The sequence below is a fragment of the Euleptes europaea genome, chromosome 2 (assembly GCF_029931775.1).
Source record: "Euleptes europaea isolate rEulEur1 chromosome 2, rEulEur1.hap1, whole genome shotgun sequence".
Taxonomy (NCBI): domain Eukaryota; kingdom Metazoa; phylum Chordata; class Lepidosauria; order Squamata; family Sphaerodactylidae; genus Euleptes; species Euleptes europaea.
In genome coordinates, this window is record NC_079313.1 from 24,182,378 (window position 1) to 24,470,735 (window position 288,358).

The 288,358-nt window shown below is 44.7% G+C and overlaps 1 protein-coding gene and 1 non-coding gene across 2 annotated transcripts; both read left to right on the forward strand.

Moving 5' to 3' along the window:
- Positions 1 to 27,891: 27,891 nt before the first annotated feature.
- Positions 27,892 to 226,500, forward strand: COP1 (COP1 E3 ubiquitin ligase). The gene is made up of 19 exons (XM_056844706.1): positions 27,892 to 28,265; positions 41,585 to 41,644; positions 43,713 to 43,810; positions 48,689 to 48,753; positions 52,291 to 52,410; positions 54,109 to 54,177; positions 72,470 to 72,529; positions 76,100 to 76,176; positions 84,023 to 84,080; positions 85,822 to 85,936; positions 86,332 to 86,467; positions 113,438 to 113,581; positions 136,847 to 136,955; positions 138,770 to 138,851; positions 156,222 to 156,338; positions 178,428 to 178,545; positions 185,647 to 185,771; positions 187,839 to 187,999; positions 226,375 to 226,500. Exons 1-19 carry the CDS (start codon positions 27,892 to 27,894, stop codon positions 226,498 to 226,500), a joined length of 2,214 nt encoding a protein of 737 aa, XP_056700684.1.
- On the forward strand, positions 202,446 to 202,582 carry LOC130474066 (small Cajal body-specific RNA 3). Its single transcript, XR_008933214.1, has one exon. It is a non-coding gene; the product is annotated as a small Cajal body-specific RNA 3 (non-coding RNA).
- Positions 226,501 to 288,358: the final 61,858 nt, after the last annotated feature.

Sequence of the window (288,358 nt, forward strand, 5' to 3'; positions counted from 1 at the left end):
TGTTCCTGACCCAGATGTCTGCTCCCCTGCCTCAACCAATAAAGATGGGTCCGGTTGGATTCAATTAAAATCTCATTCTTGCAAGTGCATTACAATCATGCACATTAACACAGCTCATGATGTCATGTTTAAAGCTTTAAAAAGAAAACTGAAATGGGATCTGCTTTCCCCATTCTGCTAATACATTTGCAGGGCATATCTTATACACTTTGCCAATGTAATTCAGTTAGTAAGTCAATTCACAAAACAACAGAGGCATCACAAGGAGTTCTGCTTTGAAAAAGCTGCGCAGAGACTCGTTGCATAATAAAACTTTCCCTAGATGGTGTCATTTCAGTCTACAGCTTGGAGATTCATGGTTCAATCATAACCTCCCTTCTAAGTCCAGGCTAGCCTGATCTCATCAGATCTCAGAAGCTAAGCTGGGTCAGCCCTGGTTAGTATTTGGATGGGAGACCACCAAGGAAGTCCAGGGTTGCTGTGCAGAGGAAGGCACTGGCAAACCACCTCTGTTGTCTCTTGCCATGAAACCCCCCCCCCCAAAAAAAGGGGTCACCATAAGTCGGCTGTGACTTGACGGCACCTTACACACACACGTCCATTGAAGTCAATGGGTTTAGAAGGGTGTGGCTCTTCTTAGGATTGCGCTGTGACTCATCACTCCTCTATATTAAAGGGCAAAAACTGCACGTTGAAGATGCCAGGGAGGTGGGTTCTAATGCTACCTTTCCCCCTTGTGCAGAGCAGCATTCATTATGTAGTCCATTGATTCTGCATCTACAGATTCTTTCCAGGAGCAGCTCTACCCTGGCTAGTGGTAATCTCTATGTTAAAGACTATAAGGACACAAGGAAATTCCTAGAGCATCACTTTGGATGTCATTTTTGTCCTCCTGCTTCTCATTTTTTGAGGGCAGAGGATTGGGGCCAAGGATGGGACTTTACCTGCCATAGGTGGGCAAGCCTACTTCCAGCTTTTGCAGCCATCAATTAATTTTTTTAAGATGTCTTTTACCAAATAACATCTCTTATTTGCTTACATTTGCAGTTCTAGGCTGAGAGAACATGCCACATTTTGGCCCAATAGGAATGCACATAAAAAGTCACAAAATGTATCAAATGCCAAAGAGCTTCGGGGCTTCTTTTTGATTTTGCATACCTTTCCTGGCTGCCAGAGGTCGCCTCGCTCTGCCTGCGCGTTTTGCCCGTGTTTTCCAGATTCTGGCTAAAACTGAATCCGGAAAACACGGGCAAAACGTGTGTGTGTGCGGGGGGGAAGCGAGGTGACCTCTGACGGAAAAGGCATACATAATCAAAAGGCAGCCCGAAGCAGTTGGCGGGAGTGACCATAGGGAAACGTCCCTGCATGAAAGGCCTCTGTTATCAGTGAATTGAGCGAAAAGCCTGTCCTTTTGCCCTGTTAACTTGTAGAGAACAGAGAAAGTGGGCTGTAATCGAAACATAAAATCCTCTTCCCTGACAGCATACAGGATTTGTTGTGTGCATGAGTTTTAGTATGGGTAGAGAGTAGCAAAACTGCTTGAGACACTTAAGGGTTGCCAACCTCCAGGTGAGGATTACAAGTGGTCTCCAGATGACAGAGATCAGTTCCCCTGGAAAGAATGGCTGCTTTCGAGGGTAGATTCTATGGGGTCACGTCTCTACTGAGCTCCCTCCCCTCCCAGAACTGAATCCCCCCCAGACTCTGCCCCCAAATATCCAGGAATTTCAAAGCCGGAGTAGGCAACATCAGAGGAAATGGCAGCTTCGGAGGATGGACTCCACGGGCACCACATCTCTGCCAAGCTCCCTCCCCTCCACAAACTCTGCCCTCAAATCCCCAGGAATTTCCCAAGCTGGAACTGGTAAACTGGAGTGGCCAGCCTAGTAAAAACAACATAGATGCAACCCCTGATTGTAAGCCAGTTGCATATGTCAAATGCCAAGTTAGGATTTCTGGACGAGGCTCAGTTGACAGATTAAAAGCAAAGCCTCCTGGTGCAGCTTTAGTGCTCAGTTGTGCTCCCAGCCCATTCCATGGCTTCAAGTTAGGGTTACCAATAGGGTTGCCAGGTCCCTCTTCGCCACCGGCGGGAGGTTTTTTGGGGGGCGGAGTCTGAGGAGGGAGGGTTTTGGGGAGGGGAGGGGAGGGACTTCAATGCCACAGAGTCCAATTGCCAAATCCGCCATTTTCTCCAGGTGGGCTGATCTCTATCGGCTGGAGATCTCCAGCTACCACCTGGAGGCTGGCAATCCTAATCCAAGTGGTCCAAGTCGTTGCCTGCTCTGAGACTTAAATCCAGTCCTTTCAGATGATGAAGCCAATCTATGGCCTGCTGTGCTAAGAAGACGGCTGTGAAAATATGTTTGATGCAAAGAGGTGTGTAATTGTGGGGTGGGGGGGAAGAGAGACTCAACACAATGTGGTAAGTTCTAATTCCCAAGTCCGATAAGGGATCATTACGCCAATAAAACAGGGAGAGTTGGCTGATAGACTTGAAGATTAAATGCACATTGAATGGACATGAGCCTGGTGAGAAAAGAGGCCTGTAAATAGACAGAGTGGAAGGATGAGCCCCAATGAGGGATCTGGCAGTGCTTTATAGGTAGGCTAGAACAACACAGAGCTACTGCAGCCAAAATGGAATGAGGCCGCTGGAACCGGCTGCTCTGTTTTCTGTCAGGGCCAGTCAACTCCCATCACTGTAGGACCCAAACAAGATGGATGAGCCGATAATAGGGAGCCTGTGGGGCATATCTGGAGGCTCTCTGATTGGCCTGCTGTGTCCTCATCTTTCCCCTCTTAAGAACATTAGAACATAAGAAAGGCCCTGCTGGATCAGACCAAGGCCCATCAAGTCCAGCAGTCTGTTCACACAGCGGCCAACCAGGTGCCTCTAGGAAGCCCACAAACAAGACAACCACAACAACATTATCCTGCCTGTGTCCCACAGCACCTAATATAATAGGCATGCAACTCTGATCCTGGAGAGAATAGGTATGCATCATGACTAGTAAACATTTTCACTAGTCGCCATGGATAGCCTCTCCTCCATGAACATGTCTACTCCACTCTTAAAGCCTTCCAAGTTGGCAGCCATCACCACATCCTGGGGCAGGGAGTTCCATTGCCCCTTTCCTTTCTTGGCTGGCTGTTTGCATAAGGATGACCAGGCGATTCTGTATCAGAGGGCAGAGAAAAAAATAATGAAAGATTTAACATGATTTTGTTTCTTTTTCTGGATTTTGCATGGGCTACTGGCCGTTTACAAGCAGCATGGTGTAGCAGTTGAGAGCGGCGGACTCTAACCTGTAGAACCAGGTTTGATTCTTGACTCCTTCACATCTGAAGAACCGGGTTCGATTCCCCACTCCTACACATGAAGCCTGCTGGGTGACCTTGGGCTAGTCACAGTTCTCTCCAAACTTTCTCAACCCCACCTACCTCACAAGGTGCCTGTTGTGTGTGTGTGTGTGGGGGGGGGAAGGCGATTGTAAGTCACTGTGAGACTCCTTACAGTAGAGAAAAAGCAGGGTATTAAAACCAACTTTTTTCTTCTTCATGAATACTTAATTTCAACCAAGAAATAGAGGGATTAGGATGAGAATAACCTGGGAATTGCTTACATAAAGTAATAATGACCCAGTTTTACTTCAGTTTGATACATCTTGGGAACCATAGTAAATTTATCTCCACCATTTTTAAAGTAAAAACTACTGAGTGATTCCATCTGGTGTCAGCCTGCAAAAACAACCGTTAGCCAGATTTAATGTATTACCGTCAGCTCTATTAACTGGTTGTTATCTTGGGGTCCCCTTTCTGATAGATTGTGCCCTTGCTCCAACGAAGAGGTTGAAACTATCCAACATGTTTTCTTCTGGTGCCCCTTCTATCAAATGTTACGTTTTAAATTTTTAAATCCAATCTTGACTCAGATTGAGGGATTTCCTAATTATTTAATGGTTCTCACTCTTCTTAACAATCAGGACCCTAACATTATTGAAAACGTGGCTAACTTTCTTGTTGGTATGATTGCAATCCGTTCTGCCTTATAACAGCTTTTCTATGTGTTTTACAGTATTTAGCGAAATGTTTGTTATGCCAATAAAGGTACCGGAACGGAACAACAAAAAGGCAAATGTGGTTCCCATCTTTAAAAAGGGGGAAAAAGAAATCCCAAACAATTATCGCCCTGTCAGCCTGACATCCATACCAGGTAAAATACTAGAGCAGATAATTAAACAGACGGTCTGTAAGCACTTAGAAAGAAATGCTGTGCTCACTGACAGTCAACATGGGTTTCTCAAAAACAGGTCATGCCAAACTAATCTCATATCTTTTTTTGAAAGAGTGACAAGTATGGTAGATGAAGGGAATGCTGTAGATGTAGTGTACCTTGATTTCAGTAAAGCCTTTGATAAAGTCCCCCATGATCTTCTTGAAACAAAGCTAGTAAAATGTGGGCTGGACACTGCTACTGTTAGGTGGATTGGGAATTGGTTGACCAACCGAACCCAAAGGGTGCTCATTAATGGCACAACTTCATCCTGGAGAGGAGTGACCAGTGGGGTACCACAGGGGTCTGTCCTGGGACCGGTACTATTTAATATTTTTATAAATGACTTGGATGATGGAATAGAGAGCATGCTAATCAAATTTGCAGATGACACCAAGTTAGGAGGGGTAGTTAATACCCCGGAGGGTAGGGTCAGAGTTCAGAATGACCTCGATAGACTGGAGAGCTGGGCCATAAGCAATAAAATGGATTACAATAGCATCTTCTATTGATAATGGGAGACGGGACCATCCTGTGATAACGGATGGCCCAGAAGAGAAGATCCAGGTGATCCAAACCAGCATGTAGTCACAGGTTTGCTCGCTGCCTCCAAAATACCAATGGCCTACTCTGAAATGTTGTTATTGGCTTCAACTCCTTGATGCGGGTGTGTGTGTGTGTGTGTGTGTGTGTCCTCTATCAGCGCTTCGATTGGTCATGCCCCTTTCCCCATCCCTTATGAAACTCCTCACAGTGTGTCTGGAAATTTCTAGAAAGCTGTCAAGGACCAACCAGTTCTTGTGTCATAAGCAGGCATTAAGATGCTTGCCAAATATGGTTTAGCTAGACATTGTTTTCTTTTGAGCTGTTTTCTTTTATCTTCCCATTTATCTTTTCAGTGCTTAATAAATTCTAAAATTGGACTGAACGCTCTGCGCCAAGTCATTGTCGACCCCCTCACAATCGTTAGTGCCTGGGGCTTTTGCTACTGAAATGCAAGCTGGGAAGCAGCTTGTCTTGGGGTGTGAGGAAGTCGGATAAGACTTCTAGCAGCAGTTAGAGTTGCCAACCCCTAGATACTAGCACGGGTAAATGGTACACAAATGCACAGAGCCAAGTTATAGCAAACAAGTATATAATACGTGATAAAGCCAAAGGACAAACAATGTGTAGCAATTAAACCTAATTAATGTGTGACTAATATATACATTAAAGCACAAAGATCACAGGGTATTTCACAGGCAAAAATGTCCTCTTCTTAATGTTTCAAAGATGATCAGTTCCATAGGATATCCCTTAGGTATAAATCCAAAAGATTGGGGACGGCCGTTTCCCCTTGGTTTCTTCAGCCCCACATTATATCCTACATATAAATATTACATTAAAATGGATTCATGTCTATTTAAACATTAATATTAATAGTATAAAAATACATACTTACATCTATTCCATAGTATTCCAAAATATTACAAAGTCCACTAAGGTTCAATATTAAGCCACAGCAATGTCAACAGGTTCCCTTGGGATACTAGTGTGGTAGAGTCCTTTACTCATTACTTACACTTAAATACAAAACAGGTGTTAATCTACAGCTCCTATATACTCTATCAGAGCAGCACCTACTGTTTGGCAGCTACCGTATAACACTTAAATTATATGAAGCACGAAAGATCGTTTTCAAGGTTCAAGCCTCTTGGTTTAACATAATCAAAAAGGTGGATAAAAATGCCTCTTTCTGTCTTAAAATTCTTTCTGTATTTCTCCTATCATAATGTTTACCCTTAAGATGCCAGATAACGAAAAAACAGAGATTGTTTTCTGAATGGCGGGCGGAAACAAAATGGTCTACAACCGGGGCAGTGAGGACTTTTGCACGTATGCGCGTACGGTGTTCCAATATTCTATTTTTAATCGGTCTAATACTGGAACCAATGTATAAAAAGCCACACGGGCAGAGAAGGCAATAAACAGAGTTTTTAGTATTGCAATTGGTGAAATTAAGTAACTTGAAGGTAAATTGTTTGTCAGTGCGCTGGAATTCTTTTACCTCCAAGCACAGACTACACGCCAAACAGTTATGGCATTTAAAGTGACCCCTACTCATATTTCCAGGTTCAGATACTCGCATTATGTCTGTATGTACCAACCTATCCTTTATAGAGGTGGTCTTTCTATACCCGAATCAAGGCATATTTTCATATCCGGGAATGCCCGAAAGCATATGCCAATGCCTTTTAATAATACTACTGATTCGCCCTGAAAGGTGTGTATGTTGGAGTGCAAAAGTAAGTCTTGGTTCAGCAGCAGTTGGTTTTCGATGATGATAAAGTAATTCCTGTCTGGTTATTCCTGTTCAATCCACACATTACAAAGTCCACAGGGCCACAATAAGGACTGTAAACAGAAATGGGGGTTCCCTGTTGGGAATTTAATTTCCCAGGCACGGACAGATCTCATTTCGATTGGGATCGTGTGAGACTTCATTCTCCCCACTAGGGTTGCCAACCTCCAGGTACTAGACTCCAATTGCCAAAGTGGCCATTTTCTCCAGGGGAGCTTGGCTGGAGAGCAACTGTAATACTGGGAGATCTCCAGCTAGTACCTGGAGGTTGGCAACCCTAGCGATACATGCTGTACACTTGGTAGGGCAAAGGCACTGCTGTGTATTTTTGACTCCCCTTTGTGAGGGGTGATTTGACACATCAAACAGGTAATCTCACCAGTATCAGGAGGTGTAGAAGCAGCATGCCCAAGTACCTGCAAGAATCTTGAAAAAGGATTTTAAGGAAAGGAAAGGAAAGGAAGCACCTGCTTCCTATGTTCCCTGTAGAAGGCAGCTCAGGCAACACTTGCCACACGATGCTGAGGCACCTGTCCAACACTGGCCCAGAAAGGGAACTATCACCTCTTAAATCACACACAGTTCTCTCCAGTGCTGGATCTTTTCCTAGAGGCTCCTCCATCTGTAGTTGGACCATAAGACCCAAAAACAGACTGGGAGGCAATTCTTCAACAATATTTGTTGCTGCTTCTCTTTTGCAGCTTCTCTGTAGGATGCCTCTCTTTTATGCCCAGGCACAAAACTTGCTCCAGAAACCACAAAACCCATGAGTAGTATTTTGTTATTCCCTGGCTGGATGTTCAACGCTGTCATTCCTTGGCAAGGGGTCCCATGCTAGGATTGCCACCTGAGCAGAAAGAATTAAGTCTGGTTTTGTAATTTCTTGCATGTGCACCGTTACAAGATACCTTGCCCACCACATTTTGCTGTAATATAAAAATCAGCCGTGAATCTGCATCATACTTGTCAGAACTCTCTAAGGGCCAGTTCACATGTTGTAGCAGCTTGAGGACTTCTGGTAGACATGATCTGGGAGTTCCTCTCCAGGATCTGAATTTTTGCTGGTGTGTATTCAGATAAGGACCATGGAGAAAGGGTGCTTAAGACTTCCACTTGCATCATTTTCCTGTCCTGAAACGGCCCTGAGGAGCCCCCTTTTCCCCACTGGGGATTCCCTTCTCTTCCCTGAGAGCCAGCATGGTGTAGCGGTTAAGAGTGGTGGTTTGGAGAAGTGGACTCTGATCTGGAGAACCGGGTTTGATTCCCCACTCCACCACATGAGCTGCGGACACTAATCTGGAGAACCGGATTGGTTTCCCCACTCCTCCACATGAAGCCAGCTGGGTGACCGTGGGCTAGTCACAGTTCTCTCCAAACTCTCTCAGCCCCACCTACCTCACAGGGTATCTGTTGTGGGGAGAGGAAGGGAAGGTGATTGTAAGCCAGTTTGATTCTCCCTTAAGTGGTAGAGAAAGTTGGCATATAAAAACCTCCTCCTCCTCCTTCTTCTCCCCCCCCCCACAGCAAATTGAGGCTGCCTGAGCTTGTAGTTTGCAATTTATGGGTGATCTTCATCTTGTCCAACCCACATTTAAACCCCTCCTTTTCCATAAAGCTCTGTGTGTGGCCTTCGTCAGTCATATCCTACCTTATAGGGTGTTGTGTAAAACTGGGGGTGCCTTGGGTACGCTGCCCTGAGCTCCTTACTGGAAGGATGAGGTGCTGATGCGATAAATAAACCCATCCAATGGATTTAATATGTGCAGAAGACTGCACTGCTACTCCGAGTGCCTGTGGTGTTTCTGTGTTTGCTGACAAGCTTGGACAAGGAAACTTGGCCCTGTCTGTTTTGGAGAGTCCTGAAGGAGGCTTCCCAAGGTGAATTCCAGCAAAACTGAGTACACTGCAGGAGCTGCCAAGCTCACCTCACACTGAGGTCCAGTTTATTTTGGACCACTTTCATTTGTCCTTCACCAAGCCTCATTTGCATTGCATTGGACCTCCAGAGAAATCGCATGCCTTCCGCCACAGGCTCTCCTCAGCCTGTGAGGAAAAGAAACCAGAACCTGCCTCGGAAAGCCAGGGTCGCTCTGGCAGAAAGCAAGGCTGGGACACTGAATTCTGCAGCACACAGCGGTGCTTCCCCTTAACTTCCAACCAGAGAAACCCAAGGTGGGTAGGGGCAGCCAGAACAGCAGGTCGGAGCTCAAAGCTTCCAGCCAAGCCTGGGGGAGACTTAGGGTTGCCAACCTCCCGGTGCTAGCTGGAGATCTCCTGCTATTACAACTGATCTCCAGCCGAAAGAGATCAGTTCACCAGGAGAAAATGGCCGCTTTGGCAATTGGACTCTATGGTACTGAAGTTCCTCCCCTCTCCAAACCCCACCCTCCTCAGGCTCCGCCCCAAAACCACCTGCCGGTGGTGAAATGGGACCTGGCTACCCGATCTCTAGGGCAGAGGACATTTCTCCATAGTTTTTTCTACTGCTACTGACAGACTAACACAGCTACCCATTGTGGAACCTTCGTGTTCAGAGGAAGTATACCTCTAAGTATCAGATTCTGGGACAGACAACAGGGAAAGCCTTGCTTGTAAGTTCTTAAAGGCATCTCATTGACTGCTGTGGAAAACATAACACTGAAGTATCTGGGCCTTTTAAGTAGCTATACCGTTTCTGGGTCTGTGACTGTCCATGTTATTGTGGAACTTATTTTTTAATCATAATAGTTAGGATCAGAAGACGGCTAGCAGTATTTATGGAGTGCTCCAAGTTCCCTTGGACGGAGGAACTTTCATTTCAGAAGTACGGAGAGATGATAGGAGTCACTGTGTCTGTTCAGTAGGGTTTTATGGTGCCAGAAATGCCTAAGCATTTTATGGAACAGGAACGTTCTGAAACAGTGAGGTATATATGGCCTCACAACCTCCTTAATAGAACAAAAGAGCCTGAATGAAATCCCAAGTACAAACTCCAGAGGCCTGGGGAAGGGGAGCGATGAGAACTCCCTCACCCTGGAGAAAAATGGCACAGAGGGAAAGATCCAAATGGTCTTCTGCGGCTTTGTTGCTGGACAAGCAACAGGACTCTGTCCACAGCTGAGGACTCGTGGACCAGTGATGGTCTCAAGATTGGAACCCTAGGTTCCCCAAAGAACCAGCCCTCTCAGAAGACATCCAACTTGGGTGCCTTGACCGAAGATAGAAAGCATCCCTGGGATTCATTGCCATAACTAAAGAAACCGTTGGTTTTAGATCCTGGCTACCTGTTCTGCTCATCAGATTTTTAAAAAAGAGCCACAGTTAAGGCAGACTGAGAATCCTGAGACAGTCAACGAAAGCAGAAATGAATCAAGGCACCTCTGGGCATCATTTCCTTGGATTTCTGTTTTTCTTATTTTTCCTCAGCCACTAATTTTGCCAACGAGGAGAAACAAGGCAGTAAGCAGCTAAAAAGAGATGGAGAAAAGCAGAGATAAAGAATAGGAAACAGTGAAAGGGAGACCACAGCTCTGTGATCCACAAAGTGTTGCCAACCTCCAGGTGGGGCCAGAGATCTCCTGGAATTACAACCAATCTCCAGACTACAGAGATCAGTTCCACTGGAGAAAATGGCAGCATTGAAGGTCGGACTCCATGGCTTTATACCCCATTGAAGTCTCTCCCATCTAGGGTTGCCAACCTCCAGGTACTAGCTGGAAATCTCCTGAGATTACAACTGATCTCCAGCCGATAGAGATCAGTTCACCTGGAAAAGATGGCTGCTTTGGCAATTGGACTCTATGGCATTGAAGTCCCTCCCCGCCCTCCTCAGGCTCCACCCAAAAACCTACTGCTGGTGGAGAAGAGAGACCTGGCAACCCTACTCCCATCTCCAAATCCTGCCACCCCCAGGCTCCAACCCCAAAATCTCCATTAATTTCCCAACCTGAAGTTGGCAGCCCTAGATCCACATCAGTTTTTCTGCCAATTTCTAGCAGAGCCATTGGGTTGATCTGCACATGGCCAGGATCATAGGGCTGAAATAGACCAAAGGGGGGGGGGATCTGTGATGGGATCTCCCATGTCAAATCTATTTTGGCCTTTAGATCATGACCAAATATAGGCAAAGGTTCAACCCAACCCTTCAGATAATTTTCTATCTATCCTCACCCCAAGCTGGTATTATTTTCAATGGGGGAAATCCAAATGGGCCAATGGTTGCTTCAGGGGACATTTAACTGAGGAAACAGCACAGGGGGAAAAGGTTTAAGGAATCTCTCCTCTAGCACCAGTAGCTTTTAAGCATAGGGTTGCTAACCTCCAGGTAGTAGCTGGAGAGCTCCTGCTATTACAACTGACATCCAGCTGATAGAGATCAGTTCCCCTGGATAAATAGCTGCTTTGGCATTTGGACTCTACAGCATTAAAGTCCCTCCCCTCTCCAAACACTGCCCTCCTCAGGCTCTGCCCCCAACACCTCCCGCCAGTGGTGAAGAGGGACCTGGCAACCCTATTTAAGTATGAATCAAAATGAACAGACATGAAGCTACCTTACACTGAGTCAGACCCTTTGTCTATTGAAGGGATTACCATTTGCTCTGATTGGCAGCAGCTCCCCAGGGTCTCAGTGAGAGGCCTTTCACATCGTCTACCATCTGAGTCTTTTTTTTTAAATAGAGGTGACAGGGGTTTGGTTTATTTATTTATTTAAAATATTTCTACCCCTCCTTATCTCCTCAGACTCCAGGCAACTAGCAAAAGGAGCAAAGACATGAACGTTATAAGCGCCCAGTAACAAGTTAAAAACCAATACAAAATTAAAACACCCCATTGAAAACTGATAAACAAAGCACAGCCCAAACCGGTCACTCTCCACCAAAACACTGCCTGGAACAAAACTGTCTTACTTGCTTTTCTGAAAGCAGCAGGTGAAGGTGTCGGTTGCACCCGCTCTGATGGGCCATTCCAGAGGAATGGACATACCGCAAAGAAAGCCCGGACAATTGCAGGCAAGGGTAGCCCCAAAAGAAGTCAGTCTGAGGAGCATAACTGGTGCACAGGAGTCTAGCAGGAGATGCAGTTCGAGAGGTATGAGGGCCCCAGACCACGAAGAGCTGAAAAGGTAAAAACTAGTGCGAAGAAGGAGGAGGAGTTGGTTTTTATATGCCAACTTTCTCTACCCCTTAAGGAAGAATCAAACTGGTTTATAATCACCTTCCCCTCATCACAACAGATACCTTGTGAGGTAGGTGGGACTGAGAGACCTCGAAGAGAACTGTGACTAGCCCAAGGTCACCCAGCTGGCTTCATGTGTAGGAGTGGGAAAACCAACCTGGTTCACCAGATTAGCATCCGCCACACATGTGGCGGAGTGGGGAATCAAGCCGGTTCTCCAGATCAGGGTCCACCGCCCCAAACCACCACTCTTAACCATTACACCACGCTGGTTTTGAGTTGGGTCTGGAATGAAATAGGCAGTTGATGCTGCACTGGCATCCTATGTTCCAAATGGCTGACCCCGGACAGGAATTTTGCCAGTGTGGTGTGTTGGTTAAGAGCTCCCACACACATGCCGGCACAGGCTCCCACTTCCGGGATTTCACTCCCACTGTGGCTGTGCCAGTGGCGAAGCCCCGCACAGCGGCATGGCTTACCAGTGCCAGCATAAATGGCCCCTGTGCCAGCATAAGTGCTCCTTATCATGAGATAAATGGGCACTTACGTCGGCGCGGGGTCGCACCGGCTGCTATGCCGATTCCTCCCCTCCCCAGAATTGCGCTATATCTGGTGAACCGGGTTGGTTTCCCCACTCCTCCACATGAAGCCAGCTGGGTGACCTTGGGCTAGTCACAGCTCTCTTTGAGCTCTCTCAGCCCCACATACCTCACAGGGTATCTGTTGTGGGGAGAGGAAGGGAAGAAGATTGTAAGCCGTTTGATTCTCCTGAAAAGGTAGAGAAAGTTGGCATATAAAAATGGCTTCTTCTTTTTCTTCGATTTCTGCCATTTCCTCCAGAGGAACTGATCTCTGTAGCCTGGAGAAGAACTCCAGGCCCCACCTGGAGGTTGGTAACCCTACTTTTGGATGAAATGGCATTTACTGGTCCAGAGCTCTATTCTTCTTTCCTCTTGGAGAAAAATGGGAGGTGGTAGTGGCTTAAAGTGTTTTTTGTCAGTTGCCCCTATTTTGGAGGATCTGCTGTTTCCAGAGCAGACAAATATTACGTCAACATCAGAAGGCTGCTTCAGTCTCCTAAGCTGTGTTGAAAAAATTGGGGCATTTAAAAAACAGTTGGGGGACCCAGTGACAGGAGCTGCTTTGAAAGTGTCACCTTCAGCAATTCCAGTTCGGCATCTGGATGGGAACGCATGCCTCGGATCCCATATCTGGAGGTTAGAACCCTATAGTTGTTTATTGTGCAACAGCTGCGGGTGCTTTTTTTAAAACAGGAATTTAAGCAGTTTTGAGCAATAACAACTACAAAGTGTTGAAATCAATGTGAATTCAGTCCCAGAAACTCCTCCCCTTGCTTGCATGCAGCCAAGTTTAGGGGGGAAAGCCCCAAATGAAATAAAATGATAGGGTCTCAAACTGTTAGATGTCTTCTTTTCTCCTCCAGGTAGAAGGCAGGAAATGATCCAATGGAAGCAGCAGGCTGTAATCCACCAGGTCAGCTCAGGATGAGGCAGCAGAAGCAAAAGCCAAGTTTTTTGCACCAGAACAAACTCTCTCTCAGTGAGCAACAGCCAGTAGAGAGAGACCAGGTAGTATAGCCTTTGGCCAAAACACAGAAAAGTTTGAACGGAGAATCCAGCTTCTGTGATTGGCCAAAGAACACTCTTCTCTCAGGTCTAGCCACTGTCAGGGACTTAAATTCCCCTTTCCCTCCCCCTTGTTAGGCTGTCCAGGCAAGGTAGGTTGCACCACGGAGAGCTATCTCCTTGCGAAAACGCGGGAAATAGCCGAACCCGGATAATCTGAATTATTTCGGCTTATCCAAGAGTCGCCCAATTCGGCTCGGCTATTTACCGCTGGGTTTTTTTAATCCGGTAATACCCGAACCCGGGAAAGCCGAAATGGCATTTATTCGGCTTTTATCCAGTTCGGGTTTTACCGAATGCACAGCCCTACCCATCACCCCCTTAAGAATTATGTTAGACTCCATCATTCTATTCTTTTCATTGACAGGTTGAAATATTTCTGTTCAGGGAGGCTTTGGGGAATGTATTGCTAAAGGGTTGGATGTATTTTCCACTATTGTTGGTTTTTTAATGCTCTTGATTTTAAATCGCTGCTGGTTTAAAATGCGGTTTTGTTTATCACAGGTTATTGCCTTAAACTGGGTGACTTCGGGCTAGTCACAGTTCTCCCTGAACTCTCTCAGCCTTACCCACTTCACAAGGTGTCTGTTGTGGGAAGGGGAAGGGAACGAGATTGTAAGCCTGTCTGATTCTTCCTTAAGTGGCAGAGAAAGTCGGCATATAAAATCTAACTCTTCTTCTTCTCTGCATAGCAACCCTGGTATTCCTTGGGGGTCTCCCATTCAAGTACTAACCAGGGCAGACCCTGCTTAGCTTCTGAGATCCGATGACATCAGATTAGCCTCCACCATCTGGAACAGGACCCTATGCAATTTACCCCTCTATAATTAAAAAACAAGCAATAAACAAATGACAAGACTAATCCCTCCCCCAGTAGACAGAGAACTTTCCATGGTTTAAAAAAACTGGGCAAGATTCAGTCAAAAGTCAAACACTTGAAGGTGATTAACAGCACAACCCTAAGCAGAGTTACACCATTCCATTGAAGTCAATGAACTTAGAAGGGTATAACTGTTTAGGATTGCTTTGTTAAAGTGTATGCTTATTTGTCCCAGTGAGGACAATGGGAGCAAAAAGTGCTTACTTTTTGATGGAATGTTCCACTTCTACTTAGTTTTTCATGGCTGTGTTATCCCACTGTACAATATGGGAATGCACCGCTCCTTGATTTGTTTTGGTCATAAAGCATTGAGAAGTCCAAGCTTTTTAAATGAAAGGCGCTTTGATCTGAGGATGATAAATGCATTTTGCTCACTCCTAGGCTACGTTTGCCCTCTAGTGGCCAAAGACAATACTGTTAATGGCTTACCCTCAGTGCAAACCTTTGCACTAAAGAGAACTCCGGTTATGTCTAGCGTATATTCCCTCCAGCTGCAAGAATGCTGGTTGTATTCACATCTAATAGATTTGGATCTTAGTATTCATAGTGAGGTTTTGTTGCTACCACACCATCGCATTCTTTCTGCATGTATGTTTAACTCATCCTGTGACTCTGCAAATCATTTCACGCATTTCATTGCATGTGTGTGCATTATGTGTATGCAAAGGTACTAGGGACCTTTCCCACTATACCCTAATGTTTGAACTGGTTATGTGTGTTTGTTATGCATGCATTAGTAATTCAACTACAAATTCCTAATGCATGCATACATTGAGGAGCAAGCATATGTAAACAGTTCTGATATTATGGTATGCTGTGAAGTGTCCCTAGTGCCTTATCAAAATATTACCCGTGGGCTCAATGACTTTTAAAGTACTGCAGTGGTCAGAACTGAAAATAACACAGGATAAAGAGTACCTTCAACTTCCAGTGACTGTACTATTGCCTCACTCCTCTGCCATAAGGACTGCTGAACAATCCCTTCCCAAAATGATGAGAAACCAAAATGCTGAAAATACCATATTTACTTGAAAGGAAGATGACCCCCCCCCCCACAAAAAAAATGTTTTATAAGATTACTCCCCCAAAATTATTACTGGACATAACTGTAATTTTTTTGCAAATGTAAGTTTTTTCTTTTCTTGCATACCTGGGGGGAAAAACCATAGTCTTGCATTAGATTAGTATGAGGTCTGATGTCTTGGTCTTTTAACTACACTTAGGCTGGAATCCTATTTTCCTAGCAGTACGTCCCATTGATTAAGTAATAGGGAAAATCAGCATTTTCCCCTCAGACTTGAGTAGACCTGCGAGGATCTCTCCTTTAGAGCCAGACTAAAGGAGAGATCCTAGCAGGTCTACTCAGATGTTGACCTGACCTGGATAGCCCTAGGCTAGCCTGATCTCTTCAGATCTCAGAAACTAAGCAGGGTTGGCCCTAGTTAGTATTTGGATGGGGGAACTCCAGGGTTGTGACGCAGTTGCAGGCAATGGGCGAAAACGCATGGTTGCTTTACCCTCCTTTATTCCCTCTTTCAGCCAGGATCGAACACATGCGTTTGATCCTGGCTGAATCCTGGCTGAAAGAGGGAATAAAGGAGGCTAAAGTGACCATGCGTTTTCGCCCAATGGCAAACCATCTCTGAATGTCTTGCCTTTAAAACCCCACCGGGGCGCCATAAGGCCAATGTGACTTGGTGGCCAAAAAAAAATCCCATTGATTAAAATAGGACTTACTTCTGAGTAGACCTGCCTTTAGATTCTGGATATCCATAAATCTTATTACTAGGGTCTGCCTACTGAGAATTCTGAAGGCTTCCACACACAAAAAAAGCTGGGGGGGGGGGGCAGGCAACATAACCAAGGGCCAATTTGTTTGTTTGTTTTATCTCTGCTTATCTTGTCTCTCCTTTAGTAGCTAATTTCCCCTAATGGTTTAGGAAAAAAGGAGCAAGCTAATTAAGAGAACTAAGATAAGAATAGTTAACCCATCGATGATAAATGAGGAGGCCTGTTGCTCTAGGGGCCAAACACCACATTGGAGCAGCACAAATGGGGAAATAACTCCCCCCAGCGTGGTGTGGTGGTTTAGAGTGGTGGACTTTAATCTGGAGACCCAGGCTCGATTCCCCACTCCTCCACATGAAGCCTGCTGGGTGACCCTGGGTGAGTCACCGTTCTCTCAGAACTCTCTCAGCCCATGGGGAAGCAGGCAATGGCAAACCACCTCTGAACATATCTTGCCTTGAAAACCCCTACAGGGTCACCATAAGTCAGCTGTGTCTTGACAGCACACACACACACACAACTCTCTCCAACACTGTTTTGGCATGGGAAAATGGTTTTGGGGGGGGGGAGGCAGGAGCCTTTTCTCCCCACCCCCCAGCAGCATTCCAAGCCTGTTTCAGCTCTCTTTTATTTTTAAAAGCCATTCACCAGAGCAGCTGTGTGACTGCAGGGAACCTGGACCCAACTTGTTAAAAACCCGAACATGTAATTTGGCTGTATGATCTTCTCTATCATCCCTTGACTATACAGTGGGGTTGCCAACCTCCACGTAATAGCAGATGATCTCCTGCTATTACAACTGATCTCCAGCCAATAGAGATCAGTTCACCTGGAGAAAATGGCCGCTTTGGCAATTGGACTCTATGGAATTGAAGTCCCTCCCCAAACCTCACCCTCCTCAGGCTCCACCCCAAAAACCTCCTGCCGGTGGTGAAGAGGGACCTGGCTACCCTACAGACAAGGTATTCATAATCAAAGTTCACATTATCATTTTTTTACGCGGATCACTTTCCCCCCCTTCAGCAGGCCTGCTTCTACCTGCCAACCAGTTGAGGGGCACAGGCAGCCTGGTTAATTGGCAGGCAATTGCCCGCCATAACCGGGCAAATGGGAAGCCTACTTATAGGGAAGGTGCCCCAACCCCCTAATAATTTCAGTTGCCCTCTTCCGTACTTTTTCCAAGTCCTTTCTGAGATAGGGTGACAGTATTCCAAATGAAGCTGCACCATAGAGCTATACAGGGGTATTATAATATCAGCCATTTTATTTTCAATCCCCTTGCTAATAACCCCAACATAGTTTGCCTTTTTCACTGCTGCAGCGCACTGGGTTGACCCTCTCATTGAGCTATCTACTGCGATCCCAAAATCTTTTCCCCTCTCATTCTCAGCAAGTTGAGACCCCATTAGCCTATATTTGAAGTTGGCATTTTTGTCCCCATGGCCATCACCTTACACTTACCATCATTGAACTTCATCTTCCACATTGTTGCCCACTCTCCCAATTTGTGGAGATCCTCCTGGAGCTCTTCACAATCATCCTTAGTTTTCATCATTATGAATAATTTTGTGTAATCTGCAAATTTGTCCACTATACTACTCACTCCTGGTTCCAAATAATTTATGAACAGATTAAATAGTACCAGCCCCAATATCAATCCTTGTGGGATCCCACTGCATACTTACCTCCATTGTGAAAACTGTCCTCTTTCTAGAGCCTTCTGTTTAGCTAGACTGAATGCTAACCATGGTTATGCAAGGCAGCATTTTGAACATACCATACCAAGAAAGGACCTGTCCTTGCTCTTCTGGCTCTATTGATTCATTAGCTCATGCCCTTTTGGAATGTCGCTTTTATGAGGAATTTAGGGGTTACCGCACTTGTATCCCCAGCAATGTATTAAGAGTTTGAAAACGTTATAAAAAATACTGTTCGCACTTTGTTTGGCCCCTTTAGCTGTGAAGACATCTTCCAACCATTTATTAGCCGTTGCATCCAAAAACCCTTTTAAAGCGATGTTTTTTATAACATTTTCAAACTCTTAATACATCGCTGGGAATACAAAGTGCGGTAACCCCCTATGATCATGTTATATCTCTCCCCTTTTAATATATCTATCTATCTAATGCCTCTGTGTCTGACATAATGCCTTTTTTATTAAGTGACAGGGATCCCAAGGCTACATTGTCAGTGGCAAGATTTATTTCAGTCCTTATATCCCTCAAACATTAGATTTAAAATTACGCTGCTCGAGATCAATAGATCAAGGAGCTTCTAATGGATAAAGGAAAGGAAGGAAAACTGTCCATTTATACCTACTCGTTGCTTCCTGTCGTTTAACCAATTCTCTTATCCCAAGACAGTCTTTGGTAAGGTACCTTGTCAAAAGCCTTTTGAAAGTCCACGTATATAATGTCTACCGGGCCACCGTTGTCTATGTCCTTGTTCACTTTCTCAAAGAACTCCAAAATATTGGTGAGGCAGGACTTCCCTTTGAACATAAGAACATAAGAAAGGCCCTGCTGGATCAGACCAAGGCCCATCAAGTCCAGCAGTCTGTTCACACAGTGGCCAACCAGGTGCCTCTAGGAAGCCCCCAAACAAGACGAGTGCAGCAGCACCATCCTGTCTGTGTTCCACCGCACCCAAAATAATAGGCATGCTCCTCTGATACTAGAGAGAATAGGTATGCAGCATGACTAGTATCCATTCTAACTAACAGCCATAAATACCCCTTTCCTCCATGAATATGTCCACTCCCCTCTTAAAGCCCTCCAAGCTGGCAGCCATCACCACATCCTGGGGCAGGGAGTTCCACAATTTAACTATGTGTTGTGTGAAAAAATATTTCCTTTTATCTGTTTTGAATCTCTCACCCTCCAGCTTTAGCAGATGACCCCGTGTTCTAATATTATGGGAGAGGGAGAAAAACGTCTCCCTGTCCACTCTCTCCAAACCATGCATAATTTTATAGACCTCTATCATGTCTCCCCTCAGCCGCCTTCTTTCCAAGCTAAACAGCCCTAAGCGTCTTAACCGCTCCCCATATGACAGTTGCTCTAGTCCCTTAATCATTTTGGTTGCTCTTTTCTGCACCTTCTCAAGCTCTGTAATATCCTTTTTTAGGTGTGGTGACCAGACCTGTACACAGTATTCCAAGTGTGGTCTCACCATAGATTTGTACAAGGGCAGTATGATATCAGCAGTTTTATTCTCTATTCCTCGTCTAATTATGGCCAGCATAGAATTCGCTTTTTTTACAGCAGCCGCACACTGGGTTGACATCTTCATTGAGCTATCCACTACCACCCCAAGATCCCTTTCTTGGTCTGTTGCTGCCAGCACAGATCCCATCAGTGTATATGTGAAGTTGGGATTTTTTGTCCCAATATGCATCACTTTACACTTACATTGAATCTCATTTGCCGTTTTAATGCCCATTCTTCCAGTATGCAGAGATCCTTCTGGAGCTCTTCACAGTCCGATTTTGTTTTAACCACCCTAAATAATTTGGTGTCATCTGCAAACTTGGCTACTTCACTGTTTAACCCCAACTCCAGGTCACTGACAAACAGGTTGAAAAGCTCCGGTCCCAACACAGATCCCTGAGGCACCCCACTGCTCACATCCCGCCATTGTGAGAACTGACCATTAATTCCTACTCTCTGCTTCCTATTTTTCAGCCAGCTCTCAATCCATAAGAGGACTTGTCCTCTTATCCCGTGACTATGAAGTTTGCTTAGCAGTCTTTGGTGGGGGACTTTGTCAAAAGCTTTTTGGAAATCCAATAACACAATATCCACAGGCTCATTCCTGTCCACATGCTTATTGACACTTTAAAAAAACTCTAATAGGTTAGTGAGACAGGACCTACCCTTACAGAAGCCATGTTGGGTTTTGCCCAGCAGACCTTGCCCTTTTATATGCTTGACAATTCTATCTTTAATAATACTTTCCACTAATTTACCTGGAACAGACGTTAAGCTAACTGGCCTGTAATTTCCTGGGTCCCCCCTGGAACCTTTTTTTTTATAAATGGGTGTTACATTGGCCATTCTCCAGTCCTCTGGTACAGAGGCTGATCGAAGGGACATATTACATATCTTTGTTAGAAGTTCAGCAATTTCCCATTTGAGTTTTTGAAGAACTCTAGGATGAATACCGTCTGGTCCCTGTGACTTGTTAGTTTGCAGTTTGTCTAGACGCTCTAGGACTTCCTGCCTTGTTACCACTATTTGCCTCAGTTCCTCATTTTCCCCTCTCCAAAATCTCTGTTCAGGAGAAGGAATCTGCCCTGTATCTTCAACAGTGAAGACAGATGAGACGAATTCATTTAGTTTTTCAGCAATCACTTTATCCTCCCTTACAGTTCCTTTACTCCCATTGTCATCCAATGGTCCAACAGCTTCCCTAGCTGGTTTCCTACTCCTAATATACTTAAAGAATTTCTTATTGTTTGTTTTGATGTGTTTAGCAATAAACTCCTCAAAATCTTTTTTTGCATCTCTAATTATCTGCTTGCATTTCCTTTGTGCAAGTTTGTTTCTGTTCGCCTCATTTGGGCAAACCTTCCAGACTCTGAAGGAAGACTTTTTTTCTCTAATTGCTTCCTTCACCTTACCCGTTAGCCATGGTAGTGACCTCTTGGACTTATTACTACCTTTCCTGTCTGCGGTATACAAGCTAGCTGAGCCTCCAGTAATGTGGACTTGAGTAATCCCCAAGCCTTTTCAAGAGATTTAACCCCCTTAACCATTCCTTTCAACTTCCTCTTTACCAGTTTTCTCATTTTAGAGAAGTTCCCTCTTTTAAAGTCAAAGGTAATTGTGTGAGATTTCCCTGTCACTTTCCCACTTACATCTAAATTAAATTTGATGCCATTATGATCACTATTGCCAACTAGCTCAACTACATCCACATCCCGCACTAAATCACTGGCAGCACCACAGAGTATTAAATCCAGGATCACCTCCCCTCTGGTTGGGTCTATGACCAACTGTTCGAGGGCACAGTCATTTAGGATGTCTAAAATTTTTATCTCTTTGGCTTGACTGGAGCATACATTTATCCAATCAATATGAGGGAAGTTAAAGTCTCCCATTATTACTACATCATTACCTTTACATGCTTCCCTAATTTCATTCTCCATCTCAAGATCATCCTGAGCCATTTGGTCAGGGGGCCGATAGAACGTCCCCAGTACTAAATCTCCTTTGGGGCCCGGAATCGTCACCCATAAGGATTCTGTGGATGAGTCTGCCCTTTTTATGGTCTCTAGCTTATTAGACACTATGCCTTCCTTGATATACATAGCAACACCCCCTCCAATACGCCCTTCCCTGTCATTTCTATACAGTTTGTAACCAGGGATGACTGTATCCCACTGGTTCTCTCCCCTCCACCAGGTTTCTGTAATGCTCACTATATCTATGTTTTCTCTTAAAGCCATGCACTCTAATTTCCCCATTTTTGCTTGGAGGCTTCTAGCATTAGCATAGAAACACCTCTACACTGTTTCTCTCTTTCGACTTGCCTGGCATGTGCCTTTGGGCATCTTTAAGTGGCTATTCATCATTTTTTCCCATTCCCTTTCATGTCCAAATAATTCCCATGTGGGCAATCTGAAGCAATTTTCCCTTTGTCCGTGTGCACTGAGTTTGCCCAAACTGGATGCTTCTCAGCTCCTGTTGGCTTCCCCCCCAGGTTCAGTTTAAAAGCTGCTCTGCCACCTTTTTTTATATTACGCGCCAGCAGTCTGGTTCCATCCTGGTTCAAGTGGAGCCCATCCCTTTTGTATAGGCCCGGCTTGTCCCAAAATGTTGCCCAGTTCCTTACAAATCTAAAGCCCTCTTCCCTGCACCACCGTCTCATCCACGCATCGAGACTCACCAACTGTGCCTGCCTAGCTGGTCCTGCACGTGGAACAGGTAGCATTTCTGAGAAAGCTACCTTGGAGGTCCTGGCTTTTAGTCTCCTGCCTAGCAACCTAATTTTGTATTCCAAGACCTCCGGACTACATTTCCCCACGTCGTTGGTGCCAACATGCACCACAACCACTGGCTCCTCCCCAGCACTACCTACCAGACTACCTATATGACGGGTAATGTCCACAACCTTCGCACCAGGCAGGCAAGTCACCATGCGGTCCATGCACCCACCAGAAACCCAGCTATCTACATTCTTAAGGATTGAATCCCCCACTACAAGAAGCCCCCCTCCCCTCTGAGGCATATCCTCGGTACGAGAGGATATCTGTTCATCCACCAAGGAAGAGGTTCCTTCTAAGGTACCACATCCCCCTACCTCAGTGAGATGGCCTCCTTCCCCAAGGGTTCCATCATCCGTGACTGGCAGGTTGCTGTCACCTTGGGACTGGGATGTGACTATTTCATCCCCGGAGTCCTTAGTCACCTCTCTCTCTGCCTGCCTCAGCTCCTCTAGTTGAGCTACCTTGGCCTCGAGGAAGTGAACTCGCTTCCTGAGAGCCAGGAGCTCCCTGCACCGAGCACACACCCACGACTTCTGTCCAGCAGGCAGATAATCATATATGTGACACTCCATGCAGCACACTGGATAGCCCCCCGACCCCTGCTGGCTTTCTACCTTCATAACTGGTATTTTATTAATTAATTAATTATTATATTATTCTTTGATGTTGTAACCCTGCCCTTTACTCTCTTGCACTCTTCCTGTACTAAATAAGAATTGAGTGCTGAGGTTCCTTGCCCTGCAGCTATCTGCTGCTAATTCACATAGATATTCAAGTTGCTCGGTACTCCAACCGGATGGAGAGAGTTCCTCTGCCAAGATAAAAAGATTTTATACTCACATCACGAGCCACAGGCCTTGTGCTCTAGCACCTCTGGCAAGCAGGAGCCTTGGAATTTAAATGCTCACAGCCCCCACCTCTCAGACACAAGCTCCAATCACAACAATCCCACTTAACAAGGGAACAATCAAACTTTCAGGAAGCAATCAACCTTAATCACCCACTGGCACAACAATCACAACCCTCTCCCAGCAAACCTCAATTAAATCCTCAGTTTAGTTAGGCTGAAGCCATGCAGAAGCAGAAGCCATGCTGATTTTCCCTCAGCAGACTTTGTTTCACTATCTGCATAATAATCTATCTTTGCTTACAGTATCTACTAATTTGCCTGGGACAGATGTTAAGCTTACTGGCCTGTAATTTCCTGGTTCTTCTCTGGACCCCTTTTAAAAATTGGTGTAACATTTGGTACTCTCCAGTAAGCCTGTCGATTTGGTTGATCCCGAACTAGCAATCAGCTGAATCCAGTTTGATTCATGTCTTCCAAGTTTGGGATGAACCAAAGGCAAAAACCGCTGGAGATTCCCGGAGCCGAACTAAGCAGCTTCGGGGAAACACTGATTTAATTCTGCGAGTTTGGGGGAATCCCCCACGCCTTCCTCCTTTCTTTGACACAAGGGACTTAAGTTCTTTCTGCTGGCCAGGTCAGAAGTTCAAATCGTAAATTGCCCTGGAAGGGAGCTTTCTTTGTTTCAATTTGAAACAAAGAAAGCTCCCCTCCAGGGCAATTTACGATTTGAGCTTCTGTGGACTGGGCTGGGCAGTGGGCACTGGTCTCTGAAGAAGACTTCTGGCTTTCTAATCCCTGCTGTGGCCTGGAGTTGGGACCTCTAGCTCAAAAGATGCCCCCCCAGAGCGTGGAAAGCAGCAAATGGGTTTAAATGGCTATAAATGGCCAAAATTTTCGGGAATCCCGAATTCCTACCTACACCGATATAGAGGAATTCAGGGTTCGGGGTTCCCCGGGGGAAAAAAAGGCCATTTAACCCCGAATCCGAATTAAAACAATTTTTTTATATTCAACAGCCCTACTCTCCAGTCTTCTGGTACAACAAATGAATTTAGTGATAAGTTACATAGTTAGTAGATCAACAATCTCACATTTGAGTTCTCTAAGAACTCTCGGGTGCATGCCGCCAGGAACTGGAGATTTATTGGTTTTTAATTTCCCCAATAGGTCTAGAACTTCATCTCTCGTCCCCTTAATTTGACTCTGGTCTTCAGACTCCTTCCTGAAATAGTGGCTGTATCATGGGTACATGCCCCACACTTTCCACAGTAAACACAGAAATATAAAATTAATTGAGATTCTCTGCCATCTTCCCATCATCCTTTAGCAATCATCCACGGGCTCAACTCCTTCTCTGGCTGGTTTCAGCTCTCGCTATATTTAAAGAAATGTTTATTATTTGTCTTGATTCTTTTAGCAACCTGCTCCTCAAATTCTCATTTTGCATGCCTTCATTTCTTTTGCCAGAGCCTGAGGTCCCTTCTGTTCATTGGGGCAGATCTTCCATTTTTTAAAAGAACCCCCTTAACTTTTTATAGCTTCCTCGACTTGCGTTGTTGACCATACAGGAAATCTTTTAGACTTGGCAGCGCCTTTCCTAACCTGTGGAATGCATTCCATATGGGTTTCAATTAGTGTGGTTTTAAATAGCTTCAAGACTCTCTTGTGTTTTCCTTTGAGCTTCCTTTTAACTATTCTCCTCATCTTTGTAAAGTTTCCTCTTTTGAAATCCAATGTTACCATTTTGGAGTTTCGGGGTAACTTTCCATTGACATGAATGTTGAACTTAATAGCATCATGGTCACTATTCCCAACTGGTGTAACAACCTCTACATCTCTCACCAGGTCTTGAGCCCCACTCAGAACCCTACTTGTTGGCTTTGTGATCAGCTGTTCCAGGCACAGTCATTTATGTCTAGGAATTTCATTTCTGCAGCAAGACTCAAGCATGTGAAGGTAGTTGAAGCTTCCTAGTATCATAATATTTCCTGCTTTAGTCACCTCCCTTATTTCCTTCTCCATCTCAAGATCAGCTTCAAGGGTTTGACCAGGTGGATGATAATATACCCCCAATTTTAAGTAACCCTTATGGCCCAGCATTTCCACCCATATTGCTTCTGTTGGGGAGTTCAGTCCTCTAATGTTATCTAACATTGATTCTATGTCCTTTGATGTACAACACAACACCTCCCCCAACCCATCCCTCCCTTTCCTGTCTATAGATGACTGAATCTCATAGATTTTCCCCAATCTATCGTATTTCTGAAATATCCACATCTAAATTGTTATTTAGCATCATGCACTCCAGCTCCCCCATCTTGGCTTGGAGACTTTCAGCATTGGTATATAGACACTTATACTTCGTTTTTCTTTCCAGCAACCCTCGCCTCCCTTGGCCCCTTTATTGCCGCACGTGGCCCTCCAGTTTAAAGGATTAGATAGTAGGTGATGAAGAAGAAGAGTTGGTTTTTATATGCCGACTTTCTCTACCACTTAAGGGAGACTCAAACCGGCTTACAATCACCTTCCCTTCCCCTCCCCACAACAGACACCCTGTGAGGTAGGTGGGGCTGACAGAGCTCTTAATAGAACTGTATCTTGCCCAAGGTCACTCCGCTGGCTTCGTGTGTAGGAGTGGGGAAACCAATCCAGTTCACCAGATTAGCGTCCGCCGCTCATGTGGAGGAATAGCGTCCACCGCTCCAAACCACCACTCTTAACCACTACACCATGCTGGCGCTCAGCATGTGAAAGTGATGTGAAAGACCTCTGTCTGAGAGCTGTTGCCAGTCAGAGTAGACCATACTGACCTTGATGGACCAATGGTCTGATTCAGTATAAGACATCTTCATGTATTGTCTTCTAGTTTGTTTCAAGGTCCAAGTCCAGGTCAGGGTGTTATAACCTATAAAGCCCTAGGACCAGCATATGAAATGGACTGTCTCCTCCTTCCATATATCCCCATGTGCCAACTACAGTCTTTAGGCTGCCACCTACTAGCTATTCCCTCACTTAAGGTAGCCCGCTTGGCATCAGCCCATGCCCTCTCTATTGTACCTCTCACTTTGGTGAACTGGCTTCCTGAGTAGGTGAGAGGGCAGAGTTTTTAGAAATTTTCAGGAGATGCTGCGAGCTCGTTTTGCCAGGGCTTTTAGCAGGGTATAAAATGCAGGATTTTTTTGCAGGGAGGATAGGTTCTGGGGTTTATTTTGTTATGTTTTAAATTGTAATGTTTTAATTATGATTTGTAAGCCACTTTCAGCCATGATAAAAGGTGGGATATATTTTCATATATAAATAGGTTAGCAGGGTTTTCATTGGCTAGATCTGTAACCACCTGAGGTTGCACTCCCATCTATCTTCAGTGACCATCAAGATGTCTGATTTTGTGCTATGTATTGATCATCATGTCTTTCTTCCAAAACATTTTTATTTTAACATTTGAGGTTGTTTTTTTTTTTAATCCATACAAGATACTGAAGTTGTCAAGTATGACAGTCGAAAACAATTTGGCCAGCCCAAAAGGTACACTTGGTAGGGACAGCCTTACCATGAATCAAGGAGCAGCAATTGGCTCAGAAGACATATTGTTGTCATCATAGGACACGATCCACTTGGAACATCTCTTGTGATGTCTCCATGGACATAAACAGGAGTCAAGAAACAACACTGTGGCATTGAGTGTTGCTTCAGAGAAAAGTGGCTTAAACATGCTCTGTATAAATAAATGTCAGCGATATGTGTGCAAGATAATTTCCAGGCGGGTCTTATTAAATGTTTTTGCTGAATTTTCTGCATGCACGTGGGTGCTGTCATTTGACTTTTCTTCCAAAATCACACAAAACGCCTCCTCAAATCAATGGATTTAGGCTGAAGTAACTCTACATAGGATTACACTGTGAGAATCTAATCCTATGCACGCTTGCCTATGAGTAAGCAACACTGAACAATCACTTCTGAGTAGACATACATAGGATTGCATTAGTAGAAAAGGGCAAGAGTCCAGCAGCACCTTAAAGACTAACAAAAATATTTTCTGGTAGGGTATGAGCTTTCGTGAGCCACAGCTCACTTCTTCAGATACAGCTCACTGAAGAAGTGAGCTGTGGCTCACGAAAGCTCATACCCTGCCAGAAAATATTCTTGTTAGTCTTTAAGGTGCTACTGGACTCTTGCCCTTTTCTACTACTCCATGAATTCAGTTACACATTATTATTTGCTGCTTTTCTCCAGGAAATCTGCTCTCAAGATGATCTGTTTCAGGTATCTGAAGAAGTGAGCTGTGGCTCACGAAAGCTCCTACCCTACCAGAAAATATTCTTGTTAGTCTTTAAGGTGCTCCTGGACTCTTGCCCTTTTCTACTACTGCAGACAGACTAACACGGCGACCCACTGTGAATTATCTTCAATAGGATTGCATTGTTAATCACTAACAGGAATGCAGCCCTACACGAACTCTTGCATGAGCCTGCGGCTCACGAAAGCTCATACCCAACTGAAAATTGGTCTTTAAGAGGCTACTGGACTCTTGCCCTTTTCTACTAGAGTACAGCTAGGCCCCCTTGGTTGCCAAGCGACCTAGCGCATGCGCCTCTTGCGCCGGCGCGTCCCTTTCCACCTGAAGGCACCCAGAAACCCAGGGGCGCACGCGTCGTCCATAGCGCATTTTCCCCCGCCCCCCAGCAGAGCGCGCGTCAATCAAGCTTCCAGAAGAGGGCGGGGTTTCCTTTCTCCCCGCCTCCTTTGTTCCCGAGGGGAAGAGGGAGCCAATCAGATCCCTCGCGTAAGGTTCTTCCACGGCGGTGGAGGCGGGCGGATAGGGGCGGTTTTTTTTTTTTAACTGTCGTTGTTGAAACTTTATTGTTCCCCTTGACGGACAGCGTCCGTGCTGAGGGGAAGCGATGCGCTGACCGAAGGAGCTGAGGCGCCGCCGCCGCCGGGGACGGTTCAACCAGGCCGGCCTCGGCATGTCAGGCAGCCGGCAGCCGCCGCAGCACCCAGCGTCCGGGCCGGGCGCCGCGGGCCCTCCCGGGTCCTCGTCCTCCGCCGCCGCCGCTTCCTCAGTCACCACTTCGGCCTCTTCGGCCGCCGCGACGCCTCCGGGCTCCTCCTCCGCCTCCGCCTCGGCCGGGCTGGGGGTCCCCGCGCGGCCTGTGCTGGTGGCGCCCGCCGTCTCCGGTTCTTCCAGCGGCGGCCTTTCGCGGCTGGCTGGGCCCGGCCGGGCCGGGCCGGGGAACGGCGGCGGCGGGAGCGCCGGCGGCAGCAGGAAGAGGCCGCTGCTCACGCCGCTTTGCAATGGGCTCCTGAACTCCTATGAGGATAAGAGCAACGATTTCGTGTGGTGGGTGTTGGCGGCCGGGCCGAGGTGGGGTGGGGGTGGGGGTCGCCGGCCCCAGGGACTCCAAGGTCCGGGCTGGGGGTGGGTATGGGACGGAGCTTGTAAGCCAGTGATGGCGAGCCTTTTAGAGACCGGGGGCCCAACCTGCAACCCCAAACCCACTTATTGATCGCCAAGGGCCAATACGGCAATTTAACCTGAATACTGAGGTTTTCGTTGAGAAAAAACAACTCATACATTCACATATTTTGCGTTAAAAGAAAAACACAAGAACAGAGCTTTCAGTGATAACCAACAACTTTTTATTGGGAGGTAAAAGTTTGCATTTGGCCTGCTTTTGAACAAGTAGTGTCTAGTAAGGATCAGACAGGATCTGCCCTTGCTCTTCTGGCTCTATTGACTCATGAGCCCATGCCCTTTTGGAATGCCGCTTTTACGAGGAACTTCGATCGCGCTATATTTCCCCCCTTTTAATATACAAATCCAATGCCTCTGTGACTGACATAATGCCTTTTTTACTAAGCGACAGGGACCCCAAGGCTACATTGTCAGTGGCAAGATTTGTTTCAGTCCTTATATCCCTCCAACACTAGACATATGCTGCTCAAGATCAATTGATCAAGGAGCTTCTAAGGGATAAAAGGAAAGGAAAGTAAGGAGGTAGCACATACCCATCAGGGCTAGTAACCCGTGATGGACTTTTCCTCCAGAAATTGGTCCAATCCCCTCTTAAAGGCAACTAGGCTAGATGCCATCGCCACATCCTGTGGCGAGGAGTTCCACAGGTTAATTACATGCTGGGTAAGTGGGTGTTCCTCTTTTAGTAGGGGATTTCGCTGTAATGCGAGAGGCGCCGCAAAGCCCACGCTGTGGCCCGAGCGCTCTGCTCCCCTCCAGCTATGCCACGCTGTGAGCTGTGCTCCCCTCCAACCTAGCTCCTCTCTAACCCCACCACAGGAATCACCTTCGCCACAGACTCAACAGGCTGCCATCCGCGCCGCACCCTCACGCCGCATGTGAGCTGCCCTGCTGCATGTGACGGGAGGGAGGAAGCGCTCCCATTGGGCTGCTGGGCAGAGGGGCGGGCGATATGAAAAATGCCCTCAGGTGCGCGTGGAGAGCGGGAGGGGAGCAGCCTGGCCCCGCATCCCTCTGGCTTTCTAGTAACGAACTCAGGTGAACTCTGTGCTGGGGCAACAGCACGCTTGCCCACAGAAAGGGCTCTGAGTGCCCCCTCTGGCACTCGTGCCATAGGTTTGCCACCACGGTTGTAAACGAATGCGAGTGCGTTCAAGTGCTGATTTGTAGTCAGACATGTGTAGTTTTAGCTGGTACCCATTGGGACTATCCTGTGTATATTAATGAATTTTGTGTGTTACTTTTATCCCTTTTGTAATTAATGTTTATTGATATACTGGTCGTGGACTGTAATAATAAAGAACTAGTAAACGAATAAGAAGCCTTTGTGGGGCCTGTAGAGGAGCCTCAGCTTCTGGGAGCACTTCACGGCGCTTCCGAGGAATCTTTGCAACGGTCCTGTAAGGAAGACCACACCACGATGTGTTCCTGAGCGCTTGTGATTTACAAGGGACAGTATCAGGAAAGAGCAAGAGCCCAGTGGCACCTTAAAGACTAACAAAGTTTCTGGCAGGGTAGGTTTCGTGAGCCACAGCGCACTTCTTCAGCTAGAATGTGAGCCCATCTGTCCTTAAGTAGGGAAGAGTGAATTAGACACACAATGGCAACGTAAATGTCAAAAGCAAGTAAATGAACTTAGCAGGTGCGTTTGGATTAGGTGTGGTATGCAGAGGGGTAGTAAAAAGTAAAGTAAAGGTCCCCTGTGCAAGCACCAGGTCATTCCTGATCCATGGGGAGACGTCACATCCCGACGTTTTCTAGGCAGACTTTGTTTGCGGGGTGGTTTTCCAGTGCCTTCCCCAGTCATCTTCCCTTTTACCCCCCGTGGGTCAGGAATGACCTGGTGCTTGCATCTGCCCTGAATAGAGGCTATTCCTGTCTGCGGGAGGGGGTGGATCACCAGTCTTAGATCCTTCTGAGCTAGAGATCTGCCAGGACCCATGAAGGGCCAGACCAAATGATTTCGGGGGCCTTAAACAGACCCCAGGCCTGACGTTCCCCACCCCTGATGTAGTACTTTGCAGCATTGAAAAACTGCAAGAAAAGAACTGCTGATTTTTTTTATTTACTACTTTTTAGAGTTGTTCCTCTAACAAGGAGTGTGGCCTATGTGAGGTAGTTCGGTTTAGACTGTGTGGCTGGCCTAAGGCCACTCAGACAGCTTCCTGGTAGAGTGGGGGGTTCACTTGTTTCACATTCTGTCCTCACAACTATCTTACGAAATAGTTAGGCTGACTGGCCCAAGATCACCCGGTGGGATTTCTGGAGAGTAATGGCTTGAATTAGGATCTCTCAGATCCGAGTTCAACATTTGAGCTGCTACGTTGCATCGGCTTTACATGTTTGCTGTAAATACTGAGTGCTGCTATTATTCCAGTCCCCATATTTTCGTAGCCTCAGTGCCTTTGACTTAACTTGCTGTGTGAACTAATGCTGACTTACTGTATGTTGTTGATTGGGAGTACTTGAAAGACTTTAGTAAAAAACAACAACCCATCTTGTAAGGAGTTCTGTTACTTAGGTCAGTTGAGCATAAACTGAGTAAAACGAGCGAAAGCTGAGAGCAGGGGTAATCATACTAATGTGGAAATAAATTTTGTTAAGGTGCCAAATTTTGCTGTGATGTCTCTTGTATAGGACTAAAGCTGTTTTATTTCCCTAGCATGTAATATGGGCCTAATAGCATTGTGCTGCCTTGCAGGATTGTTGTAGCATTTATTGGGATAATGTATGTGAAAGTGAACATTCAGGAAAAGCAATAGCCTTGGCCTAGAAGGTAGGTCAGTGTTGTTCCTATATTGTAGACTAATTATGTGTGTAGATCTCAGTGAATTGATTGCCTAAGGCCACACGTTGAGTTCACAGCTGAGATGAGACTGATCTGGGGACTATACAGCTCCTGTCTCAGAAAAGCATTCATACATGTGCTACTCCTTCAACAAGTTAATAAATACAGGCTTTTATGCATTTTAGATGTTTAGTGCTTCATGTAAATTATCTCAGCAATCATTACATTAGGGATGTACCGGTAAATGTAATTTAACGTTTATATGTTTAAATGGTTGCTTTATTAACAAGCTCATAATCGGTCTAGGCCACATACGCATTCTGACATATTGGTAGCTCTGCTACTGGTGTTTGTTAAGAAAAACAACAACATTTTAACGTGTTCCTGGAGTCAGTCTCATGTGCAAACTATTAACAGTAAGGTCAACATTGGAGAAGACATATTCTGTAGGCATAGGTAGTAGAAAAGAGTAGGAGTCCAGTAGCACATTAAAGACTAACAAAATTTCTGGCAGGGTATGAGCTTTCGTGAGCCACAGCTCACTTCTTCAGATTCAGCTACAGTGTCATAGCCATAGGTGATCCTGGAATGTACAGGTAACTCCTTGTTTTCCAAGCACTGGAGAGTGTTTACAGCAACATATAAAAAATGAAAAACCTTTATTGCTTAATTATTTACACTCTTACCTTACACTCTAACCCTGTTAGGTACTTAATTATATTAAAATTGTGAATGTGGCGAGGAGGAGCGGGAACTGAGGCTTACCCACTGTGGGTTGATTTAGGCCCCCTTAACCTGATAAATGTACTCTCAAAAATAAATCCTATTGTGTTCAGTGGGGCTTCCTATGAAGAAGTGTGCAGATGATTGCAGCCCTGGCAAATACACTGAGACAAGATCTGAACTGGGGACTGTGTAGTTTATTCTGCTAGAGCTAGTTCACATGTACTTGCCTTGATGACTGGTAGCTGTATGTATCAACTGAAGTTTATTAAAGTTTGTGTTTGGCTTTGATGCGCAAGTTAATACATCTGTGGTGTTAGCTTTGTGATGGCCCGTTCACACTTGCTAGTTAATAGATTCTGTAGAGATGGATGGTAAACATAAGTGTGTGAACCAGAGTTTGGCTACTAGTTTTAGAAATGTTTTTTTAAAGCTATTAGGGAGAAAGAACAATAGAAGGAGCATAACTATGTGCATTGGTGAATTTGAGGTCTTTGCACCCTTCTTGTATATATTTCCAAATTGGAAAGTGTCACCACTTTTTATTGGGCTCCGTTTTATATTTTGAAGAAATGTATGCAAACTTTCTCATCCAAATTTGAAAGAATATGCTGTGTTGCACTTGTTTTTAAAATATTTGCATGGCATTTCTATGGACTTCACCTCTTTCTAATGATCTGAGCGTACAAGCAATTTGAACTATAAAACATGCTTCATTAGATGAGTATTCATGATAAAAAAAAGCCTCAATGAGTTGTGTAATTCAAAAAGCTTACATATTTCTTGTCCTTGGAAGAAAAACAAAATAACCAACAGCTCTAAATAGCAAACTTGTATGGCTGATAAAACTAAGCACAGTACATATAGTATGAGAGTCATCTTTTTCAATGTGCAGTCAATATATCTGATTTCTCAACATGGCAAGAACTGTGAATACTTATCCAGAGACTGGAGCCATGAAAAGGCAAGACAGGTGTTCTGCCCCAGGTGTGCAGAAAAATCTGACAACAACAAATTTGGGGTGGGGGTTTAAATCCCCCCAAATAATAGAAGCTGTAGCTGATGCGGCTTTTAAAGCTGATGCTGCTTTAAAAAACAAATAACCTCAGTGGCTGTTGATAGGTAGCCACAACATTATTGCCAGTCTTCAAGCCTTGGTTTCTGTCAGTAAAAGGCAGGGGGAGGGAGCAGAGCACTTTCCATGGCTCTTTTGGTGTTGGAGGGAGAACTCATTGGGGTCAAGGCCAGCAGCAACCATTGAGTGACTTGATACCATAGTGTAGCTCACCCAGGCCCTACTACTTGCTAGTGTTCAACAGCGGCCACCCCACGAAAGTCAGTGTGTGTGGTTAGAGTATCAGACTAGGATCTGGGAGACCTAGGTTTGAATCCTCGCTCTGCCGTGGAAGCTCACTTAGTGACTTTGGGCCAGTTACCCTTTATCCTCCTAACTTACCTCACAGGGTTGTGAAGACAGAGTCCTCATTGTGGAGAAAGGTAGGGTATAAATGAAGTAAACAAATAATATAGCTGAAGATGAGGGGCAGGTAAACATTAGGTTGGTGGGTGGGAAAGAGAGAAGGAAGCAAGGAAAGGTGAGGGTATGGGGTTGCCAGGAAGTGGCAGAGGGAATAGTGTGGGGAAGGAGATACAGGGGAAAGTGATGGGCCCCTGCAAGTCCTTGCAGGTTTCTCGTTGTGCTACTGGGCCCATTGTGGAAGCTTGCACTGTGCAAATCAGCCAGAGATTTCCTTGATAGAGGCTGCCACGGGGAGGGAAGGTGGGAAAGCTGGAGATGGGGGGACAGATAAAGGTAGGCTGGCTTGTGGGTGGGAAGGAGAGAGAAGGAAGCAGGGAGGAGGCTGTGGGGGCTTTCAAGAAAGGGAAAGAAGAAATAGTGAGGAAGGGAAAATGAGATGCCCCCTTCAAGTCCTTGCAGGTTCCCCACTTGTACATCACTAATTCTGTAGTGCTACACCAACTAATGCAGAACTTTATTCCACAGCATTAGCACAACCTTTTTCTTGGAATTCTACTCTTGTCCCTGTTTTTTGTTAGTATTTTATATGTATGATAGAGACTCTAACCACCATTAGTGATTGTGTCTTACAGAACTTGGGGAAGTGACAGTACATTTCAGATTCTTAAGTATAGAATCTTGTGAATGTCTTCTACATCTTATGTGGCAAGAATATTCTGAATATCTTCTTACCGTAATCTAATATGGCAATTTCTTTACTTAGTTGGAAGCTTTCAGTGATGTGCTGGAGTAGATGGACTTGCTGCCTCTGGCCCTGCCTGTCAGAACAGATCTTCCCCAAAAGCTCAGGTCTTCTCCTGGGGGCTAGCTTGATACTGGGGTTTTCCTATATTCTGGGTCTGGTTGACTGCCCCCTATTGGAACCAGTGTAGATTTCTCCCTCTAAATCAGTGGTTCTCAACCTTTTTCGAGTCGCGACCCTCTTTTACAATTGCCAAGTAACCTGTGACCCTTGTTACATTTGCATAAATGACATTTTCAATAGGATAAAGAAAACACATTTGTTTTTTTGGCAGTCCAGGGTATCCATATATATAATTACTTTAAATTTTAAAGTTTAAAACAAACAAGCAAACGGTACTACCACCTGTTGCACAGCGGCTGTGACTGTGTGGCGCGGCAACCTTTCCAGGCACGGAGGAAAGAGTGCCTCTGAGCATGCACTGTGTTCCTTGTCCTCCCCTCTCTCCCCAAAAACTCTTCCAAGCAGGCCGGGGCTCTCGCGAGGAAACCCCCTCTCTTATGACTGGGACACTGCTTGTGCACAGAACTGCAGTTATCCCTCAAAGCGGAGCTCCGTTTAATCACCTCACGAGAGCGAAGGGCCAGGAAAGTGCCGAGGGCCGCTTATCCCGCTCAGACCTTTCGTGCCTTTTTCTCCCCTCCGCCAGTCACCGCTCCTTCTGTGCCTCACCGAACCCACGTGCTCGAGGGGAAAATCCCGAACTGCGCATGCACCTCGACTCTCTCCCCCTTGGCCTTGTCAGAGCGGAACTGATGACTCAGGGCAGAAAAGCGAAGCCACACTACAGACATGCACACTTGGATTCCAGGCTGAAGCTCCCGCCCCACCCGAGTGCGGCTAAAAGTAAAAACAATGTGGCTGTAGCGGCCTCAAGGGGGACCGCCCTCTTCTCCTCCGAGACCTGAACTGGCCGAGCCAAGGGAGCTTCCTCTGCCTCCCACACATCCTGCCGCATCATCCGCCCGGCGCAGGTGCGACCGCGCCCAGGGCTGGCCCGCCCGCCTCTCAGCTGGGCAGCGGGGCTACAACTGGTGTGCGGCAGCACGCCGCCGCGTCTCTGCAGCCCAGCTCCTTCTGGCTGTCGGTCAGCCAGTTCCTCACTTCTCTGCTTGGGGTCTTCCCTGCCCTCACGGACGGATCAGGGTTACAGGGCGTCTGGGTTAGTCCTGGACAGCCCGGGATGGGGGCTGTCCCAGGACAGTGGTGGCGACCCCCCAGAAAACACTTCTCGACCCCCTTGGGGGTCCCGACCCCCAGGTTGAGAACCACTGCTCTAAATCCATGTCTGTTCCAACAAAGCAAAATGTGGGACAGTATATGAAGAACCACAAGGGCAGGTGGCTTCTGATCCCTTTCTGTTCCTGTTCTTCTTGTAGTCTCTTCCTCTTCAAACATTTTTCTCCTGCTGGGCTCCCTTCTAATATTGGAACTCAGATGAAGAAAAAGTGTCATTGGGGGGAAAGACTGCAGGCACATGTGTCACAGACGATGGAGTGTTCAGCCCCCCTCTACCTGTGTGGCCCTTCTACTCCAAAACTCTCCTTCCCTAAATTTATACAAGACAAACCTGCCATTGTCAGGTCTAATCTGGTCCTTTGGGATCCTGGTGATTGAGCAGGATGAAGCATTTGTGACTGAAGCAATCATTTCAGAATAGCTTTTACGATAAGGGGTGACGATGTTAATACTTCTGTATTGTTAATACAATCAGTACGGTAAAATTGGCAAAAAAAGATTTTCAACTAACTTCCAAGATACATCTGTATGCTTTGGTTTGGGCTGACATCATCAGAACAAGGCAGTTCTGATTTGTTGGAAACAAGAGTATGTTTCAGACACAATCTGAGCCATATTTATTTCTGATGAATTGCTTTCCAATATCCAGGTGCTACTGTTATACATAAAGCAACACACCTCTTGACACAGCCTTTTAATTTGCTGATACCCCACCAAACAAAAGCTCCTGGTTTTGTTTGCTTTAATTTCAGTGTTCCTTGCACATGTTGGTTTTCCCAGCATTTGCCCATTACTTTTGCAAACATCTAACTGCTGTTCCTTAAGAATTTCAGGCTGGCTGGATAGTTGTAGAGCTGTACATCAGACATTCACTGACCTCATTCAGAGATGGTTCTGTCTGTTGTTTTTTCCTGCTACCTTATGAATTTTTCAATATTCACACTATGTGTGAGTTGAGTGGCTGAGTGAGAAATCTGTTTCTTTTGTTTAGGTATGTACTGGATTCATAGAAAGGTATGTTGTTCGACTGGGTTCTAAAAAGCTGTCTAGCAAGTAGCCAGGTTCTTATCCTTTCTTCATTAATACTCCCAGCGTAGCACGTGGCCAGAGATTCCATGAAGTATTTCCCGAGCATTTGCTTTGAGGATGCTGGAAGCATATTTGCTAGTATAAGCCTCTCTAATATGAGAATTGATGTGGCTTCTCTGTTATTTAAGATTAGTCTAGATCAATTGTTTCTTTTATCTATCATACTTGGGGGTTACCACACTTTGTATTCCCAGCGATGTATTAAGAGTTTAAAAATGTTGTAAAAAACATTGCTTTAAAAGGGTTTTTGGATACCACGGCTTATAAATGGTTGGAAGATGTCTTCACAGCTAAAGGGGCCAAACAAAGTGCAAACAGTATTTTTTTTATAACGTTTTCAAACTGTTAATACATCGCTGGGAATACAAGTGCGGTATCCCCCATACTTGAAGAGCTTCCAAGACCACTAGTCTTTGTTCTACTCTAATATTGCAGGTCTGTTTTTGGCAGTGAGGTAACAAAAAAAAGTCAGATTTCGCTCATGCCTTGTTGTTACTTGTGTTATCTGATGCATGTAGATACATTCAGTCTGTTTGAATACAAGTTTTTTGCCAACTTGAGGCTAATGATCAATGTAGGAACTAGCCCTCAGAGCCAGATACTTTCCAAGCTAAGCAACTGCATACAGTATTTTCCCGTGTATAAGATGCCCCCATGTATAAGTTGACCCCTATTTTTTTGAACCCAAATTAAGAAATCATAAATTTTGGTCCAAAATTGGGGCTCGTCTTATACACGGACAGCAAGCGGCGAAAGAGGCATGTCGTCTTGGCCAGCTGGTGTTCAAACAGGCCACCCCGCCCGACAGCTGTCGGGTGGGGTGGGTGGCGACCAGTTTGAATGTCGGCCGGCCAGGGCGGCAGGCCTCTTTCGCCACTGGCTCTCTTCCTGCCCGTCAGCTGTTGGGAGAGGGTGTGCGCCATGCTGCCAGAGTAGCCCCCAAGCCCGAAGGTAGGCCTCGGTCTGCCCAGAGCCTGCGCCTCCCTTACAACTGGCAGTTGGCGGGACTCCCCTCTCCCACAACACCCTCCGGGACTTGTCTCACTGCACGGGGAAAATGTCGCCCTTCTTGCAGCTGGTAAAGAGGTTGCTGGTGTCCATGGCCCGGCCTGCGGCGCTGCATTGACCCTTCCTGGGGGGGGGGAAGCGTCGAAGGAGCAGGCAGCAGCCGAGGCCGGGACGGATGCAGCGCAAGAGAGGTGATGGCGGATGTAAACACGGCCGAGGAGGCGATACCAAGCAGAGCAGCCCGGGCCTGCTCTCCTTCCTTCTTTCCTTCTCTCTCTCTCTGTCCACCCTTCCTAGGTGCCCACCCCTCCCGACAGCTGCCGTTGCGAGCCTGGCCGCCCTAGAGCAGGCAAGGGTGCAGGCTCGTCTGTGCACCACTGGCTCACTAGGAAGGGCCTACCTTCGGGCTTGGAGGCTATTCTGGCAGTGTGGCCCGCACCCTCTCCCAACAGCTGACGGGCGGGAAGAGAGCCAGCGGCGGAAGAGGCTTGTCGCCCTGGCTGGCCGGCGTTCCAACCGGTTGCCCACCCCGCCCGTCAGCCGTCCATGTATAAGTCGACCCCCCATTTTGGACTAAGTTTTTTTGGAAAAAAAGGTCGTCTTATACACGGAAAAATACGGTATGTTCTGTGCAAATCAATTCAAGATTTGTGTAACTTATGACTCTTAAATCATAAGACTCCTGTTCTATATGATCCTAAGTGTATTTAACCAGTTAGTCCCATTGCCTCCAATAAAAATCTGTAGAATTATGTTAGTATATTAAAAAGTGCCGGATGTTAGAACATTGTATAGTACAGAAAACGGGGTGACTTTCAGCAACCGTTTTTGACTTTATGTTACCTTATATGTGCCTGATGTCTGCTGGCAATGACACTTCTGACATACACTAGAACAGTAATTCTCAAATTTTTAGAAATGGAACCCACTTCTAAACTTTATCTGTTAGGAGTCCTACAATAGCTTTATGTTCTTTACCCTTCCCTTTGTATAAATATAATAAACGTGAAACTGCAAGATGCAGCAGCCATACCTTACTAGCCTTAGCCTGCCTGCCTTTTCGCCCCCATTCCTGCGTGTGTCTCCCTGCAGCCCTTCCACACTCATAAAGGAGAATTCTACCAGTCTTTCTCTTCTCTGTTTCAACCTACATGTTGCAGGAGCAACAGCTCTGAATGGCAACTGCAGCTGGTGATTGGTCATCTTTGCACAAGGATCTGCCTTGTCCTCCAGACCCATACCTGCTTTCTTCCTGCTTCTTGACTGGGTTTTTCAAGCTGAGGAGAGGGGGGCAGCCTTTCTAGGTCAGGCAAAGGCCCTGTGGTTGCCATGGCCAGCATCTGTGCCAGCTTCACTGAAAGGGTGTCTGGGCCTCAGTAAAGCCAGCCAGGCTGCTGCAGTTGCCATAGCACCTCAGTATGATCTAGGAAAGCTGCCCCTCCGCTTGGGAGACAAGCGTTCTGGCTGGCTTTGTTGGGTGGCAGGTTGATTGACTTCAGTGTTGGGACCAAGGGCTGTACAACATATGTTGTTGCAACCCATCTGTAATTAAGGGCTTATAGTTTGGGAACCGCTACTCTAACAATTTACAATTTTCATGCCTAGCAGCGTGAACAAGGGTCTTATTAGTGTATTACTGAAGAACACTGTTATTATTTCTGTGTTAGAGATGGGAACATATTCCTGCCACCTTAAAGAAAGGGTGCATTGACCCTGCCGGGGGGGGGGGGAAGCTTTATTGAGAGCTACTGAGATGAAAAATATCTAGAACTACTAACACATATATAATATATGGAATATGCTCCTCCAAGGCATGTTACCAAATTTTGTTCTGTTGTAGAAACAGTATGGGCTAGGAAAGAGCACAAGAAGTGGAGCTATCAGCTAAACAACAAAGAGCAATATCCTATGAAATAAAAAGGCGTTAAAACAAAGCTTACTGAAAGTTGCAGCACTTTGCTAAGTAAAAAAAGGGAAAAATAGATAGCCTGCACCATTGTAAAACCTGTTAAAGCTCAAATAAAGACCATTGCAAAGCTGATTTTAAAGCAGATGGATACATTTTTGAAAGCTGGGATCTTGTGCAAAAGATAAAAACAGTTATTCCCATCACAAACAAGGTGAACCACTGTCTCCCAAGAAGATAATCTGACAGGCTCCCATTCCTAACTGTCCTTTCTTCATCACAAGCCACTGACAGCTCCCTGTCCCCAGGATTTCCATATTCAAGTAAGGTAGCTCTGCGACCCCTGGCAGAGCAGGCTGAACGCCTTCCTCATGCCTACTTGATGAAATGCTCCCTATTAGTCTCTTTCACTCTTACCTTGACCACAGTCAACATGGGAAAATGAAAGAGCTAGCAGAAGTACTCATTTCAGTTCCCTTTGCACAAACATAGATGTTAGTCCAGTTGATTGAGCCTGTCTGGGTCTTTGAATCTCATGTGAGTTTTTTCTTTGGTGACCTTTTCTTCTAGAGGCTGCATGAGCTAGCTACTCTTCAGCAGCTACCTGTTGGAGACCACTGACTTAAAGACTAAAAATTTTATTCTGGTGTAAGCTTTTTTGAGGGGGATTGGGGCCCACTTCTTCAAATCTTCTAGTACACAAAAGTTTATACTAGAATAACATTTTTTGTCTTTATGGCAGTAAGACTTATGGCAATAAGACTTGATTTAAATCATGGTTTTCTACGTTAAAAAAACTCATTCTTGCTGGTATAATCTTAATATTTACAACCAGACGAAGGATTCTTTTTTAGAATAATAACTTAATTAAAATAATCCAGACAGGGTCTCTTTCACAGCCTGATGTCATTATAGATTTTCTCCTACAGGGAGAGAATAACATGATAAACCTCAGGCTATACACACAAAGATCCCAAGATTTTACTGCTTGCCCCTCCGTTTTCACACATAGCTTCTTGTGCAGATCTATTCCACTCCAATCTTCTATTCATTGAAACGTAGCGCTTAAGAGGTAAGGCGTTGTTTTTGTGTATATAGATTTGCAAACAATGGGATTAAGGTCTTTTTCTCAACTCTGTATGTTTATTTTATAACATTTTTACTGTGAAGAGGAGGCATGTTAGAGGAGGCATGTTGGGTCTGCAGACACAAATTCACTGTTTTGAGACCTGCAAAACCAAGCATCTGTGATAATAACTTCTACATGGAAAAATTTCCCAAAATAATCTTACAGAAACCTCTAGAAGAGTATGACTTTGTGAATGGATTAATAGAATTCATTTACCAAAAAAATTAAACATTGCATGAATGTACAGTCTCATGCTGCATAATTAACAACTAATCCTTATTTCATGATGAATAACCTTCGGACTATAATGTATCTTAAATAGAAAACTATTTAGACTATTTTTAGATTTTTCCCCTCAAAAAGGATTTTATTTAAAAAAATCCAATTTAAATTTTAAAAAATTGATAAAAAAACAAACACATTGATCTTTATCCACCCTGCTTTACAGTGCCACAAGACTTTTGCTTATTTTTTCTGTCACAGATTAACATGGCTATTTGTCTAGAACTAAGGTAATTGAGTTTGTAGTCTTTATAGCATCACCATGAAGATGGAGTGCATGCCACTTAATCTTTCCCTGCAAGGAGGTGAAATCAAAAGTATGTCAAGAAACTGAGCCCCCTAAGTTTCTTGTTCTGATTTTTTTCAAACTTTAGTTCTCTGAATTAGGCTCTTCTGGGCCTACATGGTAAAAATATTTTCAACTACACAGAATATTTTGGATTGAACTGTTGTGTTTGTGATTTTTACCCTAACTATAAGGAGAACTTGTATCTTTTAATTTGTTTAACTTATTCTAAACTGTTGCTTGTGTTGTTATTTTGATTCTGTAGGTTATTCTCTGGGTGCAGTTTCATGGTTTCTAATTGTAACAGATTAATAGACTTTTGCTGTGCCAGTTAGGCATTTAACGCAGTTCTCAATTGTTGCTGATTTCATTCCCTCTTCTCACAATTCCCTGATAAATAAAGCTGACTGTTTGGAACTTATTATATTTAAAGGAATTCTTCTTTTTTGCAGCCCCATCTGCTTTGAAATGATTGAAGAAGCATATATGACAAAATGCGGCCACAGCTTCTGGTAAGATTTGTTGAACAAGCTGTCTTAATTTTGTCGAAGGCTTTCATGGTCAGAGTTCATCGGTTCTTGTAGGTTATCCGGGCTGTGTGACCGTAGTCTTGGTCTTGGTAGAAAATACCAAGACCACGGTCACACAGCCCGGATAACCTACAAGAACCGATGTCTTAATTTTATTTATAAATTTTCTCATGTTGAGAGGCACTTGCTGAAGTTGGGTTCTTGGCTAGACCCAGTAGATGGAGTTGATGCTGAAGATGGAGTTGATGGAGTGACACACACATTTTCGTTTAACTCTTATCCAAGGATGTGCATACCTATCTGGATCCAGAACGCTTAGGCTGGAATCTGTTGCTGAGACTACTTTGTAGCTAGAATTCTGATACTGAAACCTGTATTAAAGAAATGTGTGTGTGTGTGTGTGTGTGTTAAGTGCCGTCAAGTCGCTTCCGACTCATGGCGACCCTATTAAAGAAATAGCATGGTTCTTATATCACTTGAAATGTGGTGCAAGCATTTTAGTTTTTCTTCCTGCCATGAGAATACTAATTTTAGCACATGATATGAGCAGCTGCTGTCCAGTCCATGTTCTTGCTTGTGCCGCTCTAGCATTAATGCTATGCATGCTTGTTTTTACATTCATGTTCATTTTTTCTGCACAGGCAGTTGTACCTTGTAAGGGTGCTTACATCTTTGCATGTTTCATGATGCAAGGGGAAATGTGACTCATGCTTCTCGTTCTGTGTATGTGCAAGAATGAAAAAGTTGAATTTGTACATCACCACCACTGATCAGCTGTGCACTGTGTTCCTGCATCAGGTGTTTCCTCAGCTAATTGCAGAGGAAGATGCAACAATTGAGCCTCAGATGTTTATAATCATAGGTATAGAACAGGATTCGCTTTTGTTCTTTGTGTCTCTTCCACCATCATTCCCTGCAACTTCCGTAGCCATACATGAATGCTGCCTCTTGATCCCTCTTTACAGTCATTTGAGTTCTGTCCATCTCTGCTTGTCTGACCTTATCACCTTGCTAATACAGTTGAAGAGTGAAAGCTGCTGCATAAATTAGCAGGGAAGTAAGCTACATTTAATCTTCCGCTATACTGAAACAACCACTAAAGGGAGCAAAGCACGTGCAGAACTTTAAAAAAGACACACTGAAGAAACAGGAAGGTTGAGACAAGAAAAAAGAGAATGCGGAAAAACCCAGCTTTACAGATCCTGATTATTCAGGGCCTTTTTCCCCCCAACTCCAGATGTAATGTTAGTGTTTTAGTTACTAAATTGGTGATTAAAGCAAGGCAAAGAAAGGAAGAGTGGGTGATAATACAGTCCTTCTAAAAATGAAGGTTTGCGCCTTTATCCCAACACAGTTTTGCAAGAATGCCCAAAGCTCTCATTTATCTTCCTTGAGTGAGCCCCTAACTAAAAGACTGGAGAGGTGGCCTTCTGGTCTCTTTTGTGTTTGATGAGCCAAGTGTGCATTTGTGGTATTTGCATTAGTTGCAGCCACTTTGTGACTTTGATGTAATGGTTCATTGCAAAAATATATTTCATTACCACCAGCAATATTTTCAGGGTGGTAAATGACGATCAAGGGTACAGACAGTGAATATACCAGAACCTACTTTATCTTTTGCCGCAGTATATTGTTATAGTCCTCTACAAGACACTTCAGTTTGAAAATCTTATGATTGTTTCCTGTGTGTCTTTCTCGACAAGTCCCCAAAGCTCAGGAAGTAAGAATCTTTATTGGCCTTGCATTACACGTACATACTGTTGCTGCAAAAACTACATTTTTTATGGAGCTCCTATATATGTTCAGTATTGGCTACTGCTCTTTAATCTTTTATTCTGTGATAAGTAGCATTGCCTTAACTTCTTGGACCAGAACAGACTTTTCTATTTTGTTGACAGAACAGTTTTGTTCTCTCCTTTATGTAAAATAATAAAATTAATAGAATATGAAAAGTGCCTTAACTAATGGCTCTTTTTGCTTCTAAATAGTTACAATAGCTGTGTTCTGTATTGTGTTTCTCATGGCTGTTGCTTGGTTTTTCTTTTAACAGTTATAAGTGTATTCATCAAAGCTTGGAGGACAACAACAGATGTCCAAAATGTAATTATGTTGTGGATAACATTGACCATCTTTACCCCAACTTCCTAGGTAAGTTTTTAGGTTTATTTGTAATATAATCTTGAAAAACTTAGATTTCTGCTTGATCTTCAACACACAGATCTGATACTGCCTGAATGTTTGGCTCCTTATTTTGTAGGTAGGTTGCACTTGAAGATTTTTGCCAGTTTAACTGTTCAAGGGAGAGTTGACAAGTTGGGTAACTGAGGAAGGGTTGTATGACAACTATGAGTTGCTTTAGGTATCATGGAGGGCAAATGAAATGTTGCTAAAGTAAGAAAGCTGCCCTTAGTTTAGCGATATAGGGGGACAATTGTGTTGATAAGGAAAAGCCCCAGCGTTAAAATTAGCATCTTTGCAAATCTGAAAGTATTTCAGATGAAACTACAGTGGCTCAAAGGTTGTGATAAGGATAAATTTGGGCAGTAAGTGACTTCATAATGTTAGGCTTTTATGTTTTCTAGCTGTGATTTGTTTAGTTGGTGAGTCTTATGGGATGTTGCCATAAATGTGCGTCTGCTGCTGGATGCCTTGTGTGCTGCTTCTTGCATCTGAAGTGCTTTATGTACCCTCTCTTTTTGTCAGCCTGCCACTTTCGTTCTTTAGATCACTTATTTTTTACTAGGCTGTGATAACCTTGCCTATATACACCTGCTGCCACTTGACTTGAGCCCTCTTGTATTTTCCCACATTGTCCTCCATTCTAGACTTGGCCATCTAATGTAGCTTGTAAAGTTAAAAGGTTAACTGCTGAAAGTTAAAAGAGAAAGTGCGAAAGCAGGACTACAGCTGAACATCGAGAAGACAAAAGTAATGACTACAGGAGAACTATACAACTTTAAGGTTGACAACGAGGAAATTGAAATAGTTGAAGATTTTCTATTCCTTGGCTCCATCATCAACCAAAAGGGAGAGTGCAGCCAAGAAATCAGAAGGAGATTGAGACTGGGAAGAGCAGCAATGGAAGAGCTTGAAAAGATTCTGAAGTGTAAGGATGTGTCACTGGCCACCAAGATTAAGTTAATTAATGCCATTGTATTCCCTGTTACTATGTATGGGTGTAAAAGCTGGACATTGAAGAAAGCGGATAGGAAGAAAGTAGATTCCTTTGAAATATGTTGGAGGGGAGTGTTACGGATACCATGGACTGTCAAAAAACAAATCAGTGGGTTATAGATCAAATCAAGCCTGAACTGATCCTAGAAGCTAAAATGACTAAACTGAGGCTGTTGTATTTTGGTCACATTATGAGAAGACAAGTCACTAGAAAAGACAGTCATGCTAGGAAAAGTTGAGGGCAGCAGGAAAAGAAGACCCAACAAGAGATGGATTGACTCAATAAAGGAAGCCACAGCCCTCAATTTGCAAGATCTGAGCAAGGCTGTCAAAGACAGGACATTTTGGCGGACACTGATTCTTAGGGTCGCCATGAGTTGGAAGCGACTTGACTGCACTTAACACACACACAAGGTTTGTATTCTATACCTTGATGCCATTTGTGCAAAGCTGTTCTCTGTTCCTGAGGTGGTACTTTGCTGTGGAATGTATGTCTGCAGCTCTAGACCAGTTTCTTTCAATGAGCCAAAAGTCTCCTTCATGGCAGATGAAGAGCTGTGGAAGCAAGGCTTGAGATCCAAGCCTATGCATGCTTGGATAGACTCATGTCATTGTTATGCTCTGTGCAGCCTGTGTTAGAAGGCCCCACCAAAGGCATTACATCTCTGAGACTCTTAGTAGTTCTTTCTGACATTGATTGCAAAAGTCACTTCTCATATTATATGAAACAAGAAAAAATAGCAGATGCGATGAACACTGTGAAGTTTGGACAAAAGACATCTCTAAGCCATGCTATGGGTACACATGAGATTTAGCCATCTGGAATTCCTGGGTGCACATTTGCACCTTTTCAGTATTTTAGTTTTTAGCCTTAATTGTTTCTCTGTTCTTTGATTTTGTTTATTTTGAGCATGTGTGTATTAAGTTGATTCAAGCATTTTTGAAAGCAGGTTATAAACATTTTAAATAAAAACAAAGGCATATGGTAAAGGTGCTGCAGTTCACCCATGTTTGCTCATTCTATTAAGCTACTTACAGCCTCTTGTATTATGGCTTCTCAACACTGATTGTTGTTGATCTTAAGACGTGTTCAGATGGCTGCCATGGCATCATTTTGGGACATGACTTGTCATTCTGTTACCCAAATTGGATAGTCTCTGCTTTAGTTGGTGGAATTAGCGCAGAGACAGATTTTTACGAGAGGTTGGGTAACCAGGATCTTGGCAGCCTGGCAATACAGGGATTAAGTTCCTATGGAAAACTCCCAATAAAGAAGTGGTTTGTTCCAAATAAAGTGGAGTTTTATTATGACATAATTTCAAGCACACAGTGCAAATGCTCATAAACAATGCACACAATAAGGAAAGTAAAGGGTGGAGGGGTGGGATTCTAGAGTTAGGATTCAGGTGATAATTACTGATCTTGAAGAATGACATCCAAGTGAAAGCAAAGTGAGAGATCTTACACGCAAGTAAGGGGTGAGTGTTCGGATTCAAAGACACACACACTATGAATGCCATGAGGGCTAATATTTATATCCAGAAGTGGATCCTGGGGCAATATGAGGTAACTGGCAAAGGAAGCTTTACCAAGGACAAATAACTTGATTGCTCCTCTGGGTCTGGACAGAAAAGGGGAGAGGCTTAATGTCTCTCAGGAAAGAGAGTGTTGGTGTGATTGGTTGATAAATTGCTGACGATTGCTTGGTATAGATATTAGAATGTGAGCTGATATCTGAGGAGTCTCAGAATGGGTGTGAGTCAGACAGGAGATTTTCGATTCAGTCTCCTCTGAATGCCTGATAAATGGCTTGAGAGACATTAGATATGCAGGAGAATAGCTATGATTTTCTTTAATAGCCTTGATTGCCTGTTGATGAGATCTAAAGTTCTCAGTGTTGCCCAGGTGGCTGCCAGGAGCGCTTAATCTAATATGTGAGGGCAAGCTTAGTCATCCCCATTGTCTGTCAGCCTTTCACACCCTGGGCCAGGAGAAAATGCAAAGTGACCAACTCCCTGCTTCCAACTCCCAAGGTGTAGCACAAACACAAAGATGGCTTTTGTCTCAGTGGAGCAGCATCCTGCTCTTATGCCAGCCTTGGTCCTATATGCACATATGGCACCCCAGGTAGCTGGAGCGGTCCAGCCACTAACAGTTTGATAAATACGTTTTTAAAAAGGCAACTGAAACCAATCTGATTAATTAAAAAAAAAAACACCCATGGAATTATTATAAGCTTAAAAGCAGTAGTATCTCATAATTGTCTTCAGCCCTTACAGAAGGAGCCCCGTGGCGCAGTACTGCAGTCAAAAGCTCTGCTCACGACCTGAGTTCGATCCCGACAGAAGTTCGTTTCAGGTAGCCGGCTCAAGGTTGACTCAGCCTTCCATCCTTCCGAGGTCGGTCAAATGAGTACCCAGCTTGCTGGGGGTAAAGGGAAGATGACTGGGAAGGCACTGGCAAACCATTCCGCAAACAAAGTCTGCCTTGGAAACGTCAGGATGTGACGTCACCCCATGGGTTAGGAATGACCCGGCTTGCACAGGGGACCTTTACCTTTTACCTTACAGAATGAGTGCTGTGTAGAACCTAGAGAGTATCTTAGTTTCCTCTTATGTGCAGTAGTAGGACGGTCTAGTTCAGCTGCATTTTTCCTGTTGTGGACAATGGAATGGCAACTGAAACAGATTGATCTGAAAAGTTTACTGTATAGCTGGCCTCTTATACTTGCCCCGGCTGCATGTGGACTTCAGGCAGTTGTGCAGGCAGCTGGAATGTCTTTAGGCAAGCCCGTGGAACTCTTCAGCTTTTGCATGTCCTGTGATCTTACCTGCTTCCTGTATTTTGCAAGTCCTGCATTTGAGCTGTGTGGAGTTACTTTAAGATAGTTTGATTCAAAATACATAGCCTGAAGCTTGCCTGCAGGTCTTCCTGCACCCTGAAAAAAGAAGGGAGGAGAATGTGCAAATTTTTCCTTTGCCCATGAAACCATGGTAACTTTGTCAGATATGCTTTTAGCCCTGACCACTCTTGTTTCCCCATGGACAAAAAATGACTTCTCTGTTCCCTGCTACGTGGCAGTGGCAATACTTAAGCAGAAGCATCTTCAGCTACTGTTTTGTTGGCATATTTTTTTCTCCAAATCAGCTTCCTTCTTCCTAGAAGTTGTGATGTCATCATTTAATTGAATTCGCTATGTGTCAGCATCCTTGTTAATAAAGCTCTCTCTAAATTAGCTTTGTTTGCCCTTGGTGACATTACTGGATAAATCTGATTAGTTTCAGAACGGTGGTGCTGTCACTAAGTAGTCTGTTTATAAACCACAAATGGGCAGAAACTGCAGCAGATTGGGGCAGTGAATTAGCATGGAAAGGTAAGTTGTGTAGGTTTTTCAGAAAATAATTTGAGCCCTTGGATATAATTCTTTGCTCTTTACCACAATGGCTTATACTGCACACAAATTGCATTGGTGATTCATGCTTTGTTGCTTAGTTTTGTTAAAGCATCTTATTCTTATATATAGATGTAAAGAGCATGCTGATGCAGTTCAAATTCTGCATTCTCTTTGTCCAGTTTAAAGTCTTGATTTTTCAGGTCATCAACTCTGTGATTTTCATAACATGTGGCTTTATTACCATTTTTATTCAGTATTGCTGTCAATAAAAGGTCCATAAATGTATAGTGAAATCCCTTTTTATTCTTTCCTAGCAAAGCATGGGAAGGCTGGAAACATTCAATTTCTTGAGTTTCTATTAAGATTGTCTGGAGCTATGCTTACTAGAAACTTGCTATGCCTTTTTAAAATAAAGAAATCTTTGCTGATTATATATTTCTCTCTCTCTCTCTTTTTAGTAAATGAACTCATTCTTAAACAGAAGCAAAGATTTGAGGAAAAGAGATTCAAACTGGACCATTCAGTGAGTAGCACCGTATGTCCAAATCTTTTTACTCTCATTTTAATTGTAGTAAAAGGGGGGCAGTGAATGGGGGGGTTGGGGGTGTGTGGGGTGGGGGAGGGGAGAGAAGGCAACCAGATGCATCTTTATTTTTTATTTTTTTTACAAAGTGTTGGTGAAACCAATCCCTTTCAGGGGATAGTAGATGGCATTTTCAGCCAGTAGAAGAGCTAGATTTGAGTCGAGTAGTGCCTTAGAGACCAACAATATTTTCAGGATATAAGCTTTGGGGAGTCAAAGCTCCCTTTGTAAGACAAAGAGATCTGATGAAGGGTGATTTATCTCTCAAAGGTTTATACCCTGAAAATATTGTTGGTTTCTAAGGTGCTACTGGACTCAAAGCTCTATCTCTTTCAGTAATTGCTGTATCAGTCATTTGAAGTCATTTGAAAGTAATCACTTTGAAAAAGCAACATTTTTGGTTGATAATGTAGCAAAAGTTGCCCATGTGCCTAATAACATCCAGTCAAAGGTGTCCTCAGTGGCTCAATGCATACAGCTGTGTGGTCCATGGGTTTCTGAGACATCACAGGCTGGGTGTAATATTGGAGCAGGAAAACCAGTAGTAGCCAGGAGTGTGACATATGGGCAGTTGATTTGCTTGTAAAATGATTACTCTTTTAATATCAGATGGCCTGAAATAGTTAATTAAGTCTTACAGGCATTAGTAGGGATCCCTTGGCAAGAATACAGTTTATGCACTTGGTACATTTTATCCCAACTTTGTTCCAAGGAGCTCAAGATAGTGTACATTCTCCCCTCCTGTTTTATCCTCACAACAACCCTGCTAGGTAGGTTAGTCTAAGAGTGAGTACCCAAAGTTCACCCAGCCGGCTTCATGGGGATTTGAATCTGTGTTTCCCAGATGGCAAGTACTGAAGTTCTTTGGAGTGGCCATTTATATATCATTACTCTGCCCATCCAGAAAGATTTCAGATTAGTTTCTCATCTCTGGCCTTTTGGCAAAAATGGTACAGAAGTACCTGTGTTTTTCTGTTACACTAAACTTTATTTCTGTGGATTTAAATTGTTATGAGATGTGCAGGAAATAGGAAGGCCAAGCAGAAGGCTGAAGAAAGTAGGGCTTTGACTCCCCTCCCTGAAATTATTCTGTCAGACCTCTGTGTATCCCTTTTAGAGATATTGATGTCTGTGTGTGATTTTGCTGACAAGTCACAACTGACTTATGGCGACCCTGCAGGGTTTTCAAGTCAAGAGACATTCAGAGGTGGTTTACCATTGCCTGCCTCTGCATCACACCCTGGGTAGTCCTTGGAGGTTTCCCATCCAAATACTTGCCAGGGTAGAGGTTGAGTGTGTGTGACTGGCCCAAGGTTACCCAGTGAGTTGCTGTGGCACAAGTGGGGATTTCAGCCTGGGTTTCCCAGATCCTATTCTGACACCTTAGCCACTACACCACTTTATTAACATTATGCTGCTAAAATAAGCTCTTGCTCACTTTGGCAAATTTATTAACAAGCACAGTGATCTGATGAAAACTTGTGGGAGAGGGGCGTTCCCTTGCCACCTCCCCTCTTGTTCTCTCTGAAGAAGAGCTGATGGGGTCAGCCAGCTGATGGGAGGGGTCTTAGTGTGAACATGCATTGCACTTTCATATCTAAGCCCTGCCTCCTGTGGAGGGGCTTGGGGACAAAAGTGCTGTGCACCCTTACCGCTAAAGCCTTGTTCTTTTCTAGTTTTAGGAGCCTTATGCTGATTTTTTGCTTTCCTTGGGTTGAAGTGGTCTAATCAAGCTGATTACAATGTGGATTGTACCTTTGCAACCTTTACAACACCCCTCCCACCTTCAGACTGAGTTAGAGCATTCTTTACAACACCCCTTTACAATGTTGTAAAGCATTCTTTACAAAACCCCTACCACCTTCAGACTGAGTTAGAGACTCAGAGATCTCCATTGCTGTTCGTGTCTGACAAAGGGAGCTTTGACTCTCCAAAGCTTACACCCTGAAATTCTTGTTGGTCTCAAAGGTGCTGCTGGATTCGAATCTAACTATTCTACTGCAGACCAACATGGCTACCCTCTGAAACTATATGTTGCCTCGGTTTGGTGTAGTTGTGTTCAGCCTAATCTACCTCACAGGGTTCTTGTGAGGATGGTGGAGGAGAGATGTGTGCCAAGCTGAGCAGCCTGAAGGAAGAGCTTGATAAAAATAGATAACAGACTGCTCTTTCCTCTTCCTAAGACTTAGTGGTGTGGTAAAATTTACTTGGATGATGCAAAATGATATATTGTTACCTTAGCATGGGAAAAGGTCTGTATTTCCTTGTCACAGGTGGGGACTTGAGAGCTAGTGACTTGCCCAAATGTTTCATTCCCTGTACGAACTGGACTAGTTCTTGCCTGTACAAGTCTAAGGCTTAGTTTCAGAAGACGGGCAGACAAAGTTTTGCTTGTACTATAGAGTTTTCCCAGTTCCTACTTCTTGCTTTAGCTCTGTATGCCCTTTGAACATCTGCTCCTGAAGGTTGTAGGATTGTTTGGAATTGTTGGAAATTCAGTTTTCAATGCTGCAGCAATGGGGGGACAAGGCAGAATGGACTGGCAGGGGAAATAACTGAAATAATTGACCTCCCCCCTTGTGCTAGAAGAGTGCCTTCTGCTTTTACAAGAGACTCTTCAGATCTATTTAGAAAACAAAATGGCAGAAGTGCAAGCTGTATACTTTGGTCCTTGTTGGCCTAATGAGTGTCAAACTAAACAGTCTTGGCAGAAGCAATCAGTTTGAAAACTGGCACACTTGGTGTGTATGGTAAATGTTAAGGCTCAGATTCTTGGCAACAGTTTGTTAACCTGATGTGATGCCGTGGAATGATCGCAAACATTTGAGGGAATGAAGATGTTAGCAGTAGAAAGTTCACATCTAGATTTGTTGTTCCAAGGGAAATGAGAGAGCGTTTTGGCTAGGGCAGTCCCCTTGCAGGAGGAGCCATGTCAGAATGGAATGAAAAGTATGTGTTCCAGGAGATGGGTAGAGGAAGGGAGCAGAAGAGATGGCTGAATGAGACGTAGGGATTGCATAAAAGGTGTTCTGCACCTGATGAGACGCCTTTCTGTGCAACACTTAATGGTACAGGGTTTTCCTCAGGTCTCAACCAGGCAATTGAAACCCTAGGAGATGGATCTTGAAGGCACTGGGGGAGTGAATTTCATATGTTAGGTAGAAGGCCAGTGAGTTGAACCCTGGAGGTGAATGACTCTGGGTTGGCTTTTACAGCAAGAAGTAATAACACTGTGAGTGGCCACAGTGGCCTCAAGATGTAGCTGCTACTTCTTCCACCTTTGAGGATACTGTTGAGTACAGGGAGAAAACAGTGGCCTAGTCCACCCTTGTCTTTCCTCTTTTCTCCTCTCAGGGCCATAACCTACTATTAGATTGCAGTGGTGACTTCAGGTTCTTATGTAATCTACGAATACCTCGATGTTGTCTTCGCTGTCTTCTGTGAACTAATGCTTGATTTCGTTCCCCTTCTTTTTAGAATGGCCACAGGTGGCAGATATTTCAAGATCTGCTGGGAGCAGATCAAGACAACCTTGATTTGGCTAATGTTAACTTAATGTTGGAGCTCTTGGTCCAGAAGAAAAAGCAGCTGGAGGCCGTAAGTCCCCTCCCCCTTTTATCTTGGTAAAAAATATTTCTCTTTAACTTTTTCTTTTGTGTCCTGAGATCTTAACACAAGCTTGTTCTCATTTTTCTTGCCTAGCACTATGGTGTCAAATACTTTAACACATTTATTTCAATGAGCCACAATGTTACATGCTTGTAAATAGCTACTTAATAGCCCTGTGGCACAGAGTGGTAAGCTGTAGTACTGCAGTCAAAGCTCTGCTTACAACCAGAGTTTGATTCTGACGGAAGTTGTTTTCAAGTAGCCGGCTCAGGGTTGACTCAGCCTTCCATCCTTCCAAGGTTGGTAAAATGAGTACCCAGCTTCCTGGGGGTAAAGTGTAGACGACTGGGGAAGGCAGTGGCAAACCACCCTGTAAGCATAGTTTGCCTAGTAAAAATCGTGATCTGACATCACCCCATGGGTCAGTAATGCCTTTGTTTTTTTTAAATATCTACTTGCCTGGTTACCTATGGTCTAATGCTCTTTAGGCACATGTAGGAATGCTCTTTAGGCACATGTAGGAATGGTTTTTGTACATTCAAAGAGCATTCTGGGTTTCTTATTCTCCCAGTCTATGTAATGCAAATGGCTGATATGGGCATTTGTGGACAGGAAAGCTAATACATATTTTCGGAGTCTACAGTGATGTTGTAAAACTGCGCAATCTATGAGCCAGCAAGGCCCAATCCAGCTTATTAGCTGTATATAGTGACCCACCAAGGCCTGTATAAACCCGTGTTTGCTGTTTACCTAGGACTGCAGAAACGGGTAGGTGGATTGTCACGTGCTTAATAGACCAAGGTGCATAGAAATTGGCAAAATCAGACTGCCAGAGGAAGCAGTCAATAGCTGGGCAAGAAAATTATGTTATCCTGATGCATTTTTTGAGGTTGAGAGCTCAAGGTTTACTTGGTCTCCTGTTTCAGACCTAGTAGTAAATAGAAACCTGATTTATTGAATGGGGTAAGTCTGAGGTGGTCTGATGTGGTGCTTGTGAACTGTGCGGTGTGTTTTTTTTAGCCTTTACATTGTTGGTCAGGAAACATAGAAAAAAGAGGGAGCCAGTTGTTCTATGCCTGCATTTCTGGATTGCATCACTTCTGTATGTAGTCTTCATTTTCACATTCCTCCCTAGGCTCTGCTGATTGCACCATTGTCAGCAGTATAAATTGAGTTCTTAGACAGGGAGAAAAGAGTTGATAGAATGGGCATTGCACTGGTGCTGAGGTAGGGCTGGTTTCCTGTTAATCAAAGTTAGCAAATCAGGAGCTGATCTCTCCTGAAGGGAATTTTACACCCCCATCCTGCAAGGTTTACTTAATGCAGAATCTGAAAATGTGACTTTCAGTAGGTTCGAGGTCCAGGGTTTAAGGAGAAAGGAGCTCTAGTATACATTCCTGATTTGGCTCCTGATTTGTTATAGTTAACAAAGAACTAGTGATCTGCACTGCCTTGGTAAGGCATTGTTCAGCAGTTAGTTATGATTTTATAATGTTGTATATACCAAACATTTACCTGTTAAATGGACTATTGACTGGCTGTGGTAGGCGTGAATTTTTACACTAACTGGCCACTGTGCTGGTGTTTTAATAAGAATGTTCTCAAAAAAAATATTTCCCACACTGGTTAGGCATCCGTGTGCATGCATATAATCCAGCTTTTGTATCTTTGCACTTCTTATTGCAGGAGTCCCATGCTGCTCAGCTACAGATTTTGATGGAATTCCTGAAGGTTGCCAGGAGAAATAAAAGAGAGGTATGGTAATCTACTTTGATTTACAACCATTGAAGCTTTTTCCCCCATTACATTTTTTTTAATAATTCAAGCTGGCACATCACTTTTGTGTTCTTGAAACGGTATGTGGGTGGGAATGTTGCACAATAGAATGTTTGAATCACATGGATTTGAAGGAATCAAGAGCATGCTAATTGTGACATGGGATTTAAAAAAACTGATTTGGGGTTTTCTTTTGCTTAACTTCATACCTGTGGGATGAGGACAACGCAAATTTGTTGGCTTTTGTGCCAAATTCTTGAAATTAGTTGCAGCAGGAGCTAGAGTTGGACATCTTTAGAAACCATTTTATGCCTCCAGTACTTTTTAAAAAAGGCCTTCATGGCATGACAAGCTTATTGTCATTCTGAAATGTGTATAAAGTATTGCAGAATCTGGGGTGTGTGTTTGCGTTTTGATGTGTGTTGAATTAGTGTTAGGGTAGATTTTATGCCTATTTTTACAATATAGCAGAGAAAAAAAGAGTCTTGGTTTGATAGTGCACTGCCGGGCCAGTGAAGTTCTGCTAGAATCAGAATGAGAGGGCCCTTCTTCCAAGACCATACGGATTACTAAAGAGTTGGGAGGGATTCTCTTCGGCTCCTTATCTGACCTCTATCGCTTTTACCAAATTTCAATGGGCTTTTTCAAGATCTTGTTTTAATGCCTTTCTGTCGGCCTTGCTCATCGGGAGATTCCAGCATTTACCTTTGGAGTCTAGGTTGTGCCCCTGTAACTCTGATGTTGAGACAATTACCCATATTTTATTGTATTGTGAATTTTATCAGGATGTCAGAAATAGGCTGATTTTGCCCTTGTTGACCAGAGTTTTTAGACATTCGGATGATTTTATTAAATATTTACTTGAGGATAAAGATGCCAACATTTCCTACACAGTGGCAAAGTTTTGTTACACTGCCACTAGAGTGCGAACAGCTCGGGTTAGCGCATCAAAATTGTAATGGCTCTGTATTGATCAATTTTAACAACGTTTATCTGCTGGTGAAATGACTCTAAATAAATAAACTGAACTCTGCTAGAATTAATTTAGGGTCCAGGAGATGGGGGAAGGCACACAGGGAGGAATTAGCTGCATCAGGCTTACTGAAATCTTCCGTGGGGCAGGGGGAGCCTACCATGGATGGTCAAGTGTGTGTGTGTGTGTGTGTGTTGGCTTTGTTCAAACTTAGTAACTCCATATTGGTTTAGGAAGCAGGCCACAGGACTGTATACGGCCTCTCCCAACTTCCCTACTTTCCCCCAATGTTTGATATTATGCCTTACCAGCTACACTGTTAAACTCATGCTGAGAGCCTTGATTTTAATCAGGGTCTTGCAGCAAGTTTAGGAGCACACTTGATTTGATTAGGCTCATATGTGATGCCAAAATCGGGTAGAGGGATGTGGGTATAATTAATGCGCATGAAGGGAGCTATTCTGTGTATGCAAGCAACATGCAGTCCCATGGCCTGTTCCTCATTCATTGGGGTTTGAACTGGACCTTAATGTACAGTAAAGGGTTGTGATAAAAAAAAAAACACAGATGTTGAGGGTTGAAATTGAGTCCACTTGCTGATTTATACATTTTGTTGGGCGGGCCTGCCTGTCATCAGTAATAGAGGAATGCTCTCAAAGGCATTTTGCACCTGTCTGATCAGACTTAACACAGCTGTACCTTTCCCCATATGCTTCATTATAGTTCTGAAACAGTAAAAGTATGATTGAATACTTGATACCCGTTCTGTGCAGCAGTGGTGCAGGCAGCTGCAGAGGGGCTCTGTGGAAGTCCTCCCCCTTACCTGCATTGTCTTAAGTACCTTTCGGCTCATGTAGCTCAGGTTTGGATATAACTCACTGCAATCTGTTGAATTAATTTACTTTATAATAACAGGGCCCTAACCTGGATAGCTCCAGGCTAGCCTGACCTCGTCAGATCTCCGAAGCTAAACAGGGTTGGCTAATATTTGGATGGGAGACCTCCAGGGAATACCAGGGTCATGATGCAGAGGAAGGCAAACCACCTCTGAACGTCTCTTGCCTTGAAAATCCTACGGGGTCACAATAAGTCAGCTGTGACTGCAATAATAATAATAGGACTTGGAGTAGTGATTGAAATTCACATCTTTGTCTTGATTAGAGTTCCCACCTGTCTGGCAAGTCTCTCACTGTACTGATGCTCAGAAGTCCAAAATGCAGAGTTTCCCCAATGTGTGTGTGTAAAATGCTGTGAAGTCACAGCCAACTCATGGCGAACCTGTAGGGTTTTCGAGGCAAGAGATGTTCCGAGGTGGTTTGCCATTGCCTACCTCAGCGTGGGCTGAGGGAATTCTGAGAGAACTGTGACCAGCCCAGGGTCACCCAGCAGGCTTCATGTGGCGGAGTGGGGAATTGAACCTGATTCTCTAGATTAGTCTCGCCGCTCTTAATCGCTACACCACGCTGGCTCTCTAATTTTCCCAATAATTAAATCAAATAGCAAGGTAGAATTGTAGAACAGTTGAGCTGGGCAGAATTTATCAAATTCAGAACAGATTCATTAAAGCCAGAAATGTATTCACTGGTTACAGTATATAGACTTGCAAACCAATAAAGAATTAAAACACTGATTTCTAGTTTTTTTGCCTAAAGGGGAAGTAAAGGCCGGAATTTGCCTTAAGTGTAGAATATCCATGCTTGGCTTCTGAAATAAATTCCTGTGTCTTGCACTCTGCTTCTACTGCCTTCATCAGATGACAGCATTGGTGTTTGGCCTGCTGCGTGTAAAAAGAAAGCAACTCTACTTTTACAGAAAGCTGTTTTTGAAAACACGATCTCTGAATAAAACAGGACAGGGATGCGGAACAAAAAGAACTTGGGGCTCTGAACAGTTTCTTGGTTGAAAGGTTGCCTGTACAGTTTAATGGGTCCAAGAAGAGAAAGTTAACCACTATCCTGAGAAGTCTTAAACTACCTTCCGAGCTAGGCATTTCCCATTGCCATGACAAAAAATAGTGTGTGCACTGGGAATGATGAAACTTTAAATTACAGTTCTAGTGTTAACTGATGTTGCAGCTAAACTGTGGGAGGAAAAAGAAAGAGACAAAGAAGCCTGGAGCATCTAGTTGCTTAAAGTCAAGGGAATCAGACTGCAGGCCAAACCATGTCTGATGTTAAGTGGAGGCGGCAGGTTGTGGTGAAAGGACTTTAAGATATACACAGTGAGGCAGTAGAACAATTCTGTAGGACCAAAGGTGATTTGGTGACCATTTCAAGTTCAGGTTTTTGAGGAGGGGGCAAGAAGACAAAATGCTACCCTCTTATATTATATACACATTTTTTCTTTATATACGTACATAATCAACTTTATCATATACATATGTAATGAACAACTGTTTTAAACAATAGCCCAGGCAGGGGTAGCTTACGCAGCAGCGAGTCAGCAATGAATGAGCGGGTGGTGAGCGAGGCAGGTGGCAAGGCGGTGCATGCTGGAGCTGGGTGGGCAGGTACACCCCCCTCTGTGAGTGAGAGCACCACCTCCCCTTCTCTTTCTGTGCCGGGGGCAAGGGCCCCTGCCAGACCCCTCCACCAAGATCCAGTCCTGCGATGATGCCTAGGCTGAAGGAGATAACGGAGAACAGCAGTTCACCCAGAAAGGGCTTCAAGTAAGCATTGCTCAGCTGCTATCTACAGGACAGCTACTTGAATTCTAGAGCAGGACAAGCATAGAAGACAAGGTCCTCTCAATTGATGGCAGGTAAAGGCCTAGTTTCCTTCTCCCAGGGCACCTGCTTAGGGTCAGAAGCATACCTTTCTGAGAGCCAGCGTGGTGTAGTGGTTAAGAGAGGTGGTTTGGAGTAGTGGACTCTGATCTGGAGAACCGGGTTTGATTCCCACTCCTACACATGAAGCCAGCTGGGTTACCTTGGGCTAGTCATACTCATCCTCACCTACCTCACACGGTGTCTGTTGTGGGGAGGGGGAGGGAAGGTGACTGTAAGCTGGTTTGATTCTTCCTTAAGTAGTAGAGAAAGTTAGCATATAAAAACCAACTCTTCTTCATTCTAACTGCTGTGCAGTCAGAGTTACTGCGGTTGAAGCCAGTGATTTCCGTTGCACACTTTGGTGTGTCTGTTAATCTACCTATGTATGTGAGACATTTCAACTGAGAATATTCCAGAGCTGACAACTAACTGGGAAGTTCTGTGCTATTTTCCCTACTTTGTTCAGTGATATGTCAGGTTCAACATCCTGGATTCATCATCTTCCAAAATGTATCTATCCAATTCTTGGTCCTCCATCAACATGATAAAGATGTTAAATAGCAGAAGATAGAGCTGTTATTGGTTGCTGTGTGGTAATCATGGAGAATTAAAAGCATGAATTCTCCTGTGCTGTCATTAGCTCCTGCTAATCGCTCTTCTTGTCAAACTTTATAGCCTAGCAGTTTATGCTTCTGAAGGAGATGATGTATAAGGAAGGAGAAATGACAAAGGCAGAAATCAGTCATGCTGTCAAATTGCGAAATATTTGATTATATTTTTGTGCTCCCAAGATGTGTTTGTAGTTTCAGCAATGCTGTCGGGGGACGGCAGGTGTCCTGGATGGTGGGCAGAGAGGGGGGCGGCGGCAGGAGGTATGGGAAGGTCAGTTGCCTGAAAGCTCTGCCAACTTTTTAGCATTAACCCTTTAGAATTTTTGACTTTTCTTCCCAAGTCAGCAAACCTAGAGATGACTCTAGGAATAGTCAGCAAAAAAGAGAAGTGATATCAGGTGTTAAAGCTGTGAAATGATGCGTTTCCTTAAGCAATTTTAAAATGATAGACGGGGTCCATGTGAGCTTCGGTGCGTTCGCTGGACTTTTCAGGGGCCCCACAAGAACCTTGCATTGGTTGCCTGAGAAGTCAGTTGTAAAGGTCAAAAGGCCCTCTGGAGTGGTGCCTGATAGAGCATGAAAGGCTGTAGCTGGTAGATTAATATAAGCTTTGGATATGTGTGTGGGGTCCTGGCAGCCTATAAATGATTGAATGGAATGATTAATCTTTCCATGCTGCCTTGTTGAGTGTTACTTTTGAGTCGGATCTACAGGTGCCTTTTGATTTAAAATATAGCAAATTTTCACAGATGTTTGTTAAATACTGCAAGACCTGATGTTTGTTCATAGTAACATTCCCTTAATTCTGTATGTCAGCCGGGGTTTCAATGCTACTGAAATTTTCACAGTAGGAATGATATACCTAACAGATCTTGTTCTGTGATAATGTGTTCGTCTCCACTGGGTAGTTAACATCTTTAATTAGCCATAGCTGGGCTGACTGTTTAAGCTTGAAAACAAGACTTTCTCTGCAGGATATAGGATTATTAAGAGCTTACAAGTTAATCTATTAAAGTTTATGCTATTACAGCCAGATATTATTGCTGTTTTTGACTGTTAGCTCTTAGGGTAATACAACAAAGAGCTCCAGGGGAGGAGGAGGGTGGGCGCCATTCTCGGTTCTGGGTGAAGGGCATCTTGTCATTAGCGGGTATTACCATCACATGCCCAGGGAGGCAGGACTAAACTTTTTTCTTCAGCTTCCTGTCTCCCTGGGCGGGAAACCCAGTTTCCGTCCTGCCTTGATTTGGGTGGCAGCTTTGTTGTAGAACTCCGACTTTCTTGAGAGAAAATTCCCTGTGTGTGTCCTGTTTGTGCTCACCTTTCTCCTGTTGAATTTGTTCCCCCCCCCTTCCCCACTGACGTTCGCCGGCTTCGGCCGCAGACGCCTTTTTCCCCTCAACCTTACCCACCTTACGTCCCCTCTCCGCCCCCACTTCGCCCCGCTGGGCAAGATGGCGGACGGCAGGAGAGATTCTGACTTGGACCTCCTGTCCGAGGAGGACCATGATTTAGCCCTCGTCGCCTCAACAGGGCGACTTCGCAGGGAGAATTCCAGCGGCTGGAACGGCGGCTCCGCTGTACGAGGCAAGGAGGGCCCGACCGCTCCTAAGAAGGCACGCTCTGATGAGCCGCCTCAAAATGGCGTGAAACGTAGTGATATGCATGAGACGGCACCCATTGCTTCTCCGGCCCCGAGAAGTCCCCCGATGGAAGGCATCTTGACTGTATTCTATCAGCAACGGGGTGTGTGTAACGTATTACAATCTGAGCCCGAGGCTTCTGTTATGCGGCGATAAATGCTTGATTTATTTAACGGGCTGTTAGACAAACAAGCCCAGATGATGAATGCCTTTAGAGACTCCATTGCTCCTCTTATGCAGGGCAATGATCCAGGTCACTCCAGTACCACTCCCCCCCTCCACAACAGGGACAAGGGGATCAAGAAGGGCGTCCCAGATCCCAATGGCTCACGAAGGCAGCCCTTAAAGCCCAACCTTATTCTCAACACCTTCAGAATGTAGAGGACGGATCATATGTAGCTTCAGATACTGAAAGCAGAGAAGAAGGGGAGTTCGATTCGGACGAGGACGCCCCCAATTTTACTGGAAGAACAACATCCTCGCCTCTTTCTGGCGGAGGACTTCCAGGGACTGTTAAACAAGGCCCTAATAGCCTTGGACCTTAACGAGGAGCCAGATCCCGCAACTGAGTCCATGCCAAAATCCAGAAAAAAGGGCACCAAAGAATTTCCCCCCAGTACTAAACCACGTGTCTGGGAAATTCCCTTTCCAGAATTCTTCGAAACACAGGTCCAGACTGAGTTGGATAAGGCTCTAGCAAATAGGCAGTTCCCTGCTAGCGCAAAGAAACTTAATACTGTGGTTCCACAAGCCATGACCTTGTTCCAACTCCCCCTCATAGACGCTCCTGTAGCGGCGGTCCATTCCCCGGACCTTCCGTCTGAGGACGGAATGGGCACAATCAGGGATCCTCTGGACAGGAAAGCGGAGGTCCTCTCCAAGAAAGTCCATGAGGCCTCCCCCTGGCCATCCAAGCCTCAGCAGCAACCTCAGTTATGGCCAGAGCCTCCATAGTGTGGCTCAGGAAAATTATACAACTCTATACTGGGGACAACCGTAAGCTCTCAGAGGGACTTAACAGACTGCTCAAGGCTTCGGCCTTCATGGCAGACGCCTCTCTTGATGCCATGTCCTTTGCGGCCCGTGCCACTTCCTCTAACATTGCGATCAGAAGGGCACTTTGGATTCGCCCCTGACAGAATGAGATTAAAAACAAGACATTGACAATGTCATATCCTTATACTGGAGGCAAGCTCTTTGGGGACAGACTAGAAAAAATTCTAGTAGAGAATAAGGATAAAAAGAAGGTTCTTCCCAAATCCTACAAAAAGGACGGGAGGTCTTCGTCTTCCTTCCCCAACTTCAGATCCTCCCACACACTTGCGCCGTTCAGGCCAGATCATTGAGAGGCGCCTGGAGTAACAATAACAGAGGTTCATCTGCGTGGCTTCTATGCAGTCCCACATTGGGACTGCGCAGGCCAGCCATGGATAAGATTTGTCAGCTTCTAGCAAAATCTAAAAAGAGAGTGCTCCCCCTCCCCTTGGGGCATGCAGCCTTCCCGCCCAGCAGTCACATGACCCAGGGGGAGGGAGCACTCTTCCCTCCAGTTCTTTCTGCCACCACAGAGAGAGAACGTGTTAGCTTCTGCTGCAGCAATGGAGTCCAAAAAGGCTCCTCTATTCAAGAAATGTGCCACCTGTAGTACAAAAATGGCTAAAACAGACACTCATAAAGAATGCCTGTTGTGTTTGGGAGAAGGCCATATTTCTGCGTCCTGCAAAAGTTGTGCCAAACTCACCGTGAAGGCCCTGAGGGGCTGTTCGACTCGCCTTCTCTCCCACCTCTACAAAGAGTCTCTCCGTCCGGATCCGCTGGTAGCCCCTTCAACCTCATCGCAAGGTCAGTCGGTTGAACCCGGGCCCTCGTCCAAAAAGTCGAAAATCTCCAATCGGTCGGCGGGAGGGACTTCCAAGCGGGACAAACCTTCCTCGGTGGTCGTCCAACCCGCTAAATTTATCGCGCCGCTGGTGCAGGATGGCCACAGTCGGGGCTCCTCTCACCACTCTTCTTGCTCTAGATCTCCACACCGCAAGTCGCCTTCACGGTCCCCGAGGTCGATTCGACGTCGCTCCCAATCCACCTCGCCGCCGAACTCAGACCAAGTCTCCGGCCGCTGACGTCGCTGGGCGCCAGCCCATTACCATTGAGGACTCACCTCCTCATTCCCTGGCTACCCCCTCGGCTCCGAGCAGGGCCCAGAAGGTTAAAGTCTTTATGGAGCAACACCTCATCAAGCTCTACAAGGACGTGCCTTTGGTGGCCAACGAATCGGTGGCGCGGCCCGATACCGGCTATGTGGCGGGAGCTGCTCAGCCGCAGCCCACTATCACTACGGAAACTCAGTTGGCCGCTGAAAAGAGCCCCGCAGTTTCGCCTCAGGGATCGCTGCACATCGAGCCTGGCAGAGCACCTCGGCCCCAATTCCATACTCCGACACCATCCCAGTCTCGTCGGCATCATTCGATCCCTCGTCGGAGTCGATCTCCTCATCGGAGCCGATCAGCCCGTCGGAGTCGCTCCACTTCTCATCGGAGCTGCTCAACCCGTCGGAGTCGATCCGTATCTCAACGACCTTGAGTGGCTGACCCTCGAAGCTCATCCGCTCGTCGGAGTCGATCTGATTCCTGACGACGCTGATCCGACTCCCTCCGGGGTCGGTCCACTCATCGACGCCGGTCCGCATCTCGTCGGAGTCAGTCTTCATGTCGGAGCCGATCTGCTTCACGTAGGAGCCGATCAGCCCGTCGAAGTCGTTCCGCCTCCACACGTAGGTCAACATGTCGTGGTCGCTCTCCAGCCTTCCGTCGACACCGAGATTCTCCTCGGAGCTGGTCTTCCTCTCGACGTCGAGACAGTCGTCGACGCCGACCTTCTCGACGTCGACGCTTGCTTACTCCTTCCGTGTATTCGGAAGTTTCGGCTGGTTGCCGCAGTCATCGATCGGGCACCCGCTCAAGGTCGAGGGACTCCCATCGACGTGTCTACAGGGACGATCGTGGCGCTTCCTCCCACGTCCACAACAGGACAGGAAATTTCAGTCTCAGCCTAGAGGCCGCAAAGGGCCCAGGGTGTCCCCTGGTGGTTTCAATAAGCCTAAACAGGCATGACTAGAGGTTCCAGCATATTTCTTAGACCGGTTGTCTGCCTTTTACAATGCCTGGGTTGCTGTTACAAATGATGTTTGGGTGTTGAAAATAATAAAGGTTGGATATTTCATCAAATTCGATGCTCTACCCCCTTATCGAGCCCCAGGCCACTCTACATCACCGCCCCCTGAGCCACTTTTGCAGGAGGTCTACACCCTTCTTTCCAAAGGGGCCATTTCTGAGGTCCTTCCCGCTGACCAAGATTGCGGGTTTTACTCTCGTTTCTTTCTTGTAGACAAGAAGGGGGGGGAAGCGTCCTATACTGGACCTTCAAGAGCTGAATAAGTTCATTAAGACCAGAAAGTTTCGCATGCTTTCACTACCAGAAGTGCTTCCCTTTTTGACAAACATATGTGGTTCGTGGTGTTAGATCTCCGCGTTGCTTATTTTCACATCGCGATCCATGCTGACTGCAGGCAGTATTTGAGGTTTGAGTGCAATGGCAGATGTTATCAGTACAATGTCTTACCCTTCGGGCTGTCTACAGCCCCTAGGATGTTCACTAAATGCCTTGCGGTGGTTGTAGCTCACCTTGCACTTGAGGGTTGTGTAATCTTCTACCTCGATGACTGGCTGGTGGTAGGAACTTCACAATCAGGGCTGCTTGCTCAGCTTGATATAATCCTAGAGACCTTCAACAATTTAGGCCTCCTAGTCAACTTCTCTAAATCTAGGCTCGTCCCCTCCCAGATACAAGAATTCATTGAGACCCGTTTGGATGCCACGACAACCAGAGCTTTTCTCCTTACACAAAGGGCCCGTGCAATTCAGTCTATGGTCCTTCGGTTCACCAAGAATAGGTTCCAGACCACCCTCAAGGTTCAGAAATTGCTGGGCCTTATGGCCTCCACCACGGCTGTGGTAGAGTTTGCGTATCTACGTATGCGCCCACTTCAGGACTGGTTCCTCCGGACGTTTAGACTTAACATCGACTCACAACACAAACGTCTTTCCATCCCAAGATATGTTATACGCTCTCTGCAGTGGTGGTCTAGCGATTCCAACCTCCTTGCAGGCCTTCCCTTCCACCTTCCCTCCCCAGAGTTGCATCTTTTCACCGATGCATCCCTATCGGGATGGGGAGCTCACTGTGATCACCTCAGGGCATTTGGTCTACATCAGAATCCAGACTACACATAAACCTGCTTGAGCTTCGTGCTATACGCCTTGCTCTGTCTTCCTTTACAGGATATCTGGAAGGGCATCACGTTCAGATTGCTACAGACAGTTCCACTGCTCAGCATTATCTGAACAAACGAGGCGTACGGTCCGTTTCGCTCTGCAGGGAATCCACCAGCATCTGGGAATGGGCCGTAGCACATCAAGTGACACTTGTAGCGATACACATTGCAGGCACAAGCAACACTGGCAGACGCCCTGAGTCGTCATCCCAATCAAGCACATGAGATCACTCTGAGCACGCACTGCCTCCAACACCTATTCCATCTATGTGGTCGCCCACAGATAGATCTGTTCGCCACACATCTCAACTGTGTGTTCACAGTTCTACTCAAAAGCAGGGGTGAGCCCAGGCTCCCTGGGCGATGCCTTTCAGTCGACATGGAATGGAGCTCTATTTTATCTGTTTCCGCCTTTCCCTCAACTTCAGAGAGTAGTGGCCAAGCTCAGTCACGACCACACCAATGCCATAGTGATCACACCCTTCTGGCCCAGGAGGTCGTGGTTTGCGGTGCTAATGTCTCTTGCCTATGGGGAATTCATCCACCTCCCCAAGGACCCTACCCATTACCCCCCGGATATCCAGTTGGCAGCCTGGAAGATTCGGCCCTAGGGCAGTGGTCTGATAGAGTAGCCAGAGTTCTATTACACTCAAAGTCTTCTACCCGCAGTTCGTACAATGCGAAATGGAAGCGGTTTTCTAGTTGGGCGACAGCCAAATCACTTTCTCCTGTTACATGCCCGTTGTCCTCTATTTTGGATTATTTGATGTCCCTCAAAGATGGTGGTTTATCAAATTCCTCCATTAAAGTTCATTTAGCCACCATTTCGGCTTTTCACTGCAATAGTGACTCCTTTTCAGTTTTTTCTCACCCAAAAAATTCCTTAAAGGCCTTACCAACTTATGCCCTCCGGTTTCACCTCCAGTACTGCAGTGGAGCCTGTTGTTGGTACTCTCACAACTCATGAAGCCACCATTTGAGCCATTGGCTACATGCGAGCTTTCCCTACTGTCATTTAAATCGGCCTTCCTACTCGCCATTACCTCCGTATACTAAGTTTCATTCCAATAGGGTTGTGTTAAAGCCAAAACTTTCATTTTTACCCAAAGTTGTCTCAGCCTTTCACCTTGGCCAAGACATAGTCCTCCTGGTATTTTTCCCTAATCCGTCCTCGAGCGCAGACAGAGCCCTACACTCCCTAGATGTTCGCAGAGCTCTCCTTTTCTATATAAAGCGAACAGGCAGTTTCTGAAAGGACGATAATTTATTCATCTGCTTTGGTGGTCATAAAGGTTGTCGAGCCTCTCCACAGACCCTCTCCAGATGGATCACATCAGCCATTAGGTTGGCTTACGAGCTTGCAGGTCAAGACTGTCCTGACATGATTAAGGCGCATTTGACCAGAGCGTATGCGGAATCCATCGCATTTTCCTCTAAGGTTGATCTTCACGACATCTGTAAAGCTGCTACTTGGTCCACGCCATCCACGTTCATGAAACACTACGCTGTGGAGGTGGACTCTGCTAGAGAAGCAGCCGTGGGACGTGCCGTTTTGCAATCGCTGTTTTGGTGATTGTCCTACACCCACCTCCTGGTAAGCGAGCTCGCTATTCTCCCAATGTGGGACTGCATAGAAGCCACGCAGATGAAAAACAGAGTTTCACTTACCTGTAACTGTTGTTCATCTGGTGGATCTTCTATGCAGTAACACTCCCTTTCGGCCTGGCATCTGCTCCCCGCCTTTTCACCAAAATCCTGGTGACCCTAGTAGCCTTCCTGAGACAGGAAGGAATAACAATTATTCCCTATCTGGACAACATTCTTATCTGCTCGAGGTCCAGAGAGGAAGCGTTATCACGCACGACCAGAGTGATTCAGGTTCTCACCAACCATGGCTTTATAGTCAACATGGAGAAGAGCCATCTAACACCATCCCAGAGATTAGAACACCTGGGGGTTATCCTAGACACCCACAGAAATTTAGTGATTCTCCCACAGGACAAAATCCCCAAAATCCAATCCATGGTACAAACCACGATCAGCTCCAATCAGGGCAGACTCATGTCCCTGGCCAAATTACTGGGAAAAATGGTAGCCTGTCTCAGTTCAGTACCATGGGCCAGATTCCACTCGAGGTCACTTCAGAGATTATTACAACCTTATCAGGCCCTCATCACCCAGAGCAGGGACAAGTCAATTCCTCTCCCCCTAGCGTTCCGTCACTCCCTCCTTTGGTGGTACAAGAGCAGAAACCTCAGCAAGGGAATGCATTTTGTGATAGAGGATCAGATACAAGTTTATACAGATGCCTGTCTAGAAGGGTGGGGAGCTACCTGTCAGAACCTTGTAGCTCAAGGGCCTTGGTCCTTGAGAGAAAAGAAACTTCACATAAACCTTCTAGAGCTAAGAGCGATCCGATTGGCTCTAACACACTTCGAGCAATTCCTTTCGGCACAAACACATCCTGGTTCGCACAGACAACATATCTGCAAAGGCATATCTCAACAAGCAGGGGGGGGGTTCCTGGTCATCCAGGCTTCATCAGGAGGCGGAGATCATACTATTATGGGCTGAGTCGAACCTGTTGTCACTCCGCAGAACACGTCAGCGGAGTACTCAATCTCCAAGCCGACTGGTTGAGTCGGCAGGTACTGGACGAGGGTGAATGGTCCCTCAACACCTCTGTCTTCAGACAAATCATGGAGAGGTTTGGCCAGTCCAAGGTGGATCTGTTTGCTTCAGCAAGCAACCACCTCCTCCCACGAGGCAAGCTTCACTAGACAAAATATGTAGGGCAGCCACCTGGTCCTCTATGTTCATAAAACAGCCTCTACGTTCATAAAACATTATAAGATTGATTCCATGGCCTCTGCTGACGCAGCCTTCGGTAGAAGGGTTCTGCAGCAATCTTGGATAAGTCCTAGATCCCTCCCAAATATTCTAGCTCTTGGATATCCTGCGAATGACAAGATGCCCTTCACCCAGAACGAGAACGGAGCCTTGTTTACTCACCATGAAGGCTCCTTCTGGTCTGGATTGAAGGGCATCTTGCCCTCCCATTCGGATCCAAGACTTAGCTTCATATTTTAGATAAAATGGTTAAAGAATACAGCTTACCAAAATACAGGGGTGGTACAGGATGCTCCCTATGCCCGCCATCTCTCCTAATCCAAATAGTTACCTGTTGTCCTTATGTGTTATTGTTCAAGGAGTTCATGTTTTTTATAAGTACATTGTTGTTTCTTGTTGGCTGTGTGCACTTACCTGTCTCATTTAGCTCGGCGAGTCCGAAAACTGGGTTTTCCGCCCAGGGAGACAGGAAGCTGAAGAAAAAAGTTTAGTCCTGCCTCCCTGGGCATGTGATGATAATACCTGCAAATGACAAGATGCCCTTCAACCCAGACCAGAAGGAGCCTTTACGGTGAGTAAACAAGGCTCCGTTCTCATGGCTGCATTGAGGGGTAAAATGGTAGCTGTATTCTGCAGCGGCCTGAACCCTTTGGGGAATACTCCAGGCCTCTTCCCTTAGTTTTCTTTTGTAAAAGGAATGCTGAAGCTTCTAGCCCTCTGATTTATGGCAATATAAGGAAAACCTTACTAGCTGATGCAGGCATACAAGACATGTATGGACCTGTTCCTTCATCCACTGCAGAATTTGATTGCGAAGGAACATGGATGTTGGTTAAGAGCTTGGGCAGCCCTGACCTAGATGGCCCAGGCTAGCCTGATCTCGTCAGATCTCAGAAGCTAAGCAGGGTCAGCCCTGGTTAGTATTTGGATGGGAGACCACCAAGGAATACCAGGGTTGCTGTGCAGAGGAAGGCACTGGCAAACCACCTCTGTTAGTCTCTTGCCATGAAAACCCCAAGAGGGGTCGCCATAAGTCGGCTGCGACTTGAAGGTACTTTACACACACACAAGAGCTTGGGCAGTATTTTGAAACGCTTTAAAATTAATATTACTTTTGTAAAACGTTGCCATATATGACTAAAATGTAAAAAAAAAAAGCTTTGGATCTAAAATTCGTCTTTGAGCAGAAGGGCACTTTTTTCTATTTGTACAAAGGACAAGGCAATTTTTGTTGAATGCTCTTCTCTGTTCCTACTGTGGAACTCTTGTCACACCCCACAGTATGTTGAGAAGCCGCTGCTACCCCCAGGAGTTACTTTTCAGGAGAGGCAAGAAAGGTGATGATTGGGACCCAGGGCCAGTCCAAGGATTTGAGTGCCGTCGGCTTGGGTGCCCAACCCCCCTGTACCACAGGGAGGCAAGAAGATGGCGCCCATCCTCCTCCTCCCCTGGATGGTGGTGGGGAGGGGGAAATTATGCTTGCACTACTGCCCTTCCTGCACTGCTGCAAGAAGCTGGCACCTGTCCTCGACACACATCCCCCTGACAGAACATAGGGGAATACGATGCATGCCCTCTTTGACCCCTGGCAGCAGGGTGCATCCTCCTCCTACCTTCCTTGCTGCCTACTGGGCTGCAGAAAGGCAAGAAGATGGTGCCTGTCCTCCCACTGCAGTGGTGGAAAGCCACCACTGCTGTTGACTGTTCCTCTCCCCATTAGGCGGGGTAACGATGATGAACAGCAGCCAGCTGTCCTGCCCTCCTCATGGAGGGTGAGAAGTAGGAGTAGGTTGGCCACCCAGTAGGCCTGGGGTGCCCGTCCTGGGTCAGACTGCCATGCTGTGGGAAGTGACAGGACTGTTGGCACCCTGGGCTGCATAGTGGAAGGGCACCCTGTGCCCAACCCCTACGGCTTACATTCAGCTATATGGTAATCGTTTGAAACCTTGGGAGAAATTATGGTGAGTATGGAAAGTAGCCATTCTTACCAGTCATGAATCTACTCGCACGGTGGTGTAGTTGAATATCATTTTTGAATCAGTTAGCACTCCCTGCCCCCTCTCCCAAACTGGGAAAACTTGCAGCCCCAGCCTGGCATTTCCAAAGCTGCAAACCTGCTTTGCTTTCTATGCCAAATAAATGACTGTTCAGTTTGGGACTATTTGTGCTGTTACAGGAAAGGGACCACTATCTGAATATATTGTGTATAAACTGTAGTTGAGTTAGAAAATGCAGAGGGGGTTGTGGGTTACAAGCTGTGTCTAATGTATGAAACTCTTCTAGCAGCAGTTATTGGAAAGTGGAAAATCATCTTTCTGTGTTCAGTACACACAAAAATATACCACAACTTTCCCTTGAATTCTTTGCCCCATAAGCACTTTGTGCAGTAGTGACGGAAGGGTTTGGCTTGCTCCATCCTTTCTTTGACGACCCCCCCACTTCTGCAATCAAGTGACTATTATAAGTGCGGCTTTCTTTTTTTTTCTTTTTGAGATGTATAACTGGTTTCAACAGAACTTATTTAATCTTCTTGTTATAACAGAAAAAGATGGAGAAAGGAAAGTTGTAAGGACAATGAAGAATCAAAGCAACTCTTGGTCCCTGGCATTGTAAAGTCTATGGAAAACAAAATTATTGATAGAAAAAAAATCCAGCAAAACCATAAAACAGCCAGTGCACTTCTCCTGTCAGTCTCATGCTAGTATTGCTATGGTGCTTGTAATATAAACGTTTCATATTTGAGCCATGGTTGTGGCTTTGAGTATATGGCCATTTTATGTATTTAACACATATCCTACTTTTCTTGTAAGACTCAAGGTGGCTCATAAGACAACAAGTTGCGGGACAAAAGAGTTAAAACTTACACAGACAAATTCTAGCCAAGCCTTTCCAACAATAGCTTCTCAACAGTTATTTTACTTTCCGAAAAAAGTTCTCTGAAATAAAATGTTTTCGCGTGCATTCTGGAAGTCATTCCACCAAGCCATTCCAAAGAATGAGCCCCGCAACAGAGAGTTCTGTACTTCTGGCTACTGCATGGCAAACTGATCTGAAGGCAGTGAAAGAAGGTCACCTGAACAGCACAACTGGTGCATGGGAGCATTTTGGGACATGTGAAACTCATGTCTTTGGACCATTGGAACCAGGGTCTGCAACCTTTATCAGTTAAACATACTTAGCACACATGGGTCATTCTGTATTTTATTGCTATATTTAATTGTGGTTTTGATGGTCATAGGAGGGTCCAGAGCACCAGGACCCTCAAGCACCAGGACCCTTCAACACCCCTTATGGATTCTGAGGTTTCAGTAGGCATTATCAAACACTTTCAAGCGTATCTTCTTAGTTGTCAGATTAAGACACCTTTATTGGCATAGTAAACTTCTTAGTTGTCATGGATAAATCATTCTTTATAAATTCAAGTTCAGATTATCAGGTAGCTTAATTCTGTCTCCTCCATCACATTCTGCATTCCTTATGTGATCCTGCAGCATCATGGCTAGAGATGTAAAACTTGAAGAAATTTTGTTGCCACGGGAAAACCCCCCCCCCCTCCATTTTTTCCATCTGGTGGCTTGACTCTAAAATGCTAATATGACCTGATACCTTGCGTGTAAAACCTTTGAAGTTACAAATATGTTTATTCATAATTTGCCCTGTTCAGGTAGGTCATAGTGTTCATAACAGTTCTGTGTGAGGCTCTACTCACAATAAGAAGATAAAGGCAGTGGGTTTTATCCCATGCAGGGACTTTTGTCTCAGGGAGATGCTCCTTGCACTGGAGGAAAGCACTAATGTTAGCACAACAGATCTGTCAGATCCAAATCCAATATTTAACATGAAATGGTCTTTTTAGGAGCTGTGTGTGTGGAGTCTGCTGAAAATGGTATCACCATAGAGATTTATTTAAAACATTTTTATGCTGTCTTTCCACCCAATGAGGGTCCACAAAGCGGCACACATAAGAAACATTAAAACGTTTAATCAATAAAAATACAGTTCATTATACAATTCAATTAAAATACTTAAACAATACTGGAAGGAGTGCCTATAACCATTACTGGATGTATGCCAGGTGACACAAAAAAGTCTTCACCTGCTGGCAAAAGATACCTGTAGAGGAAGACAGATGAATCTCCCTGGGGAGTGAGTTCCAAATTTTTGGTGCCACGATGGAGAAGGCCCTATCTCAGGTTGACACCCATCTAGCTTCAGATTGTAGGGGCAACCAAAACAGATCCTCTCAGGATGACCGGAGTGAGTAAGTAGGTTCATATGGGATGAGATATTCCTTAAGGCATGTTGGTCCCAGGCTGTACAGGGCTTTAAAGGTCAATGCCAGCACCTTAAATTGAGCCCCGAAGCATATTGGAAGCCAGTGTAGATAGAACAACCTGCTCCTTTATGGGAAATGCAACCCCATCCAGAACAGGAGATAACACGCTTCCTGGGTCGGACCTCACCAGTAGCACCACTGTTTTGTCGGGATTAAGATTTGGTAAATTCTTGGAGCATTGTGCAACACCATGACATTACTTCCAGGAACAAAACTAGAAGTGATATCATGGCATGACATGCAGGTCTGGCTCCCTTTTGCTCGTGTTGCTCATTGAGTGGTGGTGGAGGTTGCCTGCCATGGTTTGAGTTAAATGCTTTCTTTGCTAAAGAGTTTATTTTACATATCTGCTAGTATCTCACAGGCTGAGGTTGTAAAAGTGTCGGGTGGTTTAATGGAGCCTTGCTAATTATTCGAGGCATAATTGTTTTTTAAATCTTGGATGGTGAATGTTAAGAGTGCAAAGTATTAACGTTTAATAATGTGGAGCCTATTTATTACTGAGGGTGAGAAACAATGTTCTCGCCTGTATCATTTCACAGCTTGTGACATTTTTAATGCAGTTTGCCCATCTGTTTAATGCATATCTGCATACGTATTACTTTTTGCATAGTAACTACCTGAAATGAGTAGCTTTCTAATTTAGAGTGTTTCTTTTTCTTTTCTTTTTTTTCCAAAAAGAAAATGACTTAATTTATGGTGGTGGTGGTGTTGCCAGTGCAAATTGGCTCAGATTTCTTTTGTCCTTTTTTTCATCACAGCAATTGGAACAGATCCAGAAGGAGCTGAGTGTTCTGGAAGAAGATATTAAACGAGTGGAGGTGAGACACTCAGCCATTGTAGCAACTTAAGCACTTCTTCACTTCCATCAAGCTGTCTGGCTTGCTGTGAGCCGCTGTGCGAGATTTATGGCACTTGCTTCAGTAATGAGGAAAATGAACAGATTAAGCTTTCTGGTTAATTTATTCATTTGAACACTTCAGTTTTTCTGCCTGATGAGGGCCTTTAAAAAAACTTGTGTACCTTTCAAGATGATTAGTTAACTTTTGGTATTCGTTTTTGCACGGGTGCGTAAATAATGTTGCTGACTTTGTTTTCCGTGCAAAGCTCTTGTGAACTATTGGGAGCTATGTAATAGCATTTGGTGGCTCGTTCTGAGAGGAGGAGGGAAAATGGGACATTGATTACTTACCATGAGGGTTCCTTCTGTTCTGAGGTAGGAAGGGCATCTTGGGAACGGTGGGTGATTCCCATTGCATGGTCAGAGAGGCAGGACCAAATCTTCATTTCCTGTCTTCCTGGGCGGGAATCGTCCGGCTAGCTAGCTCAGTTTCAAAACTTTCCAAGCTAATTATAAGACAGTGACTAAAGGCATAAAGAGACAGTCAACATAGCATGTAAAAGAAAATACAGTGACTGTTAGAGGAAACTAAGGATAGAACGTAACACAACAGAATAGAAAGTTAGATAGAGGAAGATTTGTAGGGCTAGTGCCATCTCTTTCTCTCCTGTTTCTCATTTCTTGAACTCGATTCCAATTAGTGTTCTTGTGGCATAGCTATCATTATCACTTCCTTCTTTGGGTGGGCAAGATGCCCTACTTACCTCAGAGCAGAAGGAACCTTCACGGTAAGTAATCTTCCATTCTCTCTCTGAAGGAAGGGCATCTTGGAAATGTTGGGATCTCCAAGAGCTGCATCCAGTTATCGGGTGGGAAACTATTCATTCTCCATTACATGCTGTAATACTGTATGCCCAAATGTTGCATCTGCAGATGAAAAGGTGTTTACCTGGTAATGTTTCACGAAGGTTGAAATGGATGACCATGTGGCCAATTTGCATGCATCCTCTACTGAGGCATGTTTGTCAAATGCAGCCGAGGTGGCCCTCCTGCACACCGAACGTGCCGTAATTTCTTCTGGGATAGGAACGTTACTCGACCTATAGGCTTGTACTATGCACTGGTGTATAGCATAGCTTAGGGCAGCTCTGGACATTTTCTTCCCTTTATTTGGTGTCAATAAGGAGATGAAGAAGGCGTCCAGCTTCCAGATCTCCTGAGTACACGTGAAGCTGCCTTATACTGAATCAGATCCTTGGTTCATCAAAGTCAGTATTGTCTACTCAGACTGGCAGCCGCTCTCCAGGGTCTCAGGCTGAGGTCTTTCACATCACCTACTTGCCTAGTCCCTTTAAGTGGAGATGTCGGGGATTCAACCTGGGACTTTATTAATGCCAGAGTACGTCTGATGTACATCCGAAGGGCGTACACAAGTCCTTGGTAGTCTTCAGCAGCGAATAGTCTAAGTTGCTGATCCTCCACTACCTTAGGTTCCTCATCAGATACAAGCTCTCCCTCCCCCCTTCCAGACTCTGATGATGATGAGAGGGAGGAGGAGGAGTCATCCCGGTGACTGGGGCCTGCCCCTGCAAAGGAGCCTTCCGTTGCTGCTTTAGTCAGCCATTGTTTACCAGACCTCCCATAAACATATTGAGATTCCTCTTCAAAGTATTCCCATGGTGGGTAATGGTGCAGGGGCAAACTCCCAGGGGACCCATAGGAAGAGGGAAGGAGGCAGAAGCCTGCAGGATTTGCAAGGCTTGTATTTGTTTCTCCAGTGCCATGTTGACGGTGGGCATGACTTCCACCTGGGTTACTGGCTGCCTGCACGCATCCTCAGTAGAAGGGGGGGGAGTATGTTACTACAACCCACGGCAGGGATTGAGCTGATGAGGACTGCGCCTCTGCATCTTGAGATCCCTCCTCACCTTGTGGGGCTGGACGGGCCATCGAGGGGCTGCTCTGTTGTTCTGGGCCCTTTTTGTGCCTTTTTTATAGGCCTCACTGGGCCGTGATCTTTTTGGCACGCTGGGCTTGTTGTCCTTGTGCACCTCTGAGAGACCACATCTGCAGCTGTCAGAGGGCTCAATCTCACTTTGTCCGGTCGAACTGAGGAGACCTGATTCAGGGTCCTCCCCAGAAAGAAATCTATTCTTGAGGTTCTTCCCCTCTGGTAGCCATTTTGAGGGCTGATTCGGGGGAGGGGGAAGAGAGAGCAAAACAAACTGAAGCAAGTTTAGAGGGAAAGATTAGCATCAAAGAATAAAATGAGATAGAAGCTGCTGAGGTAAAGTGCAGGAGAAAATCAAGGTGATGAAAAGAGCTAAGAAGAGAATTCCTAAGAGCTGAAATTATCTTAGTGCAGAACCGCATTCAAAGCTGTTCTCCCCGGTGAGGCAGGACGGAAACTGAGTTAGCCGGGCAATTCTTGCCAAGGAAGACAGGAAGATTTGGTCTTCCTTCCTTGAGCATGCAATGGGAATCACCCAATGTTTCCAAGGTGCCTTTCCCTCAGAGCAGGAAAGGAAGTCACCCTAAAGCCTTTTATTTGGTGTGAAACTTTTGAGGGCTTATCCAAGGGGAACATTCAGGTGGAAACAATAAAATAGGTTATTTGGTTATTACTTGGCCCTTTTTCAAACATTCCTGCAGTGGTGTGAGAGTTCCATCAATAAGTTATAAGCTCTCAGGACTACAGTATATATATGGTACCGAGTGGGGTCCCTCTCTCCTGACAGTAATTGATTGGCAAAACTTATGTGATTGTTTTTGTCCCTTTGAGTCTGGAATTCATGCTCATACCACAGCTGTACAGGGACTATACTGTTGGTGTTGGGTGAATGTAGAGGAGCCTTAGATAGTTGAATATTGTCCACTTCTCATCTAGTGAGGAAATGGGGTAATACTTAGCTATCTTGTCTTAGTATTTCATGCTAGCTCTTTTGTGTGTGCGCACGTACACACACACACTCGCAAAATAACCTCCAGGCTCCATCTGAAACCCATGATTAAACAGAAGGTAGGTTGTCTGTGGCAAATATAAGCGTTTCTGTATTACCTGTCCATCTGATGAGCTACCTGAGAGGCTTTTTTATTGCTAGAATTTTTTTTTTTGTATGTAGCTATTAGAGGATGACAACTGTAAACATTTGCTGTGGTTAATAAGGTGGTTCAGAATTACTGAACTGTAGGTGAAATGGACTTGGTATATCTAACAAACATGTCATCTTATATATGAGTTCTTGTCCTGCGAATAATCTTACAAGCTTGTTAACATTTTGATGCCTTGAGGAGACAACAGCTGATTTTCTCCATCTAGACCAATTAGAGGCTTAGATGGGAGCAGTTAGTCCCAGCCTCCTTTTTGGGTAAAGAAAAAAAGTGATCTGACAGCCAGCTCTTTGTCTCAGCTGTGTAAGCAACATGAAAGGACAAAATAATATGTGGGACTCTTCTGAGAACTCTAGAAATATGTAAAAGAAGAGGAGCAGAAATGAACAAAGTAAATATTACTTTAATGTAGCTGTTTTAATTTGACTCTGTATTCTAGGAAATGAGTGGCTTGTATTCACCAGTCAGCGAGGACAGCACCGTGCCTCAGTTTGAAGCTCCCTCACCTTCACACAGGTACTAATCTATTGCTTTATTGACAAGTGTGATACGGAGCGCATAATATATAAAACGATAAACTTGCTATGCTGCCAATATTTCTTTTCTCCCCCTTGCTTTGTGATGGTTGCATCCAGTACACTGATCCTCCTTCCATAAGCAAGCTTGTCTGAAGCACTCCTTATAAATGTCCATTAGCTAAATAGCGTTATTATTTGTATTCACCAACTTTCTCAAGAAAATGAGGTCTAGTTTCTGTTAAACTAGTCAGGAAAAGCATGTGTACTCACATTTGTGGTCTCTGATGGGCTGAAATAGGTTTTGCTGTACAGTTGAATGTAATTATACAAATAAGGACTGGGATAGTTTGCATAGGTAGCAATTGCCTTCTACTCTCTTTGCTTGTTGTATATACAAGTTGAATGAATATTCACATGGCCCAGTGCTAATTTTTTTGAAAAAATGCTTGATCCTTCCTGCCTGATTGCTTTACTTGAAGTACCAATCTGTGAGCACTGTTCTCATTGTGTGATGTACCACTATAGGGAGGAATGCAAATGAAAGCCATATGCTTGCCAGGTAACAAAAGCCCTCATCTGCCAAGGCAGGTTGTATTCTATACTGTCTGGTAGCAAGAGCCTGCCAGTTGCAATTTTGACTTGGGGATGGTCACAACAAAGTACAAAGGAAGGATTGTGTTCTCCCTTCTCTAAGCAGCGAGAGCTCTTTTTCGCTGAATAGTTTGCTGAATAGTTGCAGACTGTTGCCTGCTGCAGAGGAAGATGCTGGGAGAATGTGGAGATTAACTGAAGGGCAACTCACTGTAGCAGGGTAATGAATTGCCGCTTTTAGTGTATTGATTACAATTGTTGCAAGGTACATGTACAGTTCATTACTATTGGAATGATATTGACCTGTTCTGTGTTAAAAGTACACTTGACCTGTATGTACATTCCCACAATGGCACCCATCTAACTCTACGAAGCCCACGTAATCCTCTAGAACCAGAGTGGCGTAGTGGTTCAGAGCAGCGGACTTTAATCTGGAGAACCAGGCTTGATTCCCCACTCCTCCACATGAAGCCTGCTGGGTGACCTTGGGGTAGTCACAGTTCTCTCAGAACTCTCTCAGTCCCACCTACCTCACAAGGTGCCTGTTGTGGGGAGGGGAGGGAAGGTGATTGTACGCTGCTTTGAAACTCGTAAAGGTAGAGAAAACGGGGGTTATAAAAATCAGCTCTTTTTCTACTAGTCCATGTCGCTTTCTCAGTGGTAGTTCACTAACAGATTCCTTTGATGGCTTAATGCATAACAGTATAACAATGGGTCGAATTCCGCAGAGGCACTGATTGTTGTGTATCTTCCCCATGTTCCTATCCCCCAGCCGTCCCATCCAGCACTGAGAAAGTTGATTCTCAGGGTTACAAGACCCACATGTATTATGTTGTGCAAGTTGGGTGGTTGCAGTATGGTGGGGAAAGGGGATGAAGTCTCTATTGTTGCCTGATTCTGTCAGTGGAGTGACACTGACTGGCAGAAGAAAGAACAGATGGTGATATTACCCCTTTCTTCCACCTCAGCACCATCTACTAAACCTCATTGCTGTTAGTCCGCCTGGGTCCTGGGACCCTTTCCCAGGGTTGGGAGGGATTGCTGGGGGAAGTAGAATGTGGAAAGTCCATGGATTTTGTGTCCACAGATTGCTGGATCCATCCCATTTCTTTCATCTGTACTTGGACAGTTGTAATATAGCTGTAGCTAACATAAGTCGATGTCAAGGTAAGTAGATCTTTAGAAAGACGTGTTGCTTGTGCTTTTATGAAATCTCCAGCTAACCAACTGGAGAACTCTGTACAATACTTACCAGTTGCTGTCAGCCATTATTTTTGACATTCTTTTTCTTCTGCCCTACCTACTCAGACCCATGTTTATTACAGTTAATGTCAAATTTATGTTGGGAGGAAGAATCATTCTGTAATGTGGACATAGTTCAAATTGCTACTTGGTCCCATCAATTCACATTGGCACCTTAATGTTAGGAGATAATCGAGTTTACAGTGATTGTTCTTTCAGTCAAATAAAGGACATCCCTATAAGGAATTTCTTTCATTATATTTTGGATGCTGGGATAAGAAGTAAATTTCCTTAGCGGAGGAGAACATCCACTTTTGGAAGTAAGACAGACAGTCCCTTGGGTGGGTGAAAGCACTGCCCAATTCTGCTCCTGATTCTACAGAAAGAATATAACTTGCCAGTGGCTCTGGAGAAGTCTTTTCTTTCGAGTCTCTCATTATTGGCTTCCTTTTTGAAAGGGGGATGGATTCTTCACCTCTAATGCCTTTCCTTTTTACAAGGGAAAGGAAACTTTAGAGAAGGAGCTGCAAGTGGACAAGGCTTGATAATCTACACTAAAAAAGGATTCTCATCCCCATGGAAGTAGGAAATACTCCTTCCCGGGGTAATGAGGGAAAAGGGGAGTGCTTCTTGCAGTCTTTAGCACCTCTGGGGAATGGCAACCTCAGTGAATTTGGGGGGGACTCTCTAAGCCAACCCCTTCTCTGTGGAATAGCGATACCATCATGCTAGACTCCAGTGAAATGCAGATTTAGGGAGATTAATCAGAAATCTCCTGAGCTCCTTCAGGCAAGGAAGATAAGTTGTCTGGTAAAGAAGGATGTGACAGTGATTCCTCCTTCAGCAGGTTTTTTCAAATTGATTCGTTCCCATCCTCCTTAGCAAAGCAATTAGAATGCTTCAGCTATCTCTCAGGACAAGCAGAAGTCCCATCAGCAGCTGGCGTCTTTTAAACCTAAAGGCACAGCTGAGATTTTCCCACAGGGGGGCAGTAAAGACCACATATTCCTGTGTCCTTTAATAACCAACTTAAAGATTGGACGAATCCATTAGTGGCAAGAGAGGACCCCAATTTTACAAAGAAATGTTATTTCCTGCCTAAAGATACCATGGACACTTCCCAAGGTACAACTACAGATGGCCTAGTACTAGCCCTGGTCTCTCATGCTGTCTTTCTTGAGGGTGAAAAAGGAATGCTGTAAAAAGAAGAAGGAATGCGGGTAAAAAGAATGCCGTTGCTTTGGACCACAGAAGAAGGAATGCGGGTGAAAAGAATGCGGTTGCTTTGGACCACAGAATGAATGCAAGCAGCCATAGTTCCCCTGATCAGACTGTTTCACCTTGTGCAAGGTACTGCAGTATCTGTTTGATTGTCATAGTCCCAAAGGACTGAATGTGCAAATTTATCAATGGATTTTCTGGCCCAGCAATGCTTCAGAATGGCAGTATTCCACATCGTGAAAGCTCTTCACAAGGAAGCTAGCTATCACCCCTTTCCTTCAAGGAGGTCCTAGCTGCCTGTTTTGATCTGATGAAGTCACCACAGGTTCATATGGTTCTTTTACAAGGATCGCTGTTTCCAATTCAGAAGCTCCCATTCAGCCTGTAGGGGTAACAGGAGAACAAAATTTGCCCTGGAGGTCTTGATTGTTGATGTCAGATGAACGTCTCCTCCTGGGCCCTCTGTGGTCTGTTCCTGGACTTCTGGATGTCAATCAGGTCTCTTACTGATTGCAGTGTACCTCAAATTGTTCTGCCATTGATGATTGCAATACCTTGGCCAACCTGAGCCACAGGTCATAAACCCTCTGGCTCCAGCAGTGGCTAACTCTTCTGGCTATCTGGCCAGCTTTAAAGGATGCCTGTAAAATGGAGTGCATTCTGTTCCCTATTCAGTAAAATTAAGTGGCAATTCAACAATCAATTGAAGGGAGGGCCCTCTGCAATAAAACTGTTTTACAGCACCTTCTGAAAGCCAGCACAGTAGATGTTCATTGTTGCGGCTTCTGTGCGGCACATGGGAAGGCGCATGTGCAGGCCAGTCACGAAGAGTAGACTAAAAAGCTTCTTGAAGGATCAGCTTTGAAAGGAGCACTCCCCTTCGTACGTGAGCAAGCCCTAAGGCAGGGGTAGGGAACCTTTTTTCCACCAAGGGCCATTTGGATATTTATAACATCATTCGCGGGCCATACAAAATTATCAACTTAAAAATTAGCCGACCAAGCCCCAAGCAGGCAGCTGACCCAGATGACCCCCCCTCGCACGGGCAAGCAGGCAGGCATCCAACCAGTGGCGCACTTGCCCAACTGGTGGCACAGTATGGTCTGTTGCACCAGCCGGGCATAGCAGTCCAGCCACACGCCAGAGTTGCCTCCTCTCCGCATGGTCAGGGCCGAATTCTACAGCCAGCTCCTGCTACCTCCGCCTGCAGGGGTGAAATGAGGACATACTGGCTAAGAACTCGTTGGCCCCCCCATTCTGGCCCTGCCCCCTTTAACCCCACCATTGTCGCCACTTCCGCCCCCAGCCCTCTTGTAGTACAGAGGGAATATGTTTCTCCACAGCCTGAGTGGGAAAGGGTTAACACAATTTCCTGGGCGGTCCTAGCAGCTCCATAGCTAACGACTCTTCTGCAAGGGGGGAAAAGGTTCCTTTTCTCAGCAAAACAACCTCTCATCCACCTTGAGTAGAGGCTACTCCTGTCCGCATGAGAGGGCGGATCGCCGGTCTTAGATCCTTTTGAGCTAGAGATCTTGCAGGACCCATGAAGGGCCAGACCAAATGATTTTGTGGGCCTTAAATGGCCCCCGGACCTGATGTTCCCCACCCCTGCCCTAAGGGCTTTTCCCACCCAAAGGACACATGACAGAGGGGCAGGGGAGCACTCTTCCCTCAGTTCTCTTTTTGCTGCCGTGGAGAGAGGACATATTTGAGCTGTTGAGCATACCCTTTCTCCTCAACTGTATTCCCAAGATGATTTTTCTTGCGGGTTCGCTTATGGATCGCGCTCCGGATCATCCTTTTCCTGACTCGCCGTTGGATCCAGAGAATGACCAGGTTGGATGATACCTCCTTTCCATCGCCAGACAACATGGTGGACGATCCCACCCTGTTCTCTCAAACGGAGGATGTGAAGCCATACGCTGAGCAGCTTCTGCAAATGGCCATGGTTCTGGGATTGGAGACTGTGGTGTCAGATCCGAGGCCCTCGGATCCGATCATAGGGATTCTGTATAGCTCAGACCCCAGGCCCATGCAGCTCCCCATGATTGAGGGCATCAAGGTCATTGCCACGGCTACCTGGTCAAAGCCAGCCTCTGCTCATGCTTCCACCCAAAAATCAAGACTCTGTATTGAGTCAGAGGTCAGGGCTCAGAGTTCTTTTATAAGCACCCACAGGCCAACTCCTTGCTCACAGAGGTCCTCACGGCCCAATATAGATCTGGAACCCACTTGTCTCCGATGGACAAAGAGGGTTGGAAGTTCTATAATTTAGGGAGGAAGTTCTACTCCTCAAGTGCCCTGTCTTGTAGGATTGCAAACTTTAGTGCCCTGATGGGCAGATAACAAATTTTGCTTTGGGACAAGCTATCAGTGGCATTAGATGCTCTGCTTGATGATAAGCATACCTTTGTCAAGGTCCTGTAGACCGAAGAGGAACTCCTGGACAAACATCAGCTCAGTGCTGTGCGCCATGTGGAGGATGCCATGGAGAGAGCCATTGCCTCGCGCACTGTATTGTACCACCACTCTTGTCTGCTGTCCTCTACACTAACACCAAATGTTAAGGCAAGAGTGGAGGATCTCAGATGAGAAGGCGCTGTTTCACGAACAGACAGACGAGATCCTCCACATCCGTAGGAAGCAAAGACAACTGATCAAGTCTCTAGGAGTAACCCAGCAATCGGCTGCTCCTTCCTATAAGACCAGTCCTTATTCCAGGCAGGGTCAGTCCTACTGTTCGGGAAGGTCATTTAAGTCTACTTTCCTGGACCTGAGGGAGTTAAATAAACACATGAATGTTAGAAAGTTCAGGATGCTTTCACTCCCTGAGGCTTTGCCACTGCTTTCAAGTGATATGTGGTTTGCAGTCCTTGACCTAAAGGACACATTCTTCCATGTCTCTATCCACAAGTCGTGTAGGAAGTTTCTGAGATTTGTGTGTGACAGCAATGTTTATGAGTCCAACGGTGATGCTGAAGACTATCAAGCAGTTGGAGGATCAACACAACAAATAAGGAGTGCAGCTGGTGCAAGGACTCCTACCAGGAGACCTTTCATTTCCATCTTTCAGTCCCCCTTCCCCTCAATGTTAGTTTTTCCCGGCCTGCTAAAGAGAGGCACAGGCAAGATCAAAGACAGAAAATTTGCTGAATCCAACTGAAGGAGTTGTCCTTTCCAGGATGCTCTCTTCCACTGAAAGAGAAAAACATTTCTCTACATATCCGTCTGTCTCATAAATGGTTAGAAAGGAATGTTATTTCCCTGAGGCAAATTGCAAATGTACCATTCCATCATTGCTGTTGGTAAGTCCCAGAGAGTGGTGGAACATGAAGAAAGAAACCGGATGAAACTAAATCCCCGGCAAGTATTCGGGTATGTATGACAGCCACGACATGCGAAAATGCATAGCAGATGCATAGCTGGATACGTTTTTTGGTGATTGAAGTATTTGCATTGAAAATATTTGTGTAACTGATGTGTTTAAAAGGTGGTTAGGTCTACAGAGGCAATGTTTCTTGGCATCCATTCTTTAGCTGTGAAGGCTTTAATGCTAAGATTCCATGTGAGGAAAAGTTAAGGGTATCTTTTACAAGCTTGTAAACTCTCAATGATAGTAGAAATGAGCTTCTCCCTATAGCATATTCCTTTTGTGTGTGTGTGTAAAGTGCCGTCAAGTCGCAGCCGACTTATGGCGACCCCTTTTTGGGGTTTTCATGGCAAGAGACTAACAGAGGTGGTTTGCCAGTGCCTTCCTCTGCACAGCAACCCTGGTATTCCTTGGTGGTCTCCCATCCAAAGACTAACCAGGGCTGACCCTGCTTAGCTTCTGAGATCTGACGAGATCAGGCTAGCCTGGGCCATCCTTATTTACCTTAAAATAATGTAATCTTAAGCTTTTGTCTAGCCCATGCAGGATTTATCCTGTAATATATTTTAACCTGTGACATAGTTACTCACTGTTTTTGCCCCGCTGCTTGTATCAATGGCTTTATTTAAGGGCAAGCTACTCTTTTTTTGCTTCCATTTAATGCTTCATTTTTCCAGGTCCTTGATTGATTCTATGCAGCCTTCCTTCAAGATGCAGTGGGGGTTTGGAGGCTTTCTGCATTTCCATGGAAGGCTTCTGTTAACAACTCTTTAAATAAGCATACATTTTGTTACAGCTGATGAATTGCCATGGGCAGTCTCATCTATTCCGATGCCGGTGCTAGATTTGTCTTCAGCGCATCAAGAAAAAATATTTTAAAAGTTTTGTGCAGTGTACTAGAACATGCTGAAACATGTTGCTGGCGATGCAACTTAATATTTTTGCATTTTCATATGAGTAATGGCTACATTTGACAAATGGTGTAAAGCAGAAGTGTTCAAATTTGTTTTCCAAGGCAGGCTTTTTTCTTAACTAGATATTATGCGTACAGTAGCCACAGAAGAGAGTCTGATGGCCTCGGTTTTTCCTTGGTTGTTTGTAAAGGTGGCTTTAAACCTCTGTTTGCATACTCTCAAAAATCAGTGTATTATTTTCTGTTGCCTCCTTCAAATGGCGTCTATGCCTGTTCATATGCAGCTCACAGCTCAACACTTGATAGAGATGTTATTGCTTAACAGTGCAGCTGTATGTTTCCTGTCTATTTGTCCTTTCAACAAATGAAACCCTCATGTTGACATCAGTCATGTTTCTGTGCAGTCCCACATTTGGGAGTGCACAAATGCCAGAATGCAGTAAGACTTTTGAGTTTCTACAGACACACAAACCTTCTCACGCCCTTATTTTCATCTTTATTTTTCAGTAGCATTATTGATTCCACAGAATACAACCAGACTCCTGGATTTAGTGGCAGTTCCCAGGTAAGGAAATATACCTTGATATGTACAAAGCTGAATAATAGGATTCTCCCATTTATTTGTTTTTTATTTAATCAATCAATCAATCAATCAATCAGTCTTCTACCCTGCCCTCCCCAGCCAAGGCTGGGCTCAGGGCAGCTTACACAATAAGACAAAAATAACAAAATCAGTTTGGGAGTGAGGAGGCAAGACAACTTGAACCTTGCCTAGAAAACTTATAGGTAGGCTTTGATGTAAGCACCCAGTATCTATTGGTGCCTGCCATTTAAAAGACTATGCAAAATTATTTCTGAACCTGGCATTCCCTGTTTAAAGTCCATATGGATTCAGATACTAAAAACTTTCAGCACAGTTTTACAACCACCCTTCCATTGGGATGTTAAATTATGTTGTATTTGTAAAACTGCTAGTCCTGTCTCAAAGTGTTGAATCTGATTTTAATGGCTTCTGCTGGAAATTGAGGTGTTACATTTCTGCTAACCTCTGTTTATAGCAAGCAGTTGGCATTGACAATTGTATTCAGTGGCTGCATGTAATTGCATTTGGTTGCCAAGTCCATCCTCCTACTGTAGACATTGACATTGTTAGAGTGGGCAATTGTACAATCTATAAATTTATTCTGGGGTAGATACAGATATCTCCCACATGTGGCTCTTCTAGGTTCTGGTGGTCTCTGGCCCAAAGGGTATCAGGCTGTCCTCAACCAGAACCTTTTCAGATCTGGCCCTGGCCTGGTGGAACTCTCTCTCTAATGAGACCAGGACCTGTGAGTAAATGCAGTTCTACAGGCCCTGTAAGACCAAGATGTTCTGCCAGGTCTGTGATCGAGGACAGCGACGGTTTCCATCTTGGCTGGCCTCCTTCCCTTCCTTTTTCCCATCCTGTCTTTTTTAGTTATAGTTGTTTAGATGTACTTATTCTTAATCCCTGTCCCTTCCTTTATTGAGACTGCTTGTTTTTTTTTCCTTCCTTTATTCTTTTCCCTTTTGTTAACCCCGCTATTGTGATGTTTAAAGGTACCACTTGAATTTTAGCAGTCGTTGGAGAACTTTTCAACTGCAAATTGCTATGTTTTAATTGCTGAAATATGTTGTAAACTGCCCCAAGCCCAGTCTAGTGTTGTAGGGGTGGGATATAAACTGAATAAATAAATGAAACAAGGCCCCTGGTTTGAGTTTCTGCAGTCAGGTTTTCAGTTTTGAATCTGTGCTGGTGAGTTCAAGATAACAGTGCAAGAACTCAGACACATGCTGTGAAGAACTAGCTTTGTGTGAAAGGGAGCCTGAAATATTTTGCAGGGCACAGTTTTCTTGGGATAGAAATTTTTAAATGTTTCCATACTCCAGCTTTGGGCAGTCAGGTGGCATTTCTCGTATGAGGATGTGATATAATAGTTGAAGAAAAGTTGCTTTTGTATGGTCTGTGCTGTGAACTGTGACTCTCTAGTACTCAGTTTCTGAATCATACGCCTTAGGCATAGCTATAGATTTGTTATAATTGCTACTTTCACTCAACAAGAATTACAGGTAAATGAATCTTTTTTTCAGTGTGTCACATGGGAGTGTCATACAAGGCAGGTACAAGCAGTATCACCTGTTCTGTTTCTTTATACATCTGAATACTGTTTAAATGGATGACATCTAAATACTGTTTATGTACTGAGCTGTCATAACTGCCAAAAAAACCTGAAGAGGGGTCTGTGACTTGCATCTGAACTCTCTCCCCCCTCCCTTTCATATAGACTAAAAAGCAGCCATGGTATAACAGTACATTGGCGTCAAGAAGAAAGAGGCTTACGGCTCACTTCGAAGATCTGGAACAATGCTACTTTTCTACTAGGATGACTCGAGTATCAGGTAGAACATGTTACTTACTGACTGAAGTGCAGTGTTTAATGTGCCTCTAGTTCCCAATATCTTTTCCCAATCTGGTATGGTAGTTTGCCACTCTCTTAGGGCAAGCAGTGATTTCTCTAGGTAGGCAGACTGACAACTACAGGCATCATCCTGCCTCTGAATTATACTGGTATAGTTGGTATACTGCCGCATATCACAGATACATAGATTTTGATGTACTACATAAATTGCCCCTTTCAAAGCTGTTTGCAAAAACTCATTTAAAGTAAATTTGGGATGAGAGGTTCCTGAAACGGGAACTGGAAATGTTACTTTTTGCAGTAGTCTGAAACTGTATTTACCTTTTCATATTCTCATTTTTAAAACCCTCAATTACTTGCTTCTATGTCATCTAGACGACAGCAGAACCTCAAGTCAACTGGATGAATTTCAGGAATGTCTGTCCAAGTTCACGCGTTACAATTCTGTCCGGCCGTTGGCAACACTGTCGTATGCTAGTGACCTTTATAATGGATCCAGCATAGTGTCCAGGTAATGAATATCCATGTTTAAATACTCATTATTGTGATAAATTGGTAGCTACATAGGATCAATTAAAATTAAAGTTCTTTTTTGAATATGCTGTCCTGTGGCTCCCAAGATTTTGTATAGGTAAATATTTCCAGTAATGTCTGCTGTTTGTATTCTTTCCACAGCATAATACATTCACCAGTGATGACTGGTATGTACCTCTCACACATGCTTTCAGATGTGTAGATGCTTTCAGAAGGATAAGTTGCAAGGATAAGGTGACATTTGTCACCATTAAGAGAGCTGGTTCATTGGCTGTGACCCTTTTTTACAGTGTTCATTGTTTCGATTTACGGGAATTCCTACCTTGACCATTGACAAATATTGAGTGAAGAACTGGTCTGCAATTGGTTGCTGATAAATATAGACGTGATTGTTGAATTCAGGAAATACAGCAGTAATTTCCTCAATACCCTGGCTGAAAGGATTGGCTTGGAGTAATATTTTGGAAAACTGAGCACTGGCTCAGCGGCAGGAGCTTGCTGTGAGTAGAACAGAGGAAAAGATGTAATCAGTGAGAAGGCTGCTGTGTTGTTCTTGAATTGCGCTGGGGAAACAGTAACTTTCAGGTGAAGCTGATTTTTGGCATGGAAGCTTTACTGTGCGCTTTTAATCGTAAAATCTTAGATTCTGTCTTAATGTTTTAAAGAGCTGCCTTTATTTGAATTATGGAAATTAGCCACCAGTAAATGGTAGTGTTACTCATACTTAGCTCTTGTATAACGTTGGAGTATAATTTTTTTAAATAAAATTAACATGCAGAATGAAATGCTGCAGTTTATTTTAGCCATTCCTTAACAGCTCACCATTTGGATTAAACTTGTTCTTTTGCTGGCATCTGTTTGAGTGCCAATATGTCTGTACTTCTAGCAAAGTAGATGTTCCTCTTGACAAAAGCTAAACCTTGGGGGACTCCTCTTTTCTTATATCTGCAATATTCAGAATGTCTTGCTGTTGAATTCTTAAGATGCTTAAATATCCTAAAGACATTGATAGACTGGATTTATTGCTACAGGATAGCAAACTTGATACTGACGAATGCCTTAATGTTGAGGTCAGGTGTAGTGTGTTTATTTTTTGAGCTGAACTTGTAATCCTTAAAACAAATAAGCATAGCACTCTGCATGAGATGTAAGGTTTAGACATGGTGTGGATAGAGAGCTACCTGCACCAAACCATTCTGTTATTTCTAGTGGTGTTTGAAAACTTGGAAGCAGGCTGTTGTCATGAGTCAGCCTGCAGAGACCTCCTCTGACGAAGAGGAAGTAGAAGCCAGAACAGAGGGACATCCTCAGGCAGAAGTCCCACAGGAACAACCACAGGGCCTACAGCCTGCCAGAGTAGAGGATCGGCCAAAGTCAGGAGATGACTCACCATGCCTGCAGCCTGCCAGCTCAAGGACTCCAGTTGGACCTGATACCTTGCAACATGCAGTGTCTCCAGAGGCCTCGCCAAGGCTACTGGAGCAGAAAAGAAAACAGGTTCGTCTAGCAATGCAGCAGAGACGGAGGAGTGCTAGACTGAAGGCTTTACAGAGGAACCTCCCCAGTAGCAGTGATGAGGAAGAGCAGGGCTGAAGCACCACCTGTGAACTCAGCCTCATCAGCATCAGCTGGCTGTGCTACAGCAGCAGGGGAAGGGATTTAAGCCATCAGTTAGGCTTGGCTGTTGTGCAAGCAACTTGTCACCAACCTCCTGGTGTACCGGCCTTGTTTCCCTGCTATCCTTTGGATTCCTGGTATCCTGATTTCTTGGACTGGCTCTGACTAACGCCTTGGACTTCCCTTGCCTGTATTGATATCTCGGACTCTGCCTTCACTGTGAATGACCTTGGACTGTTCCCCAGACTACGCTTACAGTTTACAGCCCTCGCTCCTCGCCCGCACCACGACAGCTGTGGGATTTTGGGCTTCTTTCCTGGCTTCCTTCTTGCATGAGCTAAGTCCAGTATCCTTATTCATGACTAGTGCTAATCAAAGGTGTCCATTGTGAACAGAGTTGCAATTTGTTGGGTGGGAGGAAGGAGCTGGGGAAATTGACGTAAGGGAAGGGAGGGGCCAGGAAGAGCGAATGTACAGTTTCTTAACCATGGCTAAAAGGAAGCGTTGCCCTTGTACAAAACTTGCTTGGTATAGTGGTGTACTTTTGCTGCTCTTCTTACTTTAAGATGGTGTTTGGATGTTTGATCACCATGTATCCTGCGTAGGTGGGAACATTATCTTAAGAGGAACCTCTGAACAAAGATCAGCAAAAGCCGTTGCTTGGTTTAGCCTTGGATTAAGGCTATCAACATAATGTATGCTTGTGTTCTTGGGATTAAGTCCTGTGATATTCTGTGGATCTTAGTTTTGAGTGGATATGTATTGAATTGAGCTGATGAATCAGTTTTAATCTGTGAAGCTGAAGGCCAAATAACTGGTCTCCGGGATTGTCTTAAGCTTTGTTTCATCTGAATGGCTTCTATGCAGTCCCACATTGGGACTGCGCAGGCGCAGGCCAGCCACGGATAAGATTTGTTAGCTTCTACCAAATTCTAAAGAGTGCTTCCCCTCCCCCGGGGCATACAATCTCCCCGCCCCTCGATCACATGTCCCAAGGGGGAGGGAGCACTCTTCCCTCCAGTTCTTTCTGCCGCCACGGAGAACATGTTAGCTAGTGCTCTAGCCATGGAATCCAAGAAAATTCCATTATTCAAGAACTGCACCTCTTGCGGCTCTAAATGGCAAAGAATGATACTCACTCTGAGAGTCTCCTTTGCTTGGGAGAGGGTCATATTCCCTCAACCTGCAAGAGCTGCTCTAAGTTCACTCAGAATGCCTTGAGGATGAGATCTACTCGTCTGCTATCTCATCTCTACAAGGAATCTCTTTGTCCAAGAGGTCAATCGGCTGAACCTAGTACTTCTGCTGGTAAGACTCATTCAGATCAGGGTCCCCCGTCGAAGAAATCCAAACGGGGGGGTCCCTCCAAAAAGCCTTCGTCGGTGATACTTAGCCCAGCGAAGTTCATTGCCCCGTCGTCCCAAGATGGCCGCCCAGCGAAGTTCATTGCCCCGTCGTCCCAAGATGGCTGCGGCCGGGGTTCTTCGCGCCAAACTTCCAGCCCAAGATCACCTCGGCATCAGTCGCCGTCGAGATCTCCCAAGTCTTCTCGACACTGATCACCATCGACCTCTCCTTGACGTCGATCCACAGCGGCGTCTTCTCGACACCGATCACCATCGACCTCTTCTCGACGTCGATCCGCAGCGGTGAGACTCACCGAAGTGGCTGAACAGCCCATTACCTTAGAGCAGGGGTCCTCAAACTTTTTAAACAGGGGGCCAGTTCACTGTCCCTCAAACACTGTTGGGGGCCGGACTGTTGCGGGGGAGGAGGCGGCGGCACGAGGGGGCTCTCCGGAAAAGCATCCTCCTTACAAGCCCGGTCCTTCCCCCTGTAGTGGTTAAGAGTGGCAGTTTGGAGCTGTCAGCTCTTGGCCCATCGAGCCAGAAACCACAACAGAGACAGTCAGGTCCAAAGAAGATGGCTTTACTGGTCAAATAGGTATTACAGAGCATGAAAGGAAAGGTGACAGCAATGAGCTCGCAGCCTAACACCCAGCAGTATAAAGGCAAGGATATTTGCAAGTGATTACAGAACATAAACATAGCTGCTGTTCCCAGGACTGTTCCCAGAGCTTCAAACAGGCTTTGGTATGCAGGATTGTCCTTGAGCTTAGTCTTTGGTCGGGTCAGCGATAGAAACGAAAGCAAAACAAAGTAACTGAGATACAGGCCTGACAGGAGCGGGGACTCTAGAGAACCGGGTTTGATTCCCCACTCCTCCACGTGAGAAGCGGAGGCTAATCTGGTGAACCTGGTTGGTTTCCCCACCCCTACTCACGAAGCCTGCTGGCTGTCCTTGGGCAAGTTACAGCTCTGTTAGCGCTCTCTCAGCCCCACCTGCCTCACAGGGAGTCTGTTGTGGGAGGGTATGGGAAGGGGATTGTAAGGCAATTTGAGTCTCCCTTTAGTGGTAGAGAAAGTTGGCATGTAAAAACCAAGGCCATTTATTCATGGAAGGGTTTGCCTTGGATTTGCCGCTCTCCAGATGCACATTTTCCCCATCCGAATTCTCCAAACTCTCCCCTGGGGTGGGGGATTTACTTTTGAGTTCTGAGAATTCGGATGGGGAAAATGTGCATCTGGAGAGCGGCAAATCCAAGGCAAAACCTCCTGTGCATAAATGGCCACAAGTCTTTTTCTTCTCCCTGGAGATATGCCCAGCCCCCCCAAGGGGCCCCTACAATTACCTCCAGGCCACAAGGATACCCCCAGGAGGAGAGAGAGCCCCAAGCCGTGAGAACGCTGCCAACTGTGGCCAAAACAGGAACGCCAGGACGGGAAGGGGGCGACTGGGCGGCGTGCGAGGCAGCAAGACGCCTCGCGCACCCAGGAAAGGAGGTTTTGGGCCTGGGAGGGAGAGGGGGAAGGGGGCGACCGGGCGGCACGCGAAGCAGCGAGATGCCTTGTGTGCCCAGGAAAGGGGTTTTGGGCTGGAGAGGGAGCAGGGAAGGGGGCGACTGGGGCAGGAGGGAGGCTTCCAGTTGTGCGTACACAGCCAGGAAGCCCAGAAAAGCTCTGGGGAGGGGGGCAAGGGGGGACTGGCTTCCTTGGTCCCCGGGCCGGACAAAAGCCCTCCGGGGGCCGGATCCGGCCCTCGGGCCTTAGTTTGAGGACCCCTGCCTTAGAGGATTCTCCTCATCGCTCCCTGGCTACTGTGCCGGTGCGGCCTAGCAGTAGTCAGGATGACCCTGACAGGTTTAAGCAGCTCCTCCTGCATCTGTATAAAGACGTCCCTCAGGAACTTGAAAAGTCCCCACGGCCTGCTGAGTCAGTGCCTCGGGCAGATCTTGCAGCTCCTCAGCTCGGTACCGAGCAATCAGCTCTTCCGCTGGGCATTCAGCAGAACTCCCAACGTTCTGCAGAGCACATACAGGTGGAGTCTCCTAAAGCCTCTTCACATCTAGAGCCCAGCCAATGACCTCGACTTCGGTCGTCCTCTCGCCGTCGATCTCCAACCCCGTCTTCGTCCAGAGGTGATCGGCACCGCTCGACTTCGAGACAGCATGGTCTGGCTCGTTGGAGTAGGTCATCTTCGAGGCGACGCAATCCGGTTATACGTCGGAGTCGGTCGGGCCATCGGAGTCGGTCGGGCCGTCGGAGTCGAGACAGCCGTCGGAGCTGAGATGGTCGTCGTCCTCTCCGTTCCAGCCCAGCGGGGCAGAGACGCCACCATTCCTCTAGGAGCCGGTCTCCCTCTCGTCGGAGCTGAGAGGTTTCTCGACGCCGATACCCCACTCCTGTATATTCTGGCTCGTCGACGGATCACCGCCGTCAACGAACTCGCTCCCGCTCACCATTGCGGAGCCCCCGCCTACGTCGTCACGCACCGTCGCGGTACCCTGATGTCAAAGAAGACACCAGTCGACCAAGGCAAGCGCTATCTCAAGGGACATTGATCCATCTGAATATGATGATTCATACTCTCCTGATGAGGATGATGAGTCCTGTGCTTCAGCCCTCTTGCCAGAGGACACTGTGGGAGACTCTAAACCGGGTTTCCCCACGGGGGATACTCGGTTATACGCGGAGCAGCTAATCCGCATGGCTAAGGCCCTTAAAATTGAATGTAAACCTGAGGACTCGGGTCCCATTGATGATATAATGGATATTCTTCACAATCCAGATCTGGGCCCCGTAGCCTTCCCCATTATCAAAAGTATATTGGAAGTGCTTCATGCTAACTGGGCTAGACCCGCCTCAGTCTCCTCCTCCTCCAAAAAGGTGGAGAACATGTACAAAATACGTAAGAAAGGAGGGGAATTCCTTTTCCAACACCCTTCCCCGAATTCAGTTATTGTAGAAGCCCTGCCAGGGAAATATAGGTCGGGTATACACTCCTCTCCACAGGATAAGGAGGGGGCGTAAACTTGACATCCTAGCCAGGAAAATGTATTCCTCCAGTACGGTGAATATCCGCATCTCTAACTTCCTCGCCATCATGGCGAGATACCAATACTGCCTTTGGGATCGTATGTCCCCATCAATCCTCATGATACCTGAGGATCAACGTCCCTCGGCGGTAGCCATACAAACTGAGGGCATGTCCTTAGCAAAGCAACAGTTGACGGCAGCACGCCATGTAGCTGATGCTACCAGCAAAGTAATTGCTTCCTCTGTAGTCCTTCGTAGACATGTGTGGCTACGTCAGTCTGCACTCCCTCATGATACTAGAGTGCGTATTGAAGACCTTCTATTTGAAGGGACTTCTCTATTTAGCAACCCGACAGACACGTTTCTGGATCGTCTAAAAAAGAATAAGACCAATGCTAAGTCCCTAGGAATAGCCCCTCAGGCACCCTACTTTAAAAGACGGTACTTTGGCCGGCAATCGGCCCAAACACCCCGCCCATACCGCTTTCAAGGGCAATTTTCACGACCCTCTTTCCGCCCTTCTTTTCCCCGTCCCCAGAATGAGAGGAAATTTCAGGGCAGACCCAGAGTACGGAAAGGCCCTAGGGGGTCCCCGGGACAGTTTTCAAAAAATGAACAGGCGTGACTAGACGTGCCTGTTGATTTCCAGGATCGATTATCGCAATTCTTTCATGCTTGGTTTTCCATTACCTCAGATATCTGGGTGTTAAAAATAATAAACGTTGGCTACTTCATCGAGTTTATTAACTTGCCTCCATATAGACCTTTGGGTCGTTTTCGATCGCCGACTCCTACCCTCCTGCTACAAGAAATTGATTGCCTCCTCTCCAAAGGGGCTATTTCAGAAGTTCGACTTGATGAGTGTAGATGAGGGTTCTACTCCCAATTTTTTCTCATAGATAAGAAGGGAGGTGGCAAACGCCCCATCTTAGACCTTCAGGACCTTAATAAGTACATTAAGACTAGGAAATTTAGAATGCTATCAATTTCAGAGGCCCTTCCTCTCTTGAATAGACACATGTGGTTCGCGGTACTAGACCTCCGCGATGCCTACTTTCACATTGCCATTCATGAAGAGTGTCGCCAATATTTGAGGTTTGAATGCGGGGGTAGATACTACCCATACAGTGTGTTGCCCTTCGGTTTGTCCACGTCCCCCAGAACATTCACGAAGTGCCTTGCCATGGTAATAGCTCATCTGGCACTCAAGGGATGTGTAATATTCCCTTATCTAGACGACTGGCTACTGGTGGGTACCTCCCAATCCCAATTGGCTACTCAAGTTGACCTAATTCTCACAGTCCTTAATACTGTAGGACTTATGGTTAATTTCAACAAATCCAGATTGGATCCGGCACAAGTTCAGACCTTCATAGGGGCACGCTTGGACGTAGTCCAGGCTAAGGCATTCCTTCCGGTTGACAGAGGCCGTGCCATTCAGAAAATGGTGTCCAGGTTCACAAGAAAGCGCCTCCAAACAGCCTATCATGTCCAGCAGCTGTTAGGCCTTATGGCCTCCACTACGGCTGTGGTTGAATTTGCAAGATTCCACATGCGCCCAATTCAGAATTGGTTTCTAAGGGCATTCAGAGTAAATGTGGACTCCCAATATAAGCAATCGTCTGTCCCCAGATACGTCATTGCCTCCCTGCAGTGATGGTTAGATGATGCCAATATCTTTTCGGGAGTCCCGTTCCTTCGCCCTTCCCCTGATAAACACCTCTTTTCAGATGCCTCCCTCTCAGGGTGGGGGGCCCATTGTGATAATCTTACGTCAAGGGGTACATGGTCACATCTAGAATCCCGGTTGCATATAAATCTTTTAGAGCTTTGTGCCATCCGTCTCGCTCTGTCTTCATTCACAGGGCACCTGGACGGACATCACATCCAGATCGCTACAGACAGCTCCACTGCCCAGTATTATGTAAACAAACTGGGCAGCACAGGGTCCATTTCGCTCTCCAGGGAAGCCAGCGAGATCTGGGAATGGGCCATAGCTCACCGGGCTACTCTAGTAGCAATTCACATTGCAGGGGTGACCAATACTCTAGCGAACACGCTGAGCCGTCTTCTCAACCAGAGACACGAGCTCACCTTATCCGACACTTGTCTCCAGCGGATTTTCCGTCTATGGGGACATCCACAAGTGGATCTTTTTGCGACTCACCTCAACACTGTTTGTCGCAGGTTTTGCTCAAGGACAGGAGCCGGACTGGGCTCTCTGGGGGATGCCTTTCAGATGACTTGGGTAGGAGCTCTTTTATCTCTTTCCCCCATTCCCTCTCCTTCACAAAACCATAGCCAAACTGAGTGTAGACAGCATAGATGCTATTGTGATTGCTCCATTCTGGCCCAGGAGGTCGTGGTTCACAGTGCTAATGTCGCTTGCGCAAGGGAACTGCATCCTTCTCCCGAAAGATCCCTCTCATTCCCCTCCAGACCTACAACTTGCAGCTTGGAGGGTACAACCCAGGGTCAGTGGTCTGGCAGAGTAGCCAAGGTTTTACTACATGCCTTGAAAGGGTCCAGTAGACATTCTTACGATACGAAATGGGGTTGTTTTTCAGTTTGGGCTGAGGCTAGAAATATCTCACCAATTTCCTGCCCCTGTCGGTTGTGTTTGAGTTTTTGCTGTCACTCAAGGATGGTGGTTTATCAAATTCTTCTATTAAAGTTTATTTAGCCGCAATTTTGGCTTTTCACCCTAATATTGACTCCTCAGTTCTTCCCATCCCCTTTCCAAATTTTTTTAAAGGTCTCACTAACTTTTACCCCCCCCCCCCGGTTACTCCTCCTGTCCCTCAATGGAGCCTCTCCTTGGTTCTGTCGCAACACATGAAGCCTCCTTTTGAACCAATGGCTACGTGCCATTTGTCATTGCTGTCCTTTAAAGCTGCCTTTTTGGTGGCAATCACATCAGCAAGAAGGGTGAGTGACCTATCAGCACTATCACAATCACCTCCCTACACTACCGTATATACCCGTATATAAGCCGACCCACGTATAAGCCGAGGTGCCTAATTTCTCCCCAAAATGGGGAAAAATTAGGCACCCGCATATAAGCCGAGGGTCGGCTTATAACCCCTCTCCCTCCCCGCAGGCTTACCTGACCGGGCTCCTGGCGGTGGGAAGCGGCGCGGGCCCGGCGGGGGCGGCGGCGCGGCCTCCATGCTGCCGCAGGAGGCTCCTGGAGGCCGCTCCCGGCCGGGGAAAGGCGGCGGCGCGGCCTCCATGCTGCCGCAAGAGACTCCTGGAGGCCACTCCTGGCCGGGGGAAAGCGGCGGCGGTGGTAAGTTCCCCCCTCCCTCCTCCTTCTTCCCTCCCTCCTCCCCCCTCTACCGTATTGACCCGCGTATAAGCCGAGTTCGGCTTTTTCAGCCCTTTTTTGGGACTGAAAAACTCGGCTTATACGCTAGTATATATGGTAAGTTTCATTCAGATAGAGTGGTACTAAGACCACAGATTTCCTTTTTGCCCAAGGTAGTTCAATCTTCCACCTTGCCCAGGACATTGTCCTCCCTGTTTTCTTCCCCCATCCCTCCTCGGAGGCTGAAAGAGCTTTGCATTCCCTAGATGTCAGAAGAACTCTTCTCTTTTACGTCAGAAGGTCTCAAGTTTTTCGCAAAGATGACAACCTGTTTGTTTGCTTTGGAGGACATAAGGTGGGTCATCGTGCCTCCCCTCAAACTCTCTCAAGGTGGATCACCTCCACCATCAAACTATCTGATGAACTTGCTCGTCAAGAATGTCCTCCCATGATTAAAGCACATTCTACTAGGGCATATGCAGCTTCCACAGCCTTCTCCTCGAAGATAGATCTCCGGGACATCTGCCGAGCTGCCACCTGGTCCACTCCCTCGACGTTCATGAAACACTACGCTGTGGATGTGGATTCAGCAAGAGAGGCAGCTGTGGGACGTGCCGTGCTGCAATCCTTATTCCGGTGATTGTCCCACACCCACCGTCCTGGTAAGCGAGCTCGCTACTCTCCCAATGTGGGACTGCATAGAAGCCATTCAGATGAAAAACAGAGTTTCACTTACCTGTAACTGTTGTTCATCTGATGGAACTTCTATGCAGTAACACATTCCCTCCCTCCTTCCCCGCTGTGGGACCGTTAGGCTAGTCCTAGTGAATGGTTCCATGGCGGCCGGTTGGAGAACTGGAGGGAAGAGTGCTCCCTCCCCCTTGGGACATGTGATCGAGGGGCGGTGAGATTGCATGCCCCAGGGGGAGGGGAAGCACTCTCTTTAGAATTTGCTAGAAGCTAACAAATCTTATCCATGGCTGGCCTGCGCAGTCCCAATGTGTTACTGCATAGAAGTTCCATCAGATGAACAACAGTTACAGGTAAGTGAAACTCTGTTTTTCCTTGCCTTACTGTTTCCCTGACTTCTCCCTCCCAAATTAAGAAAGTCCCCAGTTCCGTAACAGGATTTCTTGCCACAGTGGGCAATGTATTCATTCTTCTTAGCATGGGACTAACTGGGCAGCAAATACTTCAGAATTGAACTGAATGGGAACTCTTAAATGTATGCCACTGAGGAATTCTAATGTGAACTTATTCTCTAAAGCTTTTTGACAAAAGAAATACCCTAAAAGGCTGCCTTAATTGTTGAGAGTTAGAATGAGTCCAAACCATAAACTTGGATCCCCTTGATTTGTTCTACTAATGGTTGTGCATTTTCCTGTAGTGCAAGGCATCTTTTGGTGCAAGAGGCTTTTCAAGTGGAAGAGTCTGTTGTGTTGAAAAGCCACCACACCATTAGTGCAACAGGAAGGGTTAGGCCGCAGCTCAGTGGTAGAGCATCTGCTTGGCATGCAGAAGGTCCCAGGTTCAACCTCCGGCATCTCCAGTTAAGGAACTAGGCAAGTAGGTGATGTGAAAGACCTCTACCTGAGACCCTGGAGAGCTGCTGCCGGTCTGAGTAGACAATATTGACTTTGATGGACCAAGGGTCTTATTTAGTATAAGACAGCTTCATGTGTTCAACAAATCTACTGAATCCAACCCATAATTTCATTAATTTCTTCTAGCTTTGTAATGTTTGACGTTGGTATAAAATAGGCTTCCATAGTTAACTGAATACTGTTGGTAACTTTATTTTCTGGTGGTTTGGAGTATTTTTTGCTTTTGGCTGATGGCTACAGACAGTACAAGATTACTGTATTGTACATTACAACCAAGTGACTTCTTTGTCTCCAAAGAAGGTGGTAGACATTGTGCTTAATGTTTTCTGAATGGGAATTAACTTGATTGCATGTTTCTCATGGGGGGGTGTTTAAAGGGCTAGAGCAGGTACATTAAAGCAGTTAACTAAACCCCACACAGAAGAATAGAAATCTTAGGCTCCTCCCTTTCCATGGCAATCTAAATATTTAATATTTTGTGTGCAAGCCGTACCTTTTGTAGCAAGAAATTCCAGAAACAGTAAATACAAATATAATGGCAAACATGGAAGAAATAATGAGTGATATATTAGGGCATGACTTTCAGGATATCCAGCCCATTCCTGAAGTGGGGAGGTAGACAGGAAGCAGCTGTGAGCAGCACAGCTGCACTGCCTCCAGAGGTTTCTCAGCCGAAAAATAAATGTTTAAAATACATAAAAAACCACTGTGAAACTCCTTCATAGAGTTACAAGGGGCCACATCATCTGTTTTGCTGGAGTAGCAACGCTGCAGCATAGAGGGGCGTTCCCAGGCCGAAAGCGGTTTGGAAATTGACTAACGTCAGTCCTGCCTCTGGGAACACCCTGGGAATGCCCCCCATGCTGGTGCAGGCATCTGCTTCTGGGTATTAGTTGCTCACGTGGCAGTGCTGGTGGCTGAGGCCCGCGCTGCTGTGTTGCTTCACAGTGCCAGCATAAGTGCCAGCGCGGGGTTATGCCAGCTCCTATGGTGCTTTGCCCCCCCCTTCAGGATTGCACTGTTCGTTTATCTAGGATGCAAGGCAAAAATAAGACACATACAGCAATATAGTGCAATCAGCGATTTTATGGTTGGATTCTTAAGATTCAAGATGTAACAATTTTAAATATTGCAATAAAGAACACCAAAAGTTCAGTAAAAGGAATCTAGATTTTCAGATCTTTTGCGTAGATCTCTAATTGAGTGCAGTTTTAGACCTCTCATGGGGCTGCTGTAGGTACTGAATATTACTTATTTTCCCTTTAAACCTGTCACTTAAAATTTGTACAATCTAATACAAAAATTAGATGCATTAGAATTACTGGAACTGACAAAGCAAAAGGAATAGCCTGAAGAGCCTGTATAAGACATTGTCTCTCCAATGTACTAGTATTTAATGCAAGGAGATGAAAAGGATACAGCGGATGACTTAGACAAGAAATAAAAGGGTAATTTAGAAGGGTTTTTTTACCTCTGCATAGAAAACGGAAACAATAAAAATCTTGTTTAATGTGGAAGATCTTAATGTTACTATAAGCAATTTAAGCTTTCTAAAGACTGGGTATAATATTTCTTCAGGAGATGCATATCAGTAAAGGTTTGTCCTGCAACAAGGCTTTGGAAACCAGAAAGTGACTTGTTTACAGCCTGTAGTGGGAAGAAAATTAGTGTTTAACATTTTTTTTAAAGTGAATTGAATTGTTGAAAATCATGTAACATAGTTACATGGTAGATGTATGCTATTATTAATTAAAGGGACTTTGAGCACTCAATACTTCTCACAGAGGAAAGAAAAAAGATTCCTGTGACCGAATGGCAAATCTTGCAGGGAGGATTGTGAGGCTTTGGGGGCCATAGGAAGCAGATCCTTCAGAGTTAGTAAGGAGGAAACAACTGTTCTTGAAATGTATCCACAAATTTAAAAGAAATGGCCGTGTGTGGAGGGTTGATTTCCCCCCACCCCCCATGTTCATCTCTGTTCCTGCTGGCCCTTCTGATTCTCAGAAAAACAATTGGTCAGTTGGTCAAAACAATTTCTACTATTGAAGGAAATATTTTTGAACTCTTTCTAAAGCATAAGGTATAAGTTATATAATTGTAAGAAAGATGGCTTAAGGGGCCCACAATTTGTCCATAATAGAAGATCAATTTTGTAAAATATAGGTGGTTAAATAAACATTATTTTTGTTATGTCTGAGAAAAGTATAATATCAGTGCTTAAAAGAATAAAAGTTTGCAGCTACAGCTGAAGACATTTTAGCTGAATGTGCCAAGTATTGCAAGTCTTTATATAAAAATTAATAACCCTGTCATAATAACAAATGAATTTATATCAGAGATTAAGATACCAAAGTTAACTGAAGATCAAATGGGGATGGCTAAATCTGTCCAGCAAAGAGAGATGCATGAGGGCAATTAAAGCTCTAAAGAAAAATGTTTCTAGGTCCAGATGCCCAATAGCAGCTTAATATAAAAGATTCTTTAATATTTTGGCTGTTCCTCTAATGATGACAATACATGAAATCCTAGCAACTAATGAGTAATCTGACAGGAAGAGGCAAATGGCAGTTTTAAAAGATCTTTTTCTTATTATGTTAGACTTACAACCCATTCTTGAAAAGGGGGTGAAGCTCCTTAGGAGCTGGCACGGGGGCAAACACGTAGGCATCCAGGAGCCACCAGAAGAGAAAGCCTGTGCCAGCTTGGGGGGGGGGGTTTCCCAGGGGTGGAGCAGCTTCCTAACCCCGTTCACCCCGGGAAAGTCCCCTTGAGCTACGGCAGGGCTGCACTTTGCTCAATGGGGCGTTTACCCCTTTTGTAGTATTTTTATATGTGAACCTGTCTTTTTCTGTCTCCGTGGCAGCCGGGAAGCCTCAGAGGAGGCGGTGCGGCTCTGCCCCTCCTGGCTGCCACAGATCTACCCTCCACCCCCGCCTTCAGGATTGCACTCTTAATATCACTTTTGATTGCTGATTATAAGAATTGTACATCTATGTTTGCAAACAGAGTGACTTCATTCGTATATATGAAGACCAGGCTAGTTGTCTATAGGACTGAAGAACAAAAGACGTGTTAAAGATCGTCTGTACATTCAATTTTCTAAGTACATATGAACAAGAGGCTTTGCTTCTTTAGATATTGTATATGGAAGGGAGTTTTAACAGTTTGAAGATGTTCGGCTTATCTAATTATTTTCTCTGTCTAGTTTCTTCTCTTCTGCCTCAGTCTCCTTAGAGTCCAGCTGATCTTTGCAGTTCTGTATCCTAAGAATAATACTTTTAATATTCAGAGTGGTTCACGTTATCTTTGCCACAGCCTTTAAGATAGGTCAGTATTATCCCCATCTTGTTGGTTGTGTTTGAAGCTGAGAGGATGACTTGCCTAAAGCTGGCAGGTGAATTCATGGAAGGAGTAAAAGTTCAAACCAGGGAGTTTCAGATTTGTAGCCCAGGTCCTTCGCCACTCTTTCCTACCCCTTAATTTTTGTTCATGTGGACCAAGTTAGGCAATTACCGGAGTGCGGGCAGACCACAACACCAACTGTTGAGCTTTTAGTTAGCACATGAAAGCTATCCAAGGGGGAAAACGAGGGTCTGTTTAAAGCAGGGGTCCCCTTTTTGAGCCTGCAGGTAGTTTTTGACTTGACACAGCATGGTGGGCGCAGCCACAAAATGGCCGCCACAGCTTACCTTCAGTAACACAGTGAAGATCCTTGTTCTGTGGTGTCATCTTTTGCCAAAGCAACATTTTCCCAATCAAATCTCCAATGGTCAGTCAGAAGCCTTGCTGGGAAAAACCCTACTTGACCCTACCTATTTTCTAAAAACTCGTTGTGGGCACCAGCAATGGTGTTGGTGGGGGCCATGGCACCCATGGACACAATGTCGGGGACCCCTGGTTTCTAGCAACTGGGCAAAATGAAGAAATAAAACATAAAATAAACATATTCTCTTAAACTTTCCCTAAATAGAGGAAATAAAGAGGGCACCAAAAACTAGATTACAGAATTAGTTGACATATACATACATATACATATAACCTTTATTGGCATAAAAATTAGTTGCCTTTTATTCATGGCTAATAAAATAGGTGAAGGACCTTCTCATACTCTCTGATGGTTTCTGTCTAACAGCCCCTAATGGAGTCTCCTTTCTTTGGACTCCAAAAGTTTTCTCCTTCCTTCCTCCCTCTAACAAAGAGGTCTGTACCCGCAGATGTTTTCTGTGAGGTTCTAGTACTTCCACTTAGAAACTTCCGTGCACTTCATTATGCGCATGACATACAGTGACCTGGAAAGAGCCTTTTCTCTCATAAAGGCTAGCAGTCTGTCTACAAATCTATTTTCTTTTATAGTAGCTGGGTTTCCAGCTAAAATGAAATGTAGAAAAGAGTGCTTGTTCTAATCACTGACATTAACTTCTAAACATAAACACAGAAGAATTAGATATTTTGTACTGAAGTTGTACATTTTACAAAGATTACCTGCAGGATGAAGAGTCATTTCACCGCGTCAACCATTAATAGATAAATTGTGGGATTGTGCCTCTGTTGAAAAATTAATAAATGATAAAACCACGGGGTGTGGGGGACTGGATTCTTCTCTTATAAAATCAAGCCTTTGTATAACATTTAGCTGTACTCTTTTCAATGTGAGATCAGTGTAAGTAGAAATAAACTGAGTATTTTTTTTTCTTTAAATGCGCAGAAAGCGCAGGGTTCTTTCTACCATGCCATTGTTGGAGTTAACACAAAAAAGGGGGAGGGGAAATTAACTGATGAGCAGGTGCATGTACAAATGACAGACTACTAGTATTACAAATACATCTATATTCGCTATCTGCACCAAATGTCATGTTTTTTAAATTTATTTTTCAGGTAAAAACTGGCATATTTAACTGGTGGCCAAATACTTCATAAGAAAACCCTAAATTATGGAAATATACACATTTTTCCCTATCCTATTTGCTTCCTTAGTGTTCTTTCTCAAATTACTTTGCTGCCATGTTTCTCTTATTACTGTGCTGTCTCCCTGGATTTAGTTATGTGTCATCCTAGCCAACTGGGAATCAAATAGTAAATGGGATGACATCATAATATGACATAGCCAGTGGGGTTGAGCTATGTGTTTTTGTTATCGAGGCAGGCAGAGTTAAGTGATCACTTCTGAAGCAGTCACACACATCCCTTAAAAAACCTCTGAAAGGGGGTGGTACTTTTTGATTCTGCTGAAAATATTTTTTGATTTTATTAATCTGAAAACGAACATATACAGCATCCACACCTTCTGGCTTACCATTAATTAGATGCATCCTAAATAATAGCTGGGCTAATTTCGTAATAGCTGAGGTCTACCAGCCCACAAGGTAGCAACCTCTGTTTACATTTAGTACTTGTTGCAGAATAGCATCCCATAGCATTTGTGTTCCTCTTGTTGAATGGAGGGAAGTCCTTTTTACAATCTTAGCAAACTTTTACATTTCAAAAAAATTAAAAGTGAATCATTAGGCAACTTTCTGTCTGTGTGGGAATGTGCATTAGGTTTGCTTATTAGCCATTCAGTTGCAGACGGTGTTAGAATGATGTGCCAAAGAACAAACTAGCTTGCTTATATGTATATGATTTTATGTCTTTAAGCGGTGTTGTACACATTACCCTTTTTGCGTGTGCATATTAAAATGTAATGTTTGAATGCAAGAGACACAGGCTTTATGCTTGTATGCATGCAAAGAAGTGGAATGGCTTGAGAGTTCTAGCTGTGAATACTTGTGGTGGCTAACACAGATGTTGGGGAGTGTAAAACAAGCCTTGGCATGAACGTTTGCGTGTAAAAATTGGGGTTGTTTTTATCTTTAGCACTACTTGTACAGCCTACACAGAACTGATAAACAATTTTATTAAATAGACAAGCTGTAAAATGTCAGTGTATTCTGGCAGTGACCTCTGGTAGATCGGTCAGTGCAACTTAAACTATTTCTAGTGTTCTCCCCCATGAAAGTAAATAGTAAAAGATTTTGAAGGGAAGAATAAAGTAGCTGCAATGTTAGCATTACAGTAATTTTTTTAAGAAAATTGCTCTAGCAGCTAAAATACAGATTTGTTTGTAAGAATATGGTACAACTACACATAACTGTTAAAATGCCACTGAAAATGTGCGGGTTTGGAATTGGCTTGCTGTGATGTCCATTGTTACCAGAAAATATAGTTTGGGAGTGGCTGAACATGTTACATTGGTGGTTGCTGAACATGAGTCAGTAAGTTGCTGTGGTAGAAGAAGCCTAGCAAAGTTCTTACGCTTAGGCTTAGAATGAGGGCTGGTTGTTCCCAAACTGGTTGTTCAAAAGGGTTTCCAAACTATGGCAGCAGTAAGCTGTTGGTACCTACGTAACTGGGGATGGGACAGAAATTTATGGTTGTAATTTACATGGAGGGTTTCTTAATGTTACAAAGATGTGATTATAAAATAAATTGATGAAGGATAATGTAAAATCTCTCTTCTCTTTTTGGTTTTCAAGAAAGAGCTGGGATAGTTGGTGCCAGCCTAGATAAGATACTATTCCTGTACTTCACATTCCTTTATTACCCTATCCCTGAAGCTGGCAATTAGGATTTTCTAGGGCTACAGTACAGGAATGGGAAAACTCCAAGGAGCTTAGGATCCCCCTCTCCCAAGATGTGGATTGGTGTGGTGGGGTGAAGGAAGGTATGGCAGTTCCCCAGATTTTTGAGCATGCTAGAGGGAGGAAGCATCTGGGTCCCCTATTAAAGCCCAGCATAAAAATGAAACAAAGCCCGGCTCCCTCCACACACACATTACAAGTCCTTGGGGTCCCTAAGTTTGGATGGAAAGACAATTTTAAAATGTGTTAAATTCCTCTGACATGTGCACAATACTTGGGAGAGAAGAATGGTCTTGTTTCCTCTCACGCAGGACTTTGCAAAAGGTGAAAAACAGCAGGAGTCTTTTGCTGCTTCAGCCTTTCCACCATGAAGGGAGACTGATTTCTTTCCCTTCCCCCACTTTTTATGCTGTTCACTGAACTTGTGTGTGTGGTGGCAGCCTCATGCCGAACTCCCAAGGCAGCTTTAGGGGCCAGAATAGGTTGATCTCTGAAAGCCAGCCCATGTGGTCTACTGTGTGTGGACACAAAGAGCACAAGAAAGCTGTTCCAAATGATGTTGCTGCTGTGCTGTGCTACTTCCACTTGCAAATCTGAAATGGTATGGCCATTTCATCGTGTGAGGCTGCTTCTTGTCTGCTTCAGTCTAAGAGACCAAAATATTATGCACGTGAATAGGAGCTGCCATAATATTACTGGATTTTGGCTCAGGCAAAAAAATATCTGACCCTGGTGAAATGGTCTCAGCCAAGAGCTTTCCAGAATGTGCTTCAAATATCTTATCTAGGCTGCTTTGCTTTGCTTTTCTTGGAATAATACCAATAGGTAGTATTCTTTACTAGGATAAGGGATGTCTTATTTCAAGGGATGGATGTTAAGGTAGAGCAGTGGATTTGGATATCAGGTACTGGAGCTCAGATTTGTCTTTGACTTAGCCAAGGCTGAAATATGATTTGCCAATCTCACAGTGTGTCTGGAAGAAAAAATAAGAATATATTGGAATTAACCCAGCATTCTTGGACCAAGTTGGGAAAAGTTAAAGATTTAGGGTACTAATTTGAGAGTACAAATGTGTCGTAGGCTGTGGGTGCATGGAAACCTAAAATTATCACAGTCTTAATGCTAAATTCACTTTCTGCTGAAAAAAAGTATGGTTTATCCGATGAGCAGATGACATCCTTCTGATTCTGTGACCTTAAGCAGATGATGAGAGGGAGGGCATCTTCTGGGCATGGAGTAGGGGTCACGGGAGTTGTGGGGGGGAGGTAGTTGTGAATTTCCTGCGTTGTGCAGGGGGTTGGACTAGATGGCCCTGGTGGTCCCTTCCAACTCTATGATTCTATGAATCCGTGTCACACATTAATTGGTATTTTTTTCTTCACTGCATATACATGTTGATCAAGTAAAACGTGTCCTGATGGTTACGAGAGTTTCTTAGAATCTTAGGAGGGATTAAAGGCAGTAATAGAGAAGGAAAGGATGGTCAAAGGCTGGAATGTAACCTCCGTATGCAAAGACTGTGTGTGTTAGAATGCTGCTTGCTTGGGATTCATAGTGAGGGTTGCTCTGCTCTTTGTGTGATGTTTCTTGGTTTCTAAAAAAACATTTGGTTAGTCTTTGTGGACAATGGAATGCTGAACTAGACGGGTGCCAAGGTCATATTTTGCCGAGAGCACCAAAAACCTTGGGCCAGCTCTGGATGGATCACCATACCAAGTAAATTTGGCCTTGTGGGTCACCATACCGAAAAGGTTGGGAACCACTGCTCTAAAGTATACATTTACAGTTAATAAAATTGGCTTGGTAATCCTGAGTGATTGTGATGCCTTTACTGTTTTCTGGTATTTTGCATCTTGATTGGTGGAATCATATTGAAACAATAGTCTCATTATGGATTTCATTGGCATTTCTTATTTTGGCTCCATGATGAATTAGAAAATAAGTTTATTGTGTATGCTTGAGAGAGCTTTAATTTTTAGGAATAAAAATTGCATACTTTGAAATGAGGAGCTAATAAATGAAAGCTACTAAGCTGCTAGTGGGATCTTCTTTATTTAGTTTTTGCTGATAATATTTAGCTCCTGATATTTTGGCGGTGCCATCTCTAATTAAAGTTCTTAATGCTTCAAAGAAGTCTCCATCTGCAGATAATTAAACATTTTAAACAAATGTAAACCTCATTTGTGGACTCTTCAAAAGTATATATCAATATGCTGAGCAAGTTGATTAAAATTTGAGGGAGGTTATCTTTTTCATCCCACAGGATCAAGATGATAGTCATAACATGTATGAACTTTGGTTTGCTTATGTGCAAAAAAAAATGTTATTGGTATCTAGACCTTTTCCAGGGCTGTGTGCACCCTCTGCAAAACAGAATTAATATATTGTGGCTGGATAGTCCAAATGCTGTATCTTGAATAAATCATGCAAATTAAGTAATTTTTGCACAGTTTCTATCTGCTGTCTGATTTTTTGGCATAAAATATTCTAGTTCCACTAGCATGGATGGTGCAAAGATATCGAAGCCCCACACCCAGCCACTGAATTTCATTGCGCTTCCCCTTGAACTCTTGATAGTTCATCAGGTATTGCTCTCATACTCCCATATCTTTGGAACCATAAACTTTTTTATGAAAAAAGAAAGAAATGAATGCTGTGATTCTCATGAAACTAACTTGTGTGATTACTGCCACGTTTCCTACTTTTGTGAAGAAATAGAAGTTGAGAAGTAAGGCTGTGTCTTCTCTTGATGCTACCCAGTAACTAAATAAATGGAGCTGGGTTGTCTGCTCAGGGCTGCTGTGACTCAGTGGTCTAACGCAACAGCACAGTATGCCTTCATGTGTATTAAAACGGTGGTTCCCCAGAACTGTTTGGGAGGAAGCGTCTACAACAGCTTTATCTTTTTTTTTGGTCTGTGCCCTATCCTTTCTAAACCTTGCTAGTAAAGAACAGGGGACAGAGGTTTTAACAGGCTTGAGTATGCTTTATGCCAGGGGTGGGGAACATCAGGTCCGGGGGCCGTTTAAGGCCTGCAAAATCATTTGGTCTGGCCCTTCATGGGTCCTGCAAGATCTCTAGCTCAAAAGGATCTAAGACTGGCGATCCGCTCCCTCCTGCGGACAGGATTAGCCTCTGCTGAGAAAAGGAACCTTTTCCCCCCTTGCAGAAGAGTCGTTAGCTATGGAGTTGCTAGGACCACCCAGGAAACTGTGTTAACCCTTTCCCACCCAGGCTGTGGAGAAACATATTTCCTCTGTACTACAAGAGGGCTGGGGATGGAAGTGGCGACAATGGTGGGGTTAAAGGGGGCAGGTCCAGAATGCGTGGGGGGGGGGCGAGTTCTTAGCCAGTGTGTCCTCATTTCACCCCTGCAGGCGGAGGTAGCAGGAGCTGGCTGTAGAATCTGGCCCCTACCATGCGGAGAGGGAGCAACTCTGGCATGTGGCTGGACTGCTATGCCCGGCTGATGCAACAGACCATCCTGTGCCACCAGTTGGGCGAGTGTGCCACTGGTTGGATGCCTGCCTGCTTGCCTGTGTGAGGGGGGTCATCTGGGGCAGCTGCCTGCTTGGGGCTTGGTCGGCTAATTTTTAAGTTGATAATTTTGTATGGCCTGCGAATGATGTTATAAATATCCAAATGGCCCTTGGTGGAAAAAAGGTTCCCCACCCCTGCTTTATGCTGACAGAGGCTTTGGGTTTCTTTACCTGTCAGTACAGCCCCTTTCACCAACTTTGAAGTCACCTATAATAGACTCTCTTACGGAGAGCTATTTCTGCTTTACTGCACAACCTTAGGCAGGGTTATACCCTTCTAAGTCCATTGACTTCAGTGGACTTAGAAGGATGTATCTGTTTAGAATTGCATAGCAAATAAGATACAGCTGGCAATATGGCGGTGCTGATAAACTTTCTGGATTAAAAGCAGCGCATGGCTCTCTCTTGCATGTCTCTGCACTCTTGAAGTAAGAATCTGTTTATGTGCACGCAGTCTACTGTCCTGTACCTTTTGACGAATAGCAATTTCCTGTTGCTCAGTTGTACACTTCTGTTCTTTTTCAAAGACGAGTCCGCCCCCCCCCATTGATACCTGACTTAGAACCGAAGCACAATTTCCAGCTGCAGAGTATGACTTTAAACAGTGCTAGGAAGTGTGGGCCCCTGTGACTACTATACACTTGCTTACACAGTCATGTGCAGGAAAAAGCTTCATGCCAAATGGCATATGCAGGACAGATCTTTGGAACCAATGTAGCCATTCCTACTTCATATTGCAAAGCTGTACCAAGTGAAAATGTTTGGAACACATCCCAAAATGCTAATCTTAATGCTGTAGAATGCCAGTGGGTTTTCTGCCATCCAATAACTTGCACAGCTTTCTCTAGTTTTCTATTGGTGGGAATGTGGAGGGATTTCCGATGTTCAATAATGTGCCATTATTTTAATTAAAATTTAACTTGACTTGTGTTAGTCTACAAATAAGTAGACTCACAGCCTTGGGGTGGGGGAATATAATTGTGTCAGGAAGTCTTCAAGAAAAGGATAACTGTGCCAAGAATGGACTGGGTATAAAACAGCTGCAGCCCTATAGTTAAAAGTCCTTCTATGCAGTTTATATGTTCCTGTTATAATCCAGAGAAACAAGCTGTTGTTTGCCAGGAGAGCTTTGGCAATCTGATGCTTTGAACTGAGAAACAAATGCTAGAATAAGGAGGTAAAAGCAAGACAAATGACTTACAATCACATTCGATTATAGAAATTTTCCAGGTGAGTATTAAGCATGTCATCAAACTGTAGTCTAACATACCCCATGTCCATGAAAATGTGAATTATACGTATGTCATTGAGCTAACATATGTACATTAAATACTGCTCTCTGGCTGTTGCTTGACATCTGGAGAATCACTTTGTGCTAGGTTATGCCAACTGGTGTCATGTGGTTTGCCTAATGGTAGTAGTCAGTGCTAGGTGAACCTGACTGCCACTTTTCAGCTCTGTAATTCTGTGTATGTATAGAGGCAGAATAGCTATGCCTGTGAGCATCCTGGCAGTTTAAAATGAGCTTCAGGACGTGGAGTAAAGGTTTTTCTAGTTGATAAACTTAGTTGATAAACATCTGTAAGGTAGTTTATATATTTCTGCATATGTTTTCCCCTTCAATGCCTTTGCTTGAAGGTCATAGGCATGGGAATCAATGTCATTGGCTGGAACTAGTGCTCTTTATTATGTTTTTTAAAAAAATTAAACAGTCCATTAACTTTAAGAGACACATCATTTAAATGCTGATTTATTATCAACAAGTTATGTCCTTTTTAGGAAGGGAAAAACAGTCAAAGCTTGTAAGTAACAAAACCTCCTCAGGTAAGACAGGATTTTCCAGTTCTAATAACCTGAACCTTTACCAGACACAGCAATATTTTTCTTTCGGCTACAGAAGTCTGAGGGTATAGATTGAATCCCAAGTAGATGAATAGATGGCATCAGTTTAGTTATTCTGTACCAGATTCCGCAGGGCAACAAACAGTAACTGAGACAGCAGTTCAATTAAGAATGTGGTATAAATAAATCCATTGTGGTGAAACAGGCTTCTGGTTGTAAAATCTTTTCCTGAGACATAGTGAGTTGACGAGGAACACACAATACTGGGCAATCAAGTACCCTGCAAAATTCAATTCCACTAGGAAGCCTCAACAAATTAATCCTGAGATCATACCCTTCCCTTCCTAATTTTTCCGTGAAACAGCACTGAACAAGGATCGTTGCTTCTACACGACATTAATCTGTTACTACAGGAATGGCACCATTCCCCCCTCCCCAGACTGTGGCTTAAAAAGCAAATGTTTCTCTTGGGGTTGATACCCCCCTCCAACGTCTGTGCAGGTCACCTGCACCCTGGGCGTGTGCTGCTTTGAGTTTGAAATGGTGGCCAACTGATATGATGTGTATAGCTACGAGGGGAGGGGCTGTGGCTCAGTGGTAGGGCATCTGCTTGGCGTGCAGAAGGTCCCAGGTTCAATCCCCGGCATCTCCAGTTAAAGCGACTAGGCAGGTAGGTGATGTGAAAGACCCCTGCTTGAGACCCTGGAGAGCTACTGTTGGTCTGCATAGACAATACTGACTTTGATGTTTCAAAGGTCTGATTCAGTTTAAGGCAGCTTCATGTGTTCATGTGAGGGCTGCATTCACTCAGTAAAATTTAATTGCGACTAAGTTAAAACCCATGTAAGCCTGGCTTGTTGTTGGGTGTGGCCATGTACATGCTTCCTATCTTATGCCGAGTACCATGGTGAAGGAATGGGTAATTGCCTATATTCAGGGATGGAACTACTTGAGGGTTTGTTTTTTAAAAAAGATGTATCAGTAGCAGGAGAGGGAAAATGCTGTCCATATAGCCAGTGTTTTGTAGTGGGTAATACAGTGGACTTCAACTCCTCTCCCTCTCCAGCCTAAGCTGCCTCACAGCATGGATGTGAGAATAAAGTTGGATAATTCAGTTTATGCTCTTGTAGGAAGGACAGGGTACAAATGTAATAAATAATAAAATACAGAGAGTATGTAGTAACGGGCAGCTGTGAAAATTACAGAGGTATCCCGAGGTAGTCTTAAACTTGCAGTTCCAGTCAACTGCACACCAATTGATTGTTTTTGACCCAGATTTTATTGTCTTCATAACGCATAGGCCATCTGCCTGCTGTTAGCTTTAGAAAAGTTGTGGTGTAATAAAGTTTGTAGGGCTTCGCTTTTAGGTTTTACCAAGCAGCAAATTCGTGTTCTTGAGCCAAATAATATTTCAGTAGCTAATGCCTATGTTCATACCTGTTGTCAAATATGCACAAAAACTATGTGGTGAAATCTTGACTTCTTACTAAGTTTGCAGAGATCAAATTTGAGCATGCAAATATGCTGAAAAAATATCCCCCCCCCCAATTCGTTTACCTCTCCTCTACCTCAACACAGCTAAAAACAAAAGGGTTAGTCTGCCCATAGTAGTTGAAAACCTTGGCCAAAAACTGTCCCTCATTTCTGTATTCTGCATCATCGCTAGGGGGAAGGAAAGGTGCACCCAGTTTCAGTCTGGAGATCCTCAACAAAGCAGTGCTCTTGGACAGTCCTGCCTGAGAACTGATGACCTGTGTTACTGAGTAGGAACAAGGACGAAGTGGGGAGTTCTGGTCTGGCAAGATTGTTCAGCTCTTCTAAAAAAAAAAAAAAAGAAGAAGCTTTTGCATGACTAGACTGAATGTTCTTCTGCCACTTTTCCCCTCTGTGGCTGTTTTAACAAAAACAAAAAAATGAATTGTGTTGCTGTACCTCCGCACACAGCAGAAACTCCTAAAATTCCTAAAATTCCAGGAGAAACCATTGTTCATCTGTTGGAAACACAAAGAGTCACACCAGGACCCTTGGAAATATAACGTTGGCTGATTTGGCCACACCTTGGGAAAGAAAGGTGCGGACCTCTTAATTTAGGGATCATCTGAGTGGCAAATGTTTAATTGAAGCTGGCTCTCTTTAACATTGGGCATTTGAAATGGAAGTTGACTTGGTGGGCAAAGTAGTTGTGTGATGTTTCTTAGGTCTGCATTTGTGGTATGTGAAAAGAAATGGAATAGCCCTTTTGTCTGTTACCAGCAGGGACTTGCATTTCATCCTCTGCAGTTTTTGCCAAGTATAGAAAGCTGTAAGGGGACCAGATAAGTATCTTCGCATACATAAGCTGCTCCTTTAAGTTTGACAAGGATGTCTTGCTTATCAGCAGTCATCACTGTTCTGGTTGGGACTTTATTTTAATATACTTCTTCTTAAGATTTTCATGGCTGGGACTTTATTTGTAATATACTTCTTCTTAAGATTCTCATGAGACACCTGAATACAGCAGATGAATAGGGATGGCTATTATCTGTGGTCCACTTTTATTTCTCAGATGCTGTTGTAAGACTTGGAATCTTTTTTTTTAATGTTCAGGGTAAGTGTAAATGAAGCAGGGGGATTATTCTGTGAATTAACCATGGGCCAGACAAGATGCTGCATCTAAGTATGCTCCTACTGCTAATAAGGGTCACCCCTTGTCTAGAGTTACCACTCCCACTCTGTATTGCCTGGGGGAATTTACCTCATGTTATGATATTACAGCATTCTGCATTTCCTTCCTCCATGTCACTAATTACCAATGGTATATGATAGAATAGTGCAGGTCTTACCATGTCATGAGCTAAATTCTATTAGACAAGTGGAAAACCTGCAAGAACTTGCATGGGTCACGTAGGGTTTGCAAATCTCCCCAATGAAGTTTACAGAAAGTCTGCAAAAAGATTTTCTGAATTCACAGTGATAGATCTCACTGTATGATTGTATCTGGCTTTCTGGTTTCATTACAGTGGCACAGAAATTGAAAAATGTTGGACATCATGTTGGGTTCTTCAGGACTGGTTCCCTCCCATTTTATTGTCTGTGTGGTATTTTAATCTGGATGCACTATTTTAAGTTTAGATATATAAATTGGTTGCAATCTGGTCTTTGTAGGAAAAAATACATACTTTAAATTAAATAATAAATTCCTTGATTAAATTTGAATTTTTGTGTAATAAAACTTTACCTTGCACTTCCTGAATTTCATGACCCCTTGCCCCTGATGGTTCTTTGTCCTTTTATATTCATGTACCCTTACTTGAAAGGACTGCATACTGAGGATCCATTTGTTGCATCTGATAAAGTGATCTCTAGACCAAGGCAGTTTATGCTGTAATAACATATCAGCTTTTAAGGAGCTACAATGCTTTTGTTACTTTTTCACTGCAACAGACCAACATGGCTATCCTACTGAAATTGGATTCTTAGCTGTAAAGGAAATCACTTGACGATCCTCCTGTGGCACATAGTCATTCACTGCAGGTCAAAATCCTTCCCTCTACTTTCACGATGTAAGCTGTCACTGTAGTCGCATGGGTAAGTTGGTGGTGTAGAAAGTAGTAAGGAATAAAAACAAAGGCTGGAGATCTGGGCAAAACTACCCAGCTACAGGTGGGCTAATGAGGAGCTACAGCAGGGGTAGGGGGAGTCAGTAGACAAGGAGGTCATGATCTGACTGTGTGTCGAAATGGCTTACCTTGTCTCAGGTCAGGGACTAGATGTTTGCCAGTGACTAATCTAGGGCTGCCATCTTATTGTTTGTATAGAGCCCAAAAGAAAAGCAAGCAAACTGTTTACATGTCTTAACATAGACAGGAATAAAATTCCCTACCCTTTTCATTTGCTTGTTCTTTTGTTTTTATTTCTCCTCTTAACTTCACCATTTCAAACCAGCTAATAGAGAGGAGAGTTCTGCTAATTCGGGAGATCTCAAATCTACTGTGTTTCTTAATGTTTGGGCTATGGATATGTGTATTAATAGCTTTTTTTTTGGTTGTGTGTTTTTGTTTCTTAGTATTGAGTTTGACCGGGACTGTGACTACTTTGCCATTGCTGGGGTGACAAAGAAGATTAAAGTATATGAATATGGCACAGTCATCCAAGACGCAGTTGATATTCACTACCCTGAGAATGAAATGACCTGTAATTCCAAAATCAGGTATGTGCTATCTTTCTTGCCTTTTGAGTTAGAATGTGGCAGTGGAGTGTTGTGCCAGTGCTGCCCTCCTCTGTTGCAGACCGGATACAGCCTCATGCGGGACACCTACCTGTAGTGCTGGCCAGCTCATTGGATCTATACTCTGAGGGGATAGTGCGTCTAACAGGCCTAGTTATTCATGCCAGAAGTATACATCTCTGCTTCAAAAAAAGGTCAAGGTATCGCCATATGCCGATAACATTGCCTAAGATATCAAATAGAATCTCAGCGTGGTTTTAAAATAAGCTGTGAATTTGCAATTCCATTAAACCTTGCTGAGCAGCTTGCCCCTGCCCTTCCGTACCATATCTTCAGTGCACAATCACCTATTTGCTGGCAATAATAATAATAATAGAAACATTTATATGGCACTTTCTAGTGCTCCAAGCATTTCTCTCATCTTATCTTGTTATCCATAGAAACAGATGAGGGAAGTCATCATCATTACCCCCATTTTGCAGGTGGAGAACTGAGAAGATTGAGAGAAAATGGCCATCTAGTGAGTTTGGGGCAGAGAAGACATAATTTGAACTGGGGACTTCCCAGATCACAGCGTATATATTATGTTCAGATGTAAATGGACTCTGTAGGATAAATAGCTTGGATATGTTCTTTGTTGGACTGGTGGCAATAGTGTGATGGAAAATAGGACTTCGCTGCATAATCAGTATAATTCAGATTTTATTGCTGTCTGTGAAACATTTTCCCATCTTTTCTCTTACGTATGTACCAATGGGTTAAAATTAAATCAAAAGAGTTTCTGTCTAGACATTAGGAAGAATTTTCTAACTGTTTGAGTGGTTCCTCAGTGGAACAGGCTTCCTCGGGAGGTGGTGAGCATTCCTTCTCTGGAGGTTTTTATGAAGAGGTTGGATAGCCATCTGTCAGCAATGCTGATTCTATGACCTTAGGCAGATGATGAGAGGGAGGGCATCTTGGCCATCTTCTGGACATGGAGTGGGGGTCACTGGGGAGGTAGTTGTGAGTTCCCTGCATTGTGCAGGGGGGTGGACTAGATGACCCTGGTGGTCCCTTCCAACTCTATGATTCTACTATTTCATGAAACGTATATTCATTTTCTTGTTCTACATTGTAAAACTCTCCTCCTGGCCCAAGCCTTAATTGGAATGGGTTCTTAAGAGTGTTAGCCACTTCCTATGAGGATGACAGAGGGAAACTCAAGGCCCTGTAATACAAGAGTTTCATGCAAAATAGTTGTAGTTTTAAATTACTTTATTTGCAGCCGAGAATCCATGCATGGTTAGTTACTGGCTGGGAGAGCTTTGCAACCTAATTAGTATACCTAAAGCTACAGACTGCCAGCTTCTTAAATTGGTTCATGGTAAGTGAAAGCAGCATAAATGAATAGCAAGGCAGTTTCACTTGCCTCAGTTACAGGCTTCTGCTCTCCAAAGAACTTGACTTTGCAAGCAAATCAAAACCTTGTACCTCCTTGGGCTAGAAGCAGACAACATTCAGATCTATAAAAACACACTTCCTCTGAAGCTTAGGTAAAATTGAATCATCTAGTACTGGTGCCTCTTACTTGCCTTGCAATATAGACAACATTGTGAGGTGCTTGCCGCTTCTCTGTGCCTGGACATGGTGATAGGCCAGAGGGGGCTTTTCTTTGCGTCTCATCTAAGTCAAGGACAACAAATGCTAAAAAGTGTGCGCAGGGTGGAAACCAGGAGTAGCTGAATGGGGAGCTGTCAATTGAAGCGATGTAACATAGTCTGAAGAGAAGCAGATTAAATTTACCTCCCTGTAATATTATCTTGTAAAAACTACTTGTGAAAACTGGCCCCTAGGAATCTTGCAGGTAAAGAGTTTTTTTCATTGACAGTCCAGAAGTAGGAAGTCTGGAATGGCTTGTGATCTCCTCCTAGGATTTAAAGACAAGACAACACTGACATGTCTCCCGAAAGGGGGACTTCTGATTCCAATTCCAGGCGTAAACCTGTGCATATATGATTCAGTGAATGACCAAAATGTGATATGTTTCAGCATATTCTAGTTTATTTCCTTCTTATTGGGTCTATACCAGTGAACAGCGACCATCTCACTATAGGACAACTTCACTGGAGGGTTTTTTCCCCAGTCAAAAGACATAATGTAATGTAGGGAGCTGAGTCAGGAAGCATGTTGTGCTCAGGGAACACAGGCTCCCCAAATGGTACCCTTTAGAAGGCTTTTTAAAAATATATATAGTTTGCCCAGATAAATTCTCTTTTGCAGGGGAAACAGTCCCATATTCTTGTTCTTTTACATGTGTATGAGTGGAACCCTTGCATTCAGACGGGTTTTGAATTACAGTGAACCAATGAAAATTTGAAACACTCAGTGCCAGTGCGCTAGTATAGTGTGACCCCATGAAGCAGTAACAAAAAGAAATGCTACTGTTTACATTCTGAAAACAATATGACAGTGTGTGTCTTAGTTTTCTGTAATAAAAGAAATTTGTCTAGCTCTACCACATTTTACTTAAAAACCTTATAAAACTTTTTAGCTTTCTCTGTTTTGGTTAAGATCAGCTCTAACTGGATGAATGGCAACAATTTAATCTGCTTAAATTAGTACAGTAATTTTCTGGCCCAGCAATTGCCTTACTCTGGGATGTGAGACCTTTAATTCTGCTTTAAAAAATCTCAGTAGCCTTGTTCAGATGTAAGGTCAGACCCATGGGATCGTGTTGACTTGAATGAGCCTGGGGGAAGCTTTGGGTTTGTGTATTCTCTTGCGCATTGTGGGCCAGTTTAGTTTCTGGATTTTGGCAAACCATCGTTTCTTGCATCAGGATTGGCAAACTACGGTTTACAATAGCCCTGCAAACCAAGATTGCTGTGGCTTGCCATCCTTCCTTGTAAGACAAACATAAAACATATTTGCCACTCCCCATGTCACAGAAAACTATGGTTTCCCAAAAACCAAAAAGTAACTAATTTTAATGAAGGTGGAAGAGGGAGTGTGTAGAGTGCCTGCAGAGAAGACCACTCGATGGAACAGTTACAGGTAAATTCAACTCTATTTTCTCAGGCATACATTCAATGAGACCTTTGTGCTTCATTGCCATCAGACAACTCTTAAATGTCAGATTTGGTTCTGTTTGCCACTTTTTAAAAAGGCCTGTAGGAAAACTCCTGGATTTTATGTTCTGGATGCGGTAAGCAATATAAAACAATTCTCCTGCACTGGCTGTCAGCCATTACAGGTGGGGAGAAGAGGCTTCCTAAAATCCTGAATGGCCCCCATGATTTGCAAACTGGCTGCACTAAGAGCTACTGACCTAGAGACTGGCCTGCTATCATGTTACATGGAAATTCTGGAAGGGGGGAGTTGTTCCCTGATCATTGAGTCAGGGTGAAGGTTGGAGACTTCAGCAGCTCCCTGTTCCTTTTGATTACCGTATCCACTGCTGCTGTTGACTGTCACTATGCAGTGTTCCTTCTCCTTTCTCTTTGTTTCATTCTATTGTTTGTCCTTGCTTTAAAATCCAGTTTTAGAAGGAGAATAATTATGCAAAATAAATATGTGCAGATGTATTTTCCTTCTGGCTGTAGAAGACATTTCAATGTCACTTTATGCTTAAAAAAAAAAGAAGGGCAAGGGTTTTTGTTTTTGTAGGCACAGCAGGAAGTTTTGTAAGAGGGGGTTGGTTATAGCCCATTACCTTTTCTGCATTTTATCCAGTAGGGTTAGATGTAGGTATGCTTGGGATAACCTGAGCTGGATAGTATTCTGGACGTTGACCTTGCTTTTCCTCTATGTTCATGTAGTACAAAATCCCAGTTATATAGATGATAGAAAATGTAATTTTAGGGGGAAAGGAGTCCTTGTAGTTTGTTGACTTCTTATCTTTTGGTTTTTAGACCTGGTAAGGGGAAAGCTTCTATATCACATTAAAGACATCTGCCTGCACAGAGGCCTTTTTTGGTATCCTTAAAGCGACTAGAGCCCCGTGTTACAGAGTGGTAAACTGCAATACAGCAGTCTAAGCTCTGCTCACGACCTGAGTTCAATCCTGACGGAAGTTGGTTTCAGGTAGCCGGCTCAAGGTTGACTCAACCTTCCATCCTTCCGAGGTCGGTAAAATGAGTACCCAGCTTGCTGGGGGTAAAGGGAAGATGACTTGGGAAGGCACTGGCAAACTACCCCGTAAACAAAGTCTGCCTAGTAAATGTCGGGATATGACGTCACCCCATGGGTCAGGAATAACCCGGTGCTTGCACAGGGGACCTTTACTTTAAATCGACTAGTAACACCTGTTCAGGGAGCTGTATAGTTTTGCAGAATGAGTTTAGTTGTAATCCCACTGGGATATGAGTAAGGACACAATGCTATAGTTCAATCTACAATTACAGTGCTAACTGTTTTACTGAATATCACATGCCCTTTCTTTTTATAGAAGGTTTTCTCTTTTGTCATTTATCATTGCAGAAGATATATACTTTAATTTTGGGGGGTATGATAATAATAGAGCACCTCTTCTCAAAACATCTGTTTTGAGTTGTGGCTTACCTTCTGTGGACAGCAGTTGTGGCAGGCATCAGAATAGGCAGACAATTATCAGGACAGGCAGACAACTGGCAGATGTATAAGAATTGTCCTGCCAAGAGCAGTTCTGCTGGGTAATTGCCTAGGTATGAATGACACCATCCTAATCCTGTTTTTGTATATGCCAAGTGATTGCTTGCTGTGAAAAATGTTTGGATTTCATTAAGCAATTCACTGTAAAAATCCTACACCCCCCACTGCCTGTTTCTGAATTAGGGCCTTTTTATGAGCTGTATCTTTGCCTCCTTGCCTCTTCTTTCAATGTCTTCATCCTACTTGAGTCCAGAGCAGACTTCCCTCTACTCCACTGTAAAAAATTAAGAAACAAATCAATGTGAATTTTAACCTCTTCTGTTAAAGTAGTATCAATGAAAGATTCCAAAGAACAAGATGGCATAAAAGTAAAACTTTTATTCAGATGGATAGCTTTACCGTATATACTCGCATATAAGCCGAGTTTTTCAGCCCCAAAAAAGGGCTGAAAAAGCCGAACTCGGCTTATACGCGGGTCAATACGGTAGAGGAGGGAGGAGGGAACTTACTGCCGCCGCCGCCGCCGCCGGTCCCACGCCGCTTCCTGCTGCCAAGAGCGGCCTGGGGCGGCCTCCTGCAGCTGCAGGGAAGCTGCCCCGGCCCTCGCCCGCCCTCGCCGCAGCTGCTGCCGGCCGAGGGCGGCCTGGGGCGGCTGCCCCGGCCCTCGCCCACCCTCGCCGCTGCCGGCCGAGGGCGGCCTGGGGCGGCTGCCCCGGCCCTCGCCCGCCCTCGCCGCCGCCGCTGCCGGCCGAGGGCGGCCTGGGGCGGCTGCCCCGGCCCTCGCCCGCCCTCGCCGCCGCCGCTGCCGGCCGAGGGCGGCCTGGGGCGGCTGCCCCGGCCCTCGCCCGCCCTCGCCGCCGCTGCTGGCGGCCGAGGGCGGCCTGGGGCGACTGCCCCGGCCCTCGCCAGGCCTCGCCGCCGCTGCTGGCGGCCGAGGGCGGCCTGGGGCGGCTGCAGGGAGGCTGCCCCGGCCCTCGTCCGGTTGTGTCGCCGCCGCCGCCAGGCCCGCGCCGCTTGCTGCCGGGAGCCCAGGTAAGCCTGCGGGGGGGGAGGGGTTATAAGCCGACCCTCGGCTTATACGCGGGTGCCTAATTTTCCCCCATTTTTGGGGAGAAATTAGGCACCTCGGCTTATACGCGGGTCGGCTTATACACGGGTATATACGGTAGTTAAAATCGTCATTCTCGTTCTGGGTGAAGGTCATCTTGAACACTCATGGGTATTACTATCACGTGCCCAGGGAGGCAGGACCAAAAAGGATTTTTTCATCCACTTCCTGTCCCCTGGGCGGGAGATCCAGTTTCCGTCCTGCCTTGATCAGGGTGGCAGCTTCGTTCGCGAACTCCAACTTTGAACTAGTTGTCTGTTAGCCTATTGGTGTCCTGCTCGTTTGTTTTTTACCTCTGTTTAACTGAGTGAGTCGCATTCCTCTTGTTACCTCGCTCCTCGGCTTTAGCCGCAAGCCCTCCCTCCTTCCCGCTGTTTTCTCTCTCTGAGTTCAGGGTACATCTTCAGCGATGGGTGTTTCCGTTCCTATGCTCAGGGAGAGACAGGATCTTAAACTTGCAGCTTCCTGCCCTTGTCCTGCAGTGCCCCCTAACATCCAACTCTATTCCTCCCTCACAGGGAGAAGCTGTGTCGAGAGCGAGCTCTTGAGCTAAGCTTCGTATTTTAACTTCTTAATTCCATTCTAAACTCCTTCTTTCCAACCTTTTTACCTGTCTCTAATTCTAATTCCTATTCTTACTTAGTGTGTGTCTTAGTAGTCTTTTAACTCTTTGTCTGACTGTGCCTAACCTTTCCCCCCCCTCCTCTGCCTCTTCCCGACCGAGGAAAATGGCGGATGCGCAAAATCACTCTGGAGAGGCGATCCTTTCCGGAGATGAAATCGTTGCTGAGGGGATCCTTCCCCCGGGAAAACGCAAGATGGCGGATCAAGGAGGAGAAAAACAAAGAAAGCGCCGGGAAGCGGCTGCGGCGGTGGCCGCGACTAAAAAACGAAAGCAGGCGGAGGCGGCAAAGGCGGGAGCCAAAAAAGCGCGCGAAGAGGAAGCTGCCGTCGCGTCCCCCCGTTCGGCCCTGGGCTACGAGGGTGAGGACGAAGGAGAAGGAGATCCTGCTACAGGCTCCACTGAGGACTCGAATGCGGGCACAGGAGGCGGTAAAGTACCTTCCACCCTTCCCCTTTTTTCGGCGGGGGGGCCCTTCGGAGAGGAGCTTGATTGATATTACGAGAAAAGCCCTGAGGGAAGAATTTGCCTTTCTTGGGGGACCATCTCCCAATAGGCCTGCATTATCTAGGGCCTCCTCCCCCTCCAGGAGTTCTCTCCATTCAGAGCCCACTGCATCTACCTCAGGCAAGCCTTGGCCTACCAAGGCTGCCAGGAAATCCCATTCTGTAAATCCTCCCAGAACCAACCAAGAGGATTTCTCACCAGATGAAGCTGATGAGAGGAAGGAAAGGGAATTCTCCTCTGAAGAGGAGCAGGAAGGGGCGCAGCCTGGTCAAGATCTCCACCCTAGGCTGTTTGAAGGGGAGGATTATCAAACCTTCTTATCTAAGGTCATGGCGGCCCTTGATCTCCATGAGGACGAGGACACAGAGGCCATAAAAAGCAAGACTAAGTTTAGAGGGTCCAAGGAATTTTTTACCAGGCTGCAATCTAAGTCTTTAGCAGTGCCCTTCCCAGAGTACTTTGAGGACTTGGTTAAAGCTGAATGGCAAAAACCAATGTCAGGCAAGCAGATCCCAGCATCCACAAAAAGGCTTTATACCTTAGAGCCCAGGGCCATGTCATTGTTGCAGGTTCCTTTAGTGGAGGCACCTGTAGCTGATTTACAGTCTTCAGGATTGATTTCCCAAGATGGAGTGGGGAACATCAAAGATACCCTGGACAGGAAAATTGACTACACCACGAAGAAGGCCCATGAGTCTGCGGCCTTGTCTATCCAGGCTTCAGCAACTGTGGCCCTGGTGGCACGGGCCAGTATCATATGGGTGAGAAAAATCATTGATTTAACACCGCAACAGAACAAGCGTGTTCTTAATGGACTCAGCAGACTACTTAAGGCTTCCAATTTCTTGGCAGATGCTACCTTGGACGCCATGTCTTTCTCAGCCAGATCTCTGGTGGCTTCCTCTGTTGCTAGGAGAGCCACATGGATTAGGGCCTGGTCAGCTGATAGTGGATCCAAATCTATTTTACTGGGATATCCTTTTGAAGGTGATCGTCTTTTCGGACCAAAACTGGACGACATACTTATAGAGACGAAGGACAAGAAGAAGGCCCTTCCAAAATTCATCAAGAGGGATGGAAAACCCTCTTCCTCCTCTTCCTTTCATCCCTTTAGGACATCGTATTTTCTTCAGAGACCCAGACCAGACAGTAGGCGTCACAATTGGAGTCAACCCAGAGGATCATTCAGACGAGGATCCAGATTTAATAGAGGATTCCAATCCTTCAACCAGGCTTCAGACAAATCTGGCCGATTTGGGGATAAATCCAACAAACAATGACTCCGAGTCCAGCCCGGTGGGGGGAAGACTCCAGCTATTTGCAAAAACTTGGGAACTATCAAAACCGGATGTTTAGGTGCAGAATACAATATCCCAGGGCTGCGAAATAGAATTTTACAAACAACCCCCAGATCGGTTCTTGGTCTCCCCCGTCCCTCAGAATCCAGAAAAGGCTTTATGCGCGCAAAAGGCCATTCAATACCTGTTAAACATCCAGGCGCTAGAACACGTACCCAACTCACAATGGCACAACGGGGTCTACTCGTTTTTCTTCACCGTGCCAAAAAAAAACAAAAAATGGAGAGCCATTTTAGGCCTCAAATTTCTGAACCGCTTTGTGCGCAAAAAACGCTTCAGGATGGAGACCCTCCGTTCAATCGTGGAGGCGCTGCATCCTCAGGTCTTCATGACATCCTTAGACCTGAAGGAGGCTTACATGCAAGAAGGAGGCGCGATTACACATCAATCGACTAGAGCTACGAGCGGTTTACAACGCGCTTCTACAATTCCAACCCTTAATAGAGAATCAACACATACTGGTGAGGACCGACAATGTGGCCACCAAGGCCTGCTTAAACAGACAAGGAGGGTCACGTTCATCCTCCCTCCACGCAGAGGCTCTGAAGATTCTTCACTGGGCGGAAAAACTTCTAGCGTCCATCAGATCGGAACACATAAAGGGAGTGCAAAACCTTCAAGCAGACTGGCTAAGCAGGCAACGAGTGGATGAGGACGAATGGTCACTCAACAAGGGGACGTTCCATCTACTTCAAGCAAAATTTGGCCACCCAGAGATGGACCTGTTTGCGTCACACGAAAACAAGCAGACGAGCAGGTTCCTTTCACGGTTTTTCCACCCCGAAGCAGAGGGAGTGGACGCACCGGAGACCCCTTGGCCACGGGGACTACTTTATGCCTTTCCGCCTCCCAATTCTCCCCAAGGTGTGCTGCGGAAGATTCGGAAGGAGAAGGCTCTAGTTCTACTAATCGCTCCACATTGGCCTCGTCGTCCATGGTTCCCAACACTAAAAGAACTCTCAGTACAGCAACCGTGGGAACTGCCTGTAACAAGGGACTTACTGCACCAAGGGCCCATTCTACACCCGGATCCAGCATGGCTAAAACTGACCGCCTGTTTCTTGAAAGGCAACGGTTGTTAGACCTGGGTTATTCTCAAGAAGTCGTCTTAACCATGCTAGAGGCCAGAAAGCTTTCTACGAAGTGTATATATAACTTTACATGGAAGGCCTTCGTGCGATGGTGCAACAGAAAACATCTAGACCCTCTCACCATTTCGACGGCCAGCCTTCTAGCGTTTCTTCAGGACGGCATAATTCAGAATTTGAAACCATCCACGCTACAGAGGCAAGTGGCGGCAATAGCCACGGTAGTCACCCACCTAGATGGATATGCAACCACGCAGCATCCACATATAGCTTCCTTTCTAAAAGGTGCGTCATACCTATCGCTACCAACTGTGCACAGATTTCCTACATGGCAGCTTAACCTGGTACTTAACTCGTTGACTGGGCCTCCCTTTGATCCTTTGAGAGAGGTTCCACTTTCCTTTCTAAATGTGAAGGTTCTGTTTCTTGTGGCAGTGACATCTGCAAGAAGAGTGTCAGAATTGGGAGCACTCTCATCAAGGGACAGTCTATATATCTTCCATGCTGACAAGGTTGTCCTTAGGTTAGACCCGACCTTCACGCCTAAAGTAAACGCATATTTCCACAGGCAACAGGAGATTATCCTTCCCTCCTTTTGTCCAAAGCCACAGCATCCAAGGGAAAAGAACTGGCATCTCTTGGATCTAAGGAGACCCATTCGAATCTACATCAAGCGTACTAAGTCTTTCAGAAGATCCGAAGCCCTGTTCGTCTCCATATCGCCTCTGAACAAAGGGCTCAAGTTATCTAATGCCTCCATCAGTAGGGGTATTCGAAAGTGCATACGGTTATGTTACCATCATTCAGGCACTCCATGTCCACAAGGGATTACTGAGCACTCAGTTCGTGGAGCAGCAACGTCGGCAGCCTTCGACGCACAAGCTTCTCCGTCAGAGATCTGCAAAGCGGGCACTTGGTCAATTCTCTCAAAGTTTGCAAAGCACTACAAAATCGACGCCTATGCTTCAGCAGATGCGGCATTTGGGAGAAGAGTGTTACAGCAAGTAGTATGCAGCAGTGATCCCACCCAGATGGAGCAGCTTTAGAAGATCCCATCGCTGAAGATGTCCCCTGAACTCAGAGAGAGAACGGAGCCCTGGCTTACCTGTGAGGGCTCCTTCTTCTCTGAGGGAAGGGGACACCTTGCCCACCCAGGGCGAAGTAAAAAAAAAAAAAGAGGATGAAAGAGAACAGAGATAAAACAATCCAGTAGAGGGAACCTGAGAATTGATGATTCACAGCACCTGAGAAGTGACGGGCTTGTCATCTGATCAAGATAGGTTCCCACTAAAATAGGCAACTAACACCTTGTTGTGTATTACATGCATGTTGTTTCATGTGAGGTCTCGTCAACAAGTTGTCTTTTAGGTCCGAGTTGGCGAGCCAACTAGTTTTTTGACTGTTTGTATTTGTATTGTTCTGTTTAATATGTTATATGCTTCCTGTCTTCTACCTGCTTTGGAAGTCCTCAAATTGGATGTTAGGGGGTGCTGCAGGACAAGGGCGGGAAGCTGCAAGTTTAAGATCCTGCCTCTCCCTGAGCATAGGAACGAAAACACCCATCGCTGAAGATGTCCCCTTCCCTCAGAGAAGAAGGAGCCCTCACAGGTAAGCCAAGGCTCTGTTTTCCCTCACCTTGTGTTTTTCTATCGTTCCCCACTTCGCTCGCAGGGCAAGATGGCAGACGCTAAAAAGGACTCCGATTCGGACCTCCTCTCTGAGGAGGACCATGACCCAGCCCTCGTTGCTTCGACAGGGCGGCGGCAAAGAGAACGTTCTGTCGGGCGCAACCCCGACACCATTTCTCAAGGCGTGGGCGTTCCCTCAGCGCCAAAAAAAGACGTGTTCGGCTAAACCATCCCAAAATGGCGCGAAACACGGGGAGCGGCGTGCTGCGGTTTTTCCGACAGGGGACGCCTCCCTGGAAAGCTCTCCTGCTGTGCCAGAACCTCTACAGGGGGGTGATGTATCAGTTTCTGAGTCTAAGGCGCCTCTTGCTAGGCGGGAAGTGGTAGAGTTGTTTAATGGAGTCTTAGACAGGCAAGCCCAAATGATGATGGCCCTTAAGGGACTCCTTAACTACAATCATTCAGGGCACTGATTCTAATCCTGTACCTAAAAAACCCCAATGCCCACAACAGGGTCAGGAGGCTCAAGCTAACCCACAATGGCGCACTAAAGCGGCACTTAAGGCACCTCTCGCTTCTCAGGCCGTTCAGTCTCTGGAGGATACCTCTTCAGTAAATTCTGAAACGGAGGGTAGAGAGGTAGGGGAGTTCGATTCCGACTAGGACAATCCAGTTCTGTTGGAAGAACAACATCCTCGCTTATTTTCAGCAGAGGATTTTCAGGGGCTATTAAGTAAGGCCCTGCTGGCTCTTGACCTCAACGAGGATCCAACCCCCGTAGCTGATGCTGTTCCTAAATCTCGAAAAAGGGTGCTACAGAGTTCTTTCCAAGTACTAAACCTCGGGTTTAGGAGATCCCTTTCCCAGAATTTTTCGAAAATCAGGTTCAAGCTGAATTTGACAAGCCCCTGGCCAATAGACAATTCTCTGCCAACACAAGGATGCTGTACACCATGGTCCCTCAGGCCATGTCTCTCTTCCAACTCCCTTTAATTGACGCCCCAGTGGCAGCTGTCCATTCCCCGGACCTCCCATCTGAGGATGGGATGGGATCAATTAGGGACCCGCTGGACAGGAAAACGGAGATTCTCTCCAAAAAGGTCCACGAGGCTTCCGCCTTGGCCATCCAGGCTTCGGCGGCAACCTCTATAATGGCCAGAGCATTCATTGTATGGCTCAGGAAAATCTCACAGCTATATGACGGAGAAAACCGTAAGGTCATAGAGGGTCTTAATAGGATGCTCAAGGCCTCTGCCTTCATAGCAGATGTATCACTTGATGTCATGTCCTTTGCAGCTCGAGCCACAGCTTCCAACATAGCCATTAGGAGGGCCCTTTGGATTCGTCCTTGGCAAAGCGAGATTAAAAGAAAGACCTTAACCATGTCATACCCTTATACTGGGGGCAAGCTTTTCGGGGAAAGACTTGAGAAGATCCTCATAGAAAACAAAGATAAAAAGAAGGTTCTCCCAAAATCCTACAAGAAGGAGGGGAGACAAGCTTCCTCCTTTCCCAATTTTAGGTCCTCTCGTGCCTTAGCACCCTTCAGGCCAGAACAGCGTAGGGGCTCCTGGAACAATAATAGGGTTTCCTTTCGGAGAGGAGGAAATAGATTTTTTCGTCCCTCCCAGGGACAAACCCAACAATTCTCCAACAACAAGGGAGACAAGTTCTCCAAGAACCCAAAGCAGTGACGCCAAGTCTCAGCCAGTGGGGTGGAGACTCCTGCAATTCCACCACAGGTGGGAAAGAGCTTACACGGACGTGTGGGTCCACCAGGTGATTTCCACAGGTTATCTCATAGAGTTCACAACCCTCCCCAAAGTCAAATTCGTACATTCACCAAAGTCCCTTCGCAGGGACAAACAACAGCGAACACTAGATGCCATATCGCATCTGCTGCAAATTCAAGCAATAGAGCCAGTCCCCCACCCCAAAATTGTTTGCCTTTCCTGTTGTTTGCCTTTCCTCCTATTCCCATACTCCCCAGAGTGATAAGAAAGATCAGAAAGGAAGGGGCGACTCTCATCCTCATTGCGCCCCTATGGCCGAGGAGACCTTGGTTCCCCAGCCTGAGGGAGCTATCTGTTCAGGAGCCATGGGAACTCCTAAGTGTCCCAGATCTTCTTCATCAGGGTCCGTTAATCCACCCAGACCCTGCATGGCTTCACTTAACCGCCTGGAAATTGAAAGGAGGTCCCTCCTAGAGGAAGGATATAGCACAGGGGTGGTTGGAACCATGTTAGAGGCAAGGAAACCATCCACTAGGAGGATTTACAACACTTCCTGGAGGACTTTTGTGTTATGGTCTAGACGTAAACAAGTCGACCCTCTGTCCCCGGGGATCTCCAAAATACTGGAGTTGCTTCAGGATGGAGTTGATCAGGGTCTCAAAGCCTCTACGTTAAGCAGACAGGTGGCGGCTTTATCCACCGTGCTCCCCTGTGCTGAGGCACTCCCTCTTTCCAGGCATCCTCACGTCGTAACGTTTCTAAAAGGAGTTGTCCAAACCAAACCTCCAGTGGGTCACCATTTTCCAACGTGGCGCTTCAGTGTAGTCCTTTCGGCATTGATGCGGACCCCCGTTTGAGCCCATTAGGGATATTCCATTACGGATGCTGAGGATGAAAACCATCTTCCTCACGGCAGTGACATCAGCTTGGCGAGTCTCCGAGCTTAGGGCCTTGTCTTCACGCGAGGGACTTTGTGTGTTTCACAAGGATAAGGTGGTCCTCAGACCGGACCCCACCTTCGTCCCTAAGGTGAACACTACTTTTCACCGATCACAAGAAATGCACTTACCTTCATTCTGCCCGAATCCGGTCCATTCCAAAGAAAAAGAATGGCATCATTTAGATATAAGACGTCTTCTTAAAACTTACCTTAGTCGCACGCAATCTATTAGGCGTTCAGATGCCTTATTCATTTCTCTGACTAGCCCATCTAAAGGGCAAGAGATGTCCAATGCCGCCATCAGCAGTGCGGTTAGGCAGTGCTGATAACATACGGGCCTGCCTAAGTCTCCTGGACTGGACCTGGCAACCCGCTATGCAGGCACTTGACTACTGTTCTGGCCGCGCGCCTGCCCCAAACGCTACGGGACGGTCGCTGCGCGCTCCGTTGTCACGGACTCGGCTGCTCTTGCGAGCGCCGTGCAGCTAGCAGCTAGAAAGCAGATGCAGGAGCAGCCTCCGGTGAACCTGAGAGAAGCCATGTTCCTGTACAACCTCTGTTCCAGCCGCAGCCATGTCATAGAAAGCAGACCGTCACGTAGTCAGTGCCAAACACACACCCCCTCGCAACATCCACTGCTTAATGGGTCATCTACAGCGATCCTGATATCAAGATGAGTCGTTCCTCCAGCTCTACAGCAGCAATCCCAGGACGTTTGTACAGATCGCACCCATTGTTCCAGAATGATAATCTTGTCAGCAGAGAGTTTCCAGTTCTTCCCGGGTTGCAAAAGCCATCGGAATCAGAATAGATTTCCAAATTCTCACTACCCCACCCCGGCAGCCACAGCTTAATCCTTTTGTCACCTTTTGTCACCTGGGAACCTAGGAGGGGTGAAACCCCTCTCCCCGCCCCCAGAAAAACAGTATATCTGGGGTGCCCCCAGCCCATTATAGCTCTCTCTAACCTTAGGTCTTTCCTGGCACCTTTGCCGTTACTCTGTCGGTTTGGGTTTTGCGCAGCCCGACCATGCTCCCTCCTGCCTTGCTGGTCAAGTCTAAGGGAACCCCTGCCCCAATCTCGGTTTTAACTTTCAATCTGTCTTAGTCTATGTGAACTTGGACAACACCTCATCTAGATACGGTAAATATACCCCACCAACGACCTCCTACCACGTTGGCATCTGTGCTTGTACTCCTCTCTTGATATTCCTAGATTCTCTGTATGTTTGTGTGCATCACTGAATTGAATGAAAAAGACAAAAACACTTTTAATTGGAAATCTATTGCTTCTGTCTTTATTTAAAGGTCACAGTTACGGGCTCTGGTAGACAAAGGTTGCGATACCACTGTAAAAATAAATATTGTAATTTGCCATCTTGCCTGCTAATTCCTCAAGTTAAAGGACAATTTGGCTAACAGTGCATTATTGAGGCATATAAGGCCAGCAAGATTCCCATGCCTTCTGGCATCACCGCACACTCGGTGCACAGTGCGGCCACCTCTGCTGCCTTTGATAAACAGGCTTCGTTGGATGAGATATGCAGGGCGGCCACATGGTCGTCCGCTAGTACTTTTATAAGACATTACAAGATTGATACCATGGCCTCTGCTAAAGCAGCCTTTGGCAGAAGGGTTCTGCAGCATGTCTTGGAGTGATATTATTTCCCGCCCATACAGTCAGCTCTTGGATATCCCGCGAGTGTTCAAGATGACCTTCACCCAGAACGAGAATGGAGCCTTGTTTACTCACCATGAAGGTTCCTTCTGTTCTGGGTTGAAGGTCATCTTGCCCACCCATGTATCATAGGATCATCAATTATATGCATGGCCAAGACTTAGGACAGACTGTTTGACAAGGTCTCAGAGGTTGTGTACCTCCAGTGCTGGGACTTTTTACAGGGTATACCTGGTGTCCGCCACCTTACCCTATTCGAATTGTATATATGTTATATGTTGTTGTTTAGTGTTAATGTTATTGGAGTTCGTGTGTTATTTTCTATATATGGTGTTTGGGTCACATGGATGGTTTCTTCACCTAACTGTTGCCTTCGCTCGGCGAGTCCGAAAACTGGATCTCCCGCCCAGGGGACAGGAAGTGGATGAAAAAATCCTTTTTGGTCCTGCCTCCCTGGGCACGTGATAGTAATACCCGTGAGTGTTCAAGATGACCTTCAACCCAGAACAGAAGGAGCCTTCATGGTGAGTAAACAAGGCTCTGTTCCCGCTCTGAGTGCAGGGCATCTTGAAAGGTGGGTGATTCTCGTCTGCTGCTCGGGGAGGCAGGAGTTAAAAGTTTTGGCTTCCTGTCTCCTGACATGAATCTCCCATTACTTCCAGTTTTCCTCCTTCCTTGCCGGGGAGAGCACATATCTCTAGCTGCTGCTAGATTAGTGAGTGTTAGGAAAGTCTTCTATCTATATTTAGCCTATCCTATTCTACTCTACCCTATTCTTACTTGGACCCTTACTATAATACCCTCCAAAGCCTCATCTAACCTTAACCCGCCCTTTCTCAAAAATCTCTGTCTTCCATAGAAGAAGGAGCCCTTAAAATGGCCGCCGCTGTAAATACAAGAGGGTAAGACGCGGGCTTTCTCTCTGACGGCGACCACGACCAGGCCCTGCGCCGTCAGGCCAGTAAAACCCCAGGCGAGGCCTCCAATAATTGTCCCAACTGCATGCGGGACCAAGATAAGGCGAACAAGGGAGAAGCGGCAGTAACGGCGCCCAAAAAACCGCGGCTTGATCAGCCCGGTTAAAAAGCCGCGAAAAAGAAACCGATAAAAAGACAGCTGATGAGGTCCCTGATGGCTCCCATGCTGCTCAGCAGACTGGCGGGGAACATTTTGACGAGGCTCCAAACCTGAGGGTTGCAGGCAATGCAGCAGTGAGTAAGAACACCTTTACTTGCGAGGAAGTGTCCAATATGTTCGGTTGGGCTTTGCAAGACCACTTCAAGGCTATACAAGCCATGCAATTCCCTATGCCTCCTCCAGGTTATGCTATGGTCCCAGGTTAGGCTGCTTCTGTAACTAATTCCTTTTTGTATGCCCAGGTTTTTGCAAACACTGCTGCAGTGGAACCTTGTTGCAGCTACTCTGCTCAGGGCGTGCAATGGCCCACAAAAGCAGCAATGAAAGCCCCTTACATACCAAATGAGGCACAGAGTGCAGAGGACTGTCTTTCAGTGGGTCTGGACTCCAGTGAAGAAGTGAGGGAAGAAGGGGAATTTGTGTCTGACGAAGAGGCTTCAATTGCAGAGGAAGAGCAGCCAAGGCTTTTCTCCCCTGATGATTTCCAGTCCTTACTGGCAAAATCTATGTTTGCCCTTGACTTGACTGATGACCCTGACACACCTACTGAGCCTAAAAGTAAGTCAGGACGCAAGGGAAAGAAAGAATATTTTCTACAATACGACTCTCAAAATAGGAAAGTACCACTTCCTGAGCATTTTGAGAGGGTTATCAAAGCAGAGTGGGATAATCCCACATCCAATAGACAATTCTCAGCTAGCACCAGAAGGCTATATGACATGGCTCCCTATGCCATGGAAATGTTGAAGCTGCCAGTAGTAGATGGCCCTGTGGCAGCCATGCAATATAATGACATAATGCCAGAAGATAAAGTTGGATCCATTAGGGATCAGTTAGATAAAAGGGAAGAACTTCACTCACGCAAGGTGCATGAGACATCTGCATTATCCAGGCCAACATTACAGCAGCCATTATGGCTAGAGCCTCTATTGTTTGGGCCAAGAAAGTAGTTCAGCTGGTTCCCAGCCCAGATAAGAGGGTGACAGAGGGTCTGTCGAGAATTTTAAAAGCTTCTTCCTTTTTGGCTGATGCTTCTTTGGACTCTCTTACCTTCTTGGCCCTGTCCATGGCCGCAAAAACTACTATCCGCAGGGCTCTGTGGTTGAGACCATGGCAGGTAGACTTCCGACCCAAGGCGCCTCTGCTAGCCCATCCATACCGAGGTAAGAAGCTGTTTGGAGAGAGTCTCGACGCCATGCTGACACAAACAAAGGACAAGATGAAGATGTCACATAACAAGCGCAGAGAGTACTGATACTCACAATCCTCTCAGCCATTTCGATCCTTTCACACCCTGCCAAGGTTCAGACAGGAGCAGAAACGATTTTCTTGGAACCCCAGAGGCTCCTTTCATCGCTTTGGACATGGGGCAAGAGACACACAGCATTCCTTCCACAATGACAGGTCCGACAAGTCTTTCAAGAACAACAAGCAGTGACCCCAGTCTACTGGCAGTGGGAGGACGTTTAGAGGAGTTCCCTCCACAATGGATTCATTCCCAACCAGATGCTTGGGTAAATGCAGGCAGTTTACCTAGCCCGCCGAAGCTTCCAACATCTGCTTCAGGACAAGCACGTTCTCATTCGCACCAACAGTGTGTCAACAAAGGCACATCTGAACCGTCAGGGGTGTGTGTGTGTCAAAATCCTCTTCCCTCCACCAAGAAGCAGAAAAGATTTTGCTATGGGCGGAACAACACCTACGGTCGTTAACAGCAGAGCACATCCAAGGTACATTAAACGTGCAAGCGGACTGGCTCAGTTGGCACTCAATTGACGAGGGGGAATGGGCTCTCCATACGCATTCAACATGGCGATGGAGAAAATGGGAAAGCCCTCAGTAGACCTGTTTGCCTCGGGCCAGAACCACCAACTCCCTCGATTCTTCTCTCGCTACCTTCATCCTCAGGCGGAGAGGATCGATGCCCAAAACTTTTAACTCCTTCCTCCCCGAGCAGCAGACGAGAATCACCCAGCTTTTCAAGATACCCGTGCAACTCAGAGCAGAAGTAACCTTCTCAGTAAGTGTTCAAGGTTCCATTCCTCTCATTGTATGGGATTTCCTAGGTGCCTGTCATTGAAAGGTAATGTCAGAGCCAGTTTCTTTTGCATCATCTTCCTGATGAGAAAGTATCCATCCTTCTTGGGTTAACTGTTTCGTGTTGTTTCTGATCATTAATAGTCGCTGATCTATGGTGACTTTCTCGGATTTCAGTGAGATGAGCAGATTACCAGTTGCTTCTTTGGAAGCCAAAACCTTCTTCAGTACTCTCGTTCCTTTGTACTGTATTGAGATGAGTGGAAAATCCTGCTGTCTGTAAAAGGGCTTACTACATACAATGTGAAATTATTCAATGAGGCAGCCACATTGCGTTTTACAAAGATGGGCCATTTCAGACACTATAAAGTAATAAACTTGGGTTTGTTGTCAGTGGAGAGGTGATGTCCAGTCTCTGTGTGGTTCACATTTGCTCCTCATACTACATACATCGAGAATGTCAGTAATCTGTCTTGAACACTGCTCAACATTGTTTGGACCAGTTCAGATTCCTGTTTAGCATCCTCTTGCTATTTATACCATACAAGATATGTATTCCTGTTGGTAGATAATCTCTAGTATTAGCTGCATATCTTAAGGATTAGGACAAGTATCCAGGAGAAGCTTTTCATATGTTCTTACGGTGCTTCATTTTCAGCGTTCATAATTTTCTGCACTGTTGTATTCTCCATGAAGGTACAAATTATGCATTTGCCAGAGTTTATTTTATTTGAAAAATGATGAGTTTCTCTTCCCTAGGCATTCAGATTTATCTCTAAGCAGACTCCATTGTAGGCTGAATGAGGTGTTAATGTCACAATATGGCACAGGCATGGAAAGGGGCTTGATTGCACAGACACCAACCAATAGGTGCTTGTGTTAACCATATTCTAGAAATTATTCTAAATTTGCACTGCCCCCCCAGTGATAGACAGAATAACTGCTGTTTTCCAGCACTAATTTATTGCTCTCCACATTCTGGGGGAAATATAGCTACCCCTTGAACAAGTTTTCCTTGAGTAAAGAGATCTGCAACAAATGAGCAGTGACGGTGTTTGCATTATACACAGAAACATACTTAGTGGAAGCAACTGGGTCTCCAACGTGAGAAGACAGTTCTACAGTTTTGTGTTGATTCCTAATAATCCTCATTACTACTGGTTAAAATTCTAACAAGTTTGGGAACTATACTGATAGTATGGACAGAAGTCATGGAGATGCTGTCACTCATTGGAATAAGAATCCAGAAATTGGATAGATGACAGTCTTTCTAGCCTAAGATGATGCATTTACTCGGTGGTGCCCTTAAGTAGCTATGGTGCAAGTAAAGCAGTCATTAGTTTTGAACTCAAGTAAGCACTTGTCAGATCATCACCTATTCATAACTAGCTTTGGAATCCTGTTTATGTGTTGGTAAAAGTTTGGCCACTGATGTTTAAAGTAACTCAGGGGTGGTGGAAATCATCCTTACTGTGTTTGCTGAAGGTGGTTTATAAAAAACATCTAATATTTTCTGTCATATTTATAAGCCCCAGAATAGGAAAAGTTACGTAAATAGGATGGCACTTGCATGCATAAACAGCTTGAAATGCACGAGCCATTGTGTTGCTGTAACTCAAGCTGCTCCAAATATTCTCGGAGGTGGAGGGGATGTGGCTTCTAATACAGAACTGTACTTAAATAGCAAAAAATTTTCATTACTGAATATTTATAGGTGGCTGAAAGCGATAAAAGATCAAGCAATAGGACAAAGAGTGCCCTGTCCTTTGAAAATTTGATTTGAAATAAAAATAGTATTGAAAGGTTTATGGTGTGTGAAGAAACTTAACCAGGTGTTAATGGGCTGCTTAGTGACTACAGACGCTAATATTTTTCATCTGCCACTTTGGCGGTTGTCCTGTCTCACCTGAGCTTTATGCATCTTGGCCACATTAAGTGTGTGCACAAAGATGCCAAGAGTTGCCCAAGATTTCTCTCACTGCCCAGCCCAGTTCTTACACTTCTGCCAGTTTCTGTCCCCTTTCTTTAAGGGTTGCAGCTGTTCTCTCTGCTGGGTTGCAGTTCCTCAGGATATGGGCTGGCATGGAAGCACTGTGTGCCACCTCTGTTTTTTTTTCTTTTCTTAGTGATCTGGTTGGGGAGGGAAGATGCTCTCAAAGCCTTTGCTACCATGGTCTGAACATATGAAGCTGCCCTATCAGGTCAGGCCGGTCTGTCTTAGCCCAATACTATCTGCGCTGGCTGGTGATGGCTGTCTAAGGCCTCATGCAAAGGTCTACACAAAGCCTGCTGCTAGAGAGTCTCTTCACTGGAGGTGCCTAGAAAGGAACCCGAGATAGTCTGTATGCAAACCACATGCTCTGTCACTGAGCAGTGACCTCCCTTCCTCTTGGTTTTTGTTTTGTTTTGCAGCTCATTCTAACAATTTCTGCCTGATTTTACCAGTTCTGACGGCTTGGCTAGAAAATAGGAAAGCATCTCCTTCAAATTGACACTTTAGTTTTTCTTTCTTTAGCTTGAAGGTCCAAATTCTTTATTGAAATTTTTTGAAACATCTAACTGGACAGTAAATATTCTTGGCATGATCTGATTGTTCATCTGGGATGTGGTTTGGAGAGCAGGGGTACAATGTGTTGAAGAACTGCATTATCATTAAATCATTGGCCATATTTGAGCGTTGTTACTATATGAAATTTTCTCTTGAGCAAATTGTAATAGATTGAATGGGCAGATCCCCCTAAATCCTTGAGAGTGGGTAAATCTATCTTGTCCCCAGGACAAGATAGAATCATGCACTACTTCTAGAGTAACAGTTACAGCATCTATTTAAGAAAATTGTATTCCTTTAAGGATCCAGAATTTCCTGTAAAGAAACGTATTTTTGTTAAAAAAATATATTTAAAAAATTACTTGTCACCTTTCTGCCTTGTAGGAACTCAAGGTGGCTTAGAATGTAAATAATAAAATACCGTAAAATACATAAATATTGATTTTAATTAGCGGTTTTTATTTGTAAGCATCACTACCCTTGAGGCTGTTGTAGTGAGATTATACTTTGGCAGAACCTTCACCTCATGGCTTGGTACTCTTGGGGATGCATCTGCCAGATGAATTAGGTAGATAAGAAGAGGTTTTTGGCAACTTTCACATCCTAGATCCTTTTCCTTTCCCAGACCTAAGTTATTAGCCAACCATCATTCACAGAATAAGAACTAGCTTTTTTGTGACTGGAACTAATGCTAGAAGAGGCAGTCTATCCTCTTGGATTGGGTGGGATTAGCTCTGTGCCTGGTGCCCTGCACCAAGCCAAATTTTTTTTTGGGGGACCTATTTCGAGAGACATGTTCAGGGACAAATGGATCTCTCTACTTAGGTGGTAGTCTCTCCTCTCTGAAGTGCCTGATCCAGGGAGAACCTGTTGGGGACCATAGCCCAGTTTTATAGCTACAAGCAATACAGGCAAGAAAAAGGCCAAAAGGATGCTCCCAAATTTTCCTAGTCCTCCACAAAAGATGGATTTTATTCTGGATGTTGAAAAACTCAATAGAATAAGGCCCATGCCTTTCCATATTGAGACACTGACGTCAACAGTAGCAGTTAGGGCCAGGAGACTTCCTAGCATCTATAGATAAGGGGATTTATTTGTATATGCATACTTGTTCGGAATACAGAAAGTTCTTTTTGATTCCGTTAGGGTGAGAATCAGTATGGAACATTGCCATTTGGACTCTTTACTAAGGGTTTATTCATGCTCATAGCAGCCCCCTGAAAGTTCAGGGTGCATATTTACCCATACCTTGGCAATCTACTAATAAAAGATCCATTATCAGAACAGGCCATGGCAGATGTGATGTTGCTTCTCTCTTTATTGCAGAATTGTGGAACTTTGACCCACACACAAGGAAAAAACAGTTAATACCAGTATAAAACATGAACATCTAGAAATGCTATTTCCTACCTGTGTTCCTTACCCTAGAGAAAGAGAGCAGAGGCCATTCAGTCTTCTCTACTGAGTCTGCTTCAGTCAGATAATTCAGCTCAAATTTTCATTTCACCTTTTGGGTTCCATGGTATCCACTATCGGGATCTTCCAGTATACTTCTGTCTCAAACCCTCCTCCCTGAACTATTCCTTGCCCTATAACACAGCCTCATCGAAGCCATCTTGAATCATCTGGTGCAGCTGTTAAAGCCAATGATGCATTCCCTGGGCTGTCAGTGAGTAATATATTTATATTATGGCAAGGAAGATGGTTCCTCCCTGAGACCAAGATGCATTTCAGTTTACTAGGCATATGAGACTGTGCAGCGTTTAGGGAAGAAACCCATTCTGTTGCAGTCTAACAGAAGCAGAGGCTTGTAAAACCACCAAGGAGGAATAGCATAAGCTTGAACGTCAGTCTCAAGCTGTTACTGAGGACAGAGGAGAACTTCTTTTCAGTCAAGGCCTACCATGTAAATTAGAGGGAACAACCAAGAGGTGGATTGGCTCAGTCACCTGAATCCATATGCTAATGAATGTTTTCTCAGTTGAGACAAGTTTGAGTGCATAATGCACTTTAGGAACAGATCTGTATGCCTTCAGAAAAAATTGCAGGAGAAAGAGGCATTATTCCAGCACAGAGTGCCATTTTGGTCCAAAAACTACTTGCAGACAGGTATTTTTCAGCAAATCAATTTAAATAGGTAACAGGTGGCACTGCTGAATGATTACCCGCGTTATTGCAAGACTCATCTTGTCATGCTGTCAATTTCGGTTCAAAGGAGGATTCTCTCTTATTCTGGGGGTTATTTCTCTCTTACAGCTGTATCAGCTGGAGTAGTTACCACAAAAACCTGTTGGCCAGCAGTGACTATGAAGGTACCGTCATCTTGTGGGATGGGTTCACAGGGCAGCGATCAAAAGTCTACCAGGTAAAGTGTCTTGTCCTAGATGTGTTGCTTTTTGGTTTCCAAGAAACACTGGGATACTTTGCCTTAGACCATGATTCTTTCTAAGGAAGGAACTTGCCAAATCTTCCTCATTTCATCTTTGTAAAAGTTTTTTTTTTAATATTGCTGCCATTGATACCAATTTGTGAGTCTAAAAAAATGAGCAAGAGCTGTAGAAGCAGAATGAGAAACTATCTGGTACAGTGAATGTCAGAGAAGAGAGTACCATTCTGTCAAGGAAAAAATGGGAATTGTTATAGTTTCATTAGAAGCTGTTACCAGCAGCTGTACCTGTCAAAATTCTTTGACTTTCTTTAGTCTGAATGATGGGTTTCATAACCCTCACCGTATAATTGATGGGAGGTATCAGAAATGCAAGATGTCAGAGGTGGAGTCTAGTGAGACAGGGTAGTGTGCCCTGTCTTTTTCTGTTAGTTGTAGTTCATTTTATTCTCTAAGGTAATGAATGTTAGAGACAGCTAAGAAGTCTGTCCAGTAGGGACAGAAAATGTTTCACTGTTTGACTGCATAAGCAAAAAGATGCCTATGTCTTTCTAATTAACTGAGTTGGGAAATGCGATTTTATCCAGAGCTCTGTCTGAGATCTTGGGTGCCAGGAGCTCAGACTAGCTAGAATCAAGGCCATAACTGTCATGTTATGTGTTCCAAGAGATAGGTTTCAAGGGGAATAAGGTGCTTTCAGTTAAATGTCCAAGTTTTATTCTCACATTCATCATTAGCCATGGTGAATGTCAAAAACAGGCCTTCTGATTCAGTGTTTTTGGCCACTCACCAGAAGACCCCATTAACAAACCAAATTTTACTTCTTTCTATCACTTGTCAGTATGGCACTTACCGTAAAGTCTGTAAAATTATGTGTAATTGCTTTTCAGGTGTGTTCATCCATGTATTTTCAGTTAATTAATTGCATCTATGCTGGTGAACGAATGCTAGCAGTTCAGTGTTAGCAAATACAGGCCAAGACAAAACGGGTAGTTAAGGGACAGGAGGTGAAAGAGGGCAAGCAGCTGGCTGGGGTGCTTACATGGAAGTAGTTTGGGGTAAGTATGCCAGCCCGCTTCTTGAAAAACCTGGCTGGAGTTCTGCCTCATGGTTAGATGTGTTTGTGAGTAAGGTCCAACCTGGTGTGCCTTGAGTGCTCCCTTTTGTTTAAAATAGATGGCATACAGTGGAGCGAGAATGTTTTGCATTGCTGCTTTGAGTTCTTTCACCATCTTGCCCCAACTATTTCTCCTCCTTTCCCCCATCATTTTAAATGGTCTTACTCTTATCAATACACCATTTACTGAAGATGTTTCTGCCTAAGTTGACGTAAATATGTAAGAATAGAGTTGTTGAAATGCATTTATTAGTGAAAGTAGAATTTTGATGCTTGAGAATGCTAGTTATCTATGGAGAAAACATTGCTTTAAATGGCTACAAAGTGAGTAATGTATTTATTTAGGCCTAACTTGATTTTCTTGTTAGAGAGAGAGAGAGCCCACTAGGGAGCAGTAACAAGCCAAAGTATGTACTCTCTTACCACAGATAATCTAAGCTTCCCATCTTTCATGATGCAAATAAGCAGTAAGCTTTGTTTTAAAAAAATGAAGACTTTAGCTTTCTAGATGCAAGCAGTTTTTGTGTGGGAGAGAAATTCCATCCGAGTCCCCTTAAGCATAGTAAAGCTTTGCCCACATTCATTCAAACTGCACACTACATCCTTCATTATTACTCACTTTATATCTGAGTAGTAACTTGCTATGTTCCATTTCTGTTCCTCTTTCTCAAAACAGGAGCATGAGAAAAGATGCTGGAGTGTGGACTTTAATCTGATGGATCCTAAACTGTTAGCTTCAGGCTCTGATGATGCAAAAGGTATGTTTGCAGCCACTCTCTAATGAATGTTTCAGGGATGAAAGTTCCACTTCCCTGGAGTTTTTAAAGATGGAGCCACAAAGATGGAGTTTTTAAAGATGGAGCTACCATTTCTTAGCATTTTGAAACTTTCTCAGAACTTGTTACTGAGAACTTGATGATCTGATAAAGAGAAAGATTAGTGTGGTTTTGGAAAAATAGTTACATGTGAAGTATACAGGCAGCCCATTCCTGAAGGGGTGGGTGGATGCGTCGCAGCTGGGAGTGGCACAGCTGCGACATCTCCACAGAGGCTGCCCAGCCATCGTGGAGAAAATAAAACAATTTAAAATGTAAAATGGGGGAAATGCCCCCATAGAAAACAGCGAGGCTACGCCACCAAAAACGTGGCGTATCAATGCTGCAACTCGAGGGGGCGTTTCTGGGGCGAAAGGGATTAGGATGCTGCCTAAAGGCAGCTCGGCTCCCTGGATCACCCCCCTCGCTCCACCTAAACATTAGGAAGAACTTCCTGACAGGGCTGCTCGATGGTGGAATGCGCTGCCTTGGAAGGTGGTGGAGTCCCCGTCTTTGGAGGTCTTTAAGCAGAGGCTGGATGGCCATCTGTCGGGAGTACTTTGATTGTGGGATCCTGCATGGTGGGGGGAGGGTGGGGTCACTGGGGATGTGGGGGGGAGGTAGTTGTTAATTTCCTGCATTGTGCAGGGGGTTGGACTAGATGACCCTGGTGGTCCCTTCCAACTCTATGATTCTATGTTGGTACTGGCTCCCACTTCCGGGATTTTGCTCCCGGCGTGGCTGCGTTGGCGGCGGAGCCCCGCTGAGCAGTATGGCTTGCCAGCGTGGATGCCCCCATGCCAGTGTGGATGCCCCTTATCCCGGGATAAATGGGCACCTACGTAGGTCACGCTCCTGTGCCAATTCGGGGCCCCTTCAGGATTGCGCTCGTACTGGCTAAAATATATCTGTGAACTTATCCATTATGTAATGTTCCTAATGTTCCAACTATGGTTAGGAGACTGGGAATGTACCGTAAACTTGTTAGCTCCCTTTCTCTAACTCTTTGCCCTCCCCTGACTCTTTTCCTTCACCTGAATGAATGGTTTGCTTTAACCGTGGTGCCGGCACAACATCTCTGTGAAGGCAAACCATGAATAATGCTGATTCCCTCGTAACTGGGTTGTACAAATCTCACTTCAAACTGTGGATGTTCTGGTTGGTGTTATCCATGGTTAGCAACTGTGCAGATGCAGTGTTGCACTATGGTTAAAGCAAGCCATGAAAGGGAGGGAATAACTTGTTCTCAGTATCCTAAATGTTTGATAAACCATGATTATGTCAGAACCTGGCTTTAATCTCATTCGCTGCTGTAAATATTGTTTCTAGCACTCTCCTTCATGATATGAATTCTAGATCCTATTACCTCAAGGTAAACAATTAAAATATCCTCAACAGGCATAATTTTTGAGTGCATTAGCCACAACAAGGGTAATTAAGTACAATTTTCAAGTTGGGAATATTTTTATAGAACATTTCCCTCCATATCTTAAAGGAACAAATATAGTCAAGTGTCCTTGTATCTAATTCCCTGCTTCAGCATCAAGAGTCTGATAAATTGACTACTGTCCAGCAGGGTAGTCTTCCTTGGTGAAGGGTTAAGTGTGTGCAGTTCACAAGAATACTTGCACTGGAGTGGTGAATTGCCTGCTATGTGCCCAGTGTTTCATCTTCAGCAGCTGAAACGAGAGGCCCAAAACAGATGACAATCCTCTCTTGATTATGCAGGTAAATTGTGCCTTCTTGGACCCATAATCCAACGCTTGGTTCATTCAGTGATGCAGAGCAGTGGGTAACACTAGGGCTGTTGGAAAAAAAAATTAGGTAAAGTTCGGCTTCGACAAAATTTGCCCCTCTTTAATTCGGGACGTGCCGAAGTCCGAACTCCCCCGCTTCGGATCCATGAAATTCAGTGCGAGATCCGGACTTCGGGGGAAAATTCGGCCAGGTCTTTGAAGTGCTGGGCGCCGCCTGCCCAGGCGGCACCCACCACTTCAAAGAGTCGGGAAGAGGGCAAGGGTCTTTAAAGAGCCCCCGCGCGCCTTCATGGAAGCCCCGTGAAGGCGCGTGGGGGGGGGGAACAGATCTGCGCCTCCCAGCTGGAAGGCGCAGATCTGTTTAAAGCGCCCCCCGCATGCCTTCATGGAAGCCCCGTGAAGGCACACGAGGGGGGCAGAGGAGTTTAAAGACCCCCGCCCCTCTTCCCGGGACTCCCGGGAAGGCGGGTGGTGGGTTGTCAAGCCCCTCTGCGCTGTCTGCGCAGGCAGCGCAGAGGGGTTTAAAGACCCCCGCCCCTCTGCTGCTGCCCTGAACCCCGAATTTGCCGAATTTATTCGCGAACACCCCGAACTCGCTGAATTCGGCTCCCTGTTTTCCCGCCGAATCAGGGGAAATTCGGTTGTTTTTCAGTTTGGGACGAATTAATCGACAGCCTTAGGTAACACCAAATTGTTGTTGTGTGTAGAGAGTTGCATACAGCAGTCAAATGCTACATGTTCTGTCTTCTCTTATTATACCTATAAGTGAAAAATCATTTATGATCTAAGCCTCCCTGTACGGAAGGCACTTTTAAGTACTGAGACACTTCTAGAACTTATGTCTCACCCCCTCCGGTAGGATATTTTAATCATATAGAACCAGCGTAGATTAAATTCAACCCTATCTCTAAACTGAGGTTAGATAATCAGGGACAGGTTTTAGGATCATGTATTCCCTTTCTCTTCAAATGCTTAACCAAAGCTAATGATTTTGCTAGTACAACAGCATGTGTGAATTGGCACTTGAATGAGTCCAGGGTGGGGGGATACAATCCCACAATCTATCAGTATTCCCATAATCAACAAGTGAGCATCTGAACTGTCCCAGGCAGCTTTCCCATGCTGGCCAAATGCCATGTGGCAAATGCCCCCCAAAATGAAAAGAGATAGCAAGGTGGAAATTTAGGAGCCGTTCCAAGTTTTGAACTCATTGAAAAATTGGAGGGGATATAAACAGCAAAAGTATCTTCATCCGATCTAGAAAGGAGGTAAGGAAATGATTTGATATATCTGGGTAAGTTCAACCCATTACCAGCTGTTGTTCTGGAAGCTCATTACCTAGCAAGGGGTGCTGGCACCTCCATTTTGTAACCAACGATGAGCTGAGGGAATCAAACAGACTGCAGTCTCTCCTTCTGTGTTTTTGTAGCTTGATTATTAATGCCTTAGGATACCAAGTCCAATTAATTTTTGTTTGATTCTTGCGTTTGCCTTCAGTGTGTATATTAGGCATGTGGGAAAAAAATACTATATTTACCCTGAATGCAATATGACCCCCCTAAAAATGTTATACACAAAATACATACTTGTAACTTTTATGGGAATGTAAGATGACCCCTCTTTTCTTGATGGTGCACACCTGGCAGGGGACTAGTCTTTCTTTTGGGCAAATACATTAGTGAAAAGATGGTTACAGGGAAGGAGGTACAATACTTTAAGGACTTTGTCATGAATGCAACCATATTCCTTTAAAGGAAAATGTGTTCCCACTCTGAAATCTGTAGATCCCAATGTGCATTTGGCTTAAGAAAGTTCTTTCGGGTGGGAAAAAAAACTCTACTAAGACTGAGAACGCTGGGTGAAGGCATACATAGAATGAACTTTGAATATCACCTTTAAAAAAGTTTGCCAGAGAATATGAGCTTCCATGTGAAATTTTGAGCTGCTAGCTACCACTAGGCATTTCTTTAACATGCTAAAAATGTGTGTTTGGATGATTAGCCACTCTTCACACCATGCTTGTTAAAGAAGAGCTTAAGATGAAACACTTGATAATTTCTATGGCGAGAGACTCTCAGTACTGTCTTTAATTTAGCAAAAAAAACCAGTCTCAATTCCTATTAAAGGAGGAGTTTGGAAGAATATCATTTAAAGGTTTCTTAATATGAAATAACAGCAAAAGCTATATTTTGTATGTTACATTACTGATTACTCTGAGAATGTCTGTTACATTTAAAGAACACGAATGTGACTTTCTTTGGGGTTGGAAATTTAAGAAGAGGAGGAAGAGGCTTCCTATTTTCTTGGGGGGGTTCTTTTCAAAGCAGTTAGTGATTTTCAAATCAGTATTCTCCATTGGGAAAAGCTAGCTGTAAGCCATTTTCACAAAGGTGACTGATGTTTTACTACTGCTTATAGTACATCAAGATGCCTCAAAAACAAACTTGCTAACAGGAATGCTACTTTAGTGAAAGAGTGCATTATTGTTAGAGCCATTATCTAACAGTAAACAATAACCGTGTGTTCATTATTTACTAATAGGGTGCATGTAACATAAATCCATGTATCCAGGAAATAAGGTATAGTGTGTTCCTGATTGTTTTAGTATGCTTACCTGTGCTTCTATAGCTGCTCCCTTAATATACTTGCAGCTTCCTGCTTTTAAGGCATTTTTTTCCAAACAAAGTGTTGGCCTTTTAGTAATAGCAATCTGAGATCCATGCCTATATGTCAACCCTTTCAGTCTTAGGATATTTTTCTTGGTGGGAGACCCAGTAGGTGCCTGCAGCGGGCTGAAGCTGCACTAGTTGCTTGCACCTGTGGAAATTAATTTCCATAATATAGCCAAGATCACCTATGGGCTTAGAACATGTCGCTCTTATTTTTGGTAAATTGTTGCGCTGGTATATGGAGAGCCTTTGATTCCATTAATAAATGGTGTGGATCAGATATATCCTATACATCCTGTCCTTTACTTTAGGCCAGTGGAGACTCTGTTCATCCCAGGTTCCTTATTCTCACCCCATCTCTTCTCTTGGTTTTTAATTCATGATAGGGCAGTAATTTAATTAGATGTGAAAAAATCACTACGGAAAGGGCCATAGCTCAGTGGTAGAGCATTTGCTTGGCATGCAGAAGGTCCCAGGTTCAATCCCCGGCATCTCCAGTTAAAGGGACTAGGCAGGTAGGTGATGTGAAAGACCTCTACCTGAGACCCTGGAGAGCCGCTGCCGGTCTGTGTAGACAATACTGACTTTGATGGTCCAAGGGTCTGATTCAGTATGTACAATTCTAACTAATTGTCCTTAGGGGGAAAAATGTTCGCTGTGCAGTTTAAACAGAATACAGCAGTGCCTCTTGCCTTTTTGGAATGTGACTTGTGAAGAGCCACATGTGCAATAACCATCAACCATCTGTCCCGGGAGGGGCCCCCAAACCCCCTTCCCGGGCCAGAGGTCGACCCCCACACTCACCAGTTATCCCGGGGGGGCCGCATCACAGAAGCTTTCTCTCCCCTCAGCACTCCACCCAGCCGGCAAGAGGGGAGAGAGCCCGCCCGGAAGCAGCGCGGGAGCAACAAGCCGCCGCCCCACCGACCCGCTCAAAGCCTCCGCGGGGGCCGCGGGCAGCCACCACGCCAGCCCAAACGCCACCGCCGAGAGGGCCGGGGCCCGCCAACGCGCCAGCCCGGGCGCCGCTGCCAGGGGAGTCTCGGGCCGCCGCAGCGTCCGACAGGCCTGGGCCGCTGAGGGCCGCCGGCCTGCAAGTCCGCCCACGGGAGGAGGGGGCCGCTGGAACAGCGTGGGTGGGGCGTCGGCTGTAGTCGGCCTCCCCACTCCCCAGCTGTCTGGCGGGCGAGCGCGGGCGGGGAACAGGCGCGGTCCTCGCTCAGCATCTCATGACTGGGAGGTGCAGCCTCCCAGCCCTTATATGGACTTCCGGGGGGAGGGTTGGGGGCGGAGCTTGGGAGGGACTTCTCTGGCCTGGAGGATATATAAGGCCAGAGAAGTCTGCCTGCCAGGGAGGATAGAAGCCAGAGGCTGGCCGCAAGGTGTGTCCTGCGGCAACCTAGCGACGCCCGAGGGAGAGTCAAGCTCTGACTCCCCTTCGGACTGGTCTGAGGCGGAAGAGATTGTCTCAGCCCCAATGTCCTCCAGGCCAGAGACCTTCTCGGCAACCACGCCCGAGGCGCATCGCGACACCATCTTCAGGCTTCATCTCAGGGAGGCTCACAGCTTAGCCTTTTCTCTGGCAGTGACTGCTAGGAATCACCTGCCAACCAAAAGGCCTACTAGGCAAGGGCCTTGCCTACTTCCCTGAAACATGGGGCAGGTGCCACACGAGAATAGTGCTTGGAAGAGCCACAAGTAGCTCCTACACCACTGAGTATCACGGTTCTAACTATTTAATAAAAGGATCCAACGTAGTTGATAGTTCTCCAAGCAAGTATTGAGTCTCTTTGAACAGCTGTATCCATCCTGCTCTCATTAGATTTGCCCCCCCCCCCCGTATTCTCTGGTTGACATGTACTGATGGTTGTTCAGCAGTGCATTGTGGGTTCTGCTGTATTTGGAACTTGTCTGGCTAAGAGCTTAATGAGTCTGCTAAAAAGAACATACTTGGAACCAGATAAGCCTAATAGATTATCTGTTCTTGAGAAGACCATGAGGAGTTTTCAGCCCATTTTTATGGAACAGATTCTCCCATTACAGATTTCAAAAACCAGGCAGCCATTGGAAGGCAGTCAGATCTTGGCATGTATAGTAGGAAATGCAGCAACTTTTTTGGTGGGTTTTTTTTAATCACCTATCAACACAAGTTAGACCAATGAAGTCTATTTTAAAAGCTCTAAAATTATAAATTGAGGAAAATAAGGCACTGAACACCCAACTGACCAAATAGAAATTTGGTGAGACAAAATCATTTTAGCCTTCATTGAGTTGTTCATTTGGTATGTCAGGAAAAACTGTCTGCGTGGGATGTTGTGGGAGAGCCACAAAATCGGGAAATAGATGTAAAAGAACATTGATGGCACAGGGCTAGGTGAGCACATCAAATTGGTGTTAATCATTGTCAGGATCGATGTTTATTTTATAATAAGCATCTTAATTCGTACGAAACTGCTAAAATGCACATTTGCAAGATTAGAGCCAGTGAATGTCATTTTAAAAACAAAATATACGCATGAGGAAAGTCTTTTTTTTAATATGAAAAGAATGGCATCATTGAGTTGCTTGTTTTACTTACTTCATTTATACCCTGTCTTTCTACCCAATAGCGACCCAAAAGCAGCTTGCATTGTTCTCCTCTCCTCCATTTTATCTTCGCAGCAGCCCTGTGAGGTAGGTTAGGCTTAGGGTGTGAAACTGGCCCAAGGTCACCCAGTAAACCTCCATGACAGACAGGAGATTTGAACCTGGATCTCCCAGATCCTAGTCCAACACAACCACAACACCACACAGGCTCTACCTTTGAATATTACCCAGAGATATATGCATAGGGATCTTGTTGGGAATGCTGTTTTTGCCTCTTGTTTTATTTTGCTTCATATATCCCAAAATTTGTATCTGCAGCAGAAACTCGGGCTATTTTCCTCTCGCAGTCTCCCCAGGGTCCCAGTTGATTTAGCATAGCTTTTGCTTTTGGACTAGCCCCGGTCCTTTTCCAACAGGTTGTGTCATTTGGACAGAGGGATCATTTGAAGGAACATTGTTGGGGAAGGAATAATATAGTATCCTCCTGGGGGAGAGGAGCAAATATTTCTCCCAAGTTTTCAATCAGTCCTCTTGACGTGGAAAGTGCGTGTGTGAGTATGCACACGTATGGTCAACTCCTATATGAACCCTTTGCCCCTGCATGTTGCTGCTTCGTAGAGGTATGCAAATCTCAGCACGTTTATGTCTTTAAAAAGTTCTGAAACAGTGCACCGATTAAAAAGGTCAGAATGTGAACCACTGATCAGCAACAAATCTGTAACTGGTGCAATCTAGCTAAATGTTTGTACTTGGAAGTTAAGCGCTGCTGCTTTTCAAATGTAACACGGTTTCCAAGTGAGCGTGTTTAGAATGGCAGCCTAAGTAACTCCACTGGTTTTGGTAGGATGCAGTGCCAGAGCACAACCATTTTACTTAAGTCCCCCTAATTTTTACAATTTAGTTAGACAGCTACTTTATGGACATCAGTTTTCACACTGCTTCACAGGGCATGGATTTGGAAGGTGTTTTATTGCTTGCAGTTATACAGGGGTTCCTGCCTCCCACCCACCCTTAAAAAAGTGCTGCTGCCTCTTCCAGTTCTATCAGTTACTGTTGGCAGGAATTGCCTTTCTTTTAACTACCGAAATGGAAATCGCCTGCATCCTGCACCATCAGCCCAATAATGTCAGTGCCCTCTGGTGCCGGCATGACACAGCTGGTGCTGCTTGTTGGCATCACCTCTTTCGCCATGAGATCAACAAAATGAAAGGTTTGGCCTGTGAAAATCCCTTCCAGATGGAGTGCTTTCTAATTTAAATCTCTTTTGGGATTAAATGAGGGCCAAGGTCATCTCAATTTTTAAAAAAATGCATGGATCGTATGATTATTCATAGCGTGCTAGATCTTTGTGAACTAAAACAGAATGGAATATTAATGGACTAGAAATTGCAACAAAGTGTAAGTGGGGTTTTTTATGCTTATATCTTTTAAGTTCATTCAAATGTCCATATATCCGTGCTTTAATTTTAACATCCTCTTTAGTGTGCATACTGTTAACATGATCCCATCAACGTTAAGCACATTTATGTTCCATTAATTCCACTGAGACAGGTTTAATTTTGTTGAATCGATCGTTTCACTTTCAGCTTGATTGTATTTGTATTTTTTTAGCCATTAAATAAGCACATGAGCATCAAACACAAGCTACAACATATATTAACAGGATCGTTCTGATTAGAGGTTGGGTCAGTGTTACACTAAACATTGACATATGCTTTTAAATTTTATGAGCAGCCAATTTCTTATCTTGAGCTATAGAGAGCAATCTTGTATATATTTAACAAAACCTAAAAGTAGCAAGCTACTCACTCAAGGCCTTATCAGGACATTGGACTTGCTTCACTTGTAAATTCGGAGCCTTTAATTCCTTCCAGGGCTACAGTGAGATACAGTCATCCCTGGTTACAAACTGTATAGAAATGACAGGAAGGGCGTATTGGAGGGGGTGTTGCTATGTATATCAAGGAAGGCATAGTGTCTAATAAGCTAGAGACCATAAAAAGGGCAGACTCGTCCACATAATCCTTATGGGTGACGATTCCGGGCCCCAAAAGAGATTTAGTACTGGGAACGTTCTTCCGGCCCCCTGACCAAATGGCTCAGGGTGATCTTGAGATGGAGAATGAAATTAGGGAAGCATGTAAAGGTAACAAAGTAGTAATAATGGCAGACTTCAACTTCCCTCATATTGATTGGATAAATGTATGCTCCAGACAAGCCAAAGAGATAAAATTTTTAGACATCCTATATAACTGTGTCCTCGAAGAGTTGGTCATAGACCCTGTAGGGGCTGGGGGTTCGGGGTCTCGGATCCTCTGCTTTTCTGCTTCCCGCCCTGACTGAGCCCAAGGAGCCTCCTCAGCCTCAGACCAGTCAGAGGGAGAGTCTGAATCAACTGCTCCCTCTGACGAAGCCAGAGTCTCGCTGCTGTCAGCTTTCAGCAGGGAGCCTTCTGACTTCACTCCTCCCCGGCCTCCGCTCCAGTGGCCTTTATAAAGGCCAGGCTCCTCCCTTTCCTCCCTCTTGCCCCTCCCCCTTTGGCCATAAGGAAGGCCATCGGGGCTCCTCCTTTTCCCCTCCCCCGGAAGTAGGCCGTTCCCTTCGTGCCCTGCCCCTCAGTGGGGCTAGGCAGCTTAGCCCGCGCCTCCTCCCTCCTAGCGGGGTGGGGCTAGGGGCTGGCCTCTGACGTCGGGCGGCGGAGGACTTCCGCGTCCTGGCCCGGGCCGCGCCCGCCCGCCTGTCAGCTGGGCCGCGGGGAAGCCTCCAAGGCCACCCGCGGAGAAAGCCGGGCGGCCGGGTCCCACGTGTCCTGCCGCCGCTCGGGCGTCTCCTCCCGGCCTCCGGCCCCACCCTCCCTCCGTGCGGTGCCGGCCGGCCTCCGCTTCCCAGCTCGACCCCCGGCCCCTTCCTCCTCCCCCGCCGCCTCGTCTCCCGTCGCCGAGCCTGCGGGGAAGAAAAGAGAGTCAGGTAAGGGGTCAGCCTCCGGACCCTCCCCGTTTCCCTCCCGGGGTGTCCTCCCTTCCTGTGCTCCCCTGGGTCTGGTAGGGCCCGTCAGTCCCAGATGGGTCGGCTCTGGGCCCATCTCGGGACAGACCCAACCAGAGGGGAAGCGATCCTGGATTTAATACTCTGTGGGGCTGCCTGTGACTTAGTGTGGGATGTGGATGTAGTTGAGCCAGTTGGCAATAGTGATCACAATGTCATCAAATTTAATTTAGATGTAAGTGGGAAAGTGACTGGGAAATCTCATACAATTACCTTTGACTTTAAAAGAGGGAACTTCTCTAAAATGAGAAAACTGGTAAAGAGGAAGTTGAAAGGATCAGTTAAGAGGGTTAAATCTCTTGAAAAGGCTTGGGGGTTACTCAAGTCCACATTACTAGAGGCTCAGCTAGCTTGTATACCGCAGACAGGAAAGGTAGTAATAAGTCTAAGAGGTTACCACCATGGCTAACGGGTAAGGTGAAGGAAGCAATTAGAGAATAAAAAGTCTTCCTTCAGAGACTGGAAGGTTTGCCCAAACGAGGCGAACAGAAGCAAACACAAACAGAACAGAAGCAATTCATACTTATATGAATTGCAACTAATTGAACGAAGTATGCTGGCTTAACCTTTTATAATAGGCTGTTTTATTTTATATGTTTTAACTAACTGTTAAGTAAATTCCGGATTTTCACATAATAGAACATTAATATGACACAAGTAGAATAACTGAACGATATTTTGCAATTATTTTTATCGCAGAAAATGTTTTATAATATATCGCAAATGACCAATAATTTTTTGTTGTTTACAACTGAGTTTATTTTATAATGTTGAATTGTTTTTATAAATATAACGTTTTACCCCTCCCTTTTTTCCCCTGTACCCCTCCAACTATATAAATAAAAATCTTATTAAAAAAAAAAAGAAGCAAACACAAACTTGCACAAAGGAAATGCAAGCAGATAATTAGAGATGCAAAAAAAGATTTTGAGGGGCTTATTGCTAAACACATCAAAACAAACAATAAGAAATTCTTTAAGTATATTAGGAGTAGGAAACCAGCTAGGGAAGCGGTTGGACCATTGGATGACAATGGGAGTAAAGGAACTCTAAGGGAGGATAAAGCGATTGCTGAAAAACCAAATGAATTCTTCTCATCTGTCTTCACTGTTGAAGATACAGGGCAGATTCCTTCTCTTGAACAGAGATTTTGGAGAGGGGAAAATGAGGAACTGAGGCAAATAGTGGTAACAAGGCAGGAAGTCCTAAAACGTCTAGACAAACTGCAAACTAACAAGTCACAGGGACCAGACGGTATTCATCCTAGAGTTCTTCAAGAACTCAGATGGGAAATTGCTGAACTTCTAACAAATACATGTAATATGTCCCTTCAATCAGCCTCTGTACCAGAGGACTGGAGAATGGCCAATGAAACACCCATTTATAAAAAAGGTTCCAGGGGACGCAGGAAATTACAGGCCAGTTAGCTTAACGTCTGTTCCGGGTAAATTAGTGGAAAGCATTATTAAAGATAGAATTGTCAAGCATATAGAAGGGCAAGGTCTGCTGGGCAAAACCCAACATGGCTTCTGTAAGGGTAGGTCCTGTCTCACTAACTTATTAGAGTTTTTTGAAAGCGTCAATAAGCATGTGGATAGGAATGAGCCTGTGGATATTGTGTATTTGGATTTCCAAAAAGCTTTTGACAAAGTCCCCCACCAAAGACTGCTAAGCAAACTTCATAGTCATGGGATAAGAAGACAAGTCCTCTTATGGATTGAGAGCTGGCTGAAAAATAGGAAGCAGAGAGTAGGAATCAATGGTCAGTTCTCCCAATGGCGGGATGTGAGCAGTTGGGTGCCTCAGGGATCTGTGTTGGGACCGGTGCTTTTCAACCTGTTCATCAATGACCTGGAGTTGGGGTTAAACAGTGAAGTAGCCAAGTTTGCAGATGACACCAAATTATTTAGGGTGGTTAAAACAAAATCGGACTGTGAAGAGCTCCAGAAGGAACTCTGCGTACTGGAAGAATGGGCATTAAAATGGCAAATGAGATTCAATGTGAGCAAGTGTAAAGTGATGCATATTGGGGCAAAAAAATCCCAACTTCACATATACACTGATGGGATCTGTGCTGGCAGCGACAGACCAAGAAAGGGATCTTGGGGTGGTAGTGGATAGCTCAATGAAGATGGCAACCCAGTGTGTGGCTGCTGTAAAAAAGGCAAATTCCATGCTGGCCATAATTAGACGAGCAATAGAGAATAAAACTGCTGATATCATACTGCCCTTGTACAAATCTATGGTGAGACCACACTTGGAATACTGTGTACAGGTCTGGTCACCACACCTAAAAAAGGATATTACAGAGCTTGAGAAGATGCAGAAAAGAGCAGCCAAAATGATTAAGGGACTAGAGCAACTGTCCTATGGGAAGCGGTTAGGACGCTTAGGGCTGTTTAGCTTGGAAAGAAGGCGGCTAAGGGGAGACATGATAGAGGTCTATAAAATTATGCATGGTTTGAAGAGAGTGGACAGGGAGAAGTTTTTCTCCCTCTCCCATAATACTAGAACACGGGGTCATCTGCTAAAGCTGGAGAGCAAGAGATTCAAAACAGATAAAAGGAAATATTTTTTCACACAACGCATAGTTAAATTGTGGAACTCCCCGCCCCAGGATGTGGTGATGGCTGCCAGCTTGGAGGTCTTTAAGAGGGGAGTGGACATATTCATGGAGGAGAGGGGTATTCATGGCTATTAGTTAGAATGGATACTGGTCATACTGCATACCTATTCTCTCTAGTATCAGAGGAGCATGCCTATTATTTTGGGTGCGGCGGAACACAGGCAGGATGGTGCTGCTGCAGTCGTCTTGTTTGTGGCTTCCTAGAGGCACCTGGTTGGCCACTGTGTGAACAGACTGCTGGACTTGATGGGCCTTGGTCTGATCCAGCAGGGCCTTTCTTATGTTCTTATGGCAATCCTGTTTGCTGGGCTTACCCCCTCCATTGTCTTGTGTGTCACCTCATGAGGAGCCCAATTGCTGATCTGCTCCCTGTTGTGTGCTGCAGTCTTTGTTTCCATCCATCCCCCCGTGTTCTCAATCTATCAACTTTGTTCCCCCATATAAAGCTTGCCACTACTAATACATGCTGTTCTCTTCAGATGAAAGAAGCAGGGAGTCAGTATGTAGCGAGATCACAATGGGTAGCCATGTTAGTCTGTCACTAGCAGTAGAAAAGAGCAAGAGTCCAGTAGCACCTTAAAGACTTAACAAATTTCTAGTAGGGTATGAGCTTTCGTGAGCCACAGCTCCCTTCTTCAGATACAGCTAGACAGAGAATCCATCCTTAAGTAGAGAAGAGTGAATTAGGCACACAATGGCAATGTAAATGTCAAAAGCAAGTAAATGACATTAGCAGGTGTGATTGGATTATGTGTGATATGCAAAGGGTAGTAGGTGTGAAGAAATTAGCATTGGAAATGAGACAGGAATCCCAGATCTCTGTTCAATCCAAGAGAATGCATTGTCTTGAGCTTCATTATTCCTTGTAAATCAGCAGCCTCTGCTTTCATGGTGTCTGAAGCTTCAGTGTTCTCAGTTTTTTGAGGAAGAAGATTGAGGGGCCAGAAGACTGAAGGAAAGCTGTAGCAGCCTGGCGGCTTAGTTGTAAGCAAGTGCAATATGTGAGACTGTAGAATATATTTTCTGTGCTATTTAAGCAGTAAAGTGGGTTCTTTAACTTACCGTATACACTCATGTATAAGCCGACCCGCGTATAAGCCGAGGTGCCTAATTTTACCCCAAAAATGGGAAAAAATTAGGCACTCGTGTATAAGCCGAGGGTCGGCTTACACAATGCCCCTGCCCCAGGTCGCCCTCCCACCCGGCCTCCAGGGCCCTCCAGACCCACCCCGACCCCAGCGCCACCCCCTCCCGGGCCCTCCACACCCACCCTGACCCCAGCGCCACCCTAGGGGGGAGGGAGAAGAGCCCCTGAACCCCTTACTCACCGGGAGGACGAGGCCCGCTGATCAGCTGGAGGCGGCGGCAGGGAAGGCACGCAGGCCGGAGGTGGCAGCGGCCGCGGGGCCCTGCCTGCGCACAGGAAGGCCCCGCTGGCTGCTCCCAGGCCGCAGAGAAGGCGCGGGGGGGCGGCGGGGGGCCCCGCGGGGCCTGCCTGCATGCAGGAAGGCCCCGCTGGCCGCTCCCAGGCCGCAGAGAAGGCGCGGGGGGCGGTGGCGGTGGCGGCCGCTGGGCCTGCCTGCGTGCAGGAAGGCCCTGCTGGCCGCTCCCAGGCCGCAGAAAAGGCATGCGGGATGGCGGCGGCGGCAGTAAGTTCCCCCTCCCCCCGCCTACTGTATTGACCCGCGTATAAGCCAAGTTGGCTTTTTTCAGCCCTTTTTTTGGGCTGAAAAACTTGGCTTATACGCGAGTATATACGGTAGTTTCTGAAGGGAAACTACAAGTTTCCATCTGTTTTGGTGCATGAGAGAACTGGTAACTGCGGAAACTTTTTACTTCTACTGGAAGTGTTTTTATAACATGGCTATAAAGAAGATATATTCTAGTGACCTTTTTCTTGTGATCTGGTAAAATGCTATTTCTGGGTGAGGTACTCTCTTTCAGAATATGCTGAGAGCTTGTGTGAAAGTGGTTTGCTATTCTCACTCTGAGGTCAGAGGACATCTTCATCAGCGGGAGGTTTCCTTCCTATGCTCAGGGAGGCAGGATTCAAACTTTCACTTTCTGTCCTGTGGGATAGGACCACCCTCTGTTCTCCAGTTTTCCTCCTGCCTCAGAGGGAGAAGCAGTGTTTGTTTTAGCTCAAGAGCAAAAATCTTCTATAGGAGCCTACGTTTTCCTCACCTCATTCCTTCTATGTAACCTATTACTTCTTAACTACTCCCTATCCTGGGTGAGATACTCTCTTTCAGAATATGCTCGTGTTAGAGTGGTTTGCTATTCTTCGTTTCCTCAACCAAATGTAGTAGGTTCAGTTCTTTCTTCCCTGTTACAGAAAGAGAATGGACTCTCCGCCCAGATAATACCACCACCTTGTCAGGTAGAGATCAGAAGAACAGCTTTGAATAAATAGAGAAGGGTCCACTAACAGTCAACCTACAAATAATGGATAAACAACTACTGTTTGAAATATGTAAAGAGAAAAATTGAAGTCCCGCATTAGCCTTATTTCAGATGCTGTTGAACCATATACTTTTTAACTGTACAACTGGGTACTGTGGGATGGTTTCAATGATGAAATTTCACCTGAGCTTTAACTTCCTCCCATTTCAACATTCAGCAGAAATTTGTGATGACATTCCTGCATATGCAGAATGGTTGTATGGGCCCCCCAGTGTTGGTGGGTTATGTGGTCAGTAGTTCTACTTGCTGAAACTGTGTGTGGATCATAATTAAGGTTCCCAACAGGCCTGGAGAAAAATGTCCTGTACCTTTAATAAAGGCTTAATAGAAATGGGCAGCTGAAGCTTTTCTTGGCATGGGGTAAACAACACCCCATGAAGCCTTTGTTAAGGGGACAGGATAGTTTCTCCTGGCAGTTGGCAACAGTAGTCATAATATGCTGGAAGACCTTATAGACTTTGTTTTCTAAATCAGCATGATGTAGTGGTTACAAGCGGAGGTCTCTAATCTGGAGAACCGGGTTTGATTCCTCCACATGAGCGGCAGACTCTAATCTGGTGAACCAGGTTTGTTTCCCCACTCCCACACATGAAGCCTGCTGGATAACCTTGGGCTAGTCACAGTTCTCTCAGCCCCACCTACCTCACAAGGTGCCTGTTGTGGGGAGGGTAAGGGAAGGTTATTGTAAGCTGGTTTGAGACTCCTTAAAGGTAGAGAAAATCAGTATAAAAACAATTCTTCCTCCTTCTGAGAAATAAACATTGTAGAGTTTACAGAAGTTGCTCCATTGTACTTATGAAGGATATTAATTGGAGCTCATTGTTGCATTTCTGCTGATGTGTATCCTATACTGTGAAATAAGTGAAATATATTTGAGAGTCAGCATGGTTACAGTGGCTAGAGTGTTGGATTAGGATCTGGGAGACTCATACTTGAATCCTCACTCTGCTGTAGAACCTGCTGGGTAACCTTGGGCCAGTCACTCTCAGCCCAGCTTCCATCCTAGGGAGGTGGTTGTGAGGATAAAAATGGAAAAGAGAAGAATGATTTTGTAAGATGCTTTGGGCCCCCACTGGAGAGGAAAATGGGATATATATACTTTAATAAGTGTAATGAAATTTTTTTCCCAGCCCTGCATAAGGGGGTAAATGTCATGTGCATGTTGCTGGCATGGATGTCTAATCTGCTGAGAGATCCATGACTTCCTGTGAGTATTGTGGAGTTTTATCAGAAAATTAATGTGTAAATTGATGTGTTGACATAATTAACTGACATTTCTAGGATAAATTCAGGATATCACAGGTCTCTCATTAGATCATACACTTGTGTGAGCTGATGACACACATTTCCCTTTGCCTGAACATATAGGAATGAAATCCATATTTGTGATATGCAAGCATACCCCAAGCAGTGTCTAATGTCATTTAATTTTATATGCAGCTCTATCGACATGTGACCCATTTTGCTGTGTCTTTTTTCCTCTTGAGCTTTCTGCTGTTCATCCGTATGCATGCATCACCAGTCCCGGTTCCCAAAACTTCCTTTCATGCTCAAAAATTGTATCTGTTCATTTGGTTGTAATGCAGATAACTGAGCCTGAATACATCATATCACAGCTGGATAGCAGGGGATGAACACATTGACTTTGACTCTTATTGTTATCCAGGACTGCATTCCAGTAGCCTCCGACATCCTGAGGCACTAGTATGCATTTATGCAACTTCAAGAGGTCCCATCATGTAGAAATACTGGCTTGAACTTTGCTGCAGTTATGAGCCTTCCATTACATTAATGGCCAGGAATGGCAAATGCTGAACAAACTATGAACTTCTCTGGTTTTTAAAATTAATGAGTTAAACCTCTTTCGGGGATGAGTTAGTCACAAAGGCCTATCTTAATGTCGGGAGTTTTGACTTCCAGTTGTAATCTTCCTGGCATGGATTTCTATTTTTCTCCTGTGGAGTGTTGGCCACATGTTGCACCTTTGTGGCTTTTGTCCCAGGATAATTGCCGCCTTCCACCTTGTGATATTAGTGGTAAGCAGCACTGCTTAGCACTGTTAGATGCCTAGTCAGCAGTAAAACTGATCATGTGAGTTTCCTCAGAAAAGCCTTTATAGCTTAACCTGTCCATTTTGTTTGTTTTCTGTCCTTTTGTTTTTCATTAGTGAAGCTGTGGTCAACCAACCTGGACAATTCCGTAGCCAGTATTGAGGCCAAGGCGAATGTGTGTTGCGTCAAATTCAGCCCATCATCTAGGTACCATCTAGCCTTTGGTTGTGCAGGTACGTGTAACAAATTGGCACTTCTCTGCTGGGCATTGTAAACAGGACATGAAAAGAAGGCCACGTTTGTGTATCCACAGTGTGTTTTGTAAACCATAATCCTTTGTTCTGTTTGTTCTGTTGTCTAATCATTTAAATTGCTGAGAAGCTGTACAAACTATGCAGCACGCTGCCTCTGAGATGCCAGGGTAGGGGAACAGTGTTCATGTTGAAAAAGTTAGATGAGGTTGGATCTTCTGACTCTGTAGCAAAAAGCGGAGTTACTTGTCACAAGAGTTTCTTGCTTATCTCCAGCAGACTATTAGTCTTCTTTTTACCCTTATGTTTTTGTACACCCCCAGTGTCAGAACTGTCTCTGGCTGCTTCGGGATCGGAGGAAACGTTTACTTTCAATAAATTTCTCTTCTTGGGCTCCACTAGGAGGGAGAGGCCAAGGGGATGATGTTCTTTTCTCTCCCCAAATCTGCATATTTCTCTTTAAGTTGGTTGATACTTTTGCCCTTGAATTATATATTCACACTGGCAAGAGGCAGCAAGGAGGATGAGAGTGTTAATTCTCCCTTTTTACTGGGGGAGGGTGAAGAGGTCCTCCTGCTGAAAGAAGATTGACCTTGTCTTCACAAGAAGGGGCTGTGGCTCAGTGGTAGAGACTCTGCTTGGCATGCAGAAGGTCCCAGGTTCAATCCCCGGCATCTCCAGTTAAAGGGACTAGGCAAGTAGGTGATGTGAAAGACCTCTGCCTGAGTCCCTGGAGAGCCGCTGCCGGTCTGAGTAGACAGTACTCACTTTGATGGACCAAGGGTCTGATTCAGTACAAGGCAGCTTCATGTGTGTTCAAGGAAGATCTGCTGTCTGAGATACAGTCACTGCCCACTAGGCGCCCAGAAGAATGGGAGGCTTCAGAAAGCAAAAATGCCCCTTCCTATTCCTGTCAGTGGCTGCCACCTCCTTTGGTTTCCGCCACTTTTACCAAGTTCTTGGGTGTGTATGGGGTTGGGACTTAAATGCTTCTCAATCTTACTGGGGGCAAAGTCTCAAAATGCTTTTGTCAAAGACTTACAGATACTCATGTAGCAGTGTTAGCATAGAATATTTCCCCCTTAATTTTTTATAATCAGTTCTCATGTTACTCGGCTGTACGCAAATATAGTGTTTGGAGCACTGTATGTGCATTTATCTTTATAAGTATGGCTCTGTTTTCCTTTGTGGTGTCCTGGTTCTGTGATAGACTTTTGAAAGCTCCAACTTGATAGGATAAATTCTGCCTTAATAGTATTAAGAGGCCCCAAACTGGGTTAATATTAGGTGTCTGCATAATTTTTCTTTAAAAACAAACTCATTTTCACTATTTTCGTTAAAGAGTGTGGTTTTTGTTTATTTCTCATTATTTTTATTAATAAAAGGCTTTAGTGTTTGTTCACCATTCATTATTTACTCCTCCTTTCGCTTATTGCAGCTTGACATTCTGTCTCGCTGGTGCCTCAGCTGCTCCTCTTTATTGTATCCAAGTTGCTGTGCTTCAGTGACCCCTGGCAGATGTAATTCTAGAGGCCCTGACAATGTCAGGCATCTTGGGACTACCAGCCCATTCCTGAGCTGGCGGCATACGGGGACGGCAGGTAAGAGGCGCGGCGGACCTCTTCCTAAGCCGATTCCCGTACGCTGTTAAACAAAAAAAAGCAATTTTGTGGCTTTTTCTTGTTTTACTGGGGCCTTTTGCCCCATAGGGAACAGCGAGGCTGCAGCTGCTAAAAAGGAGGCTAAAAAGCAGGTGCAGCACCACCGTTCCCGGCGCTGGTGTACTGGGCCGAACGGGGATAGGAAGCCGCCTAACCGGCAGCTCCTCCCCCCGGCCCCGGAACACCCCCCTGTGTCAGCGCGGCCTCTCTACGCTGTGGCCTGTGCCACAGAGAGGCTGCACCAGTGGAAGGGCGAGGCGCTGTCCTGCGGTACTCAGCCGCCGGTGGGACTGGCCTCGCCGCTATTGTAAGTGCGTGTAATCACTCGATTACACGCACTTATGTTGGCGGTGAGGTCACGTCGCCTCCTAAGAGGTTTCGAAGCGAAACCTCAGGAAGGGCTGCAAATTTCCCAGGATACACTGAAATGCAGTGCCTTGAATTTGCCAGGGAGAGAACATCTGAGGCACTTGGCAAGACACTGGAAAGAAAGAGAGGCCACACATGCTCCTTGCCTGGCTACACCAACAGCAGTAACTCCAGATGTGGCCTCTACATTAACTCAGCTTGACAGTGAGGTGCATGAAGGGCAAAATCTTCCCCTCCCTCTTACCTTCATGAACTCTAAAGCCGAAAGTATAAAGCTCCAAGATACTGAAGAGGATAAATAACTAATATTAACATTTAAAAATATATATCAGGTTAGTTATAACAATATTTAACAAAACAAAATTCGTTTTTCGTTTGGTTAGGGAATACTGGAATGCACACCCCTAGTTGAGATCTCTTAAAAGTCCAATTCATTTATTTTTGAGCTGCATAAACGTCTAAGTTTATGCAGCTCTTGCCTCTAAGTTGCATGATTTGCCTGATAACGCTTTCTTTCCCTACCAGTTTGACTTGGACCTAGCGGTGTTATACATCAAGTAAAAGCCAGGGGACCTTTACCTTTAAAAGCCAGATAAGCAATAGAGAAATACAAGCACGTCTGCACTTTTTGACAAGTCACAGTGCCAGTATGATCATTCTAGTTCTTTATATCCTTCTTAAGGTGAAGGTCTGGTCAGTTATACTGCCTTGTGCAGAGCTGTGTGGTGCCTTGGAGAACAGAGTCAATGGTATTGGTATATGACAGCCAACAATATGTACATCCTCTGTCTTCTCTGATTTCTCTGAATTGCACTCTGTGGTTTCCCACGAATTTAGCTAGAATTCGTTTGTTTATTTTAAAAGTATCTAGTTCATATGGTTACAGGTATCCTAAACGGGTAAGTGACTAGAAATGACCAAGAAGCTAAAATCCCCTGGGAACAATATGTTGGAAGTCCCTATATCCTGTAAATGTCAATATGCCTTGTGTGATGATGGTTCTTTGGCACCTGATGTCTGCAAATACTTCCTTGGTTTTTTGATGTATATATGTCAAGATTTCTTCACTTTTTATAATAGATTACAGTTGAGCATTTGGGGGAAAATCCATGAATAGTAGAGCTTTTGTAATTTTCCATTCTAATAGAAGTGGGTAATGTAGAACATGTTCATTCAGTGCAGCTACTGTTTTGCAAATTAGTTGGTCTTTCTTGTTTAGCACCGAAATCCACATGATGTCCATACTTGTTGCTTTGTACAGTGTTGCCTTCTGGACGGCAGGGAAAACTTAAACGCTGGCGAACTTGAATTGCTGTACTTCCAGGCGGTGCTGGAGAGCAGCAGATGCTTTAGAAAAGCTTTTAGTAGGAAACGTCAGAAGTTTATTTTTGTACATCTACAGACCTCACCTGGTGAAATACTACTTTATTTTAAAAGACGGCAGTTATTTTTCTGAAACATCATAATTGTCTTATCTCCTTGAAACATTTCATGTGGGAAAGAATACAAAAAGAAGCATCTAAAGCACCAGTGAAGAAACATGCTTAGATATCTGTGCCAATCAAAGCTTGTAAATCCACTTGGGATTTAGTTGAATTAGGCAGTTTTTTACTTGTGAGAGGACTTAGATGAATAGGTGTCCACCTAGCCTCAGGTCAGTGAAAATTGGTTGCCACAAGCTATAGGAAGAAACCAAATTTACCAGACAGAAGGGTTAGTTAGTATTGGAAAGACACAATAACAGAAGTTCCACCCTTGACAGCATAGCCAAAAAGAAGAGTTCCTGGTATACTATTAAGAAAATGGTTCTGTACCTGTGGGGTTGAGAAAAGTCAAGAAAGAGTAAGGGAAAAAGTAAGGGAAAGTTCCAGAAATATTGTTCTAGGTTAGATTACTGCAGTGTGCCACAGCTGGGGCTGACCTTGTAAAGTGTTTAGAAACTCCAGTTGGTACAGAGTGCAGTCCAGATGTTGACTGGCATGGCTTGTAGGCCCATCTTCACTGCCTCCCAGTTTGTTTTCAGGCCTAATTCAAGCTGCTGGTGTTGACCTTTAAATCCCTATAGAGTTTGGGACCAGCATAGCTTAAGGACCACCTACTTCTGTACAAACCTACCCAACTGCTAGTCATCTTATAAGGCCCTGCCACCTCTAAGGCCCTAGCCTTTTTCTGAGGCTAGATAGATAGACTCCTGAGGGGAGGGCCTTCTCACTTGTGGCACTAAGATTATGGAACTCCCTCCTCAGGGACGTTTGTCACCTATCGCTGTCTTCTGTCAGCAAGTGAAGACTTCTTTGTTCTGCCTAGCATTTCCTCAGCGATCCCTTTTTTCTTTGCTGTTTTGGGTTTTGAATATGTATTTTAGCTCTGATTTTAACTGTTTTTTACAATGTATTTTTATTATGCTTGCTCTAATTATTAGCCACCTTGGTGGCTCTAATCAGGCAGAAAGGTAGCATATAACTATTGCACATAAATAAATAAAATGTTTCCACAGGTAAATTAAGGTGTATATTTGAAAGAAAGAAATGAAGGGTAAGACAAATCATTTAAGTCTTGATGAGACCTGTAATGTCACAAAAGGAATATTTTAATATTTTGTGTTGAGGTCGTCTTGTGTACTGATAAATGGAGAGGAAAGGATGGGGTAGCTTAGGACAAGACAAACCTGCTCTGAGCTCTTCGGGTCACTCTTAGCTAAGCTGACAGTCTGCAACCTTTCCCCCTTCCCACCTGGCTGGTTTATTGCATTCCTTAAACTTTTATATTCTGAAACAAAATGAATCTTTTACAGCCCTTACCTTGCTGAATAAAGTAAGTGACTAAGTGAGATCTGTATACTTTTGTCTTGAGACAGCTTGGAGCTGCACAATCTGGCTTTGACTCATTGCAAGCAGGGAGTTGGTACTAACCATGGTTACAAGCCGGGTTAACACCTGTAGTTTCTGGGGCAACGTACATTCAGAAATCACTTTAAAGTGGAATTTAATGGCATTTGAATAGTCATTGGAGCCAACTGTTTAAATGGATTGCAGTGTACCCTTAGATATCAGTGTGATGCATCCCTTTGGGTGGTACCAGTTAGGATCCTAATTACTTCTGTACCCTTCTTCAGCATTTATATAGGCAGATTATTGAAGTCCACCCATTGTGCCACATTGGCATGAAGATGAGTAAAGGGCTTTATGGTGCATTCCTTGCAGTTGTTTATGATTGGGCCTTGAAGTAGGAACAGTCTTCCAAAATATCTTGCCACCATAATCCTCAGGATTGATGTAACATGAAGGCAGGTGAGGCTCTTGTATTATCAGTTATTTTATGGGGATGCAGCTTGACTCTTGGTTTAATCAAGACACACTCTGGGACAGACAAGAAGAGATCCAGTGTGGTGTAGTGGCGGAAGCTAATCTGGTGAACTGGATTCGTTTCCCCACTCCTACACACGAAAACAGCTGGGTGACCTTGGGCAAGTCATGCTCAGCCTCACCTACCTCACAGGGTGTCTGTTGAGGCGAGGGGAAGGGAAGGTGATTGTAAGCTGGTTTGATTCTGCCTTAAGTGGTAGAGAAAGTCGGCATATAAAAAACAACTCTTCTTCTTCTTCTTGATCCTTCCCCTAGCAGTTATCCTCATATCTCCAGGGAGGCATGTCTTGAACTTCACAGTTCTGAGTAGCAACTAGTTGAAGGTAATCAACACCAGATCAGTTCTGCATCTTACCAAATAACTAATTCACTCTCCAGCTCTTTATCTCCCCCTCCCTGTTTTGTGTACCACTGTGTGAAACTGGCAGTGCTTAAAGCCTTATGACTAGCTGCTTTTATTTTAAATTGAGCTGTATCATGAAGTAGACACAACAGCATGAGTTGTAATACATTTCCATTCTGATACTGTCCTTTTGACCAGTCCTATATCCTCTTTCCATTTCCAAGAGATCACTCAACAAAAGAGAGCAAAGGTGGGTCAGATAATCACATCAGTGTATGGGAGAGATCTGTCTGTGGAAATATGATATGTGAGAGAAAGAATGGAGCTGGTGGCATTGAAGGACATTTTTTGATGTTTTTGTTGTCATCTCTTCTGGAAGCTGATTGGGGGTGACTTTTACCTTGCATAAGGAGGTTCCAAAATTGTGTTAAGTACTTGAGATCTAAAGACACTCTTCCCTTGCCTGTTGATGTAAGAAGGGACATCATGGGAAAATGTAGCATAGGAAAAAGAACTGGATTTGAAATAAGGGCTCTCTGAGGCTGAAAGTGTTTTAGAAGAGTAATTTTTAATGTTAGCATGAGCCGTTGAGCAGCCTATCTGTATCCGTTTCCTGCTTATTTTGACAGGCAATTTGAAAGAGGCTGGAACAAAATCAGTCAGTTAGGCAGAGCTCTGGTAAGGCCTTAGGGTTCTTAGCATTGCAAGGTCCATGGATGGAGATGAACAGCAATTCCATTACCAAGATATATGTTGGTTTAGACATTTAACTGGTAGTGGTGTCGTTTTCACTGAGGTGGAAAATCTTTTTCTGTGACATACCGCTGCAGGCGAGGGTCACATGAACACATGAAGCTGCCTTATACTGAATCAGACCATTAAGGTCCATCAAAGTCAGTATTGTCTACTCAGACTGGCAGCAGCTCTCCAGGGTCTCAGGTAGAGGTCTTCCACATCACCCACCTGCCTAGTCCTTTTAATTGGAGATGCCAGGGATTGAACTTGGGACCTTCTGCATGCCAAGCAGAGGCTTTGCCACTGAGCCACAGCCCCTCCCTTTTTTATAATTAAAATTCCACATGATGGAATGCTCCTCCATAGAAAACAAATCCATGTGCCTAGAACAGCAGCATGTTGGGGAGAATACAGGCCAGAACTCCTTTTCTCTGACATTTTTTTATATGCAGAGGATTTTTTTAGTATAGAGAATTCAGTCACCTGAGCTCCAACTGTATTCTGAAGTAGGTACAACCCAAATGCAGGTTGTCCTCCTCAATGAGGCCATTATCCCTGCATAAATAATGGGAAATGAAAGTAAACCTGAGCATGTAGCATCTCATCATTTTGGCAAGTGTAAATAATACACTTTGGCATTTCCCCTCGTCTTAGCTTTGTGTGCACAGATGCTGGAGTCAAGGTAGAATGGTGCTATTTTGTTTAATTATTGTCCCTCAGTGCTTTGCCAGGTCTGCTCCTTGTTTGTATATCTTTATTCATTGCCTCCAGTCGCTGGTGGCAATTGGTTTAGAGGGCACACGAAAGGGAAGAAGTGAGGCAAGGAACAGTAGCATATGTGACAGCCAAATGCATAATCGGTGTGAGGGGACAATGAATTTGTAGTGAGTGAAGGTTATAGAATAGTTTGGATGAGAGGCACCAACTTCTGGGTGTTCAACTGTAAAATAATTGTTTGTGCATGCTTAAAGACCTCTGCTCTAACATATCCACCCTGGTCCTAAATGCATTTAGTATAATGTAGAGGCTAAATTCATTTAATATAATGTAGAAATGTGAACCCTGCGTCACAAAGTTACTGGTTCCAATCTCATCTCATCTTAGACTCAATAGCTCCTTGCTGGAAGGTAATCTTTTAGCCTTCGATCCCTCTCTGCAGAATGCGTGTAATACTACCGTACTATACAACACTTGAGTATGGACTACTGAGAAGCTACTGAGAGACTTCATATGACTTAAGGCAATAATACTGCTGCCGATATGCAGGCAGATACTGCCCACTTGGGTTGTTAAAGCTGCTTGTAAACCTGATAGGAACAAGTAGAGAATGATGTCCAGGAATGCTTGAAGTTGAGCTGCAACCCACACGTTCAATTGATTTCACTGGGCTCTTCTTCAGAGAGTGTTCTTGGGATGGCAGACTTGAATTCACGCTGGCTGTCAGCGAAAGTTAATAAGTAAATTACTTTAAAGTACATGAAAATCAGAATTTAGCCTTTGGTTACTTCCCACAGTGAGTGGGTAACTGAAGTGTTCAGAATGATTTTTTTAAAACCAATAGCCTGTATTCACTGAACCTTGAACAGCTCGCAATTCAGTCTGAATATGAATGCATCAGTAATGGTCTAAAAAGAGAGAACTGCTTAATTGATTTGGGGTTTGGCGCCTTTAAAAAACTGCAGGAAGTCTGATTGACTGTGATATGCAGTATCGCTTAACATAAACTCTAAATACCACTGAATGCAAAATACAGGTCATCTTTCTCTCACTCCTTTTTAATTCTGAAATTATCTAAATCACCTCTTCAGTAATCCTGATGGCCATTTCACTTGCACAGCAAGATGTCCTCCGTTGCAGAGCATGTCCCTCCAGTGCTAGATGCTTTCTCCTAAAGCAAGCATCACAGGAAAGTACCTAGTGAATTAATTATTTAATGGGCTACTACACTGCACAAGCAGGAGACAAGTATAGGATTCAAGCCCTGATGCCCAGGGTCTACAGGTGTATGCTTTCCAAAAATTTTGAAACTGTAGGAGAAAAGTGTGTGTGTTTTTGTGTTTGTTGGGGGAAATTAAGATGTGTGCAGTATTCACTTTTCTATTAAACATAAATATATTTTGTTGCTTTAACGGAATAAAGTGCATCATGTATAAGCTAATTCACATGCACAAATTGTATTAACTGGCATTGTTATGAAATTTAAAAGTATAAATGCCTTTCCTACAAGCAAAATTTAAAATGTGCCCAATTTAAAGTGCTGCTAACTGCTGTACCCTGTGCTATCTTAGAAGAAGAGTTGGTTTTTATACCCCACTTTTCTCTACCTTAAGAAGTCTCAAAGCGGCTTACAACACAAACCCTTCCTCTCCCCACAACGGACACTTCGTGAGGTAGATGGGGCTGAGAGAGTTTGGAGAGAACTTGACTGGTCCAGGGTCACCCAGAAGGCTTCATGAGGCTTCATGAGGAGGAGTGGGGAATCAAACCTGGTTCTCCAGATTAGAGTCCACTGTTCTTAACCACCATGCTATGCCACACTTAGCACACTTTACTAATTCCCAAAGGGGGGGAAATATTTCATAGGAGCATTCCCCAAAATTGTTGTGGCTGAAAGGATGCTATTTGTTTAGTGCACTAGTTTGTACCCATTTCAGTCCTTTTATTAGAGTTGTGTTTCTTAGCAGATCCTCTCATGTCTCACAGCACGCCACTCTTTGTTACTGACCTACCATTGAAAGGCTGGGGGGCGGGGGGTAGAGTTTGCAATCCCAATGGACATATCCAAAATTAGTAGTATGACTGACAGTAGGCATTCTACCTACATGAAGAATATTTGTTGTTAGTGTTATCATTATCTTCATTTACATCATGCTGCCTGTCCCCCTGGTAGTGACGGCAATTGGCTAACACTGCTTTCCTCTCCTCCAGTTTATCCTCTCAACAACCCTGTGAAGTACGCTAGGCTGAGACAGAGTGAGTGGCCCAAGGTCACAGAGCAGAAGGGGGATTTGAACCTGCATCTCCCAGATCCTTGTCTGACACTTCACCGCATTACACTATGCTGCGCAAAGGATGACGCAGTGTAACGTTGCTTAACTTGCAGCGACTTGCACATCCCAAACTAGGCAAGTGGGGAGGGCTTCCCAGCTGTACTTATGCCCCTTCAACCCCATTCTAGCAACTTCCTACCCAATACTTGCAAATAAATTTGCTGCTGTTGCTGGTATTTTTAGCAGCTAAAACTCTTCTAGCTCAGGCCTAAAACTCATCTAGCAAGGCCTGTTTCTAACCCAGCATTGCCCTTGTCCATTTCTTTTGTTGTTTTAAGTTGTACCTTTATCTTCTAGCCAGCCCATGGCATCCCAAGTCTGACACGAAGGCCAGCATGACTTAATGTGCTGTCGGGGTCATGGTGGTGATTAAACTTCGTCTTGGCCATTGGCTCATACTCTTCTGGTTCTTTAAAAAAAACAAAAACCACTAGTTCCAAATGTCCCGAAATTGTTACCCTTTCATTGCAGAAGCTGATCCATCCACTTATTAATATAATGGAGTCAGAGGAAGAGGTAATGAAACTTCTTTGGGACGGGGGACTCTTTTTGCTGCTCTCAAGTTGCCAGATTTTGCTCTGCTGTAATTAAGATCCATACGGGAAAGGTTAGCAGTGGGACTGGCTAATTATCCGTTAATTTATTGGTTTTAACTGTTTTTAAATTGTGATATTTTTAACAAGAGAGATCCTGATCTCCCACAAGTTGTATCTGGTCGTTTTATTCTGCCTTTTGCCGTAAATAAATGTATTCATACCCTTTCACTGTGGCACTCTTGCACCAAAATTAACCTGGAGGGAGGGATGCTGGTGCTCATTTTTAGAAGCAGATGTGCTCAACAGTGGGTTCGGTATGCATTTCTTCACAGGTCGCATGAGGAAAGTGTGTGTCTACAATTCTGTGCATTCTTCCTTCACTAGAGCAATCAAAACAACCTTTGTACCTATCTTTCTTTTCTCTTTTATTATCAGACTGCACCAAAGCTCCTTTTATTGTAATGTAATTCTTATATCTTTAAAAGCTTTATTAGATATTCTGCTTTTATTCAAAGAGACAGATAAAAGGCACTACACCAGAGCCACTATCTTACATTTCTCTTTAATGCCCCAAGCTAAAAATTACTGGAACATTTTTTATAACTGTTTTGTACTTGTGTTACCCTGAGGGTGTATGGCTTTTACACCACAACTGTCAAAGGAACTGATGCTAAAAGGTAAAAGTTTGATAAATATCAGAAAATATCCCTTGTTTAGGATTGCTCTTTTAAAACTTTTTTGTGGAAGAACTGTTTTAAATAAAGACTTTTTTTTCCAAATCAAAGTTTGTAGTCTCAACCTGAAGTAGCTAGTGCATGATATCCTCAAGGCTGGGGTATTTTTAGTTCAGAGGTTGAACGCATTGAAGCCACCTTATACTGAATCAGACCCTTGGTCCATCAAAGTCAGTATTGTCTACTCAGACTGGCAGCAGCTCTCCAGGTTCTCAGGCAGAGGTCTTTCACATCATCTACTTGCCTACTCCTAGGTTGTTTGCAGGAACGACTTTGTAAAGTAGAGATGATACTGTAGAAATGCTAAATTTATTTATCCTGCTAAACTATAGGTTAGCCTAACAAATTTAGAAGTACATCCAGTTTCCTATACTCTTCTGCATCTGTCTGCTATAACATGCTTTTATTGCTTCCATCAAATGGGGAATGACAGACACAAGGACATAGCTGGAGTGGAGGGGGGTAACCGAAAGGATTTTCATTTAAAGCATGCTTTTAATAAATCTTACAGGTGTTGAATGACAGAGCATAGAGCAGGGTTCCCCAACATGGTGCCATGGGCACCATGGCATCTGCCAGTACTTCCCCTGGTACCTGGTGATTTTTGCAGAAAATGGATGGGGCCATTGAAAAGCAGGGTTTGTCATTGGCTGCCCTAATTGAAATGAAAGGGTTTTCCACAACTGCAGTGGCAGCTGCAACCACTGGTGGGCGAGGAGGACTGGTAAGCGCCTGGTCTTTCCTTAACCAGTGTTTTGGAGTTCCATTTCCCCTTTAGGCTTTTCTTCTTTTTTATTCCCCCTTCTCTTTCTTCTCTCTTCCCTCCAGGCTTTCTGTCTTTTCTCTTTATTCTTCTTTTTTCCCCTCTGCCCTTGGGCTTCATTTTTTTTAAATTCCCGTTTTCCAGGTTTTTTCCAAGGCTGAGGAGAGTGACTGGGTTTGGCTCGGTCTTCTGCAGCAGTCATTTGAAGTTTGGCACTGCCTCTGGCAGCCATTTTGGAGCTGTGCTCACCACTCCCTCTCAATACTCCAAGGGTGCCCACAGGCTCAAAAAGGTTGGGGACCCTTGGCATAGAGTGAATATTTCACTTTAATTTGTAAGGGGAAAACAACCCCACTGTGCAGAGGTCTAGCCCAAGTGTCCATCTTAGCTACCATTTATTTAAATAAATTATGTATACTATTTGTGTGAAATGGTAATTGCTCTAACCAGTTTCTGTACTTAGACTTAGTAGAAAAACAGTTAAAGCCCATTTTAGAGATATTAAAACCGTCTCATCAACAAATATACGGAATGACAGGAACCATTTATTATCAAGGACAATGAACTCCCCACAGGTTCTTCTAAACAGATCAGCCTTGCAGCATTTACTGAACAGTGCCAAACATGGCACCGCTTGCACCTTGAGCAATAGGACTGAAATTATGGGGTTATTTAATATCCTGGATTCAAGGGTAAATACTTGTTGGCCACCTCCAGCTTTACTGGATTTCTTCTTAAACATAGTATGTACAATAACTAAGCTTCTTTAACACACAGTCCAACATAAATGTGTTGATTTGTGAGTAACTTTTAAGATTCATTCCATTCCTCTTTTCTTCTTGCTCCCCTAAAATGCAAAATTACTGTCACTGCCAACTGTTGCTGCTTCCATTAGAGAGAATAATGTTTCACCACTTCAGGAGTTCCCAAGGCTGTAGATGCATTTGAGGGGCTTCCAGCCAGTGACTCCCGAGAAATTGCTTGATGAAATGACACTTTTAGTTACCTGCCTCAACAGATGAAAAGCTTATGGTTTCTAATGCTGTTCTGTTATTACTCTTCTCTCTCCCGCCTTCCTGGATGCAGATAAAACAGACTTTTATGTAGTTTGTTCTTGATATTTTAGTGAGATTTTCAGTATGTAATTCTGTTTATGTAGCATAAGATATTCACTCAATTGCCATAACTTTGCAAGTACTGTAAAGTTGCTTTCCAACATTCTAATACCATTTCTCCCAGTTCTCCTAGTTTGTGGAATAGTTTTTGTGTACTGTGTTGACATGGAGGATTGCTAATTCTCTTGCAATTCCAGTATGCTTTTAACAATAATCTTAAACTTCAGTCTATACTTGTTTTATTTACAATTGTTTAGAAAATCTGTATGCCACTTCTCCAGACATTCAGCACCTCACAACAATAAAACAAACCCAAGTAAGCAGACAATAAAAACAAAAACAAATTATACCACTAAAAATGTATCAGCGAAACAATCCAAATCAATAACATAAATAAATCAAACCAAGTCAATTAAAAAGCAGCTGTCTAAAATGTGGTTATGGTCTCAGGCTTGTAGCAAACCGTTTAACCCCTTTGTTAAATGCCCTGGTAATGAGAAATGTTTTGTGCTGGCATATAATGGAAAGTAAAGTAGGCACTAGGTGAGGCTCAAGGCAAAGGGCATTCCAGTGGCATGGTGCCACCAGCAGGGCTTAAGAGGATCTCAGCTGGCAATCTAGACAATTATGCGAGGAGGTGGTCCGTCAAGGACCTTCATCGGACAATCAGTTCAGGGCTGGCCTGCGTGGCCCTAGACTGTTCAGTTGTTGAGGAATAATTTAATCTGTTATTTGTGTAATATTAACAGAAAACAATAGAAATATATATTTTAAAAATCTTTTACTCAAAATATACATGCGGCGTTAAATAAAATAGACTAAACGTTATTGGCTGTGTAAATATTTCCTCTCTAGATTTTGGCAGGTTCGTAGCGGTGGCCTCATATGTGCCAAGGTTTGCTTTCTTCTTGTGTTAGAATTCTACTCCTGAATTAGCCTGAACTGTGACACTGACTCTGGCATGCTTCTTTTCCCCTCCAAAATAAACGCATGCTGAAATTTTTGTGGCTTATTTATAGCTTGTTTTAAAATGGTGGCTGCTTCATGATTTTATTGAATTATACTAATGTAGACTTGATTCTTCCTAAAGCTTGAGTTTAGCTTGGCCAGGTACTTTGTGCTAAAGTCTGAAGTTTGTTTCTCTCGAAGAGGGGAGAGGCTGGTTTCACTCAAAGGTTGACTTTGGTCATTTATGCATGGGTACTTTCACTGACGTTCAGCCCCCCCCCCCATCTGTCTCAATTGTTCCTTGGAGTTATGCATGAGTTTCTCCTCCATTAGAGATGACCTCGCTGCCAGCCCTCACAAATCCCGGGACTTCCCGTCCTTCTATTAACCCTATTCTTCCCTCTCCCCTGAGCTCAGCCTGCTTGAAATCCACATGCATAAGGCAAAGCGCGGGACACAGAAGCTTGGTTTCTATCCCAGCAAGCAGATAGCCAGTTACAAAGCACCTTGTCAAGGGGCAGGGATTCAAATGTTTCATGCCTCCTCCGAGTTCTTTCTGAGCAGAAGGCTTTTAAAAACAAGGCTTGGGTTCCACCCCCCCCCCCAATTCCTTTCAAATCGCTCTGTTTTTTGTTTTTGTTCTTAAAATGCTCTTATAATGATTTTTTATGTGGCAGTTGGGCTTTGGGGGGGGGAGACTTTCTCTCACTACAGCCAATTACAAAGCAGCATTTAAAGGGGCATGGATTCAAATACTTCCTGATTTGAGCTTGGAGACTGCTGGTGCATAGACTCCCAACAGGAAAGGGTGGGTCCAGCGAGCAATAAATGTCAGGTAAAACTCCCATGCATAAGCGACCTTTGTTTCTGTTGAGCCTGATGAGATTATGCCCAATCCTACTTCTGTGCTGGTTCTTGGTCTTTTTATTGTAGATGGCCTGAACCTTATTTTCTAGGTCTAATATTACTGGTAAAATTGCTGGTGTCTTTTATGGGGGCGGGGGGTGGGGGAAGCTGTCAGGTCATCCATCGGAAATTTGATAGCAACAACCACCTCTTTATTTTGTTAATAAAATGAAAGATAAGAGATATTTTTTTCTTGTAGTGCTGGGTCTTTAATGGAACTGGAGATTATAGTGTTAAGTCTGTGTCAAAGAAAGATCAATATAATCCTAGGTTTCATTGACAAGAGCTCTCTATCCCAATAGTAGTTTTCCATTATGGTAAATTAGAAGCACTTAGAGAGCTTCTGTAGAGGCTGAAAGGTATCACACTTAAGGAAAATTTAAATTCAGTTTATTAGAAAAGTAGAGAAGGATGGATCGGATAGCAGTCTTCAAATACAGAGAGGTACATTGAAGAAGAGAACATCACATTTTTATGCCACCTTTCCACCCAAATAGGGTTCCCAAGACAAATAAACATCAAACAAAACATTAAAATGTTTCAACTTTAAAACACCATTTAAAGTGTATATAAAAAAGTTAAACAATTAAATGAAACATACAGCCACACAAAACAACCAGGGAGGTGGGCCAATAACAGTGGGGGAATGCCAAACAAAGCAAACAGGTCTTCACCAGCTAGAGGAAGACAACAATAAAGTGAGACAGACACATTTCTTGCGGGTTGCTTTTCTTAGGGTACCAACTTTACACAGACTGATCCAAACAAATGATGGAAATGATGAATACTTGCCCTGTTGGCATGACTCTTGGAGCACTGTGCTTGGTGAAATTTATAATGACCTCAAGAGGAGATAAGAATGAACTTTAGAACTTGTTTATTTGGCTGCAGGCCATCTGTCCTTCATGGTTCTGTTTTTGTTGCATCAAACGCATTTTTTCACACCCATGCTGAATTTATGATGTATCTAACAACTATAAAAAATGTCTGCACAGGCAAGTGCTTTGATTAGAGGTATTTTTTTTTACTTTCTAAGTGGATTTCCCGGTTTTTTGCATGTCTAGTGAACCTGATGAAATACGGCAGGTTTCTGCTGTTTCACAGCCAAATACTGGTAAAAGGCTCTCCAAGAGAAATGACTGATTGGCAGAGCAATCCTGTGTAGTTACTCCAGTCTAAGCTCACTGATTTGGGTGAACTTGTACTGGAGTAATTCTGCATAGGGTTGTGCTGTAAATATTCAAACTCAGCTTCTTTAGAACAGTGAATAACAAATATTCTCTATATATGGTTAGGTAGATAGCCACACACATATATTGTTTCTGATTGTCTTTCTCCCTCCTTCCCAACTAATTATCTCACCCAAGCGGAGTAAAATCTTGAATGAGGGATGTTGTCTGTCTGCGATAGGCTATTTTATGGAGCTTTTCCAGGCTGCTCTGTGACGAGTCAATAAAAATGTTCCTGGCCTGTGAAGGCCATTATCCCTAGCCTGGCAAATGTCATCCCTAACCTCAAGCCATAGGGAAGTTGTTCAATGTTTAAAAAACACACACACACAAACAGAAAAACGCTAGGCAGGCATTTGGTTTTTAGGCAACTGTGTTCCCCTTTGCTTCTGCAGCTCTGGGAGGTAGTAAATCTGAAGAGGAATGCTGTTGTTGAAGTACCCACTTAAAAAATAATGCAGTCATCTGCTTGAGTAAGAGGTAGTAAAATAGCTGTGAAGGCTTGATTGTGGGATCAGGCCCTTCCTTTGCAGTGGCAGCATATGTGGGATAATGCACCAAAATGCAAAATCCTTGTGATCTTATCAGGAACGATCCAAAGGCAGGCAAAAATATAACTCCTTTTTTTAAAGTTCTTTCCAGAATATCCTCAATAGATATTCTGGCAATGTCTTATCATTCCTCCATCAGTCTGCCTTAAAACAAGGCTTGTAGGGCAGTTGAATGCTTTTGCAAGGCTCCCTGCAGTTCTCTTGTGCCATGTCATTGCTGACATGCAAGTCCTGTAACTTGCAGCCCATTCCTGAGGGGAAGGCTGAGCTGGTGACTGGAGGCTGTGCCGCCTTCAAAGGAGGATTCAGCCCCCCCCCAAGCCAAAATACTATCCTCAACCTCAAGCCCTGTGGAACCGCTCCATAGGGTTCCACAAGGATACTCCACCTAAAAAGGTGGCGTACATCAAGGTGAGGGCAAAGAGGCAGTTTCTGGCTTGAAAGGGCTTAGAAGGCTGCCTAAAGGCGGCTCCTCCCCTGGACCGCCCTGGGAACGCCCCCCAGGAAGATGGCGCACAGAAGTGTACCGGCAGGAGGCTGAGCTGGCAGCTCAGGGAGGGTGGCGTGAGAGGCCCAACACCGGTGTCCGTGCCAGTCCTGCCGGCACAAGGGGCATGGACACCGGCACAGGCCCCTGCTCTCCTCCTAAGGACTTTCAGCCCTCAAGGTCAGGAATGGGCTGTTAGAGCAGCATTGCATGTTTTAATTGGGACATGTGAAAAGCCCAAATCCTCTGCAGTGCGTATGATTATAATAGCATGCATTAGATGGGAGTAGCTGTGGTACTCTGCCATATGTGCACCTGATAGAAAACTCATGCTGTCATCAGGTGGTGTGTGTCAGTCCTAGTACAGTACAGTCCTGAGCAGAGTTACTCTTCTAAGCCTGTCGACTTTGTTGGTGGAGAAGGGCGTAATTCTGTTGAAGACTGAACTGCTGAGTAGCCTTTCCTTTTGGAGCAGAGCGTGCCCATCAAGTAAACTTTAGTACGCAGACCATCATTGTACTGAATTTGGTTTCTCTGCATCAGAAATATTTTTGCAATCCGGAGCTAATTGGTGCAGCTGTTTGAGTGAAACTACACAGTCTTATTTGTTCCGAAATGTGACCTTCTCAAGTTAATGAGAAAGCACTGGAGCGGAAGGATTTGTAGGGCAGAATCAGCAGGTGGGGAGAGTGTTTAACCCATTCTCAGGCTTGTTGGTTTTCTGACCTCGCTGTCAAACATACACATGCTTAATTCCGGGCATGGAGCTCAGGTAGCGAAAAATGCTGACTAAAAACAGGCTTGCGGAGGGCGACTGGAGGAGGAGAAGAAAAACTTTCCTCTGCAAATGTCAGCACACACACAGCTCCCAGATTCAATGCATGTAGGGTATAATTTCCTTGTCTCTCTCAAAAATGTTGGGTCCTTAGTATAGTTCATTTGATTTTTACCCCACCCTTTCCCAACCAAAGACAGGCTCAGTACTCCTGTGTTATATTCTTTTCTTCATTTCTTGCTGTCCTTAGGGGCACTCAGGTCTGGGAAGCTGTCCTGCATTCTCCGGAAAGCAGGTAGTGACAGCTTCACAGGAGATCCTCTATCCATCAATTACTGATGGAACTAATAGATCTCAACTGCAGAACCCTAATGATTTTCTGATAGCACAGATTCGTTCAGCACTGATGAGAGTGCTCTGAATGGTCCTCTAGAACTAGACATGTGTGATCTCCAGAAGTGTTTTTAGAGTAAGTTACTTGCTGAAAATATATCAGAACCTGGCATTTCCTTGCAAAAATACACAAATAACTTTTATACTCTGAATTTGTGGTTGTATTTTAAATATAATATGCATCCTAAATTTTGAGCTTCATATTAGCAATGCCTCCTGAAATACTATGGCTGCCATTGCATAACATTTAGCCACAATTTGAAGGATGACCATATTTAGGGAAAAAGCAGGAGGACATGCTTTGCTTATATATAAAATTGGATTTTGCCTGTAATTCTTTCCCTGTTTCTCTCATCTAGGGAGGAGGTGCTTTAATGGATTATCGGTCAAACAATTTTGAGTTACATTCAGCTGACACACCCAAAGGGATGTGAAGCTTCACTATCTCTGGGGATGCTGACAGATTCTATATTTCTGCCCTGATTTTCTGTTGAAACAGAAAAACTGATGTGGCTTACACATATGAAAGGGTTTTTTCCCCCAAACATGGCTACCTTTGTTTTCCACACTGTCACAAGAGAGCTAACTGCTTGCCTACTTTAGGTCAAATATTTATTTTAAAAAGCCTCCTGAACAGGGAGATTTGTAGTACAAAAGTTCAAAATGGGCATTAGGTTCACTCTGTTTAAACAGTGCGCTTCCCCATATGAAGAGCTTTTATCCCTTTTCTGGATTGTCCTGGATATTTCAGGATTGAAGCCATTTTTATACTTCCTTTTGGGTTTGTTTGTTTTTTTGGGAGGGATACTGTATGATAAATGCAAGGAAGCTTGAGTAAAAATTAAAACTGAAATATAGTAGAGAAACAGTTTCAGAGAACACATATGTGGTTGGAGGGTTGTTAACACGGAAATCTTGCCTAAATAAATATTCTCAAGCACAGAAGAGAGGAAGCTTTCCTAAAACAAAGCTGCTTTCATCTCTCTTGTGGACGCACAACGGGTTAGCTGGAATGCATGTAGTTTAGGTGGCGTTCAAACATTAGTCCAGGCAGATTGCTAGGGAGCTGTCCCGTGGGTTGACGATTACCTCAAGGAGGCATGTGGTGAAAAGGCGTCATGTGTCTTGCAGTGAGCAAAACAGATTGTTGGTTCTGTACTGCAGTGGCTTTTTGAAAGAGAACTAATTATCGGTCCTCACCGTATTTTGACTGCTGATCCACTGATGAGGATTGCCTCTGGAGCCATATGAGTCCAGCTGTGAGTGCAAAAATGATGTGGGCCTAGTGCTGCACGGTGTTGGTCCCGTCTTGTCTCCCATTCCAGCTTGTGGGGTTATGGCTGCACCCTGCCATAAGAAGGGAAGAGGGTGAGAGACCAACTCACCGAAGGTCTCCTTAGAAGTCCTGGCACCAGAGAAGCTTCTTCAGCACTAGCAATAACAAAGAAAAGACAAGGAAAATAGGGTCTGTGGTGCTGCTGTTTCCAACAAGGATATTAAAAATTGTTATACAGATCTACATGTTGGCAAAAAAACAAAAACCCTTGGTTTTGAGGATCAAAATTATGTCTCTGTTCTGGAACTGCTAAGTATTTTGTCTCCCCACCCAACTACTTAACGATGCCTAAAATATTTGCTGCCCATGATTCTTGGATTTGGACTAGCAATCCACATCATGATTGGATGGAATAGGCGCCCTACTGGCATAGGAGGGAAGACAAATGGACTGAGATCAAGAGTCATTGGCAAAGCTAGTACTGTTTTCCCTGCTCTGTTCTTGGCACTCATTATTGCTGGAATTGTTTGAGTGTTTCAGAGCCCTTTGAATATATAGTCCAAGATGGATAGAATTGCCAGGAGCCATGCCAGCGGTGAGGTGTTTCAGTCTATCGTAAATCAATTTGAGAGGTTTCTGCTGTGTGGTAGCTAGGGTTTTTATTCCTCTCACTTAGCCTGCTTTAAGATCTTGGCTTCCTTAGTAGGCAGCACTTTTTATCTTGTTCAATGAAAGGTCCATATGGTCCCGAGAGAAAGAGGAGCGAATCTTTTTAATTAGAAAACATGGCCACCTGTTCTGGTATTAACGAATGTGATGCGCATTAGGCTTGATGTATCTACTTAAAAATTGCAATTTGGGACTAATAATAATAAAAAAAACCACCCACCCTCAGTTGGGCACAGACACTATAGTGGCTGCAATCAATTAATAATTGACTAATTTTAGCACCCTGCAGCCATACAGTTTCCTGGACCCGTACTGATCTGAGCAGAAGCTAATTGATTGTGTAGACTGTGCAGGTCGGCGTGCTGTGCCGGGGCCATATGCCATCAGGCACCGAGTTGTTTATTGCCAGATTTAGGAAGGTGAATGCAGAAACCCCAAGCAGATGCTCTTGCCCTGCTACACTTCTTTTCCTGTCCATGTTAATCCAGTTGCTTGTCTCTGTCCCTCTTGCCATTCTTTCTGTCATCAGTTTGTTTTCTGAAATCTGCAGAGTTCCAAGTGTTATCTTCTGTGCATTCCTTCTGGAAAGAAGGGGGCAGTTTTTCATAAAACATTGCCAGAAAGCTTATCTAGCCAGACCTTTTCCAGAGGGGTAGCCAATGGTAGTCTGTTGCAGCAAAAACAACCAAGTCCTTTGGGACCTTATTTATTGCGGTATAAGCTTTTGTGGAATACACTCTCCTTTGTCAGATGCTTGAAGAATTTTCCTCAGTTGGTAGATACATATTTTTGGTACATTATGCACTGAGGGTCTGGGAGATTGCTATGCAAAATTCAGATATATTCAGATAAGACCAGTGGCCATTTATAACAGTAGTAATTTGTGATTGCAATCTTCCCAGCTTTGTTAGTCTAATTTATGCTTACTGTGAGAGAAAAATCCAAGGCTACTGCTGAAATAGCTGTAGAATGTATTTTTCTCTGCTGCTGCCTTAGATTACTAAAACAAGCATTCCTAATGTTTTGACTAAGGGGTTTCTCCATGTATAGGGTTACATCTCAAGATTCTGTTCCACTAAGTTTTCCTCTTCAACAAAGAAAGACTCCTCCATCAGAGGAAGTCTTTCTCTCTTCAAGGAAGATTAAGATGAAGACAGCCATAGACTCCAACTTAGTGGAAGAGTTGTAGGATCCAGCTGTTAGGGTGTTTTGGGGCCTATTGTCTATTCTATCAGTTTCCATTTTATTAGTCTCTAACAGTAGCTAACACAAATTGCAGTGCTAATAATGGTATAGCATTATATCTGCACAGAGATTAATAGTAACTGTACTTCTTTGAACCAAGTCTGGATATAAGATTTATGTTCTAGTTTAAAGTAGATTTCAGTTAACATAGGTATCTGTGCTTAAACCATGAATGATACTGACATGGAAAAGGAATGAGAGCAAGAGTCCAGATATCCTTTGGTATCTGAAGAAGTGAGCTCTGGAAAAGGGATGTAGTCCTTGGGGCGTTCTTTTAACCATGGTTATCAGGAAACACTGCATCAGCATGGTGCTTATTAAGAATCTCCACTGGTTTGTGGTGGTTTTTCCATGTGGTAGGTCAGTCCAAGTTAAGGGTCATCAAAAAGGGACAGATTCACATTTAAATTGGCTTCAGAGATCTTTGGCACATGTGCATGATCAGCACTCCCCCCCCCATAGATATATTTTAATTAAACCTGATACTGAAATTCAGAAGTGTGGAAAGATTAAATATGTTTCTTAGTTAAGGAGACTTTTGTGCTGTGGATTTGTCTTTCTCTTGGTTATTGTTTTGTGGGAAACTCTGCAGAAGTTAGAATGCACTGGTAATGTTTGCTCTAATTAGGGAGGAAGAGCCAGGAATGGGCATATAATTCAAAACAGGAATAAAAGAGGGATTAAGTGCCCCCCTTTAAAATCTTGTCCTTTTTCTCCATTTTAAGATTAGCTAGAATCTTTAGCCTATTTGACCCATGTGTTTCAAGCTACAGTTGGGTGGGGGGTATCAGATGGTGGCATTATACTTCATTCTTGTGTGCATATTCAGCTGCTTGACTAATTAAATGATGTGAGTTTACTGCTTTGCATAGACATTTCCCATAGTGCTAATGGTTCTCTTCCCCCTTCCCCCCCCCCCAGATCACTGTGTTCACTATTATGATCTTCGGAACACTAAACAGCCAATTATGGTCTTCAAAGGGCACCGCAAGGCTGTTTCGTACGCCAAGTTTGTTAGCGGGGAGGAAATAGTCTCTGCGTAAGTATTTCTTTCCATATTTGTGAGAAGTTATACTCATCGATTCTTGGCAAGTTTCAGAGAACTTGGTGTTTACGTGGTTTGCCGAGGGGGGGTATGTGCTTGTGTGAACTATCATTCTGCTCAACAGATTGCTGTGCTTTTGTTAGATCATAATTATAAAGCTATTTCTCACCTCTGTTGGCTCCACAGTCTCTCATTAGTGCAAAGGAGTCCAAGGAAAGCATTTTGTTTTAATTTTGTACATTTGCTTTACTTTTGTAAGCTCTTATTCAGTAATGTCGTGTGAAAGGAGCAGTTATATTTTTCTTTGGCCAGATTTGCAGATGACCCTATAAAGGATGGATAATAGTATCCTACTCCATTGCTAGGTTATTTCAACTGGCAGATGTTCCAAAAATTGCAGGAGTGCCCCCTGGTGGTATCGTACAGCTACAAACCTGGTTTTATTACACATTTGCTCAGGGGGTAGAAGAAAGGAGTCGTTTTCTCAAAAGTTGTAGAATTTTTATAAAATAGATAAATTCAAGATTTTTATGTAACTTGCTAGCTCTGGTAAATGTGATAGTCGCTTGGGACAGCAAGGCCAGCCCCTGTTGTCTCAGGCTTCCTCTCTTACACACCCCCCTAAAATACAGGGGTAATAATACTGCTCTGTTTTCCAGGTGGTTGCAAGGATTACTGAGATAACCAGTGAGGGGTGCTTTGAACACCATTAATAAACATATAAATGCTAAGTTCTACCTAAATCATGTTCTGTATTCCTCTCCCTCCCTTTTTTCCCTTAAGACGTCCAGATAAGAACATAAAATATAGCCAAGTCTTGAAGCAACATCTGTCTTGGGCAACTGGAACTCTTCTGCTGTTACAATCATATTGTTCTCTTTTATATCTAAGTGTAATAATGCAGTGGTTCAGTTGGCTTCAAGTTGCCTTACTACATAAGATGAGTAAAAATATTCAGGCTGATGAGATTTTAATACAGTAGCCTGCTCCGTCCAAAGTTCACTCATCATTCGCACTGCAATTAAAGGAGAAGTATTACTCATAAAACTTTAGATCAAGCTGATCTGTTAATCACTTGCTGTAGCAACATTTTCCTTCGTTAAGGGAGCAGAGAGAATCCTTTGCCTGTACGATCACAGAGCAGCAGCGTGGATGGGACCTTGAAAGGACGAAATGAGCATGTCCTGCTTGAGAGATGAGCATTTGCAAATGCTTGTTCCATGGCCTTAGGAGCTGTATTGATGGAGCTGTCAAATTTGGTTGATGCAATAGCTGGCCCAGAGAGAGAGCTACGAAGAAACCTGGGGCTTTTCTCCCTCTTTCCCCTCCCTTGCAGTGTGCTATAATTTAATACCGCAGAAGGCAGCGTATGCTGGCATTTGATGTCCAGAGCTTGGCGGCAGCAGAACTTTACCAGTGATTAACGGCATTAATAACAACAGTAAAATTCCCGGAATAAAGCATTTGTTTTTGCCATCCTAAGCTTTTTTTTTTTTTAATGGATCACATTGAATCATTCTATCCTGTTGTGTTAAATTTTGACCTCTGGCCCCTTTGGAAGAGGCCACCATTTGGCAGGGTTTATCAATTCCAGGTGCTGATTTACACATCATCTGATAGTAGCAGCTCTTGTGCATTGTGAGTTGCTTTTAAGAGGGCAGGCATACTTTAGGGAGCTTGTGTTCAACCCCAAGATCAGGGGCTTCTTTCATTTTGTGTTTCGTTTCCAGTGTTGGATTTTGCCTCTATAATTAAAAAGAAAAAAGTCTAGGATTGCTTGTTACAAGGGACAACCCCCACCCCATTGAGCCATATGGGGGGAATTCCACAGCTTCCTATGTGGCTTGCAGCCAGAGTCAGTTCAGAATCCATAACTGCCATTTCTATGTTACAAGAGCCCTCTTCAGACCCTGACCCACATGGTCACTGAATGCACATAGAAGAGAATGCAATCATGCCTACTGGTTCTGCCCCCCCCCCCAACACTTGTGTATTCAGCCAACATCTGCAGCAAGCCCTTATGTGTTTTGGAAGTGTCCATGCATAGACTCTTCCATGCAGTTGGGAATGCCACTGAAAGCAGGGCCATGATGGCTTGGAGGTACCTGCTCATGTGTAGGTTATGTGCTTGTGGGCTTGCTGCAGATGTTCAACTGACTGTGCAGGTGTTGTGGGCAGGGTCAGTGGATGCAACCGCTCTGTATACATGGGCCATGGAGAGATATGAGTGAACAGATTCCGAAGAGGACTAAACTTTCCTGCCTGCATTGGACCCCCCCCCCCCCGGTATTCATTATTTTGCACACCTTGCATACAGAAAGTTCCAGGTTCAGTCTCTGGCATCTCTATTGGCTCCAAAACTACACAATATGTTTGGACTCTTGTTCTCCTCAGCCAGATGGCCTCTGCAGGGAACTTATTTCCCAAGCACCACAGGGCCTAGTTAAGATCAGATCACTGGGCATGGTGGTGGAGAGGAAGGGCTTCAGCATCCCCCTGCACCATTTCCCCAACTTGAAATTTTTGGAATGTGTGTTGTTTGCTCCACTCGGGTGGCTGCGCATGCAGTGTTTAGTGCGCATGCAGCCCCCCCCCCCAGTGGAGTAAATGAAACCTCCCTGGGCCAGTTTGGATTGGAAAAAGGGCACTGGAGGGAGGAGACTGAAGCACCTTCTCCCCTCCCGCACACTATGGTCCATATCCAAATTGGGCCCTGACAGTCAAAGGAGGCTGTTCAGAGTTAGGTGGACAGATGTCTTGACTCATCGTAAAGGCGGCTTTTTACAAGCTTCGTTTTGTCCTGAAAATGACACTGCAAGGTAGGTAATTGTTTCCACATTGCCAGTGGGGAATTGACTGCACAAGTAACTTCTCCATCGACACTTACTGAGGCCATCACTGTGGTGGGATTTCAATCTTTCTGGCTGCAGTTATCTCTCTGGTCACTCAAGGAGGTTGCCTCTTGGAAAGGGCTTACGGTTTTTAGGTAAGACAGAATCTTCTTACGGACGACACTCATTAAGCTTTCTGTTAGAAGCCTTCCCCTGGTTACTCCAGAGTTAAGTCTGTGGCCTCTGGGGTCGGGGAAGGATGAATGAATGGTAAAATAAAAGCTTTATTCCTAGTGAAGAGGGAGACCTGTGTCTAGGCTGTGGTGCTGCAGGTGATACTTGATTTTCCATATTAAAAATTCCGTATCAAATATGTGCAGGTGCAGGAGAAGGCTTCTAGCTTGGCCTCCCCCAATGTGCTAGTGGTCTTCAAGTAGGAATCTTCCCCCTCCCCATACTGAAATATAGCAGTTGAAACACAGCTTCACCATCTTAATGGAAACTGGACCTATATATTATGAAGACCATGGTGCTGCCACCAACCCTTCCAGTATATTGAGTCTCCCCACCACCACCCTCAGCCTTGTAAAATTGAGTTCAGCTTTCCTGGGGTCACAACAGTGTGTGTTTTCTCTCTCCAGTGCCACATGATGTGCCACTGGAGCATGCAAGGGCACAAGGAAATGTATGTTCTGTGCTGCAGTGTTGTAGTTAGGTATTATAGAAGGAAGCATTTGATGTGTGTTTGTGAGAGAGAGACTGTGTGTGCTGTTAGTAGCTGTAGTCTCGCGTTCAAGGGTGTAGCTCCACCCTTTAACATTCCTTATTTTATCATAATTATATATCTAATAGCAACATATGGCCTACATCTGCAGATACCTAAATCCATGGATTGGGGCCACATGGACACTAAAACATGGGGGACCCTCCCAGGTTTGTAGAAAAATCTGATTTTTTTTTAAAGGGGGGTTAAATTCCACCCAAAATAAAATAATGCCGTCTGCGCATGCACAGACAACATACTCACTGTGATTCGGAAGAGCTGGCAGTGACGGCAGCAACCAATGGCAACAGCCACTAAGTGACTTGGTACCACCCAATTTGCATGACTCAACTAGGCCTGGCTGTTCAACAGCAGCAACCCTATGAAAGCCAGTGTGGTGTAGTGGTTAGAGCATCTGAGTAGGGCATGGGAGACCCAGGTTCGAAACCCCATCTTGCTGTGGAAGCTCGCTGGGTGATTTTGGGCCAGTTGCATACTTTCAGCCTTACCTGTTAATGAGAATGGAAAGGAGACTAACAAGCTACTTCGGTCCCCACTGTGGAAAAAGGTGGAGTATAAACAAAGTCAGTAAATAAGAAATACAGCTGATGATGGAAAGCAGGTACAACGGTAGGCTGATTAATTTAGTCAGTAGGCTGATTAAAGTAGAGAATGGCACGAGGAAAGGGGATATGAGGGTTGCCAGGAGGAGAGGAAAAGGAAACAATGTGAGGATGCAAGGGAAAGTGCGAGTTACACCCACAAGTCTTTAAGGGTTTTCTATCCTGCAAGTTGACCTTGCACAGTGGCTGGTTCCACCTAAAGGGGCCATAGTTTTCCCTGGAAGAGGCTGCTGGGAGTGGGGAGAGGGAAGGCTGAAGACACAGGGGCAGATATGTAGGTTGGCTGTTGGATGGGAAGAAGAGAAGGAAGCAAGAAAAAGGGAGAGGCTTTGGGGGCTTTCAGGAAACGGAAAGAGGAAATAGTGAGGAAGAGGGAAATGAAATGCCTCCTGCAAGTCCTTGCTGGTTCCCACTTGTATTATATAAATGGAAATGTTTGATTAGTGGTTGTTTATGACTACTCGAATGTTGCCAAAGTAGTGGTTTTAAGGGCCTCTTTTATTTTTTTTCTAAACCCCCCCCCCCCAATAGTACCGAATGAGATTCTAGATTGCTTGGCGCACAAGGCTGGAGGTTAAGTGCTTCTTTATATATAAAATGACCTTCCTGATGAGCTGACTAGCAATGCAACTGTAGAAGCAATCATAGAACTCTGACAGTTGGGCATTAGGGGATAGTGTATTGGTGATGTCTCACCCTTGGACATGGGGTTAACCACTGTTTCCGCTAGTAAAAACTCCCTGAAGTTTCAAGTTCTGAATTAATGTCTTGATTCACCAGCATGAATTTGTTTAAATCAAGGTAATTTATATCACAGCTTCTATACTTCCTAGAAGTGAAAGGTTTAGTATACAACTTTTGCATTAGAGCCATACAGAGCCATCCTAAGCAGAATTGCACCCTTCTAAGTCTATTGACTTCAGATGGACTTAGAAGGATGTAATGCTGTTTAGGATGGCACTATTGTTTGCTTAAAGAATGTTGGGTTGGAGACAGATTGTGAAATCTGTTTTGGCTCTCTTGTGCATGCTTTCTCCCTCTTTCCCCTCCCTCCCTCTTCCTCCCCTCCCTCCCCTTCTCACACAAACGTGTGCACACATAGAGGGATGCTAAACAAGAGAGCTTATTTTAAAAATATGACTGCAATCCAGTATATACTTATATGGGATACTTATAGGTTTATAACTCGGTTGATGTGTTCTGGCTAAGGCCGTAAAAATAAATTCATTCATTCATTCATGTGTACAACTTGTTTGCATGTACTCAGATCTCTCCAGAAGCAGGGATAAGCTGGGTGTATGAATTGGAACGTAAATGTCTATGTTTACCCTGACAGAGCATAAATATTCACATTTTTAAAAAAAATACATGATTTATGAAATAAGCTATTACCGTATATACTCGTGTATAAGCCGAGTTTTTCAGCCCAAAAAAAGGGCTGAAAAAACCACTCGGCTTATACGCGGGTCAATATGGTAGGAGGGGGGAGGGGGGAAGGAGGGAAGAGGAACTTACCGCCGCCACCGCCGGCCGGCGCGCTCTCTGGGCGCCTGGAAGCGGCCAGCGGGGCCTGCCTGCGCGCAGGCAGGGCCCCGCCGCCACCGGCTCCAGCGCTGGAAGGGCTCCGCTGCCGCCTCCAGCTGATCAGCGGGCCTCCTCCTCCCACCTCTCCCGGTAAGTTGGGGGTTCAAGGGCTCTTCCCCCTCCCCCCCCCCAGGGTGGCGCTGGGGTCGGGGTGGGTCTGGAGGGCCCGGGAGGAGGTGGCACTGGGGTTGGTCTGGAGGGCCCCGGAGGCCGGGCGGGAGGGCGACCCGTTGTAGAAGCCGACCCTCGGCTTATACGCGGGTGCCTAATTTTTCCCCATTTTTGGGGTGAAATTAGGCACCTCGGCTTATATGCGGGTCGGCTTATACATGAGTATATACGGTATAAGTCAGGTGTTTTCTCCTGTAACTGGTTCTTTTACATGGAAAAGAAGATGCTAATTCTCTGTTTTCTAGAGGTTACAGGTTCATTTTGAAGAGTTTGCAAATGTAATCTAACATTCAGATTTTTTTTCCAAAGGTTATTTTTCTTAGGTGGCAGCATCTGAAATCTAAAATCAAAATTTGGTTTAAATAAAATACCTGATTTAAATCAAATCTGTTTTTTTCCTGTAAAAATATACATCATTGAGCTTTTAAGAAGGCAACACAAGCACATTTTTGATTATAACATAGAGTTTGATCTGTGTATTTGCAAATCTCATCCACTCCTTATATGCTGGCATTGTTCAGATTGTTGCATGGGTTGTTTTTGTTGCCTTTTGGTCATAACTGTACCTTTTAGAAACCAGTGTGGTCTGGTGAATCAAAGGTTTTGCTCAAGAGCTTAGGGAGCTAGTTTCTATACCTTGCATATCCTTAGCATCTCCAGGTTGCAGGGGGAAGTCACTGTTCCTCCATTAGTAAAATTAGTAAAATGTTGTTGTGAGATGAGCATATGGTTAAATAATGTCGTGGTAGCCTCTTACTCTCTGACCTCGGAGTGTATTTTGTGTGCTATGTACAGATGTCTTTGGGTGGTACATCTGAAGACCCACATTTTTATCTTCTACGAGGGAATAAGTAGGACAGAAAAACACAGAGGATAGTGGATTTGCACTTTAGGAATCCTGGAGGATCAAGGCTAATGAGACAAAAGGTTTGACAAAAACTAGGAGGTGGTCCTGTTGAACGCAAGTTTTTGGTTCACTCCATTGGGTATTGGAAGGATCACATTGGGAATCTGGTTCATGGCCCAGGAAGAAGGCACACTGGTGCTTCTGCGTGTGACGTTTTTGCCTACCCTGACAAAAAATTAATGTTACTTGATGGCTTGTGTCTGTTTTTCTCTTCAGGTCAACAGACAGTCAGCTAAAGCTATGGAATGTAGGAAAGCCACACTGTCTGCGTTCCTTTAAAGGTCATATCAACGAGAAGAATTTTGTAGGCTTGGCGTCAAATGGAGATTATATTGCCTGTGGTAAGTCAAAGAGCCATTCAACATAAGGGTCTAAAATGTACTGTCGGTTTTAAGCTCTGTATGAGTGGGTAGCTCATGTTGTGTGTTGCACAGTGGTTTAAAGGCACATAGGGTACCCCTCACCCCCAATATCGAAACTCCTAAATGTTCCTATTTTACCTGTGGGTAGGGATTTGGGTAAAATTAGAGGATGGACAGTCCAATCCTAACAGGACGGCCCCTGAACCAGCTTAGGAGCTGTTGTGACCCTGGTGCCAGCGTTAGTGCCACTTGCGCCAGTTAAACTGGAACTAACGCCAGTGCTGGGCCATTTATACCGGCTCCAGGGAGCAGCGTGAGCTGCAGGCACCGGCGCAGCCTCACCGGCAGTGTTTTCCTGATGCAAGGGCTTGCGCCGGCATCAAAGGGGGCCTTCCCAAGGGCGGAGCTGGAGTTTCACGGGGTTTTGTTAAAATTACCTTTTGCCTTCCTTTTTTGGGCTGGGAAGCTGCTCAAGAGGTGGTGTGGCTGTGCTGTCCCCGGGTGCTTCTTAACCACCACCCTTAGGATTGCACCATTAGTCATTAAGAAGGTTCTCACAGTTACATTTGTTGAATACTCAACAGGACAGATCCTCATGGACAAGAGGAATCCTACCCAGTTGATAGTAACAAATATTAACTCGATTCACCTTTTTATGCTTGAATATTTGACTTTAATCATCTGCGGAGCCTATAAGTCTTGCAGTATAATTTTTTTCAGAAGCCCAGTGAACCGTTTTGGGTGGGGGGGAGAGAAAGAGGAGAGGAATCAGTGCAGCAACTTAAATTTCATCTGGGGACAATTTCCAGCTACACCCAAAGATGCTACTCATTCTTTCTCCTCCCCAAAAATTCTTGGCAAGATTGAACGCTTATGAAAGCTAGTGATAGCCTAGAATTAATCGCTATGTTCTATGAACCAAACAGCAACCTTCAGAAGATTCTGGCAAAGTTGATAGGGTTTTGTTCAAGTTCTTGTGCTACTTGTGTGGTCTTAAAAGTAAAATACTAGATGGACTGATTTTTACTTTTAAAACCAGTCTTTGTTTCTCCTTCATCGCTGCAGGTATGTGCAATAACTACTTACTCTTTTCCTCCCCCGAATCCTGATGAGTTTGTTATCAGAGAATCCCAAATTCTTGTTAGTCATCTTTACTCCCTGAGAACCCGTAGCCTTCTGTGATCTTTGACTTGAGTTATGGAATTATTAAATCATATAACTGGAAGAGACCCAGCGATCCAGTCCCCCATTTCTTATATATTTGTTACACTTGGAGAATCCTCACCAACTGCCTGTCCCACCTCTTTTAAAGAAACCTGAGAGGGAGATTCCACGATTCTGTCCTGAGCAGTTTATTCCAGTGACAAACTGTTTTTTAAAACTGTACATTTTTCTTCACGTTTAAGAATCTAACATGCTACAATTCAAAAGTATTGAAGAATCATCACCAGTCATTCTTTTAGAGACTATTTAAAATATTTGAAAGGGCAATTGTGTCTTTCTTTTATTGCTCTATTTGAAAAATAACCCAATACCTTCCATCTAACCTTATAAGATGCCCTTTGCAGACATTTTATCACCTTTTCTGGCTTGCCTCTGAATCCTTTCTAGCTTATTAGACTCCTCCTTGAACTCTGGCGACCTAAGCAAAGCAGAATGAACATGCCACTGAAGAACAGAGACAATAGTGTAGCATCTTGGAAAAGATGCTTTGTGTTTAGACCATGTAAAACTGTGTTGGCCTTGAGGACCACTGTCTTGCATTGCTGGCACTGGCTCATTGTATCACCTGGATTTTGTGTCTGCTATACTACATTTATACATTGTTACACATTAGTGATGTTGATAGATCACGATGGGTAGCTGTGTTAGTCTGTCACTAGCAGAAAAGTGCTCATTCTTATCTTGGAGTTCTCTGGTGTAGCTGGAACGGCTGGCTTTTGATTGGCTGTATGAGAAGTGGGATGGAATAATCTGTACAGATCTTTAGGAATCCCCCACACATTGCCAATGTCTATCTTTCTTTCCTCTTTTTGTTAACTATAGGAAGTGAAAATAACTCCCTCTACCTGTACTACAAGGGTCTCTCAAAGACACTGCTAACCTTCAAATTTGACACTGTCAAAAGCGTTTTGGACAAGGACCGGAAGGAGGATGACACAAATGAGTTTGTCAGTGCTGTATGCTGGAGAGCACTGCCGGACGGGGTAAATATTTACTTATTCTCCTTTCCTATTGTGTCATAGAAAAAAATGTTTCCCTAATGTGGGTTGGGCAGGGCGTTCCTTTCAGTTAGCTTGAGGTTGGCGGTAAACGGTTGCTAAAGCATGACAGGCTGCGGAAGGTCCTGTTTTTGAGTCAGGAAGCAGCCAGAGTTGGTGCAAAAAAAACCTATTACTGTAGTCGCATGAGAGCTGGTTCCCTGTGGTGTTGTCTGCTGCCAGGAATGTCTTTACTGAGGAACCAGCATATTATGGTGTTATGCAAATGATGTTGGAGCTACATATGACACAGGTCTGGTTCTCACTGATAAGATGCATCTACGTCTGGGCCGTGACACCATACTGCAGGGGTTGGTTCACATGATGGAATGTGTGCCTAGACAACCTAGCTTGTCAGGAAGCAAGTTCTAATCTAGCCTTCTCCTGGACATGCTAGGTTTCTTTATGTAGAGGTGCATTCCATCATGTCAGCCTCTACCTGCAGTCTAAAGTGCCATAGCCCAGACACAATTGGGCTGCACCAATAGGGCTGTGCTTCTGTGCCTTTGCTGCAATGTATAAATGGGCCTAAGGTACTAGGCGTTTGCAAGTTAGCTGTTGAAATTATGCAGTGGCATTTTGTGTAATTGGAATGATAGATTGTGCTTTAAAGCAAAGTTAATACAGTGTAATGGTTGGGATTTTAAGCTCACGTAACCCAGCCCACCCCCAACCCCAATTTATTGCTATTGGAGAACATTAACTTCTGTTATATATATGCTTTTGCATTTAACGATGCCATTTTGAATGAACAGTTAATATAAAAGGTGACAGAAATATGGGTGCTGTTTGAGTCTTCCTAGCCTTTTATACATAAATGTCTCTTCCCACATTTCATTTGAAACCTTGTTCTCCTTTTAAGTGTCTTGACCCTTTTTAATGAGTAGGAACTTTAGCTTTGTTAAGAAACATTCGTTCGACATACAGGCCTTTCACTGAATCCTGAACATATAATAGCAGCCTCTGAGATGGCAGTGCAGTACTGTCTCATTCATTCTGATAGAGGCGCACAAAGTTTCGGCAATTTTTTGTTTTTTCTGCAGATATGCTTGTACCTCGAGTAAATTAGGAGGTGGTTGCCCATTCTTGTTTGTGGATTGTGGTGTATTACTGTACTACTGTCTCTGTAGCCAAGGCCACTGCCAGGGGTGGTGCTATTCAACAAACTAATGTGTGAATTCATATATCACAGCAAACGATAAATTGTGGTTAATTCTCCAGCTGTGAACTCCAGTTTCAAATCCTGATTTGATACAACCCCAACAAACCTTAGTTTGTTGGACGTATGCACTCAGACATCGCAACTAACCAGACTTTGATTCAATTTCAATTTATTACAGTGTCCAAGTGTAGTCATGCCTCCATGGCAAAACTGCCCTTTGGCCCCAATAATACTGTTGCTGCCAAGCTTGCTCTCTTGGAGCATATGAACTGTATGTGACAACAGTTTCCATTGCAGCCGGGAGTGCTGTCTCCTTTTCCCTCAGCATACATGTTGCGGGGAGGAAGATGGGCAAAGAAGAAGTGCAGGCCCAAAACATGCAGGCCCAAAATATGCAGAACAACTTGAATTGTAACTGCCTTCCTCCACATCTAGACTGTGAGCATTGCTGGGTGGGAGAACGATCACCATTCTCCATAATAAAGACTCAATGACTCTTGTGACAGTAACGTACGCATTCATATTTTTTTAACAATTACATTGCTGAATAAACAAAGAACTCCTGTCAATTGAAGTAGGGTAGTATGTGATACAGGGCTCAGCCTAGGCTTGGTACCAACAAGTTCTGAGAACCCAGACAACCTCCTAGCGAGAAGGCCATGTAGTGCAAATAGAGTTGGCCCCGTTTGCAGGCAGCTGCAGAGATGCTCCGCAATGCAAATTCTGCTCGAACTGCTAGTGTTCACTGAACAGCAGCAAGCAGTTCAAACTGCATTACAGGAATTATTAATCAACTGGTTCTTCCCCCCCCCCCCATTTTTCAAATGTAAAATTAGATTTGGCATTTATCTAGACACAAACTTGATCAATATAACACTTAATGTTTGTCAGATATTTATGTTGAAGCTTTAATTTGTTAGAATGATAAAAGCAGGAAACGCCACAAGTTGCTGTTCTTCATTTGTGACAGCATAGGCTTTTCACCTTTTGTTGGTAACGCTTGGCTTCTGGGTGTGAGCCAAAAGGAACAGTTGTCAGGAGAGCCCCATAACTCAGTGGCAGAGCATGAACTTTGTGGGCAGAAAGTCTTGAATTTAACGCCTCACGTTTGTAATTGCAAGGATCCGTGTAGCAGGGCTGGGAAAGACCTCTCCCTGAGACAATGGCCTTTTATGCAGGGACATTTCCCTGCGGTCACCCCCGCCAACTGCTTCAGGGCTTCTTTTTGATTACACATGCCTTTTCCACCCTTAGAGGTTGCCTAGGTCTCCCTGTGCGTTTTGCCCGCATTTTCCTGATTCTGGCTAAAACAGTATCTGGAAAACACTGGCAGAACATGTAGGGAGAGCGAGGCATCCTCTGATGAGCGTAAAAGAAGAAGAAGAAAGAATCAAACTGGCTTACAATCACCTTCCCCCCCCCCCCCAACAGACACCCTGTGAAGTAGGTGGGGCTGAGAGATCTCTAAGAGAACTGTGACTAGCCCAAGGTCACCCAGCTGGCTTCGTGTGTAGGAGTGGGGAAACAAATCTAGGCATGCATAATCAAAAGAAATCCCCGAAGCAGTCGGTGGGGGTGACTGCGGAGAAACGTCCCTGTATAAAAGGCCAACCTCTTCCATTCAGAGTAGACAGTACTGAGTTATATAGAAGCATGGCCCAACTTGGTATACCACAACTTCATGTGTTCATATGACAAATTTCAGTCATTTGGCCAGTTTGTAATCTTCTGTAAAACTTGTAAACCTTGGGGCAAAATAGAAATGTAAGTTTATGCTGGCACAGGAGTATGCAAACGCTTAATTTGTACACTCTTCACTTTAAGCACATAAATACATTTACTAGGAGGGGGGTGGATTGCTCATCAAGGTAACTTGCAAATGCAAAGTATCATGTGCTGAAAAGCGACTTTGAACCATTAGAATAACATTAAGCCCCCTGCTGATAGATGTTTTGACTTGTTTTTTTAAAAAAAACAACAACTCATTTTCAATAAATTGGCCTTTATGTGGAAATACAGAAGTTTGAAAATGAGCTCCACTTTCAACAAGGTGTCACATTCAGTAAGATGCTGGCATTTTCAAGCATACCAATCAACAAGGCTGAGCAAATGGCCCCAGACTGCTGTTTCACACATTATATATAATATTGAATATCCTGGTTCATCAGAACAGTCTTTTACTTCCTGCTGGTGAATGTCTTTGTTTTGAAATGGAGGGGAAAGTTGTGGTCACATGTTCTGTAAAACGCAAAGTTGCCTGCAGAGGTTCATTCAGGAATTTCTGTAACTTTTTGAGCATTTATCTTCTTTTTCAGTAATCAAAACAGACCTATTACCCCATGATTAAAGTCATACCTATTGACTGGTTATCAACTATGTTTTTGGGGAGTATCTAGTTTCATTTTAATTTAGCATGAGTGATACAATGCTGAAACCAGGTATGTGTGGAGTGGGAATTCACACGTATGCCAGTCAGGGTGAGAGGTGTGCGTGCGATTTCCCACAATCCAGTTAACGGTCACCTGAGCAGGGCCCTGGCACGCCTCATGTTTTTGCCGTTCCTACCTGTTTTGAAGCAGTTGCATATGGAACTTGGCTACTTTGTCACTTACAATGTTAGAAGTGTTAGCCCTGACTGCTTCCTTAGACTGCAAAAAGATTGTGTGATGGCCAGTGTAGCGGTTAGAGATGAAGATCTGGGAGGCCCAGGTTGATATCCCCACTCTGCCATAGAAGTTTGCTGGACGACCTTGTCTCACACCTAGCCTAACCTACCTTACAGGGTTGTTGTGAGGGTTAGGTGGAGGAGAGGAGAACGATGTAAGCTGCCTTGAGTCTGCATTGTGGAAAAAGGCAGTGGGTATAAATAAATAGTATTGTTGAACTCAAAATCAGATGGTTATGTAAATGAGACATGGTCTCAGTCTATCATCCTCATCATAAAGAAGTAATTTAATCATGTGTTGTTCTGATTTTTACATGTGTCTCTGCTTGTCTGTAAATAGGATCACTTGGAAGGGTAGGAATCCAAATAGTATAGCATGTTTTTGATAACTGCAGGGAGATTCAGAAAAAAGAATAAAATTGCATGCAAATTAGTCAAGGAAAACCCTTAGCGCCTTGCAGGGAGAGGAGAAGAATTATATTAATCTAGGATTGTAAGTAGTTCATAAATGAGCTTTCTGCCAGCAGGGTCAGTGTTGTTGGCTTGCTTTCTCCTGGTACTCCTGCATGCATCGCCTTTTTGCATCATGGTGAGAGTAGCTTGCTAATAAGCCAGGAGGCTAGAGTTCGGGACCCTTCTCTCTTCCCACCAACCCTTCTGCTGTCCAGTGTTGTTAGTTTATTCCTCATGTTTCTCAATTACCTCCTGTTGAAAGTAAGTAATTGTGTAGAGCTCTGCCTACTTCCTATGTTTGTTGGCTGATTTTTGGCTAGTTTTGTTGGAGGGATTGGTTTATTGTAAGATTTGTTGAAGGAGGACTGGCTACTGAGTGCCGTACAGAGGGCTTTACAAAGTAGCTGGCTTCCATAGGTCAAGGTCAGGTATTATAAAATTGAAAAAAATACAAAACTATCCATCTTTCAAATGTTGGTTGTTGCGGATTCGTATTCTGAACCTCACCTGCAATTTACACAAAATAGCCACTTTAGAAAATATTCAGACATGGAGAAAATGGTAAACACACCCCTCCAATAATGTATGACCCTGACACAGCAGGAGGAGTACTGTGACCCTTCCAGCAAAGGAGAAAAGATGTAATTAGTTTCTCCCAGGCTCCAAAGATTTAAAAGTGTGTGCCATGGGAACTGTTAGAAGGTGGTGACCCTCTTCTTTCATTAAATACATAGTTGTGTCAACTCACCCTTACTGTTAATAGTGACGAGAAAATTCTTATGACTTCTTATGACCATACACACACTATTGTTCCTGTATCTCCCTCTATTCCAAATCCAGTGAAGAGTGGGAGGAAATGTTTGACTCTCATCAAAATACAGGCACTTTATTCCTAGACTCTTAATGCGGCATGTGTATATCTACAGTTACCTTCTTATCCATTGTCCAGTTTCAAGTTTGTCACTGCATTTTATTTAGTTATTTGGGGACATTTGTACTTCACTGTGTTGGGCACTTCATTCTACCACAGGGGACATGGACTCTGCTCAGCTGGTCCAGGTCTCAATGAAGAGTCCAGTGTTATCCTATCCCCAAATGCATCGGGATCCTTTTTATTGCCACCAACAGGGTTAAGATGTAGACGTATGGTTGTCTAGTAACTGGCAGGCCAAACACTGTATCTTAAGGGGCTTGCTTCAAATTAAGAACTGTCCTTCCTACTCCAGATCTCCATGATACAGAGGAAGCATTGGATTCTTGTCTTATTAGAGTAGTTCACATCCAGGCTGGAGTCTTCCTTCTTTCTCTTTGTATCTCTGTAAATGTGAGCCAGATTAGGCTTTGAGATGGGTGCAGACAGATCACCGTAATACCAGTTAGGGTACAAAAAGGGAAAGTGCATAGTTGAGCAAAAGTAAATAAGTGTATCCTCTCACTCTAAGTCTGAAACTATGGAATGAGGAGGCAGGCAGAATGATGTTAACGTTACCTGATTTCTCTTCAGGATCTGTGCATGCCTCTCTTTTCCGGCCATTTTGTTGACCTACTTCCTTGAGGCACAACACTCCTCCTTCAAAGGAATCCCCAGATCTTTTTGTCTCCAGACTAAGAACAGACTATTATAGCCCTTAAGACCCCTGTCATCCTACCTAGTGGTCAAGCGGGCACCGGCCAGCTCATGGTACTCCAGGAAAAGGGGCTTTGCTCTCTTGGCTAACCCCATCAGTATATAAATTAACGTTGTGGCTGGAAGGAAGCCAGAGAGAGAAACTTGTTCTGTAGTGTTTTGCCTACTAGTAATGGTAGTTTTAGGTTTATCTCTGAGCATCTACAAAGCTATACATTTAACATTTATCTTGCAAAGATGTAAATTTTCATGGACATGCCAGGATGAATCCCCAGTTACCTGCTTGAGACAGATAACAAAAGAGTGTGGCAATAAAATGTAGTTTTAAAATATTGCGTAAGTAAAACAACTTAAAACAAGGCAAGAGCACTCATCACTAAGCAATGAAACCATCCCAATATATATAAAAATTGGCAGCATTAAATAACCATGAACATATTAATAGTCTCATTTACTTCTTTCGGGCAATCGGTTCTCAAAAAGAGCATTTAGGTAAATATTTTTGTTGTTGTTCAGCAGTAGTGCCAGTTTCCACTTAGAAGTCTTTTTAGTGCCTCAGTTTGTTCTGTAAACAGAACCAGTTGGGCAAGGTAGCTGCTTAGATGGAAAACCGTTAGACAGGGAGTACGGTCATTTATTTAGCATTAACTTTGCATAGGCATATTATTGGTGAAGAACAATTTTGTGTGCAGAGTAATTTTCATGTCATGTTTTCTTAAGGGAATTGTGCTTGCATGGATTTGCATATAATGCTTGTTAAAAGTCTGTTTCCTGTCGCCTTATAGATTCCCATAGTAGATGCCGTTTCGTACATAATTAATTGGAGAAAGGTGCCTAGCCTGCTGTAGCAACTCTTCACTCGGTTATTACCACCTCAGGAATCCTACTCTTGAGATTAACATGAGGCTGTCCTACTGTGTTAGTAGTGGCACGCGCGTAGTTTCAGAATTTCAGTGTTTTGACACTTCAATCCTTCTACGAGGGCCTTTAGATAATGTGATTATGCAAAGTACAAGGGGGGAGTTATTAGAAGAAACACTTTTTTAAAAAAAGCATTTTTATCTGATTTCCTTTTTGTTGCCTCTTTGGCCAGACGCAGGGCTCCCTAGAGATTCCTCTTTAGGAAATTGGTTCTCACTCACAAGAAGGAGGCTTTAGAAGGTCAAGGCTCCCTCAGTCCCCCATTCCTCAGTCTGCATGGGTTGCCTGCAATTAGCAGCCATATGTTCTGTTGGCTCTCAGAGGCTGCTTTTTGGGAGGGGCTCTCCCAATTCTATAACCCACCTGTGTGACCTCTCTAATTGCAAAACCAACCACAAATCCGTTTTGGTTTTACTGTACAGAAATTAATGGAATGTCAACAAGCAGCTTATTGGCTTACTTTAAAAAAAACTCATTTGTACAGGGAGAATAATTGTGTTTTTATTACCTGCTATTTTTAACTTCATTACCACATCGCCTAACACTGCACTATCTACTAAACCACTTGCTTTTCCAAAATCAATGCTTTTCTGAGAGCTTGGGTCCTGCTTTAACTCATGTGTTCAGACTGTTTCAGTACAGTTTAAATTCTAAAATACACAGATGTTAAGGATGTATGTTGCTGCTTAAACTGGGAGGCATTGGGCAAAGGTAGACAGGCCAGTGTACATAATTTTTTTAAAGTAAAAGTATCGGGGACTTCAGCCTACCGAAAAGTCAGGGTTGGATTGTGATATTAGGTAGTACAACTTGGCACTATAGAATGAACCACTGATTTTGAATAACTTTCAGTACTTCCTGAACTGGTTCTCTCCCAAAATTGCAGGTACGAGTGTGCGCTCACACAACCTGATATACTTTCTTAGGTACCTAGCAATTGAGGCAGAAAATCATCTATATTCTTACTGCATTGCTGACCAGTTGGTGATAAAAATGATTTGCCATTCTTTCAAAATGGCAGTAAATATCTGCTAGCAACCATAGTAACAGAGCCAGCATGGTGTAGTGGTAGACTCTAATCTGAAGAACCCACTCCTTTGCATGAAGCCTGCTGGGCGACCTTGGGCTGGTCACACTTCTCTCAGAACTCCCTCAGCCCACACAGAGGCAGGCAACCACCTCTGAACATCTCTTGTCTTGAAAACCCTAAGGGGTCTCCATAAGTCAGCTGTGACTTGACACACACACAACCATAGCAAAATCATGTTCTTTTTGGCTCTTTGTGCTGAGATTTTTTTTAGACTGAGCTGATATGGACGTGGTAGATTCCTTGTCCATGGTTAGGAGTTTGTGGGCAAGCCACGGGTTTGCATGCTCCTGTCCTTCCCACGTTTAAGGCTTACATTGGCACTGAATTTAGCCCATGGTTACATGCTTCACCAAGGTCCACCCCCTCAGTCTACCAAATTGAGTTTCTTCCTTAAACGGATCCTGTGCATCTGGTTGCTTTTCATAGTCCTTGTCAAGGGCAGCGGCAGTAAGCCAGTAGAGCTCTCATCGCCTGAGACCAGCAGCAAACCAGATTTGAATTCTGCCACTTTAAATGCTTTCACCTAACAGTTAACACAGCTTGTTCAATGGAATAAATGCATCATGTCCTATTTAACTTGCAGCTTTATGCGAGGTGTCTTAATGAAGCAGTTATAATTTCCCTGTTGCGGGGGATTTGGGGCTGCCGCAACTTTTAATGTACTTTGTTCATTGACTGTCAACTCCTTCCTCTTGGTTTGTTAATTAGGCTTCGCCATAGTAATTGCTTAATATTCCCACAATATTTAAATGTTATAGAAAAGCTGTGGGCTAATAGTTTGTTTTTTTTTACCTGCCTCCATTTAAAGTTTTCGTCAGACAGTTTTGCCTCTTGGTGAAATTAAAGCGCTGATGTGGAAGCAGTTGCGCCTAGATTTATGGCCTTGAACTACTTCTGTTTCTCGTTTGATATGGAGAGGATAATTATAATTTCACTTTTAATAGGCCTCTCTTCATTTTCACTCTGTACCATGTTGTGCTGCGGAAAAATCAGTTTAGGTGAGAACTGAGTAGATGCAAGTTTATGTGGTGTCATTGGAGCCTGACGTGTTTTTGGTGGCAAAGAACGGAATAGATTTTTTAAAGCAGCTGCATGAGGTTGGTTAACTGCTTTCAGTTCAACGATCTCTCTCTCTCCCCCCCGCCCCCTCTGGTGCTTTCATTATTTATGTGTTTAAAGTGGGCAGTTTGGTTGCCTCTGTGTGTGTTTCTTGGCTTTAGTGCTTTTTGTTTAAAAGTGGAATTTCCAGGAGCCCAAGTATGTAGAGGTTTAAGGAAGGAGTGTCCGATTCCTTGCAGAAGGAAATCATGACTTGCGGAATGAATGGTTCCACTGAAATTTGGCCAGTTTTCCAGTTCAAAGCATTTTTTTAAAAGTGAAACACTTTTGCCAAGAACTAGTGAAGGCGCACAACAAGGCCGAGAAGACGGATGGAGTGCATTGGGGTGCGTAGCTGTGAGAATTAGAGGGAACCGAAAGAAGTATAAGAAGTGGAGTAGAAAGCTGATGGTATAAAACCCCAGCCATTCCTTCATTTGAGGCTGCAGTCCCCCTCGCATTTATTCATTCTTCAGTCTGCTGATGCCAAAAATACATATGTGTTAATGTGCATACACTGCCATCCGGTGTCCTGTGGTGCTCCTGTGTGCCATCACAAGCCTCTTTGACATGGGGAAATCCATTGTTTTCAGTGTCAGGGAGAGTTAGTTCTAGTGAGGAAGCATAGAGTACCTGTAACCTGCTGCTGCTCCCCTCCAGATTTATTTATTTTTAATTTTATTTCATTCATTTGCACACCACCTTTCTCCCCAACAAGGACCTAAAGCAGCTTACGTCATTCTCCTCTCTCCTCCATTTTATCCTCAAAACAACCCTGTGAGGTAGATTAGGCCGAGAGTGTGTGGCCGTCCAAAGGTCAACCAGCGAGCTTCCATGGCGCGAGGGGTGATTCATGCCCGGTTCTCAAAGATTCTAATCCGACACTCTTAACCGCTACACCACTCTCAGATTTGTCTCCCTGAACCACATGATTCTTACAGAATTGCCAGAGGCAAGATTCTGGATGTCCTGACAGTGTTTGGATTTAGGATCACAACAGACAATAAGCTACATGGAGGCGCCAGAGCCACTTTGTTTGGCTGATCTGAGAACTATGAGTTTAGATATTCACACGAGAGGTTATGATCAGTGGTTGGCACTGTGTATATTGAATCTTTTGTCTTATTATTTCCCCCCTTCTTTGCTTTTATTGTAGAATTGGGCTGTGCTGCCCTCCTTAGTTAAGTATATGGCTGTTATGGAGAGGTACATTATAGTGCAGCTAGCAGATTTCTGATATGTATAGATATTATAACACAGAGGGGGCAGATTCTATTTCTATGGCATTTTTAGATGTGAGATTTGTGAAGAGTTGACAGGTTCTTGAATCCCATGAAAGAACAACTTGTAGATACTATGCACAAAGACATCTAGACCCCTGTGTTTACACACCTAGTTCGTAAACTACTTTAAAAATGAATTCATTTGTCGTCTCCAGCAGCAGGTGATTGTTTTGCTGCAACTACAGTTAGCTATATTAATAAAACAAACACCCTATTCATCATAAAGTGGGACGGGTAGAACTTAGGCCCAGAATACCAATAGTTGTTTTCCCCCCATGTTTTCATAACACCATTTGTTAATCCCTTTAAAAGAATCAGCCGCCTGATAAAACAGCAGAGGATAATTGCCATGTGTTCTCTTTGTCAGTGCGACTTCTGTTGAGTAAATCATCAACAACACACCTATGTGAGCGGAATGCCTAAAGCGGGACTAATCCAGAGAGGGTGAAATAGATTACATTCTTAAGTATAATTACTTGCTTAGCTGCCTTCATCCCTCCTGTCTTTTTCCACATATACTCTTCAGAAAACTTACATAGGTATGGAAGTAACGATACACTGTGTGTCCTGGGTCGACCTGTATTCCGTCAACCCAGGCGTTTTTAATTACCTTGGCAAAGGCTCCCAGGACCGTTTTTCTCCTCCGCCACCCGCCTGCGGAACCTCCAGTCACGCAGGGAAGCCCAAATCCCCAAAATCAGCTTCTCTCCCTAGGCGGTACAGACGGCGCCCCAAGAACCCCGGGAGAACCAACACTGCCTCCAAATACTGAGAAGAGAGGCAGGGAGGAGAGCAAGCTCCCGCACACCCACCAGCAGGCTGTAGGAGCCCCACCTGCCTCCAAACAGCTGATGAGCAGCAGGGCGAGGGTGGGGCAGAGAAGAGGCCCGTGGATAATGTGCGACTGCACGTGGGCCAGCTGGGGGGGCTGATGGAAGCTCCCGGTCAGGATCCTTAAATGGACTCGGGGATGGAGCTGGGGCAGGGCCAAGGAGGGTCTAGATCAGCAGGCAGACTATTTAAGGCCAGTTGGGAGTGGCGGCCAGGGAGGAGAGTCCACGGGCTGCTAAGGGCTTTGGCCACCAGCACCCTGGCATCCACCGGGGGCGAGTCCAGCTTAGACTCACCCTTGGAGTGGTCTGAGGCCGATGAAGCTCCCTTGGCCCCTGCCCGTGTTCCCAAACCGGTCATCTCCGAAAAGGGGGATAAGAGCATTCAGGACACTGGGCATATCTGTACAGCCAGTTACCTTCCTCTGGTCACAAGCAGAAGTCGGTGTCTGGTGGGCAGATTTCTAATGAGGCTCAGTTTTGTTATGTGATGATAGAAAGTAATGTCCTATCTCCACACTGGTACTTTTAGCTGCATTCTGTTGTCACCCCTGCACACATTCTCTGATGATGGGGCAGCTGATACAGGCCAGAGGACAGCATTAGGGACTTCAGTTCTGCACAGACTCAAATCGATTCTCATCCCCTTTGATACTGAAATACATTCTTCAGCTGGCACTGGGGTCTATTTTCTTTTCCAGGTAGTCTATCCTGGCTGTTAATATTAAGGAGGAATTTACAACCCTATGTATCTAGCCCAGTCAACTTCCCTTCACTGGGGTCAAGTGGGCAAACAATTGTCACATTTCAAGCACTCTATTAACATTTTCTAGTTGCAGTAAAAAAAAAATTCTAGTTGCAGTGTAATATTTTGGCACAAACTCTCAGTCACAGTAGATTAAGACTGCCAGCATGTGTGGATACTAAGCACTAAAAACACTGAACAATTTAATTATGTATTATTATTAAGCACATTACAGCAGAATAATTGCTGCCAAGACTATTTACATCTAAACAAAAAATATTGTATATGTCTACAATGTAAGAGATTTTTTTTTCAGTGCTCACCCAAATTTCCCAGTTTTTTTCCTCTGGAAAAATTAAGAAATTTGCTAGGGGGCCCTGGGCAAGGCACTATTCTCTCATCTCATAATTGCAATATAGGGATGAGACTGCTGGCTGTCTTTACACAGCTATGTTAAGTATTACTGTGATAATAAATGTGAACCATTCTGAATACTGAAAGTACTATAGAAATGCTAAGATTATCATTACACTGAATAACGCTGTTGCCTTGATAGTCAATACTTGACTGTGGCTTTTATCCCTTTTGGTGTGATAGCTTTCGTTTTTATATTTATATGTCTGTGTGTAACATTTTCCCCAGTACAACAACTGTACAACATAAGGAAAAGTGATTCCACTTGTTCTTCAAGTTAATTGTAAAGAGTCATCCCAGTGTGCCGAGGAGGGAGTTTTACTCCTCATTTTCACTATGAAAAAAAGTGTCTCACATTTTGTTGAGCTATTTTTACTTGGCACAGTGGAGAAATGATCCATCTCAAAAAGCTTCCATGTGCTTTCCCCATATGGCATGCATCCTGCTGAGCCGTCCTGGAAGTAGGCGTGCTTTCCTGTTTGTCTGTTGATGGGGGGGGTGGGAGAGAATCGGTGTTATGTTTGACAATATTGCCATTACAATTCAACCTGTTGTGGCACAGTGAGCTAAATCAAAGCAGCAGTTCCTGAGAAATCAGGAGAGTTTCTAGAAAAATTCAGTGGCTTGGAACCCCTGGTGAATGTCTGCTAACAGATAGCATTTCCATCAGTGGAATGGGACTTCCTTTCCTCCCACTGCAGCTCCCAATGGTCACTGACATATTCCTGGGGGGTCAGGGGTGCCTTAGGAACAGCAGGAGGGGTGGGAGGAGGGAATCTGTGAAAATTACCCCGCCCCTTCAATTAGCAGGCATTTGCAGCAGAATCCACCCCAGTGCCTTATGGTCCTCAGGGTATCATTTTGATTGATGGAAAAAGCTATTGTCGGATGGTCTTGATTGGGATGAAAAATAATTTTTTTATGGGCTATGGACACTATCTCATTCCTCATGTCTCACAAAAGTGGAGTCGGTCTTTTTTTCTTTTTTCTGTTAATAACCTGTGATATTAGTTGGGCAGTGTAAGGAAGGCACAAGTTTATGCTGCAGTTTCAAACATGATATCCAATCTTTTACGCAGACTTCTGACATTTTTTTCATTTAAAACCAGTCAGGTTTGTAGCCCTTCTAGTTGTATAGGAACGTTGTAAAAAGGTGAAAGCAAGCACTGTTTTGAGGCCCTCAGACGGAAGGGGAATATGGCAGAGGTGGTTGAATGTCTTTGTGTCCCACAGGTCCTATTCCTCCTCCTCCCCCTCCCCCTCCTGTAGTACTACAGTGCTGATTTTAGGGAGAACAGAATCCAGCACCCATGACATTGTTAAAAATGGTAAGCAGCTCCCACTTTGCTGGTAATGAACTGCTTCCACTTTGAAGCCGAATGGAGTTCAAGTAAAAAAAATGAAAATGTATTAGAGCACATAATAGGGTAGCATCTCTGTAAGTTAAAATGCACAAATCCCTTGGGATGAATTTGGTGTGCTAGATTGTGGAATTCTGCTCTCTCCCTTGCAGCAAGTCAAGGCCCTTCTTATCAATTTGTTTTTACAAAGAAACCTATATGGCACAAGCCTAGAGAACACAACATCTCTCTGAAATAGGCATGTTCCAATATTGCATTCTGGGTCGCCTTACAATAAGAAAAGCAAGCGGGAATCTGAAGTTACTTCAGATTCTTAGTGGAGAGCAGGGGGAGAAGACAAGTAGGAATGCCATTTCTCTATCCAGGACATTTATCCAGTTGAAATAGTGTTCTTTATTTCCTGTTCAGAGAAGTTACTGAGGATTAGTATTAAAGGGGGGGGGGAGTCTGCATTTAATAAGCTCCTGCTAAATTGACTTAATTATAAAATTTAAATGACTAACTAGATGGGGGGAGATATATGGAATGTGTGAGCTCTTTAGTGGGGGTTTTTTATATGTGAGCTAACAATAGGTCTGACCTGGATTAAACTTGCCTGCTTAATTAATTTTCCTTCTGTCTTTCTTTAGCTTTTTTTGTATGCATTAACATGTGCTTAATTTAAGATGTGAGGCAGTCAGGGGCTTGGGATACAAAAAGGAGGGGATGTAATAAAGGGGCTCTCAATGATGAATCTTTCTCTCACTGGAAGCTGAACGGACCTCCAATGGAGGCAAATGAAATGTCTTTTGTCTGCACTTTCAGCCTTCCTAAAGTAAAGTGAAGGTCTCTGTCTGGTTTAGAACAGCCAGCTGTGCCAGATCGTTCCCCTTCATACATTTTCAAAATCTGTACATAATCCCTAGTGCTGCTGGCATTGCTACAGCCTGGTCTTCCGTGATGAGTTGACTACTGAAGAGAGGTGAGTAGAAGCAGGCAAACTCTTGCTCTCGTTGTGTAGGGCTAACAGTGCCATCCTATGAAAGCTTTCCTGGGAGAAAGCGCCATTAAATAGACCTAGGAATCTTGGTAGATCTACTTAGGATTGGTCTCTGAATATAGCTGTTTCTAGGTAACCAGCTACTTTTAAGTGTCATTGCCACAATGACATTGTTTTCATTTTTTTTTCTCCCAAGAGGCTTTCTGGGTTAAATTAATGGTTGGAGTGGAGGAACAGGCTTGCAAACATCTCCTTCTGATTGCCCCCTAGGAAATTTAAAAAAAACCCACTCTGTGGCTGTCCCACTGAGTTAAAATGGGAAATGAAAATGGCAAATGAGATTTAGAGTGAGCAAGTGTAAATGATGCATATTGGGGCAAAAAATCCTGATTTCAAATATACACTGATAGGATATGAGCTGACAGTGACAGACCAAGAAAGGGATTTTGGGGTGGTAGTGGATAGCTCGATGAAAATGTAGACCCGAGGTGTGGCTGCTATGAAAAAGGCAGATTCCATGCTGGCCTTAATTAGAACAGGAATAGAGAATAAAACTACTGCTATCATACCTTCCCCTTGCTGCCCAGGGTACCAAAAACTAACTGGGTATCCACCTGTCGCCACCAGTGACTCTGAGAGTATGACCCTGTCTGGTAAGAGATACATCTAGAACTCTGTAGCTGCATTGCTGTGTAGAGGCTCCACCAAGCTGCAACACCTCCCCATACCATTCTGCAAGCAAACACAGGATAATCTATCACAATGTGCAAGATACAGTGCTCGAGGGATAGCAAGCTTTTCTGCTGCCCCTTCCCACACTCCAGATAACTAAACCAAATTGGCATGGTGAGATCAGGCTTGGTGCATTCAAAATACAAGGAAATTTAATAAATTAACAAAAAGAGTCACGTGTTCTGTTCAAGCATTGGGCTAAGCAAGGGAACAAAGAAAAGGTGAACGCGTACAGTCCTCTATCCCTAAACTTCGTAAACGATCTTTTATTTCGGATGGGCCAGCTTTACTTGAAGCTGCAGTAGTTTAAAGTTCATCATTACCTTAATTCTCATGGTTGGATCGTTGTCCCTTGCTGTGTGGACAGGATTGAAGTCACTAAGTAAAAGCTTAGTTTCTGTTCATCCAAGGAGTTAGATGCCAAGATTAAGACGGGATCTTCACTGTTTCTTGAATTTAGTGTCCCTTCCCATCTCAAAGGAAGAGTTTTCCTTCTATCACTTTAGTCTTTCCCAGTTTTGTGGCTCTAGATATGACTTCCTAGCATGGTATGAGGTAGTAAGCCGTTGTCCTGCTTCAGCCATGGCTACTCTCATTAGAACAACTAAGAGTTTGAGTGCTCTGTGCTAGGAGCTTGGTGGATTCTTTTTTCAATCTCCTTCGGTCTTCCAGCTACTAGCCTGCAAGTGGGTTCCTGTACATGGAGAGAGATCAGGCATTATAATTAGAATAGTGAGATGAACTTGTAAGTGGAGGGAACTTCTCCACAGTCTGACAACATCTAAGAAAACAATAGTGTGTTTTTGATAAATCCTTGATACCCAAATGTTCTGGCTCTAAATGTCAGCTGTAAGTAACTCCTGAGATTTTTCACTTCAAAATTGAAGCTCCATTGGTTAGAGTTTGAGATATAGTGGAGGAAATTGGGCACGATGCTTACAAGAGACAACAGTGTGTCCCTTTTGTATACCCCCAACCACATCAGATTATGATAGTCAATAAGGATATGGGAAGAGTAGGCAGAGGGTCTCATAGGTATGCCCCTTTCCTGTCTCCTCTCATTTCTCTTTAGCTTTATTACTATGGTTGCAATTGGTGTTCCGTCCTATAATGAGGACAATAGTAACGGTTCTAAATTGACTTTAATTTGCCATTCATATTTTACTTTATTAAATTTCAGCGCCATCATGACAATGAATCAGTTATATGTGCACATCTAATTAATGATCCAATTTGTAAAAATAATACTTTAAATTAGTACTGTGCGATTCATCAGATAATCCGATTGCATGTAGTGAATTTCAGCCATGCAGAGGGCCATGGTCAGTTAAGTAATATCTTGGGTTCACAGATCAGCAGACTGAGGCACTGTGACCATCTTACTTGCTCCAAGGTCAAATATTGCATTGATGGCAAAGCTAGGGAAAAAATCTTGACAGTTCCCAGGGAACTGTAGTCAATACATGGAGGTATTCCTTCATGTGCATTTGCTTCATTAAGTGTAAGAGGTTTCCCCCACTATTTCAATTGTTGCATTGTTTTGAATTGAATTTTATTTTCCTATATTCTGTGGAAAGACTAGTTTTCAAGGTATGTTTTATCTTGAGCAGTCATAACCAGATCCCATAAGGCTGCCTTCAAAGGAGTGTTCTCTCTCTGTTTCTGTGTGAGTCACTGAGCCAGATGTGCCTCCTTATTGAAAGGTCAGAACAGAGCCACAACATGGTCACCCCCCCAACTACTTTGGGGCTTCATTTTAATTATGCATGTATTGTCTGACCTTCAGAAGTCACCTCACTCTCCCCTTACGTTTTCCCCACGTTTTCAGGATGCTGTTTTACCCCGAGTTTAAAGTCTGCCTTGATCCCAAATTGTAGTTCAAAAAAATACACCACAGCCAATTACAAAGCAGCATTTTCAGGGGGAGGGGCTCATGTGTGGTTCAAAAGCTCCATATTTTTGCTGGGGATGCATAATTGGTCACAAGGTACTCCTGGAATTTCTTCGGGGGGGAAGCCCCTGTACATAGTGTTTTGAGAATTCAACTGCAAATACTGTGCAGTTAGAGAGCAGCAGATCCAGCAGAAACAGACCATGCATAAAAGGCCTAAGTAACTCTGCTATAGGTGCGTATCACAAATAATTGATGCAGTCATACCCAGTCTAAGTACCTAAGGACATTGTGTTCGCCCCCTCAGGAAAGGCTAGTTAGGAGGAGGCAGTGCCAAAGAAAAAAATCACGTAGAGATGTGTTAGGCAACCTCCATTGTGGTTAAGAATTTGGGTTTAATTCTCACAGCACGCCAGTAGTTATTCTATGACATAAAGTTTGCAAATTACTAATATAAGCTAAATATATGAGGATTCCATTAGCTACACTGTATCCATTCTAACTACTCCCAGCAATGTATAAAATGGTCAGGTTTGTGAAGTATGCATGGCTCTGTGCCCCAAGAATGCTAAGTAGAGAAGATTTCCTGAATTGTTGGCCTGTACTGCCTTTGTTGCTTAGTATATCATACTCTGCCTTGTTGCAGATTTCTGTAATCCTGATCCTGTTACATTGGTTATTAGATGTCTCATCTTGTTAATATCATCAATGTACTCTGTGTAAATTACTCTGAGTCTCAGTGAGAAAGGCAGACTATAAGTATAGTAAGTAAATACATGCTGTGTTTAGCAATTTTATTTTGGTGATGTCATCTTCTTGTGCCAGTGTGACTTCTGACACCATCTTTTGATGCAATACGAATTCTGCCCAACTGTGGTTGAGGTTGATCCTGTACTACACAGATACTAATTTTCATTAGATGGTAGGATTGGACTGTTAAAGACCCAATTATCTGTGATATGGGCTAGGCAATATCACCACAATGATCTAGTGCTGTTTAAGCTACTATAACTGTTTGCTCTGTCTTGTGTGTGTACAAAGTGTCGTCAAGTTGCAGCTGACTTATGGCCAGTAGGGTTTTCAAGGCAAGTGACTAACAGAGGTGATTTGCCAATGCCTTCCTCTGCATATGACCCTGGTATTCCTTGGTGGTCTCCCATCCAAGTACTAAGCAGGGATGACCTGACCCTGCTTAGCTTCTGAGATCTGACAAGATCAGGCTAGCCTGGGCCATCCAGGTCAGGGTGCTCTGTCTTGAACTTTTATTACAAGAAAAATCTGTGACCCTATCAAAACAGGGTGCAACAGACATTAGAATCAAAATTGGGTGGCTGATATTAGTCCTTATATGCACCCTGTTCCTTGTTGATTTTTTTTTCATCACCTCTTCAGGGTTCCTGCCCAAGGTGGCTAACAAAATAAAACATGATAAAACCATAGAACATTAAGAGTTGGTTATGAAATCCCAGTCAGAGCACAAAAACATAAATCATTGAACAGCTTAAAATAATTTTAACATTTATAAACATAGTGAAAACATATTTAAAAATGGTTTTAAATGCCCAGCCGCTTAATAAAAAGCCTAGTAGAACAGAAATTATTTATCCTGGTGCCTGAAAGAGAGTACATAGGCAGCAGGTGAGCCTCAAGGGGGAGAGTATTTCGTAGGATAGGAGCCACTATTGGAAAAAGCCCTCTGATTTCCACCTACCTCACATCTGAAGGCAGGGGCACAGGGAGTAGGGCATGAGAGGGAAATCTTAGATCACAGGCTGGACAGCATGGGGAGGAGGCAATCCTTAACATTTCTGCTTCTTTCTAAAGCAAGTATCCTGATGAGAGGGTTGCTTCATACATTCAGTTTGTTTCAGCACCATATGAGGGCTCATACCAATATCACTCGCAGAATCATTATCATCACTGTGCCTAAATTAGGTATGTGCCATAGCAGAAATCAAGTGGATGGTAATAGGGCATTAATGTGCGAAGCTTGCAGGACTGCAACTTAAGAGCAGTTACGTAAGAGAATTCTTCCCTGGGTTCATATTTGCAGGTTCTTTGGCTTCTGAAAATGATATTATTGGATATTTTAAGAGATTTGAGTTATGTTGTATTTTCTTCTGAAAATACAAAACAGAATTGTGAGTACACATCTCACTACCTCGCCTAACTATATTAAAGCGATGTCAATGCAGGGACAGAAACAAAGGCTTTGATCCAATGGAAACTTTCTGTGGATGGGGGTGGTGATTTTTGCCAGATCTCCCCATGTTGTTCCTGGGGATCCCCTGTCACCCAGGAGCAGCACTTAAGGAGGCATTTTGGGCTGTAATGGAATGCCATCTGCCTGCAGAAATTACCAGCCAAAGATCCGTAAAAACCAGATGCCGTAAGAAATTAGGGGTGGGTGGGAACACAATCTGCACTGGAGAAGGATTCAGAACAGCCATGCCAAAAAGTATTTTCCTCTCTGCTTTAGTCGTTTACTTTCTTTATTGTTTCCCCAAAATTAACATCCTTTCTTGCTAGCAAGGGATATACATTCTCGTCCTTGAAACACATGATCAAGCTGTCTCTCCTGGCTTTATTTTCCAAATCTTCAACTTGTTGTTAATAATAATCCTTATCTTTTACATAGCTCTTTCAGGAGTCTTTCAGATATTTTACCTGTGTAGTTAGGAAAGATTATTATTTTCAAATTGCAGATGATGGATTGAGAGAAAGAGGATTGCCTGGGGCCACCAAATTATTCATGGCAGGAAGAAGGCTTTAACAAGGGATTTCCTGATTTGAAAATTGGTCTCTTACTCACTACACTGTTCTAGCTCTCTTACATTAATTAATAACCAGGTTTATTTAAATATTCCTATGTGGCTAATTGGTTATCCAGTTCCTTTTCATGTTCTACTAGATGCTTCTTTAGCTCTGCATTGCTAACAAACTTATTTTCCAGTTTTCTCATTTTGTCTTCCGCTTGTATGTGTGACACCTGTCTTTTTTATTGATCTCGAGCTCTGAATTGCCACTTGCAGTGATCTTTTTAGTCCTCCTGGTATAACTGGCCATTATGCCGGAAAACTGGTAGGATTTTAGCATCCATCTTTTCTTCCCTGTCATGAATAAGCTTAAACTTTCCCAGTTAAAAATGAAACCACTTACAGTTTACAATGCTGTCTATCAGTTGTTTGCCAGCAAACAAATTTCAACCTAAGGATAAACAGTTTTCCATCGGTTTGGATTTTGCTCCGTTAATCCAGTTCGTGCATTGCTGCTGTCATAAGCAGGCTAAATAGTTAGCGATAGAAAGAGTTTCTTCATTCCAGCTGCATCCAGCACCTGTTGTATTTCTTATGACACTGTCAGCCCATTCCTGAAGGGAGGGAAGTTAGGCAGTAGCTGGGAATGGTGTAGCCATGCCACATCCACAAAGGCTTCCTGGCCACCGATATTAAAATAAAAGGGATTTAAAATAGAAAACAGGGGAAATGCCCCCACTGAAAAGAGCAAGGTTAGGCCACCAAAAAAGGTGGCATAGCCACGCCGCAGCTCAAGGGGCGTTCCTGGGTCCAAAGAGGTTAATAAACTGCCTAACGGCAGCTCCACCCCTAGGAACGTGGTATGGGCTGCCGCTTCCGAGATTTTGCTGCTGGTATCGCAGCGCCAGCAGCAGAGCCCCGCACAGCAGCATGGCTTCCTGGCGCCAGTGTGTTTGCCCCCTTGCTGGTGTAGGTGCCACTTTATTCCGTGATAAGGTGGCACCTACGCCGGTGCGGGGTCACGCCAGTTCCTGAGGACCTTCAGCCCCCCCTTTAGGATTGCAGCCTGTGTTAAGCACCCCAATGAATGATCCAGATGCAAGAATAAAGAGCAAGCATTTACAGAACAAAAGGTGAAAGATGTAATTGATATAGTAGACAACTCTGGTTACACAAGAAGCAAAGTTTATAAACTAAGAAGTGGCAGAATATGAGAAGCTAAAAGATGCAGTCCAGATATGTGTTAGGTTCACATGAAGCAAAGTACCAAGGCCAGAATGGTCTGCTCTGACTGGAAGTGATTCTCCAAGCTGTTAGGTTCTGTTCTTGGCATCTCTCCACTTAAAATAATCAGATAGTAGGGAGACCTCAACCTATGACCTATTGCATGCGAAGCAGATGTTCTACTGCAGAGTCCTAGCCCTTCCATCTTTGTCTCTCTGTCAGAATAGGAGAGCAGTGGGTTTTTGCACCCTTCCCATACTGGAAGGTTGGATAAGGAAGCAAATGGACTTCTTAGCTTAAGACAAAGAACTCTGGGCCTCCACAAGTCAGAGCCTGTGCATTCTGTGGGTGTATTGTAGTGAGATTTGCTAAGCGTTTTCTGTAATACCTCTAAAAGTATGTGCCATCTCTAAGAATGTGTATGTGACAGGAAGGCAGAATGCTACTGGTAAATCAATGGTCATACAGATCAAACTATGCCTTAAATCTAAACTTGCTGCAGAGGACTGTATTTTCTAATGTACAAGGATGCCAGTATTGGACCCCAACCTAGAGCATTTGATGCTCCAGTCTCTCTGGCCTGGGATGGAACTTGTGCACAGTTGGATATGACAGCAGCTGAAAACACTTGGTGCTGAAATAGTCAGGAGGGCAAGGAAGACTACTATTGAATTCTTAGATTTTTGTTTTTGGGTTCATGCAGGAGAAACACAAGTGAACTTTATTGCTTGGACCGAATGGGAGCACTGTCATCTGACTGTGATTTTTGTTTTGTTTGGGTTCCTTATTTAGTGCTCTACAAAGAAACGCTGCTTCTGGCAGCAGGCAGGCTTGGGAAAGCTTCACAGTTTGCTTTTCAAAAGCATATTCTACTCATTCCGGCATAAGGGGGGTTCGCTATGTTCAAGCATAACAAAAGACGCTCCTCTCTTAACCATTCTACATTTTTGGGTGCCAGACCAGCTGAAATGAGTATCTGCTTAATTGCACCTGCAGGACTTCTGACACCACTTCAATTTTTAGAAGCTTTGGAGCAGCTTCATATCAAGAGTTGTCTCATAGCCTGAAATATGTTCCAAAGAGCTTAAGGCTTGTATTTTGTTTCACCTGGGAAGTGCCTTGCCTTGAGAATGGTGAATGAACAGTCTAGTGGGAGAAGTCTGTATAGAGGTGGGAGAAGGGGAGTGCGGTAGGAAAGCGATAAGTAATAGAGCTCTGGATTTCATAGCGCCCATAGCTCAAGGCAGTAACAATGTTTTGGCAGGAGAAACAGTTGGGGACATTAGAAACTCAAAACGTCGGAGGCAGATCTTTGGGCGAAAGTTCTCTTTGTGCAAATGAGAGCACCTTGGTGCAAACGATTAGAGGCTGTTCAAAGACTGAGGCTGTGTGGTTTGATTTTGGCTACAATACAGCTGTGAAATTCAGGACACTCCTCTCTCCAAGCGCTCCCATACCTTCCTTGAAGATAGTTTCAGAGGGCAGCAGGGTTGGTCTGCAGTAGAACAGCTAGATTTGAGTCCACCTTAGAAACCTAGCAAGATTTTTGAGGTGTAATCTTTTGAGGCCCAAGGAAGTTCAGGGTTGCAACTCAGGGACAGGCATTGGCAAGCCACCTCTGAACCTCTCTTGCCTTGAAAACCCTATGGGGCTGCCATACATTGGTTGCAATTTGACGGCACTTTTCACCATCAAGCTTTCAAGAGTCCCAAGCTCTCTTCATTAGATATAGATCTGACAAAGGGAGCTTTGACTCTTGGAGGCGTACCCCGGAAAATCTTCTTGATCTCTAAGGTGTTACTGGACTCGAATCTAGCTTGCCTTCCTTGGAAGCCTATTCAAAAATTTTAGTGGATTAATAGTACAGCTTCAAATTACAGTAATCAGTCAAATGTAAACAACACTGTATCTGATTCTGAAGATCTGTTGTACACTGAAAGCCAAGTAGGAAGGGGACAAAAATTCTACATATCTGTGAGGACCCCCATATATGTGCAGAAACCTAATATTGTGTCCCCACTTTCAGTGAAACCCCCTGAAAAATTTGGTTGCCTTGGCAAACTAGTAAGGGCATCTGAATTCTTGTGAAGCTATCTCACAAGATTTTGAACTCTGTTATTGGTTAAGAAGACAGCCCTTGGGGAGTAGGAGGCCTCTGCCTCATGTTCTGCTACAGAGAACAACTTTATTTTATTTATTTATTAAATTTCTGTGCCGCCCCTCCCCAACCAAGGTCGGGTTCGAGGCGGCTTACATCCAGTGTAATACAGTCATAATACAATTCAGTTTAAAACAATAGCACAATACATACTAATTTACCATTAAAATCCCTGGTAAAACCCACAATTTATACATTATCAATTCCAGAGGTGCCATTCAGATCATTAATAAACCCTCATTCAGGAGAGAAAAAGCTGGTGGGCAAGATAGAATCAGGCTTAAATACGCAAAAAGCAGGAACAGGGAGCCCAGAAACCATTGCTGACCTCAACCGTAGGCCTGGCCCACAGGCCCCTGGTATCATTTGACAGAGAGTTCCACCAGGCCAGAGCCAGAGCTGGCTGAGGACGGCCGGATACTTCTCAGGCTGGGGACCACTAACAAGTTGTTGTTAGATGAGCGTAATGCTCTCTGGGGGGTGTATCTGGAGAGGCGGTCCCACAGGCACAATGGTCCCAGGCTGTTTAGGGCCTTAAAGGTCAAGACCAGAACCTAAAACATGATCCAGTGCTCAGTCTGGAGCCCGTGCAGCTGACGGAGCACCTGTTGCGTATGTGCTCTCTAAGGGATCCCTGTGAGGACCCTCCCCGCTGCATTCTGGACCAGTTGAATTTTCAGGAGCAGGCCTAAGGGCAGCCCTGTGTAGAGTGAGTTACAGTAGTCTAACCTGGAGGTGACTGTTGCATGGATCACTGTGGCTAGATCACTTCGGGACAGATAGGGCATCAGCTGCTTAGCTTGGCACTGATGGGAAAATACTCTTGACTACATTGAGACCTGTGCCTCCGTTGACAGGGAGGCATCCAGCATCACACCTAGACTCTTGACAGTAGGTGCAGGTGTTATTTGCACCCCATCAAGAGTTGGCAGCAAACATATCCCAAGCATCAGGCATCCCAGCTTGCACCCAAGGCTTGTTATAAGGCAAACAGCTCATAAAAGTGATTCCCCACAGCAGATCATGAGACAGAGGCTTGCTTACTACAGGTTCATCGTCGTGTCTTCAGTGCAGGCTGGCCTGCACAAGTCCCCATGCAGGACTGCCCAAAAGACACTCGATGAACAGCAATTACAGGTAAGTGTAACCCTGTTTTACCTTTTAAATCAGTAAGGGTGCCTGAAACCTTGTAAGGTGGCCTCATGAAATCATGACTGCTATTGCAGGTTGCCCATAAATTCCTTTTTGACCATTCAGAATGACCAACCCTCTTTGGATAGAAAATTCGAATAACTTAAGACCTGCAGCATTAACTATCTTATCTTTTGAATATCTCTTATATAGATAAGGAGGGATAAATTCTTCAGGTTCATTCCCTCACCATTTTTTAATCAACTGCTTGTCATCTGTGCAGGTTGCAAAGGCAGCCATTCAGAACACCATAGGAATCGCCCAAAGTTCTTAATTCCTTCATCGGCTTCTCCCTTCTCCCTCAGTGGTGACAACTGGAAACAGGAGCCAGAAGGGGAGGAAGTCCACTGGGGGAAGTAGGTGCAAGGTGGGAAAGCTAAAAGGGGGAAGCAGGAGTAGAACCCAAAGGGAGAGAAGACAACAGGCATCTGCCCGGGATGGGATTTCCTACTTTCCCATAGCTCCATGGGTCCCCCAGCTTGTTTTACTTATTACTGGAACTTCAGTCCAAGTGAATTTTGAGAGACTGAAGGAAATATAGGCCTTATCACTGCACTAAAATAAAAGCTAACACTCATTGTTAAAGAGGGTTGTTGTTTTTTTTTTAAAAAAAAATCTTGATCAGTAGTACACATTTGAGAGCCAGCATGGTGTAGCGGTTAAGTGCGGCGGACTCTAATCTGGAGAACTGGGTTCGAGTCCCCACTCCTCCACATGAAGCCTGCTGGGTGACCTTGGGCCACTCCCAGTTCTCTCAGAACTCTCTCAGCCCACGCGGAGGCAGGCAATGGCAAACCACCTCTGAACGTCTCTTGCCTTGAAAACCCTACTTGGTCACCATAAATCAGCTGTGACTTGACAGCACTTCCCACCACAGTAGATATTTGAAATAAAATTGCCTCAATGAACAAACATGTAACTAGGATCATCAGGAAACAGGAAGCCTAGCTTTCCATCTGCAAAATGGAATATATTTTAGAAATGTTACTGAGTAAATTAGACTGCTGTTTATATACTCTTTATACCATGTTTTGGTGAACCTTAATGGATGAAAAAGAAGGCTCTGGAGACTCTCCAGAAATTGCAACTGGGAAAGGGCCGTGGCTCAATGGAAGAGCATCTGCTCAGCATGCAGAAAAGTCCCATGTTCAATCCCCAGCATCTCCACTTAAAAAGATCAGGCAGTAATGAGATCTCAACCCGAGACCCTGGAGAGTCACTGCCAATCTGAGTAGACAGAACTGATCCCGATGGACAGATGGTCTGATTTGGTATAAGGCAGCTTCATGTGTGTTCAACTGGAATTTTTACTTGTTTACTATCTCAATCATGTTATTTCCTATTCAGAAAATAAGAGCTGTGATTTCATTTCTGTTAGGAAATCCACACACACAGAGAGAGGAGCAAATCATGTTTGTCCTATAGGTTTGTGTCTTCAGGTAATCACTAATGCTCACAGCACATACGGCAATGGGAAAATTCCTCTAGAATGATGATATAGAAAAATCATTCAGCAAAGAACACGTTATTATTACTCTCATGGAAGAAGATGGGGGTTTTTTGGTGATACAGTTACATTTGATTGGTATTTGATGTTACTGTGAAATCCATTAGAGACCTTAGTCCTTGTCACGCAAAATAAAAATCTTTTTACTCTTTTTCTTAAGAGTAGTCCATTTGTACAGTGATTGAGTGAATGCCTTTTAAACAAATTTCAGAAGGGCAAAGCTATTGCTATGCATTAAAATATTGATCTTCCCAACACCTGGTTGTGTTTTGAGAAACTGACTATTTCTTGCATATCTTCAGGTTTTCAAGGTATGAAGGGGCACCTGTTTTGACTAATGCGTTGTTCTTTTCTGAAAGCTGCCTGTGGCAGCATTTCCACAAGGGGGAAATGGCTGCTGTCTAGTTGGGGATGTGAATATGAAAGCTGAACCGCTGACTATTTATAGAGGCAATGGGAATGCTTTCAGTATTGTTTTATAACTTGCACAAAATGATACTGTTTTGAGGAGAGTCATTGAGAGCTGGAAAGCCAAGGCAAAAGAGTGAATTTTGCATCATGCTTCTGGATTCTGATCCCAATGAATAAAAAAATCTGGTACCAACAGTCAGTGTGGGCAAGCAGTGCTAGATGACAGAATTGGTGGTTCATCATGAAAGCACTTAAAGCCTACAATTTGAAGGGTTTCTGTGCTGCTTGGAGCCTCTTCTCAGAATCCCAAGCATTTTTCAAAAGCTAATCCTTGTGGTCCCCGAGAGAACTTCAAAAACAAGGTGGCAGCATGTCTGAGTGACTCCAAAACTAAAAGGCTAACAAGAACAGCCAGATTTGAGAAATGTATTGCTTTTTCTGCCAGGTTGCTGGGGGTGGGGGGAGAACTGTCCACAATTCTGACATTAGGAGAAAACCTCTATGTCAGTGGCTCACATGTAACATTAATTGCTACATTTAAGTGACTGATAGGGGTCAAGATAATTTTTGGAAAGGACAATACATTAGAGAACTTTAGAAAGGAAAGTTAGAAAAGGACAGTACTTAGCAGGAGAGGGCGAGTTGAGGGAAAGGGTAGGAACTAGAGAGTCTTGAGTGAAAAACAAGAAGGAAAGAAAGAGAACTATGATGGACAGTAGAAAGTACAGATTTTAGAAAAGATACTTCAGAAAGAGAAATCAAGAGAAATGATCTAAAAGATGAGGAAATCTTTTAAAGGACATTAAATGTGAAGAAGGTAGGAGAATTAGGGACATGGCATTAAAGAACTGAGAGTAGAAAAGTGTTTCAGAAAGGGGGTGGCAGCTGGATTAGAGAATACCATAGTGAGAGAGTGTGAAAGAAAATGAGAATATTAACTTACAGCAAAGAGGATTTTAAAAAGAGGATTTGCATAAAAGAGTGAGCTACAAATACAAGATCAAAGATAACAAATAGAGGATGTCAACCCAGGTTGTGAAGGATTAGAGGTATGTATACACATAGAAAAGCAAAGTGAACTGACCTAAAGAGGGCAGGAGACTAGACTGAAAGCAGCAGTGACATAAATCTATGAAGTATTTCAATGTGTGTATTACCCAAGCCTTTGAAAAGTATTAAAGGACTCTAGGAAATGAAAGCTATAACCCATGAGTGTGGTGTTTCCTTCTTTCTCTCAGACCCTCCCCCCCCACGCACACACACCCTAAAAATACCCTCCAGAAATAACATGCCCTAATCTCCTAGACCCATTCATTAACACTAGCTTCTGCGCACAGAGCTTGAGTCTCTGGATTTAGCTCTAACGGATGCTTTTGAGACAGGCATGAAATATGCTGTTAACCAGGGCATCTTCCAAAATGGAACTGAATGAATCGCTCACCTTTTTAACTATGCCACAGTAGCTTGTTTATGTTACCCTGGGCGGCATATCCAACATGATATAAGAATAACCTTGAGTTATATGATATTGAAATTCTAAAACTAAGATTTATAGGTATGCCTGTGCATTTGTTCCATAAATTCCCCTTAAAATGCTGGGTTTTACTTTGGTAGAAAGCTGTATGTGTTTAAGCATCCAATAAATTTCTGGGGGTGGGGGGGATATATATAGGGGAGGGTTTCCTCCATTATAGTTAAACCATCACATTCTAAGCTAATGGGTGTATACTTGGAACATTTGAATGTCCCCTTACATCAACATCTCATTCCAGATAGCAGAAGTTAAGACATCCATAAGGATTCCGTTCCACTCCGACCCATCGTGAGTGCCATTGGTTCCCCAACATATGAATTAGCTAAATATTTGACCACCCTCCTACAGGACCACATTGGAAAAACCACTTCTTACATCAAAGATTCAACTCACTTCATCAACAAAATCAGTCCGTTAAGACTCAATCCAAAGGATATATTAATCAGTTTTGATGTTGTATCCCTCTTTACCAAGGTTCCAGTAAAAGACACAATCTCATTGATTAACCAGATTTTTCCAGAAGATATAACAGCCTTATTTCACCATTGTTTGACAACAAGTTATTTCCTATGGGATCAAGAATTTTATGAACAGATTGATGGAGTAGCTATGGGAAGTCCACTCAGTCCAGTAATAGCAAACTTTTACATGGAATATTTTGAAAAGACAGCATTAGAATCAGCACCTTACAAACCTACAGTCTGGTTCAGGTTTGTAGATGATACATTTACCATTTGGAGCCATGGTGAAGAAAAATTAATGGACTTTCTAAACCATCTTAATAATATCCATCCAAACATTCAGTTTACCATGGAAAAGGAAATTGAGGGTAAACTCCCATTTCTTGATACCCTTGTCATCCGTAAATCAAACCTTCAGTTAGGTCACAAGGTCTACCGGAAACCAACTCACACAGATCGCTACTTACACAAAAACTCCAACCACCACCCCCGACAGAAAAGAGGAATAATCAAAACATTAATGGACCGTGCAAGACGGATCTGTGAACCACAGTTTCTCAAGGAAGAAACTAATCATCTAAATCACGCACTGCTAGCAAACGGCTACTCCAAGAATGAAATCAGAAGGGCCATTAAACCAAACAAAAATCAGAAAACTCAAGAAAAACAGTCTCCCATAGGAAAGGTATTCTTGCCATTTATTAAAGGAGTCACTGATAGGATGGAGAAACTTTTGAAAAAACATAACCTACAAACAGTGTTTAAACCCACCAAGAAAATACAACAAATGCTACGATCAGCAAAAGACAAAAGAGACCCCCTCACCTCTGCAGGAGTATATCGTATACCTTGCAGCTGTGGAGAAGTTTACATCGGGACCACAAAACGCAGCATACAAACAAGGATAAAAGAACATGAAAGATACTGCAGACTTGGCCAACCTGAGAAATCAGCAGTGGCTGAACATGGACTGACACAAACAGGACACAGGGTCTTATTCCAAGACACTGAAAGACTGGACAATTCTACCAACTATTTTGTCAGATTGCACAGAGAAGCCATTGAAATTCATAAACATCAGCACAACTTTAACAGAAAAGAGGAGAGTTTAAGAATGAATAAGGCTTGGCTTCCTGCCCTGAAAAACCTCCAGACAAAGACAACATTCAACAATAGCCATACAGATTAGCTTTGGATTACACACATTAACAGATCACTTCAGGATACAATGGTTCCATATTAACATACCATACCCTCATTAGCACATTATCTTGATACTTACAGGACAATACTTTTGCAGGACAATACTCAGCTCAAACCCAACCCCTTTCTGACTATATATTACTCTTCCTACACCCTTGACACTGAGAGACACTGTCCTTCAGTGTTACTACTCTGAAGATGCCTGCCACAGTTGCTGGCGAAACGTCAGGAAAGAAAATTCCAAGACCACGGTTACACAGCCCGGATAACCTACAAGAACCAATGAACTCTGACCGTGAAAGCCTTCGACAATATTTTAAGACATCCATCTTCCTAGCTTGGGAAACTATGCTGCAATTTGACACCTTCAAGGTTGTGATTTTTGGCATGTAAGGTGAGGAGAAAGGAATGCCAGAGGAGAATAGTTAGATTCGAGTCCAGTAGTGCTTTGGAGACCAACAAGACTTTCAGAGTATAAACTTTTGAAACTCAAAGTTCCTGTTGTCAGACACAAGAGAAGAGTAGTCCTTGTGCATCAATTATTGTAAGAAATCGAGAACTGCATACAGTATGTATCTTTGCATTCCAAATGGCCCCATGTATCTTACTGTTAGAGGCTTGGAGTATATATTATGCAAGACTTCATTAATTCCATCTTCTAGTTCAGGCTTGGAAGTAGCAATCACTAGATCATCCGTGGCATGTAAAAACAGATCCCAGCAACTAGGCAGGGATATTCCACAAAAGTAATTTTGTTTCTTTTAGGCTAGTATAGATGTAGGCTAACACATGCTTTGTGGATTTATTTACCAGACTGATAGAAAGTCGATGCAAACAACTGAATAGAGATTATGAATATGAGTGGAGAATTGAGATTTAAAAGGAATAATTAAGCTTAGCATGAAAAAAAATGGAAGGATTAGCTGGAGACTAAAAACTAAAAGAACAAGTGGCAATATTTACTGACTAAGAAGCAGAGATGAGATGAGGAGAAAATGCTGAAGAAACTCGGCCGAAAGAAAATCCCTCCCCCACCCCAGAGGCCTTGGTCAGAGAATGGCCTAGCGAGACTTGGCTTCCTTTTTAAAAAAAAATATATTGTGTTAAATAATACAGTAGCAATTGAGGTGTTCTTGATAAAGAGCAGATGAGTAGCGGCTTGAACTACAGTGTGGGACCTGAGGGAGGGAGTGCAAAGAAGAAGAATCAACAGGAATATTAATCACAGGAAAAAGCCTGGTAAGTGAGGAAGAATGAGTCCAAATCTGGAAGCTAACAGCTGAGAACTGAGCTGTATGAAAAGAGTGTTAGGTGCTTTTTTAAAGTGAGTGTAAGATTAGGGTGCCTGAACAAGCATGTAACTCTTGTCAATGGCAGACAAGGTGTTACTTTTCTCACTACCCTGCTAGACTCTGTGGGTTTGCTGTACAGAAAGCCGGAGACTGGCGATTAACTGGGGCCAGGAGAGAAAGTGTGGAAAGCAGCAGCTCTGAGGTAAAGCAGTGCACTGTGTTGGGATTTATTAGCATCTGCCCCATAGAAGTCCTCGGCCGAAATACCAGATTATCAGAGGCATTCAGAGAGATACTGGCAGGCACTGACACTTTCCAGTGGGCATCCTTGTACTTGTCATGTCTTCCCAAACCGTAAGATTTCCATAGTGTGACAGTATAAATCATGAATGCATTTTGTTACCACCTCCCCGGGCTGGATAATGTGCATGTTTCTGAACAGTGGGTCAGTGACAGAGAATGTGTGATGAGACTAAAATGCGCTTTGTCTTATTGAAAGACTTTCAGATTTACAGCTTTCCTATCCAAGTTTTCCCTCAGACCTCCCTTTAGTAATGAATAAGACACTCGTGGACTTAGAATTAAGGGACCATCTTGAACGATGTGGTGATGCCAGAAGGAAATGTGCACCCTCCTTCTGGGGACAGAGCACCCCATCTTTTCCAGTTCTCCTAGATTATCTTGAATTCTTAACCATTCCAACTTTTCAAAGACTTTTCTTCTTGGCCTGACATAATGCCTTACCCCTCAATGAATTAACTAGCAGACTTTTGAAACCAGTCAAACAGAGTCAGCCCGTGTAGAAAGGCAAAGACAGAAACATGTATCCATTTTTTATCCAGTTGTGATTTATATTCTTCTATAATATCTTCTTTGATTACTCCATTGATTTCACACTTTCCTGTATGTTCTCATGACTACCACTTAATCTGTCTGCTGTCTGGTAATGATAAGGCTGTTACTCTTATTTGTAGTTTACTACTTAACAGCTGCTTTGAAGATACGCTGAAAGTCATAATCAAGTTACGCCTAAATGCACATTTGCATACAGACACTCTTTTCGCACTGGAACTTTGTCTTATGAGATAGCCCTGTAAGACTACAGAACATTGTTCCAATGGTCAGATTCCCTTTAGCGAACGGGAATGTCTATTTCCATCATAGCTGCTGGCCGTGGGTGTGCAAACCACACTTGACTGGACGTCAGCTACTGAAAGAACTACCTTCTAGCTGTCGTCTCGAAATACCCGTCTAAAAACAGACCCTCTTTGGCAAACTCCTATGGAAAGAAATTCTACAGACTTTAGACAAAAGGCAACAGCCACAGATCTGTAACACTAATGCCCGAAAAGCAATGAGGTAGAAGAGCCAGTACTAATGGAATAACGGTTAAGAGCCTGCTTAGTTGCAGGCCAGCAGTGAGAGCGTCTCCACCTTTTGAAGACAGGATGGGGTGTGTGCCTGGTTCCCCCCACCACTTTTCCCTGGCAATTGAGCATTGCCTTGAGCTTCAGAAACGGTAATGATGGGTCAGTCCTGTGAAGGCGCTTCTCATATGCAATAGCTTGCCCGGATCTGTGAGACTTGCCTTCACCATTCCATGTTTGCTTTCTCTTGCGTGTAGAATATGCACATGTCTGGGCACCGCAGCAGAACTCAGGTGCACACCCTCAGTTGAGTCTTCACAGGTGGCTTTGTACAGAGACCATTTCACACCTTACAGTAGGACAAACATGGTTTGTCGTTAGCTGCAGCCATTAGCAATTCCTTGACAAATGTACCAGTGTTTTTGAAGTAGCCATAAAGCAGCTTAGCAGAACATTTTTTTAATGTTACGTTTGTAGAGGCCTCATCACTGTTCCCAACCAGAGCTTTTCTCCTTCACTTGGCGTAGTGAGGGATGGTATGTGTATGTCACGCGGTTGGCACGACATAAGTGTTTACTACTGATGGCTAGCAAAATGAATGGAAATGGATCCTTAAAATAATTCCAGTGGGTGGTTTATTTTGGTGGTTGTACGCTAAGTCCCTTCTGGCAGAACTAGGATTAAAGATTACTTAGAAGCCTGATCAAATTCATGGTAATTTGTGTTTTATAAGCTGTCTTGTGTTTTGCTGTTCTAACAGTTTCTGAAAGAAGATTCTTAAATTTTTTTTGTAAATTTCTAAATTTCTGGCTGTATATAAGGATTCGATTTTTTAAAAAACTAATGGGCAATTATGGAGCTTAGTTTAGGCATCCAGGACATTTTAAACGTGTGTTGGAAAACGAAGAAAACCATTCACATTCCTTGCCTTCGTCCACAGCCATGGAACTGGAGGTTCGTCTTCTGCTTCTATGCAGTCCCACGTGGGACTGCGCTTGTGCAGGCCTGCCGCGGGAAGGATTTTTCTTAGCTTGTTAACTATGGGCAGGGAGCACCCGCTCCTCTGCACATGCATCAGGCTTCGCGCCGAAACACAACACTGGGGAGCCACGCCCCCTGCCCTTCAGTTCTTCTTTTGCCACTGACGAGGAAGGACATCTCTTGACTTGCTCTTATCGACTTGTCTAGATCTGTGAGTTTGGCCGCTGAGTTAGTACGATGGCTCAGTCGGCCCTATTTAAAAAATGCCTGCAATGTTCTACAAAATTGACTCAGACAGATGAGCATTCACTCTGTCTTTTTTGTTTGGGAGAATCACATAATGTCGGGGCCTGTGAAGTGTGTCAGCAATTCACTCCCAAGGCCTGTGCTGATAGGGCCTCCCATTTGAAGGCCTGGCTGTGTGAAAAGGTTCTCTCTGGGTCTGTTACACCAGCCTCGAAGCAATCGGCTGAGCAACACCTATCCTCGCGCCCTGAGTCTTTTGGTTCCATTTGATCAGAGCCAACTCTGGTTCTGCAGAAAAGGCGAGGCCGTTTCCCGGAACCAAAGGAACCAAAAGAGAAGGTGCGGAGTTCTTCGGAACTATTGCCAAAAAAAAGCTAAGCAAAAGACAAAGTATTTAGAAAAGCGCCCTTCTAAAGGTCATAAGGACACTGTTCCAGCCACCTCATGTCTATCGGAACTGAGTCTTTTGGGGGATGTCTCCACTCCGCCACCTCTACACACTCCATCCCTGCTTTTGGAACCTGACTCCTCTGGTTCTGATGTAGATCTACCATAGTTTATGATGGAGGATATTGATCAAACGCTGCAATCCTCGATTCCAGCACAGCAAACCTCCCTCCCACAGACTTTTGCTTCTATGATGGCCACCTCTTCCATGGCCCCAAGCCAACAACATTTCTCAGTTCTACAACCTTGGTGGTGTTCACAGTGGCCTGCTTCAGTTCCACCCAACCCATGGATGTCATACCCATGGTCTCAGTATCAACAGATGCCTCCCCCCTGGGCACCCCCCACTCTTCAGCCTACTCAGTTGCCACCTCCTTCCCAGGCTGAACTACAGTATCCGAGGGCAAGTAAATCTGAGGTGGAACAGGAGAACCAGACTCTCCATTCCGAGTTTGGCTCAGAGATGCCATCTGATCCAGCCCGAGAGGAGGCGATGGGGGATATTACATCTATATCTTCGAATGAGGACAGTCACCACTTTGCTGAAACAGATGGTTCGCCTAGCAAAGGCTCTTGATGTGGACATAAAATCATCTAATCCTAAGCCAGAAGAAAAGATCCTCTCGGCTCTGTATTCGGAGGCTCCGGTCACTGTGGCCTTACCTGTTTTAGAGGACTTTATGGATACTGCAAAGAAGGTCTGGGAGTCCCCTTCTTCCACTCCATCTACCTCACGTAAGGTAGATAACCTTTATAAGATCCAGCCTAAGGATTGTGAACTTATTTTTTCGCACCCACCACCATCTTCAGTCGTAATGGCTGAATCTCAACCTAAGCATCGCCAGGGTAGTAAACATTCAGCCCCTGCAGATAAAGACAGTAAGAAAATCAGTGTTCTGAGCCGCAAGAACTACGCTGCAGACGCTTTAGGCTTTAGAATTGGCACCTAGCAAGCCTTAATGGCGGCCTACCAGATATTCCTGTGGACAAAAATGTCATCCTATATTGATCAGCTTCCTGAAGAACAGAAGTCTCTGGCCAAAGTGGTGGTGTCAGAAGGCCTACAGTTAGCATGGCACCAGATGAATGCCAGAAGGCATGCATCTGAATCTGCTGTCAGGGAGATGGCAGCTGCTATTTCTGTGAGGCGCTTCACGTGGCTGCTTTCTACTGCTGTTACTCCTGATGTGAAGAGCACCATCGAGGACCTGCCATTTGATGGAAAGGCACTGTTCGCAACTTCCACCAGTTACACTCTGAGTCAAATGAAAAAGGAGAGACAAGCTGCCTGATATATGAGGGTATCCGCCCCTCCAACTACTTCTTTCAGAAGGCTCTTTGGATTTAAAGACCGGTACCAGCAACAAAGGTATCAGAGACAGGGACAAAGCTCTACTATGCCTTATGGGTAACAACATCTGTATTAACCTTTCCAGGGCAATAACAGACGACGTTCATCTAAGCCTCAGTCCAGTGGGGCTCGCCCACAGTCGCCTAAGGGACAGAACCAGAAGCCTGCTTTCTGACTGTTGGAGGGGGGGCAGGAACCAAGTGTTATGGTTGGTGATAAGTTGGCCCCTTATGTTCATGTGTGGGAGGAGATCACCACAGATACGTGGGTGCTCGACATTGTTAGAGAGGGGTATCGTTTGGAGTTTCGCTCTTATCCCCCACTTTGGTTGGGCCACGATCCCTACTCCCTGGGGGACACATTTCTCATTCTCTGGGTGGGACCATGTTCTGTGCCTTTCCACCTCTACCTCTTCTGACCAAGGTGTTAGCCTTGGTTCACCATTATTCAACCCATTGCATTCTAGTGGCCCCATTTTGAGAGAGAGAGGTTTGGTTTTCCGATCTCATGACAATGGCCAAGGGCAGGTTCATTAACTTCCCTGTGGTAGGAGACCTTTCGAAAACCTGTACCATCAGGAACCGAGCAGACTGCTTCTGACAGCATGGTTACTCAAGCCTCCACTGTGAGGTTATCAGGTCAGGTTTTGGATGTTATTTTTAATTCTAGGAAACCTTCAGCCCATTCCTCTTTCACATTAAAATGGGAACTTTTTGCCAGATGGGTCAACCAAAAGGGGTATTACCCCTCTTCTTGTCCTCCCATTGGTGTTGGATTACCTATTAGAACTTAGAAAAGGAGGTTCTACTAAGGTCCATTTGGCGGCCCTTTCAGCCTTTCATGCCGGGATGGAAGGAAAGTCATTGTTCTCTCATCAGACCTCTAAGCTATTTATGAAAGGATTGCTTAATTTGTTTCCTCCTTCTCGACAGCGTACATCCCAATGGTCATTATCACTAGTGCTGGCTAGACTTATGCTGCCCCCTTTTGAGCCAATGGCTACATCATCCTTAAGATGCTTGTCACTAAAGGAATGTTTTCTAGTGGCCATTACATCGGCTAGGCGAGTGCCCCCTTTTTGCAATTTTTTCCTAGTAAAGTTCTGTTAAGGGCCAGTTATGAATTTTTACTGAAGGTAGTATCTGCATTTCATTTAAATCAGCCAGTCTTACTCCCTGTGTTTTTTCCAGATCCTTGTTCGGATGCAGAAAAAGCCTTACATACCTTAGATATGAAGCGGTCTTTATTATATTATTTAGATAGAACAAAAGCTTTTAGGGAGTCTAAGTCATTATTTGTTTGCTTTGCGTGTCGGGAAATTGGACAATCTACATCATCTCAGTCCTTGTTAAGGTGGATCGTGCAAACTATTCGACACTGTTATCAGTTGTCTGGTACCAGATGTCCTAGGTCATTGAGGCCACACTCCACTAGGGCTCAGACCTCTTCTGCAACCTTCAGGAGAGGTGTTCTGTTACTGGAGATCTGTGATGCTGCTACCTAGTCATCTCCAGAAACGTTTGTCCGTCATGATGCGGTAGATGTCAATGCGAGACAGGATGCTGCAGTGGGAAAAGCAGTTTTACAGTCTCTCTTTGTGTGAGAGCTCATCTCCCTCCTCCAGGTAGGTGGCTATTTAATCTCCCATGTGGGACTGCATAAAAGACCAAAGACGAAAACAGAGTTGCACTTACCTGTAACTGTTGTTCGTCGAGTTATCTTCTGTGCAGGCACACATCCTTCCCTCCTGCCCCGCTGTGAGCTCTCATAGATGTTTTCTGATTCTTTTGTTACAGGTTTCAGTTCACCGGGCAAAATAAGAATTGAAGGGCAGGGGGCACAGCTCCCCAGCCTCGCATTTCGGCGCGAAGCCTGACACATGCACAGTGGAGTGGGGGCACTCCCTGCCCATAGTTAACAAGCTAAGAAAAATCCTTCCCGCGGCAGGCCTGCGCAAGCGCAGTCCCATGTGTGCCTGCACAGGAGACAACTCGACGAACAACAGTTACAGGTAAGTGCAACTCTGTTTTACTTTATATTGTCGAAGGCTTTCACGGTAAGAGTTCATTGGTTCTTGTAGGTTATCCGGGCTGTGTAACCGTGGTCTTGGTATTTTCTTTCCTGACGTTTCGCCCGCAGCTGTGGCAGGCATCTTCAGAGGAGTAACACTGAAGGACAGTGTCTCTCAGTGTCAAGTGTGTAGTAAGAGTAATATATAGTCAGAAGGGGGGTTGGGTTTGAGCTGAGTCATTGTCCTGCAAAGTATTAAAGGTAATGTGCAAATCATTGTCCTGTAAGTATCAAGATAATGTGCTAATGAGGGTGTGGTATGTTAATGTGGAACCATTGTATCCTGAAGTGATCTGTTAACATGTGGAATCCAAGGTTAATCCGCATGGCTATTGTGGACTGTAGTCTTTGTTAGTCTGGAGGTTTCAGGACAGGAAGCCAAGCCTTATTCATTCTTACTCTCTTCTTTTCTGTTAAAGTTGTGCTGATGTTTATGAATTTCAATGGCTTCTCTGTTCAATCTGACAAAATAGTTGGTAGAATTGTCCAGTATTTCAGTGTCTTGGAATAAGACCCTGTGTCCTGTTTGGGTCAGTCCATGTTCAGCCACTGCTGATTTCTCAGGTTGGCCAAGTCTGCAGTATCTTTCATGTTCTTTTATCCTTGTTTGTATGCTGCGTTGTGTGGTCCCGATGTAAACTTGTCTGTTTTACTTTGTTTGTCAGTAATTTAGAAGTAAAGTTCTCTTACATTGCTTTTCTGTAGACTGTTTCAGACGCAGCATTTAAAAAGAATGTGCCCCATAATTGACTTCTCTTTTTAAGCTGGAGTTCCAAACTCAGAGTTGTGTAAATGGGGGAATCAACAGCACCCAGCAAAACCTTTACACCAACCCTCTGCTGCAGCCCTGATGTTTTTTCTTCTTTTGCAGGAATCCAACGTGCTGATTGCTGCTAACAGTCAGGGTACAATTAAGGTAAGTTTGTCTGCTAGGTTCTGTGTTAAAAGAATGACTGTTGGTAGCAGCAAAATCATGGGCACTGGGAGAAGCCCCTAAAAGAGGACTTCCCTCCTGCAGCTGTTTATAACTTTAAATGACTTATTTGTCTCTGCTGCCTGCTGGAGAGGTGAGAATAGAGAGCTGAGATCAGAGGTGTCCAATTAAGAAGCCAGTGTGGAATGCAGCCAGTGTCCATTTGGCACTGCCAGGAGACCTCTGCAGATAGGAGCAAGACAATTGGAGCAACGAAACAGGAAAAGCAATTGAATTTCAAATACGACCCTGCTGTCATGGTCTTTGTGATAGTCACAAATAATGCACACCACTGTGCAGAAATTCTAGAGTTCTAAGAAGGAAGTAGGTATTCCCAGACCCTCCCTTGAGATATGAGTCTGTGTGCATGCACCGGAGGAACAGGCATGTACCTCATTCCTCTCTCTTCTGACCACCATGCTGGCAGCAACAATCTGAATTTTTTGTGGTGAGCTTTTTATGTTTTTTGTTTGTGTTGTTTGTGTGTTTTGTCTTTTCTCTCCTGTGTGTGTTTTCTGCGCTTTGAATTTGAAATGGGGAAAAAACAAGAGCTACTTCTAGTGCATTGTCCCTCTGTTATGGTACAACTCTTAGCTCCCATTATGTGTCTCGTACTTAAGCTTTGATGAACACATGAAGCTGCCTTATACTGCTTGAGACCAATGGTCCGTCAAGGTCAGTATTGTCTGCTCGGACTGATAGTGGCTCTCCAGGGTCTCAGGTGGAGGTCTTTCACATCACCTATTAACTGATCCTTTCAGCTGGAGATGCCAGGGATTGAACCTGGGACCTTCTGCGTGCTACACAGTTGCTCTACTACTTGAGTCATGGCCCCAAGGCACTGATTCTTAAGGATATTGCTTCCATTGCAGATTTTTGGTTCTTTGAACATTGCACCAAGCCAAGTGCTGTTTTTCAATACCATCTAGCAATTTATTCTAGTCTCCCTTTGCTGTGAAAGGTACAGGTGGGACCTGGAGAAGAACCATGATTGGGTTCCAGCCAGGTGTTAGCTTAGTATAGTATAAAGCAAGAGAGAAATAGGCTGCAAGCTGGAATTATTTACCTGTCATCATATTTTGGCCATTTCTAGTTCTACTGTACCTGAACTAATTTGGGGGATAAGCATGGAGGGGGTTTGGGGGGGGAATCTTTAAACACTCAGCCGCCTTCTTCTTCTTCTTTTTTAAGCACAATTCAAATGACTCCTCTTTGCAGTGGTGCGGTATTCTGGTTAGCTCTCCTTACTGTCCATGACCCTCCTAATCTGTATTGTACAGAAAACAATTGTATTGAGCGCAAAGAGTCACTACCATGATGAGCAGAATAATCGGCTGAGAGCTTGCTCTTTGTCATCTCCACTATGCTAGGAAGACAACCACTTTGGGCATGGAGATTGTAACATTGCAGTCTGCCACCGCTGTGTTTCCCTCCCTTTTTAAATGAGAAATAAGATTCCCTAGATTGTACCAGACGCTTTTTAAAGTAGTACCTCATTATGGTACCAGAAGAGCAGAGCATGGGAAGAAAGGGAACCAGCCCACTTTTCAGGAACAAGCTAGGTGCCATGTTTGTTGAATCACATTTCTGCCCCATTCTTATATAAGCTGGAAGGAGTTCTCCCCACCCACTCTAATTTTAACATCAAATTGTTGTTGAGTGGATTTGATCTCAGTGTGACATAGTTCAGGGCCGAATTGGCCATAGGAACAGTATCATTAAAGTATAAAAGCGTTGTTGAGTGGATGAGAGGAGGTGAGCCCTCCAATTACAGCATCATGGCTTCTGTGTAGTCCCACATGAAACTGCCCGTGCGCAGTCCCCTTTTGTGCCCGCACAGAAGCTCACTCGATGAACAACAGTTACAGATAAGTACAACTGTGTTTACTTCCTCATGTTTTATAGTCCGAGGCACTTTGTCTCTTAGCACTGTTCGCTTCTATTGTTTGGGCTAGATGGGGCTAAGAGAAAACGCAATTTAAGGAAACAAATGAGAGGAGATGAATTGTGGGGGAGGGGTAGAATTAATCTCTCCTCCTCCTGTACATGCCTTTTTGTTTAAACTCAATACATGGGTATACCCTCACCTGTCTGGGTTTGAACGTAAATGTGGTGGTCGTGGGTACTTGTAGACTGGCCGTAGCTAATGGAGGAGGTGAGATGGAGTCGGTCCCTCATATTAATTGCATTATTCTCCTTTTCTTTATCAACTAGGTACTGGAGCTGGTATGAAAAGCTTTCTAATCTCTCAAGGCGTGGGATCCTTGACTCTGCTGTTGTCCAGGATTCTCAGCAGGGCACAAAGCTGAAGCTAACTTGCTCTTCCTTCTCAGAGTGATCACATTTGGGGGGTTTCTTTTTATCTGTTTGACACTCTTAGGACATCTTGGGACTCTGGGAAGTACCAGTGAATTCAGTACCATCACCATTAACTTCACAGACTTTGCTGCTGGTGGTTCACTAATGCTTGTATAATTTTTATGAGGAGGATTTTTGGAAGGATGAAGATGAATTTTTCTTAAATTGAAACGAAACCCTGAAAAAAGAATGATCGAAGCTCATTGAGCCCCATGTGGAAATGAAATAGCCCTCTGTTGATGGATATGGTGATTGGTTTGCCTTTGTGTGTCAGGAGTGGTTTAAAGGCCTCTGTTACAGAGCCATCTTCTGGATTGCTACTTTTTAAAATTTAATGTGAGGGCCTCAAGTAAAACAAAATTGGTTTAGCTTTGTTTTGTTTTGATTTGTTTTTTGAACCAAATTATATGTCTGGGTAAGTTGACCTCTCCAAAGATTTGAAGCCCTTCGTACAACCGACCAGAACAGCCTGTGAGACTGATGTGAAGAGACCATTACCTAAAGGCATGCAGAAGATTCTTAACTCTTGAGCCCCCATTTTTCCTTGGCCACCTCTCTTGCCTGCCAACTGAGCAAGGGTACCAGCGTTGATGTGGATACATTCTGATCGGGAATGGGTCTGACTTCACTTAATTATCACACACACACACACTGTGGGCTATCAAGCTGTCATGAAAGGATGGCATTGCGTCTCTTTTGATCCGAGTTCTGTAGAGAGAATTCAACTGAAGGCAAAAGGTGCCTAGTCCTACGTGGCCAAGTATGCTTACCCACCCACCTCCGTTTTGTGACACTTGTAGAAGCCAAGCATTTTTGAATGTTGTAATATATTTTGGGGGACAGGCTACGCTAGCCTTATTTTTTAATAACCATGCATACTATTAATTGTACAAGCGGAGAGAATGGGGGAAATAAACTGTGATTCCAAGTGTTCTGTTTTGTTAATTTGTTGGCCGAAAAGTTAAGGGATACATGTGTGTGGTTGGGTAAAACTGCTTCTTGAGGAGGGCCACAGAAGTATCCCCAGTGCCATGGACTGGAAGAATTTTTAAATGTTCATAAGGGGGATGGCAGCATGATGCACAAAAAGCACACTTTGTGGCCTGCCATGACTTTAAATGCAATTCTGAGGATCCCAATTTTCATTTAAAAGCAGGCTTCTCAACTACTTTGTTGAAGAATTTTGTACCTATCATTCCCCATGCCACCCACTCTCCAGCTGAAAGAAGAAAATTTGAAATACATAACAGATAAAAAACACGTTTCTGAGTCCACCTGCATATCAAGATGTCAACTTGTCTTGTGTTACAAAAGTTGTTTGACGCTTCTACCACACTTCTGCATTTGCCGTGAACACGAAGGAATGATTTCCACGTAAGCTACTCACTTAATACTGATAATTGATAGGATTGTTCATAGGTATTTCTTTCAACATTGGTGTTAGCAGAATTTTTAGGGTTTTTTTTTCTGTGCAACAATGAGGTGTAAAAATTTAAAATGCAAAAGCATCAGTTCTTAGAATTCTAGTCAGGTGACTGGCTTCTGTATTGGGGACCATTTGTTTTGTTCCCCTGTGTCATATCTATCATGCAATTTTCTGGAGCACTTGATGTCATTTTGTATGACATCCTGTGATGCTTAGAGCACTATACAGTCTTCATCATCTTGGCAATGAATAGCCCTATTGTGTAGATTGCTAATTGTATAGACAGAGCTGGTGCAGAGAGATGGTAACTTGCCAAAGTCTGGGGACCTTACAAAGGGCTAGGCAGTTGGCTGGTATAGGGCTTGTCGCTGATGTTCCCGTTCATTTCTTGAATTGCTTATCTTATATCATTGCAAAGTGAGGGTGGGGTCATCTGTGTGTTTATGGGGTTGGATCCCATGAAAAAATACCATTAACAGCAAGGCGCGTGGGACACTTTTTGCCAATCCCCCCTCCAGCTGCTGGTCTCCACCCATTCCGTTCCTGGGGTCTCCTGTCTCCAGGAGCAACTTTTCAGGGGCTTTTCTGGACTGCAGTGGAAGGAAGGAGGCAGGGAAGTCCTGCTTTGGTGGCAGAAATGCCTCTCCTCAGTGGAGATTTATCACACAATCCAAGCTGCACACTTTTGCTGATCTGGAACATGACTTTTCATATGGACACGATGAAGTCTAACTCTCTGGGTTCATTTTCAGTTTGCTCAAATAGCTGTACAAATCAGACCACTTGGGAATGTCTGAGAAAATAGGCCATACCATACATCAATTACAGGTTGAGTATCCCTTATCCGGACATCCGATATCCAGACTGATCTGAAAACCGGACCTTTCGAGCCGGCATGCAGATAGATCTGTGCTGCCCAGCCTCTCCTGACTTATGAGAGGCCGGGTGGCACAAATCTGGTTCACATCCACGCTGCCCAGCCTCTCTGAAGTCTGGCCTCTGAGGCTGGGCCGCATGGGTCTGACTCAAATCCTCACAGCCCAGCCTCTCTGAAGTCTAGTGAGATAGTTACACCTTTGCTTTCTGATGGTTCAGTGTGTGTGTGTGTGTGTGTGTGTGTGTGTAAAGTGCCTTCAAGTCGCAGCCGACTTATGGCGACCCCTTTGGGGGTTTTCATGGCAAGAGAATAACAGAGGTGGTTTGCCAGTGCCTTCCTCAACACAGCAACCCTGGTATTCCTTGGTGGTCTCCCATCCAAATACTAACCAGGACTGACCCTGCTTAGCTTCTGAGATCTGACGAGATCAGGCTAGCCTGGGCCATCCAGGTCAGGGCCGGTTCAATGTACACAAAATTATTTAAAATTACATTCAGACTATGTGTATAAAGTGTATATTTAAACGTATATATAAAACAAATAATTTGGATCCCATCCCCAAGATATGCAAAAATTCCAAAATACAGAAAGATTCAAATTACGGACCACTTGTGATCCCAAGCAGTCCGGATAAGGGATACTCAACCTGTAATACTGACCAGATTCGGGTGAGTTTGCCTACAGTTACCAGTGCTGTTGTGGTAAGAATAATCTGTAAAGTGTTCAGATTTTCTAGGTCTTATTTTGTAGATTTTTTTTTTTTTGTAAGTGAGATTGATCCTCCCTGTTCTCTCCCCTCCCCATGTGTTTCCACTGGGAATGCAACAATGCCTGCTGGATGGTTTTCATAGTAGCAGGTTTTCCACTGGCATGTGATAAGTTCTAATTGTTTCCCCAGCTCTGGCGACATCTCTTGTCTTCCACGGTTCCCGGTGTCTTTGTTTAACTCTCAATTATTTTCACAAAACAAATCACGGGAGGAGAAGAAAGCTCTAAAGTGTGTTCCTGAAGCAGCTCCTCAAATTAAATGGGAAACTGTTTAACTTCCTTATAAACTTCCATTCTCTGTCGAGTTGAATGCAAATTTCAGTGTCTGGCTTTAATTAGAAATGTAGCACTCCCTGAGCAAAGTGATAACATTTTTTTAAAGTGACAAGTCCTTCCTTTAACATCCTCTTTAATGTTCTTTCCTTTGAGGTAAAGTCTTCGATGTATGTTACGTCGGTCGGAGTCATCGGTTTTCCACAATGTCTGATGGCAGGTTCAAGTTCTTCTGGTTGCTGTTTGTTTTTCATAAGTAGCCTCAGTTATTGTGCTGTCTGATTTGGACTCAGCTCTCCTGCATTTCAGGTTCCCATTGGCAAAGGTGGTGTGTAGACTGGCCTGGGTTGGTTAGCGGGTGGGTGTGCTTGAAGTGTGCTTGATGCCAAATGGTGGCATCAAGCATTGTTGTGCTTTGAAATTAATGTCCTCAGTAGCTCATTCACCTCTGCTGAACAAAATACTAAAAACCTATTCTGCAATGCATTTACAGTGGTCTAGGAGCCTTTTGATGCCCTGCCTGTTACCCCCACACCACTGTTTTCCTTCCCTCTTTGCCCCACGACCCTCTTTCTTAATCTGGTCATGTGGCCGTTTATTCTGATTAAACTGTGGGTGAACTGTGACTTCACAAGCCTTGGTTGGAGTATCAGAACCACAGCCGTTCATGTTTATATGGCCAGCGAGGGCAGAAGCAGCAAAGGGGCAAAGTGGTGCCACGAGGGCTCGTATTGAACCCCATGCAAACGTGTTAGCATTGGAATGGATCCTTTGGATCTGTTCTGGTAGGAGAAGGTTCCTTCCTCCAAAGGAAAGTTCCTTCACTAGTGGAACGGACTCATGGGATCCAACCCAATGAGCGCTGAAAGCAGCCCGAGAAGTGGAGGTGCTTTGAAACAGCCACAAAAGCAGATTGGGGAGTTTTTGCTCCACTCCTGGTTTAAAGTTGAGCATTGAGAAAAGAGCTACTGTATTACACAGAGCTCAATATGTGCAGGAACTGGATTCGGCTGTGTATTCCTCAGTGGGTTATAACTGAACTCTGAATGGGAGTGATGGTCTCACACCGAGTCATCTCATGACATCTGCCGTCTGTGTAGTGTATGGATGCTATCGTTCCAAATGGCCTCGTTGTCCTCCCAGACTGTCTAAATGCTGCAACGTTTCATGGGCCAAATTGTCCAGGGTAGGGATGCCAGGCTGTTGCTTGGAAACCCCAGGAGCTTGTGGGGCAGGGTGAGGAGCAGACATGATAGCGCATCAGCTGATGCTCTGGAAAATCTATAAGAATTCTGAAATCCTGTCTGCTCCCCGCTGTTTCTGTTGTTGCCCTGGATACAAGAGTGGGTGAGAGGGCTGAGCCTCCAGGAGATCGCCTACCCAAAGCAAGCAAATGGCATGCCTGGTCCTTGGGCAACTCTACTTGTTCTGAGAAATCTATCATTGAGATAGTGTGTAATCCGCTATTTTTTAAAATCAAAATTCTGCACCAAACTAACCTACATCTTGCTTCCAGAAAACCTGGATTCTGTGACCTGGGTGTTACCCACATGTTGAATACCGAACAGCCATTACACCATAAGCAGTAATTTGCAAGTGGATTGTCTTATTCATAAGAGGAAAATCCAGCACCAGACATTTTCCTGTGTTTGGCTGTCAGGGTGCCAGTCCTCTGGAGCTCTTGTGACACGCACACCACTTCCGGATTATGGTAAATCAACAGACAGAATGAGGAATTCAAGAATCTGATCCTAGAGTGGGGGGAGGGAAGTAAAGTTCTTGGACATCTGGATGGGAAAAAAAACCCAAGAATCAAAAACCCTTTTTTCTGTGTGGGAACTGGGGATCTATCACCTGTCAGCATTTGGCACTGGGTGTGCCTTGCTTATCTCTTACTCTGCCGTTTAAGAGGCTAATACTGCTGCCTAATACTGTTAAAAGTCTTCACCAACTTCTTGAAATAGGACCTTTTCAGGTGACATGCCCAGCACAGAGTTATACATGTCACATTAGTGTTCCTATGATTGGATTTGTACAAACCCAAATGGGTGGGTATCAAATCTAGCTCAGTACTTTAAGTTTCACTTCTGCTTTTATGAGCCTGCCCTTTGCTGTAGAGGTGTGTGTATGTGGTATTGCAAGGTATGTCTGCATTCAGGTGGCATAAGGGACATTGCTGCACTTCACAGTATGCACTGTGAAAGCTCTGGATTGTTAATATAAAGTGCAGATATTTACTGCCGCCGCCACCACCACCAGTGGAACTCTGGCTCTTAATAAGAGGACTGAGAAGACAATTGGTACCATTTTGGAGACTGTGACTGCAATCCTGAGCACATTTACTACGGTGCAAGTCCCCTTGAATTCAGTGAGATTTCTGAGTATACATGCTTAGGATGTAAATCTGGTAATGCTCCATGCATTTCTGGTGATGTCCCAAATGCTGTATGGCAAACCACGTAACTCAAAGCAGAATTTGAGCCTCTACCTTTCAGTCATGCCACTGCCTACCTTCTCTCCCCAAGCCACCTCTCAGGTGCTGCACTGCAGATGAGAACCTTGTTGCCTTGGCAGGTGGGCTGGGTTACAAATGCAGCAGGTTCCACAGCACACCCCAAAGTCTGAACTGATGAGGAAGATTTCCCACCACAAGGACACACCCTGTGCACCCTCAGGCACTCTCCCTTAAGGTCCTGTTATTTCTCTCCTCCCCCCCACTCCCCAACTTAAGGTGCAACAATTCCTGTAAACAAAAGACAGCAAACTTAGCTGAGGCCTATTTCTTACCGAAGAAGTAAGTCTATCTGTAGGCTTTACCATTTTAGACTGCAGGTGAGATTCGTGTGGTTTAAAAAAAAAAAAAAAACTAGGAAATTCAGCAGTTCAGGCAGTAAGCTAAGCTGGAAGGAAGACTTCCCTGAGATGCGAGGTTTCTGTGTGAAGGGGAATTTTTGCATGGTGCATCCCATTAATCATTAGAGCCCACTCCTGCTTGCAGCACAGCTCAGACACAGGGTTTTTTCCCTGCTCAGAGAGGACATAAAAGCCCTGCCGGATCAGACCAAGGCCCATCAAGTCCAGCAGTCTGTTCACACAGTGGCCAACCAGGTGCCTCTAGGAAGCCCCCAAACAAGATGACTGCAGCAGCACCATCCTGCCTGGGTTCCACAGCACCTAAGATAATAGGCATGCTCCTCTAATCCTAGAGCGAATAGATATGCATCATGACTAGTATCCATTTTGACTATTAGCCATGGACAGCCCTATCCTCCATGAACATGTCCACTCCCCTCTTAAAGCCTTCCAAGTTGGCAGCCATCACCACATCCTGGGGCAGGGGGTTCCACAATTTAACTAGGCGGACTGGCCTAAGACCATCTAGGGAAGGGGAACAGACAAAGGATTTGATCACTGAATAGTGGGGTGGAGGTGTCTTCATTTTAGATATTTTTAAACATTCAGCCTCTACAGGGGGTGATTTGTGTGTTTAGTTTTCATCCTCACCATTGTATTTCTATGCTTACGATTCTTTTCCTTGGTCCCCTTCAGTCACTCAAACAATACACCACCAGCAGGCAAAAAAGAAATTACTGAGGGATTGCCAATTTCCACAATATGCATCAAGTCCTGAACCTGGCTGCATGATGTTGGACTACAGCCAAAATGGATAATTTATTTTTGTTTTGTTTTTTTAATATTCCTCCATCTCTACGACTAAATGCTTCTGCAAACACTTCCATCTAGCTTTCTTTTTGCCTTGTCGAATTTGATTCTGCAGCGCTGCTCTCTGAAATGTAGATGAGTGGAGCACAGCCCTGTGCCTCTGCTTTTTATATTTTTAGGTCCAAGTGTGAAGTCTGCAAGAAAGCAAACTGCAGAGTACAGGAAGGACCAAATGATTGCGGAACCTAAAGCGAAGGAGGCACATTTGCTCCGTCTATATTTGCCACCCCGGGCTTTTTCCTGAGGCATGTTTCTCATAGGCAGAAAAACAAGGTTGGAATGAAATCATGGAGTCCCAAGGTTGTAGAATGGATTCTCCAACTTCAAACTGCAGTTGTAGGATACAATTTTTGAGTATTTCCTCACATTAAAAATGGTGTTGGGTAGAAAACCTAGCCCATCAGGGAGAGAGATTCCAGGGCAGAGCTGTTACTGCTGTACTAATTTTCTTCTTGCAGGGAGTTCTCATGCATCTTCAAAATGTATTAACCCACCTAAAGCTTGAGGTGGTGTAGTCCACCTCATTCTTTTTGCACATCTAGTACATCCTTATTCTTTGGGGTTGCCTGACTCTGCTTTTATCTGTGGGGGCACTGCCTTGTATTGATTCCAGTCTTTCGTAGAATGCAGGTCCAGAAGGTGGTGCTGGGGCAACTGTCACTTGACCTGTTAGTATTTAGCAGTGATCATCAGTGTGGTGTCACCAGAATAGTAACGTGTACCCTTTTTTTTTTCTATTTTACCTAACCTCAGACCCTAGAGGAAACTACAGGCAAACTGGACTGGTAACTGAGATCAGTGATGGACTGGCTGGGGGTTACAACCTGAAGCTTAATCCAGTAAAGATTGGGGGTGGGGGGTGCTTTGAGTCACTGGGTGACCTGATGCACCTGTAATTACCGGCAGAAAGGTACTGGCTAGATATTAGGAAACAGTTTTTTATGGTAAGAGTAGTTCAGCAGTGGAATCAGCTGCCTAGGGAGATGGTGAGCTCCCTCTCACTGGCAGTCTTCAGGCAGCGGTTGGACGAACACTTGTCAGGGATGCTTTAGGTGGATCCTTCATTGACCAGGGGGTTGGGCTTGATGGTCTCTTCCAGTTCTATGGTTGTATGATCCAGGGTTAGATGTACACTGCCTGTGTTAAATAGGGGATTGTTTTCCCCCCTTACAATCAGGCTGAGAGCCTTGGGGTGCTCCTGGGCCTAGAATTGCTCTTAGATGGTCAAACAGCTGCTGTAACAAAAAGCCTTTTTCTTTCTCTGCCCAGTTTAGAGCAGGGTGCCAACTGTGTCCTTTCCTTGGAGTCAACCTTAAGCCGGCTACCTGAAACTGACTTCCGTCGGGATCAAACTCAGGTTGTGAGCAGAGCTTTTGACTGCAGTACTGCAGCTTACCACTCTGCGCCACGGGGCTCCCTCTACACAGTCTACACCATGAATATTAAACAAAGATGCCCACCATAGCCAGGTGCAGTGTGATGGCACCTGTTTTGAATACCGGCTTGGTGCGTTCCAGTTTTGTATGTTCTTTCTTTTTGCAGTGTGTCTGGCTGGACTGGCTTTGAGTGCTAGCCTACAGCACAAAAGGGCGCATGATGCCTCTCCCCCTCCCCCTCCCCGTGGGTGGCCATCTTTCACTTCTGATAGCTGAATGCCCTGGAGCTTTCTGGTGGCTGTTTCGACAAATCTGTGTGATAAGAAAGGAATGTTCAGTTTGTTCTTCTTCCCTTGCTTGTCTGAGCAAGGAAGTCTTTTTAAAAAAAAAAAACCTGCAAATTGAACAGAGTTTACACTTAAATCTTCAGGTAGAAGAAACAGAGTCCAGTCACTCTGTCCTTTCTCTAGCAAGAGATTGTCAGGTAATCAGGTTCATTGCAGCAAGGTAGGGTTATCATATGAGTAGATGATGCAAACAGACAGGTCCCATCTTTAAAATTAATTTTACTCTTTTCTAATAGTACAAGCTTCAAGCTACAAAATTCCCTCTAATCGAATGAGGACTTCACTGTAAACAAGGCAAATGTTGGAACAGGGACAGATTGGGACAATAGAACAGCTCTGGAGCAACCTGAGCATCCCTATAGCAGCAGCCCACTGAGAACTTGTCCAAGAACTTATAGAGCTGGACCACCCCTGATTTTTGCATTCAATATAACTTAGAATCATAGAGTTGGAAGGGACCACTAGGATCATCTAGTCCAACCCCCTGCACAATGCAGGAAATTCCAAACTACCTTCCCCCCTTACCCGCAGTGGCCCATACTCCATGCCCAGAAGATGGCCAAGGTGCCCTCCCTCTCATCATCTGCCTATGGTCATAGAATCAGCATTGCTGACAGATGGCCATCTAGCCTCTGCTTAAAACCCTCCAGGGAAGGAGAGCTCACCACCTCCCAAGGAAGCCTGTTTCACCGAGGAACCACTCTAACTGTTAGAAAATTCTTCCTAATGTCCTGTACTTTAAAATAGGTTTCTGCAGCAAAACACACTAAAAGAACAACAGAGTGGACAGAAACCATGAAGGACAGAAACTATCTCCCCCCCCACCACCAGTATATTTTGGGTTCAGATTTAATAAACCCGAACATTTTTGATTATTTGAAAAAAGCCGAATCCGTATATACGGCTTCTTTGGCTTTTTCAAAAATTTCTGGGTTTATTAAACCCCCCCCCCAAAAAAAAACCAGGAAAAAATGGTGCACAACTCTAGTGGTTACCCCCGTAACTAAAATTGGGCTGTAAGCACTTTGCTGCTGTTACAGGGAAGTCTCATTTTCAATTATATTTGCCAATGTGGTCATTCGCCCGCCCAAGATGTAACTTTGCTACTTGCCCTGACTTGGATGATCTCAGAAGCTAAGGAGGGTCGGCCCCGGTTAGTATTTGGATGGGAGACCACCAAGTAATACCAGGGTAGCTATGCAGAAGAAGGCAATGGTGTCAGCCAGGATCAGGCGTCTGTCCCTAGCATCCCATAAGCAAACTCATCCAGGCAGGTATTCCTGAAGCAGTAATACTTTATTAGGAGCAAAAAGACAGATTAAAGGACTGACTGCCTAGAAGCAGGTGAGGCTAGTAATGAGGAAACATAGGCAGGTTACATGTTTATAAGCAATACAGGCTGTGAAAGTAAACATGGCCAAGCAGCCCCACAATAGCGCTTCCCAGGAAGGGAGACTAAACATCAGCACAGCTGTGGAAAACAGGACGAGCGAAACTGTACACAGACGCTTACAGGCATGGGAACCAAGACTTGACATGTAGCCAGAAACTGGCCTTACTCATGTCAAGAGCCTGCAGGAGCAAGGACTGACAAATGGCAAACCACCTCTTGAACATCTCTTACCTTGAAAAGCCCTATGGGACCGCCATAAGTCAGCTACAGCTTGACAGCACTTTCTACCACCAATAACTTTGCTATGTCACCAAAAGATCCCAGCAGTACTGATCTTTCCTCGATATCTGAAACCAAACCAACCTTGTAGAGGAATTTGTGGGCCCTCGGATAAGGCCTATTAGGTGTGCAAATTAAGAGATCCCTCACGCTGCACCTGACCTATGCAAAGTGAGAACAGGAGCCCTGTTGGGGGGCCACCGCTGGCCCCTTTGGTTATCAATGGGGCCCCAGGTAAATGCCCCCCCCTTTGGAACCAGCTGTGCACTGTCTGGATATCCTTCAATGCAGAGATTCAGGCTGGCAGTGATTCCTTTCGGGGCATTGTGGCACATTGGCTTCATGCCGCATAAATGAGGTCCTATCTCAGCTGGGTGAATGGCATTCTCTCACACAACCTGCGTGATTGCCCCACTCCTTTGTGGTGAGGGAAATTTCATGGTTTGGGGGCAAAGGGCTTGCCAGCTCTCCCTTGCGTGGCGCCAGGTTCCTGATGATGTGTGAAGCAGGATGCAAAACTAGCCCTCATAACCTGGAGATAGTTGGCATCTTCTTATCAATAGCTACAAGTGATTCTGACATGCACTTTTGGTGGGATTCTCGCCTCCCCACCACCATTCTCAGGCAGGCTAGGTGGGTTACAAAATAAAAGAACAGAAGTAGCTGCTAAGCAACCCTTCTTTATATTCCTAGGCTTGCTGTGCTGAAGCTGGGAAACATAAGCATAAACCCAGAGGGTTAAAACTTTTTAATTCAGTCTAATATTTTGTGTTGTGCATGTATCCTTTTGAAGCTAAAACTGCACTGTTTGGTATGCATAAATGCATATGAATTAATACCCACATTAGAAATTGTACGTTTCAGGTGTACATAGTTTAGAAACATGTGCACAACCACACTGTGGATCTCTACAGTGTTGCCCTGGCACTCCAGCTATTGAGCTAGTGACAAATGATACAAATCTGTTTGCCATAATTGTCTTTCTTGATGTTGAATATTCAGCAGATAAACCTGAAATATTCAAATGCCTGCTGAATTTCTTGAGTATTTGATGTCTGTGTTTGGTATCCAGCAATCTCTGCATGATTGTTGAATAGGGAAGACCCAGAGGAATTAGCTCCATCGATACGTTTCCAGCATGCATCATACATACTGTGGGGCATGGGATTATACCATGCATAAATCTTTGAGTGGCTAGAGGGATGACTAGAGAGATCATAGAATCATAGAGTTGGAAGGGACCACCAGGGTCATCTAGTCCAACCCCCTGCACAATGCAGGAAATTCACAACTATCTCCACCCCCAGTGACCCCCACTACATGCCCAGAAGATGACCAAGATGCCCTCCCTCTCATCATCTGCTTAAGGTTATAGAAACAGCATTGCTGAAGATGGCCATCTAGCCTCTGCTTAAAAATCTCCAGGGAAGGAGCACTTACCACCTCTCGAGGAAGCCTGTTCCACTGAGGAACCGGTCTGTTAGAAAATTCTTTCTAATATCTAGACGGAAACTCTTTTGATTTAATTTTAGCCCGTTGGTTCTGGTCTGACCTTCTGGGGCAACAGAAAACAACTCGGCACCCTCCTCTATGTGACAGCCCTTCAAGTACTTCAAGATGAGTGAATGAGTCTCGGCATCATCCTTCCAAACTGTAAGGTGAACTTAACTTTCACTGTGTGTGCGGGTGTGTGCTCACAAACACACACACGTTTTACTTTCGGGGGGCTTTTTAAAATGATATATATATATATATATATATATATATATATATATATATATATATATATATATATATATATATATATATATATTTGCATTCTGAAGGAGTACAGTTCCGGTCCTTGGCTCTACCAGCTTTTCTGTGCACTAAGCCTTGGACAATATGAACCTAGCTTCGCTACAACTCATTAATTTGTGTGTTTTCTTCGTGTTCTTAGTAATTGACTGGCTGTCCTCTTTTTAATGGAGAGCCAGTGTGGTGTAGGGCTTAGAGTCTTGGGTGAGGATCTGGGAGCCAAACCCCCACTTTGTCATGGAGGCGTGCGGGGGCCTTTTATGCAGGGACTTTTCCCCACGGTCGTCCCGCCAACTACTTCAGGGCTTCCTTTTGATTATACATGCCTTTTCTACCCGTCAGAGGTCGCCTCGCTCTCCCCGTGCGTTTCCCCTGTGTTTTCCAGATGCTGTTTTAGCCAGAATCTGGAAAATGGAAGCAAAACGTGCGGGGAGAGAGAGGCGGATAAGGCATGCATAATCAAAAGGAAGCCCTGAAGCAGTCAGCGGGGGTGACAGTGGGGAAACTTCGCTGTGTAAAAGGCCAGGGTGAGCTTGGCCAAGTCACTCTTTCAGCCTAACCTATCTCACTAGGTGGTTGCAAGGATAAAATGGGAAGGAGAAAGCCATGTATATCACCCTGAGCTTTTTCGAAGGAAAGTCAGGAGAAAAATGTAGGAGAAACTCTAGGCCAGTCTTGGGTGAAGGAAGGACCTTCACCTATGGGCACACCTTTGCATGCATCAGAGGAGCTAAAATAAATTATTTAGCCAATCCACTAGTATCGAAGGGCTTTATATAGCAGCTGCCTGGAGGGGGAAAAATCTAAAAAGTGATTTTTATTGCTGCTGTGATGATGCATGTTTGAGAGAGGACGCTGGGGACAGCACGGGTGACAAATGATATATCAAAAATTGATTAAATGGGCTGTGCAGGTGATGAGGCAGAGAGAAGATATTCTAATGAAAAAATTACATATAATCAACAAGGGGGGAAGACAGAAAAAGCGGCAAATGAAAGTTCCGGAGTATGGATTTGTCTGCAAGGACCTTGTTTAAATAACTAGTTTGTCTTGATTATAGTGTCTAATGTGACTTGTCAAAATCCCCATAAAACAATCGAGGTGTTTAAGGAGGAAAATAACAATCAGGCAGCGGCAGGAAGTTGGAGTCGGCTGGGAGTTTTTGCCGGAGCCATTTAATATCGAAAATACTGCTGGGATGCTGCCGGACTCCCTCACCGCCTGGCCCGCCTGCAGGTTTGGGGGGTTTGTCTGGGGTACAGCTTACAGAATTTCTAAGGGCCCCTCTGGGATGGCAGCATTGAATCTTCCAGCTGGTTGAGGGGCTTATGGCATCATCAGAGAGAGAGAGAGCGTAGTGTAGTGGTTAAGAGCGGTGCTTTGGAGCGGCGGACTCTAATCTGTAGAACCGGGTTTGATTCCCCACTCTTCCACATGAGTGGCAGAGGCTAATCTGATGAACCAGGTTGGTTTCCCCACCCCTAACCATGAAGCCAGCTGGGTGACCTTGGGCTAGGCACAGCTCTAATAGAGCTCTCTCAGCCCCACCTACCTCACAGGGTGTCTGTTGTGGAGAGGGGAGGGGAAGGTGATTGTAAGCCGGTTTGATTCTTCCTTAAGTGGTAGAGGAAGTTGGTATATAAAAACCAACTCTTCTTCTTCTTCATGCCCTGCAGTACACATGATGTATTGTCATTCTTTTCATTTTGGATTTATCTTCTCATCAACCATTGAGACGTAGGAATAACTTGCCTAGGACTAGATGGTTCTGTAGCAGGCTAGACTCAACATGCACCAGGAAGGCGTTCTTCAGGCTCAGAGGTCTGTCAATGCCAGTTCCCCTCAAATTCACTTTTAAGCAGGCCCTAGGGTAGGGGTGTCGGCCCGTGGGCAAGATATGTCCCCTTGAGCACTGTTATCCAGCCTGCAAGTTGTCCGGGATCTGCCTCCCTGGGAAGGGAGTGGGGCTTGCAGGGGAAACTGTGAACCCAGCATAAATGTTCCTTACCAGCAGCTCCAAGCTTTCTCTTTACTCCAGCTCTGCCTTGCTTTGTGTCTGAGCCAGTCAACAGCAGCAAAAGGCTCAGCGGACACCGCGTGACAGATCCGTGCTCCTATTTGGCCCCACTAAGTGGCAAGTTGTAGTTCAAGTTGTCCAGGGATGGTCTGGGCAGCCAAGCCAGTGCCTCGCTTTATGTTGGGGCTTCACCACAGACTCGCTGCCCTCTTCGTTCTTGTTGTTTCTGAGAGAAGGTGTGTGCCACGATTTTTCGGTGCAGCAGGGAAGCGGAGATCTTGCCAGGGAAGCCTTTCCTGAGCCTTTGTAGGACGCTGCCACCACTTGTGATTGATGCCCTCAGGGCTCCAGCCCGGTGCTTAGATCAGCGTCCCCTGTGGCCCCCCAATCTCTGAGGCCACAGGGGACACTGATCTATCCTGCTTTCTCTGAGGGGGCGGGGGGGGTGATCTGAGTCTGAAGTCTGTGGATTTCAGAGACTGCAAGTGGCAGGGGTCTGACTCAGCCAGCAGGTAAGTAAGGGAGGAGGGGAGGAAGCAGGATAAAATGGCGTTTATCCATCTTCGGAAATGCGTTAGGCTGCCCGCTGTGAGGCTTCTCGTTGTCCAGGCAATATTTCAATAACCAAAAGGACTCAGTAGTTGTTCAGAAATCACCGGTAATTTATTGTAATTCCATGGAGCATTCAGAAAATATCATAGCTCGGGTACAAGCACTAAAATTCTAATGACATATACATTCCAATAGGCTCCTGTTATACATTCCAATACATTCCATCCCCCTTATGTCCAGGTGGTTTCCCTTTCCCCAGAGGCCTCCAGCATTATCTAAGCTTTTCAAGGTCACTTTCTGCAGTGCTGTGAGAATTTACAGAACACCCCCTCCCCCTACACACGCTGACCCACTTTCCCAACTCCCGCCCGGGATTCAGACGAAGGTCACGCAAAACAACATTTTGATCCGGTTACTAAAACAACTAAATCCCTACAAACATCATGGCTGGTATTGGCTTTAAACAACCTGACACCTGCTCATGATCATATTTTGACTTATGTTTATGTGCCAGGTTGCCCCTGCCCCAGAATGCTGCTGAATGTGACTGAGTTGCAGTTACTCATTTTTTAAAATTAAATTCAGTTGTATCCTGCCTTTTTCCCCGAGGAAGGCCCAAAGCAGCTGACATTATTCTCCTCTCCATTTTATTCTCGCAACAACCCTGTGAGGTAAGTTTTTATTTGGAGATGACAAGGATTGAACCTGGGACCTTTGCCATGCCGAGCAAATGGCCCAGTCCCACCAAGTGCCATCTGTGTCATATCCGTCCCTCCTAACAAATGAGTTCAACACCCCTGCCCTAGGGCCTTCGGGCCTCCAAACCAAGATTAATTAATTCCCAGACATCCACCAGCCATCTTGGTAATTAATCTGGTGTCCTCTGATTAATTCCAGACTGGGCTGAAGGGATGTTGCCCACAGTCAGCCCTCGATGTCCAAACCTGGGTGGCTTGGGTGCTTTGTGGCCACGTCCATGCTCAAGCGAGAGTGGTGACTCCTGGAACCGCGCCGGCTGCAAGCACAACGCTCAGAATTGGCCAGCGCCCTTTCCAGTTATGGGGAAGCCTGATGGGTTTGTAGAGGCAGTATCGATAGTGACAGCTGCACGGGCCCCTGTGGGAGTCTAAGCGGTGGAGATAAAAGCCTCTTTTGCAGGTAGAAGAGATGATGAATAGTCAAGCGCCTGCATTTTTATGTATTCCAAGTGCAGTCGGAGCGAATGGTGTGAACAAAGCAAACATCTATTCACAGGGCCATCATCATAATTGTGGGAATGTATGCCGCCACCAGTGACGGGGGGAAGCAGGTTTCCTGGATGCATCAGAATCAGAAGGAATTAACTGTTCGGTCGAGCTGCTGTTGACTGGGCGGCTGCTGTTTGCACATGAAAGACAGCAAAAATATTGCTAACAAGGAGCCCCAACAGTTGATGTTGAGGGATGCTGAGGTCCTCAAAGAGAGCGGGTCTCTCTGAATTCCTTGGGAGCGAGGGTGGAGGGAGGAAATAGTGTGGAATTGAAGAATGAGCCACGCTGGGGGGGAAACAGCACTGATCCGTCAAGCTTGCAGTTGTAATGATTGCCAAGCATGCTCGTTTTACTGCGCGGCATCCGGCGGGCTGTGTGAGGCTCCGTGCGCTATTGATCGGACCTGTGAATAATCAGACCCGTCAAGACTCTGGTCATGCCCCTGCACTGGTGCAACTGAACGTTGAATGTTATGCCCCCCCCCCGCATGCCACCCCTTTCCGCGTTTTACTGGAAATGAAGTCAACAGCCCACTACCTTGAGTTACATTAAGAACACCTTAAGTGGGCTGCAATCCTGTAAACGCTTACCTAGGAGTCAGCCGTGTTGAGGTCCAGGGTTTCATTCTGCATAAGTTTGCTTAGGCTATAATATCCCCTTCAACAAACCTGTTTCCCCTCCCCACTCCCACATATACCTTGGTCCGTGATATGGGGATAAAACTGATCTAACTTCCAGGATTTCTGTAAGAATTATTAGGCTGAAGTTATGTGAAGCTTGCTAAGTATTACTTATTACTGAAAAATCACGAAACGTGCATACTAAAGAGATGTTCTTAAGTGTGAGACTCTTAGATGGGATGATCAGCTTCACTGCCTTCATCAGCCTAGGAATGCAATAACTCCCTCCCCCTCCCTCCAGCCAGCTAAGTTAGTGCTTAATATTGTCGAAGGCTTTCACAATATTGTCGAAGGCTTTCACGGTCAGAGTTCATTCGTTCTTGTAGGTTATCTGGGCTGTGTAACCGTGGTCTTGGAATTTTCTTTCCTGACGTTTCGCCAGCAACTGTGGCAGGCATCTTCAGAGTAGTAACACTGAAGGACAGTGCTTAATGTCTGTGTTACTGGTTCCACTTCCATCTTAATCTCTCTTTGAGAAGTGGAATGGAAGCTCCCAGGAAATCTCACATCCTGCCACATGCAGGTCTCAGGACCTGGACTGCTTTAACATCATTAGATGTCCCGAGGCCATTCCTCTGGGAAGCTAGAGAATGACGTTCTTTAGATCCCCTTTCTATAGCTGGGTTGGGGTTATGTTGCCCCTTCCCATCCATAATTATCAAATGGCAGGGAGGAAAAATCTGTTCAAATACAATCCTACTCTACATGTGGAAAGCCAGTACTTCAGGAAGAAGGCTAAGCAAAATCCTTTCTATTTATTTGTTTGTTTTAATGTATAGCCCACCCTCATTCCCAGCCAAGCCAGGGTCAGGGCTGGTAACCACAATTGGCAATAACAGTGTAATAAAACCACAAAATCTTTCATAAAACTTCAAAACAGTAAAACAATAATAATCCACATACAAATAACAAGATGGCTCTTCTAGGTGATATGTTAGAATCCTGTTTGAAGGGAGATTGAAGGTACAGACATAGGATGAAACCAGGTTCTTGCAGAAATGACCTTGTTTGGTAGGGACTCAAATAGCATTAATATGGGGAATGGAATTTTTTTTCTGAAGTTTACTTTGTTTAGATATAGCCATTTGTTTGTTTTATACCCCGCCCTCCCTGGCACTGCCATGCTCAGGGTGGCAACAGAACGAATACATACAAATAAACATATAATATTAATATAGCTTAACACTTTAAAACTAAACCCAATTTTAACATAGATGGCACCCTAATTCAATAACTGGCTCATTGATACCAGATTGTCTGGAGATAAGCTTCAGGACGTTGGACAGCTCCTTTGAATTTCCTTCGAGCCTCTTTGAAGAACCAAAGTGAACTCGCTTAGACTACTGGGTGGTTGTCCCTAGCAAGCAGGATAGAGTGGCTACAGTCCTTGGGACAGCTCTTTCAAATATGTAGATATTTATGCCCTGTGTTTCTTCCTGATGGAGACCTAAAGCAACTTACAACATTTCTCTCCCCTCTCTTTCATTTCATCCTCACAGCTAGCCTTTGAGGTAGGTTAGGATGACCGGCCCAAGGCCACACAGCAAGCTTCCATGGCAGAGATCCTAGTCTGACACTCTGATCACTTTGCTGGTGGGGGACATTCTGATGGCTCTAGGGATCAAATCTGGAGGTGTTATTTCCTCAACACATAGACCTTCCCCAAACCTGTTTCTCTGTTCTACTTGTTCAGCTAAGTCTGATGGGCCCTTCATGGCAATTTCATCCTTATTAGTACTTCAGTCTACATTTGGACTTAATCCTGGTGTCTCTCTTTCTACAGAATCTGTAACTATCTCTCCAAGCAGGACCATTAACTAATGCCCTTGGTTCTGCTGAAGACATAACAACAAACTAATAACTTGAAGAGTAATGGTGAAAGTATTGGGCCAGGATTCAGGTATCCCAAGCTAACCCCCCCCCACACACACACACACTATGATTCTCACTAGGTGATGTCAGGGCAGACACTGGTCCTTTATGCATGGGTACTTTCACTCATGTTTGCCCCTGGACTGTCTCGGTTGTTCCTTGGAGTTATGCATGAGTTTTCTATTCATTAGGCATGACCTCGTGGCCAGCCCTCGCAAATTCCAGGTCTTCCCATTCCTGTGAAATCCCAGTTCTTTGATCTGCCCTAATATCAGCCCAGTTGAAATCGTCCTCATCTCCATGCATAAGGCAAAGCGTGGGACAGGGGAGCTGGGGTGTGTGACGTTTTTCTCATAGTAAGCACGACAGCCAATTACAAAGCAGCGTTTCAAGGGGTGAGGAAACAAATGCTTCCTGATTTTTGTCTCCCACCCGGTTTGTCTCACATAAGAAAGTGTTCCTCCCCCCCCCACTGCTTTTAAGGAACTTGGTTTCTTTTTAATGTTTTTTCAAATGGCACTTAGGTTTCCACCAGGGGGAAAGGGGAGCTGGACATTTTTCTCACAGTAAGCACTACAGCCAATTACAAAGCAGCGTTTTCAAGGGGTGGGGACGCAGACACTCCGGAATTGTGCTTGGTGACTTTGCTGGTGCATAGCAATTTTTGAATTCACAACACAAAAGTGTGGGTCAAGCAAGCATCAAACCCCAGGAAGAACTCTCATGAGTATATGATCACCATCTCTCAGCCTACTCAACTTCATAGTCTTGCTGTGAAGATAAAATGGCAGAGAAATATATACATTGTCCTGAGGTCCTTGGAAGAAGGGTGGGAGAAAAAGAAACAGTAGACTCCACAGAAAAGAGAGAGCTGTTCTAGCCAATGCAGTTTACTACAGTGGTGATGATGTGATGTCTGGATGAGTACCTCCCATGAGCATTGATTGGTGCAAATGTTAATATTCATTGGGTGGTGTAAAAGACTTTATTCTTAGTGATCCCAGAGATCTGGAGATTCCAATGCCTATAAAGTATTGTAAGCTTCTTGCTGGAAGTTATAGTAGTCAGCACTTTAATAGGGGAACCTTAGAACACAGATGATTACATAGTCTCTCCTCTCTCAGACAGCTTGGAATCTGAACTATACCCTGAGAGGTTATGCCTTATTCCCTGAGAGCATAGTTCAGAATGCCATGGGCTTAAAAACAGCACTTTAATTCATCACAGAAATGCTGAAGTTGCTAGTTACTAAATAACACACCAGTTGCAGATGGTAACACTTCTAAACAAACAAGTATGTTATGTGAAAATGGCAATCTCCTCACAATGACACGCTCATCTAGACCGGCTGAGAAATAAGAGAGAAGAAAATAATGAAACAGACTGAAAGTAAAACCCAACCTACACTGACACACATGCTTTTAAGATGTTCTTAATATGGGAGGATTGATTGGTCTGGATTTCAATTAAGAAATCCAAGCAAGCAAAGAAAAGCAGATGAGTCAAACAGGTAGAAAGAAAAACAAAATGAACCCGAAGAATGAAAAGATCAAACAGGACAATAAAGTAAAAGCCAGGAAGAAAGAAGAGAGGAAGCTGTGGAGTGGATGCTCTTGAGTTAAAAGCAATCTTGACCTGGATATGGAAGGGATAAGGTAACAGATGGAGAGAAAGCAAGAAAGGTCAGGTGGGAAAATAAGGTGAACCGAAAATGCACAGTGGAAATCAGAAGTCTAGGATGAGACTAGGGGAAAATTTTATCAACTATCAAGGGGCGTGTGTGTGTGCATGTGCGCGCCGTCAAGTCACAGTTGACTTATAGTGACCCCATAGAGTTTTCAAAGCATGAGACATTCAGAGGTGGTTTGCTATTGCCTGCCTCTGCATGGACTGAGAGAGTTCTGAAAGAACTGTAACTGGCCCAAGGTCACCCAGCAGGCTTCATGGGGAGGTGTGGAGAATCAAACCCAGTTCTCCAGATTAGAATCTTACCCCGCTTAACCACTGCACCATACTGGTATCAAATACCAAGGTATGTACTCACCCAAAATAAAATCAAAGAATTAAGGAAATAATGGGCATAGAATGAAAAATATGGATCTTCAAACTGGGAAGAAGCTGTAAATGCCAGATCTTAGTGGTTTGTGAAATATGAGAAGAAAGAAAAGCTCCCTGCTCCCCAAGAAATCACATTTCTAGCAGGAGAGCAGAAGGAAATACAAATACCAGCTAGAGACAATAAGACAAGGAAGAGACCAAATAAAGAAACTCCACTTAATCCCTTAAAGGTTGAGGAAATTATTAGATAAGCTAGAGGAAACAGACAACAAACAAGTGTGGTGAGTGGATGAGGAAGAAAGATCAGGGATAAAAAATATAATTGGATGTCTTTAGCACAGAAGTGATCACCAGTACCAGAAGGCTAAAATCAAATGGATGGAATTACAAAAGAAGCCAGTTCACAATAGTTTGGGAGAAATTCTGTGCTTATAGGATCCTGTGCTATAAGGCTAAAGTAAGGAATGCAGAAATAAACGTTACCCATCACTGTGCATGCTTATGGAATTCAGCACTGTGAGGGTTTGTCCAGCTGTTGCTTAAAGACTGCCAGTAAGGGGAAGCTCACCACCTCCCTAGGTAGCTGATTCCACTGTCAAACCATTCTTACTGTAAAAGTTTTTTCCTAATATCCAGCCGGTACCTCTCTGCCCGCAATTTCAACCCACTATTGTGAGTCCTATCCTCTGCTGCCAACAGGAACAGCTCCCTGCCCTCCTCTAAGTGTAAAAGGTAAAGGTCCCCTGTGCAAGCACCAGGTCATTCCTGACCCATGGGGTGACGTCACATTCCAACGTTTATTAGGCAGACTTTGTTCATGGGGTGGTTTGCCAGTGCCTTCCCCAGTCATCTTCCCTTTACCCCCAGCAAACTGGGTACTCATTTGACCGACCTCGGAAGGATGGAAGGCTGAGTCAACCTTGAGCCGGTTACCTGAACCTGACTTCCGTCGGGATCGAACTCCGGTCGTGAGCAGAGCTTGGACTGTGGTACTGCAGCTTACCACTCTGCACCACAGACATCTAAGTGACAGCCCTTCAAATACTTAAAGAGAGCAATCATGTCCCCCCTCAACCTCTTCTTCTCCAGACTAAACATTCCCATATCAAAGGATACTGGCCATGATATTAAAGGGAACTTCCACGTCCAGAGGTAGTAAGTCTCTGAATGCCAGTGCTCAGAGTCAACACTGAGAAAAGGCCTTGGCACCCATGTCCTGTTGTTAGGCCCTCCAGGACAACTTTGGGTGGCTACTGTGTGTGACTGGTTGCTGGACTAGGTGGACCACTGGTCTGATCCAGCATGGCACCTTTTATGCTCACTAGTGTAGGTGGCTTGAAAAGGCACTAGACAGATTCATGGGTAGGTCCTTCAATGGGTGTTAAGTGTGATAGCTAGATGGAACAACTGTGTTCAGAGACCGCATGCTTCCCAACAACAGAAGGAGGCTTCATGTTTTTGCAGGAGCATCTGTAGTAACTCAGCTCCCTGGAGTAGGCCAGATGCCCTTGGAAAGCCTATAGGCAAGCCAAAGCCTCTGTTGAGCAGTCTGTGGGGAATGGATTGCAGACCTTGAACTGGTAATGTGTGTGTGTGTGTGTGTGTAAAGTGCGGTCAAGTCGCAGCCGACGTATGGCGACCCCTTTTGGGGTTTTCATGGCAAGAGACTAACAGAGGTGGTTTGCCAGTGCCTTCCTCTGCACAGCAACCCTGGACTTCCTTGGTGGTCTCCCATCCAAATACTAACCAGGGCTGACCTTGCTTAGCTTCCGAGATTGACAAAGTCAGGCTAGCCTGGGCCATCCAGGTCAGGGCGAACCTATAATATACACAGATCTAAAAGAAAGTAAAGTAGGCACCAGGTGAGCCTTAATGGGGAAACAACTCCAAAGGCAAGGTGCCACCTCTGAAAAAAAATGGCAGAGTGCCAGGCCATAGAGAGCCCAGCACAGTTCTGTGGGCGCAGGCACAGTAAGGGTGGGGATGGGGAATGCAGATACCCACTGCTCACTGTCACCCCACTTATTGCTGCTTTCATAGGACAGCCACCCACCACTGTGGGGAATCAGCCACACAAGGGAGAGCCATCTGCCGCCATATATATACTTCCATATGAAGAAAAAAATAGGGAGGGGACATGGCTCAGTGACAGAGCATCTGCTTGGCATGCAGAAGGTCCCAGGTTCAATCCCTGGCATCTCCAGTTAAAGGGACTAGACGAGTAGGTGATGTGAAAGACCTCTGCCTGAGAGACCCTGGAGAGCTGCTGCCGGTCTGAGTAGACAATATTGACTTTGATGGACCAACAGTCTGATTCAGTATAAGGCAGCTTCATGTGTTCATACCCTACCATATTCTCGGTTATTTTGCTTGTATGTCATGTATGTAAGGTTGCCAGGTCCCTCTTCATGGTGGGAGGTTTTTGCGGCAGAGCCTGAGGAGGGTGGGGTTTGGAGAATGCCATAGAGTCCAGTTGCCAAAGCGGCCATTTTCTCCAGGGGAACTGATTTCTATCGGCTGGAAATCAGTTGTAATAGCAGGAGATCTCCAGCTAGTACCTGGAGGTTGGCAAACCTACATGCATGTGTGGCTAATGGTAATGGTAACATTCCTCCTGCTTACTTAAAAAATTACTTCAGCATCATCAGATCCAGCCTGGGACAACCTGACTTGACAACCTTCATCTCCTAGGAGAGATGAGCACTTGCATTTCATAAAAGTCAATATATTTTGTAGATCATTGGCTTAGCTCCCCTCTGAGCTGCGGCTTCCTTACTGCTGCCTGTTTCATACAGGGAAATGTCTGACTCATGTCTTAACCTCTCCCTCTAGGGAGCACCAAACTTTCTTCATATGTATCCAGGGCTCTCAATGATTTAGAAGATTTGATGGTTTGAAAAACACATCACCAGACTCTCTGTCACCAGCCCAGTTGGTGTGATTACACACTTTTAAGCTGCCCTTTTTTGAAAGAGGGGGAACAGAACAGAACTGGAATTCTGGGGTTAGTAATTCCAACAATATGGGCTGCAGCTCACCGGCGTCTTGTAAGAGAACTGGGGATCTTCTGGCAGGAGGAGGGGCTGTGGCTCAGTGGCAGAGCATATGTTTTGCATGCAAATAAATCCCAAATTCAATCTCTGGCATCTCCAATTAAAAGGATGAGGTAGTAGATGATATGGTAGCAGCTTGGGACAGGCCCAGGAGAGGTTCATTTCTAGGTCTCTGATCAACTGCTCCAACTTGGCCTGTGAAAGATCTCTACCTGGGGAGGTGCTGGCAGCCAGAGCAGGCAACACTGACCTGGATAGACCAAGGATAAGGCAGCTTCACGTGATGGCTGATTCATCTATGGAGTGTGTACATCCACACTATTTACCCCCAGATAGGGTTACTTTCTGTGTCTCTGATTAAATGCTCTGCCCTTGCCTACTTCCAGGGCGACTTCGAAGTATTTTGTACCCTTAGCAAGGTACCCAGACACTTTTCTGGGCCTATAGCTGGTGCCTTACCTTTCCTGTCCCAACCTAGCCACAGTGATCCATGCGATGGTCACCTCTAGGCTGGATTACTGTAACTCGCTCTACATAGGGCTGCCCTTGGGACTGATCAGGAGGCTCCAGCTGGTGCAAAATGCTGCGGCAAAGCACGGGGTCCTCGCTGCGAGACCATATAACACCAGTGCTGAAATGACTGCACTGGCTCCAGCTGGAGCATCGGATCAGGTTCAAGGTGCTGGTTTTGACCTTTAGAGCCTTACACTGTCTGGGACCATCATACCTGCAGGACCACCTCTCCTGGTCTGCCCCCCAGAGAGCTTTGTGCTCAACAAATAACAATCTACTGGTGGTCCCCAGCCCGAAGAATGTGCGGCTGTCCTTGACAAGGGCCTGGGCTTTTTCAGCCCTGGCTCCTGCCTGGTGGAATAGTCTTCCTAGTGTCATCAGGGCCCTACGGGATCTTAAGGAGTTCTGTGGGTCCTGTAAAACGGAACTATTCCTCCAGGCCTATAACTGAGGGCAGCTGCAATTTTTTCCAATGTTTGCTGGCCTCCCAATCTCCCCCATACACACACACACACACAAACACACAAACACACAGGGCGAAAACGCATGGTCGCTTTAGCCGCCTTTATTCCCTGGTTCTGCCGGGATTCAGCCAGGATCAAACACATGTGTTTTTGCCAAACGAGCCTTCAGTCCTGGCTGAATCCTGGCTGAAACAGGGAATAAAGGAGGCTAAAACGACCATGCGTTTTCACCCACACTCTTGTTACCTGTGGGGTTTGTTCTGCTCAAAACCCGTTTCTATAGTGGCTACTAGTTTGTTTTAGTCAAAAAGGGCAAGAGTCCAGTAGCACCTTAAAGACTAACAAAAATATTTTCTGTTAGGGTATGAGCTTTCGTGAGCCACAGCTCACTTCTTCGAAGAAGTGAGCTGTGGCTCACGAAAGCTCATACCCTAACAGAAAATATTTTTGTTAGTCTTTAAGGTGCTACTGGACTCTTGCCCTTTTTGACTACTGCAAACAGACTAACACGGCTACCCACTGTGAATTACTAGTTTGCTTGAATGCCATCTTGTGTTATAGTTGTTTGATGTTGTGTTTTAATTCATGATGTTTTTTTCTGGTTTTTATGTGATTTTAGAGGTTGTTGCCCACCCTGAGCCCGGCTTGACTGGGAATGAGCGCAGGCTATCAATTTGAATAAATAAATATATCGTAGCGGCTTGACTTGGCCTGGGCGGCAGCAGCGCTATCACAAGAGAGGATGCCCATCCCACACCCTGCCCACTGATGGCTGGGAGCCAGCTGAGCCCCTGAATGGGTGCCGCTTGGCTGGAGAACTGGCCCTCCTGAAGAGATCAGACTGCCAAAAGAAAAGACGCTATGCTGAAGGAGAAGGAGAGGACCCTTGGCTGGATCTGCTTGCGGAGACCAGGTAATTCGGCTTCTTCTGATTGGGACAGTTTGTATCTCTGCACTGAATCTGCTGGGACTCTTTAATCCCTCTCAATAAAGTGGAGCTGCCTATAGCCTCAGAGGACGCTGCCTCTGCTCCATCTCACATACATAGGAAGCTGCTTTACATTGGGTCAGAGGCCCTTGGTCTCTCCATAGGGCTCCCAGGTCCCTCTTTGCCACCAGCGGGGTTTTTTGGGGGCGGAGCCTGAAGAGGACGGGGTTTGGGGAGGAGAGGGACTTCAATGCCATAGAGTCCAATTGCCAAATCAGCCGTTTTCTCCAGGTGAACTGATCTCTGTCAGCTGGAGATCAGTTGTAATAGCAGGACATCTCCAGCTACTACCTGGAGGTTGGCAACCTTATCTGTCAAGGTCAGTATTGTCTACTCTGACTGGCAGCAGCTCTCCAGGGTCTCCGGTGGAGATCTTTTACATCACCTGCTCCCTGATTCTTTTAATTGGAGATTGAACCTGGGAGTTTTCTGCATAACAAGCAGAAGCTCCACCTCTGAGCTGCAGGCCCTCTTGGGAGCAACTGTTCCCCTATTAAAAAACGCTCTCTGCACTTAGAAATGACCAGGCTGAACTTTACCCCTAACAGAGTGTTTCTCGGTCTGTGCGTGGAGATTTTGCTTCCCCATCATGGTGCAATGCAAGCAGGTGATTGCCCCGCCTGCAGCCGCAAATGGTGCAGTTCAGAGAAACCTTCCCCGCAGGGCTCTGCTGCTTGCATGGGGCGGTCCAGGGTTGGCTGTGCTACATGGCATGGCCTTTTTGGGGTCACTAGCGGAGCCCCATGGTGCAGAGTGGTAAGCTGCAGTACAAGCTCTGCTCATGACCTGAGTTCGATCCCGACGAAAGTCGGTTTCAGGTAGCCGGCTCAAGGTTGAGTCAGCCTTCCATCCTTCTGAGGTTGGTCGAATGAGTACCCAGCTTGCTGGGGGTAAAGGGAAGATGACTGGGGAAGGCACTGGCAAACCACCCAGTAGTCTGCCTAGTAAATGTCGGGATGTGATGTCAACCCATGGGTTAGGAATGACCCAGTGCTTGCACAGGGGACCTTTACCTTTTTTTAGTGGAGAACCAGGGCGTGCTTTCTTTCTATGTGGCACATCAGGGCTTACAAGGGATTCAGGGATGACAAATGTGTAGAAGTCATTTGCATAAACAAGTTGGGAGAACAATGCCTGTTATTTACACAATTGCTTTGCCGGGAGAGGAGCAGGGGGGGGGGGAACCCTGCCGAGATGCATCTGCAATGCAAATGAAGCTTATTTAGAGCGGCTGCCTTGCTTGTTTATAAGTGTGCCCGGGGAGCCTGAAGAAGAGGAGGAGGAGGAAAGGAGAAGTGCATCTATTACTGGCCTCCTTTCTCTTTCTCTCTTCCCTCTCCTTCAGTTTCTTCCTTAAGAGATTAATGGCAATACTTTGTCTTTCTGATACGTCTGTAGCTTATGAATTCCCCCAACTTGGCCTCATTCTTTAAATTACCCACATAATAAAATATGTATTCAGTGATTTCAGGCCATAATTTGATCAGTTCAGAAAAGAAAGGGGAGGGAGGAGGGTGATGGAGAAGGTGCCGTGGTGTCTGACACCCGCACATTTGTCTTGATCGCCCTTCCCCTGTGGCACCTGGGTGCCTGGAAGCAGCTAGATGCCAGAGGAGCTATTCTTTCCTTTGGCGCCATGCTAGCCCTTGAGCCAGTGATGTAAAAAAAAGTGGCAAAGCTCTCACAAAGACTCCCGGGGCATGGGGTGGAATCCTGACTACCCCTATTCCACCTATAAGGTTGCCAGGTCCCTCTTCTCCACCGGCGGGAAGTTTTGGGGGTGGAGCCTGAGGAGGGTGGGATTTGGAGAAGGACTTCAATGCCATAGAGCCCACACTTCCAAGTGGCCATTTTCTCCAGGGGAACTGATCTCTTTTGGCTGGAGATCAGCTGTAATACCAGGAGATCTCCAGCTAGTACCTGGAGGTTGGCAACCCTATCCACCTAGGGATGCCAGCCTCCAGGATCATGGGTGCTGTGAATTCCAGGGCTGCAGGCTCATTAGTACTGTTTCTGTAACAGGGTCTTAGGAAGAACACCAAAGTATTTCGATTTTTTGGGGGGGACTCTTCAGTCAATCAGAGTCAGTCAACCCCTTTACTTGTTTGTTTGTTTTATAGCCCGCCCTTTCCCAGCCAGGCTGGGTTCAGGGCAGCTTCCAACAATAATAAATCACAATGCATTACGATATAAATATCAAATTAAAACATATAATTTAAAACCATTATTCCCAGTTTAACTTAATAAGATGGCGTCTTGTCTACATATCATAAAGTGAAAAGGAAAAGTATCTTCTCGATGGTGAGGATGGTCTAAATTGGATCTGGAGACCAACAGCGACCTGAAAACTCCTGGGTCCCCCAGAATTGGAATGGAAGTGGCCACTCGTATGTTCTGAAGCCAAGACATAGCCCTAGGCAGGTGGAGCAAAGCATCTGCTCAAATTGACCAGGGAGAGTGGTGCAGAAATGTTGCCCCGCCCCATCCTTTATTGGTCAGGGCGTCCAGAAGAGGGAGAATTAAGCTGGGTTGTTATTCATCCAAGTGCTTTGCACCTATTGGTCAAAACACAGAAAGTTTAACATGTTTCTGCTTTTGTGAGCAATTTGGTCAAATTTTCTCCTGATTTTCAGAATCTAAAGTGGTAGAGACATAACTTTTTAGAATGGAAACAAAAATGCTCAAAATGAAATGTAAGGGAAGGAATCTGGAATATCCTTTTAGGGCAGTGGTTTCTCAAACTGTGGGTCAGGATCCAAAAGAGAAGCTTAACTGTCTTGCAGGTTAGCTGCAAGGCTAGAAGGGAAGAGGCGATCAAGGAGAAGCTTGATGGAAAATTTCGGGTTGCTGCCACATAATAGGCAAAATAGCCATGAAGGACAGCTGAATCTCAGTAATATGATTTTTTCATAAATGTTTAAACAAGGAAATTAGAATCTAGAATGGTTCCGCGTTAAAGGAGATGAGAGTCTTGCATTTTATATTGGGGAAGGGGAGAGTAGCATGAAGTTACCTTGCAAGTGAGTCACAAAAGATAAAGTAAGTACAGAAGTGGGTCACATATGAAAAAGTCTGAGAATTGTTGTCTTAAAAGTTTGGCCCCTACCATTGTCATCCCCCCCCCCATGTGGTGACATCCTATTTCCTAAAATCCTAATAGTGCAATCCTGTTTAGAGTTTCTCCACTCTAAACCCATTTCAGTGGGCTTAGTGTGGAGTAACTGCATAGGACTCTGCACTCAGTTGTTTGATGTACATCTAGCCAGCAGAATACATTTTTCTGTTCTTGTAAAACATTTATTGTTTCTTTGCCAGAAGCATTAACAAATTGTAATACACGGTTGAGCATAACCATAAACATCATTATATAACAAAATATATAGAAACAAAAAAAAAGATATCTGCAAAATAATACAGATCCCTATGCCATTTAGTCTCTATATTTGTTAAGTTGGTTGTGTATACACTTGATGATTTCCCATTACTTTTATATAGTTCATGTAGGGGGTCAGTGGTGATTGTGTTTTGGAATACCTACATTTAAGAATGGGAGCCATGTTGTACAGACCAGGGGTCGGCAAACTCATTAGTCAAAAGAGCCAAATATCAACAGTACAACGATTGAGATTTCTTTTGAGAGCCAAATTTCTAAAACTTAAACTATATAGGTAGGTACACTGTTTATTAACTTAATAAATTTTAATTAAAGTTTTAAGTCTTAATTAAACTATAGGTACACTGAATAAAACTTGATATTATACTTAATAGTGATCTTATTTATTGATAAAAATTAAATTGTAAGTTCCTGCCATTTCCCCCTCCCCATCCGGAGTCCTCGTCTGGAGGCCTGGTCTACCGCCATAAAAGCCTATTGGTGGACCTGGCCTCCGGCTGAGTCCCATTGGGAGGCCAGGTCTACCCATTGGCTTTCTTGGCAGTAGACCTGGCCTCCGGAGGCCCATAGAAGCCAATTGGTAGACCTGGCCTCTGAAGGGGGACTTTTTCCCCCTCCTCGGAGTCCAGGTCTATCGCCAAGAAAGCCAGTGGGTAGACTTGGCCTCCCAATGGGACTCAGCCGGAGGCCAGGTCTACCAAAGGAAGCCCACCCTGCCCAACAGCTGATAGGCAGGGGGGGCAGGAACCGCCGAGCCGCCAGCCCAGCAATCGCGCTGCTAGAGGGGAGGGGAGGCTTTAGCCTCCCAACCATTGAGGGCAAGGGAAAGGGGGACCCGGCCATTCTCCATGGCGGGGGGGGGGGAGAGACAGCGCGCCCGCTCGCCCTCTCTCTCTCTCTCTCTCTCAGGCGCGCCGAACCAAGTTCGGAGAGCCGTACTCAACGGGCCAAAGAGCCGCATGCGGCTCTGGAGCCGCAGTTTTGAGACCCCTGGTACAGACGAAAGAAAGTACTATTTTACTCAATGAGTAATTAAATTGTGGAATTTGTTGACAGCAGACGTAGTGAGGGCTGCACGCATAGATGGCGTTAGATAGATGGACGGAGAATAGGTCCATCAATGGCTACTAGCCACAATGGCCTTCAGAGGTAGTAAATCTCTGAATACCACTGCTAGAAGGTAACATCCTGGGCCAGCCTAGTGAGAGTCAGCCAGAGGCCTTTTCAGATGAAGAGGAAATTGAAGGAGGCAGTTTGAGAGCAGAGGAACAGGCAGAAATCAGAACAGAGGAACAGCCACAGCCAGAAGATTGCTTCCACCTTTGCTCACCCACATGCAGCTGCCAGATGGAGACAGGCACAGTTGCAGCCAGCCTGGCAGCCCAGAACCAGGTCTTACAGGATCAAGTCACCTGGCTATTGCATGCCCTGACTCAGCTTGATCACAACCACTTAATATTCCTGTGATTCTCTGACCCTTGTATCTGCCAGCATTCCAGACAGTTGGACTCTATCCCATTATATCCCATTATATCCCCAAACCCTGCCCTCCTCAGGCCTCACCCCCAAAATCTCCAGGTATTTCCCAACCCGGAGCTGGCAGCCCTAGCTCCCAGCAGGCCACATGGCAAAAGCAAGCCTGAATTACTTTGCAGGGTAGTCATAAAGACTGCATTCCTTAAACTCCAGTTAAATTCTGATCGGACACAAACACAGCTTGTTGCTGTACTCATGCATACCTATCCCATCTCCTTCCATGCAAGGAGCTTGATTCAAAACTTTCTAATTTGATCAAGGTTTACGTGTTTTTCCCCCAATGCCCATATTATAGTGGATTGAGGGTTAAGCTTCTTTATCCTATAATAACTAAATTCATGGAAAGTTCGGAGTGGGTGTGGCTGGAAAAGTTATTAATTGGCGAAAATCCCACGATCTTGAAACAAGTGGCCAATTTTTGTGCTTGTGTGGTAAATGCACAGAGCAAGAAAGGGGTTGCTAGGAAGGATAAGGAATTGCAATAAGTACAATCAAGGTTCAATTCACTGTGACATCTGAAAGCACACACCTTGGTGAATTGATGTTTGCTCTCTCCACACAAACTGGTATTCTAAATCTCAGTTTAATCCTAAATGTATAGTGCCAGCTTGCGTGGAGCAAGCACACTCCAATTTACCACGGATCCTGCATTCAGATGTCATGGTGAATTGGAGCTTGATCAAATAACGTTGTGAATCAACCTTCTTGTCGAGAGGGAGATGAGGGGGGGCATCCACAGGCACAGCGAGAAGCTGTGATCTGTGCATGAGAGAAGTTTAATTGTAGCTTGGTGTGATGCTTAATTGCAACCTTCCAGATCAAAAGTTCTTTGTGCATTCTAAATTTCCATGAAAATATGACATATATATTATTACAAAACATATTACTATTTATACTAGTAATTAGTATTATTATTTGTTAAGATAGCAAATCTGACACACCTTGCAAAGCTGTTGCCAATCAGGGCAGGGATAATTAGGATAGATGGACCAATGATCTGACTCCATACAAGGCAACCCCTTATATTTCGTGACTCCTCCCCCTTTATCAACCCTTGTCTGATCACAGCGCCATTGTCTCCTTATGGCTGGAAAGACCGTTGATCACTTCAACTACCTGGGGCTGTCAAATTTTCATTTCTTAATACTGGATTCTGGATCCGAATGTAGGTTTTAATTACTCTAATATGCCCTTTAATAATGCTGTAACATTTCAATGAATTGCACTTCATAATAGTGGCACTAAAAGGGTATGCCGGCACTTCTGGAAATGAATTTATCACACCCTGCTGAATACTGATGGCTTGGTGGGGAGTTTGACTGAATTCTGAACCTGTCCCTTTCAACCATAGTTTTTATGAACTCATTCCTTAGAAACTTCACAATGCTCTGTGATTAATAGTTTGGAAACACAAATTCCTTTTCAAGTATCTATGGGATGTCTATGCTGTTTAGACCCGATACACACTGCTGGCAATTAAAACCAGTTAGAAGTTCTCCTACTCGGGTACAACATGAAGGGAAATTTTGCAAAGGCATATAGAACATCAACCTTTTCCTGTTTGTTTATTTGTATCCCATTTTTCTCCACAATAAGGACCCAAAGCAGTTTACCACACCATTGTCCCTCTTCTGTTTTTTGTCCTCGCAAAAAAATTCTGGGAGGTGGGGTTAGGCTGACAAAGATTCACTGACCCAAAGTCACCCAGCTGGCTTCCATAGCAAAATAAGGATTCAAATCGAGGTCTCCCAAATCCTAGTGCAACACTCTAACCACGACACTACACTGCTTCTCTACTTATGGCCAATATTAATCATCTGCCATTCCTCTCAGAGACCACCTTCTGCCTTTTTGTACCTTTCAGTTCCATTAGTTACTCCCAAAATGATGGTGCTGAAGCAAACAGACTTTGCTACCCAGAGCCAAGATAATTTATTGAGACTTGAAGCTCCAGTTTTTGACCAACGACAATCTACCATTCCTCCTCTTGCTCTTTTTCCTTTCCCCTGCTGCTGTGTGCCAATATACTTTTGGTTCTCTTCTTCCTGATCCCAGTTTTTGCCCTGTTCCCTCAGGTCTTTTATGCACGGGCACTCTGACTTAATTTTTCTGCTGGTCCGACTCGGTTTTTTGTTGGAGTTATGCATGAGTTTTCCATCCCTTAGAGATGATCTCGCACCCAGCCCGCACCATGTCTGGGTCTTCCCCATCCTGTTGTAATGTGATTTTGATCTCCCCTGAGATCAGCCCGTGTCAAATCATCCCCATTTCCATTCATGAGCCAAAGCACAGGAGAGGGGAGCTGGGTGGGTGGGTGACATTTTTCTCATCGTAAGCACTACAGCCGATTACAAAGCAGCGTTTTCAAGGGGCAGGGACTCAGACGCTTCTGGATTTTTGCTGGTGATTCTGCATTACTCCAGAAACCCCAGGACTTTCTCAAAGGCAAACAACAACATGCATGGCATTTTAGGATTCGGAACAGAAAAGCGTGGGTCAAGAGAGCCCAGGTAAAACTCCCATGCATAAAAGACCTCAGTCTTTTCAATCTAGTTTTCTTTTCATCCCTTTGTAGCCAGTTCTCTGTTCACCTTGTTGCGCTCTCTACTGTTCTTCCTTTTCTCAGCCTTCTGCTTCTTTTATGGTATTCTGTGGGCCTAAGCAAAGGACACACCTCCTCTCCTGGGCATGTGCCATTGCCGACCATGTCCAAGGCAAAGCCATGCAGTAACACAGGCCAGAGGTAGAAACCAGTCCCCTCCTGGGGTTCTGGTGGCTCAGAGTGAGCTGAGGCCCTGTGGTGCATCTATGGCCTCTTCATCACAGAGACCAACATTATCATCCTCGGTTCCATATTGTGTAGAGGGGTTGAGGCTGAGAGAGTTGATCTTGCCTAAGGCCATCTAGTGGGTTCATATATGGCCAACATCAGCTGCAGGTGAGCCAAAAGCCTTGCCAGGGCCAGGAGACTCTTGAGGTGCCCAACAGCAATCCCTTTTGCCATATTCCCTGTTGCTGAGCAAAGATAGGCTGTGATCTCTCATTCATGCTAGCAACAGGAAGCTTTAGTGTGGTCTACAAGCACTGATTTTATAAACACAGGAAATAAGAATTGCTTCTCAGGAGACTTTTCACTAGAAGCTTCCCCCCCTAATCTCTGGTGTTTCTGAGTTTGATGTGATTATGTAGGGCTGATAATGTAGCAGCCTGAATAGCCCAGACTAGCCTGAGCTCATCATTGCTTGGAAACTAAGCAGGGTCGGCCATGATTACTACTTGGATGGGAGACCACCAAGGACAACCATGATTGCTACTCAGAGATAGCCAATGGCAAACCACTTCTGCTCATCTCTTGCCTTGAATACCCCATGAGGGGTCACCATACGATGGTTGTGACTTGACAGCACTTGCTGTATGTAGTGGTAAGGGAATGTATTTCTGTATCGTCATGGATGTTGCCTTCTACTTTTAGCAGGGCTGGAAGCAGCCTTCCAGGGTCTCAGGTAGAGGCCCTTTCACATCACCTATGACCTGATCGCCCTAGGGTTGCCAAGTCCCTCTTCTCAACTGGCGGGAGATTTTGGGGGCAGAGCCTGAAGAGGGCAGGGTTTGGGGAGGGGAGGGACTTCAATGCCATAGAGTTCAATTGCCAAAGCGGCCATTTTTCTCCAGGTGATCTCTGTTGGCTGGAGATCAGTTGAATTAGCAGATCTCCTGCTACTACCTGACAGTTGGCAACCCTAGATCGCCCTGATCTGCATAGCCCAGGCTAGCCTGATCTTGTCTGATCTCAGAAGCTAAGAAAGGTCGACCCCGGCAAGTATTTGGATGGGAGACCTCCAAGGAATACCAGGGTCATGGCAAACCACCTCTGAATGTCTCTTGCCTTGAAAACCCCACCAGGGGTCTCCATAAGTCAAATGTGACTTGACGGCAAAAAAAAAAAAAAAAAAAAAAAACCGACCTGTTCCTTTTATCTGGAGATGATGGGGGTTGAACCTGGGACCTGCTGCATGCATATCGTATGCTCAGCTCTGCCATTGAGCCATGGCCCCTCTGGTTTTGAGTTTGCATAGGTTTTTAGTGGGAGTGATTTTGTAATGCCTGAAATCATTATATGCTATGGGAAATGTATTGGAAATGTATTCTTTGATTTGAAATATATGCTTTGTACTCAATAAAGTATATCAGCACCCATGAGCATGCCACACTCAGCATATCAGAGGTGGCTTGTATAGTTACACCAAGCACTTGCATATGTTACAGGCCTCAAGTATAATTTAATGGCTGAGGATAAATGGGTGGGTTTAGGCTTTGTATCTCTACTGTTATCATGATTTTTATCTCATATTAAATTTCCTCACCACCGCACGTTTTGTCCCTGTGAAGCATCCTCTCCATCCTTGTGAGAACTCCCTGATTTGGGTTGCATCTTGACCCGGGGTCTTCCCTCAAATAGGCCAAGTCTCCCCAAAGGCCCCCCCTCCATCTCTGTTGTTTCCTCTTCCTGCTTTCTGGTGCCGGGTGACCTTCACAAAGTTCAATTGATTGTCTGATGCCAGGCGTGAGGCCTTTTATTATTTTTGTTTTAGCTAGTCCGATGCGGATTTATTGACAGGGCAGAGACCACCCCGGGGCTTTTCCAGCAACCTGACCGCAGCGTGTGGAGAAATAATTAGTTGTTGAAGTGTCAGGAACAGATGTCGAGCTGACATCTCCCGCTCAAGGGTGTCAACGCTGGCCATTCTCGGCTTCTCCATAAATTACCTCTGCTTCCCTGATGCTGTGATTTTGTGTCATTAAAGTTGGCGCTTCTCCCTACAGAGAAGCGTAAAAATTCTCTTGCTGCCCCTTCTCCTGTGCCCTTTGCCTTCAATTTCGCCTCTTTCCGTCCTGGATTTTATCAGTTTTGCCTTGGAAACAGACATCCACCTTCATTAAGTTTTCCTTCCTTGCCAGTGTGGTGTAGTGGTTCAGAGCAGTGGTTTGGAGCAGTGGACTCTGATCTGGAGAACCGGGTTTGATTCCCCACGCCTCCACATGAGCGGCAGACGCTAATCTGGTGAACCAGGTTGGTTTCCCCACTCTTCCACATGAAGCCAGCTGGGTGACCTTGGGTTAGTCACAGCTCTCTCAGCCACACCTACCTAACAAGGTGACTGTTAAGGGGAGAGGAAGGGAAGGAGATGGTAAGCTGGTTTGATTCTTCCTTAAGTGGTAGAGAAAGTCAGCATATAGAAACCAACTCTTCTTCTTCTCAAATTGGCACTGGACTAATAAAGGAAGTGCAAGCCATTCATAACCTATTCTCTGAATGGTATTTCATACATTACCCAGGTCCATCACAATGTGTACCATGGGAACTGTTGCTAACCCTGAACTGGAGTATACCTCTATCTGTTTCCAAATATTGTTTGGTCTCATATTCATGTGTTACATGACCAAACCCATCTTGGTCACTTACTGAGCAAAGGGCTTAGAACAGTGGTTCTTAACCTTTTCCAAGTCGTGACCCCCTTTTACAATTGCCAAGTAACCTGTGACCCTCATCACATTTGCATAAATTTGCATAAATGACATTTTCAATAGGATAAAGAAAACACATTTTTTTTGGGCAGTCCAGGGTATCCATATATATAATTACTTTAAATTTAAAAGTTTAAAACAAACAAGCAAACGGTACTACCACCTGTTGCGCACTGGCTGTGACTGTGTGGCACGGCAACCTTTCCTGGCGTGGAGGAAAGAGTGCCTCTGAGCATGCACTGCATTCCTTGTCCTCCCCTCTCTCCCCAAAAACTCTTCCAAGCAGGCTGGGGCTCTCGCGAGGAAACCCCCTGTCATGTGACTGGGACACTGCTTGTGCACAGAACTGCAGTTATCCCTCAAAGCGGAGCTCCGTTTAATCACCTCACGAGAGCGAAGGGCCAGGAAAGAGCCGAGGGCCGCTTATCCCGTTTGGACTTTTCGTGCCTTTTTCTCCCCTCCGCCAGTCACCGCTCCTTCTGCGCCTCACCGAACCTGCGCGCTCGAGGGGGAAATCCCGAACTGAGCATGCACCTCGACTCTCTCCCCCTTGGCCTTGCCAGTCGGAACTGATGACTCAGGGCAGAGCGGAACTGATGACTCAGGGCAGAAAAGCGAAGCCACACTACAGACATGCACACTTGGATTCCAGGCTGAAGCTCCCGCCCCATCCGAGCGCGGCTAAAAGTAAAAACAACGTGGCTGTAGCGGCCTCAAGGGGGACCGCCCTCTTCTCCTCCGAGACCTGAACTGGCCGAGCCAGGGGAGCTTCCTCGGCCTCCCACACATCCTGCCGCATCATCCGCCCGGCGACCGCGCCCAGGGCTGGCCCGCCCGCCTCTCAGCTGGGCAGCAGGGCTACAGCTGGTGTGCAGTGGCACGCCGCCGCGTCTCTGCAGCCCAGCTCCTTCTGGCTGTCGGTCGGCCAGTTCCTCACCTCTCTGCTTGGGGTCTTCCCTGCCCTCGCGGACGGATCAGGGTTACAGGGCGTCTGGGTTAGTCCTGGACAGCCCGGGATGGGGGCTGTCCCAGGACAGTGGCGGTGACCCCCCAGAAAACACTTTGCGACCCCCTTGGGGGTCCCAACCCCCAGGTTGAGAACCACTGGCTTAGAACTAGATGTAAATTTGGCTTTAGCCATGATTGTGGAGAAGTTGCTAACAGTTAGGTCTTCTGATCACATGTACAGGCAGGCAGTTATATAGACACAGTTGCATTTTGCACATGACTGTGTGCCCAAAGTGTGTCCCCAGTTTCCTAAACTGAAGTGAGAATCCATAGAATCATAGTGTTGGAAGGGACCACCAGGGTCATCTAGTCCTACCCTCTGCACAAAGCAGGAACTTCCCAACTACCTCCCCCACACACCTCCAGTGACCCCTACTCCATGCCCAGAAGATGGCCAAGATGCCCTCCCTCTCATGGGAGTTTTACCTGAGGTTGGTTGCTCGCTGGACCCACACTTCCCTGTTGGGAATCTATGCACCAGCAGTCTCCAAGCACAAATAAAATCCTGCCCCTTTAAATGCTACTTTGTAATTGGCTTACTTGTAGTGCTTACTGTGAGAGAAAATCCCCCCAACCCAATTAAATAAAAAAGCATTTTAAGAACAACAACATAAAAAATGGAGCAATCTAAAAGTGTGTGTGTGGGGGGGAGAGATTTTCTTCTGCTCACAACAAGCTCTGAGGAAGCAGGAGGTATTTCAGTCCCTGCCTCTGGACGTGTTGCTTTGTAATTGGCTGTGAACAAAACCAAGTTTGCACGCCCCGCACTTTGCCTTCTGCATGGGGATTTCACCTGGGCTTTGCTCAGGGAAGATGGAAGAGTCGGGTTAACAGAGGCATGGAAAGACACAGACATTGTGAGGGCTGGGCACGAGGTCATCTCTAATGGACAGAAAACTCATGCATAACTCCAAGGAACAACCGAGACAGACCGGGGGGTGAACGTGAATGAAAGTACCATGCATAAATGACCCAAGGGTCTAACTCCATATAAGGCAGCCTCATGTGTTTAACCACCTCCAAACTGTTATGCCTAAGAGCAAGGCAATTTCTAACTGGATGAGCGCTTATTATTAATAATATACATAATGTAGCCAGTTCATTCAAGAATTTTCTCATCCCTACACACACACACACACACACACACACATTAAAAATGTCAGGCTAACAAGTGTGTGCTGCAACAACAGCAAATACGTCCTTCATGCCTGTACAGACTGAATTGGATCTCAGGGACGCTACAGCTAAACAATGGCTTAAAAAGGCTTGTGACCATTTAGCAGGGTCCTTAAGTAGCTCAACCCAGTGCAGGCGAACAATGAAAGAAAGGAAACACTTTCACATACAGATTAAAAAAACAAAAACAAGTGAAGGCACCTCCAAATGGGTTTTTGAATTACAATCATGCTTAGCATTCAGTTATTTGTTTATTTAAAAGATTGATACCCCACACGGCTCCTGATGCAAAGCTTTCCAAAGCAGCTTACACAAATCCCTAAAACAATCCCCATTGCAATTTGCTAAGAATTGTCAGGAATAATGAATGCGAGCCAGTTAAAAATCATCAACATCGACAACGGCCGTGAGGTGTTAACCTTAAAACTGCAGAGCAGTAAAGAAGGAGGAGCTACAAAACCAGCAGAGGAATCAGTAAAAGAAGGCAAAGAAAAAGATAAGAAGCCAAAGTCTTGGTGAACCACAACCATTTAAACTGGTGCTTAAACCTAGGCGTGGTGTAGTGGTTCAGAGTGGTGGTTTGGAGCAGTGGACTCTGATCTGGAGAACCAGGTTCAATTCCCCTCTCCTCCCCATGAGCAGCAGAGGCTAATCTGGTGAACCGGGTTGGTTTCCCCACTCCTCCACATGAAGCCAGCTGGGTGACTTTGGGCTAGTCACACTTCTCTCAGCCCCACCTATCTCACAGGGTGTCTGTTGTGGGGAGGGGAAAGGAAGGTGATTGTAAGCCAGTTTGATTCTTCCTTAAGTGGTAGAGAAAGTTGGCATATAAAAACCAACTCTTCTTCTTCTAAAACTGCAGAGCAGTAAAGAAGGAGGAACTACAAAACCAGCAGCAGAATCAATAAAAGAAGATAATGAAGAATAAAAGAAGCCAAAGTCTTGGTGAACAACAACCATTTAAACTGGTGCCTAAAACTAGGCATGCAATGCAGCTATTTATACCCAACAGTGGGGATAAATAGAATAGGAGGTTCATAAAAGAACTGCACTAGTGGGTTTTTTCATATCGGGACCACTATTCAGCAAAGTGTGATGTCCTGTAGATTATGTACAATCTGTAAAATTGTAGGGTTTTTTTTTTTTTTAGTTAGACTATCTTGGGAAGGGGGGAATTATATTCTGAACAATGGTAAAAGGGGGGAATGGAGCAACAAAGGTTGAGAACCACTGGAGGCCAGGGTCCACGAAGACAATAGATAGCAAAGTTCACTCAAATTCACCAGCGTTTGATTCCATGGGTTGGGATCTACCAGCGTTTCTGCTTGGTGTAATGCAATTCCCCTCTTTGCTGCAGCCCCTGTCCACAATCCCTGGCATACCCTTTTTGGGTGGTCCTCCTTTCACCCACAGAAAAGGTTTTAGGACCCAGCCGCATGTGATTCTTTGTCAGGGGCACCTATATCAATGGCCATTCACTAGTTCTGCATGCTGACAATCTTTGCAATCTGTAATATGCCAAAGGTACAAATTCCTTTGCTTAAAAAAAAAGTCAAAAATGAAAAATAGTGTTGTAATAAGCAGCGTATGAACAACAACACCAGGCTAAAGAATGAAACAATATATATAATGAAATAGACAAGAGCTGTACATGAAATACTACAATGTGTAGCAATCCATATAGTGTCTAAGCATACATATAGACAAACATTACAGTCCAGCCTCACATGGGGATAAATAAGACAGAGAAATCCAACAAGACGAGGAGAATACTGGTGGTCAGGTAAGAGTGGATGCTGAACCATGATCCAAAATGGATCAAAAAGGTCCAAAAGAGATCAAAGAAGGAGGCGGTCGTTCCGGATACAAATCAGAATGCCATTTCTGCCATAGGCTTCATCAGTCATTCGATCTCAGAAGAATCTGTGCATAGTGCAAGTATTCAGTTCTTTCATAGGACCTTTAAGCCTCTTGCCATATTAGATTCAAATCATCGCACTTATCGATTTTTGCAAGACATACAATTTTGACTTCTGAGCGATATCATTTTGGTCTGAAATAGCGAAATGCTTAGCTGTCGGAATGGATATCCCATGTAAACCCGAGATTTTCCTATTAAATCTGGTACCTAATCTAACTAAAGACCAACTTTGTATGGGGTTACAGAACAACATTTGCCAGACATTGGAAACAAAAATCGACTCCAAAGATAGAGGAATGGCTGGTTAAAGTTAAAGAAATATATGTTTTAATTAAGCTAACAACATTTCAGAAAACTAGAGATACAATAAGTTTAGATGAGTTATGGTCACAAGCTATAAATAAAATAGAGAATTTTATAAATAAGGGCAAGAAAGGGGAATGCATTGTGCTCAGTCAGGATGGAACGATGAATACGAAGACAAAGAAATAAGCTGTAGCATAGGAATCCTGTTATTTTATTGTGTATATAGATATATTGTAAATCATGAAGAATGTCCCTTGTTTCTACTTCTTTTAGTTGCTGTTACTGTTTATTGTTATTGTTGTTCTCCAATAATTTTTTTTAATTACTTTTGTTTCTTTGCTATGTTTATTGTCTTAAAGCATGTCCTGGGCTTAAGGTGCCTTCCCCTGATGCAAGATCTCACTTCACAAATCATGACAATAAATGCAATTTTAAAAAAATCTAATTAATGTTTTTAAAGTACACCCCGCTGTTTGCAGTTTCTTTTTGAATATACTCCAAAGCAGGTCTTTGAACTTTACTATGTGTCTCCCTTTCATAGAAAAAATCCTTTGACTCAAAATCACCATCAGGTTATGCTCGTGGCACCATAACTGAGCATAGGACAGTTTATTCCAGTGGCGTCTGTCACTTGTTCATTCTCTCTTCACTCCTGTTTCTTATAAAAGGAAAGACTCTCAAACAAAAACATAGACAGTTACTCCTACAAGCCAGTCAGGAAAGCAATACCAAGATCCGGGAAGATGGATGGGTTACTCAACAGCCCCTGGCAATAGAAATCAGTCTAACATCTTCTCTATGGCTCTCAGGCAATGCTCTATGTGTGTCCATGGAAATCAAGCGAGAAGCTTTGGGGCTCCTATAGAAAACACAGGCAGAAGTTTGTCCTGGGATTTGAAATCAGAATTCAAGAGCACCTGAAACTTTATTACCAATTGTGATTTGTTTACACAGAACTGTTAATGTGTAGGCCCAGAGACAGCATTATTGATACCTGGCTTGGCAGTACACATGGAGAGAATCTTGGGATTGTCCCAATTGCCCGAGTTGGGCGCTGCAGCTACAAAAAAGTATGAATGGAATTTTAAGCTGCATCGTATCCAAATGAGAAGTCACTTGGTACCAGTTAGACCTCATTCAGGTCCAGTTCTGGATGCTACACTTTAAGAAAAATGTAGAAAAACTGGAACTGGTTTAAAGGAGGGCAACCAAGATGGTCAAAAGCCTGCAAAATAAGTCAAACGAGGAGAAGCAGCAGAAGCAACTGAATATGAGAAGGAGGAGGAGGTTTTTATATGCTAACTTTCTCTACCACTTAAGGGAGACTCAAACCGGCTTACAATCATCTTCCCCTCCCTACAACAGACACCCTGAGAGGTAGGTGGGACTGAGAGAGCTCTAACAGAGCTGTAACTTGCCCAAGGTCACCCAACTGGTTTCATGTGAAGGAGTGGGGAAAAAAATAAAGTTCACCAGATTAGCCTCTGCCGCTCATGTGGAGGAGTGGGGAAGCAAATCCGGTTCTCCAGATCAGAGTCCACCACTCCAAACCACCTCTCTTAACCACTACACCATGCTGGTCTGGAGAAGAAAAGACTAAGGGGAGATACTCTTCAAATACTTGAAGGGCTATTCCATGGAGGACAAAGATTCCTTCTCTGCTGTTCCAGAGTGCAAGACTAGAACGAATGGGCTTATGTGATATGAGGGTCAATTTCAATTGAACATGAGGAGAAACCGTTCAACTGTAGAACCAATTACCTGGAGAAGGTGGCGAATACTGTCAGCCGCCGGAGATCTTCTAGCAGAAACTGGACAACCATCTTCTGTGAATGACTTGGGGGACTAAGAAGGGTTTTCTAGAATAACAAAGGATAAAAGTAGTTCATAATGTAAATCTTAAGGGAGAAAGATGAGAAAGGGAGAGCAGAGGACCGAGTGGCAAAAATAGGAAGAGAGGGATGTTAATGCAGTTAGAGATGTACTTGGTTAAGTGCCAGCATGCAGGAAATCTGTGAGGCATAAGGGGCAAGTGAGACAGCCTAACATCTGATTATTGCAAAGGGCATGGGGTGTTCAGGTGGCTGGGGGAGGCTAAAGTCATAGAAATAAAGCACAGGGAGAGAGGGAGGAAAGAAAACAACCACAGAGGGATTTAAAGGTAAAGACAAAGACCTTCGTGTTGTGTTTGAGGATAGGTAAAGGTCCTGACCTGGATGGCCCAGGTTAGCCTGATCTCGTCAGATCTCAGAAGCTAAGCAGGGTCAGCCCTGGTTAATATTTGGATGGGAGGCCACCAAGGAATACCAGGGTTGCTGTGCAGAGGAAGGCACTGGCAAACCACCTCTCTTAGTCTCTTGCCATGAAAACCCCAAAAGGGGTCACCATAAGTCGGCTGCGACTTGAAGGCACTTTACACACAAAAAAAGTAAAGGTAAAGGTCCCCTGTGCAAGCACCTGACCCATGGGGTGACGTCACATCCCAACGTTTCCAAGGCAGACTGTGTTTATGGGGTGGTTTCCCAGTGCTTTCTCCAGTCATCTTCCCTTTACCCCCAGCAAGCCGGGTACTCATTTGACCGACCTTGGAAGGATGGAAGGCTGAGTCAACCTTGAGTCAGCTACCTGAAACCGACTTCTTTCAGGATTGAACTCAGGTCATGAGCAGAGCTTTGAGCTTTGAGGATAGCCATCATGCAATGGAAAGAAAATGTCAGTTGATTCAGCACCCATAATGTTTCAGGTGAACCCTAGAGTGTCATGTGGCGCAGAGATGTCACTTCCAGTTATGAAGTAGGGTTGCCAGGTCCCTCTTCACCACCAGCGGGAGGTTTTGGGGGTGGAGGCTGAGGAGGGCGGGGTTTGGGGAGGGGAGGGACTTCAATGCCATAGAGTCCAATGGCCAAAGCAGCCATTTTCTCCAGCTGAACTGATCTCTATTGGCTGAAGATCAGTTGTAATGGCAGGAGATCTCCAGCTAGTACCTGGAGGTTGGCAACCCATGCTGGAAGTGATGTTGTGGGATGTTCCCTCCCCCCAATTTCCCCTGCCACCACAATGAATACTGTTAGCAGTTCCCATGCTGGTGGCAGGCAAATGGCAACCATTCAGTTAACTGTTTGCTGCCTTGAGGGCCCCACTTAGGTGGAAAGGCAGGTTAAAAATGTTTTGAATAAACAATTAAAGGCCCTTGCAGCCCAGGCGACGGGAACAAATGTCCTATCTCTTCAGCGGAAGGCTAGTCCTTTTTTTACTGCGTGCTGTTTTCTGGCTCCCCTTAAGGCTTGAAGAAGTGGGTAAAAAAAGGCTGACATTATCAAGGAAGATAAATTATATTAAAAACCAGGCTGGGAAGATCTTAGGTTTGTCAGCAATCAAATGCTCATTTTGAATTCCTCACTTTAAATGTGTTCCTCGAAAAGCACTGGGGGGGTAATATTTTCATCTCATTGCAAGCACTCCCTTCGATACCTAATTGATTTGAGTGGCGATGACTTGGAAGGAGTTCTAGGGAGAGAGAAGAGGGGAAGATTTTTAAAGATGCCCACCCCAATTAAGTGTCCATTTCCTACTGATTTCAGCCATTTATAGGACAGGTATCAACTGGCTAACTGCATCTTTGAAAAACCATCTCTGTTTCAAAAGTCCCTTTCATTTGCAAAGGATATCAATAGACCCTTTGCAAAGCAACTGTGAGAAGGCTGGTTAAGGGACACACTTTATTTGCCAGGCGCTGTATTTTGCGGGATCAAAACATCTCCCAGCTGAGAGCACTAATGAGTAAAATAATCAAATTTTTCTTACTAGCTCATGCAACCAGAATGAAAGGTATACCAAAAGAAAAAAGGGAAAGGAATAGCGCCAGTTCAAAACTGGAATAACTTCCTGTTTCTTGAAACTAAGATATTTTGAGCCATAAATTAGCTGTTACCTTGGCAATGTGTGGTTGCAGTTCCACATTTGCTGAGGGAGTGGAGAGGGCATTTACAAGCAAGGTTCTCACCCTACTCTCACCTAGGGTTGCCAGCTCCCGGTTAGGAAATTCCTGAAGAATGGGAGGATACAACCTTGAGAGGGTGGGGTTTGGGGAGGGACTAGAGTTGCCAACCTCCAGGTAGTTCAATACAATAATACACTCAGTGCTGCAATAGTATAAGCTAGTAATCCCAAAACAGCACGTAGGCTCCAAAAATAATTCGATATGTCTCAATATTGTTTATTAATTCATAAACAATGTATTTGAATTTCAATACTAATCCTAATCTATTCTAATCTATTATATACAAATCATATTTCATTCATCATTGTTCGTTCAGGTGTACATTCACCATAAACACTACAGGAAGCACAGGTCCTGTTGAATACAATATAGGCAACATAAATAAATCACAAGAAATTTTTAGAATTGGTAGAGGAAGTAAGTGCATCCACGACCAATTTCAAATTCACCCTACGTTCCTTCACAAATTGTGCCTCCCACCAGGTGGTTTATTGCATTGTTTGCAATTGCGGGCTTCTATTTATAGGGTCCAAGGGACGGGCGGTAAAGTTGAGGATAGAAGAACATCATTCCAGCATTTGGGCAAAAATTAAAGAGGCACCCCTAGTGGAGCATTTTTTAAACACACGCCACACAGAGAACGATCTCTCCTTTTTTGTACTGTGGCAACACAAACTGGCCCCATATGAACATTGCAACATACAAAAGATTCTGCTAAAATACGAGATGAGATTTATTTTTTTATTTAAAACACTGGGTCCGGGAGGCTTGAACACAGAGTTTGACCTTTCATGTTTCCTTTAAACTTATCACAATCCTGTAACTTTAAGATTAACTGAAAGGGGATCATCGTTCACCACCAGCGTGACTATTTAATAGATTAGAATAGATTAGGATTAGTATTGAAATTCAAATACATTGTTTATGAATTAATAAACAATATTGAGACATATCGAATTGTTTTGGAGCCTACGTGCTGTCTTGGGATTACTAACCTCCAGGTGGTGGCTGGAGATCTCCTGCTATTATGCTGATCTCCAGCTGATAGAGACCCATTCACCTGGAGAAGATGGCCGCTTTGGCCATTGGACCCGATGGCATTGAAGTACCTCCCCTCCCCAAATCCCGCCCTCCTCAGGCTCCGCCCCAAAAACCTCCTGCTAGTGGCAAAGAGGGACCTGGCAACTCTAGGAAGGACCTCAGTGGTGTATAACGCCACAGATTCCACAGTCCAAAGCTTCTATTTTCTCCACAGAAACTGATCTCTGTAGTCTGAGGATCAGTTGTAATTCTCAGAGATCTCCATCCCCCACCTGGAAGGTGGAAACCCTCTGGGCCCTCCAGACTTGCTTCGGTTTTTGGGTTACCAACTTCCGGTTTGGAAATTCCTGGAGATTTTTTTTTGGGGGGGGGTGCTTTTGGAGAGCAAGGTTTAGGGAAGGGAGGGGCCTCACAGTGCCATAATGCCATAGAGCCCACCTTCCAAAGCAACCATTTTCTCCAAGAGAATTGATCTCTGTACTCTGGAAATTAGTTGTAATTCTGGGAGATCACCAGACCTCACCTGGAGATTGGTAGCCTTACCAACCTCCAGGTGGTGGCTGGAGATCTCCTGCTATTACAACTGATCTCCAGTCAATAGAGATCAGTTCACCTGGAGAAAATAGCCGCTTTTGCAACTGGACTCTATGGCAATGAAGTCCCTCCCTGCTCCAAATCCCGCCTTCCTCAGGCTCCACCCTCAAAATCTCCAGATATTTTCCAACCTGGAGATGGCAACCCTAGAGATTGGCAACCTAGTTTTAGTATCTGGATGGAGTTAAAATCCTTTAGAATGACCTTAGAGGTACATGCAAGGGTGAGAATTGGCTGGTGGGGGAGAAAGAGCTAAGCACCCCAGTACTACCCACCATCTGCCATGTATATGTTCCCACCCCCTCATTAGGCTCAAATCCCCTTTGTAGGTAAAGTTGTTAAGTCCTGCTTACTCGATGACTGGCTGAATAAGATAACTTCACTTCTCAGTAATTGATACATTCTAAGAGCCTGTCATCTGAACAGCACAACCCACTTCACTCCCAGGAGGGGCTAATGAATTGGGGGCAGATAGTGATACAGTTTATTGTCTGTGGCAGAAAGCCATCACAATCCACCATACAAAACATTAAAATAATATAAAAATATCATAAAATAACATTAAAATAACTTTAAAACAGTCTGACCCACAAGAAACTAATATTTAAATGTGCTAAGTTCCCTAATTAAAAACAGCTTTCGCTCGGATTTTCTTAGCCGCTAAAGCAAAGAGTGACGCTTTGTAGGAAATATCAGGATTGGTGTTTGATAGGAGAAAGAGCAGCTTCTCTGGATCTGAAGAAAGATTTAGGCCCTTTAGAATTGCTCCGAGGAATTTAAGTCTGGGCTCTGTATAAAGAGGACAGAATAAGGTGTAATGAGTTAGGTCCTCTGGAGTGGCCCCACAAGTACATAGGCAAGAGGCCCATGGTGTTCGGGAGTAACGTCCAGCTATCCAAGCCGTTGGCATGGTTTGAAACCGGAGGGAGGTAAAAGCTATTCTGAGGTTATGGAAGGGGATACTGACTAGGTATGAAGCTCTGACATGATCCCTTTTAAACTGTTTAAACCATGGTGAAAATTTGGACTGGGAGATTGTTTGCCTGTCTGATGCAGCATCACATTTGAACACCCAATCCCGAATGTTGGTACCTGCTATGGGGAAAGCCTGGGTGTCATCTGATTTGGAGTAGCAATGCAGAATGTTGTTATAGCAGGCTAGCTTGTCGACAGATGATGAATGGATCCTGGGGGAACTGGACAAATGTAATGTAGTGATAGGACAACAAGTCCATAAATTACCAGTTATTTAACACTATTAAACTTAAGGGTATGTCTCTAAATTCTAAGATCATATGGTCCTAGTTTGTTCTAAAGCAAGGTTTAGAGACTGCTGGACAAGTTGCTGTTGATGTTACACTTCTTTTTTGCTCAGTTTTCATTCTGGTCTTCTTTATTTGTGGGCCCTAAAATATTACGCGGGTTGGAGCCAGGTTTAGTAGATCAGTGGCAGGGTAATAGTAGACCCTGGGGAGGAAGGGGCGCCCAGAGAAGGGAGTAGTGGGAAAAGAGGGATAGATGTGCACAGATAACCAAAGTCACACAATACTGTAGGCATATCTATACCACAGCACAGTTTTGACATATCCACTGCCTACCTCCAGTAAATGGAAGAAACTCTGTTTCTGTGAGGTCAGGCAGTGCAATTTAGGGGTAAGAGTGTTGGACTAGGATTTGGGAAACCCGAGCTCAAAATCCCCCTCTAGTCACTGGATGACCTTGGGCCAGTCACATACTCAGCCTCCCCTACCTCACAGGGTTGTTGTGAAGATAGGAGGAGATGAGAATCTCCACTCTGCCAGGAAACACAGTGGGTGTCTATGAGCCAGGCACATTCTCTCAGCCTAATGTACCTAATGCACCCTTTAAACATATCTTTTGTTCTTTTAAGTTCTTTATAGTCTTGTATCTTTTTTAAAAATGTGTATCTTTTCAGTTAAGATGGCAGCCCTTAGCTATCAGCTCTAGATAAACTTGAGTTAAATGTATCTTTATTTTTATTTTATCTTTACTAATTGTTGTAAGTAACTGAAAATATGTGTATCCTAAACCCTTCACTGCTTCCTGAGTTTGCGAAGTTTGCTCATTTGCATCCTACCATCCCACTCAACCACATTTGAAACCTTCCTCTGGCCCAAGGAGTCTTCTTCCCACGGAAGTGGCTGTTCTATCAGAAAAACCACTTCCACTGGAAGAAGTTTCCTTGGGCCAGATGAAAGCTTCAAGTGTGGCTGAGCGGAGTGGTACGATACAAACTGCTATTTTTCCATCTGCTACCCAGACACCAGAATTGCTGCTACCTCATTTCAGAGTAAATAGTTTTTTATTTGTTCAGAGATATTTAAAGACGTACTAAATCACACGCACATACCAATTCAGAATACTCAGCTTTCTTTCTCCTCCTATAGTTTAAAGGGACATTTATAGGTACAAGAGGAGGACCTCTGCCTGGGACCCTGGGGAGTCGCTGCCCATCTGGGTAGACGGTGCTGACTTTGATGGACCAAGGGTCTGATTCAGCATAGAGCTGCTTCATGTGTTCATGTGAGAGTCATCTGATTTAAGCCACTAACATTCTAAGGTGTTTTTTTCAGTTAAAGAGAATGGGCTGACTCTGAGGGAGGAGGCATTGGAGGCTTAGAGGTTCAGAAGAAGAGCATTTCCCTGTGGATGATGCCCACAAAAGGACCTTGTCAGGATGCAAAATCCGTATGGAATTGTGAAAGGAAGCTCTATGATGAATGTGATGGAACACCCCCACTCTGATCTGCAGGCCTTATTTTGCCTTTCCCTCCAAGGAATCTGGGCACCAGTGGCCGCCCAAGGTCTCCGCCTGGCATGTGCCACCCACCTGGCTTTCCCAACACCTGAAGGGGCTTTTCTCTCCCTCTCTCAGTTGAACCACTGCCACCACCTGGCCTTTGTAGCCCACTGAGAGGACCAGGGCTCCCAGCCTTCCTTCCCTGCATTGAAGAAGACAAAGAGTTGGTTTTTATATGCCAACTTTCTCTACCACTTAAGGGAGAATCAAACCAGCTGGCAATCGCCTTCCCCTCCCCACAACAGACACCATGTGAGGTAGGTGGGGCTGTCCAGCGTGGTTTGGAGTGATGGAGTCTGATCTGGAGCACCAGGTTTCTTCAACAGCCAGGAGCTGCCTTCCAGCTTTTGCCGCCTCTCTCCGGTTGGTGTCTTCCTGCACATTTCATGAAGATTTCACTCCCTCTTTTGTACTTTGCTTTGAGGGAAGGGGGTGGGATGGGAGGGACAGACATGTGGGAGGGAGAAGCCAGAATGGGCGTGGAGAGAGAAACCCAAAGTTAGGACTATGCATGGAAATGGCGGGGATTTGCCTCACTCTTGCCTCGAAGCAGAATTTAAATTCGTTATAAAACAGCATCCTAGAACTGCGGGGAAAGAACGAGGCGGGAGCAAAGTGACTTCTAAAGGTTGGTAAAATCATGAATAGTGCAAAGGAAACCCAAGAGCAGTCCAGCAGGGATCTTGAGCTAAATAACTCTGCATAAATAGCCTTAATGTTATCTATTGTCAGGATCTCCAGGAACTCAGCTGCAATTTCCAGAGTTAGGCTAGTATCAAGGTTGTGCATTCAGGCCTCCAAGCCCCTTCCAAGCCACAGAAGGGAACAAGAGTATAGAATAGCCCCTCCTATAATTGACAGGTGTTATGACTTCTCTGGAGCAGGCAGACCTAGTATAAAACCCCTCCTGACTTTGCCTGGTCAACCTGGTGACACCATCTGCTTTCTGCATTTTCAATGCATAGACCTCCAGGCCCTGGGGCAGGAGAGGTCTCCCGCCAGGTTCCATCCAGATTTGGGTATAACTTTCTTGGCCTTGGCCATCTGGAATGTGTTTTGAAGCATGCTTAAAATCCACCAGTTTGGCACACCAAATAGAAGATTTGCGTCCTTTGAAAAGTTTGCAAATTGATGAGCATTATCATTGAACACCATCCCTTTCCTGAGTCCTGTCAGACACTTTCTCTCTCCAGCTTTGCGTAGAGTGCAGCCCCATGTCCCAACACATCTCAAAGCCCCAGGAGGCTGCTTGTCTCCTGTCTTGGCTTTTAAGGGCTATTTATTTTGACGGCAAGGCTGCTGTTGGCAAGAAGGCTGCCTAGAATGGATGAGCGCGCTTGGAGGCCCATCACGGTGACGGCAGTTTAATGGTGATGCAGTATTAATATCAGCATTGCTTATCCAGGCCATCTCCAAAACGAGTGGGGGAGAAAAGCGTGGAGCTCAGAAAGAGAGAGCTCGTCTCCCTCTGTGCTGTCTGGGGGGGGGGGTACCTCATTGCCTTGCCAGCTTAAAACAATTTGATTTTTCTGCTTTTTGATACTGCCTGGGGTAGCTTCCTAGCCTGGGAATTAATTGTACTTATGGAGACAAGGCGAGTAGGAGGATATGAAATTACAGGTAAATATTCAGTCCATACAGTTGCTACCCTTGGCCTAGGGTTGCCAACCTCCAGGTTCTATAACAACTTCTTAGCTTTCCCAATAGTTTATAATCCCTTAAGTATGCTTCTCATATAGAAATAACAATAAAGAAAATACATGTGTTAACAACACACTCTATAAAAAATGATACACCCCAGACAAAAGGCTGCGTACCTTGGTAATCCACAGATATTTTGTGGCATAATATGGTGATTTTAACCGATTGTTCCTTATCTTTTGTTTGTGGTCTATCATTTCTTATAGAATGTGTTGTTAACACGTGTATTTTCTTTATTGTTATTTCTACATGAGAAGTATACTTAAGGGATTACAAACTATCGGGAAAGCTAAGAAGTTGTTATTGTAATTATACTGATAGAGCCGAAGTGCTATATTTACTGTAACATTTAGTACTAGCACTAAGGGTGTTATTTGATTGTAACCTCCAGGTAGTAGCTGGAGATTTTCGGCTATTACAACTGATCTCCAGGCGACAGAGATCAGTTCACCTGGAGAAAATGGCTGCTTTGGCCATTGGACTCTATGGCATGGAAGTCCCTCCCCTCCCTAAATCCTGCCCTCCTCAGACTGCGCCCCATAAACCCTACTGTCAACCCTAACTTGGCCTATCCCACCTGTCCTTTGCTGCTGAATGTGGGCTTCGGGAGCTCTCCTGGCCTCCTTCCTAGCAGCCAGAGATGCTTCCACCAGCGTGGTGCACTGCTTAGACCATTGGGCTGGAATCTGGGAGAGCTGGGTTTGAATGCCCACTCTGCCATGGGAGCTTGCCGAGTGACCTTGGGCCGGTCACAGTCTCAACTTAATCTACCTCACAGGGTTGTTGTGAGAGGGTAAACAGTAGAAGAATTTTGTAAGCCACTTTGGGTCCCCCATTTGGGAGAGAAATGGGGTATATACATCGAAACAAACAAAGGAATAAAGAGAGGCTGGCAAGAAAGGAGCCTTTGCACATTTGCTTGCGTTGTCTCTTGTTCACCAGGGGTATCTGAAGAAGAAGAAGGAAGAAGAGGATGAGGAGAGTTGGGTTTTGTACCCCACTTTTCTCTACCTTTAAGGAGTCCCAAAGCAGCTTACAATCACCTTCCCTTCCTCTCTCCACAACAGACACCTTGTGAGGTAGGTGAGGCTGAGAGAGTTCTGAGAGAAGTGTGACCGGCCCAAGGTCACCCAGCAGGCTTCATGTGGAGGAGTGGGGAAACCAAACCCTGTTTTCTAGATTAGAGTTTGCCGCTCTTAACCACTATACCACATGAACACATGAAGCTGCCTTGTACTGAATCAGTCTTTTCTCCAACCACAAGGGATACTCCAAACTCCAAAGTGCAGCCTTGTGGAACTGAGAAATGTGAGCTGCTTAAATAATATATAACAGATGGATGTTTACTTGGATACATAGAATTGAATGGGGCTGAAGAAAAGGCTTTGAAACGGCCGTCCCCCATCATCTCCCAAAAAGTGTTGCTTTTGGGATCTGTGTACCAGCTATTGGACTTTTTGAAGAAATATTTAGAAATATATACCTAGAAGATCATATTGACGTTGCGTGGACTGTGCATCAAACTTGTATTGTACATATTGTATATATTTCCACCAATTTCTGTTTATGTATTCCACTGTGTTTTTTGACTGTCATACATGTTTAAGCACTAATAAGAATTTTGCTACTTTTGTACGTATAGTCTCCGGTGCAGTTTTTCCTAACCAATTTGGTATCAGCACGGAGGTGCCCTATTGTTTTGATTTGTAACCTTCAGGTGGCGGCTGGCGATCTCCAACTGATCTCCAAGCAACAGAGATCAGTTCCCCTGGAGAAAATGGCCGCTTTGGCCATTGGACTCTATGGCATTGAAGTCCCTCCCCTCTCCAAACCCCGCCCTCCTCAGGCTCTACCCCCCAAATCGCCAGGTATTTCCCAACCCGGAGCTGGCAACCCTAGGAGAGTAGGGTTGTCAGGTCCAGGTTGGGAAACTCCTGGAGATTTAGGGTGGAGCCTGGGGAGGACAGGGGCCACAGGGGGTACAGGGCCATAGAGTCCACCCCCTATGGCACTGTACCATCCATTTTCTGCAAGGGAACTGCTCTCTGTAGTCTGGAGATGAGATGTAGGCTGTTACCGCACTTGTATTCCCAGCGATGTATTAAGAGTTTGAAAACGTTATAAAAAAATACTGTTCGCACTTTGTTTGGCCCCTTTAGCTGTGAAGACGACTTCCAACCATTTATAAGCCGTGGTATCCAAAAACCCTTTTAAAGCGATGTTTTTTACAACATTTTCAAACTTTTAATACATCGCTGGGAATACAAAGTGCGGTAACCCCTGTAATTCCGAGGGATCCTCAGGTCCTGCCTGGAGGCCCAGCTGCTGATCTTTCTACAGCAGTACTCAGCAGTAGAGTGGCCGGGTGTACTCTTTTCTGAGGCCTGTCCTCTGTATCTCCCTTTCTGAGGTCTGCCTGCCCCCCCCCTTTTCAGAGCCTGTGTGTCCCTTCCTGAGGCCTGCCCATCCCATCCTGAGCAGGGCTGCCAACTGCCAGGTAGTGGCAGGAGATCTCCTGCTACTACGACTGATCTCCAGCCGATAGAGATCGGGTCACCTGGAGAAAATGGCCACTTTGGCAGTTGGACTCTATGGCATTGAGGTCCCTCCCCAAACCCCGCACTCCTCAGGCTCCACCCCAAAAACCTCCCGCTGGTAGCGAAGAGGGACCCGGCAACCCTAATCCTGAGGCTTGTGTGTCCCAGCTTCTTCTGCCCCCTTCCCTGAGGCCTACCCACCCCACTCTGAGGTTTGGGTGCCTTTTCCGAGGCCTACCCTCTGTGTCTCCCTTGTAGGATTCCCTTCCTGTGCACCCCTTCCTGAGGCCTTCCCAAGACAGTCCTCTATTATGAGTGATGCTATGGCAAGTTGTTTCAATTTAAATCATACTAACTTCGTGAAAATTTGCATCTATCAATATGAATTAGCATATGCAGATATTTCTACCCCCCCCATGAGGCCCCGTGTCCTTTCCCCCCCCCTGTGACCGTCTGGAGATGGCTTCCCTATTCAGCAGTACCAGCGATAAAACTTTCAAATTAGGTTTTAACATGAAAAATAATGAAAATAAAATCTCAGGGGATGGGATGACCGTTGAGAGTTGCCTTCTCCCTGAAGGGGGGGAAAGTCCTGTCCCTTTAATATATTCTTAATGGGATGTTATCCACCAGGTGGTACAATTTTCCTCCATGCTATGAAAAGCTTCACCTGCCCATTTCCATACTTTAAGCCTCCGTAAAACAGACATGAGACTTTCATCCAGCTTCTTGGCAACTTGAAAGAAGTTCTTAGGATCGGCCTGCCAATCGACGGGTTGGCAAGTTCATGCTTATCGGTAATTAGACAACCCCTGTGGTGTTCTGCATTAATCTTAGAACCTATAGAAAATCTGTTCCCGGTTGTCATGATTTTAAAGCAAGATGGTGGTGTATTTTGCAATTCTGTGGGAGTGCAATAGTGTGGAATGTGGTTTTAGGTATAAAACTGAGCTGCCTGAGAATGTTATCTTTCTTTTTTTTCTTACAAAATAATAATAATAATAAATAAATAATAATAATAATAAATAGCCCTTCTGTTTGGAACTGGGAGGTCATTGCCTGATAAAACCTGTGAAGTTGGTGATGGGAATGGGTAGCTAATTGAGTTTTGCAAATGATTGAGATTTTCAGGGATCTGCTTAGCTCTTTACCCAGAATAGAGTATGAAAAATAATAAACTGCACCTAAGAGATATTATGCAAATATTGTTCTTTTTGCATAATGTATATATGCTGCACAATTTCTTTCTTCTGTTCTGACTTCAGAATTGTATTTTATTTTATAAGCATGGGAGTAGATATAATTCTGCTTCAAATTCTGTTGTCACTTGTACACTTGTTTTCCCCATACACATGCGGCGTCCCCCTTACTGGCCCTTCCTTATAGAAGGGCATTGCCAACCTCCAGGTGATGGCTGGAGATCTCCCACTATTATAACTGATCTCTAGGAGACAGAGTTCAGATCACCTGGAGAAAATGGCCACTTAGGAAGGTGGACATTGAAGCCCATCCCCTCCGCAAACCCCACCCTCCTCAGGCTCCACCCCCAAAATCTCCAGTTATTTCCCAACCCAGAGCTGGTAACTCTATTATAGGGCTAGGTCAGGAGGCTTAAAAAAATCTTCTAAATAAATAAATAGGGAAGATCCTCCAGCCCCCCTTTGTGGGAAAACAAGGAGTCCTTATTGCAATGAAGTTTCCTCACAGCCATTCATTTGTCAGGCTCTGAGACGGCCTTGTCGCTGGGGTTGTTTACATGGATCCCGTATAAAACCCAAGGTAACGCCACCAAATGTTTCATTCTGTTTGCAAAAGGTGATGCTTCAGCGGTGATAAGAATGATCTATGTCTGTGCTATTACATTTTTAACACCTGGGGACATTTAAATCCTGCTGGGAAGAAGAGGAGAAATAGGAGGGGGGCAGCTGCAGTGGGTGGATCAGCTAGCCGACAGAGATCAGTTCACCTGGGCTGTGTTTTTGGGCAGTCATCCCTTTCAGGTGAACATCACCTGGAGAAAAGGCCGCTTTGGCTAATTAGACTCTATGGTACTGAAGTCCCTTCCCTCCCCAGACCCCGCCCTCCTCAGGCTCCACCTCCAAAATCTCCCGCCGGTGGTGAAGAGGGACTTGGCAACCCTAACCTGGAGGTTGGCAACCCTATTATTGTGACACCTGTCTCATGTTTCAGGAAAGTAAGTAAGACCCTTGCCTGGTGGAGCTTGTGGTTGGCAAGTGGTTTTCACCTTGAAATAGCCACAGTCAGAGGAATGTGCAAGGTGAAGCCTCCCTGAGCTGTAGGCCTCATGCCAGGGATGGAACTACATATAGCTTTTTTGGTTGATATTTGTTGCGAATGAGGCTCTCCTCAAGCTGCAGAATGAGTACCACTGCTCTAAGCAGTATACCTCGTTGGCTCTGTATGTAGGGTTGCCAACCTCCTGGTGGCTGCTGGCGATCTCCTGCTATTAGAAAATCAGTTCACCTGGAGAATATGGCCGCTTTGGCAATTTGACTCGATGGCATTATATCCCGTTGAAGTCCCTCCCCAAACCCCGCCTCCCTCAGGCTCCACCCCCAAAATCTCCAGGTATTTCCCAACCCAGAGCTGGCAGCCCTATCTGTCTCCTTCCTGTCCAGGCATGCTGCTAGTTGGATGCATGTGATGCTTCAGTCCCACCAGGCTTCCACTGATGTTATTGTCTGGTCTGTGCAGCTCCTCCTCTCGTTCAGACTCCCTCCGTTGACTTATCTGCATGAGAACGGAAGCAGAGACATTTGCTGCCACTTCTCCTGGACCCCGGCCTTGCTGCTTTGCAAGGCAAAGTCTGGAACTCCCCTGGCTGCCGTGGCCTCCTCAGCTGCCCCAGGCCAGATTCTCTCTCTGGTGTCCCCATGCTCAACAGTAAGTCCTCTCCGAGGAATCTGCTCGGAGGAATTTAGCAGGAATCCGCCTGCTAAATTTAGCTTTCCTTGTTAGAGGGAAACCAAACAACCATATAAACATAAATTTCTGTCAAAAACTCCTACGCAAGAACCTTGAGTTGAGCAGCGAGCAAAACTCTGTGCTGGTGAGCAGGGGCAGAAGTTCTCGTTATCCTTTTCTCTGACAATGTTGGGCCCTTATTCATCCTGAAATTTGCTTTCCCAGAATGTGGGCACTAACCAAGAATTTAAATGTGCACTCTCATTAGTCCCTGCTTATGAATGGATGTGCCAGCTATAAGATCTCATCGCAGGTTTGCCAGCTCCGGATTGGGAAATACCTGGAGATTTTGGGCGTGGAGCCTGAGGAGGGCAGGGTTTGGAGAAGGGAGGGACTTCAATGCCATAGAGTCCAATTGCCAAAGCGGCCGTTTCCTCCAGGGCAACTGACCTCAATCGGCTGGAGATCAGTTGTAATAGTGGGAGATCTCCAGCCACCACCTGGAGGTTGGCAATCCTACTGACTGTCAAATGACAGTTCCCTGGAGCCATTCCTGGCTGGGAAAATGTCGGTGGGGAGAATGTCTGATCCAAATCAGGCCCACACATGCCTAGGATACAAGTTCCAAGCAGTGACAGCACATCGTGAATTGGTAGGGTTGCCAGCTCCGGGATGGGAAATACCTGGATATTTTTTTGAGGGGGTGGAGCCTGAGGAGGGCAGGGTTTGGGGAGGGGAGGGACTTCAATGGCAAAGAGTCTAATTGTCAAAGTGGCCATTTTCTCCAGGGGAACTGATCTCTGTCGGCTGGAGATGAGTTGTAATAGCAGGAGATCTCCAGCTAGTACCTGTAGGTTGGTAACCCTATGAATTGGCCTTCAGTCTTTCCCTTGTTTCCTGGCTGTTTTACTTTACAGATGACGCAGCATGCCAGCCTCGAGGAAGTAAATTAAAGAAAGCACAGCAGCTCTCTGGCGATATCAGTAGGAAATAGGAAAAGACAAATTAGCGGCTTGTGCCCACTGGATCCCCATTCATGTTGCTCATCTTTCCCACCCAGCAACCCCTGCGCTTTTTTTAATGACATAATAGCAGATAAAATTTGTTTATTCCAAAACTCCATTCATGAAATGACCCCCACCCCCAACTTTCCGGCTCTGATTAATTTGTACTTTTGGCCCGTTGCTTCTGGTCATCGGGATGCCGTCTGGGGGGCAGGGTGTGTCTGGGGGGGACGCACCACTGGGTGCAGCTGGGCTTCACTCTACCCCCACCCGGTTCCTTGTTCTGCATCTGAAACAGCTTCCAACGTTCTCCCCCTCCCCCACCCCCCAATTCCTATGTGTCCCTGGCAGAATATCCAGGGATGCCCTCTCCAGAATGGAACAGCGCTCCTATGCCTGCAGTTGTGGGGTAGAAAGGAGAATTATTGAAAGTCCAAAATCTCTAGGGTTGCCAACCTCCAGGTACTAGCTGGAGATCTCCTGCGATTACCACTGATCTCCAGCCGACAGAGATCAGTTCCCCTGGAGAAAATAAGGTAAGGTAAGGAGAAAGAAACCAGCACAACTCAATATATTCAACAAATTCATTAACTACGTATTAACAGTGAAAAAACAACCACAAGGTGTACAATTATATGCAATTATTTACAATAAATAGTCACAAGCCTAATAGCAAATCCAAAAGTCTATCAGTGTCAGGCTGTTATCTCGGTTTAGATGTTTCCTTTCGTTTCTCTGCTGAACCGTCCAGACTCAAGGACGGCTACACATACCAAAGCCTGGGAACGCCACTCCTGGGAAATAATGCTCTGTTTATGCTTTGTAATCTCCCGCCGTTTCTCTGCCTTATATTTCCAAATAACGGGCAAGACAAGCCATAGCTGTCATCTTGCCTTCCATGCACTGTATTGCCTATTTGACCAGTAAAGCCATCTGCTTGGAATCTGATTGTCTCTGTGGTGATTTCTGGTTCGATGGGTCAAGAGCTCACAATCAGAGGCAACTTTTCTTCAAATCCAAATGTGGTTGACACTGTCAAGAATAAGTTGGGACAAGGTCCAATCCAAAGAAGGAGGAAACGCTATTCCGGATATTCTTGTAGCGCTTTCACCAAAGCATAGCTTCATTTGCCTATTAAAAATGCCTATTGATGAAGCTATGCTTTGGTGAAAGATTTGAAGAAAAGTTGCCTCTGATAGACTTTTGGACTTGCTATTAGGCTTGTGACTATTTATTGTAAATAATTATATATAACTGTACACCTTGTGGTTGTTTTTTCACTGTTAATACGTAGTTAATGAATTTGTTGAATATATTGAGTTGTGCTGGTTTCTTTCTCCTTAGCTTACTGTTGCCAGTATTGTATTTTTTACATTCCCCTGGAGAAAATGGCCTCTTTGGCCATTGGACTCTATGGCATTGAAGTCCCTCCCCTCCCCAAACCCCGCCTTCCTCAAGCTTTGCCCCAAAAACCTCCCGTCAGTGGTGAAGAGGGATCTGGCAACCCTAAAAATCTCCCATCACTGTGGATCAGTAGAGCACCAGCAGCGCGAGAAGCAGCATCTTCCAGAGTTCTCCTTTTTTGAGAGGAATGGAAGCCACTGTGCCATTTGGAATCTGGACAGATGTCTCTAAGAATGGCTCGATTGATTAGAAATGCATTTGCTGTGGAGAGAGAACTTTCTTCCCCACCAAGATTTTTTTTTTTTGGATACAGTTGCCAGCTGTGTCGCTTTAAACCAACGTGAGCAGATTGCGTTTAAAATTTACTTTGCCACCTGGCTTGCACTCTTTGAGTTCAGGCGCCACAATAAATAATGGGCATATTAAAGTTGCATTCATTAACATGCAAATGAGCAGTGGTCAGATTGTTTTAGTGATTTGTGGAGTTGGAACTCTTTCTGCGTTTGATGGCTGCAGGCTGCTTTGAGGGCCTTCCTGGGTGAAAACGCCTCCGAGGTCCTTAAAGAGAGAAAGAAGAAAGGGGAGAGCAGAAAAGGATAAAAAGGGAGAAGGAAGGAAGGAGAGCGGGGGGAGGGAAGGAAGAATGGGGGGAGAAAGGAGAGGAGGGGGGAAAGAAAGGAAGGAAGGAGAGACCATGGAAGGGGAAAAAAAGAGAGTAGAAAAAGAGGGAAAGGGAAAGAGAGAAAGGAAAGATGTATCCCTCTGTTTTTGTTCAATGCTTCTGTTTCTGTTCATGTGTGTGTGTGTGTGAGGTAGAGAGAAAGACTGCAATGGGTTTGGGTATGGCGGGGCCCTTGAAGCACACAGAGGGTGTCGAAGTGGCATCTTTGCGCGGTTCCCATGTGCAGTTCTTGGTGCCTCAGT

Coding starts and splice junctions, on each gene's coding strand:
- COP1 (XM_056844706.1), top strand. CDS start 27,892: ATGTCAGGCAGCCGGCAGCCGCCGCAGCACCCAGCGTCCGGGCCGGGC. Junction 52,411..54,108: donor AGAAAAAGCAGCTGGAGGCC/GTAAGTCCCCTC, acceptor TTCTTATTGCAG/GAGTCCCATGCTGCTCAGCT. Junction 113,582..136,846: donor ACCTGTAATTCCAAAATCAG/GTATGTGCTATC, acceptor TCTCTCTTACAG/CTGTATCAGCTGGAGTAGTT.